Raw genomic sequence first — 252,580 nt, forward strand, 5'->3', positions numbered from 1 at the left:
CTTCAGTGTTCCCATTAGTCTTTGGGAAAAAGACTTACATATCCTTGATCCCACTGAAGTCCCTATCCATTCAGTCTCGCAGCCTTTCCAAGACGGAGGAGATGGTTAAATCCAGAGCCTCCTTGGCCTCAGTATGAGTATCCCTGAGAGATGTTATTACTAGTTCCAAAGACTCCTACAGGGAAGACACAGCTGCAGCATCAAATGAGGTGTCACCGTGCTCTATAGTTGACTGAAGTGTCAATGCCGCACACTAGAGCCCCACACAGCTAGCTGCAGACTCCTCCACTCTCTGACTGTAGCAGAGATTGCTTGGCAGGAATCTTCAATGTGAAGAGCCATTGCTGGTGCACAGGATGTGCTGTTTTCTGTGCCATCCTCTCCACCTGCACCTGCTCACTTTGCTACGTGAATCACCCATTGCAGACACCTCTGACTATCCACAGTATATAAGGTACTGATTTCTCTGCTGATGCTTGGAAGGAGAGTGTGGGTGATGCTGCATCTTTCAGAGGGTCCTCCTTCTGGTTCGTGTGCCTGGAAGCCCAAGCTGTCTAACCAACCCAGACAAAGGGGTAAGCAGTAGTAGATCAGTGGTGGTGAAATTCACCATCAAATTTTCATTTTGAATGTGTGAATGATAGTTAAGTAGGAAGAGAAAAGGATGTGAAGATGTGCAAACAGCCTGCTGTGAGTGTTCAACAGCCTGGCCATCTTCAATGGTGTTAATGGGGGCTTCCTCTATCGGTATCACGTCTGTACACAGAAAGGGCTCCCTCCAGTAGTCATACATGTGGTGTGTAAGTTTATCCTGCACATAGAGAGAAAGTGGCTTAGTGTGTGAACTGTTGAATGGTTTTCAGACATCAGAGGCAATTCAGCATAGTGTGATTAGCAAGAGTGAGAAACAACAATAATAGCTGAGGAGGAAGTAACTGTGAAGGCACTCGCAGGTGTTGAGGGTGTGGATGCAAATGTAGGGAGTTGCAGTGGTGTCCTGTCCTGATGGGAGGAGGGCCAAGGGAGGGAAGGACTGTTGGGGCTAAAATAGAATAGTACAAGGTTTTACAAAGAGTAAGGAATATATAAAGGGAAATTTTACCTTGGTGGCCCTGGTGAGATCATTTTTTATCTGCACAGCAGCCAGGTCTTGCAAATAATGTTTGTTGCACTTACCTGCTTTGCCATCTCTTTCCATTGCTACTGAGAAATCAGTTTGGTCACTGGTCCACAAATGGTTGAAAACAGGGCTTCCTTCCTGCTTACTTACTCTAGAAGACCTTCAGCACTTTAAAGACTCTTTTGGGGGGGTGGGGGCGGGTGCGGGGTACTCTGTGAAACCATACTGCCTGTGGCTCCAGAAAAGTGTCATTCACAATCCACCATGGAAAAGTGTACCTCCCTTTTAAGGGGCTTCAAGCTCCTTTTGGTAGTGGCTGTCCATTGGATTTCCCATTTTCCCAGCTGGTGAGCTGACTATAGCATGCACGATCAGTACTGGGAATGAAAATTACTACAGTGGTGGCTAATACTGACACCGTGTCTACTGCTCACCTGATTTAGATAACAAAAAAATTAACCCATTTGAGTCTGTGCCTTCTTGTGCTAAACAGTAAAACGACATCATTATTTACTCTCTCAGAATTTTGAAAATCACCATTATATTCTGAATTTCCTCCATTCCAGTGGAAAAAGCCCCAATTTTCAAACTTTTCTTTGTAACTATAATTTTTCATTCCTTGTATCAGTCTAATAAATACTTGCTATGCCTTTCTGCTGGCTCTAATATCCTCCTTATAATATGGTGCCTGGAAACACATGCAATATTCCAACTGCACGTGAACCTAGAGAACTGGCAAAAGCTGACTCACAGCTTCCAAAATGCTGACCGATCAAGAACAGCAAAAATAATGAACTTGCAATTTATTTAACACCTTTTATGTCCTCATGACATGTTAAAAGGCTTCACAGCGAATGAATTAATTTAAAAGTAGTCACTGTTGTGTAGGCAAACAGTGCAGCCAAATTGTGCACAAGTACCACAAAAAGCAAATGAGATAATTGAACAAATAATCTTCTGATGATTAGTTGAAGGAAAAATATTGGCCAGAATACTGGCAGAATTCATTGATCTTTGAAGGACATCATAGAATCACAGAAATTAAAGAATTGTTACAGCGCAAAAAGAGACCATTCGGCCTGTTGTGTCTCCATCAGCACTCTGAAGGAGCAATTCACCTGATGCCATTCCCCTGCCTTCTCCCCATAACCCTGAACATTCACATTCCTCCTTTACAGACAACAATCCAATTCCGTTTTGAATGCCTCGATTGAACCTGCCTCATTTACAATCTCAGGCAGTGCATTCCAGACCTTAACAACTCACTGCCTGAAAATGTTTTTCCTCATGTCTCTTTTGCTTCTTTTGCCAACTACTTTAAATCTGTGCTATCTTGTTCTCAATCCTTTCACGACTGGGAACAGTTTCTCCCTATTTACTCTTCCCAGACCCCATATAATTTTGAATACCTCTGTCAGGTCTCCTCTCAGCCTTCTCCAAAGAAAACAGTCCCAATTTCTCCAATCTATCTTCATAACTGAAGTTCCTCATCCCTGAAGTCATCCTCATGAATCTTTTCTGCATTCTCTCTGCCTTCACATCTTTCCATAGTGCAGCGCCAAGAACTGGATGCAACACTCCTGCTGAAGCCGGACTAGTGTCTTATACAAGTTCAACATAACCTCCTTGCTCTTGTACTCTATGTCCCTAATAATAAAACCTAGGATTCGGTATGCTTTATTAACTGCTCTCTCTCAACCTATCCTGCCATCTTCAATGACTTATGCACATATACACCCAGGTGCCTCTGCACCTGCACCCACTTTCAAATTGTGCCCTTTAATTTGTATTGGGTGGTATTTCCTGCTCCAGATACTAGGTGCTGTGGTGGGCGGTAAAAGCGAAGCATTTCTGACCAGCCTCAATGGTAGGTTTCTGCACCAGATCGTCCACTTTTCAGCTCATTATATATGCATGACCAGGAAACATGTTGGATCCCATAGCGGGGCAGGCTGTGATTCACCCACCCTGCCGTGACCTCAATGAATCATCTTCTCAGGTGCCATATTTAAACAGGACCCACGCACATCATTCACTCTCTGCAGCCCAGGTCAAGTGCATGAGAGTGATGGCCCCAAAAGGCAAGATGTGCAGTGCCCCAAATTCAGTGACAGAGTGCTGAGAGCTCTTCTGGATGCTGTGGAGGAATGCTGGGACTTCCTCTACCCCCATGATGGGAAAGAAGTCCACCAACCACACCACTCCGGCTTGTAAGAAGGTGGCCAGTGCGGTCAGCGCCAGCTCTGTGCGTGGGAAATGTGCCAACCAGTGCAGAAAAAGGATGAATGATCTCATCCATTCCATCAGGGAAGTCAACCTTCACCTCTCAGCTCACACTCTCACAACCCGATCGACATTTGCAGGGTGACAGTCCATAGGGATCTCATTCACTACCACCGCAAGAGGCATCACCACTGACTCTCTCACACACACCTTGACAACTTCATCTCCTCTCAGATCCTGCGTAGCTCGCATCCACAGCCCTTGCACAGGTCTACTCAGCATCCAGGCAGGCATTCATATCATCTGCCTCAGCATCTGTCCTGCTCACAGTTTGTCCACCTGTTTTTATGCAGGACAAGCTCACCCAAAAAAGGGAGAGATCCCTGACCAGTAGGGGGATGCCTGAACTCAGGCCCCTCACAGAGTTTGAAGAGCGTGTGGCAGAGCTGGCCGGAGAGGACCAGGACTGTGTCTGTGTTGACAGGGAGACTGGCATCTGACAACCAAGTGAGGACCCAGCACCAGCTCAACATTCACTCAACAATACTGTGAGTGCTTTTTAATGTTGTTGACTATACAGCCAAACTTTGGCAGGCAACAGTGAGAAATGCAAGAGGGACAGTGGAAAATTGGAAAGTCGAGACAGAGGCATGTTCCAGAGTGGCGCACAGGTATCAGAATATGGTGCTGGTGAAGTGTTTGAGGTCAATGGAAAGGTCAGATGAACTGCAGTCTGCATCCTTCAGGAAGAGCGATGGATGACTCTGTCCTGAGGATGTATGTGATGATGAGGACTGAGTAGTATAAGGAGGCACCACACTTGTCTGATCGGCTGGCTGAGCCCAAAACCACATTGCACTATCATAATCAAACTCACACATGAAGGCAATGTGCACTAAGTGGAGATGGACCTCCTTGAGGCACCTTGTCACAATGCTGGCATACTGGCATGAGGATTGCAGTGCAGCTCCTGCCTCTTGTAGGCTGCTGTAGCCAAAATGCTAGAAGAGGCTGCACCATCTGAGGTGTGCTGACAAAATACCCTGTTGTAGATATGATCACATTACAGAAAAGTCTCCCCAGGATGAGGACATAGTGACGAAAGAGTGTAAGTACTCATCCAGAGATTGAAGAGGATCGTTGAGATGAGGAGGAGAGCAACAAAGGTAGTAAGGTGGACCCAGCATGGAGGACACAGGTCAAAGAGGATCATCGTAACTAATCGTCATCATCCTCCTGGAACCTGGTGGCTATTAGTATTGCACGTGGCTTCCTGGCATGTCAGGCCAGTACAATGGCCTCTTCCCCTGCTTCCTCAGCTTCTTTGCACTCATCGCCCTCAGCCCTCTCGACATCCTCATCATGGGAGGATATGTGCAGCTCTCCATCTCAGCATCTGGCAAGACATCCCCCTATGCAGCATCAGGTTGTGTAGCGCACAGCAAGTTACAATGATGTGTGAGACTGTCTGGGGAGTGTACAGGAGAGCACCACCTGACCTGTCCAGACATCAGAATTGCATCTTCAATGGTCTCTTCTATCAATGAGTGTATTTGAGGCATGAGCAGCATTATACCTTTCCTCAGAGACACTGAGCATCATCAGCCACTTCTTTAGCGTGTAACCTTCGTCCCAGAGGAGCCAACCCTGGATGTGCTGAGGCTCCTCGAAGATCTGTGGGACCTGCGATTAACTCAAGATGTACAAGTTGTGGCAACTCCTTGAGTATCTGGCACATACCCGTGTAATGTTTTTTTGGTGGTTGCAGACCATCTGCACATTGAGAGAGTGGAACCCTTTCCTGTTGATGGATTGAATTGGCTGCTGCCAGGGATCTCTTAAAGCCACATGAGTGCAGTCGCTAGCATTCTGCGCCTGTGGGAATCCTGAAATAGCAGCAAAGCCCAGTGCTCTAGCAGCCTGGCTGGCTCCATCTGAAGAGAACTGCATGCAATTATGAGCCTTGGTAAATAGGGTGCCCATCACCTCCTGTATGCACCTGCATGTAGAAGCTTGAGAAATCTCATGGAGGTCCCCAGTGGAACCCTGGAAGGATCCACTTACGAAGAAGTTCAGAGCAGCAGTCACTTTGAGAGCCACTGGCAATGGATGGCTTCCTAGTTCTATGGCTTCAACTCCTCCTGGAGAATGTGGCAGATGTGAGCCACCAGATCCCAAGGCATGCAGAGGTGTCGACAGCACTGTCTCTTGCTCATCTGGAGGTATGAGAAGCATCTTCTGTACACCCTTTGGTCTGGCCAGATGCCTACACTCAAAGGATCTGTGAGCCTCAGCTTCTGGGATCTGAAGGGGCCCCACTGCCCCTTGCTCACCAGGGTGAGCCTCTTCCCCTTGCCAAGCATGGTACCGATCTGCCCTTCTTCTCCACCTTAGCTGTCGTATGTAAGACAGGATGAACGTTAGATGATCCATCCATCTTTCCCACATAAACATCTCGCTAGGAACATTAGAGTCATATAGGTCTACAGCACAGAAAAAGGCCCTTTGGCCGATCAAGTCTGCGTCGGTTAAACAAGTACCTAACTATTCTAATCCCATTTTCCAGCACGAGGCCCATAGCCTTGTATGCCATGGCATCGCAAGTGCACATCCCAATAAGTCTTAAATGTTATGAGGGTTTCTGCCTCTACCACCCTTTCAGGCAGTGAGTTCCAGATTCCCACCATCCTCTGGGTGAAAAAATTCTTCCTCACATCCCCTCTAAACCTCCTGCCCCTTACCTTAAATCTATGCCCCCTGGTTATTGATCCCTCCACCAAGGGGAAAAGTTCCTTCCTGCCTACCCTAACTATGCCCCTCATAATTTTATACACCTCAACCATGTCCCCCCTCAATCTCCTCTGCTCCAAGGAAAATAACCCCCGTCTATCCAATCTCTCCTCATGACTAAAACTCTCCAGCCCAGGCAACATCCTGGTAAATCTCCTCTGCACTCTCTCTAGTGCAATCACATCCTTCTTATAATGTGGATTCCAGAACTGCACGCAATACTCTAGCTGTGGCCTAACCAGCGTCTTACACAGTTCCAACAGAACCTCCCTGCTCTTATATTCTATGCCTCGGTTAATAAAGGCAAGTATCCCATATGCCTTCTTAACCACCTTATCTACCTGTCCCGCTACCTTAAGGGACCAGTGGACATGCACACCAAGGTCCCTCTGATCCTTGGTTCTTCCCAGGGTCCCATCATTCATCGTGTATTCCTGTGCCTTGTTTGTCCTGCCCAAGTGCATCACTTCACACTTATCCGGATTAAATTCCATTTGCCACTGATCAGCCCATCTGACCAGCCCGTCTATATCCTCCTGTAATCTAAGGCTATCCTCCTCATTATTTACCGCCCCACCAATTTTCGTGTCATCCGCTGTCATTAGACAGAGACATGAGTGAGCATTAGTCTCTAAAAGTCATTTTCCTTTCACTGACTAGGGAGTGACTGTGGTGCTAATGGGTTACTTCAGTTCCAGCCACTACATCCCCACTTGGGCCTTCATCTCTTGGCAGAATATTTACAAGATTACCTGAAGCGCTACCCCCAGCCCCATCACCAACAGCCCGCAAGAATTTTGTCAGGCACTGGAAGCTTCAGGCAGGGCACTCGAAGATTGCATCCTTTGGTTTACACAGCATCCCAAATGACCACTGAGGGATTGAGAGTATTTTAGGTGGGTGGGGGGTTCCCATCTCTAAGCCTGCCAACTGCGAGGTTTAGAGGTGCTATGGACAATAGGCATCTGCATTTTGTCCTGTTGCCCCCTTGTCTACTGGTGCCTTCTTAAAATGGGAATTTGCCAAGAGTGGGACAAAGGGTTTTGGCAAGGAGATCATTTATAAATTACTTTCACATGAGAGGGTTATAACAGTTAAGGCTCCAGATTCCCTCAATTGGGTTTGGAATGCTCCTAACATGTCTCAGCTGTGCCTTCCTCTTCATTTGGAAATTTGGAATTTAGGAGGGTGCCCCTTCAACCAGCCCAAAAGTGCAGTGGTCAACTCCGCCCTCCCTGCAATTTGTTTTCATATTTTCTTTTTCAACTGCGGCAGAGATTCAGGTTGGAAAATGGTGGTGCTGAGATTCTACTTTCGGACCAGCTTCGACCCTCCTCCTGTGACTGTGAAAATTCCTCCCATCGTCCTGGAGGTGCATAATTCTCAGGTTTCCCTCCCTCTAATCACTCTCCTTCCTCCCCCTCTAATCCTTGATCCCATTGTCATAGTCATGGATATCCCTGTCCTACTCCCTGAACTCTTTGATGTTGATGTCCCTATGCCACATGTTTACCTGACCCCTCCCCATCTTGAGGCCTAGTGCACTGTCACATACAAATACCACCCCCCCTGCCATGAGACCATCGAGTGCCTTACGTTACCTCTTTCCCATCTATAGGCTGACTGTGATTGTGCCATCTGCGGCATAGAATGGAGCCAGAAACCCCCAGGACTGATGTGTGTGAGGGGTTCACCATGCCCTGTGTACACCATGCTAGACACAACTGACACAGGATTGACAGGCCCTCCCATTCCCAGACTGGGCCAAGGATAATCTTTCCAAGCTCAGCCATCCAAATTGTGTGTATTGCCACAGAACTGTCTTTCCATCTGGCCTCGACTAGATTTTGTGCCTCTGCTCAGGACTGTCTTTCCATTCTGACCCTGAGTACGTTTCCCCTGCAAACCCCAGTAATGTGTCTATGTGCGCCGTTCCCCAGTCTTCCCACCCCCGAGTCAAGCCTTTGCCCTCCAGGCCTTTCCCTTGCCTCTGTATTGTGTGACATCCAACCCCAGTCAAGCCTTTGTCCTCCAGCTACTTCCACCCTCCCCCTGCCTTACCACCGGTCTAGAATGGAGATTCTGGCCTCTGAACCCCCCTTGAGTTACTGCTCATCTTGCCTGTGCAGCCTGGAACAGAGTCAGAAGACCCATGAGCGCAGCGTAATGAAAGGTAGGCAAACGTACCTCAAAGTCACAAGTGAAGTGCAGGGTGCCAAGTGAACATCATTTATATCCGATCGTAAGACATGCCAGTCTAATTAGATGCTTGTGAGGGCTTCTGATCAGGAGTGGGGGCGTGATTCTAGCGAGCTAGCTTAATAATGAGCATTCATGATATTTAAATCCATGCAAATGCCGTTCCTGACATGGCGAGGTGGGACACCCGAGCCTCCACTGAAGTCAGGAGAAGACAATTGCATCCTGTTTTTATGCCGGCAGAAAACAGACTTTTCGCCTTCGTCCACATTTTCTGGACCTGCCCACCATTCTGCCCACTGCTAGTGGGACTGGAAAATCCCACCCATTATCTCCCCATGTTCTTCCTACCAAAATGAATCACTTCACATTTCTCCGCATTGAAATTCATCTGCCACTTGTCCACCCGTTCCACGAACTTGGCCATGTCCTTTTGAAGTTCTACACTATCCTCACAGTTTATAATGCTTTCAAGTTTCATATCATCCGCAAATTTGGAAATTGTGCCCTAAACACCATGTTCTAGGTCATTGATATATACCGCGAACAGAACCGCCACGTCCATTAGGCAAAGTAGGCGGTCTCCTAGGGCAGCATGGTTTGGGGGCATGGCAAAACCGCTGGCATTTTTTAAAAAATGGAACTGAAAACCAGCTGGATTTGTATTGATGAGCAAATAGCAAATTTGTTTCCACATTCCAGCAGATTAAGTTATTCAAACTGAAAGGAAGGGATTGTGTCCATTACTCCAGCTGTAGTTTCCTTTTAGAAATTGTGAGAACATTTTATCTTGATCACAGTTTGAATAGCCTTTTAAAATGAATGTGGTGCCAGCTGGGCCACCTAGCTTGGCCATTGTAACAATGTACTAGTGCATCCACTGTCCCTTAATTAGGTAGAATTGTGGCATATTTTAGTTACAGTCAATGTGCTATGAATAGCAGTTAATGTAATGTAGATAGATACAATACGTGGATAAATAAAGATTTAAAATGTCCTGAATTGGGTTTTAAGTGTCTGCTGTTGAAACACAAATGCTCGATTTAGTTTATTTCTGTTCCAAAATGTAGTATGGTGGGAGAGTTGGGACAAATTAATACAATAAAGATAAATGCTATTGGATTTAATAACACATACAGAAATGAAACGTAAAACACTTTAAATTAAGTTTTTGACAAGAAATCAAAGGCCAGCAAAGATAGCTTTTCAATTTTGAGTGGTTATTGTCTTAGTGCAGCGCTGATGGAACTTGGCAAGTCTGATACATTTGGAGATCTCCTATTAAATGGCAATAAACCCTCTGTGGCAATAAACCCTCTGCAATAAATGGCAATAAACCCTCTGCAGCGCTGATGGAACTTGGCAAGTCTGGTACAACATTTTGAGATCTCCTATTAAATGGCAATAAAACCTTTTTTCCATAATGTAACTCAATCACTGGATTAAAATTTGTGGTGTGTATTGCTACCAGCATATATTCATTTGCTTTACGATGATGCAATGTAACATTTATCTTTGTGGACATTCTGGCTTCAAAATTCTTTGTTATCACAATTTCTGCACCAACAATCTAGCTGGGTGGAAGTACTTTGGAATTTACAAATATTTTGGGGTCTTTTTTAACTTAATACCTGTACTAGAATAATTGTTGTTTTGCCATTGGGATCTTTTGTTCCATATGATCACAAAGGGGTTTGGGAATCCTGACACAATGTTGTATGATTAAATTATAAAATTGAAAAGGAGAAACAGCCAGGGTTCTTTACTGGGAGTAAGGGAGGCACAGGATTATTTGCATTTGTTATGAACACAGCCAATGTTAATTGCTGCGTAAACCAAACCTCAGAGGGAAACTTGGTGTACGGTCCATACCCTTTCTTTTATGTATTCTGAAAATGAGAAGAAAACATACGGATCTCAGCAGCAAGAAGTCCAGTAACACTTCGGAATTTAAAAAATTATAAGTAAAAGTTTTATCAACAAGAATAAAATAAAGCTTAAGCACACAAGATTACAGTTGCTCAATTAAAATTTGTCTTACAAAACATTCCCCCAAAGACTCCCTACTCCCTACACAAGTAAACACCTTCCAGACAACATTCCCTTACAGGTGTTTAACTATAAAAATCCAGTAATATTACCCAAGGTAAACTGCTGTGGCTTTAATAGAGGCATACCTCATGGCCTCTTAAAATCTCTCCCACTCTGCTGTGGAGATCCAAAATTTTAGAACAATACTGCTTTCTGCAGCCCAAGACTTCTCTGGCTTGACTAGATGGTGATTCAAATTGCACCTTCTCCCAATTCAGAGCTGTTTCCAGGAGCTCTTCCTCACACATGCAATAGCCCACAGCTACAGCTAACAGCTCCAGCTCTCTACAGTAACACAAAAATCCTTTTTTCCCCCTTTCATCTTAGGTTCCATTGTTCTCACACCTCTTTGAAACTCAAATCCTTCCGAATATTAAATCGTTCATGTTTCTATTTAGTTTCTGCTTTCTGGTCAATAAAATGTAATATACCCTCTTCTATTTACCTATGGGGCAGAATTTTCTGGCTGGTGGAGAGGGCGGAGCAGGAGCGGCCGCGGGCGGGAGTGGACCCAAACACGGGTCCGCGCCACCTTTTTACCCGGGCAGGCCAATTAAGGCCCGCCCAGCGTACATCACAACTCCCATGCTTGGCGGGAGTGCGTGGGTGGCAGCAGGTGCACTCAGCCCGCCGGGTCAAATGGCGACCCGGTGGCCTATATAAAGGAAGGCCTGGCAGCCTTGGAAAGGCTGTTCGCAATGGCTGGGCAAAGGGCTCTGCAGAGGAGCAATGGAGGTGATGCAAGTCCGGAGGGCAGGCCAGGCCGGATGGTAGGGCGGGGGCTAGTGTGCCCCTCATTTTCCCGATGACTGCCTTGCTTCAAGGTGGCATGGCAACGAACCATCTGCTGCCCTCTGCGCTCCACGTGCTTGCACCTCCTTGCTATGGAAGGATATACCGTATGGTACCTAATGTGATGTAGGCAGCATGTGGCCAAGGGGGGGGTTGTGAGGGTGGGGAACAGGCCTAGCATCTTTGTGTGAGTGTTCGGCAGCAGCAGGCTAAGGAGGAACTAGAGCCCTGATATGTCCCACTCTGGTTGTGGTGGGCTGTGCATGAAGAGAGTCCATGTACAATTTGCACAAGTCAATGCTCTTCTCTCACTTTCAGGAGAAGAGTGCTCATAATGCTGCAGAGCGTGTGAGGACTGACGGCAGCCAGGCGCAGTTAGCAATTCTCAGCCGGTTTGAGCAGGAGGCCCTGGATTTGGACAGGCGCCATGCGCCCAGGTCCACTGGTGTCGGTGAGGCTGGGGTGCCACGGCCAGGTATGTAACCAACAGTGAGGTCAGCATTGTCCTCCCAACAGCCATAGTAGTGCTGAATGTTAAGTGATTTAATTTTGCAACATGGCTTGACCATTGCTTATGGAAGGATGAGTGCATAATGATCCAGGGGACAGGGATGCACTTTGTCATTGTCTCCACATTAACGGATCCAATGTCCTTGTTCTTCCTTACAGCATCAGCGGAGCAGGGCTGGGAGGAGGAGCAGCAGAGGCCCCCTCTCACACCTGAGGGGACTGAAGCCTCTTTTCTTCTGCATGTGGGTGGTTTCCAAAAATGCAATGAGTGCGTTGTTGGATATTCAGCTTTATTAACAAGGCCCATAGTGACTGTTCCTAACCTGGCAGATTTTGCACTTAGGTATCGAGTATGGAGCCTACAGCCCAGGCTTGTCCTGGAGGTCCATCTGTGGTATGCTAGCTGAAAATTCATTGGATTAAAGCCTCCCGGGTGTCCCTGCCTCTCTGCAGTATGCCCAGGTCAGCGTCTATCCCCTCAGCATTTCCCTGTGCGTGCTCATCCTTGGATTCATCGTGTGCAGCTGCAGCCACTGCGTCGACGTCGTCATCATCCACTGCATCCCCACTTTCCAGCGCAAGATTGTGGAGAGCACAGCATGCAACCACTATCACCAACACATGATCTGGGGGGTACTGAAGTGCAGCCCCTCAGTGGTCCAGGCATCGGAAGCACATCTTGAGAAGACCGATGGTTCTCTCCATCACAGCCCTTGCGGAGACGTGGCTCCTATTGTACCACTGCTCAGCTTCTGTTCTTGGATGGCGGAGAGGCATCACGAGCTGCCTTCTGAGGGATAGCCATTGTCACCCAGCAGCCATATATCCAGCCGGGCTGGAGCAATGAAGTGCTCCGGCACCTGGGAGTGTCTGAGGATGTAGGCGTCGTGGGAGCTGCCCTGGGTACCTTGCACAGACTTGTAGAATCAGCATCCTGTGGTCACACACTATCTGCACGTTCATGGAGTAGAAGCCCTTCCTGTTGATGAAGGCATCGGGCTCACCTGCTGGCGCCTTGATGGCCACATGTGTACAGTCTATTGCACCCTGGACGCGGGGGAAGCCAACAATCGCCGCGAAGCCTCTGGCTCGCTGTGTCTGGCTTGCCTGGTCCCAACGGAAGTGGATGAAGGTCAATGCATGCCTAAACAGAGCGTCTCTAAATTGCTTGACACAAGTGTGGACAGCTGATTGGGAGACACCGCAAAGATCACCCACCGACCCCTGGAAGGAGCCAGAGGCATAGAAGTTGAGGGCAGCTGTGACCTTTAGAGCCACTGGCATGGGGTGTCCACCCACACAGTTAGGGGAGATCTCGGGCCCAATCATCTGACAGATATAGTTCACTGTCTCCCTTGAGAGATGGAGCCTCCTTTGGCACTGCACCTCAGACATATTGAGGTAACTGCTTCGTTGCCTGTTTACCCTGGCAGCAGGATAGTGGCATCTTCTGTGGCCCCTTCTGCCTCGGTCTATCTCTTGGCCCTGCGCCCCTTGTGCCTGCGCCTGTCCTCCCAAAGGTGGCTCCCCTGGAGGCTGAATGTACACTCTTGGCCTCCTCCCCCTTTTAGTCCTCCCTTCCTCGTCAGAAGAGGTGCCTCCAGTGAACAGTTCAGCTCCAATTCCCAGGCTAAGGGAAAGCTTCTTAAAACCTGCAGGCCCAAAAAAGATTCCTCACTGCAGAGTGCTAACCGGAAGGTTATGAGTCCAGACAAAGAAGCTGGTATGTGTTTTGAAGTACTGCAGATCAGACCGGCAAGTTTCAAAAACTTTGAAAAATCAATATTTGAGATAGCACACTGGCAACCCCAGTGAGCCCTCTTGTTCCACCCGTGGATGAAGTTTGTACAAATGTCTCCTACTTGCCCGCCCATTGCGCCCGTGCACCAACCCAGATTGCACGGGCGCTGAAAATTCGGCATTGATGGGTGAATCAAGGGCCTTAAGTGGCCCGTTAATTAATGGCGGGCGCGTATCGGATATCATCACACGCCCGCCCAACGAAATATCGTAATGCCGCACGATGACATCTGGACGCTCACCTGACATCACCACGCGCTATTTTATGCACGGATGTGTGCGGCCTGCCCCTGCACGCCAATGGGAAAATTCTGCCCATGGAATTCCTGCAAGATGCAAAGATGTTTCTTGACACCTCTGACTTCCCTTTGATATTCAAACAAACTCAACTTATTTAAAAATGCAAATGTTAGATCTAACCTATCTCATTACAAATGCACAAACGTAAAGCTTCTATCCTTTCATGTCTCAACCCTCCCAGTCAACCTGTCTTCCACTAACCTTTCCCGAGCTTAATTAAATCATTTACACACACAGGCACACAACCTTCTGCACAGAATAACACAATATTCACCCAAAATATTTTAAAATTTGGATCCATTCTCACACCTTCCTCCTTGTAAAAAAAATGAACCATCACAATTTCAAAAGATGGTTTCATTTCCAACCCATTTCGTATTCCTTCCTACATTTATCTTTCCAAATAAACTTTTACACTATAGTGTACATGTATTAACCATGAAAATATGAAATACAAGTCTTTTGTAAAAATAAAGTTCATTCCAGCCTAATCTCCATTTGCCAATAATCAAGTTCTTTTGAACTTTAAACTCTTGACAACACATAAGACCGTAAGACATCGGAGCAGAAGAAGGCCATTCGGCCATTCGAGTCTGCACCGTCATTCAATGAGATCATGGCTGATCTGATAATCCTCAACTCCACTTCCCTGCCCTTTCACCATAACCCTTGATTCTCTTACTGATTAAAAATCTGCCCACCTCAGCCTTGAATATACTTAACGACCCAGCCTATACATCCCTCTGCGGTAAAGGATTCCACAGATTTACTACCCTCAGAGAAGAAATGGATACAAGGGGAAACAACCTCTCAGCACCTACCCTGTCAAGCCCCCTAATAATCTCACGGGCTGAATTCTCTGGTCGGCGAGCAGAAGCGGGGCTCACTCGCCGATGCATAAGAGGACGCGTGGTGACGTCGGGTGGACGTCCCAATGTCACTGCGTGTCATTTAGATTTCCAGTTCAGCAGCGGCTGCGTGCTCACCGAACTGTCAAAGGCCTATTAAAAACTAATTTAAGCAATTAAATGAGCTGCCCATCCAACCTTAAGGTTGGCGGGCAGGCGAAGAGCCCAGGTGGCCTTTGCGTTTTTCATGAAACCTCATCCACGGGTGGGATGAGGTTTCATGAAGTGTTTTAAAATTCAATAAAAATCTTTTAAATAATTCTTTGACATATCCCAGTGTCACATGAGGGGGCATGTTTTAAAAGTTTTTAATTACTCTATTTCAGTTTTTAAATATCAAACTGATCTCCCTGAGGCATAGAGGTGCCTCAGGGAGATTTCTGCGCTATTTCATGCATGCGCGAAAGAGCACCGGCCCCAACTCAGGGAAGCCCCCCCGCCCGCACAAGGAGTGCTCAGCACTTCCCGGCACACGTCACACTGGACGGGCCTTAATCGGGTTCACGCCCACAGCCCCCCGTCCCCGGATGGGGGGGAAATTTTTCCCTTCTTTGTTTCAATAAGGTTGCCTCTCATTCTTCTAAATTCCAATGAGTACTGGCCCAACCTACTCAACCTCTCCTCGTAAGAAAATCCCTCCATACCCAGGATCAACCTAGTGAACCTTCTCTGGACTGACTCCAATGCCAGTATATCTTTCCTTAGATAAGGGGACCAAAATTGTTCACAGTATTCTAGGTGTGGTCTAACTAGTGCCTTGTATAGTTTTAGCAAGACTTCCCTAATTTTTATACTGCATTTCCTTTGAAATAATGGCCAACATTCCATTTGCCTTCATTATTACCTGCTGAACTTGTATGTTAGCTTTTGGGATTCATGCACAAGGACTCCCAAGTCCCTCTGTGCTGCAGCCTTCTGCAGTCTTTCTCCATTTAAATAATATTCAGCTCCTCTATTCTTCCTGCCAAAGTACATAACCTCACATTTTCCCACATTATATTCCATCTGCCAAGTTTTTGCCCACTCACTTAACCTGTCTATATCCCTCTGTAGACTCCTTGTGTTGTCCTCACCACTTGCCTTCCCACCTATTTTTGTGTCATCGCAAATTTGGCGATAGTACTTTCGCTTCCCCCATCTAAGTCAATTTATATTGTAAATAATTGTGGCCCCAGCACTGATCCCTGTGGCACTCCACTAGTTACAGGTTGCCATCCCGAAAACGCCCCCTTTAATCCCAACTCTCTGTCTTCTATTCGTTAGCCAATCTTCTATTCATGCTAATATACTAACCCCAACACCATATCTGCAATTACATTTTCTCACCCAACTACATGTATAATTTGTAAATTGAACAGTTGCAATAATAAACTCCACCGAAACAGTCTGGTCTTTTTATTTCAAACGTTTCCAGAAACTTCAAAGGATTGTGGTCAGTATATATATAACTGTATCCGAAGAATTGTTTGCAACATACACCTCAAAATGCTGCAAAGCTAACACCAATTCTTAAAGTCTCTTTCTCTGTAGTTGAATATTTCTTCTGCTGTATATTCAACTTCTGTGAGAAATATCCTACCGACTTCTCAATTCCCAGTTCATCTTCTTGTAGCACACAGCACCAGCACCCACATCACTGGAATGTGATAACAGGACACTTAGAAAATATCAATGGAATTAGACAAAGTCAACATGAATTTATGAAAGGGAAATCATGTTTGAGAAACCTACTGGAGTTCTTTTGAAGACGTAACTAGCAGAATAGATAAGGGAGAACCAGTGGATGTGGTATATTTGGATTTTCGGAAAGTTTTGATAAAGTCCCACGTAAGAGGTTAGTGTGCAAAACTAAAGAACATGGGATTGGAGGTAATATATTGACGGATTGAGAATTGGTTAACAGGCAAGAAACAGAGAGTAGGAATGAATGGGTCTTTTTTGGAATGGCAGGCAGTGACTAGTGGTGTACCACAGGGGTCAATGCTTGGGCCCCAGCTATTCACAATATATATCAATGATTTGGGTGAGGGAACCAAATGTAATATTTCCAAGTTTGCTGACGACACAAAACTAAGCGGAAATGTGAGAGGTGAGGAGGATGTTAAGAGGCTTCAAGGCGATTTAGACAAGTTGATTGAGTGGCCAAATAGATGGCAGATGCAGTATAACATGGATAATTGTGTAGTTATCCACTTTGGCAGGAAAAATAGAACGGCAGAGTATTATTTAAATGGTGATAGATTGGGAAATATTGATGTACAAAGGGACCTGGATGTCATTGTGTGCCAATCACTGAAAGCAAGCATGCAGGTGCAGCGAGCAGTTAAGACGGCAAATGGTATGTTGGGCATCATTGCAAGACGACTTGAGTACAGGAGCAAGGATGTCTTGCTGCAGCTATACAGGGCCTTGGTGAGACCACGCCTGGAGTATTGTGTGCAGTTTTGGTCTCCTTGCCTAAGAAAGGATATAGTTGCCATAGAGGGAGTGCAGCGAAGGTTCACAAAACTGATTCCTAGAATGGCAAAATTGTCGTATGTGGAGAAATTGGGTCGACCAGGCCTGTATTCACTGGAGTTTAGGAGAATGAGAGGGGATCTCATTGAAACATATAAAATTCTGACAGGGCTGGACAGACTGGATGTAAGGATGATGTTTTCTCTGGCTGGGGACTCTAGAACAAGTTGTCACAATCTCAGGATATGGGGTAGGCCATTTAGGACTGAGAAGAGGAGAAACTTCTTCACTCAGAGGGTGGTGAACCTGTGGAATTCTCTACCACAGAGGCCTGTGGAGGCCAAGTCACTGAATATATTTAAGAAGGAAATAGGTAGATTTCTAGGCTCTTAAAGACATCAAGGGGTATGGGGAGAGAGCAGGAGTGTAGCGTTGAGAAAGAGGATCAGCCAAGACCATACTGAATGGAGGAGCAGGCTCAAAGGGCCGAATGAACTACTCCTGCTTCAATTTTCTATGTTTCTATGTTTCAATCAAAGAACAAAGAACAAAGAAAAGTACAGCACAGGAACAGGCGTTTCGACCCTCCAACCCTGCGCCGATCATATTGCCTGTCAAACTAAAACATTTTGCACTTCCGGGGTCCGTATCCCTCTATTCCCATCCTATTCATGTATTTGTCAAGCTGACTCTTAAACACCGCTATCATACCTGCATCCACCACCTCCTCTGGCAGTGAATTCCAGACACTCACTACTCTGCGTAAAAAACTTGCCCCGCACATCTCCTCTAAAGTTTACTCCTCTCACCTTAAATCTATGTCCCCTAGTAATTGACTCTTCCACCCTGGGAAAAAGCTTCTGACTAACTACTCTGTCCATGCCACTCATAATTTTGTAAACTTTTATCAAGTCGCCCCTCAATTTCCGTCGCTCTAGTGAGAACAATCCAAGTTTCTCCAACCTCTCCTCATAGCTAATAACCTCCAGACCAGGCAGCATCCTGGTAAACCTCCTCTGCACCCTCTCCAACGCCTCCATATCCTTCTGGTAATGTGGCGACCAGAATTGCACGCAATATTCCAAGTGTGGCCTAACCAAGGTTCTATACAGCTGCAGCATGACTTCCAGTTTTTATACTCAATACCCCTGCCGATGAAGGCAAGCATGCCATATGCCTTCCTGACTACCTTATCCACCTGCGTTGCCACTTTCAGTGACCTGTGGACCTGTAAACCCAGATCTCTCTGCCTGTCGATGCACTTAAGGGTTCTGCCATTTACTGTATAATTCCTACCTGTATTAGACCTTTTAAAATGCATTACCTCGCATTTGTCTGGATTAAACTCCATCTGCCATTTCTCCGTCCAAGTCTCCAACTGATCTTTATCCCGTTGTATCCTTTGACAATCCTCTTCACCATCTGCAACTCCTCCAACCTTAATGTTGTCTGCAAACTTACTAATTAGCCCAGTTATATTTTCCTCCAAATCATTTACGTATACTACAAACAGCAAAGGTCCCAGCACTGATTCCTGCGGAACACCACTAGTCACAGTTCTCCATTCAGAAAAGCACCCTTCCACTGCTACCTTCTGTCTTCTATGACCAAGCCAATTCTGTATCCATCTTGCCAGTTCACCTCTGATCCCGTGCAACTTTACCTTCTGTACCAGTCTGCCATGAGGGACCTTGTCAAAGGCCTTACTGAAATCCATGTAGATAACATCCACTGCCCTTCCATCATCGATCATCTTTGTCACTTACTTGAAAAACTCGATCAAGTTAGTGAGACACGACCTCCTCTTGACAAAACCATACTGCATCTCACTAATATGCCCATTTGCTTCCAAATGGTAGTAAATCCTGTCACGAAGAATCTTCTCCAATAATTTCCCTACCATTGACATAAGGCTCACTGGCCTATAATTTCCTGGATTATCCCTGCTACCCTTCTTAAACAATGGAACAACATTGGCCATTCTCCAGTCCTCTGGGACCTCACCTGTAGCCAGTGAGGATACAAAGATTTCAGTCAAGGCCCCAGCAATCTCCTCCCTTGCCTCCCTCAGTACTCTGGGGTAGATCCCATCTGGCCCTGGGGACTTATCCACCTTAATATTCTTCAAGACGCCCAACACCTCTTTTTTGATCTCACCTAACACCTCCTCTTTTTTGATCCCAATCATGTGGATAGTTTTGACTATATGCTCTAATCATAGTCTTTAAAGTCTGATGCCACCTTTCTAAGGCACCTTGTGATTCAGGGTGATAGGCTGACGACTGAAATTGCTTTATTCCTAGGCTGTTCATTACCTCTTTAAACAGCTGTGACATAAAATTAGAACCCTGATTCGACTGTATTTCTTTTGGTGACCCATATCTTTTAAAGAATTTGATTAGTTCCTCTATAATCACCTTTGCTGTAATTTTCCTTAAAGCTATTGCTTCTGGAAATCTTGTGGACACATCCATGATTGTCAGTAAATACTGATTCCCACTTTTAGACTTGGTAAGGGGTCCTACACAATCAATCAGGTTCCTGTTAAAAGGTTCCTCAAATGCTGGAATTCGAATTAAAGGTGCAGGTTTAATTACTGCTTGAGGTTTTCCTATCACCTGACATGTGTGATATGTTTGACGGAATTTGACTACATCTCTATGCAGTTCAGGCCAATAGAAATATTTTTGTATCTTAGCTTGAGTTTTCCTAATTCCCAAATATCCAACCATTGGAATTTCATGAGCGATTCTCAAAATTTCATTCCGGTAGCTAGACGGTATCACTACTTGATGCACCATCGCCCACTTTTCATCTGCCAAAACATGAGGCAGTTTCCATTTTCTCATTAATGAATTGTTCTTAATGTAATAATACTCTGGAATGTATTCTGCTTCTGTTTCAGAATAAGCTGTCTGGTATAACTGCTTCAAGTCTGGATCCTGCTGCTGTAACTCCACTAACTTCAATGAGCTAAACACCTCAAACTCATCCTCTCTAACATTGTCCTCCCTGGTAATCTTTTTAAAGATTAATCCAGCCAAATGAATTTCAGCAACCTCCCCTTGTCTTTTAGATTCTTCCCCTTCCTGTTTAAACTTGTGCGTTTGTCACCACATAATCAGGAAACAATTCCGGATGCTCTTTCTGTAAAACCTCCGTTGATTGTGTCTCAACAGGCTGCTCCACTGCAGTAGGCACAGTCAATATCTGTGATCCAGCTATATCTTTCCCTAGAATAAGTTGAACCCCTGCAATGCGCAATTTCTCTACTACACCCACAATCACCTCTTCTGTCTTCAAATCACTTTTTAAATTTATCTTATGCAATGAAATAGGTTTGACTCCTCCATGAATTCCCCGAATTAATACTCTCTCCTCCAATAACCCTTCTGGACAACAGATGGCACTATCCCATAGCAATAATGACTGGTTAGCCCACGTGTCCCTTAAAATTTTGACATTCTTTCCTGTTCTTCCCTGTAAACATGGATATATTTTCCCATTGCATATAAAATCTTTAAATATTTCTGTAACCTGCCCTTCAGAACTCCCTTGGGTAGGTTGTGACACATTCCCACTTCTCTAGCCACCACTGATTCTTCTTGCTCCACCTGTACAAAAACGATTGGTTTGTCTTGCCCCTGGATTTCAGAACCCACATTACTCTTACTTCCAGAACTCTTCTGAGTTACTATCACTGCAATGCATCTCGCGTTTAACCTCCAACAATTTGATCTTAATAAGGTCCAGCCTTATTACAATGGTAACATATCAGTTTCCTTCCTTCAACTCTACTTTCCACTGTTCGACCTTTAATAGACTGGCATCCTTCAGCTTGATCCTTATTGCTAATATTTTTACCATCACTAGGTTTTCTATATCTCCATTTTCCTTGCTGATTTCCAGATGACCCTTTTCCTGCGCTCAAATGTTTATGTCAAATATCGTATGTATCAGCTAAAACAGCAGCTTCCCTGATCGTTTTGCTTTGTCTTTCATCTAAATATGTCTTGATGTTTACTGGAAAGCTATTTATAAAATCTTCCATAATCACAACCTCTTTTACATTTTCAAAAGTTTTGTCTAATTTTAATGCCCTGAACCATTGAGCCCAGTAATTTCTTTTTCTCTTGCAAACTCTACAAAAGTCTGATGAGGTCTCTTCCTTATAGTCCTAAACTTCAATTGATAAACTTCAGGGACAAGTTCATAAGCATTTAATATCACCTTCTTTACTATCTCATAACTTGTAGACTGTTCCTCTGATAAGCTAGCAAACACGTTCATTGCTGTACCTGACAAAACACTTTGGCTGGGATTTTCCGCACCCACCCACCACCAGGATCTTCCGGTCCTGCCACAAGTCAATGGACTTCTGGCTGGGGTGCTGCCTTGCCCGTGGCAAGTACCGCCTGTGAAGGGGTTGGAAAATCCCAGCCTCTGTAACATTATAGTCCAAGCATCTCTTGGCCAATTCAATTTCATAGCTATCTTTTCAAATGAGGTGAAATATCTTTCAACTCCATCCTCCATAAACTTAGGCACTAAATTAATATTTTTAGTTGAATCCTTTGAATGATTTGATTTAAAATCACCATCAGAATCACTATCTCTCCTTTCTTCCTTTATTCTAAATTTCACTTCAGACAATTCATACTGTCTGGCTCCTTTCTCTCACTGTAGCTCTCTATCTCTTTCCCTCTTTCCTCAATTGCTAATTTCTCTCTCTGAAGTTGAAGTTCAACTTTTGCATTTCTATCTCTTGTAATCTTTTCTTTTCCTTCTCCTGCTCCTCTTTTTCCCATTGAAGCTTTTCTATTTCTATTTCTTTTAATCTGTCCTTTTCTTTTTTTTTCTCCTTTCTTTCTAACTTGAGTTTTTTTCTTTTCTCTTTCTTCTGATTCAAGCTTTTGCCTTTTTCTATCTCTTTCTATATCAAGCTGCTTCATTTGCAACTGAACTCTTACTACCACCAGCTGTGACACATTAGTTTCAGGTGTCGCTTCCTCCAAATTTAAATACTGGGTCAGTACTTTAATCATATCAGCCTTACGGAATTCTGCTTTTATCTCCATCTGCATTTCATCTGCTAACTCTCTCAACTGAGTTTTAGTCAGAGATTTCAAATACTCCATAGTTCCATTTTCCATTCCCAGAAAAGTCTTAGCAATTGCCAGAGTCTTTTTGCAGTCCAACCACTTTATAAAATCCCTCAACACAAAACTCCTGAGTCCAGTGTACTTCTTGTACTCATATCCCTTGGATCCACAAACTCCAACCCAATCAAGGAATTTTAATAATCCTGGGTGAGCCCCCCAAAATTGTAATGACCACAGCCGATGTTAATTGCTGCACAAACCAAATCCCAGATGGAAATTTGGTGTACGGGCCATTACCCTTTCTTTTTGTACTCTAAAAATGAGAAGAAAACATACTGATCTCAGCAGCAAGGAGTCCAGTAATACTTTGGAATTTTAAAAATGAAAAGTAAAAGTTTTATTAACAAGAATAAAAGAAAACTTAAGCACACAAGATTACAGTTGCACAATTAAAATTAGTCCCCCAGAAAACATTTCCCCAGAAAACTCCGTGCTTGGTCAGACCCACAAGTAAACACCTTGCAGGCAACACTCCCTTATAGATATAAAAATCTATAGTAATATAAGTAATATTACCCAAGGTAAACTGCTGTGGCTTTAATAGTGGCATACCTCATGACCACTTAAACTCTCTCCCACTCTGCTGTGGAAATCCAAAACTTTAGAACAAGACTGCTTTCTGCAGCCCAAGACTTCTCTGTCTTGACTGGATGGCTTGTCCAAACTGCATCTTCTCCCAATCCAAAGCGGTTTCCAGGAGACCTTCCTCACATAGCCAACAGCCCACAGCTACAGCTAACAGCTGCAGCTCTCTACAGTAACTCAAAAATACCTTCTTTCCCCTTTCATCTCAGGTTCCATTATTCTCACACCTCTTTGAAACTTAAATCCTTGCAAATATTCAATCTTTCATGTTTCTATTTTGTTTCTGCTTTCAGGTCAATAAAATGTAATATACCATCTTCTATTTACCTATGGAATTCCTGCCAGATGCAAAGATGTTTCTCGATACCTCTGACTTCCTTTGATATTCAAACTCAACTTTTTTAAAAATGCAAATGTTAGACCTAACCTATCTCATTACAAATGCACAAACCTAATGCCTCTATCCTTTCATGTCTCAAAACTCCCAGACAATCTGTCTTCTAGTAAACTTTCCCCAACTTAATTAAATCATTTACACACACACACACACACACAGCCTTCTTCACAGAATAACACAATATTCCCCCAAAATATTAAAAACAACAGCATCCATTCTCACAATTCGGAACCACAGAATAAATAGCTTCTGATTACAATTCAGAATACATCACGGTCAAATAAATCGATTTTTAGGGTTGCAAATATTTTGAAAGGAATTACACAGACTGATAATGCTCTATATGGTGAGGCTGCAGAAAAGAAAAATCACAAGTGAATGTATTGGGGTAGTTTCAGATATTATAAATGTAATAGCCATTTACATGTTGAACAGCAATGACTGGGACACCTTGGGAGATCAATACTTTTAGCAACACAATTTCATTAGGGTTGTAGAAGAAAAGATGATGCATGAGAAATTATGAGCAGCATAGTCCCAGATTAGCACTAAGTGCAGTAGCGGGTGTGAACTAAGATGTTTTACCCACCGGCAGAAATAGCGGTTTTTTGCACCGTATCGTCCCCTTCCCAGCGCAACCTGTCTCATTAATAATGCATTCACGGGAAACACTCTGGATCGCTGGTGGGCGGGCTAGGATTTGACCGCCATGCTGTGACCTCACCACATCCTCGCTCTGGCCGCCATATTTAAAGCGCACCAGAGCGCAGCCTGCTTCATGTCCACAGACTAGGACTGCTCCAGGTGACAGATGGCCCTGAAAACAAAGAAGATGGCAGCTCCCAAATTTAGTGACGCCTCTCTGGGGCGCCTGCTGGATGCAGTGAAAGGCCTTGTGATGTCCTCTATCCCTGCTCTGGGCGAAGGCCAGGTCACCAATCCAGCATTGGAGGCAGTGGCAGCGGTGGTCAGTGCCAATGCATTGCAAAAGAGGACAGCCACCCAGTGCCATTACAGGATGAATGGTCTCATCTGTTCTGCCAGTTAATTCACTCTTCTCATCACTTTCAACTCACACACTCACAAACCCATCACACATCCACAGGAATCTCACACCCCAAGGGACAACACCACTTACTCTCACACAAACCCTCACATCTCCATCAGGCTCATATCCTCTTGAACTCATGTCCTCATCCCATCCCTGGCTCCGCTTACCACACAGATATTCCATGCAGTGCCATGTGTCCTGCTCACACTCTCTCCATCTGTTTTCACGCAGGAGAAGCCTGCTCACAACAGCAGGGAGAGGTTCCAGACCAGGGGTGGAGTGGCCCACATTAGGCCCCTCACTCACTTTGAGGAGTGTGCCATTGCGCTGACTAGTGAGGCTGTGGATCTTTCCTGTGGCGACTGTGAGGTCGGTGGTGAACACTCATGTGAGGGTCCTGCACCACATCATCCCTCCCTCAATGCAACTGTGAGTGCTCTCTCTCCTGCTTTTGACTCTGCTGCCATGTACTAATTATCTCTGGTTCACAGGGGCTCTGCCAAGCGTCCGACGCCCTCAGTCAGCCAGTCCCTCAGTTCCATCCAGGTCCTCACCTCCATCCAAGAGGGCACCTCCTCCATTGAAGAGCTCGAAATAAGCAGCCTGGAAGACCCATCACAGCGCTTACCCACACCCTCCACCAGCGCAGAGACAGGCACCTCAATGGGATCTAGATCTAGAGCAGGCTGGGTTCAAAATCTGCCGGTCACCGAATAGACAGATGTCCACAGTAAGAGGAGGCAGGTTCAGCCGAACTCCCTGGCACTTCTGGGGAAGAGGCACCTGTGAGGTCCGAGTTAGATGATGTGCCTCAGGATTTGGCCTTCCATCTCATCATGGAGAATCAGCAGAAGGCGAGGGAACTTCACTCAGAGCTGTTGGTCCTCAACAGAGTGGCACGTGAATCAGAGGAGTGTGTCCACCTGCTTTCTGATGAAGTGGTGCCCACATGTACGCGTATGGAGATCTCCATGGGAAGGATGGGGGACGCCATGGAGACCCTGGTCCAGCAGAACACAGAGATGTGTGCAGATCTGCACTGCATCACAGTAACCATGGGTGAATTCTGCAATGGCAATGCAAGATGGAAATGGGGCACCTTGATATCGCTCCAGGTGCTCTTTCTGCACAAGGAGTCAGGTTGGGGCCCTCGGGCAACCAACGGGAGGAGAAGTGGCAGCTGGAAAATCCTGGGGACACTCCCTCCAAGTCCCCTTTACCTGCAACCCCCTCAACCTCATCCTCTGTCACTGCAGAGGGAGCAGCTGGCCCACAGGAGGACAGCCAAAGCAAGAAAGGACCCTCAACCCCTCAGCTCTCCAGAGGATGCACGGCTAAGTCATTAGAGGCAACAGGGCCAACCATTGCACAGGCTGTCTCCACCCCTGCTCTGGATGTCAGGGCAGCACCTAGAAGTGGTAGGCCTAGAAATGTTAAGAAATTCTGATCACAATTGGTTGCACAGGTGACCACATTTTGTCACTTTATAATCTGAAAATATATTCGCTTTCACTGAATAATGTGTAATGCTGTCTTTCAGCTTCATGGACAGGCTTCGCAAGTCCTCCCACTGCAGCCGCAACCCCCGCCCCCCCCCACCACCCCCGCCCCATCCCCTGACTAGCTGTTCTGCTGCATGCAGCCAGACCAGGAGTGATGTTGGATGTAGAAGCAGGTGTGTGGCAGGGCCTTTTGGAGCCTCGTGCAAGCACTCTTCCAGCATGTGGAGCCTTCATCCATCACACTCATCTCACTGTCCCAGGCATTTTCAATGCTGCCTGCTGGGGTTCTCTTTCACTTGCCCATCTGAGCTGACCTGCATCTCCGTCCATGCACACATTGTACTCCCATGCAGCACCTGTGCCTGTCCAACATGAGGCTCCGCTCAATTTCGATTTCGAAAACCATGGTCATGTTCAAGTATCTCCTCAGCTCCCTTGTTCTTTCCCCTTCCCCAATCCTTTCTCCCATCATTGTGGACATCACCCTCCACCTCCCCACTGTCACCTACCAACCCAAACCCTTTTCTTTCTGGGATGTCCAGGTGAACATGTACGTTCCCTACCTTCCTGAGAATCCCACCTCCATCCATATTGAACACGACCCCCCTCGTTCCCATCCCCAGGGTCCATGTCTGTGTCCGAGTCACCACCAACCATCCCCCCCATCCCTTCCAACATTACCAATGCACCCTCATCCTCCCAGTTCCCTCTACCCCCTCTCACACTCACCATTCCCTACTACCATGTCTATTCTTGGTTTGTGGCCAGGATGTAATCATTGGCTCCACTGACCACTCCATTGCATGTTCAACTGGACATCTCCCTGCCAGCCCCCACTCCCTCCTCCACCCTTACTCCCCCTGGGGGCCTTCCCCTTTCTGAACTCCCTCCTCCCCTCGGACGCCTTCCCCTCTCCGAACTCCTTCCCTTACCTTCCTCCCCACCTTACACCTCCCCACCCACTCGCTGCATTCTCGTTACACCCTCCCGCCCCAACCCCATACTCCCTCCTCCCCTTCCCAACATCACCTGCTGACACCTTCGCCCCCTCTTCCCACCATCACCCCCCTGGACACCTTCTTCCCCTCTCCCAATCTCACCCCCCCGACACATTGTTTCTCCAAACCTCACCCCCCCCCCCACCCCCCGAAACATTCGTACCCCCTCCTAACCTGGTATACTTTCCTGTCCCACTCACACCTAGACCTCCCTCTCCCCCAACCCCTTCGCTGATCATCCATAGCAGCTCATGTCCAAGACCGTGATGGCCTGAAGCAGACCCGAAGCACCAACAGAGACCTTCCACCTTCCGAGAGCTGCTTCGCGGTGGAGCCTGTGCATGAGGATCCACCCAGAGCGAGGCCCTAACAGTTAGTCCTGACTTCTGCATGTCACACTTATCCAGACGTGTTTTGGGCTGGTGTGTTTTCCCGCTGCTGTAACGATAAATCCGGTATTGCCGGGATGCAAATTGTGTTGACGCCGACCTCCAGCGAGATTTGTGTTCTGCCATGATGGACACCATCCGATGATCCTGCTCTGATTTCACACCGGTGTAAAACTGATTTCTGCTGATCACGCCAAATTGTACCCACCCCCCCCGTGACCGCCATGATGCCCGCCGCCAACGGAACTGGATGTTTCCGCCCTATGTCTCAAAACACTAGTTTGAAACAATCAGACATTTTCTTGTAACTTCAGTTCTAATTTGACCTGCTCATTGATAATACAAGTCAATTTGTCAACTGTATGTTTGAACATTGCAGGTGAATTATAAAGATTGTAAATACTGCCATTGCTTAGTACATCAGTATGTCTCCCAAAGTCCAAATTTCTAGTATTTAGCTCATCCTGTAATATGAGTGCAAGGAAGTTAATTTAAAAGTTTCTTTATTGTTTAAGTTTTTTGTCTATTTAGCATGCATGGGGAATAGGTGATGCAAGTTAATCAAAAATGCTGGTTGCATATTTTCAACTAATCCAAGTGATCTTGTGTTATTGCTGGTGTTGAGGTCTCATGAAAGGTGCAGGAGCATGTGAATCTAGTGAGCAGTGCAGATGGAACATGTGGGCCGGGATAACAATTACCCATGAGTAATTCATTTTTGAAAGTTAATATTGTGTGTGTGTGCATGTGTGTGTGAGGCAGGCTGAAGGTTCGCCTAGGGTGGCAAGTGCCCTTGCACCAGCTCTGATCAGGAAGAGTAAGGGTCCCAACGCTGACCCCTGGGGAACTCCACTACAACCTTCCTCCAGGCTGAAAAACATCTATTAACCACCACGCTCTGTTTCCTGTCACTCGGCCAATTTTGTATCCATGTTGCCACTGTCCATTTTATTCCATGAGCTATAACTTTGCTCACAAGTCTGTTGTGTAGCACTGTATTAAATGCCTTTTGGAAGTCCATTGACACCAAATTAACAGCATTGCCCTCATCAACCCTCCCCGACACCGCTTCAAAAAACTCCAGCAAGTTAGTTAACAAATCCATGCTGGCTTCCTTTAATTAGTCCACGTTTGTATATGTGACTATTAATTTTGCCCCAAATTATTGTTTCTAGAAGTTTCCTATCACCAAAGTTGGCCTGTAGTTGCTGGGCTTATATTTACATCCTTTTTTGAACAAGGGTGTTACATTTGCAATTCTCCAATCTTCTGGCACTAGTCCTGAGTCTAAGGAAGATTGGAAAATTATGGCCAGTGCCCCCACAATTTCCATACTCACTTCCCTCAGTATCCTTGGACGCATCCCATTTGATCCTCATGCTTTATCAACTTTAAGCATAGAAAGCTTATCTAATAGCTCTCATCAATTTTAACTCCTTATAGTGTATTAATTACCTTTATTTTCAATATGGCCTGGGTAGCATCTTCTTCCTTGGTAAAGACAGATGCAAAGTATTCACTTTTTAAAATTCATTCAAGGGATGTGGGCTTCGCTGGCTAGGCCTGCATTTATTGCCCATTCCTAATTGCCCTTGAGAAGGCAGTGGTGAGTTGCCTTCTTGAACCGCTGCAGTCCATGTGGTGTAGGTACGCCCACAGTGCTGTTAGGAAGGGAGTTCCAGGATTTTGACCCAGTGACAGTGAAGGAACGGTGATATGTTTCCAAGTCAGGATGGTGAGTGGCTTGGAGGGGAACTTCCAGGTGGTGGTGTTCCCATGCATCTGCTGCCTTTGTCTTTCTAGATGGTAGTGGTCATGGGTTTGAAAGGTGCTGTCTAAGGAGTCTTGGTGTGTTTCTGCAGTGCATCTTGTAGATTCTACACACTGCTGCCACTGTGTGATGATGGTGGAGGGAGTGAATGTTTATGAAAGGGGTGCCAATCAAGCGGGCTGCTTTGTCCTGGATGGTGTCCATCTTCTTAAGTGTTGTTGGAGCTGCTCTCATCCAGGCAAGTGGATGAAGGGACATCGACATGACTGCCGAAAAGTCCATCTCCGTGTAAGGTCATTCAGACTTGGTAATATTTGTACCAAGGGGGAATTTTACTAATTTAGGGTCCTGTGGTGGAACAGACTAATTTGGGGTTTTCCATTTTGGGGAGCTGTCACGGAACAGACCAATTTGGGGTTATTGTTTGTACTTTAAAAAGTTGTCTTTCTTTTTCTCTTCTGATATGTTCAAAGTGCTTTCTCCTTTCAATGAAGTTACCTTTCCTTCCTTTTTATATTATCAATTATAATTGTTTTATCATTATTATTATACTTATCATTATTCAATATTGAATAAAATTATTGTTTTAACATTACCTGGCATTGTCACTCATTCCTGTTATATCTAGAATATGGCTCTGAACCTAAGTGAGACACCGCAAAGGACTCTCACGCCTTTACACCTTTATATATGGTGTGCTTGTGAATTGTCCTGATGAACGCAAGATGTAAAGCTTCAACATGTATCTTTTTTCAGCAATACTCAAGTTCTCTACTACCAAATAACTATTCTAATGGTTTGTATATCTGGTCTCACAAGCTATGCCAATGTTAAATCTTGGCCAGATTCTTCTGAGGGATGGTGATAAGAGACCTCCTACATTTAGAATGCCCAAGTCATCGATCTAGAGAGGTAGACAGGGGTTTCGCCTTCCAAATCCGTGTGGAATCCTCCTTACATAATCAGGTCTCGGCTAAATTTCTGACAGGATTGAACTGGAATAGCCAAGGATTTTCAGCCCCAATGAGTTAGATTAAAAGCACAGTGGGTTATGGGCTTGTCATAGCTTAAGCTGCATGTACATCTAACATTTTATCACTAATTACGGATGAGAAAGCCTGAGATAGTGAAAAGTGCAGCTTGCAACAACAGTGGTTTTGCAAGTGCTGAATGTATGAGTTTTCTTGTACAGAGGAACCTGGAGGCACCCACAGAAAAAAAATGTTGCATTTGATGGGTTTTCCAGCACTTTGAATTCCATTATATTCTGCATTTCAAGGCAAAAATAATTCCTGGAAGGGTTACAGCTGTTTAAAATACAAACTAAAGCAGCAGGAACTTCAATCAAATTTTTCATGTTAATTTATGAACTGAAATCTTTTACAACACACACAAACAATAATCCTAAGCAGCAGAGTATTCTAGGTGCACAAAACAAAACTGGCTCACTATCCCACCTGTCCCTGTTCTCAACCCCATCCATGGTAGCCCAAAGGCAAGTTTAGGATTACACAAATCAAGGGCATGTTAATTCACCTATTTTAAATATTTTTAAATTTTAAGTAGCTGCAGAAAGGATAAGGGCAAGTCAGAGTCAATGAAACAAAGCCTGCCTCTTACTCCTTTATCTGCTGATCAACTTGCTGTACACTACAAACACAAAGTTAGAAGTTAAAATTGTTGATAATAGCACATGTATGCTCGATAATGCTCATAGTATTCCTCTGCCTGCTGTTCTTTTATTCCGCTACACAAAAAACAATGTTTTCTTGTAAAAAGAATTTTAAAAACATTCAAATGGCACTGCATTTTCTTTTTCAATGAAAATGCTTAAAAATATAATTTGTAGGAAAGGGGGGCACTAGAGTTGTGTGGTTCAGTGGACCTAATTGACATCTCCAGTTGGCTACAATTAGTCACACAGAAAATAACTTTTAAAGACAACTGTTCGACTTGTTCAAAAAAGTTTGAGTTTTTTAAAGATTCATTTTAGCACTATATTAATCTCCCACTACTATATATATATAATTTTTCTTTAGTAATTCATAGAATGTGAATATCACTAGCAAGACCAGCATTTATTCCCCATCTTTAAGTGCCCTTGAAAAGGTGGTGGTGAGTTGCTGCCTTGAACTGTTGCAGTCCATGTGTCATAGGAACATCCAAAGTGCTATTAGGAAGGGAGCTTCAGGATGCTGACCCAGCTACAGTGAAGAAACAGCAATATAGTTTCAAGTCAGGGTAGTCTGTGGTTTGGAGGGGGATCTTGTAGATGATGGTGTATCCATGTATTTGTTGCTCTTGTCCTTCTAGATGACAAAAGTCATGGGTTTGGAAGGTGCTGTCAAAGGAACCTTGGTGAGTCGCTGGGGTGCATCTTATAGATGGTACACAGCGCTGCGACCCTGCATCATTAATGCAGGGAATGAATGTTTAAAGTGTTGGATGAAATACTGATCAAGTGGATGTCATGGATGGTGTTGAGCTTTGAGTGTTGTTGATTACATTCCTGACTTGTGCCTTGTAGATAGTGGACAGACTTTGGGAAGTCAGGTCAGGAGGTGAGTCACTCCCTGCAAAATTCCCAGCCTCTGACCTGCTCTTCTAGCTACAGAATGTATATGACTGGTCACCCCCAGGATGTTGATGGTGGGAGATTGAGCAACGGTAATGCCGTTCAAGGGAAGATAGTTAGATTCTCCCTTATTGGAAATGGTCATTGCCTGGTATTTGTGAGACGCAAATCCTACTTGCCAAACTGCTCCAGGGCAAGTAGGATTTGCGTCACACAAATACCAAGTGCTGGTGATCTACACATACCTAAAATACACTTCTTGAGGACAAGTGCTGGCGATGTGATGTCACTTCATCAGCTGCTTCATCATCTGGCAAAGATTTTCAAAGTTTTACATTGGCTAACGGCGGCATCACCCATGATGGTTGACGGGGGTTGTAGTTCTTTCCCCTCGCCCCGTCCTTCACTGCCGGCACCCGAGTTGCAGACAAGGAACTACAACTCCCGGCATGCCCCCGGCCCCGCTCCGTTACCCAGGCAAAGGCAAACATGGCGGAGGAGGAGAAGGCGGTAGGAGTCGAGGTGTCGGAAGGCAAATCTCCGCCTCCGCTGCTCATCAGGTCGTCGAGTGTCAGCCTTTTTAGCGACTGCGTCCAGCAAGGGGTCCAACAGCTGCTGCCGCTCAAGTTCGATAAGAACATTAAGCAGGCGTTTTACAACACGGGCGCGCTGATATTTGTGGCCATCTCCTGCGGTGCTGCCGTGCTGGTTTACTTCATCCTGGAGGCGTTCCTGCGGCCCCTGCTCTGGGCCGTGCTCTGTGGCACCTTCCTGCACCCTTTCAAGACCACCCTTACTAACCTGGTGAGGAAATGGCTAGGCGGCCTCCAGAACTCGGGCACGCCCATTGTTTTGGCTACTCTCATGTTGCCCATCTCGTTCATCAACCGTGGGGTGGAGATGTTGGGTAACCAGGTGCTGCTGAAGCGTAAACTGTTGTTGGCGTTGGCCATGGGCGCGCCCATCCTCTACCTCCTGTACTGCTTCAGCACCTGGGTGGGACTGCAGCTGCTACTCACCAACACCGGGCAGCTTATCTCCTTAGCGCTCGAATATTTAAACGCCTTGTGGGTAAGTTGAAAAAGCCTGATTTCCACTTTAAGGATGTTTATAAATTATCAATGTAAAATAAAAATGCAAGTTCTTGAAAAGTTACCTGGGATAGCGAGTATTCAGGCGAAGGAACTGTCTTTTGTGAAAAGTATAAGCAGGGATTTAAGAAGTGGAGGTGCATTCAGGTTCTGGTGCTTTGCTTGTTTACTTTTGTGGATCAGATTTGTGTGGAAAAGGGAAATTCTCTTTTCACATGAGCAGAAGAACTTGTAGATGGATGTCTACTTTTGCTACCTATTCTCTGGCCATCTGAGATGCTGAGTGGAGAAATGAAGTGCCTCCTGCAGCAGATTTTAGTGGACAGATTGGTGTGATACATTCCATGGGCTGAGAATCATGGCCACAATTCCATTCCACATGTCTTCCACTTGTGGGAACAGTTGGCTGCAATGCCCATGTGCTAATTCGGTTGAGTGCAGTCCAGTGTTTTTGATGGAGGTCAAAGTTAGGCACCTCTGTTGTTGGGTCAGTGTGCGCTGTTGCCACTATATTGCATGTGTCCTGTGATTCTAACCATCTGAGTAGTGGGTTGAAACCAGCTGCATAAATATGTTTCCCAGAATAACTGCAATTTTAAATGCTTTCTTTCAAATCTTCTTGAATGGGAATGTTTGTGTTGCTTGTAACACTTTCTATCTCATGGGGGATGGCAGCATTGTGTAGATGTGACAATGTGGGACAGCACTGGGAACCACTCAGTTGGAGTGGGTTTAAGCGTCGCTGACACTATTCTCATGGCAGCATTTAGCTGCATGTCCGTGATCTTTGTGTGGCGACTACAGGACTGCGAGGCAAGAGGTATTCTGTAGCAAAGTAAACTAGAGTCACTGTTGTGACATAAAGTATTCTGGCTGTGCTCCCCCATGATGCTCCAGGAAATTCCAAGGCCAGGTTCACCTTGGTTTTTACTTTATGGGCAGTGTTGATCAGATGAGGCTGATAGCTATGATTACAGTCCACGTTGGCACCTAGGTATTTTGGGTGAGAGTTATAGATAAGTTGCTTTCCACAGAAGGAATCATTGAGTTATTTCCTAATGGTATTATTGTTCAGATGGAATGTCAACACAACTGTCTTCTCTGGTTTGTGGTGGTGACGGAATTACATTTCAGTATGTCCAGTATGCCTACGAGGTTTCTACTTGCTTTTTCTAGTGTTGATGTTTGCATCAGTACTGCTATATTAACAACAGAAGTGAACTTCCCAGATTGGTGCCAGGCATACCCACCCTATAGAGGCCGAAAAAGGCCACTACGAGCACCAACTCCTGTGGCAGACCATTGTTCAGTGTCTGTGTTCAGTTGGTCTTGTCACCTAGATAAATTTGGAACTTATGATTGCTTGTTAAGGTGTTGATATGCCATGCCGCATAGCTCTTAGGCTTAATTGTTTAATAAATTGGACTGAATAAATTGGAGTCAAAGGTTGGCAGGAAAAACAGAGCTGATCAATGGGCTACTTTCAAAGAAGAGAGAATTTGGACACAGTCAAGGTATATTCCCTCGAAGAGGAAAGGTAGGGCAAACAAATCCAGAGCACCCCTGATGACAAAGGAGAAAGAAATTAGATAAAAAAACAAAGTGTGGTGGTGTAGTGATATTGTCACTGGATTGTTAATCCAGGGTAATTCTCAGGGGGACCAGGGTTCAAATCCCACCACGGCAGATGGTGGAATTTGGATTCAATAAAAAATGTGAAATTAAAAACTGAATGATGATCCTGAAACTATTGTCGATTGTTCTAAAAACCCATCCTGCCCTTTAGGGAAGGAAATCTGCTGTCTTCACCTAGTCTGGCCGACATGTGACTCCAGATCCGCAGTAATGTGGTTGGCTCTTAAATGCCCTCTGAAATGGCCTAGCAAGCCACTCAGTTGTATCAAATCACTACAAAGTCAGTAAAAAGGAATGAAACCAGACGGACCACATGGCATCGACCTAGACACTGGAAACTACAACAGCAAACCCAGCCCTGTAAACCCTGCGAACATCTGCGGGCTCGTGCCAAAATGGGATGAGCTGCCTCATAGACTTGTCAAGCAACAGCCTGACATGGTCATATTCATCCCAGAAGTGGCGGCATAGTGGTATACAGTCAGGAGGGAGTTGCCCTGGGAGTCCTCAACATCGACTCCGGCCCCCATGAAGCCTCATGGCATCGAGTCCTAAAGGCGGGTGGTGAGGAAAAAACATACTTGGCCTCATCCTCACCAACCTGCCCGCTGCAGATGCATCTGTGACATGCATGACAGTGTCGGTAGGAGTATCCACTGCACAGTCTTTGTGAAGACACATTGAGGATACCCTCCATTGTGTTTTGTGGCACTACCACTGTGCTAAATGTGATAGATTTTGAACAGATATAGCAACTCAAGTCTGGGCAACCACGAGTCGCTGTGGGCCATCAGCAGCAGCAGAATTGTAACTCTTTTTTGATTCAAAACAATTAAACTAAATTAACAAAATCAGGGACAAAGTAATGGGAAGGTGAAAAAACAAAACACAAAATGCAAAGGAAACTTACCAACATCAAATCAAAATGTAATTAACAGGGTCAATAAAACACCCCAGTTTCCGCGGTGTCCACCAAGCACGAAGGCCTCGACGGTACCGGCGGACACTGTGTGCTCCCTCTTCAGGGATGCTTGGCCGTGAACATAGCCGCGGAAGAGAGCAGACAGTTGGGTCGGACGACCCCATCGATCGCCTGCTGCTCGGACCTGTTAATGGCCAACTTGGCTAAGCCCAGGAGCAGGTTCACGAGGAGGTCCACCTCCCTCCCAGGCTTGGGGTGACAAGTAACATTCACGCCACATAAGTGTCAGTCAATGACCATCTACAACAAGAGAGAATCTAACCATCACCCCTTGACATTCAGTGGTATTACCATCACTGCATCCCCCACTGTCTACATCCTGGGGGGGGTTACCATTGACCAGAAACTGAACTGGACTAGCCATATAAACACTGGCTACAAGAGCAATTTAGAGGCTAGGAATCCTGGAGCGAGTAACTCACCTCCTGGCTCCCCAAAGCCTGTCTACCATCTACAAGGTACAGGTCAGGCGTGTGATGGCATATTCTCCACTTGCCTGGAAGAGCGGCTCCTCCAACAACACTCTAAGCTTGATACCATCCAGGACAAAGCAGCCGCTTGATTGGCACCCCTTCCACAAACATTCACTCCCTCCGCCACCAATGGACAGTAGCAGCAGTGTGTACCATCTACAAGATGCACTGCAGAAACTCACCAAGGCCCCTGAGTCAGCACCTTCCAAACCCACAGTCATTATCGTCTAGAAGGACAAGGGCTGCAGACAGATGTGAACGCCACCGCCTGGAAATTCCCCTCCAAGCTACTCACCATCCTGACTTGGAAAATATATTGCCATTCCTTCTCTGTTGCTGGGTCAAAATGCTGGAACTCCCTCCCTAACCGCACTGTGGATGTCCCTACACCACAGGGACTGCAGCAGTTCAAGAAGGCAGCACGCCACCACCTAGAGGGAAAGGAAGGTAGCAAATGTCACCCCACTATTTTAAGAAGGAGGGAGAGAGAAAACAGGGAACTACAGACCTGTTAGCCTTACATCAGTAGTAGGGAAAATGCTAGAATCTATAATAAAGGATGTGATAAATGGATTTTTGGATAACCATGATCTGATTGGGCATAGTCAGCATGGATTTGCGAATGGGAAATCATGTTTGATGAACTTGTTGGACTTTTTGAGGATGTTACTAATAAAATTGATAAAGGAGAGTCAATAGTTGTATGCTTGGATTTTCAGAAGGCTTTTGATAAAGTCCCCCACAGGAGGTTGATTAGCAAAATAAAAGCACATGGGATAGGAGGCAATATACTGGAGGCATGGATTAAGGATTGGCTATCGGGCAGAAAACAGAGTCGGAATAACCAGGTCATTCTCGCGTTGGCAGGTTGTGACTAGTGGGGTACCGCAAGGATCAGCACTTGGGCCCCAGCTGTTCACAATATATATCAATTTGGATGTGGGGACCAAATATAATATTTCCAAGTTTGTGGATGATGCAAAGCTAGGCGGGAATGTGTGTTGTGAGGAAGATGTAAAACGGCTACAGGAGGATTTGGACAGACTTAGTGAGTTGGCAAGAACATGGCAAATGGAAAATAAGGTGGGAAAATGTGAGGTTATCCACTTTGGTAGAAGGAACAAGAGGATTTGAGTACCGGAGTAGTGAAATCTTGCTTCAATTGTATAGAAGCTTGGTTAGACCTGGAGTAGTATGTGCAGTTTTGGCCCCCTTGTCTCAGAAAGGATATTATTGCCATAGAGGGAGTGCAACGAAGGTTCACCAGATTGTTCTGAGGATGGCGGGACTGTCTTATGAAGAGAGATTGGGAAAACTTGGCCTGTATTCTCTAGAGTTTCGAAGAATGAGAGGTGGTCTCATTGAAACCTACAAAATACTTGAAGGAATAGACGGTAGATGCAGGTAAGATGTTTCCCCTGGTTGGGGAGTCTAGAACTAGGGGGCACAATTTCAAAATAAGGGGCAAGTCACTGAGGACCGAGATGAGGAGAAATTTCTTTACTCAGATAGTTGTGAATCTTTTGAATTCTCTACTCCAGAGGGCCATGCAAGCTCAGTCATTCAGCATGTTTAAGGTAGAGATTGATAGATTTCTGATTAACAGTAGCGTAAAGGGTTATGGGGATAGTGTGGGTAAAAGGCATTGAAGTGTTTAGTCAGCCATGATCGTATTGAATGGCAGAGCAGGTTTGACGGGCTAAATGGCCTTCACCTGTCCCTATGTTCCTAATTGGGGATGGGCAGTAAATGCTGGCCTAAGCAGCGGCACCCAAATCCCTTAAATGAATGAAAAGAAAATACAGTTGCCAGGTAGAAAATGCAACTGAAAACCAAGCTGAATATGGAAGGTTCAGAGGGGAGGTGAAGAAGTAAATAAGAGAAGCAAAGAGGGAGTATGAACAGAGACTAGCAGCGAACATAAAAAGGAATCCCATAAAAACGGTGGTGAGAGGAGGAGTAGGGCTGATTAGAAACCGAAAAGGATTTATACATGGAGAGAGGGCATAGCTGAGGTATTAAATGAATACATACCTTCTTCCTTGGTAAAGATGTAGCTACTCAGGCCATGGTAAAAGAGGAACTAATTCAGACACTAGTTGGGTTTAAACCTGAAAACGAGGTATTGGATAGGTTATCTGTACTTAAAAGTATGGAAAGACAATATAAAATAACGGGGACAGGCTGAGAGAGTGGTTAATAAAGCATACAGTACCCTGGGCTTTATTAATAGGGGCATAGAGTACAAGAGCACTGAGGTTATGTTGAACTTGTATTCGACACTAGTTCGGCCTCAGCTGGAGTATTGTGCCCTGGTGTGGATGCCGCACTTTAGGAAGATGTGAAGGCGAAAAAGAGGGTGTAGAAAAGATTCACGAGAATGGTTCCACGCATGAGAAGCTTCAGTTATGATGATAGATTGGAGAAGTTAGGACTGTTTTCATCAGAGAAAGGAAGACTGAGAGGAGATTTGATAGAGGTATTCAAAACCATGAAGGGACTGGACAGAGTAGGTAGGGAGAACCTTCACACTCATGAAAGGATCAAGAACGAGAGGGCACTGTTTTAAAGTAATTAGCAAAAGAAACAGAAGTGATATGAGGAAAAACTTGATACTGCAAGTGATTAGGCTCTGGAATGCACTGCCTGAAATTGTGGTGGAGGTAAGTTAAATCAAAGCATTCAAAAGGGAATTAGACCTTTGTCTGAAAAGGAAGAATGTGCAGGGTTACGGGGAGAAGGTGGGGTGTCGCGGAAAACGGAGTGAACACTCGGACCCAGGAGGTTTGTCTTGGAAGTCTTTATTAAATTGTGATATCATGGAGAGCCCAGTCGCATGCAATGGAGCGATCCGGCACTCTGAGAAGTATTGGAGTACACACATAGTTATAGCAAAAAAGTACGTGACAAGGTTAGGCAGTTTCAATGGTTAGTGATTAGGCAGTTTCAATGGTTGCTTAACCCAATTAATTGTTAACATGGTCTGGTGACATATCTCGGGCATGCACACAATAGTTCTTTCTTAGTTTACAACCATATCTGACATCTGGCGCCCATTGGTCTGGGAAGGTAGCTGATAACGCGACTAGTCTATTAGTTTATATGCTGGTCGCGTGACTGCTCAAGGATACTCTGTAGTAATTTCATTATACATGTATTTTATTCTTCCACATGGGGGAATGGCTGAGGTGCGTTGCTCATTTGGAGAGCTGGTTCAGATGCGAAACGCCAAATGGCAGCCTCCTGCGCCATAACAATTCTGTGATTCTGTTATTAAAGCTTCGGTAGCAGGCCTTCGTGCTGGACTTTGTTGTGTGCCGATGATAAAGCTATGAAGGCTACAGTCTTCAGCTGCTTCTGGAACCCTGTCTCAGTTTTGACAGTGGGTGCAAAGACCTGGTCAGAGTAGCTTCTGCCTCCTCTAAAGTCCACCCGCTCGTTTGGGAGGGCAGCTTTTCAAACTATTTGGTTAATGATGAGCTGTTCGATTGCATTGTAGACCATAGAGAGTGATGGGACAGTAGCTTTTGGGATCATGGACTGGTTTTCCTGGCTTTGGAATAGCACCGGATCTGTGGGATATCCCAATGTTTGAAGGATGTTTGACGTGAGTTTGGCAAGTCACATCCATCCATTTGGGACCTGGTTCTTGAGGAATTCTGGTAGGTACCATCGATTCCAGCAGCCTTCCCAGACTAGGTGAATTGATGACAAGCTACACCTGGTTGTCCTGTGTGTGCTTGTTCATTAAGAACTTGCCAATTATTATTATTATTTTTTTTTGGATTTACTACCGCATCACGGCTGACGGGTTTATAGACTTGTTTTCTGCCTTACAACCAGGACCGGGGATATTCACCGCTGGAACTGAAATGGCTCCTTTCGTCCCTTCATTCCAACTCCCTGTGGGACATGGCACCCATGAGGTAAACAGGACCGTCCTTCCTGAGCCCTGCAGCCGCTGATTGCCAAAAAAAACCCTGCAGCTCCTACCCGTTGGGGATGGTGGTGGATGTGGCGGGTTTCCGTGTGCAATATCCCTTGATGTTGCTGCGGCCCTTTTAAGACCTGCTGCTAATCCCTACTAACCGTCCACCATTGTGAACGGCGCCGGTTGCTCGGCTCGAGGCAGCAGCTGTTGGCAACAAGAGGAGAACTGAACACAAAGTGGCTTCCCAGTCTGAGAAGCATGAAAGCATTGAACGTGTCTCCAGTGATTAAGTAGGATAGTGTGGACTGTATAGTAGGTTCAGCATGGTTGGTGGAAGGAGTGGGTTTCAAGCGATGAGTGTTTATTTATTGTTCTGCAAGCTGCACCCGTAAATGTACTGTTGCCCAAATCTTGAATCATGGAGCACATTGTGCAGACCAAAGAAATATTTCCAAATTTACTCTGTTAACATCATATAACCCAAACTTTACTGAACATTTTCTTGCAGTCATTGTCATTTGCACTGTTAAGTTAGTGGATATGTCAATTGTATGGTAGAGTTACATAGAATTATATAGAATCTAAAGTAGAGAAATCGACAGTTTTGGTTTGAGTGATGTGTGTCGGTGTTTGTGTTCCTCATAAGCCTCCTTCTGTAAAATGTTTCTTCCTCTTTTACCCCTCCCCATATCCTTTTATTCCCTTTGTAAAGGACATATCTCTTTATTTCTGTTGGACTGTTGTAAAGAACATATCTTTTTATTCTTGTTGGACTGTGGATTAAAATTACAATGGCTGCAGTTTGAAAGACATGCCTACTGGATCAGTGTGAGGGATATATACATTGCTGCTGTCCTGGAACAGAGTGTGCCATGAAAGACAGGATGGTGCCGAGGAGGAGTCCGGTCTAACAGGGAACTGCCTGGCTACAACATTTTAATTGGCTCCTAACCAGGTGACCAGGGTTTGTGTGAGCATTGCAGCAGAAAAAACCAAAAAAACCTCTTTATCCTCTTTGTATGCCCTCTTGTTCTGGACTCATCCCCAAGTGGAAAAGCTTCTCCACATCCACTCTATTGAGTCCCTACATAATTTTAGCATCCCATATCAGGTCTTAAATGTAACCCCACTATTTAAAAAAGGAGTGGGGGAGAAAACGGAATTATAGACCGGTTAGCCTATCATCAGTAGTAGGGAAAATACTAGAATCTGTTATAAAGAATGTGATAACAGGACACTTAGAAATTATCAGTGGGATTAGACAAAATCAACATGGATTTATGAAAGGGAAATCATGTTTGACACACCTACTGGAGTTCTTTTGAGGACGGAACTAGCAGAATAGGATAAGGGAGAACCAGTAGATGTGGTGTATTTGGATTTTTGGAAAGCTTTTGATAAAGTCCCACATAAGAGGTTAGTGTGTAAAATTAAAGCACGTGGGATTGGGGGTAACATATTGGCATGGACTAAGAATTGGTTAACAGACACGAAACTGAGAGTAGGAATGAATGGGTCTTTTTAGGAGTGGCAGGTGATGACTAGTGGGGCACCGCAGGAATCAGTGCTTGGTCCCCAGCTATTCACAATATATATCAGTGATTTGGATGAGGGAACCAAATGTAATATATCCGAGTTTGTTGATGACCCAAAACTAGGTGGGAATGTGAGTGGTGAGGAGGATGTTAAGAGGCTTAAAGGTGATTTAGACAAGTTGATTGAGTGGATAAGAAATTGAGAATGTGGATAAGTGAAGTTATCCACTTCGGTAGGGCATCCCTGTCTACTCTACCTAGGCCCCTCATAATCTTGTACACCTCAATCAAGTCACACCTCAGCTTTGTACACCAGCTGCAGGTGCAACAAGCAGTTATGAAGGCAAATGGTATGTTGGCCTTCATTGCAAGAGGATTTGAGTACAGGAGCAAGGATGCCTTGCTGCAGTTGTACAGTGCCTTGGTGAGACCACACCTGGAGTATTGCGTGCAGTTTTGGTCTCCTTACCTAAGAAAGTATATACTTGCCATAGAGAGAGTGCAGTGAAGATTCACCAGACTGATTCCTGGGATGGCAGGATTGTCGTATGAGGAGAGATTGGGTTGACTAGGCCTTTATCCACTGCAGTTTAGGAGAATGAGAGGGGATCTCATTGAAATGTATAAAATTCTGTTAGGGTGGGACAAACTGAATGCAGGGATGATGTTTCCCCTGGCTAGTTGGGGGGGGTGGGGGGGTTCTGGAACAAGGGGTCACAGTCTCAAGACATGGGGTAGGCCATTTAGGATTGAGATAAAGAGTAATTTCTTCACTCAGAGAGTGATGAACCTGTGGAATTCTCTACCACAGAAGGCCATGGAGGCTGTGTCACTGAATATATTTAAGAAGAAAATAGATTTCTAAACTCCAAAGGCGTCAAGGGGTTTTGGGAGAGAGCGGGATTATAGAACCATAGAAAAGTTATGGCACAGAAAGAGGCCATTCAGCCCATTGTGTCTGCGCTGGCCGCAAAAGAAAAAATAAAAAACTAGCTACCCATTCTAACCTTCCAGCACCCAGCCCATCACCTTGCAGGTTACAGCACTTTAGGTGCAGATCCACGTATCTTTTAAATGAGCTGAGGGTTTTTGCCTCCACTTTCAAACCAGGCAGTGAATTCCAAACATACACTACCTTCTGGGTGAAGAAGTTTTTCCTCATGTCCCCTCTAATCCTTCTGCCAGTCACCTTAAATCTGTGCTCCCTGGTAATTGACCTCTCCACTAGGGGAAACAGGGTGTCACTGTCTACTCTATCTGGGCCCCTCATAATCTTGCACACCTCAATCAGTTCACCCCTCAGCTTCCTCCGTTCCAAGGAAAACAACTCAGCCTATCCAATCTTTTATCATAGCTGCAATTTTCAACAATTTTCTAGCAACATTCTTGGAAATCTCCTCCGTGCTCTCTCCAGAGTAACTATGTCCTTCCTGTAATGTGGCGACCAGAACTGTACACAAAATTCCAGCTGTGGCCTGACCAGTGTTTTATACCGTTCCATCATTACATCCTGTTTTTGTATTCTGTGCCTCGCCCAATAAATGGCATTGAGATAGAGGATCAGCCATGATCATATTGAATGGCAGAGCAGGCTTGAAGGGCCAAATGACCTATTCCTGCTCCTACTTTCTATGTTTCTAAGTCCGTGAAACAAAAGTTTGTCAGCAAAGATGACCATCTTCAGAAGATGGAAGAAAATTAATAGATCGCAATTAATTGTGTGTAGATAAATACTAAAATGCCCTTAAAATGCTGCATATGTTACATTGAAATAAAAGTGAGATAAATAGGTTATTAAAGATAACTGCTCTCACTTAACTAGTAACTTCAAAGACATTTTGTGAAAGCTGCAAACAGTACTAGGAGTTGACAGTGTGATGGCTTAATTCATGATATAGGTTAATTTAGCCTTGAAGAAAAAGCTTACATAAATATTGTACATAGATGTACTGATTTCATGCTTTTAATGTCATATCTTAAAGGAGTAACAACTCTTCAAGCTAAGACTGCATGCTTATAACCTGGCGTAACCTGTGCTCTGTATTCTGATTCTTTCGGGAACTTCCCTAATTATACCAATACTAGCTTCAATGCATGCTTGGACGGCTTTTCTTTACACATGTGAATTGACACTAATTTTTAAAACAGGGTGGAAGGATTTAGTCAAAAGAATGCTACAGGAATCTGCAAGTGATCGTGTTGGCTGCTTTGCAGCAGAAACAGTCCTGCCTCTGAGATGCACCTCGTTCTTTTGAGGCTCAGGCTTAGGACTCTGAATTTAGAGATAGATATGGACAAACAAGTGTTGATTTTATGCCAGATTTCAGACATGACTTCTGTTAACCATTGTGTTGTGGTGAAAAGTCTTTTTTAAACGAGAGCGGGGGGACTTCGTTTTAAAGAGAACAGGGAGAGTTCATTTTAAAAAGAGCGGGGAAGAGTTCATTTTAAAAAGAGCGGGGAAGAGTTCATTTTGAAAAGAGCGGGGAAGAGTTCATTTTGAAAAGAGCGGGGAAGAGTTCATTTTGAAAAGAGTGGGGAAGAGTTCATTTTGAAAAGAGCGGGGAAGAGTTCATTTTGAAAAGAGCGGGGAAGAGTTCATTTTGAAAAGAGCGGGGAAGAGTTCATTTTGAAAAGAGCGGGGAAGAGTTCATTTTGAAAAGAGCGGGGAAGAGTTCATTTTGAAAAGAGCGGGGAAGAGTTCATTTTGAAAAGAGCGGGGAAGAGTTCATTTTAAAAAGAGCGGGGAAGAGTTCATTTTAAAAAGAGCGGGGAAGAGTTCATTTTAAAAAGAGCGGGGAAGAGTTCATTTTAAAAAGAGCGGGGAAGAGTTCATTTTAAAAAGAGAGCGGCGAGACTTCATTTTAAATAAAAAAGGGAGCGGCAAAGTGGTGTCACGTGACGCAAGTGCAGGGAAAGCAGTTGATTGGTGTGTATTTCTAGTCTTTAAAGTAAAAATGAGGTCTTTAGTTTGTCTTTAGGTCTCTAGTCTTTTTTTTCTCTCTCCCTTTCTTAAAAATAGCTTGTTAAGTATTAGATCGATACTGGTGTTAAAAAAAATTAATTACAATAAAGTGTAAAGAGTGGGGGCTTCTTCAAGTTTAAAGAGCAGGGATACTAGAGTAATTAATAAATTAAATAAAATACGAAAGTGATGGCAGAACGGGTGATGTGTTGCTGCTGCAGCATGTGGGAGCTGCTGGACACCAAGGTGATCCAGAGCGAACACATCTGTAGTAAATAAAAGCAATATACTGTGGATGCTGGAAATCTAGAACAAAAATAAAAATACCTGGAAAAACTCAGCAGGTCTGACAGCATCTGCGGAGAGGGATACAGTTGATGTTTCGAGTCCATATGACCCTTCATCAGAACTAAGACATATAGAAATGAAATGAAATATAAGCTGGTAGAGGGCGGTGGGACAGGTAGCGCTCAATAGGGGGCCAGTGATAGGTGGAGGCCAAGAAGAGACTGCCAAAGATGTCATAGACAAAAAGACAAAGGGGTGTTGATGGTGGTGATATTATCTAAAGAATGTGCTAATGGGGACATTAAGGGTAGCAAGCAGGACAAGCTAGTGGCAGATGGCCCTAGTGAGGATGGGGTGGGGGGAAGGGATTGAAATGGGGTAAAAGGTGGAGATGAAACAATAGATTAAAATAAATTTAAAAATAGGAGGGAAAAGAAAAATATATTTGTAAATAAATGATAAATTATCGGAAAAGGGGTGGGGATCGAGGAAAGAGTTCATGATCTGAAATTGTTGAACTCGATATTAAGTCCGGAAGACTGTAAAGTGCCTAGTCAGAGAATGAGGTGCTGTTCCTCCAGTTTGGGTTGAGCTTCACTGGAACATTGCAGCAGGCCAAGGATGGACATGTGGGCATGAGAGCAGGGTGGTGTGTTGAAATGGCAAGCAACATGGAGGTCTGGGTCATGCTTGCGGACAGACCGAAGATTTACTACATCTGTAGTAAATGTTTGCAGCTAGAGGAACTTAGGATCTGAGTTGAGGAGCTGGAGTCTGAGCTGCAGACATTGCGTCACATCAGGGAGGGGGATAGTTACCTGGACACTTTGCTCCAGGAGGTGGTCACACCCCTCAGATTAGGTGATTCAAATTTCATCTGTCATCAGGGACAGGAGGGTGTGATTGCAGGTGAGGTAGATATGAAGACCCAGGGGGTAGCATTTGAGGAGCCTCAGCCCCTGCAATTGTCCAACAGTTACGAGGCTCTTGCAAGCTGTGTGGACGAGAACAGGGACTGCAGGGAGGATAAGTGAACTGACCACGGCACTGTGGTACAAGGAGCCGTTTAAGTGGGGGGAGAAAATAGGAATGTAGTAGTGGTAGGGGACAGTATGTTTTGGGGGATAGACACTGTTCTTTGCAGCTGTGAGCGTGAGTCCCGAAGGCTGTGTTGCCTGCCTGGTGCCAGGGTTAAGGACATCTCCTCAGGACTAGAGAGGAACTTGGAGTGGGAGGGGAAGGATCCATTTATCGTCATCCATGTTGGTACCAATGACATTGATAGGACTAGAAAGGAGGTTCTGGTGAAAGAATTTGAACAGTTAGGAGCCAAATTAAAAAGCAGAACCTCCAAGGTAATAATCTCGGAATACTACCTGAACAAGGAGTTAGATGCGTGGCTCAAAGATTGGTGTGGGAGGAATAGGTTTTAGTTCATGGGGCACTGGCACCAGTACTGTGGTAGAAGGGAGCTGTTCCGGTGAGATGGGCTTCATTTGAACTGTGCTGGGACCCAGTGTCCTGGCGAATCAAATAATTAGATCTGTAGAGAGGGCTTTGAACTAAATAGATGGGGGGAGGGTTCTGGAGAGGGGATATTTCAGCTTACAAAGCAAAAGGATATAGCAACATTGCAGAGCAGCTATGTAGGCAATGATACCCAGAGTGTACAAACATAAAAAAACAGAAGCAAATAGGGTCAAATGGGTAAAAAATTGTAAAAAGGCCAAATTAATGGCTCTTCACTTAAATGCACGTACTATTCGGAACAAAATAAATGAGGGAGGCAGTGGCATAGTGGTATTGTCACTGGACTGGTACTCCAGAGACCAAGGGTAATGCTCTAGGGACCCGGATTCAAATCCCACTGTGAAATTTGAATTCAATAAATTCAATTGAATTAAATTTTTAAAAGTCTGGGATTAAAATTCTAATGATGACCATGAAGCAATTGCCGATTGTTGTAAAAACCTCATCTGGTTCACTAATGTCCTTTAGGGAAGGAAATCTGCAGTCCTTACATGGTCTGGCCCTGTGACCCTCTTGCCAGACCCACTGTGAGTGACTCTTAAATGCCCTCTGAATTAGGGATGGGGTTAGGATTAGGCCTAGCATGAACGAATAAAAAAAAAAAATGAACGAATACAGGTTAATGGGTATGATCTTATAGCAGTAACAGAGTCATGGTTACAAGGAGATCAAAGCTGGAAAAGACCGGCAGGAAGGAAAGGATGGTGGAGTAGCTTTGTTGGTACGAGGTGGAATAAGTATGATAGCAAGAAACGATCTTGGATCGGAGGATGTAGAGTTCATATGGGCGGAGGTAAGAAATAACAAGGGGAAGAAGACACTGATGGGAGTAGCCTATAGCACGGTTCACAGTAGCTATACTGTGGAACAGAGAATAGATCAGGAGATAATGAGGGCCTATGAAAAAGGCAGTACATTAATCATGGGTAACTTTAATCTCCATGTAGATTGGGAAAATCAAATTGGCAGAGGTAGGCATGAGCAACAATTCATAGTGTACTCGGGACAGTTTCCTAGAACAATATGTTGTGGATCCAACCAGGGATCAGGCTATTTTGGATCTGGTAATGTGTAATAAGGCAGATTTAATCAATGATCTCAGACTAAAAGATTCCCTCGGAAACAGTGACCATAACATGGTAGAATTTAGCATTCAGTTTGAGACTGAGAAACCTGGTAGGAAAAAACTGTGTTAAACTTTAAACAAGGGTAATTACAAAGGAATGAGAGCAGAGTTGGCTAGAGTGGACTGGGAAAGCAGTTTAGCGGAAAAGACGGTTGATGAATAATGTTGGACATTTAAGAAAATAGTTCATGACTCACAACAAAGATATATCCCAGTGAGGAAGAAGGAGTCAAGGAAGGGGTAAACCAACCATGGTTAACCAAGGAAGTTAAGGATAGTATCAAGTTGAAAGAAAAGACATACAATGTGGCAAAAAGTTAGTGGTAAGCCAGAGGATGGGAAAAGTTTTAAAATCCAATAAAAGATGACCAAAAAAATAATAGAGGGAGAAAATAAACTTTGAGGGTAAACAAGCAAGTAATATAAAAGTGGGCAGTAAGAGCTTCTTTAAATATATAAAAAGGAAGAGAGAGGCCAAAGTGAACATAGGCCCCTTAGAGAATAATGGGGAACCAGGAAATGGCAGAGGAGCTGAATAAATACTTTGCATCAGTCTTCACGATAGAAGACGCTAATAGCATTCCAAAAATACTAAATAATCAAGGGGCCATCGTTTGGGGGGAGGGGGGGCGGTATAAATACAATAACTATCACTAGAGAGAATGTAAGAAAGAGGGAAACTAATAGGGCTAAAGGCCAATAAGTCCCCTGGAGCCGAAGGGTTGCGTCCTAGGATATTAAAGAAAGTAGCGCCAGAGATAGTGGATGCACTGGTAGTAACTTCCAAGAATCCTTAGATTCTGGAAAAGACCCAGAGAATTGAAAAACTGCCAGTGTAACACCCTTTTTCAAAAAGGGAGGGGGACAAAAAACAGGTAACTATAGGCCAGTTAGCTTAACATCCGTCATTGGGAAAATGTTGGAATCTATTATAAAGGATGTAATAGCAGAGCATTTAGAAATGCATGATGTAATCAAGCAGAGTCAGCATGCCTTCATGAAGGGGAAATCATGCCTGACAAATTTATTAGAATTCTTTGAGGAGGTAACAAGCAGGATTGTTTAAGGGGAATCAGTAGACATAATATATTTCAATTTCCAAAAGGTGTTTGATAAGGTACCGTACATAAGGCTACTTAATAAGATAAGAGCCCATGGTATTGGGGGCAGTATATAAGCAAGGATAGAGGATTGGCTAACTAATAGAAGATGGATAACGGGGGCATTTTCAAGGTGGCAACCTGTAACTAGTGGAGTGCCACAGGGATCGGTGCAGGGGCCACAATTATTTACAATATATATTAATGACTTGGATGAGGGAAGTGAATGTACTACCGCCAAGTTTGCGGATGACACAAAAATAGACGGCAAGGCAAGCAGTGAGGATGACACAGAATCTGCAGAGGGATATAGGCAGGTTAAGTGAGTAGGCAAAACTTGGCAGATGGAATATGATGTGGGAAAAAGTGAGGTTTTGCACTTTGGCAGGAAGAATAGAAGAGCTGCATATTGTTTAAATGCAGAAAGCTGCAGCACAGAGGGATTTGGGGATCCTCGTGCATGAATCACAAAAAGCTAGCATACAAGTTCAGGTAATAGAGAAGGCAAATTGAATATTGGCCTTTATTTCAAAGGGAATGGAAAATAAAAATAGGGAAGTCTTGCTCAAACTATACAAGGCACTGGTTAGACAACACCCAGAATACTGTGAACTGTTTTGGTCCCCTTATCTAAGGAAAGATATCCTGGCATTGGAGCAATCCAAAGAAGGTTTACTAGGTTGATCCCGAGGAAAGGTTGAGTCGGTTGGTCCTGTACTCATTGGAATTTAGAAAAATGAGAGGTGACCTTATTGAAACATATAAGATTCTTAGGGGGCTTGACAGGGTGGATGCTGAGAGGTTGTTTCCCCTTGCGGGAAAGTCAAAATCCTGGAACTCCCTTCCTAATAGCACTGTGGGTGTGCCTACACCACATGGACTGCAGCTGTTCAAGATGGCAACTCACCACTATCTTCTCGAGGGCAACTAGGGTTGGGCAATAAATGCTGGCCCAGTCAGTTTACTCATATCCCATGAATGATTTTTTAAAAAAAGGAACAGAGGGCATAATCTCAGAGTAAAGGGTCGCCCATTTAAGACAGAGATGAGAAGGAATTTCTTCTGAGGGTAGTAAATCTGTGGAATTCTTTACCACAGAGGGATGTAGAGACTGGGTCGTTAAGTATATTCAAGGCTGAGGTGGACAGATTTTTAATCAATAAGGGAATCAAGGGTTATGGGGAAAAGGCAGGAAAGTGGAGTAGAGGATTATCAGATCAGCCATGATCTCATTGAATAGCGGAGAAGACTCTGTCATGCAGACACTAATGTACATAATGTTATTGAAATTATTTTAAATTAGACTTGTAGTAAGGACTGTGTTTGTGGGTGTGAGTGTGTACGACTTAATTAGATTAAAGCCAGCTAGTCTGGCCGCTTTGATGTATAGTCGTTTTTGAGATGTAAACAGTGAGGCAGAGAGTACATTTGCATTTCGTTGAATAAACAATTCAAAGACTGGGGGTGAAATCTTGCACCTAGCTAGGAAACACGAAGCAATATGCTTATATTACTAATAAAATTGGTACTATGAAAGGGGTTTTATTGTTTTAAAAAAGAAAGGTGGAGTTCAAAGGGCCTGGCGATACAATGAGAATTTACATTCAAAGGGAAGGCTAGGTATTTACAGAAATAAGTTTTGTGTGTGTAAGTCAGAGGCATGTAATCTCTAAGCAGCCTGTAAGCCCTACCACTGTGTATACGAAGGAACAAATTGAATGGGACCTTATTTTGAATTCGTAAGATAAAATGTGCTTTGCCTGCTGTCTGTTTAAGTCTATGGGTTATTGTTGCCTTGGGGAAGATTACTTGGGAGTGATTAATTTGGGGATTTATTTAAAAATTATTATGGTAGTAATTTGTAGGCATGTGTATGTGTTTAAATTTGTTAAATTAATAAATGTTTAATTTAATTTATATAAAACCCTCGAGGCTTGGTTCATTTTTGAATTCAGAGCTGCACCTCAAACATAGCAATTGAAAATATAGGTTATGACAGTTGTTTAAAGTTTCCCTCTGGGAGATTAAATAACTGAACCTTTTCCAACTGCGATGTCATAACAAATGGGGGCTCTTGCTGGGATAATATTTGCAATTCCTTGATTCCTTTGGAATTGGTCAATCTTTAGATTATGAGTACAAGAAGCATTTTGAGTTCAGGAGTTGGTGAAGTTGTTTAGAAGTGGTGATGATGGTTTTGGCAATTGCTAAGACTTGTCTGGGAGAAGAAAATATAAAACAAAAATAGCTGGAAAAACTCCGCAGGTCTGACAGCATCTGCGGAGAGGAATACAGTTAACGTTTCGAGTCCGTATGACTCTTCATCAGAACTAAGGAAAAATAGAAATGAGGTGAAATATAAGCTGGTTGAGGGGGGTGAGACAGATAGAGCTGGATAGAGGGCCAAAGAAGAGATCGCCAAAGATGTCATAGACAAAAGGACAAAGGGGTGTTGACGATAGTGATATTAGCTAAGGATATATGCTAATGGTGATATTAAGGGTAGAGAGCAGGACGAGCAAGTGACAGATGGCCCTAGTGGGGGTGAGGTAGGAGGAAGGTATCGAGATAGGCTAAAAGGTGGAGATTAAACAATGGATGGAAATACATTTAAAAATAATATAAATAGGTGGGAAAAGAAAAATGTATTTAAAAAAAAATATTAAAAATATATATTAAAATTATAAATTATTGGAAAAAGGGGGGGGATCGGAAAGGGGGTGGGGATGGAGGAGAGAGTTCATGATCTGAAGTTGTTGAATTCAATATTCAGTCCGGAAGGCTGTGAAGTGCCTAATCGGAAGATGAGGTGCTGTTCCTCCAGTTTGCGTTAAGCTTCACTGGAATGTTGCAGTAGGCCAAGGATGGACATGTGGGCATGAGAGCAGGGTGGTGTGTTGAAATGGCAAGCGACAGGGAGGTCTGGGTCAAGCTTGCGGACAGACCGAAGGTGTTCTGCAAAGCGGTCACCCAGTCTGTGTTTGGTCTGTTTTTGTTTCAGGTTTCCAGCATCTGCAGTATTTTACTTTTATCTTATTAGAAAATATAATCCTGATTGGGTTGCAGAAAATAACCAAAAATAAGTTAACAGGGTTGGCAGATAAGTTAAGATTGTGCTTACCTGCGGGGGCTAGGAAATCACATATAATTGAAGTGATAGCACAGCATCTACAGTTGGCAGTGACACGACACCAGTGAGTCACAGCTGGAGGTGTTCAGACTTCAGTTTGAAATGAAGAAGCTTGAATTTGAACAAGCGAAGGAACTGAAAAAACTTGAATTAGAAGCAAAGGAAAGAGAGAGGGCATTTCAAAGGGAGCATGTAGAAAGGCAGGAGAAAGAAAGGAAGCAGGAACTGAAATTTCAGGCGAGAGAGAAAGAGAATAGCTGCTTAGAAGGCTGGAAGTTAAAAGAGAGATCTTGGATTCTGAGGAGAGTTCTGATGATTTAAAAAAACCTTTAACCTAAAACCCGTTGGGGAGATGTTTGGATTTGTATAAGCGCTTCCAAAGCTTGAGGAAAAAGATATTGAAGCGTTCTTTATTTCATTTGAGAAGATGGCTAGACAGATGAAATGGCCACAGGAGTGAGCACTGGACGTTATTATTAGTCTAAGTTGCCGGGTAGAGCACGTGAGGTATATGCTTTGCTGTCTGAAGATGATGAAAAAGGCTATTTTGAGTGCATATGAGTTGGTTCCTGAAACATACAGGCAGAAATTTAGGAATATGAGAAAACAGCCTGGGCAAACTTATATTGAGTTTGAGAGAGTAAAACAAAGTAATTTTGACTGGCGGATACGAACGTTAAAAATAGAGACAACGTATGCAGCCGCTCGGAAAGTAATTCTTTTGGAAGAATTTAAAGACTCAATCCCTTCCCTAGTGAGAATCATGTGGAGAAACAGAGGGTTCAAACTGTAAGACAAGCAGCAGAGGTAGCTGATGATTGAGTTAGTTCATAAAGCTAAACCTTTTTTCGTCACCCTTTCAAATTGGAAAAAGATAGAAAGTAAGAAGGTAGGTAGTCAGGGAAGAAAAGGACTAGGTGGAAATTCCCAGGAATTTTTTTTCTCACAACAAAAAGGAAGGTGCTGAGGGTAGGAGTGACATTCGAAAATTGAGGTGTTTTCATTGTAATGGGGCACACGAAGTCATTGTGTTGGAAATTACTGGGAAAATCTGTTGGAATTATTGAGGTACAGAAAAGTTCTGGAATTAAAAGCACTATGGGTTCTGAGGTTCAGGCACAGGAAAAAACAGTGGTTTGTGTACAGTTAAAACAGGGAGAATCGGTGATAGGTAAAGAAGTGGGAGTGTGTTCACAATTTCCCCAAGAGAATTCTGAGGAGCAGGTTGCAGAAATGTTTGAAGACTTTGTGTGTGAAAGGGACGTCTTTCTATATGTACAGGGTAGAGTAAGTAAAGATCTTAAAATTTTAAGAGACAAAGGACAAGTCAATTTTTAATGTTGTGGGACAGTGATATTTGTTGTTCAGAAGGAGTATTGTAGGAGCAGGTGATAATAAATGGGGCTAATGGAGATGCTAAATCTATTCCGTGGTGGAAGGTAAATTTAAGGAGCAAATAGAGGACAGGTGAAGTTATTGTCGGTATAGTGGAAAAATTGCCCATTTTATTTTGGGTATTGACATAGCTGGATCATAAATGTGGATGATGCCTAGGGTAGGGTTGATCAGTCTGTAGAAGTGTTTTCAACAGAGTTGTTACGGGGAGCATCCTGGATTGTTTCCTGATTGTGTGATAACGAGATCAAAAGCTCATCGGGAAGAACAAGATAAACAAGAAGGGCAGGCAGTTCAAAGGCAAGAAAAAGGTGTCGAAATCCAATTAGCTGGCACTGTGTTTGATAACATTGTTCAGGAGGAAAGACTACAGGACAATTCAGCTAAGTATTTAACTCAAGGAGGTTAGTGGAGTTACAGAAAAATGATTTGCAATTAAAGCAGTTATATCGGAAAGCTTATTCAGGAACAGAAGCAAAATGTATTCCAGTATCTTATGAACTTAAGGGAAATGGAGGCCAGATCAGTTTGTAGCAAGTAAAGCTTGAGTGAGGTACATCAGATTGGTATCCCATTAAGGTATAAAAATGAGATTCGGAGGATTGTTCATGAAATTCCAATGGGGGGACATTTAGGAATTAGGAAAACATAGGAAAAGATACAGAGGTATTTTTTTGGCCAGGATTGCATAGGGATTTGGTCAAATTCTGTAGAACCTGTCATACATGTCAAGTAACAGGGAAACCATAAGCAGTGATTAAGACGGCGCCTTTAATCCCAATACCAGCATTTGAAGAACCTTTTATTAGGGCTATGATTGATTCTGTAGGACTCCTCCCTAAGACTAAAAGTGGAAATCAGCACTTTTACAATAACAGATTTCCTGAAGTGAAAGCTTTAAGAAATATTACAACTAACAAGATTGTGGAGGAGTTAATTAATTTTTTTTAACCTAAGGAAATACAATCAGATCAGGGGTCAAATTTCAAGCCACAGCTGTTTTAAGGAAGTAATGAACAGTTTGGGGATAAAACAATGTAAGTCAACAGCTTATCATCTGGAGTCACAAGGAGCTTTGGAAAGATGGCATCAAACTTTAAAAACTGTGATGAGAGCGTACTGTCAGGATTGTCCACAGGATTGGGGTAGAGGAATTCCATTCTTGTTATTTGCTATTAGAGATGCTCCTAATGCATCAACTGGTTTTAGCCCTTTTGAACTAGTTTATAGTCATGGGGTAAGGGGACCACTGAAATTAATTCATGAGAAATTGGGTCAGAATTCAGAAACTATTCTCTTGGATTACATATCAAATTTTAGGGAAAGATTGAATACAGCGTGTGAGTTGGCTAGGGAACATTTAAAGATATCGCAGCAAGTGATGAAAGTGAAGGTAGATAAGAAAGCTAAAGCTCGCAGTTTTGTTCCTGGAGAGAAAGTATTAGTTTTCTTACCAGTACTAGGTGATTCATTAAATGCAAGATTTAGTGGGCCTTACATGATTGAAAAGAAAGTGAGTGAAGTAAATGATTTAATAAATACTCCAGATAGAAAAAAGAAGCAGAGGGTGTCATGTAAATATGCTTAAAATATACTTTGATAGGGAAGAGGAACAAAAAAGGTATTAGTGATGGTGGATGATGAGAAGGACTCTGAAATTGATTTTGTTCTAATCAAATTGGATAATGAGGGGGGTGCTTGAAAATTTAAATTAAATATTCAGTTACCTTCCGAGCAAGTGTCAAAGTGGGAAAGACGGAGTTACCTATACGTGATGTCTCTGTAGCAGTTTCATCTTCAATAAGGCAACACCCTTATAGATTAAATCCGACAAAGTTATCTCAAGTACAAAAAGAAATTGATTTCATGCTTCAAAATGATATAATTGAGTCTAGTTCCAGTAACTGGAGTTCGCCTATTGTACTGGTACCGAAACCAGATGGAACACAAAGACTGTGTGTGGACTATCGAAAGGTGAATGCGGTGACAAAAGCAGATTCATATCCTATACCACGGTTGGAAGATTGCATTGAGAAAGTGGGACAATCGAAATTTATCACAAAGATGGACTTGCTGAAGGGATATTGGCAGGTACCATTGTCGGAGAGAGCAAGGAGATATTGACTTTTGTAATGCCAAGTGGACTATGTCAGTTTAAAGTCATTTGGTATGAAGAATGCACCTGTGACATTTCAAAGACTGACAAAGTAATTGTAGGTCTAAGCAATTGTGCTGTTTATATTCATTATCTAATAGTTTTCAGTCTTACGTGAGAGGAGCATTTACAGCATCTGGAAGGATTATTTTCTTGATTACAAGAAGTTAATTTGGTGATGAACTTGGCTAAATGTGAATTTGCCAAAGTGCAAGTTACATATCTAGGCCATACCATTGGACATGGTGAGGTGGCTCCGAGAGATGGCAAAGTTCAAGCTTATCGTGGATTTTCCAGTGCCTGCAATAAAATGAGAAGTTTTGCGATTTCTGGGTGGAAATTTGTACCAAATTTTAGCAATGTGGTTGCTCCACTGACTGAACTATTAAAAAAACAAGAACTTTCAATGGACACTGGAGCGTCAGAAGTCATTTGATAATTTGAAAACAGCATAAACTATGCTATCAGTTTTGGCAGTACCCAATTATGTCAAGCAATTCAAGTTGACCGTTGATGCAAGTGATATAGGCATTGGGGCTGTACTGTTACAAGAAGATGACACTGGAATTGAAAAACTAATAGGGTATTTTTCATGGAAGTTGAATATATAACAAAGGAGATAGTCAGTGATCGAGAAAGAGAACTTGGGCTTGGTGTTTAGTGTTGCAGCATTTTGAAATTTATGTTGCAAACAATTCATCAGAAACAATTGTTTATACAGGCTACAATCCTTTGAAGTTTTTGGACAAATTTCGAGACAAAAGTGAGAGGCTTTTCAGGTGGAATCTATTATTACAACCATTTAAATCTACGGATTATACATGTTGCTGGTAGAGAGAATCTGTTTGTAGATGTGCTATCAAGAGTTTGGAGCTTAAAGGAAAATTGGACATTTAAAAAAAAACCTGGACACAACTGGAGTGATTTTTGTTGATACCAAGGACTTGTGTGTGTGTGTGTGTGTGTGTGTGTGTGTGTGTGTGTGTGTGTGTGTATATATATATATATATATATATGTTATGTTAATGCATGCATCTGATAGTTTGACATGGGTCATTAAAAAAACGAAGCTGTCCTTTAGAATTATGATGGTAATTTTTCGATAGGGAGGGGGATGTCATGAAGATATTAATTAATATAATGTTATTGGAAATTATTTTAAATTGGACTTATAGTAGGGTCTGTGTCGGTGGGTGTGAGTTTGTGCGTCTTAATTGGATTAAGTCTAATTTAGTTTGGGGGCTTTGATGTATAGTATTTTTGAGATGTATTTGCATTTTGTTGAATAAACCATTCAAAGACTTTAAATCTTGTACCTAGCTAGGAGACACCAAGCAATATGTTTAAGTTACTAATAAAATTGGTACTATGAAAAGGGTTTTATTGTTGGAAAGGTGGAGTTCAAAGGGCCTGATGATACAATGAGAATTTACATTCAAAGGGAAGGCTAGGTATTTACAGAAATGAGCTTTGTGTGTGTAAGTCAGAGACGTGTAATATCTAAGCCTGTAAGCCCTACCACTGTGTATACGAAGGAACAAATTGAAAGTGATCTTATTTTGAATTTGTAAGATAAAATGTGCTTTGCCTGGTGTCTGTTTAAGTCTATGGGTTATTGTTGTCTTGGGGAAGATTACTTGGGAGTGATTAATTTGGGGATTTATTTAAAAGTTATTATGGTAATAATTTGTAGACATGTGTATGTGTTTAAATTTGTTGTTAAATTAATAAATGTTTAATTTAATTTATATAAAACTCTTATGTAAAACCCTTAAAACCTTTGGTTTCATTTCTGAATTCAGAGCTGCACCTCAAACACAGCAATTGAAAATATAGGTTATGACAGTTGTTTAAAGTTTTCCTCTGGGAGTTTAAATAACTGAGCCTTTACCAACTGCTGTGTCATAACAACACGATGGGCCGAAAAGCCTGCTTCTGCTCCTATGTGTTTTGGTCTATGGTCTTTCTAGTACTAGCTTCAGTAATAGTTCTGTGTTTTTGCTCTTGCATTAAAAGAGACACTATTTCAATAACCTGTTGTGTCCACCGTCACGCTTTTGAAATTAAGTATTCTAATAATGTAAAGTTTGATTAATTCTTAGGTGTGCTAAGTGTGATGAAAGTATACTAATTTTCATAATATTTTTCTAGTTTACTGTGAAGTAGGTTTATGGGTGTGATTATGGTTGGATCTGTTTGTGTGATTTAATTACCTTTGGAGTCAAGTACACTGCAAGCTTGAAATCATCAGAAGAAGCTAGATATTGGAATGTGCTTGAACCCGCTAATGCGTGAATATGGATGCTGGCTTAACATGCAAGGTGTGAAGGGAATTTGCATTTTTAGATAAATGAAGGGATTGTTGAGTTTCAATGGGATGTTAGTCTGTTTACAACTAGCTGGATAAGCAAGGCAAGGAGTGTGTTTATTTTTTCCAAAGGTTACTGACAATATTGGCAACATGAAAGTTTTTATATTATGTGGAAGATATAGTTTCAAAGACAAATGGAACAATAGAATTATATTAATAAGAGAGAAACATATATAAAGGAGAATGAAAAGCTGTGTGGAGAAGGCCATGTAAGATCCAACAGGAGTGTGTGAAATAGCCTTCAAGAAGCCTTTAGCCATTTATGCATAAGTCTGTTATGTAAAGTAACTGAAGTTGAAAAAAAACCATTTGGAATTCCATTGTCAAGTGGATACTGTGTTATCTTTCTGGGTTTGTTTTAAACCTAAAATCTATTTTGGACTTGCCTTTAGGGGGTGTGTAACTGGGAGTCAGGTTGGTTAGTAATTTTAGGATTTGTTATACTAGTAAGTGATTGTCATATGAATGTGATGGAAATCTTTTATTTTGTTAATAAATATTTTAATTTTAAAAATCTGTAAAGGTCTTGGTGGATTCATTGCTTCTGGATTCAGTGCACACATCTTGTAATAAATACAAATTGTAAAACTGTTGTGATAGCGCGACCAAGTTTCCCTTGTGTATTTGGTCCATCTGGCACATATCATCTGCCACGTCATAACACAAGAATACCTGGAAGAAATGATAACACAAACAAATGTGGCTTCTTAATGTGTACAGTAGGATTCTAAGGGGGGGAGGGATGCCTTCTCCAATACTATTTTTATAGAATATGGAACTAAAGTTGATCTTGTGAAAATAGAGAAAAAACATTAGAGGCCTAAAGGCTAAGATGTTTTTTTTTTCAACAGATACAAAGAATGACAACTGTAGGTCTTGAGCCATACAAAATTTGTTTAGGCTAATTAAATTGAATGTCAGGAGGGGTAAAGCCACAATAGGAATAGAGAGGTGAATTGTGGACAGCGCAAAGATCACACACCATTTTTCATCCTGCATAAATTGGATGGCATGTCACTTAAAATTTCACTAAGACTAACAGCAATGGTGCATTACAATCCATCTGAATTGATAGCATTGGAACTTTAAATGTGACAGTAAGTTTTAGATCTCCATATTTTGTAGCTATTTAAGCCAATTGTGTTAGGTATTAGTCATTTCTCTGTTGTGCTAGGTTTGTTTGTAGAGTGTACTGCAATGTCGGTTCAATAACAACAACTTGCGTTTATATGGTACCTTGAACATACAACATCCTGAGGCACTTCACAGATGTGGGATTTAAAAAAAAAAAGACCTGCATTATATAATGCTTTTCACGACCATGGAATGTCTCAAAATGCGTTACAACCAAAAAAGCACTTTTGAAGTGTTGCCACTGTTATAATGTAGGAAATACGGCAGGTAACTTGTGCACAGTAAGCTCTCCCAAATGGTAACAACAGGATATACTGCTTTAGTGCTGCTAATTGAGGAATAAAGTTTGTCCATTATTATGATCTCAAGGGAGAACATTAACTTTTAAAAGAAATTCAAACTCCCAGTTATTAATCGAAAGAAGTATGCCACAAGGCTTCACATTTTAAACAAAAAACCTTTACAATGCATTAATTACTGTACTCTAAACAAAGCAAGTGCTTCTAACTTAACAATATATTTTGGTCAACACTTATTCTTTAAGCCCAAAAGTCTCGATGGGCACTTGCCATTTTACTACTTATTTCCACCCAAGAGTTCCACAGACGTTACAGGATCTATTATTGCACTTCTCCGGGAGGAAAACCTTTCAAACCAATGTGTGCCACAGCTCTCAGGAGTTCACTTTCATTCTCCTCAGTGTTCCTGCTATTCTCCTGAGGTATGAGATTTCTTGAGGTCCTTCCACTAGCATCCAGCTAAGCGACTCTCAAACTCTTCTTGAGCAACTCACGAACGTGGACTCCCGAGCACAAGCATGGGCCTCACTGCTCCCTTCTCGCAAATTCTCTCTCTGCTTCTCAGCTGTCCCAGGCCCCAATTGCCTGCCTCTGTAAGAACACAAGTGGGAGCAGGAATAAACCATATGGCCCGTTGAGCCTGCTCTGCTATTCAATACGACCATGGCTGATGTTGGGCTTCAACTCCACTTTCCTGCTCACTGCCCACATTCCTTGATTCTCTGAGGACAAAAATCTGTCTATCTCAGCCTATGCTTTCAATGATGGAGCTTCAACAGCCCTCCAGGGTAGAGAATTCCAAAGATTCACAACAATTTGAGTGATGTCATTTCTTCACATCACAGTCCTAAATGATCAGCCCCTTATCCTGAGACTGAGAAAACACACCGATAAACCCAAATAAAAGCAAAATACTGTGGAATTCTGAAGTAAAAACAGAAAATGCTGGCAGCGTCTTTGGCAAGTTCTGAAGAAGATTCATATTGGACTTGCTCTCGCTCTCTCCCTCAGATCGAGATGTAAACTAATTAATAAAAACAAAAAGCTAAAAGCTACTGCGGATGCTGGAAATCCAAAACAAAAACAGAATTACCTGGAAAAACTCAGCAGGTCTGGCAGCATCGGTGGGGAAGAAATCAGTTAACGTTTCGAGTCCTCATGACCCTTCGGCAGAAGAGTTTTTCCAGGTAATTCTGTTTTTGTTTTGTAAACTAATTAACTTCAATTGCACTTCTGTCCTTTGATCTGATAAGTATATGGATACTATAAGATCTTCCCTTGCTTACATGTTGCCTTCACATCTTTCTTTGGTCTTCAGCTCGCGCGAATAAGTTAAACCCCATAAGAAGACAGCTCTAGACATCTTGACTGCACCAAGGAACTCAAAAAAAAAGGCCACCCATTGTTTAATGTTTTCCCACTTCTAACTCTGACCTTCCTCAATAAATGCAGGCCACCCTTCGAATTGCAATCCCTTTTATTGTGTTTACCAACCTCAAATCTGGGCTTTTCCTCCATTTATCCTGCATTTAACACTACAGTACCCAGCCTAAAAGTTTTATTCCTAAACATATGAATCATGAATTAGAAATTTTCACAGCACCATGCATTAGGATAATTCTATTGTTCTTTGAAATAGTGCTATGTGATCTTTTACGGCCACCTGAGAGGGCAGATGGGACCTTGTTTTAACATCTCATCTGAAAGATGGCATCTCCAGCAGTGCAGCAGTCCCTTAGCACTGCACTGGAGTGTCAGCCTTGATTTTCACAGAATGGTTACAGCACATGAGGATGCCATTCAGCCTGTCGTGCCCATGCCAGCTCTCTGCAGGAGCAATCCAGCTAGTTCCACTCCCCCACCCTTGTAGCTCTTCAAATTTTTCCCTTTCGGGTACTTACCTGATTCTCTTTTGAAAGCCATGATTGAATTTGCCTCTCTGAGGCAGTGCATTCCAGATCATATCCACTTGCTGCATTAAAAAAAGCTATTTCCCATGTTGCCTTTGGTTCTTTTGCCTGTCACCTTAAACATGTATCCTCTGGTTCTAGACCCTTTCGCCACTGGAAAAATTTCTCTTTGTATCCTGTCCACACTGGTCATGATTCCTCTATCAAATCTCCTTTCAATCTCCTCTGCTATAAGGAGAACATCTTCTCCAATCTATCCACTTAACTGAGGTTCCTTATCTCTAGAATAATTCTAGATTCTAGTAAATCTTTTCTGCACCCTCTCTTGAGGCGTTCATATCCTTCCTAAGCGGCAATGTCCAGAATTGCACACTTGGATGCAATACTCCAGTTGTGGCAAAAATAGAGTTTTTTAAAGGCTCATCATAACTTCCTTGCTTTTGTGCTCTATGTGTACATATCCTCAGGCCCTTCTGCTCCTTCAAATTTGCTGACAATCTTGTTATGTAGCACTTTATCAAATGCCTTTTGGAAGCTCATATACAGCTCATCAATCCTCTCTGTCACCTCATTAAATAAACTTAATTTAGTTAAATACCACTTGCCTTTAACAAATCAATGCTGACTTTTCTTAATGCACACTTGTCCAAGGGACTCTTAATTTTGTTTTGGGCTATTGTTTCTAAAAGCTTCCCCGCCACCATATACTACATTCTTCTGGGTCAGTTTTTTTTTTGTGGTTTCTGTTGAGGTGCAAATCATTACAGTAATGTGGTAGTGTAAATCTAAACATAGGCAAACTATTCAGGAAGAACTAGAAATGGAAGCCAAATTGAATGAAACGGATAGAAAAGACTACAGAACAAAAAATTGAATTTGAAGTAAAATGAGCAAAGGAGCACAAAACAAATAGGGTGAAAATTAGAATCTGAAATGGAAATGACAGATATATACCAGTGTCTTGCTCCTTGTGTGGAAGAAGCCCTTCCAAACTTTACTGAGGGTCCCTTCACTAGTCCTTAAGTAATTAAGGTAGGATAATTAACCATAGTTCACAAGGGACCAAAGGCACCTTTCTCTGGTAGAGACAAGTGGTTGCTGTAGATTGCAACATATAAGTTGACCTTTGAAACTTTGAAAAATCCTTCCAAAAACAGGGATTGACTTATATGCCGGGTATAAAATGTGTCAAACCAAGCAGCAACAAGGAATGTGAATACTTGGACTGGTCGCCATTGGGATGCACTGAAAAAATGTACACCGCTTATGTGGGAAGATGGCAAAGCTGAACTCTATTTGTTTTGAAGAGGAGAAATATTTTCACTCTTTTATTTGATAAATCCAGTTTGTTCTGGTGCCTTGCAATAGACATTTGTGCTGAAAGAAATCACTTTCTGTCAGTCTAATTGCACTCAGTAAAGGAAACGAGAGATCTATTGAACTTATACCTTAAATTCTATTGCAAAAATTCATGCATTTCCCCCCTCTTTCTGTTATAATCTACCAGTAGTAAAACAGCATAAGGGACCAATGATCTGTTTTTAACCAGTTGATGCACATGTAACTCTGTAAAAACTAGTTCCTGTTTTGAAATCAATTGAAAGTGTGCATCTTCCAAACCCATGACCGCTACCACCTAGGGCAGCAGACACATGGCAACACCACCACCTGGAAGTTCCTCTCCAAGCCATTCACCATCCTGACTTGGAAATATATCACCGTTCCTTCACTGTCACGGAGTCAAAATCCTGGAACTCTCCCTCCCTAACAGCACTGTATGAATTCAATCATATCACAAGGGATCAACACTGAACTTCATAGTACATGAGAAAAAATGATTTATAACTTTAAAAGAAATCATTTATTGAAACCATATTGAGAATTTACAACAAAATGTTGTAAGCGGTTCAGGGAGGCAGTTCCTCACCATCTTCTCAAGGGCAGTTCAGGGACGGGCAATAAATGCTGGCCTAGCCAGAGACACCCACATCCCATGAATGAATAAAAAAGTTCAGTTAACGTAAAACAAATTTATTTATTATGACTCAGACTCTTTTTAGACGTACACTCAACTCAAATCATTAATTTAAGATGCTTTTACTGTCCACCAATGTCCCTGCCTATAGCTTCAGCAAATAACAAGATCCCCTCAATACTACTGCAGATTATGGCAATTCCAAGAGCTGATGTCATAAAATGTACATATCATCCATGATGCTTTGTCCACTGACTAGTTTACAGTTCATATAAAATGGTAAGAAAATTGTTAATAACCAGGGGAAAAAAATTAAAATACATTGTTGTAAATTCTCAATATGATTTCAATAAATGATTTCTTTTAAAGTTATGAATCATCTTTTCTCATGTACTATAAAGTTCAGTGTTGTTTCTCGTGGTATGATTGAATTCATACACCCATACTGCGTTTCAACATTTTTAAAATTGATGCTTTCAAAACTGGTGTAATTAAGGTAGGTTGAGGAAATTTATTAGCAGAAAGGTGGGGGATCAACTTAAATGCTGATTTATAGGCCTAAATGTGTATTTGGTGTCTTAATATGCCAGGTTGACACATACACATATCTATGTGTGTATTGATATATACATATATCTATGGTATATACCTTGAGGGGCACCAATCAACATCAAGCATAGGGCAAGGCCAGTAGGCAGGCCTCCATGAACTACCACAATCAGTATGGAGATTAAGCCTGCACCATTGGCATCATTCTGCACTACACTCTAGCCATCTAGCCAACTGAGCTAACTGACCCCACGCTAGTCCATATGACTCTATGTTACAGTACCCTTACAGTAGGGAAAATTATGGTGAGAGCTACTAAAATACAAAAGAACTTTGGGTATTGCAATGCTCAATTATGTTATTCAAAATATTCTCCAATAATTTTCATGTCTAATTTAATTTGAAATTGCCACCTTGTTAAAGAAACAACTGCTGAAACTTTTGACTGCAGTGACATTGTGTGTTATCCAAATATGGAAAGGAGTTTCTTATAATGCTTTTAAGCTGAGCTTCTACTATACCTCTATTTGGTTCTGAACACCACACTTGTCCACAACTGTTAAGTCTCCGTTTCTGTCTCTTGATTTTTGCAAGTATGAAAATATCTAGTTTCTGCTTGTCGTCTCCACAGGTTCAACTAAATGTATTTGTTCAACTTGTAGAAAAGAAATGCAGCAGTACTTTGTAAATCATGTTGTTGAAACTATGGAGTGTTGAATCAGTGGTTGATATAACATGGTTACACACATCATATACTCTGCATTGTGTCAGTTTGTTAAATGCTTTCAATCACCATTAGCATGCTGACTGTGCTTTATCTTAATCACAGGAGTTCAATTCACAAACAAAACCATGACAGCTACTCAGCTTAGTTTGTGACATGCTTCACGGTAAAAGGGAGCAAAAAAAATGTAACTGATGGTTATCCCTGTTACAATGCTTGAGTTTGTGTCAATCGGAAAACAGATGGATTTCTTGGTGAAGGAAAATCTAAGTGAATATTACTAGGTAACTGTTATTGTGAAACAAATGGTTCTAAAATTAGGTGAGTATGGAAACTGTTGTGATGTAATATAAGCTTGAAGAGCCTAGTGATAACTTACTGCAAATTAATGGTGAATTTGTAGTACAGAAGTCTTTCAGTTTGAGTGGATCACACGTTAGTGACATGGCATGCATGGGCAGTACTCTGGGTGGGGGACTTAAATGTCCATCACCATGAGTGTGGCTCCGTAGCACCACTACTGACAAAGCTGGCTGGGTCCTAAAGGACATAGCTGCTACACTGGGCCTGGGGCATGTGGTGAAGGAACCAACAAGAGGGGAAAATGCTGTTGACCTCATTCTCACCAAACTGCTTGCCGCAGATGCATCTGTCCATGACACTATTGGTAGGAGTAACCACCGCAGTCCTTGTGGAGATGAAGCCCTGTCTTCACATTGTGTTGTGTGGCACTACCATCATGCTAAATGGGATAGATGTTGAACAGATCTAGCAACTCAAGACTATGCACCATGGTCCATCAGCAGTAGCAGAATTGCACTCAACCACAATTTGTAACCTCATTGCCCGGCATATCTGCTATTCTGCCATTACCACCAAGCCAGGGGATCAACCCTGGTCCAATGAAGTGCAGGAGGGCATGCAAGGAGCAGCACAAGGCATACCAAAAAAATGAAATGTCAACCTGGTGAAGCCACAACACAGGACTACTTGTATGCCGAATAGCATTAGCAGCAAGTGATAGACAGAGATTAGCAACTCCACAACCAACAGATCAGATCTAAGCTCTGCAGTGCTGTCACGTCCAGTCGTAAATGATGGTGGACAATTAAACAACTCGCTGGAGGAGGAGGCTCCACAAATATCCCCATCCTCAATGATGGGGAAGCCCAGCACATCAGTGCAAAAGATAAGGCTGAAGCACTGGCAACAATCTTCAGCCAGAAGTGCCGAGTGGGTGAACCATCTCAGCCTCCTCCGGAGGTCCCCAGCATCACAGATGCTAGCCTTCAGTCAATTTGATTCATGTGGCATCAAGAAATGGCCGAAGGCATTAGATATTGCAAACACTATGGGCCCTGACAATATTCCAGCAATAGTACTGAAGACTTGTGCTCGAGAACTTGCCATGACCCTAGCCAAGCCGTTCCAGTACAGCTCCAACACTGGCATCTATCCAGCAATGTGAAAAATTGCCCAGGTATATCCTGTACACAAAAAGCAGGACACATTCAACTCGGCCAATTCCAGGCTCATCAATCTTCTCTTGATGATCACCAGAAAAATGATGGAAGGGGCCATCAATAATGCTATCAAGTGGATCTTGCTTGGCAATGATCTGCTCACTGACCTTCAGTTTGGGTGCCAGCACGGCCACTCAGCTCCTGACCTCTTTGCAGCCTTGGCTCAAACGTGGACAAAAGAGCTGAACTCCTGAGGTGAGGTGAATGTGACTGCCCTTGACAGCACGGCAGCATTTGACCGATTTGTGACATCAAGGCGTCCTAGCAAAACTGGAATCAAGGGGAAAACTCCCTGCTGTTTGGAGTCATACTCAGCACAAAGGAAGATGGTTGTGGTTGTTGGAGGTCAATCATCTCAGTTCCAGGACATCACTGCAGGAGTTCCTCAGGGTAGTGTCCTAGGCCCAACCATCAGCTGCTTCAATGACCTCTCTTCCGTCATAACGTCAGAAGTGAGTATGTTCGCTGATGATTGCACAGCGTTCAGCACCATATGTGACTCCTCGAATACTGAAGCAATCCATGTCCAAATGTAGCAAGACCTGGACAATATCCAGGCTTGGGCTGACAAGTGGCAAGTAACCTTTGCACCACCCAAGTGCCAGTCAATGACCATTTCCAACAAGAGAGAATTTAACTATCGCCCCTTGACTATCAATGGCATTACCATTACTGAATCTCCCACTATCAATATCCTGGGGGTTACCATTGACCAGAAACTGAAAAGGATGAGCAATATAAATACTGTGGCTACAAGAGCAGGTCAGGGGCTAGGAATCCTGGAATGAGTAACTAACTTCCTGACTCCCCAAAGCTTGTCTACCATCTACAAGGCTCAAGTCAGGAGTGTGATGGAATACTATCCACTTGCCTGCATGAGTGCAGCTCCAACAACACGCAAGAAGCCTGACACCATCCAGGACAAGGCAGCCTGCTTGATTGGCTCCCCATCCACAAACATTCACTCCCTCCACCACTGATACACTGTGGTAGAATTGTGTACCATTGCAAGATGCACTGCAGAAACTCACCAAGGCTCCCTAGACAGCACATTCCAAACCCACGACCACTACCGTCTAGAAGGACAAGGGTGGCAGACATATGGGAATACCACCACCTGGAAGCTCCCTCCAAGCCACTCACCACCCCGACTTGTAAATATATCAACATTCCTTCACTGTCACTGGGTCAAAACCTTGGAAGTTCCTTCCTAACAACACCGTGGGTGTATGTACACTGCGTGGACTGCAACGGTTCAAGAAGGCAGCTCACAACCACCTTCTCAAGGGAAATTAAATATGTGCAATAAATCCTGGCCTAGCCAGTGATGCCCACATCCCATCAATGAATAAAAAGAAGTTGACCTAAATCCAGCCTCAAGACTGAACAAAACCAAATGCCAATGTGAAAGTGCATCCATTAGTGCTCAGAAGGAAATATTCTGAGCACATGATTGTATAGATGTGCTTTAACTTCATTTTCTCTTGATAATCGCGACTATTGTAAATACTAGTGATCTGTAATGAAATAAATCATTCAGTGCATTTTCCACATGGTGGCCAAGCTGGGTGACATGGCCCTCTCCTAGTACCATTCTTGTCTATCCAGTTGTAGCCAGCAAAACACTTAGTGCTCTTTCTTTCCACTGCCGCACGACTACAGTTGGTGTCCCCAAGGACCTGTCCACAGCCCCTGATGACGCCCAGCTCTATCACCACTTCTCTCAACCTCACCATTGTCCCTGATTCGTTACATTGTTTCTCTGACATCCAGTACTGGGTGAGCAAATATCTCCTTCAACTAAATATTGGGAAGATCAAAGCCATTGGCTTTAGCCCCTGCCAGAAGCTGTGTTCTCTAGCCACCAATTCTGACCCTTGCCTTGGGAACTGTCTGGTACTGAATCAGGCCGTTCACAACCTTTGGTGTTGTATTTGACCTCTGACCTTTTGGTAGATACCTGTTCCACTACCATGACTGTCTACTCCTACCTCTATCACATTGTCCAATTCAGCTCCTGTCTCCATTCATGTGAACATACGAAATAGGAGCAGAAGTAGGCCATTCGGCCCCTTGAACCTTCTCCCCCATTCGATAAGATCATGGGTGATCTGCATGTGTTTTGAATTATACATTCCCGTCTACCCCCAATGACCTTTGATTCTTGTTAGGCAAGAAAATCAATCTACCTCCGCCTTAGAAATATTCAATCACCCCACCTCCACCGGCTTCTGAGGCAGAGTTCCAAAGTTGCACAAGCCTCAGAGAAAAATTTTCTCCTCATCTCCTCTTAAAGGTCCTTAAAGGGCAACCCCTAACTTTAAAACAGTACCCCTAGTTATGGACTCACCCACAAGCGGAAACATCCTTTCCACGTCCACCTTGTCAAGACTGTTCAGGATCTCATTTACTTCAATCAAGTCACCCCTTCCTCTTCTAAATTCCAGTGGAAACAAGCCTAGCCTGTCTAACCTTTCCTCATAAGACTACCCGATCATTCCAGGTAAGTCTAGTAAACCTCTGAACCACCACCACTACGCATTTGCATCCTTGCTACGCATTTGCACCTGAAACCCTCTTTCCATGTCTTTGATATCTCTATACTTTACTATTCCAGTGCTTTCTTGACTAGCTGCCTGTCTTCCACCATACATAAAATTAAGCTGATCCAGAACTCTGCTGCCCATATCCTAACTCACATCAGGTTCCTTTTTACCCATTACACCTGTGCTCACTGACCTACATTAACTCCTAGGACTTAGGAGCAGGAGTAGGCCATTCAGCTCTTCCAACCTGCTCTGCCATGGTTATGACTACAGCCAGTGTTAATTGCTGCACAAACCAAATCCTAGAGGGGAAACTTGGCTTATGGGCCATATCTTTTTTTTGTATTCTGAAACCGAGAAGAAAACGTACCGATCTCACCAGTAACACTTTTGGGATTTTAAAAATTAAAAGTTTTATTAACAAAAAATAAATGACAACTTAAACGCACAAGATTACCGTTACACAATTAAGGTTTGGCTTACAAAATGTTCCCCCAAAACACTCTACTTGGTCAAACCCACAAATAAACACTTTACAGGCAACACTTCCTTATAGATGTTAACTGAAATCCAGTAATATTACACAAGAAAAACTGCTGTAGCTTCAATAAAGGTGTACCGTATGACCTTTACCCTTCTCCACCCTATGGTAGAATCCACTTCAGAATAAAACTGTTTGCTGCAGCCCAAGACTCTTATGTCTTGACTGGATAGGTGATTCAAACTGCATCCTCTTTCAGTCAAAATGGCAATGGTGCTGGAAGGAAGTGGCAACCTGACATGGGTTTCTCAGCAAAGTTTGAAGAGGGAGTGATGTTTTGCTTTCTCTACTGAATAATCATGGTCACTCATAATTTGAGCTCACATGTGAATTGTGAGTTGGGCTGAATAAAATTCCTCTAGTTTTAGCATCTGTTCAATATCCTGGAGAGGAGGAATCAAGACTGTGTGGTGGTAAGATGACGACGATTCAAGTATGAGAGTTTCCAGTAAGCAAAAGTTTTATTCAAGTGTATGCTGGAGAGATCATCCTGGTTGCTTTTCCAAGGATCTCTTATGATACAAAGTCTGTGTCACAATTTTATATCCCTTGGTTCTCGCGTAGTAAACCCCATCACCGAAATTGCTTTAACACACACATCACCTAATCAAGAGTGAGGGTACTTTGTTCTGCAGATGTTCCGTTATCTTAACAGCCTCAGCAGGGGTTTGTTTGTGTTTGGGACTTAGTGACTCCCTTGTCTGTTTCCTTATCTCCTTGTTTAACCAAGCTGTGAAGGCCATTAGGTATATGGCTTGTGATTCTTAGCTAGCTCTCACAGTATTGACTATATTTCTCATCATGCCTAGAAAGAGTTCTCATAGCTACACTTGACTACTTTTAAAGCTGTTAATGCACATTTTAATACCAGTTTTAATATCAAATTATTTCAATTACCCCACTTCAAGGGATAAAATGTCTAACCACAAAGTCCTGAAGAATCCTTTAACAACGCTGTTGGGGTACAATTTATAATATAGATGGCCAACCTTTCAAAGCTGAAGAGCCAGGAAAAGAAATAATTTCTGAAAAGAGGCCCGCTACCAGTTCTCTGACAGTTGGGTCATTTATGTTGTTAAGTGATATCATGTAACATGAGACCTATGTATGTGTAGTCGATAGAATCCCATCAAGGTAAAGTATTTCAAATAAACTTTATATAGTATAACTGATATTCTTTGAATGCTGACATGTTTAATTTGATAAAATGGGTACACAGTTGAATCAGTTATTGAAAAGTGCTTTTCTAAGCTTTCAAACATTTGAATCTCAAATAGTTAGGAGGGGAAGAATGTCTAAGGGAGTATTCTTTATTCCACCTTCGTTTTTTAGAAGATTTTTGTTTGTTAATTGATGTTCAAGATTCATGGGAACCTACGTTAGAGTATTCTAACCAAGCTACTTAGGAATCCTTACAAGGCCGTGATTTCCCGGTCCTACCCGCGGAGAGGTTTATGACGGGTGGGGGCAGACAATGCATCGGAAGCTGAAAACTGTTTCCCGACAGCAGGAACTGACCTGACTGTCATGGCAAGATAATGGCAGGTTGCCGTTCCCACTAGAGGCTGTCGCAAAGCTATTTTACACCTCGTGGTCAGGATTCAAATGAACACCTGACTGGAATTTTCTGACCCCCATCCAATCGACAGAACACGTTCGGACCACTGAGGCGTGTACAGGTTGGGACTTAGCTGAATGGATGCCTGGAGCCTTGCGATGTCGCGGCCGGCCGGCAGCTGCAGGCACAGCCTCGCGATGTGGCGGCCGGCCGGCAGCTGCAGTAAGTCTGTAGCAGGTAATGGTACGTGACAAGGGCCTTTATCGGGGGTGGGGTGTGTGGGGAAAAGAAGACTGGGAGGAGAGGAACAAAGAGGGATGGGTTTGGGTGCCAAAAGGTTGGGGGGGGGGGAAAGATGGAAGTCTTGCGGGGGTCTTGGATGGGTGCAGTGGGGGAAGAATGGGGCTGATAGTGGCAGGGCTGCAGGGGGCAGAATGGGACCGTGAGTGGAGGTGGGTGTACAGGAGGAGGAATGGGACTGAGAGTTGGGGAGAGGGTTCAGAGGGATTTGTCTGTGGTATCAGTTGAAGAATCCCTGGGGGGCAAAGTGAAGGAATTAGTGATATGATAGAATAACTACAGTTAAAGGCAGCAGTGGTATGCAGTAGGGTGGGAGGGTGAGGGTCCTGCAATGATGGGTGATGGGGCCGTTAGCATTGTTGGAGGAGGAGAGACTAAATGAAACGCTGATCCTTGGGGTAGGAAGGACAAGTGGGTGGCATTGGAACAGTGACTGGGGTGGGCTCTTTGGGGAGGAAGGAGACTCGGGCATTCACTAATGAGCCGATGGGGAAGGAGGGGTTTCAAGGGTGATGGTGGGGAGGCTGACAGTGACAGGGGGGAATCGGTGGTGATGGGCGGGGGAGTTGTGGGTAACGGGGAGGGTAAAAGGTGTTTGAGTCAGCCGTGAAAGAGACGCATACCATGGCTGCTTCAGGCCTACCCTGAGCCTCGAAGTCCAGATTTGGAAATGCTGGATGGGAGGAGTATCATCAGGTGGGCGTAGCTGCAGGTCAGTTCAACTGGACAACCAAAGGGGAATCCCAACATGTAGTTCTGACGAGGCAAAAGCGATTGTATCAAAAAGGCTGTGAAGAGCAAAGGAGCAGCATGCATGGGAGCCTTCTCGCACATGGTTCGCAAGGACCATGGCAAAGATTGATGCCTCCCTGTGCATGAATGATTCCGGACGGACATAGAGCCAAGCAGGGCTGTCCCTTTGAATATAGGGGTGTACACAGGCATTAAAGCGAACAGGTGCAATGAAAAGACAGTGGACCTCAAGTGCACTGGTACATTTATTAACAAGTGTGCATCAACAATGAGAGTGCACCTGTGCCACCATAGTGAAATCAGAACTTCTTTATTTTATGTTTCCTGCCACTGGGTCTAGGTGCTTCCCTAACATCCACAGCAGGAGTGGAGACACCCTGGTCACCGTTATGCCCTGTTGTCTTTGATGACTTTGGTGGGCGTCCTCTGGAGCCTAGTATGGGTCTCTTGCTTAGTATGGGTCTCTTGCTCTGGGGCAGGCGCACCCTCTGTAGTCCTAGAGGCTGGAGCTGATGGGGTCCTCGACAAAGGGGAATTGGAACAGCCAGACACCTTCAAAGACTCCTAGGTGGAGGCCCCAGGGATGTCTGCCTGTCATCCCTCTGCCCTTTGGGTGCGCAAAGGGCACTTTCCTTGAGGCAAAGGGGCACTCAGAGGGAGGTTGGGGTGCCCTGTCCCACACTCACGTAGCCACTGCAAAAGCTCGCTCATGGCTGTGATGATGGAATTCACATCTTCACGCTTCTCCGTAGAAACTGGGCGTTCTGCTGGACTGATTCTCCATGGTGTCCGCCATCCTCACCATGGAGACCTTGATGCGTGCATATGTCGGTACCGCTTCATCAGCCAGCAGACGGATGGACCCTGCTGCCTCACATACCACTCTGTTGAGGGCCTCTGACACTTCTGCCTGATGTTCCCTCACCCCCTGCTGCATCTCCAACATCTTGTCTAGGACTGCTCCCAGAGTCTCATCATCTGACTCAGACTTAGATGAAGCCTCTTCCCCAGCAGTCTTCCGAGTACCAGTGACCTTGGCTGTCTCTGCCTCCTCCTGCTGTGGACATGTGTCAGTGAAGTGAGCACCAGAGTGTGACACCCTGCCTGAACTAGATCTAGTGTCCACCGAGGTGTGTGTCTCTGGGCTGGCGGGAGAGTACAGGTGATAGCGGTGATGGCTCTACAGGTGCAATGTCTTTGTCATCCTCATTTTCCTTGGTCCTCTGCAGGAAGCAGCTGGTGCTAATCTCGGTTTCAGGGTCAGGCCTCACCCTCTTCTTACTGGCATCTGTAATGAAAAGAGGAGAGACTGATTCACTGCTTGGGCTGCCTCCAACATGGCACTGAGCATGACCCTTAGATTTCTATGTCAAGTAAGTAAGCATGGTCCCTTACTGGATGGAGCCTGGACTGACCTCGCCATCTGCACATGAAGGGTCCTAAACCTCCCTTGCCAGCTCGGCAGCCCACTCTTCGAATGGTGTGAGGTGCCGGAGGGCAGTTGTGCCCCCTCCTGTACCCCCTCTCTCGCACTTGTTTTGTGTTAATGTGTTCTGCGCAAGGAGAGAACATGGTTTGAGAACAATTGGGATGCAGGTGTTGTTCACATGATGTCAGTCTTCACCAGTGACCCACTGGCTACGGTGTGCCATGTGAAAGATACACTGCAGCTAATCCATAAGGGTTCTTTGGCAGCAGCTTCCAGAGCAGTGAGTTCAAGCAGACAGAAGGATAAGGCTGACAGAGGCATGGCATCAGCAGTTAATGCTGCTGCCCTCTATACCAACCACCCCCAACACAAAATGAGCTTTCTGTGTGGCACATCAAAGAACCGCAGTTGCCTCTCTACCTATAGCCTACATGGACTGCAGTAGGGCTATTGTGCATCACCGCATCAGGTTGAGACACTCTCTTATGCATAGGCAGCATACCTTGCCGCTGAGGCCCATGTCCCAGTTCCCAGTGATGGCTCTGCAGATGCAATGCTTTCATCATCCTCATCCTCCTTGGTCCTCTGCGGGCAGGAGCTGGTGCTGGACTCGGTTTTAGGGTCAGGTCTCACCCTCTTCTATGGGAGTAGAGGATTCAGTTACCCTGGACGCACAATTGAGGTCATTCATCCTTTACCTGCACTGCAGGGCTGTGCTGTAGTGAATGCAATTGTCACTCACCACCCTAGTGACTGCCTCCCAGTGAGTTGGGCAGGCCTGCTCCTTCTATTCCTCAGGTAGAGGACGTCTCTGCTGGCCTCCACTGTATTCAACAGTACTTCCAGCGAAGCATCACTGAATCTAGGTGCCGGTGCTTCTTGGGCTCAGCGTTCCATGTCCTGGTCTGCAGCTAAGAGCACGATAAGGTTGTATCTGTCCGGATGCCTTTTAACTTGGGCACCAGGATATGATGGCAGGATGTGCGACTGACTGCCCGCCCCGCCGTGAACAAGGTTGGGAAATCCCCGGCTGCGTAATTAATGAGTCCAGCATTGAGCGATTCGGCACGATTTCCGACTGCACTCTGCAGTGGACAGCGCTTCTACTTCCCGTCCCTGCCAAGAGACATAGGCCCTCTGCGGTAAATCCAGGCCCATGTAAAACTTATGTTTGTCTGTTATGAAGTGCACAACCAAGTTCAGGAAACTTACTTGCAGATTGGCATGAGTTAAGGCCTAGTGTGCTCTTCCCTCATGGTTCAAATTAGCCAGCTAAAATAGTGCAGCCATCCCCCCCCTGCATGAAGCACTAGTAAGCTTTTCATTGGTTGGCTAGTTTGGCCTACCCTACTGTAAGGGATTTGTATTGTAAGATTTCAGGGATTGATTAGGAAGAATCAAGCTCCGAGTGGCAGGTTTATCCCATTCCCATGCTTCCATTAATGAAACATCTAACCTGGAATATTCTTGTCCTTGTGAGGGGGTTGGCAGGGGATGTGGGGGTTGGTAGGGGAATGGGGTTATGAGGGCCCTAGGTCGGTCACAGCAAAATTATTTTCAGAATTCCCATCACTAGCCATGCAATTGTGAAGCCAGTTGACTGATTTTATATTTTTTCTTCCCCCTACCTCCCGACCCCTCCAAGGTGGCAGTCACTAGTTGATGGTCGTCTTGTAAAAAGATAAAATTGGAGTAAATTTATTTGACAAATACCAATTTCCTCCTTGTCACAAACAAACATTCTCCACTAGGATAACCCTCTGTCTCATTGGTGTTGTTAATTATGGGAAAACCCCTGACAGCAAATTAAAACCAGCTAAAATGCTCTCTTAAGCCTCCCACTATTGTGAAAGTTTATTATAAATCATGCATCGTTCCATGTCCACCAGTTGCTTCATATGGGAGGTCAACAAACAGTGGTTTCTGGCATTAATGATTCAGATCCTCTTGCCACACTTTGTAAGGCATGGTAGGTTAGGTCAGATTTGTATATTTTTTCCTCTTTCATATGTGCAGTTCCCCTCCTGGTACCTTGGCATCTATAATGGGGAAAAAAAATCTAATTGTGACTGGCAGGGTTCACAATTTGTCATTTAGAACCATGCGAGTAAAAGAAGGTAGTGAGGTTGTGTATATCTGACTTGCCAGTTTGGTGATCACTGGACTGCATTTGCTGCTCTTTGCTGAATGCAGTTTCTCACCACCTCTTCTGAATTTGCTTCTTGCTGTTCCAGGCCACAGCTCCTCCATATTGTTGTCATCACACAGTCAACAAAATCTCACTATAGGCCAGTCAGAGGGGAAGCCCCACTACAGGTGATTTGAGTGCAAACGAAAGAGTTGTATTTCAAGAATATAACAGTTGCATGGTACTTGTAAGACATCAATTGGACATTGCTGACATATGAAAAATGTAATGTTTTAAAACTGTTGTCGGTGGTGGAATAACCCAATATTTTTGTAGAGATCCAGCTGGTTTTCTCAACAGTAATTGGCTGGGAACATTGCTTTGCATCCTTACTGACAACTAATTTCTCTTGTTAAATAATGATGGGTTCTGGAATAGGATTTTTCTAAAATGGGATTATTGGCCTGGAATTTGCAGCTGTTATGATGGCAAAACTGTCAGCGCTCGCCGCCATTACTGTGTAAAACTGACAGCAATTTTTGGCACAGTTAAATGCAGAAATATGGAAGCTGCTGTTAGTGAACCCTGATCCTGCTGACGGTGTGTTGCAGTCTTCAGATATCTTCGGTGTAAAACCATTGAAAATGGTAAACCGTGTTGAATTAGATGTAACTAAGTTTTTAACGGCATACAAAATCATAAGTCTGCTGAACAACCTCTTTTTATCCTGAAAAAGTAAATCAGCTCCCCATACCCTTAGATTTCTGATCTCTCAGAGAATCAATCTCTATCCCAGCCTTGAATATACTAATAAAAATTCTTCAATCTGGTTGGCTGCTCTGACTCCTTGACGTTGTCTTTTCTGCCGGACTCCACTGATCGCCTATTGGTGTAACCAGATTAAATAGTGGAAAGTGATGCTCTGGAACCTGCTTAATTTATATGGCAGTTCTTTGAGTCAGCAACCAGCGTCATCCCTTCACTACAAAAACGGAAACAGAAATACCTGGAAAAACTCAGCAGGTCTGGCAGCATCGGCGGAGAAGAGCACAGTTGATGTTTCGAGTCCTCATGACCCTTCAACAGAACTGTTCTGTTGAAGGGTCATTAGGACTCGAAACGTCAACTGTGCTCTTCTCCGCCGATGTTGCCAGACCTGCTGAGTTTTTCCAGGTATTTCTGCTTCCGTTTTTGTTTTGGATTTCCAGCATCCGCAGTTTTTTGTTTTTATCTTTATGTTTTCATCACTTCACTATTGATTGCAAAGTCTGGACCATTATATTTTCATGTTGAAGTAAAGTCGAAGCAAAGATCTTAAACTTGTTAACTAGGAGCTAAAATGCAAATGATGTTTCCAGTTCTTGATGCAGAGGAACTTAAAGACTGAAGGTTCTGAATGGAAGTCTAAACAAGGTGGGAAGTTTTGACCTTTGAATAATGTTCTTTTGAAGTTATTGAAGTGAGTATTTAGGTATTTATGTCCCATTTGATGATCTCTCAAACTTGGCCCTGCTTCTAGACAGCTCTCAAGAGCAAATTATGCTCTTCAGTCTTTTTTTATTCATTCATGGGATGTTGACTTCACTGGCTGGGCCAGCATTTATTGCCCATCCCTAGTTGCCCTTGAGAAGGTGGTGGTGAGCTGCCTTCTTGAACTGTAAAGAAAGTGATGACGTGACATCTTGAACCATCCTGTAAAGAAAGTGATGATGGGACATCTTATTGCCGTCAGTTCATTTGGACTTCTGCAGCATAATGCAATAACAAGTTGACGAAGACCCATAATGTTCACTGGGTAGTGCATTTGTGTCGTGCTCACATATGATGCATAACTACAGAGGCTGAATATTTTGTTTTCTTAAGTACTCCAACATGCACTTTTAGTACTTACAATTTTTTTAAGCTTGAGCTACTGTTTTTGACTGTGTTCCAATATCAGTGGTTATTTAACACATTGAGCAAGTAAAATGATGAACAGTGGGGCAAATCCTGGTGGATTATTGCAACAAAATATTATATGATTTATATGCTGTTCATACAGGTGTGTTCAGCTGATTAATGGATCGGAGGTGCGCAGCCACTTTTTTGTAAAAAGGTGTTTTTACAACAGAAGAGTGTCTTATAGGTTTAGATAGTACTTACACAGAAGCATACCTTTTGGCTAAATAGGCCTATGCTGGTGTTTGTGCACCACACAAGCCGCCTCCCACCTTCACCTAACCACATTAATGTACACCTCTGTTCCTTTCTCCCACATATATTGTGATGAAACTCATATACTTACCACCTTTAGTTTGTAGTTGGGAACTCCGGTTTCTATTGGACCTTTGGCCTCTTGCGCATGCGCCAGCTGGGAAATAGCCACACATGCGTAGTCTGTTTTTTCTTATGTTCTCCAGACCGGGGACTGCCCTGTGCACCTGTGCAGAAGGGAAAAGATATCAATGTGAAGAGGCAGGTCAAATGACCTGATACGGAGCGCTATTATCTTGTAAGTGTCCCAGGGAGCAGGACACAGGAGGGGGACAAGGAGATGGTCCCAAACCAGGGAGGGGGACTGGGAGAAGGTCCCCCAAAAAAGCCCCAGGTTAGGGACAAAGCCAGGGGAAAGGAATAGGCTCCCCCCTGAGTGAAGTTAAGGAAAGGAGCAGAGTAATAGGCTCTGAATTCAAGAAGGAGCTGCAGGAAGCAGACTTTAAACGAAGTGGGCACGCGAGGAGCCCTGAAGAACTGAGAAGGCAGCCAAAGGTTGGCGATTCTGTGCTGTAAAAGTTGGGGCAAAAGTGCCCCTTTGGAGCCGTGTTGTTCAGCTTGGCACAGCCAAAGTTCTGATATTGTGTGTGGAAGGTGAAGCTTGGGTGCGCTCGGAGGTCCAGGGGAGAAGAATCTCAGAAGGCGAGATTGAAATACTGTGAGGTGGATCATTGTTGAAGATATCCAAGTGGGAGCGACTTTTGGAGAAAACTCTAAGGCGAGACTTTCAAATGTGGAGATTGGAAACCCTTATGAGAAAGACAAAGTTTCAGTGAGATTGGTTGGCTCACAATGTGAGAAATGTCTGGGTGGGTTGTTGAGAAATCCATGGAATCTGTTTTGATTGCATATGTCATCTATTGTATAGTGTGGTGTCAGATCACAGTTTGCCTGTGTCATGAAACTATCATATTTTTCATAAAAGTATTGTAGGCTAAGTGTGGATGGTTCTGCCTGTGTGACTGTTTTAATTAGACTAGAGACACTTAGACTACAAGATTGAAATTATCAAAAGAGTTAGGTGTAAAGCAGGCTTATGAAATGGAGATGGATAAGCTAGGGTGAGGGTTCTACAGGGTATGAAGGAAATTTACATTTCTACATAAGTGAAGGGGTGGTTTGATTTTCAAAGGGCTGGTGTAATGTTTACAACTAACAAGATAAGTGAGGCAAAGCAATATGTTTATTTTTCCCAGAAGGAAAAGGCTATATTGACAACATGAAAGATTTTTATATTATGGAAAAAGTAAATTTCCAAAGATACGCAGAACAATGGGGTTTTACACATTAAAGAGAGAGAAACATATATAAAGAAGGATGAAAGGCTATGTGGGGGTATGTGGCTGTGGAAAATCTGGAAAGGTACACTGTATGAACCAGACTTGGGAAAAGCCTCTAGCCACTCTGAAGAAGTGCAGCTCCAGTAACTAAAGTTGTGTTAAAAGCCTTTGGAATTCCACTGTCCCGTGGGTGCTGTGGTAACCTTGCTGGATTGCTTATTTAAATTTTAAAATCTATTTTGGATTGTTGCCTTAAAGAGGGTGTGTAGTTGGGAGTCAGGTTTATTAGGAATTTTTGAATTTGTTATATCAAGTAACTGTAATCTTATGTCTGTGTTTGAATTCTTTTCTTTTGTTAATGTTTTAATTTAATTTTTAAAATCTCTCAAGTTGTTAGTGCACTCATTACTTCTGAATTCAGTGTACAAATCTTCTCGTAATAAATACAAATTGTAAAACCGTTGTGATAGCGTGGCCAAGTTTCCCTTGTGGATTTGCTCGGCCTGACACACATCATCGGCCACATTATAACACCTGCTAATTCACATGTACCTCATAATTACCCTGAATGTTAGAGTATAAGATAGATATTGTTTTATCTTTCTGAATTTGTATAGTAAAGTTTATTTTTGTTCCAAACCCGTGGAATCTGTGGCTTTATTCACTTAGTAAGTGTTTGAATCTCAAACTTTATCTACTTGAAACAAAATGTTATTGGTCCCTAACCAGATCTCTTCTTCCCCCCACCCCTCCACATCCCAGGGTCTGGCCAAGGATTATAACCATGTTTATTTAGCTACCCCTTAAATGCATCTATTCTAGCTGTCTCAACCATTTCTTGTGGTAGCGAGTTCCAAATTTTAATCGCTTTCTGGGTAAAGAAGTTTCACCTGAATTCTCTCTCGAACTTTAGTGATTATCGTATATTTATGGCTCTGAGCTCCAGTCTCCCCAAAAAGTGGAAAGATCTTGTCTACATCCATCCTATCAAACTCTTTCATAATTTCATAATCTTAAAGACCTTTTCCTAAAGAAAAGAACTCCAGCCTGTTCAATCTTTCCTAATAGGTATAATCTCACATTTCTGGTATCATTCCAGTAAACCCTTTTTGCAGCTTCCCCAATGCCTCTATATCATTTTTTCATAATAGACTTGAACTGCACACAGTAGTCCTAGTATGATTTAAGCATGATTCTATACAAGTTTAGCGTAACTTGTCTGCTTTTCAGTCCTATTCCTCTGGAATTCAACCCTAGCATTTATTTGCTTCTTTATGGCCTTATTAACCAGTTTTGTTACTGTTGGTGATTTGTGTTTATGTACCGTAAGATCTCTCTGCTCCATTTAGACTGATATTTTCCAAGGAGATTGTGACCTCATTCTTACCAAAATGTATCACATCACAGCTATCAAAATCAATGATCTTTGACCAATTTCATGCCCTTTCTGCAAATTTGTTGATGTCTTTGTGTGTTTTGTCACAGCTCGCTGTATTTTAATTATACTCCAATTTGGAGTCATCAACAAATTTAGGATCCCCTAGTCCAAATTATTTATGTAAATGGTGAATAGCAGTAGTCCCAGTTACCAATTTTTGTGGAATACCAGTTCCCATCTTCTGCCAATCTGAAAATTACCTTTAACCCCCTACTTTGTTTTCTGTTTTGTAGCCAGCCTACTGAGCTCTGAAGAAGAGTCATACGGACTCGAAACATTAACTCTGTCTTTCTCTCCACAGATGCTGTCAGACCTGCTGAGTTTTTCCAGCATTTTTTGTTTTTGTTACTGAGTCCACATGCTCTGACCTTTAGTCATGGGTCTAATATTCGGTACCTGTATTTGTCCCTCTATATAAATCTGTTTGTTCCTCGAAATCATCTTTGTTACTTCTTCAAAGAATTTAGTAAGGTTGGCCAGGCACGGCCTTTCTTTTTAAAATCCGTCCTGATTATTCTTCATTTATATTCTCAGCTTCTATATGTTTTTTTCTTACATGTTTGAGTAAGGATCCTTTATCTTTCCTACCAATGAAAAGCTAATTGGCCAGTAGTTTCCCGAATTTGGTTCATGTTTTTAATTATAGGAATCACATTAGCTGTCCACCACTCCTCAAGCACTATTTCCTTATCTATTGAATGTTTCTATCTCTAATGGTGCCTCTGCTATTTTGTCTCCAACCTCTTTGTATGTATGAATGCAATCCATCTGGACCAGTATCCTCTTTAAGTTTGATTAGTTTATCAATTAACCCCTTCCTTTCAATCTTAAATGTCTTTATATCTCTTCTGTTTCCTTTTCGTGTCTATTCTTCTAATGTCATGTCTACTATTTTTGTGTCTGTTAAAAATCAAGACAGTATTGCTGCCAACTAGCTGTAAGATTTAGCATGTGTAGTTGCCTTATCTCTATCCTGATTTTCTTTATTTGTCTGCAGACTACTTTATTTTTATATTCCTTGTTAATTTAGTTTGGTATTTGCCTTCCCAATTGATTACTTCTTTTCAATTAAGGCCCACCCTGCGTGGATCGTGAGCGACAGCGCTGAGTGCCACCTATGCAGGCAGGGGGAGGAGAGAGAGATGCCGGGCCTGGTGCGCAGTTCATGCATGCGCGAGAAAGAGCGCTTCAATCTCCCTGTGGCACGGAGCTCCCTCAGGGAGACTGAAGCGTTTTTTTAAAAAATTAAAGACGACAGTAAAAAATTTAATAAAACATGTCCCCTCATGTGACTCTTACATGGGATGGGACATGTTTTTAATTCCAAAATAAAATTTTAATTTAATGTGTATTAGCTTTAGGAAACCTCATCCCGCGCATGGATGAGGTTTTCTAAAAAATGTAAAGGCCGCTTGGCCTTTTCGTCTGCCCACCAACTGTTAGGTTGGACGGGCAGCCTAAGTTTCAAGGTAATGAGGTTGTTAATGGCCTTAATAGGCCTTTTAATTATCGGCGGGAGTGCAGCTGACTCTGGTGCGCGCCTGCCAAACAAAACATCGCTAGACTGTGCGATGACGTCGGGACGCATCCCTGACATCATCACGCGTCATTTCACACTTGGGTGTGTCGGGCGTGCACCTGCACGCCCACCGTAATATTATGGCCTATACCTTTTTCTTTAGTTTCAATTTTGCCCTTATTTCTTTATTTATACATGATGTCTTGTTGGTTAGTTTGTTCTTTTTAGTGGAATATATCTCCTCTGGACTCTTGATCATCACATAATTGTTTCCCACTGCTGTTCTGTTTCTTTCAGTGAATGTTTCCTATTCATTTTTCCTAGTTCTATTCTCATCCTTTAAAAACAGCTTTGAATTACTTAGATCATTTACATGTTCTTCTCTACCTACTACTTTTATCTGTTTTGGATCATTTCCCCTTACTAAATTCCTCTCTTGTGCTTTTTACATACTGGGTAAGAAGGGAGCCTTGCACACATTGTAAAATCTTTATTCAATGTATCCCTCTGCTACCTTGCTCTGTCAGTTTATTTGGGAGTAGTTAAAGTGGCCCATTATTCTAATTGTGATTTTTAAAAAAATTATGTGGACTCAACTAATTTCAACTGCTGGAAATGTTCTTCCTTTCCCCTATAAAGGTTACTCAGAAAGGCTGCATAGTATCCATTTAACTTTGTTTACCCCAAACTAGCTGTCCTCTTTGACATAAATTTGCAATGGTTTTAGCAGTTCAGAAATCACCATGGTCCACACAGCCTCTGTCACCTTCTTTATGATCCACCATTGATACACAATGAACTGTTTCTTTATCAATGTTCCTTGGTGCAACATGAGCCGCTTTATCTGGAATCTGTTCCTCATATCCAGTAGTTTGTGAGAGCAAAATACTCCTTTTAATCTCAATTCTTGCCTCTTTGTTAATATTCTATTCGTCTCTTCTGTGTTCACAGTTCCAACGCCTGCTTTTATTTACTTCCATTCCCCTTAAGAGTTCAGTAAGACCCAGGCATGCCTTTTCTTAATGGCAATGAAGGGAATAAAAAAATCTTCTCACTGATTCCATGGATCCTATTGTGAAACATTTTAGTTTCTATTGAGCATCAGTCCATAGTATAAAAAAAACTAAAATTAGGCACAGCTTAAAAACTTCACTCAGCTTAATTGGTGTAGCAGAGTATACTGTTCTTAAGTGGGGTTAGTGTACATTGCAAGCAGAATTATGAAGGTAAGTTTGATCTGATGAGTGCTCCATTTGAGAGAGAGGCTGCATGGTCATTTTTTTTTAATATGTGTCACATTTTTCACTTCTGATTGAGGACAGGCAAATCACTATTGAGCTTGCTTTGGTTCCGTTTTTTTTAGTATTGAGCAGCAATGTTGCCTTTTCATTAAGTTTTACTTTACTATTTAGCATTTTCAGACTTTGAACCTTGGAACTGTGGTCAGGGAAACATATTAAAAAATCCTTGGTGAGATGGGAGAGGCACTACTGGCAACAGTGCTAAGAAAAATATTTATTATGTTTTTAAATAATTGAATTTTACCTCTGGACAAAATTAAGCTTTCAATAACTATTGTCTACCTGAACCTGGAAGTGTTTTTGAGCTGTCTATCTCTGGTCTTGTGCAAGAAATTTCAATTTGAGATTCTAGTATATTGGAAGACTGCCGCATTTAAGGTGTGATTTCCTCCCCATGGTGTGTTACCCTTCTTTCTTGTGCTGCTGTCAAAATAATGCCGAATAAAATCCAAGCATTTAAGGGAGGGAAGAAAATTGTCCAATGCCTGCTGTCTCACACCTCCTAGTGGATGGCTTTGACATATTAGAAGTCTGAAAGCAACTGCCTTTCAACCAGTCAGTGAAGACTAGTGAAAAAATAGAAATATAAGTCTGTTCATGTAATTGGGAATATTGTAAAAGATGCTGTATTGTTTACTAAATTGCACCATATAGAAAACTCTTGACAATTTCCACCCAATTAAACATTACTGTAACAGAATACGTTGTTTAATTTGTTTCCCAAAGCGTGTGTTGTCTGCAGCCAAACCTGTTTTACTTTTCTGCAACCTCTGATCCTCAGTGAGAAATTCAGTTAATTTTCAGTCCATTAGTAAATTTAAGTTAATCTTATCCACTTTGCATTTTTTTGATCTGCAGGCTACTTAAAGGAGTAACTGTGACCAGATTCTACATATTTTTGTTAAATGAGTTTTACCTTTTTTTGTTTGATAGTACTTTTCTGTTTCCACTTTCCCATGTCCTTAATGTTGCGCCTAACTGTTTCCTGATTCTCAGAATGAAGTTACCAGCTAGTTATCACCCTTTTAAAAAATCATTCACTGGATGTGGGTGTCACTGGCAAGACAGCATTTTATTGTCCATTCCTAATTGCCCTTAACTGAGTGGGCTTGCGAGGCCATTTCAATGGGCAGTTAAAAGTTCATCACATTGCTATGACTCTGGAGTCACATATAGGTCAGACAGGGTAAGGGCAGCAGATTTCCTTTCCTGAAGATATTAGTGAACTTAATGGGTTTTTATTGGCAATCTGGTAATTTCATGGCCACCATTATAGAAACTAGTATTTTGCTCTGGATTTATTTAATTAACTGAATTTAAATTCCTCAGCTGCCATGGTGGGATTTTAAACTCATGTCTCGAGACCATTAGTCCAGGCCCCTCGATTATGAGTTCAGTAATGTAACTATTATGTTACCACTTACTATAACATGAAATGTTTGCTTCACCCACTGGAGGTTTAGATAGTATCAACACCTGAGTATCAAAGGGCAGGCAAAGTTTGTTACAACAGATATGAAAATTCCATTGGGTCATGTCAGTTGACCTTTTAAGGATAAATATTAAAAGGTTGGTTGGTTATTCAGAACTTTTCATCAGTGGGTTAAACTGACATGAAATGTTTAGGATTAGGAATAAAAAAAACAAAGTTTGTATGTGCACTTTCTCCATGAAAATGCTTTAAGATTGATGATTTTAGTTACAATTGGCTTGCGCTGTACTCTTGAATGATGAAGGTTTAACTGCAGAGTAAGATGAAAAAGTACTTGAACGTGGAAAGTTTTTGGACAAAGTAAGTTCTTGTTTCATATGGTTTTATACCATCAGGTGCCACTCAAAATGGACCTCAAGTTGGTTTGATGCCCTTGTTTAAAAAAAACTAGCAATCTATCATCAGTTAAAAATTATAGAAAATGTACTTGTCCATGCTGCACCTTTGCTCCAATTGCAGGTTTGTTTTGACTTCTTGATAAATACTCTTCCTTCCAGTATATTTTCCCCTCCTTGTTTTGTATTCCATTTTTTAAATATACGTTACAGACGCCATCCCTCTCCCCCCCACCGTTTCTTGCTAGAACTTGTGTTATCACTCTCTCCCTCCTCACTCTCTCCTCTCTCTCTCGTTCTCTTTGAAGAATTATCTTACTGTAGTGGTAAACTTAGGAATAGGGTTTGCATGTCCCATCGCCACAGTTGTCAAGTATTGATGCACTTTTTGAGATGCATAATAAAGCATGAACAAGAAACAAACATTTGTCTCAGCAAGGTCACTTTATTCCACAGATCACATATGATCTTCCCTGCTGTGGACTCTTTCATGTCAGTTTAACCCACTGATGAAAAGTTCTGAATAACCAACCAACCTTTCTTCAAATAATTTTGAATAGCCTTTGAGATTTTATCAAGTTAGTAATACACCCTTTTTCACAGTCAAGAAACTCTTCACTGTGAAATTAGTCTTTACCGATCCCTGTAACCTTTTTCCATATGCCTCTGTCCTGCTATTTGTCCAAATGGCATTAGATTTGTGCTCAGTGCCATTCTATTAGATCATTCCAAATAGAACTTTAATTCCCTTTTCTAAACATGCTGCTTGTTTATTTGTCAGCATCTCAGTTGCTTTTTGCTGTAAATTTGTTCGACATGTATTATAGGCTCATCACGCTACAGGCATTTTAAATTTTAGCTTTGCCTGTGACTTTACATGGCGCACCTGGCTTCTTTGCAAACAGATTCAAGATAGCGCATGTGAAGCAAATGCCAACTGTGAAAGCTGAGAGCAAATGAGAGATGACCTGTGTTTACAAATTCATGCTGATTATTTAGCATGCTGTTCAATGAACATTGATAACATTGTGTATAATACTCCAGTACTTTCTCAACTACAGATGTAAGTATCCAAGGAAATCAGTTCCCTGAGAGAATTATTGCTTTTGACACTAGCACTGGATGAATTATGCTACAGGATTGTTTCTGATGGGAACAATTGGGAACAAAAATACTGTATTTAATCTAATGTTCTTAAAGGTCCAAGTAAATTACATCCATTGGATAACCGCCCTCCCTTAGGTTAGTTTCCAGCAGTTTGTAATCAATATTTACAAATATTTGCTGATTATTCAGCATGCTGTTTTGATAGGCATATATAATGTTCCAATAATTTCTCAGCTACAAATGGTAGGCTAACTGCCCTATAGTTTTCATTTCAAGTTTATCTTTTGAATTTTGGGTTAATGTTTGCAATTTCACTTGTCTTTATGAAGCTACTTAAAGACATTAACTGAACTTTCACACTCCTTATTTTCTTGATTGTTTGAGTATGTGCTCATTAATTCCAGTTATAATTTTTAGTGCATTTTTCCATATGCTAGTCATTTTGCTATGCGTACCAGAATTACTGGATATGGCATTTGGTTTTATTTGGCTGGTACAGAGATTTTGATCTGTTGTTTTCTAGAACACAAATAGGTGTAAGTTGAAAAATTATTGTCTATATTTGTTTCATTTATAAGGTCCCTCATCAGTCTTTTTACATTTCAAAATGTTATTTATTCATTCTGTTGTTAAAAATTAGACTCTGCTGCTTTGTTATTTCTGCTGTAGTCCTTTTATTTCCTGGCGGCTGAAAGCCCTTTTGCCAAAGAAATTTACATATTTGAAAATTACTCATTTATAATAGATCACAATTTATTTTTAAAGCCTGTGTATTATCTAGAAAGAAACATTTGTAGAACATTTCACCCTATGTGTCAAAATGTTAAAGTCTGGATGAAATAATTAATCGACATTCCTTAGCCCTTAGAAGTTAAGTCAATTTCTATAATAATTTATTTTCTAGATAAAATTGGTTTTGGTTGAATTAAGCTGTAGATATACCTATGATATCAATGAAATGGTTGAAGCAATTAATTAACTCTTATTTTTATCCTGTTATAGGTATGGACACTTATTGTTGGGTATGTGTTGGCAGTTTCATTTAAGTGGAATACAAAAACTGAGCGTTTTCTTAAAACGATCTCTGTTCCAGTTTGGACAGTGCTTCTCTTTTATTTAGGTAGGAAACTTTTTTTAAAAAATAATTCCAGATGTGTGGCTTATTTATCCCAATTTGAGCTTTGCCAAGCAGAAGATTAAGTATCTCTAAGGAGTGGAAACATAAGGAAGGAATAGGGAGGAGAATTTGCATGGGTGGTCTCTGATGCCTCTAGATGGCAGTAGTGCCATCCTACCAGCATTCTCTTGGCTCTGGCATAAGGGAGATGTTTTCTATCTCAAATGTAAACTAAATTCAAAAAGTACATGCAAGATAAAATAATACATGATATAAGAATTAACAATAATGTGGATTCTGAGTTTAAAAACATTTTGCATGTTAATCTGTTAGCATTTCTTTCATAGGTTAAATAACAAATAGTTAAAACACATTAATAGAATGTGGCAAAATATCTGTTCAGATGATATCATAAACTCTGAGTTACACTCAGTTGGTTTATTTCTCATTTGAAACCCTATATTTTCTCACTTTTTAAATATTTTGTTGTATTTTTGAGTATATCCATATTTTAGTGTTTGAACAAACAAATTAGAAAATCTGGCTGAGGAGCTAACTAGTGAATAGGAACCGACTGAATAGAGTACAAGTTGGTGGCAGACTCAACATGATAAATAGACTGTTAACAATGCTTTGACACTCCTTTTTTTAAAAAAGAGGCTACCTTTGCAAATGGGCAAGGCTGAAGAAGGTTAGAAGATTGACCTTACAATGACACTTGTTATACCATTTTTGCATACTTGAATTTTGTTCATAGGAACATAAGAATTGCTAGATGATAAAAGGTCAAGGTCTCGTCTAGTATTTCTTCTACCATCCCAGTTGTTGCATGGTACAGCAATAATGGAATTGTTGATTAATCATAGCAATTAATCTCTATCGGTTAGTCTATAAGAGGCAGATGCAAAGTGAGGAAAACTTTGATAGTGGAAAGCTTTGGGAACCATTGACCTGAAGTAATTTGTTCCCCCCCAGCTCCAAAGTATGCTGCCTGCCATGTCATCTCAAAATATTATTTTCCCTGTAACTCATGAAGTTGGAAATAAAGCAAATTCAGAAAATTACATTATTTTACAACATTTTTCCACTTATTTTTGTCTTTAAATGCCTTCATTGAAATTTTTACTTGAAGACCTTAGCTTCTCCCAAAAGCTTTATTTTTTTTGCTTAGAGCTGTGACTCTTAGTTGCATTTGGATTGTACAGATTGCCTAATTTGCCAAGATACAGCTAGATCCTCCAGTTTCTGCTCAAAATTTGTAAAACAGCTCAAGAGCAAATTTCAAAACCTTTATTCAGGTAAAATTTAGTAAAAACAGTTTTTTTTAAAGGCAAACTACTGATTATGCAACTTTTTGTTTTGTGTCCTTTAAGGACATTTAAGTTCAAAGAATCGGTCCTTTCCTCATTTATATTTGAGTTAATTTTTTAAATAAAGTCTCCAATTAGCTCACGGTTATTACCTGTTGTGTTGACAGTTAGAAAATGTAGCAATTCTAGTCACTAACAGCGATCTCAGACATAGAGACTAGAACACAGTGGCCAAGATCTTGCTGGAGCAGACATCGTCTTGCTCTATTTGTTAGATTTTTTTCCACAGTGATGGCAGGTTAAAGGGCTTTCCAAAATCATGCTGTCAAACTCAGAACAGCCTCACTGCAATACTGACAAACTTGAGCATCTCCACTCAAGTTCAGCCAATGATCAGGACTTTCCTCCAGTGCCACCAAAGTGCAGGATATTGATACTAACCCATGTTTCCCTACTTCCAACTACAATAATGCTCAATACAATACCTTTACCGCCAGTTGCTGCATCTTGCATGCTGTCTTGCCATGTATTCTCAACTTAAAAATGATAAAGAGTAAGAATTAAATATATAGGTAAATAATACATATGACATTCATTGCCCATTATTCTGTGAAAATTGAGATGTGAATTTCAATTCCAAGCACCAGTATAAATCCCAGTGTTTTTTCACAGAAGATGTAATTTGACTATTCAGTGTCCTGATGTTATCCCTTGCATGGCCTAAATTCTTATTGTTACAAAATAATGAATCCATTGACTTATTGAACAGCACCACGAGGTATCTATGAGGGTATGTTATGGCTAACAGGACAAACATTCAATTTTCATCATGGGAAAGTAATGATTATGAGAATCAGGAATGGAGGGGGAAACAGAGAAGGTAGAAATGGGTAATGTCAGAAAGGAAAGGGGCATTAGAAAGGGAATATTAAACTAAAATGAGGGCGACACAGTAAGGGAATGAGAAATGATGAACAGTGTAAAAGAGGAAATGTACAATCCAAATTTCAAGTAAGTAATTCAAAATCAAATGTGTCGCTGGTTATACTGAGCTAGCTGTTAATATTTTTACATTGTGATCTGGCAGTTATAGTGATAATATTGATCATCATATTATATCTAAAACTTCTGGCTCTTTGTGGGCAAATAGTTTGCTTTGCTAGCTTGGGCTGTAGAAGCCAACCCTGCATTAATCTGCAAGGTTATAACTTCCCTACTATGTCATCATTATTCATCCTCCATAAATTGTGGTCACTGCTGTTCCTCCTTTCTGAACCCTTTCAAATTGACATGTGCCCTTTTGAAGCGTGGTGACCAGAGCTGTGTTTCTAGTATTCCTAGTCAAATCTAAATACTAAACATAATCTTTCCAGGCTTGTACTTCACTGTTGTGGTTATTTGTATTTTCTTTTAATTGCTTCTTCACATTGCCTTGTTGTTGAAAATGTGATTATTATAATTTTGCAGGCTTTTGCAAACACTCTTTGTGCTAAATATGTTGCTTTTTCTTTCTTCAATTATCTGGTGGATTTAATATAATCTAGTTAGTTAGCATGCCTCTTGAAAACATTACAGCACCCCCCTTTTTAATGTTTTTTGCAAGCTTAACAAGCTCATTATTTGATTTCTGAATGCATATCACTTTTGTAGATAAGAACATGGGCAGAAACACAGATCACTGCAGTAAACCACTTAGCATGTTTCTCCCAGGCTGACACAATATTGCTTATAAGTATTGACTCGCTCCTAATCCAATTCTGTATCCAGTCCCACATCCCATCCTGGATTTCCACTGATTCTAATTTAACCTATCAAACAAAGCCTTCAATAAGATTCTATAGGAAAGACTAATCAAGTTAAAATCAGTCGGAATGAGGGAGTTCAAGAAACCTATTGATTTGTACATTCTTCAATAAGTGAAGTGTTAAATCTATACTATTTGTTATTTATTAAGCTATTACTATCATGTTTCTCAAAGTTGTAGCAGTACACTGCAATTTTCCTTCCTAGCCTCCTTCAGGACCCTAGGATATAAACCATCTGGTCCAAGGTCAGGAATTTTCCCTCTTTGGACAGGCTCGGCGGGGTGGGTGGGAGTGGTCGGGAAGCCAACTGCCGCCCGCAATTGGGGCCGGACTGCGATTTCACTCTAGCGGGCCAATTAAGGTTCGCCCAGCACAAAAAGCACATGGCAGGGGGCGCTGGCTGTGTGTGGCGGTGGGGTGGGGGGGGGGTGGAGGTGAAGGAGGGGGAGCAGGCAACTTCACGCATGTGCGCTGAAAAAGCTCCCTGAGGCACGGAGCTGCCTTGGGGAGACGAAGAGTCTAAGAATTAAAAATAAACAATTTTAAATTGTTGAAAACGTCCCTGCTCATGTGACTCTGTCACATGAGCAGGGACATGTTCTTAATGAAATGTTAAAATTTATATTTTATTTTTAATTGCTGTTGGAAACCTCATCCTGTCTGTGGATGATGTTTCCTAAAAAGTGCAAAGGCAGCTTGGCCTTTTCACCTGCCAGCCAACTGTAAGGTTGAATGGGCAGTGAAAAATAACATTTAATTGGGACTTTAATGGCCTTTAAAGGGCCTTTTAAATGTTGGCGAGCGCACTGCCGACTCCCACGCACACCCACCAACCAAAATATTGCGAATGGCGATGACGTCTGGACACTTGCTCGACGTCATTATGTGCCGACGTCATCACGTCATTTTATGCTCGAGCAAGTCGGGTGCGCGCCTGCCCGCTCAGCGAAATATCCTGTCCCAAGATATTTGGTGATCTTCATTCATTTTAACTTATCAAGTAGCTCCTTTTCATTGATTTCAAAATGTTTATTGACATTCATTGTAGCACAATAATGGAAAGTAGAATAGATGTTCATATTCACTTTTTAAGTATTCCTTTTCCATGTAGCATCAGTTGCTGGCTCTTGGCGTATTCCAGTTTTTGTAGTGATTGTCATTCTACTGGTTATGGGAGCAATTCAGGAAGAGAGAGGAAGTGATGCAGGTAAGTCAATGCTGTGCTATCATATGCTATACAAAGCATTTTTTGTTCAAATCTATTAATAACAGATGCTCCAGTTATTTGTGTTTGAATGGTGCATTCAAAATACTAACCAATATCCTGAAATGGACTTTTTTATATCCCCCCCCTTATTTTTATATTGATGTCTGAAAAGCCTTTTTTCCACTTGTGTGTTTACATGCATTGATCTCCCATAGCTTTGCTAAAACTGAATCAGAGGATATACTGTTCTGTAACAGTAGGGGTGTTTATACCATGTAGGGATAAACATCTGTGCCACTGATTTGCCATGAGTGAATAAGTTAAATTGCATTTGTATTATATCATATTCTGCAATATTTATTAGTACTTTGAGGATTAAGTTTCACAAGTCTTTCCATTATGCTGTGAAAATAGTCAGTATATATTCCGGTACCTGTTGATTTAATTTTTATTTTTTTTACCAGATTTAAAGATAAGTATATATAGCAAATGGTTTGCAATGTTTACTAGTTGGAGTTAGATGTTTGCAGTCTGAGAAAGGTCTATGGTGTTCAGCTAAACCGTAGGATGTTCCTTGGTGGCATTGGGAGATGATCTTATACTTGAACAGAACTGATGTGGGACTCCTGGAGCTTGGCAATGTTGCAATGAAGCATGGTGGCATGGGGAGTTCTTTGCTGCTCCTCTGCTGTGGAGGAGGGGGGCATAGCTTAGTTAAAAGGGGTGTGAGAATGTAGGGTTAGGCTCAGTGGTTCATTCTTGATTTTTTTGTTTAACATTGAAGAGAGGGCATGGACCCAATGCCACTTGGGGCATTAAATGACTGAAAACATTGATTTGTAACTTTCCAGAAGAAAATTTGGTCCATGCGATTTGATCTCTGAAATATAATTCCATATTTGTTCCCTTTCTTTGTGTGTTCACAAGGTATCAGTTAGAAAATGCAACTATCTTAAGTATGATCAACAAAACACAAATGACAATTAGAAGTTTTCTTTTCAGATTACACTCATAATTTTTAGTTTTATAAAAGAGCAAATTAGGATGAGGAAAAATGTGTTCCCTCTGGTGCACACACTGCTTGATATTCTTTGATATTTAGAGTACAATTGAACATTAAAACAAATATATAATCAGTAGTCTTTTTTTTTAAAAAGTAGCCATTTTAAAAATAATAAAATTCTTGATCCCCAAATTTTATATTAGACTACTGCTGCCTATGGGAGTGCCGCATGGCTGCAGTTGTTGACTTTGCGTATCTTGTAGAACATACTTTAGTATTGCTGATAAGAGACATTTTTATCGAAGCTTTTTGTCTTGCACTCAACAGGACAATTTGCAAGAATACCAATGTAAGGGGAAAAAACAAATCTATTCTGTATGAGAGTGCTGATTGGTTGGCACTTGGACTCTGGTAGAGGTGTTGCCATGGAGAATGCACCAGTTGATGGTGACTAACAGTTAACTGCCAAGCATTGTTTGAAATTTAAATCAGGCAGCTTGACTCTGATTGGTCAAGGCATTGCCCTGAGGAATGAATCAGTGAATGGCTGTCATATTTTGTTTAGCTGAAACAGGCACAATGTATTTACATATTCTTTCTGTCTGCAAAGAACAGGGCTCTGTGTATTAATATATGTAGCTTCTAGTACATGCAAATCTGCCACTCTGCGAGCCCAGCTGGCAGTATAAATTTGTTGTTTCCCTTGTACTGGGATTCTTGCGAATTTTCTTGATGAGTGAAAGATGAAAAGCTTCGACAAAAAATATTTTTTTCTTTTTTCAGCAATACTCAAGTTCCATACTACCAAACGATCCTTTGTAGAACATAGTTTGTTCTATTTTCAGTCTCCTGTTATGTTTGGGATGCTTGTTACTTTTTGACTTGTTCTTTTTGCCTACAGGTTTGGAGCTGTCTGATCAAGTGATTCAAATTGTTGTACGTGCTGTTAATATGGTAGTATCCATGACAGGATTCAGCCGTCCTCAAGAGGATCATTTATCAAAAGAATTATCAGGTGATCAATTGTCGTCTTGTTCGAAATAATTGAGGAAATTGGTCATTTACAAATGGTTTCCTCTGAGCCATGTAAATAGCAATCTACATAGGGCCAGCATTATATTGTAAAAATGTAATTTTTTAAAAATGACCAATGCTGTGGGCAATATGCAATAAATATTTTTGTGTGTAAGTCATTGCTGCTTTGTTGCCTTTTATTTATAGGTAATGATTTTCATTGCAGCAGGTAGTTTTGTTTGCCTTTTTTAAAGATTGGAATGTCTTTCTAGAATTGTACATGCTGAGATAAGATCAGCTTCTTGCGAATGGGGAAGGATGAAATGGGTTCAACAAACGCTGATCATTGTAGTTTCCAAATATTTTTTCATATAAGTCAACCATTGAATGTTGCCATTGGACAATATCTTTAACACAGGCATGGACCTCTGATTTTCCCCTCCCCACAATACACCTACAGTTACTGGGAATAGTTTGTTTCTATCTGTTCTGTCCCATTTCTTTGTAATTTTAAACTCCTCTATCAGATCATCAGGAATGTCCTTTGTCTTAGTAAGGGCAACTCAATCTTTCAAGTCTCTGTATTTGTATTTCCTCGTACTAAGAAAGCATCCTAGTGATCTTTGCTGTACCCTTTCTATTGCCTCAAAATGTTTCCTATAATGTGGATTGCAAACTGTGGGCCATACTTTGAGGTCTTCTTCAGGCTTTGTATAGATTTATCATTATAGTTGGACTTCAATATTTTATATGAAATAAGATCCAGTTTTCCTTTAGTCTTACCTACTTGTACTGCATTTAATGTCTTATGAACATGAACCCGAATCCCTCTGTTCTTCCATAACACTCAGTCTTTCTCCACTTAAAGTATAATTGTTAATTTTGTAACCAAAGTGACACTTCACATTTGCTAACGTAGAATGGGTGAAACAATGGCAGATAGAATCTAATCATTTTATCAGTATCTCTTTGCCGTTCCTTTAGTCCTCAGAATTATTTACTATACCTCCTAATTCAATATTGTCCACAATAGTCACCTATACAAAAAGCATTGATGTACACAGACAGTTCCTGAGCATAACCTGTGTAAGACTTGCTATTCATTTCCCACCACTTTGAGAAACATGTTTTTAACTTCTACTTTTTGTTTCCTCTCTTCTAATCAGTTTTTAAATCCATTTTGCTACTCCTCCCATTAACGCCACGCACTTTAATCTTCTTCAGTAGTCTCCGATAAGGTACCTTCTGCACGTCCATATGCACACCTTCCCCATCCATCATATCCATCATCTCTTCAAAGACCTCAATCAGGTATGTCGAGCACGATCTTCCTTTCTGAAATCTGTGTTTGCTGCTTTGCATCCAGGTATTTAATAATTTCATCTTTAAGCACTGTGGAACATTTAACTAAGTTAAAGGAGCATATAAATGTAAGTTGTTAAGATTCTAAAATTTTCCTTACCACCTGATATCAAACTAACAGGCCTGCAATTAGCAGGATTATCTCACCACCCTTCAAGTACACATCCACTCTTAAGCCCCAATGTAAAATTTCCAGGGCCTCCACTATTTCTGCCCCCACTTCCCTCAGTTTTTTCGGATGTTTCCCAGCATTTTGTCCGGTTTCCGTTAAAAAACGGGTACTTTTGAACACCAATCTTTACCATGCAGTTATACCTTAACAAAGGTGCAACGTGTGTAGAGCGCATGTTCTCCTTTTGCATAACCACTTTTCCTAATACTTTTTATTTATATCTCACATCTTGCCTATACCCGAAAATATCCCATGTGCATTCTGCCAACTCGCTTTCCTTGCATTTAATAAACACCTTGCAGATATATTTACAGTCGCTTGGTAGCACAGAACTTGAACATTGCTGAAAAGAGAGACATGTTGCCAAAGCTTTTCGTCTTTTACTCATCAGGGCAAATACAAGAACGCCAAATTTCAAATTATCACAATATTTATACTATTGGAGAAAAGGGTGCTGATTGATTGGCAGGTCGACTTTGAATGGCCGAGACGTTGCCATGAACAAAGCAAGGGGGGCCTATAGGCTCCTTAGGCTCCCAGGTACTTCAAAAAAAGTTGCAAGGCTTGAACATATTTATTTTGTTTGCAGAGAACGGGTCCCTGCGTGTGAATGTATGTTGCTTCTAGCAGGCATAAATGTGTCATGTCATGAACTCGATAGATTATCTGAAATTGTTTGTTAGTGTAGCTATTAGCGAACTCAGGATTGGGCAGCACCTGCTGAACAATCTCAGAATCACATCTAACAGTAAACCTTTTGTTTTGGATTTTGCAAGCACAGGCTGATTGTGTACAGTCTACTCTACCTGTAATGAATAATTGAAGGAATGTTTTGTTTGATTTGATCAGCCAGTTGTTGGGATTGCATCCTACGTACCTGGCATCTCAATGGCACTGAAACTCATATGTGACGTTGCTCAATTGAATTATGTGATAGTCAGAATGTCTTTTTAGACTGATGGCAGCATCCTGTTTATGGAAAATACCACTCATGTAGCCACTGCATAGTAGCAGCGAGAAATGGCTTGCTTAATCTGTTGTTCAAATTTTTGAGATAATTAGCCTTAGAGCACCTCAAAGCTATTCTGTGGGACGGTTATCCTGATCAGATCATTGTTTGCTGTGTAATGTGCAAACTCGCAAATGGCTGCCTCTTTTGGATCTGCAAAGTTTCCAACCTGCCTCAAATTGCCCTGAAAAAGCAAAGTTCAGTGAATTTCAGTGCCAGTGCAGTGCCAGGTGTGTAGGACATATTTCCCAATTGGCTGATCCAATCAAACAGCATGTTGCTTCGGTTGTTCGTAATAGGCAGAGTATAGACCGTATCCAACAAGTCCACGCTTGCAAAACCCAAAGCAAAATGTCTACTGTTAGATGTGATTCCATGATTGGGCAACACTTGCTGAACCAAGCTGAGTGTGCTAATAGCTCCACAATAAACCTAATCAGTCGCGCTCTGAACATTCCTCATTTACGCTTGATAGATGCGACATACATTCATACACAGGGTCCCGTTCCCTGCAAATGCAAGGAATATGCTCAAGCCTTGCAAGCCTTCTGAATTACCCAGGAGCTTGGGGAGCCTATAGTCCCCCCTTGGTTTTTCCAGGGCAACACTTCGGCCTATCAGTCAACATGCCAACCAATCGGCACTCCTTTTCTCCTGCAGTATAAGTTGTTGTGATAATTTGAAATTTGGCATTCTTGTGTTTGTCCTGATGAGTGCAAAACAAAGAGCTTTGGCAACATGTCTCTTTTCAGCAGCAGTTAAGTACTGATTTTTCTTGTAGAATATTTTATTATTCTATCTAATATATTGAGGTTCTCTCCTTGTACTCCTTCCATACTTTACTAATTCGTTTCTTAACCTAATTTCTTACATTAGAATCATACAAAAAGTGAACATTCAACCTATCTTTGAAAGAGCTATCCAACTAGTCCCACTGTCCTGATTTTTTTTCTCATAGCCCTGCAAAGGTTTCCTTTTTGCAGTATGTATTCAGTCCCCTATTGAAAGTTACCATTAAATCTGCTTCCAGTATCCTATCAGGCAGCTCATCTCGATCATTGTAACTTGTGTGTTGAGAAAAAAAAATATTCTCCTCATCTCCTCTCAGGTTCTTTTGTCAATTATCTTAAATCTGTGACTTCTGGTTACTGATCCAAATGTCACTGAAAATCGCCAAAGTAAAAAGCATTTCTGTAGCCATAGACTTGACCCCAGGATGGTGCCAGGGTCCAGGGTGACATGGAGCGGCTGCAGGACATTCTTCTAAGGGAGGGTGTTCAGCCAAAGGTAATGGTCCATGTTGATACCAATGACTTGGATAGGAAAGGGAATGAGGTCCTGAAAGCAGATTTTAGGGAGCTAGGAAGGAGATTGAAAAGCAGGACCTCTAAAGCAGTAATCTCAGGATTACTCCCAGTCCCATGCGCAAGTGAGTATAGAAATAGGAGAATTGAGCAATTGAACACATGACTGGAAAGCTGGCCGAAGAGGGAGGGTATTAGATTTCTGAGGCATTGGGACTGCTTCTGGGAAAGGTGGGTCCTGTACAAGCCAGACGGTCTACACCTGAGCAAGACTGGGACGAATATCCTCACAGGGAGATTTGTTAGTGCTGTGGGGTGTTTAAACTAGATTGGCAAGAGGCTGGGGACCTGAGGGCAAATTTAGAGCAGGGGATGGGAGATGGAGAATTAGTGAGTAACTCTGAAAGACAGAAGAAGCACAGGTTAAAAAGTGTACAGCACGGGAATTTGGCAGTGTTAAAAGGTGTACATGCAAATGCAAGGAGTATAGCAAATACACAAGTCAGGAGTGTGATCGAACTTTCTCCACTTGCCTGGATGAGTGTAGCTGCAATCCATCAAGTCCAGGGGATTTATCAGCCTTTAGCCCCATTAGTTTCCCTAGTACTTTTTCTCCAGTGATAGTTATTGTATTTATTTCCTCCTCTCCTTTTGCCCCTTGATTATTTAGTATTTTTGGAATGCCGTTAATTGTTTCTTTAACCAATAATGTTACATCCCCACCTTTTTTATCACCCCTCTATCCTGCCTGAAAATTCTGTATCTGGGGATATCGAGCTGTCATTTTTGCCCCTCTTTAAGCCAAGTTTCTGTTATGGCAATGATATCATGCTACCACGTTAAAAACAAAAAACTACTGCGGATGCTGGAAATCCAAAACAAAAACAAAAACAGAATTACCTGGAAAAACTCAGCAGGTCTGGCAGCAACGGTGGAGAAGAAAAGAGTTGACGTTTCGAGTCCAATGACCCTTCAACAGAACTGTTCTGTTCTGTTGAAGGGTCATTGGACTCGAAACGTCAACTCTTTTCTTCTCCACCAATGCTGCCAGACCTGCTGAGTTTTTCCAGGTAATTCTGTTTCTGTTTTTGTCATGCTACCTTGTGTTTATCTGTGCCCTCAGCTCATCAGTTTTTTTTTATTGTTTCATGGCATGTGGGTGTTGCTGGTCAGGCCAGCGTTTATTGCCCACCCCTAAATGCCCTTGAGAAGGTGGTGTTGAGCTGCCTTCTTGAACCGCTGCAGTCCATGTGGTGTAGGGGCACCGCAGTGCAGTTAGGGGGAGAGTTCCAGAATTTTGACCCAGCAACAGTGAAGGATGGTGTATGTCTTAGAGGGGAACTTCCAGGTTGTGGCGTTCCCATGTGTCTGCTGCTGTTGTCCTTCTAAATGGTAGTGGTCCTGGGTTTGGAAGGTGCTGCCTAAGGAGCCTTCCTGCAGAGCATCTTGTAGATGGTACACACTGCTGCCACAGTGCGTCGGTGGTGGAGGGAGTGAATGTTTGTGGATGGGGTGCCAATCAAGCGGGCTGCTTTGTCCTGGACAGTGTCAAGCTTCTTGAGTGTTGTTGGAGCTGCACTCATCCAGGCAAAAGGAGAGTATTCCATCACATTCCTGACTTGTACCTTGTAGATGGTGGACAGGCTTTGAGGAGTCAAGAGGAAAATCACTTCCCCACAGGATTTCTAGCCTCTTACCTGCTGGGTGTGTACCCATTTCACCAGTCTGTCCATGTCCTGGTGGAATCTATTACTATCCTCATCACTATTTACTACATTTTTTGTTTTTGTACCATCAGCAAAATTTGAAGTGATGCCCTGTACACCCAAGTCCAGGATATTAATATATATATTAAAAAGAGCAGTGGTTCCAACACCACTGCACTTTTCCCTCCAGTCTGAAAAACAGCTCTTCACCACTGCTCACTGCTTTCTGCCCTTTAGCCATGTATTCGCTTAGCCACTGCTCCTTCAATCCCGTGGATTTCAATTTTGCTAACAAGTCTATTATGTGATACTTTATCAAATGCCTTTTGAAAGTTCATATGCACATCAACCACATTATCCTCATCAACCTTCAACATTCCTACATCTAAGAACTCAAATCAAGTTAGTCAAACACTATTAATGCCTTTAACAAATTAATGCTGGCTTTAATTTATTAACCTGTAATTTTCTCGAGTGCCATTCATTTTGCCCTGGACCATTGTCTCTTTAAAAAAAAAACCCCACCAATGAAGTTACGCTCTGGCCAATAGTTGCCAAGTTATCCCTCTACCCTGTATTGAACAAATGTGTAGCATTTTCAATCTTCCAGTCCTCTGGCACCACTTCCATATACAAGGAGGATTAGAAGAATGTGACCAGAGTCTCTGCAATTTCCAACTTTACTTTCCTCAGTAAGCTAGCATGCATCCGATAGGGGCTGCTGAGTTTTTTCTATTTTGAGCGCTACCAACTTTTTAAGTGCCTCTTTATCTACTTTTGCACCATTCAATTTTTCTACTACTACTTCCTTTACTGAGGCATTGATAGTATCTTCTTTGAAGATGTCCCATTGTTCATCTACTGACTTACACATCAACCTTTGATTCTGATTCACCTGTGCCTGGTCCCAGTTCAGCTCACTGAAATTAGCTTTCATCCAGATGAGTATTTTCACACTTGACTTTTCCTTGTCCTTTTTCACAACTGTTGTGTTCCTAATAAGAACATAAGACCATATGAATTAGGAGCAGGAGAAGGCCATCCAGCCCTTCAAACCCTGCTCTGCCATTCAGTGAGACCATGGCTGATCTTCTACTTCAACAACATTTTCCTTCTCTATCTCTGTATCCCTTGATGTTTTTAATATGTAGAAACCTACGGATCTCAGTTTTGAACATACTCCACGATTGAACCCCCAGAGCTTCTAGGGCAGAAAATTCCAAAGATTCACCACCCTCTCAGATTGAAGAAATTTCTACTCATTTCAGTCCTAAATTATGCTCTTATTCTGAGACTGTCCCCTGGTTCTAGACCTCCCAGCCATGGGAAACATCCTTCCTGCAACCACTCTGTCCAGCCCTGTAAGAATTTTGTACGTTTTGTGACATTGACACTGACATTGTAATCATTGTTTCCCAAATGCTCCTCCACTGAGATGTGCTCCAACACTGCTTCCTTGCTCATTGAGTGGGAAATCTACTGATCCAGAAGATTCTGTTGTACACATTTCAGGAACTCCCCCTCTCTTTACTGTTTACACTTTTTTTTTCCTAGCCTATATTAGGATAATTGAAAATCCCCCATTATCACTACTCTAAAGTTTTTACATCTTCCTGCAATTTTCCTGCAAATTTGCTCCTTTGTCGTCTCCTCATTATTTGCTGACCTATTGTATACATCCAGCAGGCCACGTTTGGTCCTCAATTCTAACCAAATAGATTTTCTCTTTGAACCTTTGTCCATTGCTCCGTGGTAGTGCTGCAACAGTACGTTGGATCAATATTGCCACCCAACCTCAATTTTTTTCCTTCTCCATGTTTCTTGAATATGTTGTAGCCAGGGATATTAAGTGACCATTCCTCCCCTTACATGAGCCAATAACAGAGAATGAGTTTCCTCTATTGTCACTGTATCATAATCCCATGTGGCTATTTGTATCTGCAGCTCAAGTTTATTTACCACATGCCATGCACTTACGTACATGCACTCTAAAATCATCCTAGCCTACTTCATATTTCCCTCCTGTTTGATCTCTTCTATTACTGAACTGCTCTTTATTCTAATGTTGTTTGTCTCTTCCTCTACACCTTGTATTTCCTCAGTAATTCTTTATCCTGATGCTCCTTCCCTCATAAATTAGTTTAAATCTCCCCCCACGATGCTAGTTCCCTGTGAGAACATTGGTCTCAGCCTTGTTAAGGTACAACCCATTCACTCAGACTGGTCCCAATCCCCTAGGAATCTGAAGCCCACACTCCTGCACCATTTCTCCAGCCAAGTGAGAACCTGTCTTACCTTAACTGCTCCTGTACTCATGAGCATGTGGCACTGGGTGCAATCAAAAGATTACTACCTTGAGGTCTTGCCCTTTAACTTTCTCTCTGGTTCTTGAAACTGTGTGCAACCACAAACCTTTCCCTACTATCATTGGTTCCGACATGGACCACGACTTCTAGCTGTTCCCTCCCTCCAACAGTAAAATGTTCTGCGCCAATTTATTGATCAGATGATCTAATTCATTATGAGGGAAATTGAGACAAATGATCCAGAAAAATTGTTCATTGTGGTGACTAATTTATATACCAGAGGACACAAGTTAAAATTAAGAGTTAGGATAGAATATTTTTAGTTAAAGAAGAATCATTGTAGAATAGATTGCCATGAAAACCATTGAAGCAGACAGCATAATGAATTTAAGTCACGAGCAGATGCATTTATGGAATGACAGAGCAACAAAATAATTTAGAAGATGGATAGGTGGGTAGATACATGAAAGAGTGACATACTTGATGGAGTCCTATTGTTTTGTTTTCTATTTCTAAAAGTTCTTGCCTTTTGAAGATGATCTTTTTGTTAGCTGAAATTTGGCAGTTTAGTTAATTTGGAGCCACTCTGAATCAGATTTAATATTATCAACATGCCCATTTCATTTTATAGACGCTTGTAAAGGTCCCATTGCTGATTTAAATGTGCAGTAATATTTCTTTTTTTCTCATTAGGATCAATTGAAACGAGTGACTTCAGTTCTTCCTCCTCCTCCTCATCCTCCTCCTCGTACACTCCATTAGGAATACCAAGACCTCAAATAGTATCGTTTATGAAGAAGAAGAAAACGAGTGACATCTATTTTGTGATGCTTGTCTGGGCCATCGCTGTTGTACAGATCTGGCTGAACCTTTGGATTCTCGAGTTGCTCCCAGTACCAGTGGCTGGTAATATCTTTGATCCTGTCACACCTCCACCTAACATTCTCTGACCCTAGCCTTCTGTGCATCTCTCCTTCACTGTTCCATAATGACTGTGCTTTTGACCCTCTACATGCTTATGCCCTGAGATTCCCACTCTATATCCTTCTATCTCTTCTTCCTCTTCTCCTTTAAGACCCACTTTAAAGTCCACCTCTTTGACCAAGCTACCCTCTAATATCTCATCTGTTTTCCTGGGTTCCATTTTTGTTTTTTTATGTTGAAGGTGGTGTATAAAGGCAAATTGTTATTGCAGCAGACCTTACGATTAATCATTCAGTCTTTAGAAATTTAAAAATCAGTTCTAAGTTGATGGACAGCTGAATTGTAGGATTTGTCTAGACCTGGCTGTTAATGGTGAAGTGTCTAAAGCAGACCAATAAAATTAAATTCCATGGGTATGTCCTTTTTTTTTCTCTTCCTGGACACCCCAGCCATGCATGCATTGAAATGGTAGTTGGATAGCTCCTTGGGTCTCCACTGCTGGTCTGAGTTAGCCACTAGGAGATATTTGCATGTGGGAGCCTGATACAATTCCTGTTCTCTGCTTTGTACCTTGCCTAAGCAGCATGGTTGTTACTAGGAACTAAACAAATGCATTCCACCACCATGAGTTATTATGCTTTGACACACTAACTCAATGGCATTGACTGTCTTAAGTAATTTTTATGCAGCTATACTGATGGCACACTGCATTTAGGCAGTGAGTAGTTGAGCTGTATAGACCTTGGAAGCCTCTGGTTGGATTTCTTTAGCTGATCTAAGCTAATGCAGCAGAGAAGAGTGGCACTAGTGATACTGTAATGGATTTGCATGCCTATGAGTTAGTGAGGGAAAATTCATGAAGTGTCTGTTCTCCAGGGATTGCAATTGGAAATGTAGATATGTGGATGTTGGAGGCGGACACTGTTCCTCCCACAGTTAAATAGTCTGCTGGCTACTTTACTAAGTTATTTGGTTGTTTGATGGCTACTTAGATGAGTTATCGCCCAAAAACAAAAAAAACTTGCATCTATATAACCATGTCAATGTCTTCAACAGATCCCAAAGCACTTCACAGTCTAAAGAATTATTTTTGAAGTATAGTCAAATGTTATGGAACCAAACATTACAGTCTCTGAAATGGTATGGAAATAAATAACCATTTAACAGGTGTTACTTTAGCCAAAGGGTGAAAACAGTTACTAAATGAGAGCAGGGCTAATGAGAACCATTGTTTAAAATCTGGATTTAGCACACAATTTGGTACTAGATGCTGGTTATCATAACTTGAATTTGCCTGGACGTGCTAAAGCAGAAACCTGCAGGGATCAGAGGAAAGCAACTTGTGCTCCATTCCATTGCTGCTGCATAAGTGGTGCTGCTTTGTCTGTCCTTTTATCCTCCACCCATTCCTCATCCAGACCAAGGGGCACTCCTGACAAGCTCCTGTAAGTTGGATTAGGTGAAGTCCTTGGAGAATTTGTGGAGTAAATGTTGCTCGTTTGTTGATGAAAACTTGCCAAAGTGCCTCAGAAAGTCTCCTGATGTGTTTGAGGTCCACTTCACAGCCCTAACAGCAAGCTCAAAAGAAATAGGATCAGGAATAGGTCATTTGGCTCCTCGAGCCAGTTCCTCCATTTAATAAGATCATGGCAGATCTGATTGTGGCCTTAAGTCAACTTTCCTGCCTGTCCCTTATAAACCCTTGACTCCCTGGAAATCAAAAAGCTGCCTAACTTGGTCTTGAATATATCAATGAGCCAGCCTCCACTGCTCTCTGGGGAAGAGAATTCCAAGTACTACTGACTATCTGAGAGAAGAAATTCCTCTACATCTGTCTTAAATGGGGGACCCCTTATTTTGAAACTGTCCCCTTTGTTCTTGATTCCCCCATGAAGGAAAACGTCCTCTGAGCATCTACCCTGTCAAGCCCCCTCAGAATCTTATATGTTTCAATAAGATCATCTTTCGTTCTTTTGCACTCTGACGAGTATAGGCCCAACCTGCTCAATCTTTTCCCATTACACAACCCATTCATCCCAGGGATCAGCCTAGTGAATCTTCTCTGAACTGCTTCCAATGCAGGTATACCCCACCTTAAATAAGGAGACCCAAACTGTAGATGTGGTCTCACCAATGCCCTGTACAATTGTAGCAAGATTTCCCTATTTTTGCACTCCATCTCACTTGCAATAAAGGCCAACATTCTATTTGCCTTCCTAATTACTTGCTGGACCTGCATGCTAACTTTTTGTGATTTACGTATAAGGATAACAGACCTTTCTGCACTGCAGCATTCTGTAATCTCCCACCAATTAAAAATATTCTGTTTTTCTATTCTTCCTGCCAAAGTAGGCAACCTCACATTTTCCCATGTTATACTCCATCTGCCAAATTTTTGTCCACTCACTAAACCTATTTATATATTACTTTGCAGACTCTGTGTCTTTCTATCGACTTTCTTTCCTACCTATCTTTGTATCATCAGCAAATTTGGCTACAATAGTCAATCACTTCATTCAAGGCATTCATATAGATCATAAATGGTTGAGCCCCAGAACTGATCCCCTGTGGCTCTCTCCTAGTTGCAGTTTGCAAATCTGAAAATGACCCATTTATCCTGACTCTATTTCCTGTTAGCTAGCTAATCCTCTATCCATGCTAATTTATTACCCCAACACCACGAGCTCTTAGCTTGTACAGTAACCTTTTTATGGCACCTTATCAGATGTATTTTGGAAATCCCGATGCACATCTACTGGTTCCCCTTTATCCATCCTGTTTGTTACATCCTCAAAGAACTCAAATAAATTTGTTAAACACTATTTCCCTTTCATAAATCCATGTTGACCCTGCCTGATTGTGTTATTATTTTCTAAACGTCTTGCTACTACTGCCTTAATAATGGATTCCAGCATTTTCCCAATGACAGATGTTAGGCTAACAGACCTATAGTTTGCTGCTTCCTGTCTTCCTCCTTTCTTGACTAGATGTGTTACATTTGTTATTTTCAAGTATGCTGGGACCTTTCCAAAGTCTAGGAAATTTTGGAAGATTACAACCAATTCATCTACTATTTCTTCAGCCACTCCTTTTAAGACCTTAGAAATCAGGCCATCATATCCAGGGGACTTGTCAGCCTTTAGTCCCATTCATTTTCCGAGTACTTTTTCTCCAGTGATTGTTTTAAGTTCTCCCTCCCTTTTGCTGCTTGATTTTCTACTATTTTTGGGATGCTCTTTGTGTCTTCTACTGCGGAGACAAATACAAAGTACTTGTTCAAAGTTTCCTTGTTTTCTATTATTAATTTCCCAGTCTCATCTCCTAAGGGGCTAATGTTCACTTTAGCTGTTCATTTTCTTTTTCTATACTTGTAGAAGCTTTTATTGTCTGTTTTTATATTTTTTTTGCTAGTTTACTCTCCCACTTTAATTTCTCTTTCTTTTCTGTTAGCCACCCTTTGCTGATTTCTAAAATTTCCCCAATCTTCTGGCCTACAACTAATCTTTGCAGCCTTAACTTCCATAGTTAGCCACGGATGGTGTGTCCTTCTCATAGAGTGTTTCTTTCCCAGTGGAATTTATGAAATATAGTGAGCATAAAATGATGTACCTTTTGAGTAGCACTTTAAATCCTCATTAATGCTGTGTTTACTCCCAAACAGTTGGTCACTGTTGGTGGGTATTAAGTCAAGTACTATCCATCAAAATGCCTTGGAGCCTCAAGCACTAACACGTATTTTCAGTGGCAATTAGCCCCTCAACAAGGCTTCGGCTGGCTGTTTCTAGCTTAGACCAACTCCTTTATCAAGATGACATCATAGACTAAACATGGGGTAAACCAGCGTTTCAGCTCAACACTCCGCCTTGGAAGATCATTAGCGCCGAAAGTATCTGGGGAGAATTGCCCCTGTATGTTTCACTGGTCTTGGTTGAGGGATAAATGTTAACTAGGATCAATTCTTCTGCTTTTTTTTGAAGAGTGCACAGGATATTCTATATCTACTTAAATGGGCAGACAGAACTAAGCTGAGACATTAAACCGTCACCTTTGGCAACGCAGCACACCGTCATCACTGCACTCTGCTTAAATCCTGGAGCAGGGGCTGAACCGACAGCTTATGACTCAGAAGCAAGAATGCTATGACTGAGACAGGGTGACACTTTGGCATAGAGCTATGCTTTTTCTCCTCCTTTGACAGATTTTGACACTTTTATGGAGCAGTGGGATCACTTATCTATGACAGTGCTTATCTATGTTGGCTGTTGTATCAAACCTAAAGAACAAAGACAAACTTTGGCTTTTTTTCTTCATTACTGTAAAGGGTTAACTCTAATAATAGCTCCTTACACGCACACAGTCGCTATATCATAGTGATGTCACTCATTGAGAGTGAAAATCACTTGAGAGAAGCTGTAGTTATCGCTTTATGTTCTGTAACCCCGTATATAGTTAGTTATGTAAATAAGAGTTTTGAAGGAAAGACCACTGCCTCCAGCAAGATGATCTCTAGAGTAAGAAAACCAATGTCCCCTGAGATAACCCAACAATAACAGATGGTGGCAGCAATGACTACAGCCACAGAGGAACAGAAAGAATCAGTGAGAAACTGCCTAAAGAGAAGCCCAGGAGCAGCAGAGAGCAGCGGGTGAAGAACTTCAAGCCAACTCAGCAACCATACTGGAGAAGGAAGACACAAAGACAGCCCTGTGACTAGCAAGGCAATCAGCATGGGGAATGGCAACCTCAACCCATGGTGAACAATGACTTCTAACTTGCGTCTCCCAGAATCGTTTCAAAACGTAGAGGGCCCCAGACAGGCAGAGCAATGGTCAAACTGGAGAAAAGCATTTTGCCTGGTACCACAACACTTTAGATCTTTCAAGTAAGAGTAATGAAGATTGGGTTAGCCCTGTGTTATATCCTGTCAGTAGCATTTTGGTAAACATGCTGGCCAGACAGGGTGAATGAAGAGACAGCCTCTTACGAGGATATCATCGGAATCTTTGACTCGTACTTTAGTCTCCATCATAGCATTGTAATAGAGAGGGAAAACTTTAATGGATGCCGTCAAAAATAGAGTGATGGAATAGATTCATTCAGCAACGATCTCTATAGTTTGGTTGACATGAACATTAAAGGACGACTTGGTCAGAGATGGAATAGTCGTAGGTGTGTTAGATAAAAACCTCTCTGACTTTTTACAATCTTGGGAAGATTTAACACCAAGTAAAGCTTTGCAATGCCAGGCAGACCTAAGATTGGAGACAAAATAAGAGTCTCTGAAAGGGGTACCAGGGAAATCCCACAGGAACAACCCGATGAAGTTGTTCAGTTTGTGGGCTGTAAAACTGAAAGTACACCCTGGCAGCAAGCAGAGAAGTGCAGTGAAAAGGGGCCAACTGTCATTTTCCAATGTTCCCGCTGTGGCAGGAAGAAGGTCCACAGACGTGAAGAATGCCCTACCTGAATCACACGTTTCCATGGGTGTGGCAACATTGGTCAATTTAAAACGGCATGTCCTTTGAGAAAGCCTGTGTTTACAAAACAGAAGGAAAAATCTGCTAAAGGAAGCTACATTGGACAGATACAGAAACCAGACAACCAGGAAATCACCTTCCTAGGAGAAATAAAAGCAAATACTGGAGTGCTAAAATTGAGGTTAATGTTTTGTGAGAGGGAAATCATGTTCCACCAATTTATTGGAGTTCTTTGAAGAAGTAATGTGCGGTAAATACAGGGGAACCAGTGAATGTACTGTACTTAGATTTCCAGAAGGCATTTGATATGCAAGATTATGGAGTGCTACTCAAAAGGCAGAGATTAGCACTAAATTAAAATGCTCAGAGAGCCGGTGCAGACACGATGGGCCGAATGGCCTCCTTCTACACTAATAATTCTGTGATTGATAAGGTGCTACATCAAAGGTTATTGCAGAAAATAAAAGCTCATGGTGTGAGGGGTAACATACTGGCATGGATAGAAGATTGGTTAGCTAATAAGAAACAAGAGTAGGTATATATGGGTCATTTTCTAGTTGACAAGATGTAACGAGTGGTGTGCCACAGGGATCAGTGCTGTGGCCTCAACTTTTTACAATTTATGTAGCTGACTTGGAGTGAAGGGATAGAAGGTATGGTTGCTAAATTTGCTGATAATACAAAGATAGATTGGAAAGTAAGTTGTGAAGAGAACATAAGGAAGCTATGATAGGATATAGATAGGTTAAGTGAGTCTGCAAAGATCTGGCAAATGAAATATAATTTGGGGAAAAAGTGAAATTGTCCGTTTTGGCAGGAAGAATAAAAAAGAAGCATATAATCTAAGCAGTGAGGGATTGCAGAGCCCTGAGTTGCAGGAGGATCTGGGTGTTCTAGCGCATGAATTGCAAAAGGTCAGTATGCAGGTACAGCAACTAATTAGGAAAGCCAATAGAATGTTATCGTTTTTATTGCAAGGGGAATTAAATACAAAAGTAAGGATGCTTCAGTTATACAGGTGATACCACATCTGGAATACTGTGCACAGTATTGGTCGTCTTCTTTAAGGAAGAATGTAAATGCGTTGGAAGCAGTTCAGCGAAGGTTTACTAGACTAATACCTGGAATAGGAGGGCTGTCTTATGAGGAAAGGTTTGACAAGCTAGGCTTGTATCTGCTGGAGTTTTGGCGAGTAAGAGGTAGCTTGATTGAAGTCTTTAAGACCAAGGGGTCTTGACAGGGTGGATGTGGAAAGGATGTTTCCTCTTGTGGGAGAATCTAGATCTAGGGGTCTCTGTTTAAAAATAAGGGGTTGGCCATTTAAGACAGAGAAGATGAGAATTTTTTTCTCTGAGGATTGAGAGTCTTTGGAACTCTTCCTCAAAAGGTGGAAACAGAGTCTTTGAATATTTTTACGGCAGAGCTGGATCGATTCTTGATAACATTTCAGCCCCTTGCTTATTGGGGGTAGGTGGAATGTGGAATTGAGGTTACAATCAGACCAGCCATGATCTTATTGAATGGTGGAGCAGGCTTGAGGTAACAGCATGGCAGGCAAATTGGAGGCCACCCGCCAGCCCACCTGTGGCTGCATAATTAACGAGGTGGGAATGGGACAATAAAGCATGAAAACCCGCCATTGCAGCTGGCTGGTGAAACAACTTTTTTCCCACCCGCTACCACACTTTGTGCAAATCTAGGATGATTCTACCCAATGGGAGAGAAGCATCTAAGAGAGGAGTTGTAGCTATCTCCTGATGTTCTGTAACCTTGCATATAGTTAGCTATGTAAGTAAGAGTTTTAAAGGAAAGACCAAGATCTCTTTTAGACTAAGAAAACCAATGTCTCCTTAGATAACCCAACAGCAACAGAATTACCATTCGTCTGCTTAATCCATGACTCCCTCCTCTTGCCCTCGCCACTGTAATCTCCAACAGCAAGTAAGAGGAACTCATGGGCCTCTTTCTCATTAAGATTAAGAGCACCCGTTCAACTACATCTGTCTTATGCACCTCCCATCTCATTTCCTATGTCCACCAATCCAAACACCCCTCAAGACTCCCTCCACCCTAGTTCCAAACCCATGATTTTCTTCCCTACCTTCCCACATGTCCTCTCTGAGCTCATGAGACCCGCTTCTTGCTCCCTTGACTCCAGTCCCACTAAAACACTGATGACCCATCTTCCCTTCCTGGTTTCCATGCTAGCAAACTATTACATCATCTGAAAACCCAAATGATTGCAGGTGCTGGAATTCTAAAATAAAAACAGAAAATGCTCAAAATAGGCAACAGATCAGGTAGCACCTGTGCAGAGGGGTTAATGTTTAAGGTTGATGAGCTTTTATGAGTGTTTCCAGCATTTTCTCTCTTTATCCGAACTCCAATTCCCTTCCCTCTTTAAACCTTTGAACAAAGTGTTGTCATGTTCCAAATTTGTGCCCATCCTCCTTCATGTTTGAATCACTGTAATCATTTTTCCACACTTATAATAGCGCTGAATTGGCACTAATCAAAGTTGCTTGATATTCTTTGACTAACAATAGTGCATTATCTCACCTTGACTTCTCTGCAGCCTTTGCTATAATTGACCACACAACCTTCTTCTTGTGCCCCTCCCCTGTTGCTCAGATAAACGTGGCTGTGCTTGGTAGTTTCCATTTTTAGCTACCTGAGCATCTTCAGGTGTGCTTCTCTTACCGCCCTTGAACCATTACCTCTGGATTCTGCCAAGGATGTATACTTCTGCTTTTCTTCTGCTTCATCAATATGCTGCCCTGCGGAAGCCTTGTTCAGAATCAGAGGGTCAGGTTCCACGCATGTGCTGATGTCATCTAGCTTTATCGCTCTACCAACTATCTTGATCCCTCCTATGTTTGTAATGCAGTCCTACAGCCCTCTGAGATCTATGTTCCTCCTACTTGAGCCTTTAATGCAGACTCACTCCCTTTACCCATTGGTGGCTATGCCTTTGTATCTGGGCTTTTTGCTCTAAATTCCCCTCCTGAAACCTCCCTGATTCTCAACTTCCCTCTCAGTCAAGTCACCTCTTCAGTAAAACCTTTCGCCATCTTTTCCAATCATTTCCTCTTTGGCTTTGCATCTATTTATGTCTGATAACACATCTGTGAAGTGCCTTGGGAAGTCTTTCTATGATAAAGGTGTTATAGAAATATAAGAGCAAAATACTGTGGATGCTGGAAATCTGAACCAAAAACAGAAAATGCTGGAAAAACTCAGCAGGTCCAGCAACATCTGTGGAGAGAGAAACAGAGTTAACGTTTTGAGTCCATATGATCCTTCTTCAGAACTGAAGAGAAGTGGAAATGTGATGAAATTTATACCTTTTATGGCGGGGGGGGGGGGGGGGGGGGGGTGGAGCAGGTGAATCAGGATAGAGGGCCAGGATAGGCGGAGACAAGGAGAGATTGACAAAGATGTCATTGGCACAAGACAAAGGAAGTGTTAATGGTAATTGTGAAGATAGTGGCATAAAGGTCAGAAAGCAGAATGTGATAATAGCAGAACAAGGGTAGCATTGTGTGAAAGAACAACATGGAACAATTGACAGATGGCCCTTTTGGGGATGGGATAGGGGGAGGGGCCGGTGGTGGGGAAAAAAGGATAGAAAATGGGATAAAAAAGGGGCTAAAACCATGGATAAATGAATAAAAGTAAAAATACAGCCTTCTGAACTTAACATTGAGTTCAACAGCTTCAGACAATGAACTCTCTCCTCTATCCCTACCCCTTTTTTAATCCCCTTTTTTCTACATTCATTTTTATTATTTATTCACTTATTTTTATTCATTTATCCAGGGTTTTATCCCCCATTTTAATCCCCTTTTATTCTCCCCCCCACCCCATCCCCAGAAGGGCCATCTTTTACTTGTTCCATGTTGTTCTTTCACACAATGCTACCCTTGTTCTGCTATTATCGCATTCTGCTTTCTTACCTTTACACCACTATCAGCACCTTTGTTAGTCCTTACCACTACCATTAACACTCCCTTTGTTCTTTAGCTCATGACATCTTTGTCAATCTCTCTTTTGTCCTCACCTATTGCTGGCTTTCTATCCTGCTTCACCTGCTCCACCCCCCTCTTGAGCAGTATAAATTTCACCACATTTCCACTTCTCTTTAGCTCTGAAGAAGTGTCATGGACTCGAAATGTTAACTCTGTTTCTCTCTCCACAGATGCTGCTAGACGTGCTGAGTTTTTCCAGCATTTTCTGTTTTTGTCATAGAAATGTAAGTTGCTGCTGAGGTGCAGTACAGCTATTGTTCCATTTGAAATGGAGAACCAATAACAATATTAGTCTAGTTAAGGAACATGAAAATAAATTGTCATTGCTGAATTTATTTTTGGCTGTTTGGTGTTTATATTTTTATGAAGTATTCTTAAATCCTTTTTTTGGTAACAGTTTGGGGGCTTAAGAAATTGGTCCTACGTTTTGGATTAATGAACTTTGCAGAGAGACATATTAGTAACTACTGGAAGATTCTGTCAACCTTTGTTAAAGAAAGACAGGATGCCCTGGCTCCGAGGCCAATCAGAGGACTTGGAAGAATCATTGTAAAGGCTGACAGCAAGGTATGTTTTATAGATCATAATCTTCGAACTAAACCATTTAAGAATGTCCCCCTCTTTTTTTCCTCTGACTGACAGGACAGGGAGGATTGTCAGTTTCAAACTGCTTGGAGGTGCACAGAAGGGACGACAGCTAACATGCTAGCCCATCTTTTTCTCGCTTTGTTGGCACCTGATTAATACCATCTTTATCAGTTTTAGACATGATTAAATGGTTCAAAATTAGATTTTTTAAAAAAGATCCATGTTTAAAGACATGATGAATGATAATGAATTGGTCATGAATGAATTGCCTCAATGCGTGCATTTCGAGTACTATTTTTCAGAGTTGGCTTGAACTTACTTCTTCTCATTCTCATCTTCCTTTTTCATGCTCAAGTAGAAATTAATGTTCATCTTATTAAATTTTAATTGTAAAATAAAATAATCTTTATAGATGTCCAGGCTGGTTTTGATCTTAAATTCACAGATCTACTTGCTTGCATTTTGCAAAATGAATCCTGGCACATTCATGCAATAAAGCAACCAGGATTCTGTAAATGTCTTCATATATTCAACAGAGCAATGATACTCATTAATGACCTCTGATTAAAATATTTGCCTCTGATTTCTCTTTTCAACTCATCAATGAATTATGTGTCCATCAGTAGAGATTTTGGACGAATTGATTTATCACTTCATCAGATAATATCCAACTTGTAATTATATTAAATATTGAGATTTATTTTTATCATCTGTGTAATATTAACCTGAACATTCAGGAGCGTAAGAATGGAAAATGTTCTGCATTCAAGTGGCTGGTCCCAAATACCCTTCCTTTACCACTGCCTCAAAGATTCATCCAGTTCTCTCTCATATCTTTCCCCACTCTGTCTCGTATATAACCTATCCACATATTGACTACTCTATAAAGTAGTTAAATCTGAACTAATTGTGCATCTTCCCTTTGTTAAACCTGTGACTGATCCCCTACTTCTATGTTTATGGCATATCCAGCATGTCATCTAGGTTCAATTTATCTATTCCCTTAAGAAACCTTTGCTGTAAGGTAAACAATCTTTTGATCTTTAGCTCTACATATGGTTTGGATGCCATAAGCTAAGCAGCTCCTTGGTTGCTCTTTTCTGTACTGACTCCTACATCTGGATATTCTTACAGTACGACAGCCCCCAGTATTAGACACAGTAGTCCACATCTGGCTGAGCTGCTTTGTACAATCTCATCACCTGTGAGATTTGTGCTCTAATTGCTGACTGCCATTTTCCCTGAACCCTTCTGCTGTTTTGTGTCCTGTAGCCTAGAGCTGTTTAGGATATATTACCACTGTTTTCCCTTCCTCAATCCAACTATCTTGCATTTGTCCACATTAAATGCTATTTGCTACTCATCAGTCACTTTCCAAATCTATGCAATTCCCCTTTATTTTCTATGCTTACTCTATATTACATCAAATCCATTCCCCTGACACCATGGTGCCTGTCTTGGTTCTTAAATCTTTGATTAATTCTTAACAGTAATAGCAATAAGAACAGAAAATGATGGAAATACTCAGCAGGTCAGGCAGCATCTGTGCAGAGAGAAACAGAGGTAACATCGTAGGTTGATTACATTGTCAGAATTCTTTTCAGTACACCTCAGAAGCTTGCCTTCTATTGCATGTCTTCCTGCTTGTGTGACATGGTATCAAAAGCTTTACTGAAATCTAAATGATCACATATCAGAATTTCCATTGTCAAAAAGGTGTGCTGCCTTTGAGCTTTCTTAAAATTTTTTAGGTCAAATCTCCTTTACATTAGTCCAAACTGACTTAATCATGCCATAGCTTTATGACACACGGTAAGTGTAGCATGCTTTGGAGGAACAGCTGACTTTTGGCCTATGGTTCCCAAAGCTTTCCATCACTGGGTGTTTTCTTGCTCCTTCTCTGGCCTGTCTTAGACTAATTGGTAGACATGATTAGCTATACCTACATTATGTTATGTGGCCACTAGAAGAACTACCTGGGCCTTGCTTTACCATGTAGCAATTCCTAAGTTTCTGTCCACATATTTTATAAATGCCCTGTGAGATGCTTTCCAATTCTTTATTCATAGCAGATATTAGGCTTACTGATTTGTAGTTTCCTCAGGTTTTCTCTAATCCCATTTAGTTTGATATGTTCTGTACTTTCCAATCCTCAAACATTACTCTCTTCTCTAATCATTACCTAAAAAAAAATAGAGGTAGCTTTGGTGCAGGTCGAATAGGTAACATTAGCTTTGGCTTTTGACCTAAACTGCCTTTGTTGCCTTATGTGAATTTTTCATTTTAGTAACTTTCCAATTCTTGTCTTTTTCCAAAAGCTGTGGCATTGGCTTAATAAGCAGGTAACTAGCAGGTTGATATTTCAGATCCAACACTTGCTGCTTCAATTTGTGCACTCATTGACTAAGCATGGATTGTGTAGTTTTCAAAATTTATTGGACTAAACTAATTTTTCATTCTTTGCAGCAAGGTTTCTGAGTATATTTCAAAAAACATGTCTTTATTTAAGCTGTGGGAGGTCAGATTTAAATGTATGTATTTCTGTCAAAAAAAATTGAGGATAGTAACATAAATTTTAAGACAAAGTATTAATACCCTAAATTACTTTTAAGACTTGGTTGACTGGCACACTTGTGTTCATGTATCTAATTATTGTACTTAGTCATTTAAAGTATTCTGCTTGTGTTTTGTCAAGCCTCCAATATTCTACCTTGGGTATTTTTTGGGACATGGGGTAAAAGTTTAAAATCAGATGTATTCTGTAAGACTTTTAAATCATTTTATATTAGATGAAAAGGTCTGTTACTCCCAAGAAAGACACATTAACAGAACTAATTGCAACCCACTAACTGTTAACTGCACGCTTGCTATAAATTCATTAAATCTCGCTGTCGTGCGGCTGAAATAATGTTTTAGTTTATCTGCTGCTATGTATTTGAACCTAATCTTGAGTCAATGATTTAGTTGCAAGGGAATAACCGTTGGCTTGCAAAGCAAATTGGTTTGATAATTTTGATCTTCTGCAGCTTATGCCAGTTTTGATTTTGATTTTATTTTCTGCTTGCGTTGCTGAAGTGCATGAATTTCACCACATTTTTGGACTGTTAGTTGTTCACATTTATTCCTTACATTCTAGCAGCCTAAAATGGTTTGGTTTTGTTTGTTCATGTGATACTATGAATGGACATGAAGAAACTTGTGCTATTTGAGAATCGATTAAAACTGTTGCTTATAGTTGATTGTGAAAAAAATACTTTAAATTTATATCAATTCCATGGAGTGGGGGTTGGGGTATGTGGGAGGCACCTTATTTTATGATGCATTCAGGACACCTTGTCAGCACATTTGTTTATATGCATTGTAACAAATATTGCTTTGTCATTTTCTGATGTACCTGATTTTGACATAGGATAGAAGCAAATTTGTCTGGTTAATTTGGATGTGCACAGCGTGACTGTCTCAAATTCTCTATTTAAACATTAAAAGTCTTAATGAACAAAGATAACTTCATGTAATCTCGAAAATTGAAGAGAATCCTTCAGTATGAAATACTGAAGAACAATCTTATTAAATGTAGCATAAGGTACGTGGACAACTAGTGATCATGTCATCAGTGGTAAAATATGTTTTCAGATGGACAATAGTCCTTTTTTTTTTGTTTTCCCTTCCCATGAGAGCTAATACAGCTACGTATTAAAAACTTGAATTGGAGTGGACAGCAATTAAAGTAGTCAGCTGCTATTTCATTTACTAGCTGGAGAGGTACTTTTTTGTATATAATCAGCATCTCCCAAATTTTCCCATTCTATAATTTGTTAAATTCATCTTTAAGCAGGTGTGGAGATTGATACAATAATTGATCTGTGTTTGTCACTGTGCTACCTTCTGTTAGAGAAATGAAGTTAGGATGATGGAAGTTGGAGCCATAGTTCCACACTGAGCAGGGTACAATTTTATATTTGAGTATATGAGGAGTCATCCTCATATATCAAGTGACACTTGCTTAGCAATAACCTGCTTACTGATGCTCAGTTTGGGTTCCAACAGGGCCACTCAGCCCCTGACCTCATTAAAGCCTTAGTTCAAACATGGACAAAAGAGCTGAATTCCAGAGTGAGGCGAGAGTAACTACCCTTGACATAAAGGTAGCATTTGACTGAGAGTGGCATAAAGGAGCCATAGCTAAATTGGAGTCAGTGTGAATCAGGGAAAACACTCCACTGGTGGGAGTCATACCTAGCACAAAGGAAGATGGTTGTGGTTGTTGGAGATCAGTCATCTCAGTTCCAAGACATCACTGCCAGAGTTCATCAGGGCAGAGTCCTACGCCCAACCATCTTCAGCTCCTTCATCAATCATCAATGACCTTCCATCATAAGCGGGGATGTTTGCTGATGATTGCACAATGTTCAGCACCATCCTCAGATACTGAAGCAGTCCATGTCCAAATGTAGCAAGGCCTGGACAATATCCACGCTTGGACTGACAAAATGGCAAGTAAAATTTGCACCATATTAGTGCCAGGCAATGACAACCTCTAAAAAGAGAGTATCTAACCATCACCCCTTGACATTCAATGGCATTACCATCACTGAACCTCCACTATCAACATCCTGGGGGTTGCCATTGACCAGAAACTGAACTGGATTAGCCATATAAATACTGAGGCTACCAAAGCAGGTCATAGGCTAGGAATCCTGTGGTGAGTAACTCATCTTCTGACTCCCCAAAGCTTGTCCACCATCTACAAGGCACAAGCCAGGAGTGTGATGGAATACTCTCCACTTGCCTGGAGAGTGCAGCTCCACACACTGAATTAGCTTGACACTATCCAGGACAAAGTAGCCTGCTTGATTGGCACTCCCTCCACCACCGACGCACAGTGGTAGCAGTGTGTACCATCTACAAGGTGCACTGCAGGAACTCACCAAGGCTCTTTAAACGGCACCTTCCAAACCCACGGCAACTACCATCTAGAAGGACATGGGAACACCAACACCTGGAAGCTCCCCTCCAAGCAACTCACCATCCTGACTTGGAAGTATATCGCCATTGCTTCGCTGTCACTGTCGCTGGGTCAAAATCCTGGAACTCCCACCCTAACAGCACTGTGGGTGTACCTACACCACATGGACTGCTGCCTTTCAAGAAGGCAGCTCACCACCACCTTTTCAAGGGTAATTAGGATGGGCAATAAATGCTGGCCTAGTCAGCAACACCTACATCCCATGAATCCTAGAAAAGCCTCCTATTAACACCATGAATGCTTCTTATGAAGCAATTTTTTTTTTATTCATTCGTGGAATGTGGGCTTCGCTGGCAAGGCCAGCGTTTATTGCCCATTTCTAATTGCCCTTGAGAACAGAAGGTATTTAAGAGTCTTTAACAGTCAATCACATTGCTGTGGATCTGGAGTCACATGCAGGTCAGACCAGGTAAGGATGGCGGACTTCCTTCCCTAAAGGACATTAGTGAACCAGATGGGTTTTTACAACAATTGACAACATGATCATTATTAGACTTTTTTAATTCCAGATTTTTTTTTTTACTGAATTCAAATTTCCAGAGCATTACCCTGGGTCTTTGGTTACTGGTCCAATGACAAAGCAGTATGCCACCACCTCCCCTCTTGTTGGTAGCAGTTACAAAAAACATGCTTTAATGATTGGTATATTGGGGACCACATTCTTGCATAAATAATGAGTAATTTAGCAATGTTATATTGCATTCATACATTAAAGATCTGAAAGGTACTAGGTAGGAATATGGAGCAAAGCCAGTTAAATAGAGCTGCGAGCCATGATACAATTGACTAGTGGAACAGGCTTAAAGGGTTAAGTGCTCTGCTCATGTTCCTATGTTCTTACTGCCAGGAGTAGCATATTATCAATAGAAACCTTGTGCCTTGGACCATAGCCTTGAGTTCCAAGAACTGCCTTTGGAAGAAGTGGAAACTTCCCTCCTGGTCATCCAACAAGCCCAGTAGAAGCCAGTTACACAATGCTAAAGGAATAAAATGGCACCTATAGGCATGTGTATATAGCTTGTATATATAGCTCTAAAATACCCAAAGATCTAAATTAATTTAATTTGAACCATTTGGCAATAGTTAGATAATTTGATACATATCTGAGGCAAACCTTTTCGTCCATAATAATGCAGGCAGTATATCGTAGATGTTTACTGAAGTAATTCAGTTTTAGGGGTAGCAGAGATAAAAAGCTTATTACATATAAGTATGAATGCACTGTGGACTATTAATCAAAATGCTAATTTCCTTGTTAGACAAGCTGCATGCCTAACCATGCATTTTCATCACTGATGGATGAGTGTGAGGTTTCAGTTTTGTTTGGTTGAGATTACCTTGCTTTGTTATGATGAGCATAGGCTTTATGGCATTTTAATTGATGGAGGTCTCGATGGCATGCACCTTAGGGCATTGAAAGAAGTCACAACACGAGAAAGTAGAGGCCCGGACCATTATTTTTGAAAATTCTTGGACACACAATTTCTGCCATGAGAGTGAGGGTAGCCAGTGTAACACCTCTGTTCAAGATGGGAATGAAAGATAATGTGGAATGTACCTATTCTAGGAGTCCTTCTTCATAGGGCAGGATCGTTGGCGGGAAGCTAAACCATGCCCCCTTTTAAAGGCACTAGCTGCTGTATTTTGTTAAGTTTTCATTCACTAACACAGTGAAAAGCTTTGTGACATTTAAATAGCTTTTCACTTTGTTAGCGAGTGAGGTGAGGGTAGGGTGGTGGAGTGGGAGGATGGGTAAGGTGCCAGGGTGGGTTGGGTCATAGCTGGATAGGGTGGTGAGGTCGGTTTTGTGGTGAGGGGGTGGTCGGAAGGGGAGTCAGAGTGTTGTGGGGGAGGGTAGTTGGGGTGGAGGGTCAGCAGGGAGTCAGTTTGGGGGGGTGCGGGCGGGGGGGCGCGCAGATCAGTTGTATAATTAACCAGGAGTTAGGTATGGTTTTTTCCTAGCTAACATTTCCTGTCTAACATTTCCTGATAAGTGAGTTGGAACCTTCTGAAGTCTCTAACTCAAAACTGGGGACGTTTTTGAAGTGTTCCAAATGCAGGTGAATTGCCCATTGGAAGTTGAAACTTCCCAGGCAACTCCTGCGGAGTCCTTGCGTTGGGACTTTCGAGGGGTCCCCAGCGCATCTTCCAGGGTACAACCATCCAGAGACTGGAAGATCTGTTCCTATAACGTACTGAGATTTTAGAAATGCTTAGGGCAATCAAAGACAACAAAAATCGATTAAGGGCAAACCCCGTTAGATAAATGTGATTTTTTTTTTAAGCAACTGGTCATGGATAGATAAAGGGAATAAAGGAAATGTGAAGTATATAGATTTTCAGAGGGTGTTCAGTAAGACGTTTCACAGGAGGCCTATTACAAAAAGCGTGTGAATGATAGAAGAGGAAATGTAACAGTATGGATAGAAAGTTGATTGCAGCACTAGAAACAGTAGATTAGGGTTAAATGCTTTTGCTTAGTCTCCATTTCTCTGGACATAAAGACTATGCTTCTGTACTGGACTACACTGGATTACACTCCAAGACTCAGCTACTATGTCTCTGATCTACTACTCAAGAATAACTTTGATCAGCTTACAGCCTTTCCTCCGCTGCTGCTGTTCCTCGCTGACCCTGTCTGTGACTGACGATTGGTTCTACAGGTACTGGCTTTTCAACTTCAGCTATATCTGTTCCTGACCAGAGATTTGCTCTCCTAAGCCGAAGTATATTTTTGTCACTTCTGGGTTATATAGTGACCCCCACCTTTCTGCCCTGCAACTGATTCTGCACTCCTGGAACTTCATTACCACAGAAATACCTTCTTAAGTGCTTCTTTCGAAACCCTACAAATAGCTTTTGGACATCATACACCCATCACATCTGTCCCCACACTTGGACAAGTTTGTTGATGCTCCATGCCATCTCTATCCTACTTACATTAACTTTGTTCCACCATGGAATCTCTGACTTGAATTCTAGAATCCCTCTTATTGTGTCTGCTCTGTTTCCTGCTAACTACAAGATATAGGCATCCAAATATTGAAATGTAACCAGGCTTGTGTAATTTATATTTTCCCTGTGTCTTTTGTTGTGTGCATTTTGGCTGCTGCTGAGGAAGATCTGAGCCCAACACTTATACTTCCTTTTTTTTCCTTCTCTTTATTTATATTACAATTCCCTTTACCTCTCATGGGCCCCCTCCTTTTGTCATGGTTCCATTTGTCTCTCCCCTGTCAGGTATTCTGCCCTCCCAAATCCATACCTCAATTCTTCAGTACACCTTGAACTTCCTACACTCCTGCCACCATTCCAGACTTGACTTTCTCTTGGATAAGCCTAAAGCTATTCTCTCTGCCTCCTTTGCATTCTCTGAAGGGCCCATTGAGGCCCTTATCGCAACTACAATTGCCCTATCCTATACTGCAGCTGACCTTTCTGTCTAGCACATCCATTCAGGCCTAATCGTGCCCAACCTCCTTCCCATCTGTTTCACCGTCCCACAACTGACTCTGTGGTCTCTATCATCGGATCAACTATCATTACCCCTCATCGCTTCTTTCTCCAAAATGCCCGTTGACTTGTGAACAAGTGCCTTGCCATCCAAGAGGGTTATTGTGAATGATTTCATCGATATCATGGCCTTAATAGAAACCTGACTGACAGCTTTTTTTTTTTAACAACTCTAACTGAAGCCTCCTTGCCTGACTATACGTTCCACTGTTTGTCCTGTCCAGACCAACACAGTGGCTGTGTGGCTCTCATCACCAAATCAATCCTTAGTATATCTTCTTTATCCTCTGACACTTTCTTCTCCTTTAAGCATCTCTTCTTGTTCCATCTCACCCAAGTTCCATGCCAGTTTTCTCACTGACTATCTTCACTGCTTCCCCCTCTCTCAGCTTCTGCATCAATTCACTTCTCATCCTTGGTGAATACAATCTCTCACTTTGTCATGTTCTCTCTCCTCTGAATTCATCGCCTTTCTATCACAGAATGGTTACAGTGCAGAAGGGGGGCATTCGGTCCATGTGTCTGCGCTGGCTGTCTGAAGGAGCAACTCACAAAGTACCGCTTCCCCTGCCTTTGTCCCGTAGCCATGCACATTCTTCCTTCTCAGATAGTAATAATCCAGTGCCCACCTGGATGCCTCGGTTGAGCCTGCGTCCACCACATTCTCAGGCAGCCCATTCCAGATCCTAACGATTCACTGCGTGAAAATGTTTTTCCTCATGATGTTGTTGCTTCTTTCGCCAATTACCTTAAATCTCTGCCCGATCTTCTTGATCCTTCCACCACTGGAAACAGTTTTTCCTTGTTTACCCTGTCTAGACCCCTCACGATGTTGAATACCTTTATCAAATCTCCTCTCAACCTTCTCCAAGGAAAATAAGCCTCAAGTTCTCCAACCAATCTGCATAGATGAAGTTTCCCATGCCTGGGACCATTCTCATGAATCTTTTCTGCACTCTTGAATGCCTTCACATCGTTCCTAAAGTGTGGCGCCCAGAACTGGTCACAATACTCCAAATTTTTTTTTCTCTCTATTCTTTCATAGAATGTGGGCACCATGGGCAAAGCCAGTATTTGTTGCCTATCCCTAATTCCCCTTGAACTGAGTGGCTTGCTAGGCCATTTCCAAGGACAACTGGGAGTCAGCCACTTTGCCCTGGGTCTGGAGTCATATGTAGGTCAGACCAGGTAAGGATGACTGATTTCCTTCTTAAAAAGACATTAGTGAACCAAATGGGTTTTTAAAACAAGCAATGATGATTTTGTGGTCACCATTCCTGAGACTAGCTTTCAGTTCCAGATTTATTAATTGAATGTAAATACCAGCAGCCGCCATAGTAATATTTGAACCTGTGTTCCCAGAACAATGCCTGGATCTCTGAATTGCTAGTTCAGTGGCATTACTACTATGCCACTGTCTGCTAAGGTGGAACCATTGTTCTTTACAAGTTTAACATAACTTTCTTGCCAGTTCTAGCAGTGCCTCCTTTCTGGTTGGACTGGAAACATACTACTGTAGAAAATTTTCCTGAACACGCTCTAGGAACTCTTAGCCCTCTCTGCCCTTTACACTACTACTATCCCAGTCTATATTCAGCTAATTTAAGCACTCCATTATAACTGTTGTATGATTCCTGCACATCTTGAATTCTCTCCAAATTTGTTCCTTCACATCCTTTCCACTAGTTATACTTTGTGTCCCTTTTAATAAAGCCTAGCATGCTGTATGCTTCAATAACCACTCTTTCAACCTGTCCTGCCACCTTCAATGATTCGTGCACATAGACCCCTTTGCTCCTGCACCCCCTTTAGAATTGAATACCCTTTATTTTGCATCTTTGCATTCTTTCATTCAAAATGAATCACTTTACACTTCCCTACATTAAATTTCATTTGCCACTAGGCCACATTCCACCAACCTATGTCCTTTTGAAGTTCTACGTTAACCTCCCCATGGTTCACAATACTTTTGTATTGTCAGCAAATTTTGAAATTGTGCCCTGTACTCAAAAGCCTAGGTCATTAATATATATAAGGAAAAGCAGGGGTCCTAACACTGATCTTGGGGAACTTCACTATAAACTTTCCTCCAGAGTGAAAAGCATGTAATAACTACTACTGTCTGTTTCCTATCAGTTTCCTGTCAGTTTTGTATTCATGTTGCTACTGTCCCTTTTATTACATTAGCTCAAACTTCGCTCACAAGTCTGTTGCATGGCACTTTATCGAATTCCTTTTGGAAGTCCATTTACACCACATTAACAGCATTACCCTCATCAACTCTCTGTTGCTTCGTCAAAAAACTCCAGCAAATTAGTTAAACACTATTTTCCCTTAAATCCATGCTGCTTTTCATTAGTTAACCCACATTTGCCCAAGTGACTATTAATTTTGTCCTGAATCATCGTATTTAGAAGCTTCTCCACCAGCGAAGTTAAACTGACTGGCCTGTAGTTGCTGGGCTTTATCTTTATTCCTTTTTTTTTGAACAAGGGTGTAACATTGCAATTCTCCAGTCCTTTGGCGGCACCCTGGGTCTAAGGATGACTGGAAAATTATGGCTTGTACCTCCGCAATTTCCACTCTCACTTCCCTCAGCATCCTTGGCTGCATCTCATCCACTCCTGGTGCCTTATCAATTTTAAGCATAAGCAGCCTATCCAATACCTCATCTTTATCAATTTTAAACATTTCATTTGTCTGAATTGCTTCCCCTTTCGCCTTGACCTGGGTAGCATCTTCTTCCTTGGTAATGACAGATGCAAAGAATTCATTAAATACATGTCCCCTGCCTCTATGCGTAAATCCCCTAATTGGCCTCACTCCTTGTACTATTTATATAACTATAGAATCTCTTTGGGATTCCCTTTTATATTAGCTGCTAGTCTCTTTTCATACTCTCTCTTTGCTTCCCTTATTTGCTGTTCCATCTCCCCTCTCAACCTTCCATGTTCAGCCTGGTTCTTGGTTATTTTAACCACCTGATATCTGTCATAAGCAAACTTTTTCTTCTTCATCTTAATCCCTATCTCTGTTGTCATCCAGGGAGCTTTGGATTTGTCTGCCCTACCTTTCGCCTTCGTGGGAACATACCTTGCCTGTATCCGAACTATCTCTTTTTTTAAAGGTAGCCCGGTTACAATTTTGCCTGGCAACCTTTGATTCCAATAGTCAGATCCATTCTTACCCCATTGAGGTTGCCTTTCCCCTAGTTAATTATTCTTACTCTAAATTGTTCTTTGTCCTTTTCCATAGCCAACCCAAATCTGGTGATACAATAATCACTGGCTCCTAAATGTTCTCCTACTGACATTTGATGCAATTGGCCCACTGCATTGTCAAGAGCCAGTTCTAGCAGTGCCTCCTCTCTGGTTGGACTGGAAACATACTACTGTAGAAAATTTTCCTGAACACGCTCTAGGAACTCTTAGCCCTCTCTGCCCTTTACACTACTACTATCCCAGTCTATATTCAGCTAATTTAAGCACTCCATTATAACTGTTGTATGATTCCTGCACATCTTGAATTCTCTCCAAATTTGTTCCTTCACATCCTTTCCACTAGTTGGTAGCCTATAAACTACACCCAGCAATGTAATTGCACTTTTTTGTTCCTTAGCTCTTGTCAAATGAATTCTGTCCTGGTCCACTCTGGTATGTTTTCTCTCTTTCCAGCACTGCAATGTTCTCGTTAATCAATACTGCCACCCTTCCCCTTCTTTCCTGAACACCTCGTATCCAGGACTATTTAATCCCTAGCCCTGCCCTTCTTTGTGTGAGATCTCTGTTACAGTATTGAATTCATGTTTTCATGTGACAATCTGGGCCTGTAACTCACCAGTCTTATTTACTGCACTCCGCGCATCCACACACATGCACATTAACCCTGTTTTAGACTTTTATTACTTTCTCCCTTACTCTGACCCCATCAAATAACTTAATGTTTCCTAATCTAGTGCTATATCTCTCTCCCAGTATTCTGTGCACCTTGCTATTCCTCTCTGATATTATCTCCTGGTTCCCACACCCCTGGCAAGTTAATTTAAACCCTCTCCAATAGCATAGCAAACTGTCCCGTGAGGGACTTGGTCCTGGTTCTGTTTAGGTGCAATCTGATCAGCTTTGCACAGGCCCCATCCCCCCAGAATTTGTCCCAATATCCCAGGAACCTAAAGCCCTCTCTCCTGAACCATTTTATCAGCCATGCGTTCATCTGCTTTATCTTCCTATTTCTGTACTCAGTTGCATGTAGTCTGGAGATTATTACTTTTGAGGCCCTACATGCTAATTTCCTACTTAGCCCCCTAAATTCAGACTGCAGGACCACAACCCTCTTTCTGCCTATGTTGTTTGTACCATTGTGGATCCCAAACACTAGCTGTTCACCGTCTCCCCTCAGGATGCCCTGCAGTCGCTCAGTGACATTCTTGACCCAGGCACCATGAAGGCAACATCATATCCTGGATCCACATCTGCAGTGTGGAAGTGGACATGAGGGACAACTGGATAGAAGGTTATGCTGATAGGTTTAGATGAAGTGAGATGGGAAGAGGCTCTGAGGAGCATAAATGCCAGCACAAACCAGTTGGGTCGATTGAACTGTTATTTATTTATATTATTATACATATAAAAAATATAATTGAAGTGTTGAGTAAGAGGAGTTCTTCAATTCTATTTGATCAATTTACAGAATTGTTGGTGTGCTGTATTGAAATAAATTCTCAGAATTGTAATCGCCCCCCCCCAAGAACCAGTATGTTGGGTGTGGGTGGGAAGTTAAAGTACTCCATTTTTTGACTGCAACTCGGGATGGCTCAAACATGGATTACATATGCCTGATATCATAGCTCATATGTTTTAGGGGTATAGCTTTTTATTTTAGACATTGAATTTTAAATGCAAGTTCAGTGGGAAAACACCCTGGTAACCATCTAGAGGCTGGAAAACCACACCGACGCAAGGTAATTACAATTCAGAAGGTAACTTCTGTTAATTAGTAAAGTCAGGGTAAAGGGGTGAGAGTCCTAAAATGGCAGGTGGGCTTACTTAGCTAAAGAATTAGAGACATGATGTCTGCAGTTGTTACAATAAAGAATTTAAGTTATTCATGTAGTTTCCCAGAATTAAGGAAAGCTTTAGAATTGAAAGGTAGTTAATTTTCAGTTCCACCTGGGAACAGGTCTTTTGTGTCCCATTGTCATGGAATTGATTGGACCTTAGTGAGATTCTCTGTTTTGAATTATTGTGAATTCAGTTGGGGCTTAGTCAGCAGGCAAGACTGGTTGATGTTTGGAAAAGCAGCTAAGTGACTGTGTCAGCCTTGGTTCTAATATAGCTTGTAGCTCCTTGGAAGTCTAGATATAAAGCCAGGCCTACATCCGAAGTAGAGTAGGCTTATCATCCATGAAGCAGCCTGTGATTGGGAGCTGGTATTCAGTATAAAACAAAGTTGGAATGGGGAAACGTAACTGGAAGATTTGTTTGGTTGGAAGCTAAAGAAAGAAATCTACAGTAATCTTCTCAATAAAAGGCAGTTAACCTTGTTGCATTTGGAGTTCTGGAAGTAATCACTTGGTTTCAGTTTGAAACCATAGCAGCAGGTTATTGGAAAGCAGGGATGTTATCTGACGTTTTAAGCCACTGTGCAGGGCGAGTTGCATGGAGGCCCATGCTGGAACTGCAGAATCCAGAGTCATGAGGAATGTAAAGAAATTGGAGGGTTGCTTAGCCAAAAGCTAATGGAAGGACCCCAATGAAATCTTGTTCCATGGAGAATAGTTGGAATACAAGAGAAATCAGAGTAAATTCTGGAGATCTGTGATATACCTTTGGTTTGGTCCCAGGAAAAGTGAACGAACGTTCAAGATTTCGGAAGATAAGGAAATTCTTGGCGGGTTGGGTGAGGGAGGAATGGGAAGTAAAAAGTAGAACTGAGTTTATAGGATAAGTCTTTCCAAGCTATAGTGTTAATTTAGATTGATTGTTTTGTTTAATTTCACTTTATATACAATAAAGTTAGTTTTTGTTGAAAAGCGTGAAATATTGTGGTGTAATTCTGTCAGTCAATTGCTGGGTGTTCGGATTTCTTCTTTAAACGTAACATGTTAGCAGAAGCATGTTTGGATGCCTGTGGGTAACGTACTCCCTGAAGCTGGGCCTTCAATTAATGCAAGTGAGCAGGTAGATTTTAATTAGCAGCCTTGTGAGACACAAGGGATATTTGTCCATCAGTGCATGATTGTTATGCACAAGAAGAGGCTCATGCAGGTCTACTCATGGGAGGTTTCATGATGCATTCATACTGCAGTATTCCAGACCTTCGTATTCCAAGAAGCACACTTTAAGGACAGGTGCTTAAGGGACAAGTGATATTAATTTTCAAACAAGCTCGTGACACCTGTGAACAACCCACCGATGAGGTGCAGGAAGTTTGGAAATACGGTCCTTTTGGGAGGATTAACATTCTGTATTACAACCTGGAGTTATGTTGCGACACAGACTGGGCTCACATGGAATGTGTCTCCTATTGGCAAGATCACCCCTCAAAATTGGAGGGAAGACTAGAGGAATGGGCCAAGTGTTTGCAAGAAATTGAGTACAGATGGGCTGAATTGCAAATTTGCTTCTAGGCTCATGGCTTCTGCTGTACTGATTACCTCTGTACATTGGGTCTCATAGTAAATCAATAAATTATAGAAACTTTATATTAAAAAAATATTGCAAAGAGAGCCACATGACAACAGTTGTGTCATCAAACAAGTTATTGGACTTCAAATGTCTAGATGGTTGTGGAGGTGCCCTTCAGTACTCGCCAACAAGAGTGTCTAAACTAATTGTGGTGTGCTGTGTCCTGCACAATATAGCAGCATAGCAGCCTGGATTGCGAGTTTTTTATTCATGCATGGGATATGGGCATCACTGGCTAGGCCAGCATTTATTGCCCATCCCTAATTGCCCTTGTTCAGAGGGCACTTAAGAGTCAACCACATTGCTGTGGGCCTGGAGTCACATGTAGGCCAGACCAGGTAAGGGCAGCAGATTTCCTTCCCTAAAGGACATTAGTGAACCAGATGGATTTTTACGACAATCGACAATGAATTCATGGTCATCATTAGACTTTTAATTACAGATTTTTATTGAAATCAAATTCCACCATCTGCCGTAGTGGGATTCGAACCCAGATCATTACCATGGGTCTCTAGATTACTAGTCCAGCGACAATACCACTATGCCAAAAAAAAAAGAAAAAGCAGCTCAACATTCATCTTCGAATGAGGAGAATGTAAAGGAGGAGGAAGATGATGAGGCACCCATTGTCAGACCGGCTGCTTACGTTGCTGCCAGGATGCTTTAATATCATGAAAGCTCAGTTAGTGTGAAACACAAATGAAATCCTGTGGTCTACTCTCACGAGTAGGACACCCCTGTCCCACTTTGAACAATCCTTCAACCCCTCATCCACCCAGAGGGTCCATGATGACATTCATCATGAAACATCAGTGGTGGGATAAAGTGCCACTTAACAGGCTTGTCAGAAAAGTTAGAGCCCATGGAATAAAAGGGACATGAGCAGCAGGCATACAAAATTGGCTTAATGATAGGAAATAGTGGTGAACAGCTGTTTTTTGGACTGGAGGCAAGTATACAGTGGGGATCCTCAGGGGTCAGTGTTAAGATTCCTGCTCTTTCTGATATATATTCATGACCTAATTAGGGTGCACAGGACAGAATTTCAAAATTTGCAGATGACACAAAATTTGGAACTATTGTGGACTGTGAGGAGGTTAATAATGAACTTCAGAAGGACTTAGGCTGGTGGGATGGGCGGATAGGTGGCAGATGAAGTTCCATGCAGAGAAGTGTGAAATGATTCAATTTGGTAGTAAGCAAGAGGAGAGGCAATATAAAATAAAGGGTACAATTTCAAAATGGGTGCAGGAGCATAGGGATCTGGAGATATATGTTAACTAATCATTGAAGGTGGAAGGCAAGGTTGAGAAAGTTATTAATTAAACATTCAGGATCCTGGGCAAGTAGGGGCACAGGCGACAAAAGCAAGGAAGTTACGATAAACCTGAATAAAGATTGGTTCCACCTTAACTAGAATATTGTGTCCAGTTCTGGGCACCACACTTTATAAAGAATGTGAAGGCATTAGAGAGAGTGTAGAAAAGAGTCATGAGAATGGTTCCAGAGATGAGGGATTATAAGGGTTATGTGCACAGGTTGGAGAAGGTGGGGCTGTTTTCCTTGGAGAAGATTGAGGAGATTTGATAGATGTGCTCAAAATTATGAGTGGTCAGGACAGAGTAGATATGGAGAAACTGGTGGAAGTGTCGAGATCCAGAAGTCACTAATTTAAGCTGATTGGCAAAAGAACCAATGATGACATGAGATTCGTTAGTGAGGGGAGTAGACCGGTGCTTCTGCGGCCGTAGACGTGACTCTAGGATGGTATGTAGCCTCCTGTGTGCCAGGGTCAAGGATGTTATGGAACCACTGCAGGGCATTCTGAAGGGGGAGGGTGAGCAGCGAGAGGTCGTGGTCCATGTTGGGACCAATAACATAGGAAGAAAGAGAAATGAGGTCCTGCAAGCAGACTTTAGGGAGTTAGGTAGGAAATTGAAAAGCAGAACTTCAAGTAATCTCCGGATTACTCCCTGTGCCACGCAGTAGTGAGTATAGGAACAGAAGGATAGAGCAGATGAATGCGTGGTTGGAGAGATAGTGGAGGGAGGGAGGGAGGACTTTAGATTCCTGGGGCATTGGGACCATTTCCGGGGGAGGTGGGACCTGTACAGGTTGCATTTGAACAGGAACAGGATGAACATCCTCGCAGAGAGGTTTGTTCATGCTGTTGAGGCGAATTTAAACTAAATTGGCAGGCGGATGGGATCCTGAAAAATAGTTCAGAGGGGAGAGAAGCTGAGATGGAATTAGAAGTTAAAACGCCAGAAAGTAAGTCTGGAAGGCAGAGCAAACATAGACTAGATAAGAAAGAAATGAGCTTAGCAAGGCTAAATGGAATGTATTTTAATGCAAGGAGCCTGAGGAATAAGACTGATGAGTTGAGCGCACAGATAGCACGTGGGAGTATGATATCATAGCTATGACCGAGGCTTGGCTAAAAGAAGGGAAGGATTGGCAGCTCAACATTCCTGGTTATAGAGTATTCAGACAAGATAGAGAGGGGGAGAGAAGAGAACGGGGGATTGCAATATTGATCAAGAAAACAATTATAGTAGTGACGAGGGATGATATCTTGGAAGGATCATCAAATGAAGCCATATGGGTCGAAGTAAAAAACACAAAAGGGCTAAACACACTGTTGGGTGTGTACTATAAGCCCCCAAACAGTCAGGGAGAGATAGAGGATCAAATATGTAATGAAATTTCAGAGACGTGTAAGAATAATAAGGTAGTAATAGGGGATTTTAACTACCCAAATATTAACTGGGATAGTTTTAGTGTGCAGGGTAGGGAGGGAGCAAAATTCTTAAGTTGCATCCAGGAGAAATTTTTCAGCCAATATGTAGAAAGTCCAACAAGAAAGGGGACAGTTCTGGACCTAATATTTGGAAATGAGCCTGGGCAGGTGGAAGGCATATCAGTAGGGGAGCATTTTGGAGATAGTAACCATAACTCATTTAGATTTAGGATAATTATAGAAAAAGATAAGGTTGGGCCGGGAATATAAGTTCTAAACTGGGGAAAGACTAATTTTACTAAGATGACATACGATTTGGCACAAGTGGACTGGAAGCAGCTTCTTGCAGATGAAACTGGCAGAGCAGAGGGAGGCATTCAAGGAGGAAATAACGAGAGTACAGGGCAAATATGTTCTCATAAAGACAAAGAGGGGAACCAAGTCCAGAGAACCCTGAATGTCAAGGGACATAAAGGCTAGGATTAAGAAAAAAAGAGAAGCTTATGGCAGATACCGAGGGCTCAATACGGCAGAGTCCTTAGAGAAGTATAAAAAGTGCAGGGAAGAGCTTAAAAAGGAAATTAGGAAAGCTAAGAGAGTGCATGAGAAAGCATTGGTGGGTAGAATAAAAGAAAACCCAAAGGGGTTTTTTAACTACATAAAGAGCAAGAGAATAACTAAGGGAAAGAGTAGGGCCAATTAGGGACCACAGAGGTAATGTGTGTGTGGACCCGGAAGAGGTGGGTGCAGTCCTGAATGAATACTTTGCGTTGGTATTCGCAATGGGAAAAGGACGATGTAGGTATAGACATCAGGCACCTCACAATTCTTTCTGGTATCTTCCCCACCACTGAGGCTAGACCGAAATATTAGCGAAAATTGACACAGAGAGAGAGGAGGACTGGAGGACTGCTAATGCTGTCCCATTATTAAAAAAGGGAGGAAGGGATAGACCAGGAAATTACAGGCCAGTCAATCTAACCTTGGTGGTGGGGAAAATACTAGAAAGAATTGAGGGACCGAATATATCTGCACTTGGAGAGACACAGATTAATCAGGGATAGTCAGCATAGATTTGTTAAGGGAAGGTCACGTTGAACAAATTTGATCAAATTTTTTGAGGAGATAACCAGGAGTGTTGATGAGGGTAATGAATTTGATGTGGTCTACATGGACTTTAGCAAAGCTTTAGATAAGGTCCCTCATGGCAGACTGATCAAGAAACTAAGAGCCCATGGAATCGAAGGCAAAGTGGCAAGTTGGATCAAAAATTGGCTGAGAGGCAGGAAGCAAAGGGTGATGGTAGAGGGACGTTTCTGTGATTAGAGATCTGTTTCCAGTGGGGTTCCACAGGGCTCAGTGCTGGGGTGCTTGCTGTTTGTGGTGTACATAAATGATTTGGACTTAAATGTAGGGCGTATGATGAAGAAATTCACGGATGACACGAAAATTGGTAAAGTAGTAAACAATGAGGAGGATAGCCATAATCTGCAAGAAGATATCAATGGACTGGTCAGGTTGGCAGAGCAGTGGCAAATAGAATTCAACCCAGAAAAGTGTGAGGTAATGCACTTGGGGAGGGCTAACAAGGCAAGGGATTACACTATGAAGGGTAGGACCCTGGAAAGTACTGAAGATCAGAGGGACCTTGGTGTGCATATCCATAGATCCCTGAAGGCAGCTGGGTAGTAGATAAGGTGGTTAAGAAGGCGTAAGGGATACTTGTTTTATTAGCCGAGGCGCAGAATACATGAGCAAGGAGGTTATGCTGGAACTGCATAAAATGCTGGTTAGGTCACAACTGGAGTACTGGTGCATTTCTGGTCACCACATTATAGGAAGGATGTGATTGCACTGGAGAGGCTGCAGAGAAGAGTTACCAGGATGATGCCTGGGCTGGAGGGTCTGAGCGATGAGGAAAGATTGGATAGGCTGGGGTTGTTTCCCTTGGAGCAACGAAGGTTGAGAGGTTACCTGATAGAGGTGTATAAGATTATGAGGGGCATAGATAGGGTGGATAGGAAGGCACTTTTTCCATTAGTAGAGGGGTCAATAACCAGGGGTCATAGATTTAAGGTAAGAGGTAGAAGGCTAAGAGGGGAGTTGAGAGATTTTTTCACCTAGAGGGTGGTGGGAGTCTGGAACTCACTGCCTGAATGGGTGGTTGAGTCAAACTCTCATAACATTTAAGAAGCATTTAGATATTCACTTGCGTTGCCATAGCCTCCAGGGCTATGGGCCAAGCGCTGGAAAATGGGATTAGTGTAGTCAGATATTTGTTGACCAGCGTGGACATGATGGGCCGAATGGCCTCTTTCTGTGCTGTAGACATAGAAACATAGAAAATTGGAGCAGGAGTAGGCCATTCGGCCCTTCGAGCCTGCTCCGTCATTCATTATGATCATGGCTGATCATCCAACTCAATAGCCTGCTCCCACTTTCTCCCCATATCCTTTGATCCCTTTCGCCTGAACAGCAATATCTAACTCCTTCTTGAAAGTCTATGAGTCCATAACCAAATTTTTTACACAGCAAGTGATTAGGAACTGGAATGCGCTGCATGCACGTGTGATTGAGGCAGATTCAGTCATGGCTTTCAAAAGAGAGTTAGACAATTACTGGGTTATCTGAAGAGGAAAAGTTTGTAGGGGAGCGTAACCATGCTATGATTCTAAGTGAAATGGTGTCTTGGCACCCAGGACACCATATTGGACAAAACATGAAAATGGTGCCAATCAATAAGTTTTATGTGACATTAAAAAGAAGACAACAATCTTATAACTTTTCAAACATCCATGTGCCTAAATTTTGTGAATTACAAGTTCTTGAACTCTCACTTCCTACAGCTTCCATGTGATGTACCCCATGTGATTTCGGCAAAGATAGAGGCGGGCAGCTCAGACCCACGCTGCGATGCTTTTGGTTTAGGCTTTCTGGGTCTTGACTCTTTCTGCTGCGCACATGCAGGAGCAGATTCAGCCACCAGGAAACATGGCTGGGGTAACTGGCTGGAGTGGGGGGGCGATGCAACGAGTAATATGTGAGAGTGCTTTGGAGTTTTTATTTCCATGTCCACTTCTGTTGTCATCCCTCTCTTGGACCAGGTCACATTACTCCAACCACTCTGCTGTAGACCAGGTTGTTGGAGATCGTGGGTATGGTATCTGTAATCCTGTTTAAGTCAGCAGACATATGCTGCAAAGAATGACTGGAATGAACACAGATTTGACTCAACATTTGAATTTGCATCCAAAGTACTATTTTGCTAGAAGTGACTTTTTTTTTATTTGTTCACGGGATGTGGGCATCGCTGGCTGGGTCAGCATTTACTGCCCATCCCTAGTTGCCCTTGAGAAGGTGGTGATGAGCTGCCTCCTTGAATCGCTGCAGTCCATGTGGCATAGGTACACCCACAGTGCTGTTAGGAAGGGAGTTCCAGGATTTTGACCCAGCGACAGTGAAGGAACGGTGATACTTTTCCAAGTCAGGATGGTGAGTGGCTTGGAGGGGAACTCGCAGGTGGCAGTGTTCCCATCTATCTGCTGCTCTTGTCCTTTTAGATGGTAGTGGTCGCGGGTTTGGAAGGTGCTGTCGAAGGAGCCTTGGTGAATTTCTGCAGTGCACCTTGTAGCTAGAACACACTGCAGCTACTGTGCGTCGGTGGTGGAAGGAGTGAATGTTTGTGATATGGTGCCAATCAAGCGGGCTGCTTTGTCCTGGACGGTGTCAAGCTTCTTGAGTATTGTTGGAGCTGCATTCATCCAGGCAAGTGGGGAGTATTCCATCACACTCCTGACTTATGCCTTGTAGATGGTGGACAGGCTTCGGGGAGTCAGGAGGTGAGTTACTCATCGCGCTATTTCTAGCCTCTGACCTGCTGTTATAGCCGCAGTATTTATATGGCTATTCCAGTTCAGTTTCTGGTCAATGGTAACCCCCAGGATGTTGATGATAGGGGATTCAATGATAGTAATGCCATTGAACATCAGGGGACGATGGTTGGATTCTCTCTTGTTGGAGATGGTCATTGCCTGGCACTTGTGTGGCGTGAGTGTTACTTGCCACTTGTCAGCCCAAGCCTGAATATTGTCCAGGTCTTGCTGCATTTGAACATGGACTCCTTCAGTATCTGAGGAGTTGTGAATGATGCTGAACATTGTGCAATCATCAACGAACATCCCCACTTCTAACCTTATGGTGGAAGAAAGGTCATTGATGAAGCAGGTGAAGATGGTTGGGCCTAGGTCACTACCCTGAGGAACTCTTGCAGTGATGTCCTGACCTCCAACAAGCACAACCATTTTCCTTGGTCCTGGGTATGATTCGAACCAGCGGAGAGTTTTCCCCCTGATTCACATTGACCCCAGTTTTGCTAGGGCTCCTTAATGCCACACTCGGTCAAATGCAGCCTTGATGTCAAGGGCAGTCACTCTTGCCTCACCTGATAACCTCACTGCCTGATAATCAACTAAAAGCGTACAAAGTCAGCTGCTTCATATTTAAGATAAAATCTGTTGGAATCACTGTGATTAGTCGAAGTTCAATCCTATCTGGAATCTGCAACTGTCTGAAATTCTCCCACTTTTAATGAGTGCAAGAGTAATGAAAAAGGGAGGATAAAGATTCCCTCCACCGTGGCCGATTTCATCTGTCCACTAGTCAGCTTGAGTGACTTTATCAGAGAATGGATTCATAATTCTAGTTACATCATCCACCATGCATAGCAGGCAAATTACATTGACACCAAGGTACCCATGGCAGGGATTGTGCTAACAAAGGACAATAGCAAAATGCTGGATACGTTCACTAAGTATACCAGTTGGAAAAAATAGGAGTTGTCGTTTCAGATGTTGATTCTTCATTGAAATTAACGTGCTGATCCTCTAATTGTTCTTCTGGATATCAAAACATCTAATTATACATCTGAACATTTCTTGTGTCCAACCTGACGCATTACTGAAATTTACAGTTGATTGGTGTTTGTGAGAAATAGATAAATTACAGCAGGTTGTTGGAGTAGCCTGCAGAGAATTGAAAGCTATATTTAACTTTCATTACATCACTTCTGGGAGTATAGAAGATTAAGTTGACTGCATAAAGAAAATATAATTTCTTTCAGCATTACAATCAAGTGTGATTTGAATTATAATTATGCACCAGATAGAGATAAATGTACAGAAATATTCACTGAAGAGTTTTTGATTTTGTTTTACCAATCATATTTTGGCATAAGATTAACATTACAGTCAAACTTCTTTGCAACAAATGCCAAAGGACCAACAAAGTAGCTCCGGGGTAATCAAGGATCTGCTCTTGCTCTGATTTTAGTGTGCATCTGCCAGAGCTAGATGGGAAACGCTGATCATAATGGGTTTTGATTGAAATATTTATAATAGCTGTTCTTGTGTAAGTAATTGACAAATCTATAGCACAAGTTTCTGCGTGTTTTAATTAAGCATATAGAATTTAAATATATCACTCAATTGGTACATCTATCATATATGAAATCTGTTTTGCTTTTATTCTGCAGATTATTTTTTGTCTGGAGAAATCACTGGATAAATTGATCAGTATTTTTATCATCTTTTTGTTGGTTATGGGAACGTTACTCCTGGCTCTGCTCCTTACTGCAAAGGTATGGTTTGCAAAAATATAATAGGGAAAGCTGGATATCCTCTGGTTACGGAGTATGCTGAATGTTTTTTTCACTTCCACGTTGCTTAAAGATTAGGTTTTTATCTAACTTCACATTGTCCAGCTTAAATGTATCCTTTTTTCTACAATTTATGACTTGACATTTAAAAACAGTATTGAGAAGGGGAGCTTGCACCCAGAACTTTAGGTCACATTCAGATAGCTGTCGTCATCTTGTAATTGACAATGCAAGTTGTTATAATCTATTTTATGTGAAACTCCCTGTAATACCTAAATGTTTGGAGTAGAATTGATTAAGCTTGTTAAAATTGTAACCACTGTTTTGTTCTGTTCTCAGTGCTCTTATTCTACTTGTTTTATAATGTTCACTTAGCCAATTGGAAGTCAAATTCTGGGACTGCTTACTTAAAGTGACATGGTTTGATGTCAAATTGAAGATTTTGAGATGTCGATTTGGATAAAAGCTAGATACCTTTTTTGTGGGATAATTAATACTTTATCACCTTTAAACCCTGTAACAATTGTGTATCCTTTGCTAGTTCAACTGGTATGTACAATTTACACATTCTGACCTGATAATCAGAGAAAATCACTGGGGCATTAAAATTAGAAATAAAACTTGACTCTATAAACATTACAAATTTTGAAATGTTCAGTCTAGATTCTCAGAAATTTTCAAACTTTTCTATGCAAGGCACCCACGTTCCTAGCATTGATACTTTCGGGAATCGATTGTCCTGATTTGCAAAAGACCCTGTAAGGTACCTAAAGGGAAACCCTCAAATATTGCAGGAAATATTTATTAGTATGCAGCTGTAGAAATAATGTATGAACAACTTAACAAATACAAAATCCCTGATATACGCAGCCTACACAGACGAAGACTGTGCAGGATTCAGTTTAAAATGTCGCAAGACAAAAATGCATTCTCCATTGTAAATCTGTTGTTGCCAGAGTCTTTCAGAAGAGAACAATGCTTTCCTTCATATACTGCATTCACTGAATTTCTTCCCAGTCTGAATTTGCTGATGTACTTTCAAATGAGAATTAATTATAACTATCCGTACTAGAGGCAACTGGCTAACTTGAATCTAAAATCTAAAAATATTTGCTTAAAAATGAGTGGTATGGGTAGGCAGAGCATGAGGGAGTTTAACTCAACCCATCAGCTGCTGAAACCCTCAATCTAGACTTTTGTTCCCTCCAGCCTTGAGTAATCCAGTGCTCTTCTGGCTGGCAACCCCTCTTCCACCCTCCATAAACTTGAGCTCATCCAAAACTCTGCTGCCGGTATCCTGAATCTCACCAAGTTCCCTTCACCCATCAACCCTGTTCTCACTGACTTTTATTGGCTCCCAGCCCATCAACGTCTCTATTTCAAAATTCCCGTCTTGTTCAAATCTTTTCATTGTTCTCACAATCTCTGTAACCTCCCACCAACCCTTTGACAGCTCTACATTCCTCCAGTTCTGACCTCTTGATTTCTTTCACCCCTCCTTTGCGAACGATGCCTTCAATTGTCTAGGCTCTAAGCTCTGGAATTCCCTTCCTAAACCACTTCACACACCTTTCCTCCTTTTAAGATGGTCCTTAATGCATACTGCTTTTACCAACTTTTTGGTCATCTATCCTTGTATCTCTTTCTGTTGGTTCGGTGTCAAATTTTGCTTTGTTTCTTTGCAGCACCTCAGGATGTTTTTCTATGTTAAATGCAAGTTCTGTTGAATGCTCACTGCCTCTTCACTGATGTAGGTGTGGGAATGCTTAGGGGAGCTTAGAAACAGAAATATGTGGGATGTCCTGACTGGACTATTGTATACTTCCTCATTGCCAACCAAAGCAAAGCATAAATGTTATTCTGAGAGCAGTTCATCTGTGAATCCTTGCAATAGCAGAGGCTATGTTTGAGAAGCGCCTACCCTGAAGTGTGCATGTGTGAGTCATCTCTTTCAACAGAGTGTTCATGCCTTCATCCAAAATGATTACGAAAATGCAATTTGGGCATAAAACCAAAATAAAATTCAATAATAATTCTGACATGAAATTACTTCATGTTTCAAAGTCTTGAGAAAATAATGTTTTCTTTCTGCTTACTCTTGAATGTTTCTGATTAAGTGCTGTTTTTCTGCAGGTTCATGAGGAAAGTGTCCACATGATCAAAGTCACTAGCAGCCTGATTAATGAGACTGTTGCTAACCATCCTGAATGGGCAAAGTAAGCCTCAAAACTAAAAATATATTAGTATATTTATTTTGAGTTTTCTTATGTCTGTAATTTTCCCCTCTTCCCATTGTACCTGCTCAACCCTAAAGATAGTCACACTTCTGCTTTATCATTTTGGCTAAAAGGAAAATGTTAGGTAAGTTAATTGAGTTAAAGGAAGGAAAAATGCCAGGAGCTTGGACTCTGAGGAGATAAAGGAAGAAATTGTCATGTTCCTAGAAATTACAAAACTATATTTTAGGGCTCTGTTGAGAATGGGTGCATGGGGGAGTTGGAGGGGGGGCGGGGCGGGAAGAGTTATTTTTTATTCTTGGAATGTGAACATTGCTGGCAAGGCCAGCATTTATTGCCCATGCCTAATTGCCCTGGAGAAGATGGTGCTGAGCTGCCACCTTGAACCGCTACAGTCCACGTGTTGTAGTTATACCCACAATGAAGTTAGTGAGGGGTTTTCAGGATTTTGACCCAGTGACCATGAAGGAATAGCAATATAGCTCTAAGTCAGGGTGATGTGTGGCTTGGAGGGGCCAACTTGCAAGTGGTGGTACATAAAAACATAAGAAATAGGAGCAGGCGTAGGCCATTTGGCCCCTCAAGCCTGTCCTGCCATTCAAAAATATCATGGCTGATCTGCCCCAGGTCTCAACTCTTCTTTTGTGCCAGCTCCTTATAGCCCACAACTCCCTGATATTTCAAAAATCTGTCTACCTCCTCTTTAAAGTGATCTAGCCTCCACAACTCTCTGGGGTAGAGAATTCTAGACATTCACTACCCTCTGAGAGAAGAAATTCCTTTGCATCTTAGTTTTAAATGTGTGCCCCCATATTCTGTAACCATGTCCCCTAGTTCGAGATTCTCCCACTAGTGGAAACATCTTCTCAATATCTAGGCAGGCGGTAGAGGTTGCTGTCGAAAGAGCATTGGTGAGTGGCCAACATAATGGAGATAACTAATCTATGTAATTACAGGCCAGTTAGTTTATCATCTGTGACAGGGAAAATTCTAGTGTCACTAATAAAGGATAAAATTACCATACAATAGACAAAGGAGAAAATAGCTATCAATAGTAGGCATGGAATTCAAAAGACATGATTGTGATTGATACATCTCATCAGATTTCTTGAGGGGGTAATGGACATGGTAGGCAGGGTCAGCCATTGGTACGGTGATGAACTTTTGAACGAAAAGTGATGAAAGTCAGTATAAACAGTATAATCTTGAACTAGATACATGAGCAGAGACTATGTTTAAAAAATGAAAATGGGATCTTTGGCTTGATAAATGGAGGAGTAGTGTACAAAAATAAGGAAGATATATAAATCTTTATAGGTCACTAGTTAGACCTCAGAGTATTGTGTCCAGTCCTAGACAGCATGCTTTCGAGGATGCAGAGGAGATTACTGGAATGGTCCCAGGAATAAGGGGTTTTAGTGATGTGGAGAGACTAGAGAAGCTGGAATTGTTCTCCTTCAGAGTAGAAAAGGTTAAGTAGAGATATAATAGAAATGTTTAAAATTAATGAGCGGTCTTGTTATAGTAGATAGGGAGAAATGGTTTCCAGTGGGTCTGTAACCAGAGCAGACAGATTTGAAATAATTGGCCTAAAAGCCGGTGATAAAATTTACTCCGTGATGATCTGTAATGCTTTGCCTGAAAGGTTGGTAAAAACAGGTTCAATGCTAGCTTTCAAAAGGAAATTGAATCTCTTCTTAAAAAGGAAAAAAATTGCAGGGCAGTGGGGAAAAGAGTTGGGGAGTGAAAGTAATTGGTAGCTCTGAGAGCCAACACAGTGGGTTGAATGGCTTCCTTTTGTGCTGTATGATTCTAGTTCTTATGAACATTGAGAAAGCCTTTGACAAGTTGCTAATAGATTGAGTACTGAGGTATGAACAGGATAGTAATTGGATTTGGCAAAATTTGTTAGAAGGAAGTAAAAATTAAGGACTGTTCTTCAGAGCAGTTGGAAATATTTAGTGGGGTCTCACAGGACACTTGGGGTCAATTCTATTCAGTGCATATCAACAATTTTGATAGAGCCCTAAAGAGATTGGTCAAATTTGCATATTATACTAAGATAGGAAGTATAGTTAAATCTTTTGTAGACGAAAGAAAGGTGCATATGTGTAATGATGGTGGTAGGACTGAAAAATGGCAGATGGAATACATTTTGAGAATGGTTGCAGCACAGCAGGGGGTAATTCGACCTATTATGTTCGTGCCAGCTCTTTGCAAGAGCAGTTCATCTAGTCCCATGCATCCCCCTTTTCCCCATAATTAAAATAACAGCATTAATTATACTCTGAACGGAAGTAGGTTCAATGCTATACAAAAACGGGGGGTGTTGCGGGTATAGATTTGCACAACATTAAAGGTACCTCGGGTTGATAAAACTTTTTTGAAAGGTTGATACAATTCTAGGTCTTATCACAGGTATAGAATGTAAAAGCCAAAAAGTAATTCTGAGCCTCAATGAAACCTTAAGACCAGAATCATAGGATGGTTACAGCACAGAAGGAGGCCAGTTGGCATGTTGTGTCTGGAGTGACTTCCTGTACCTGTAGTAGCTCCCTGTAAGAGCAAGTCAACAAGTCCCATTCCCCTGCCTTTTTGCCTTAGTTTTGCAAACCTTTTCCCCTCAGATGAGTATCTAATTCCCTTTTGAAAGTTGTGATTGAATTTGCTTCTACCACACTCTCAATGCATTCCAGATCCTTACCATCACTGTCTTAAAAATCTCCTCTTGTTGCCTTTGGTTCTTTTGCCGATCACTTTAAACTGGTGTCCTCTTGTTCTCAGCCTTTCCATCAATGGAAGCAGTTTCTCCCCTATTTCTTCTGTCCGGACTCCTCAGAATTTTGAAAACTAAATCTCCTCTCAACCTTCTTTTCTGAGTAGAACAACCCTAACTTCTAAAATCTATCCTCTTAACTGAAGTTCTTCATCCCTGGAATCATTCTCGTAAAACCTTTTTGCACCCTCTCCAACGCCTTTACATCCTTCCTAAAGTGTGTTGCCCAGAATTCGGCGCGATATTCCAGTTGAGGCGAAACCAGTATTTTATAAAAAGTTCACCATAATTTCCAGTATTAGGCTGCATGCTATAGGAAGGATATTAAATCTTCAGCGAGGGTACAACTCTGATTCATTAGGATGTAGCAGTATAAGGAAATGTAAGTAGGAAGAAGGACATGAAAAATTTTATTTTTTTTGTTGGAATGATGCAGAATACGGAATAATTTGGCATAATATAAAAACATATAGGCCAGGATTTTCAGCCCTGTCGTGGGCGAGGCGGCGCCCCAGCCAGAAGTCAATTGACTTGTGGCGGGACCAGAAGATCCCGGCGGCGGGCGGGTATAGAAAATCCCGCCCATAATACGAATGGATGAAACGGCGTTAATAGAAGCTGCCTGTTTCAGTAGTTCAGGGGTCAAGAGTGAGGGTTCACAGAGACAAATTAAGATGCAAGTTAGAATAGAGCGTAGGAGAAACTCCATGTAGAATTGTGAAGCTGTAGAATTTGTTTGTGGTTGAGGCAGGAAGTATGTCAACATTTAAGATTAATTGAATAGTTGGATGAAGGAAAATAAGCTGTTTGGATATGGGAACAGGACGGGGTTAGTACTGTTTGCTTGTGTGGAAGGTAAACGCCAACACTAACTGTTTGGGTTAAATAACCTGTTTCTTTGTTCTTTCTATGTATATCTTCATGCGAATTGTTTAGGAGGAAGAAAACGGATAATAGATTAGATAAATATTTTTGTTAAAGAGGATAGTGGATCTTTTGGGGGCATATTGCCTAAAAGTAAGAAGTACAGGCCAGCTAGTGGTAAGATATTTAACAAGTAATTTAAAGTAGTTTTAAATGTTAACTCTTAATGCCATTTTAGTACCCCACTAGGATATAAATTTTCAGGGTACAAAATTGGCGAGTGGACGATTGCCTTACTTTGAGTAACATGAGTTGAGTTTTCGTAGTTCGGAATGAAGTGTGGTTTACTTTTCACGAGTTTTAAGTTAATCTTCTCTGCTCCAATTTTCATGTCACTTTTTGATGCCTTGAATTGTTTCAGCTGGCTTCCTGAGGCCCAGGTAATCCAGAAGGCATTAAATTCTGCTGCCAACAATGTATACCAGTATGGAAGAGAGTGGATAACCCACAAGGTAAAGTATAAATTTTTACATTTAATATCTGATACCATTTAAGTTAAAATACTATGGTACAGAGTAGTATTATGTTTAATTCTCATCATGGACATTTCGTTTTTGTTCCGTTGACATAGACGGCGCTAGTGAACAGTTCGAAAGCAGAACTGCAACTAGGTTTCACCTGGTGAGGAGTAGAATGTGGCACTTAGTCTTACAAATAGTCCCATGGACTTCCTCAACTAGTATTGGATCAACTTTTACTTTCCCTGTTTCTTCATTTCCCTAAACCTCTTTGTTTTCCACTTTTCCCAATTTCGCCAACAAAGAGAAATTGAAAAAGAATGAAGTGGCTCATGTGACTGTATCAAAATCATGACCTAGACTTTGTCCCAACAACTGCGAATGCTGAGAAGTTTGTTGCAATTGAAGGCCACAACAACACCGCAACTCCGAGGAGTTCAATTACGTTTGAATCCAGAAGTTGTGGTTCACCTGAAAGGGCTTCAGGGGAGCCCATGCTGATGGTCCTGCTGGGACCTGTCAGCCTGCAATTTGGACTGATTGCCCTGCAGTTATAGGGCTCCTCCTAACAGGTGCAGTGTATGCTCAGGAGTGCAGCTCTATAAATCAGCAGGAATGTGAAAACACTCCCACATCCCCACCCTCCTGGGCTCCACTCCCTCTCCCTGAGCTCCTGGCTCCTCACTCTGCCGATGACGAAGAAGAGCCAGGTGTTGGGAACCAGGCACAATGATGACGGGTGATTGGGGAGCCATAGATGATGGGCTGAGCAACATTAGCAACGTTCACTTCATTGAGCACAAAAAATTCCAAAAACACAAGTATCAAAAATACTTGGGTTTAACTATGCCAAGTCCTGGAATTACCATGCAATAACACTCATCAATATACTTCTGTCCACATTTTAAGGAGTTACACCATCCTTTTCTATGTATTATCTGGAATGTAGGACTTGCTCAAAATCACATAATAAATGTCAAATGAATAAATCGGTGATAGACATAAGATACAGCATACATTTTTAAAGTAATAGAGGGTTGAATGCAACCGACCACACCCACCCACAAAGTGGCTCCTCAGTCCCACCGAAGTCGGAGAAGAGCCGGGGTAATGGGATGGGACCAGAGCTGGGGGTGGAGGAGCTGCAATTAAAAGTAAGAGAAAAAGTTGAAAATCATTGCAAACACTTATCTGTCATTGAGCTGAAGGCAGATCTTGAGGGGCCTAGCTTCAGCTCGTGATGTCAAAGGAAACATAACTTCTTTGGAATTGCACCTTGCCACTCAGACTCCCTGCTTACCTTGCTGATGGATCCGCACTGCAACTGGGAGAGCAATTTCCTGCTGCAGCCAATGGAAAAGGTAGGAACATACTTTTAAACTCAGTCAGCAGCGTACGCTTCCACTTTGCTGCTGACAGAAAGATCTGGACCATTTTGAAATTTCAGAAATGGTCTTATTTGGAAGGGTAAGCAAAGGGACAAGGTTGTTGAGTTTTGACTCCTTAATTTTTGAGGTCAGGTTGTGTCTCTGTGAAGCATCTCCTTCCTCTAATGGCACAGGAAGAACTGAAAAAGATATCTTGATTATCTATCAGGCTTAGAGTGGTGCAAACTTAACTTTTTTTTCCTACTCCTCCAGCCCTAAATACCAACAGACACACTGCTTTTCTCCAAGCCCCCTCTACCTTCCCTGCCCACCGCCTAGCCCCTCTCACTTCTCACTTCTCTCACTTCTCCCTTCAAAAACTTTCTCATAATTCTTTCCTCTTCGATCATGCTTTTGGTTGCTTCCTGTAACTTTTGTCCCACTCACGTCTTTGCTGTCCTCTGATAACCACCAAAGCACCTGGGAGCGTTTGTAACGTGAAAATTTATAGATAAATTGTTGTTACTAGGTTTTCCTTTACTTTCAACATTTTATTCTATTCTTATTAGTATTTTTGTGTTTGTTCAGCTGCATAAGATGTTAGGAGACAAGATGAACAACACAGCAGTTATTGAGAAGCAAGTACTGGAGCTGTGGGACAGATTGTATCATAATTGGTTTGTGAAGGTGAGTGTGAAAAGTGAAAAATGGTCCTAAATTCAAAAAAAAATTCTGAATATTCTTCAGATGTAAATCCAGTGAAACTAATTAGCTGAAAAACAGATTCAGCCCTTCTGTAGGTTGCCAACAAAATAAAATACAGTACACTTCTTTGCTAGAGATTGCTTTCTCAGTATTACCCCCTCTGACTTGCTTTCTTGTTGCTATGTCTCTTATTCTCTCTACCTCTGCCTCCCATTTTCTACCTCGCTCTCTGTTAATGTCTCCTGCTCCCACCCGTACTCTTGTCGCTGGTCTCCTCCTGGGTTCCTCCACTCAACAGTTCTCCAACCTGGACATCATTTCCCTATGAGACATTATCCTTCAGCTAACCTCTTATCCATTCATAGGTTTTCATTTGGAACTTTCCCAGATGTTTTAGAACTCAATATCACATCATAACTTTTCCATTATCCTTTTGAGATTTTGCTTTGAGATTGAAGTTAACAAACGACACAAAAAGTTGACTATGGCACATATTTTGACAATTTACTTTTATATTTTTTCTCCATTGCTTAGAATGTAACTCATTCTGGAAGACATAAAGGTCACAAATTGACTGTTAATCGTCAAAATAGTTGGCTCGGAGACATCTTAGACTGGCAGGATGTGGCCTCCTTCATTCACGAGAACATTGAGACTTTCCTTTCTGTGAGTATCTTAAATTTAAATTATTTAAAAATGGACACATTATCTTTGTGATATGGTTCTGACACTGACACCTTAACAGCCTAGTTTTAAAGTCTACCATATAATTTTTTCATACACGTGTTTAAGTTCTGATTAAAGAGTGTGGAGAGCAAGAGACAAGAGACCATTAAGGAGCGCTGGGAGAGAGGCGAGAACCCATTAAAGAGCGCGAGAGAACACAAAAACGTAAGAAATAGAAGCAGGAGTAGGCCATTCGGCCCTTCAAGCCTGCCCTGCCATTCAATAAGATCATGGTTGATCTGCCACAGGCCTCAACTGCTCTTTCGTGCCAGCTCCTCATAGCCCTAAACTCCCCGATATTTCAAAAATCTATCTACCTCTTTAAATACTTTCAGTGATCTAGCCTCCGCAACTCTCTGGGGTAGAGAATTCCAGGCATTCACTACCCTCTAAGAGAAGAAATTACTTCGCATCTCAGTTTTAAATTAGTGTCCCCCTACTCTGTAACTATGGGCTGAATTTCCCTCCCCTCCCCCACCTCGTTGGTGGGGCGGTGGTGGGGTTGTGCAGAAGCGGGTGGGTGTGTGCCACCAATTAAGGCCCGCCTAGCTGTGTGCTCCCTGTGCGGGCGGGAGGGATTCCCTGGGTCAGGGCCTGCGCTCTTTCACGCATGAAATAGCGCAGAAATTTCCCTGAGGCACCGAGCTGCCTCAGGGAGATCAGTTTAAGTTCCAAAAATATTATTAAAGAAAAAAAAAATTTAAGAACATGTCCCCTCATGTGAAACTGTCACATGAGCTGGCACATGTCCATTAATTTTTTCAAATAATTTTATTTAGTTAATGAACCCTTCATGAAACCTCATCCCGCCCGTGGATTAGGTTTCATGAAAAATGCGAAGGCCACCTGGGCTCTTCGCCTGCCTGCCAACCTTAAGGTTGGACAGGCAGCATTCTTAACAGCTGCACGCCTGCTGCACTGACAATCTAAATGACGAGCAGTGATGTCAGAACGTTCCCGACATCACCGCGCGTCATTTTATGCATCGACGAATGGGCCCCGCCCCTGCTCAACGACGGGAAAATTCTTCCCTATATCCCCTAGTTCAAGATTCCCTCACTAATGGAAACATCTGCTCAACATCTACCCTGTCAAGCCCCCTCAGGATCTTATACGTTCCACTAAGATCACCCCTCATTCTTCTAAACTCTAATGGATAAAGGCCTAAACTGTTTAGCTGTCTTTGATAAGTGAACCCCTTAATCCCAGGAATTAGCCTAGCGAATCTCTTTTGAACTGCCTCCAATGCCAGTATATCCTTTCTTAAATACGGGGACCAAAACTGTACACAGCACTCAGGTGTGACCTCACCAACACCCTGTACAGTTGTAACAAGACTTCCTTATTTTTAAACTCCAACCCCATAGCAACACAGGCCAAAATTCCATTTGCCGCCTTAATTACTTGCTGCACCTGCATGCTAACTTTTTTTGTTTCATGCACAAGAACACCCAGATCCCTCTGTGCTGCACTTTTTTGAAGTCTCTCTCCATTTAAATAATAGTCTGCCTTTTGATTTTTCCTAACCAAAGCGCATGATCTCACACTTTCCTACATTAAACTCCATCTGCCAAGCTTTTTCCCACTCACTCAACCTATCTATACCCCCTTGCAGATTCCTTATGTTCTCATCACAACATGCCTTTCCACCTATTTTTGTATCGTCAGCAAATTTGGATACATTACACTCTGCCCCCTCCTCCAAGTCACTAATATAGAGAGTAAATAATTGAGGCCCGAGGACTGATCCCTGTGGCACTCCACTAGTTACGTCTTTCTAACCTGATAAAGACCCATTAATCCCGACTCTCTGTCTTGTGTGTTAACCAGTCCTCAATCCATGCTGATACATTACCCCCAATATCGTGAGCTCCTATCTTGTGCAATAACCTTTTATGTGGCACCTTATCGAATGCCTTCTGGAAATCCAAATACACTACATCTATCAGTTCCTCTTTATCAACTCTGTTTGTTATATCCTCAAAGAACTCTAAACAAATTTGTCGAACATGATTTTGCTTTCACAAAGCCATGTTTGACTCTTGATTGCGTTAATCTTTTCTAAATGTCCTGCTGTCTCTTCCTTAATTATGGATTCTAACATTTTCCCAATGACAGATGTTAGGCTGACTGGCCTAGTTTCTTGCTTTTTGTCTCCCTCCCTTCTTAAACAGGGGCGTCACATTAGTGCTTTTTGCAATCCATTGGGACCCTCTGGGAATCCTATGAATTCTGGAATATTTTGACCAATGCCTCCACTATCTCTGCAGCCACTTCCTTTAAAACCCTTAGATGCAGGCCATCAGGTTCTGGCGACTTGTCTGCCTTTAGTCCCATTAGTTTGTCAAATACTTTGTCCCTCGTGATAGAGACTGTTGCAAGATCTTTCCTCCCATTAGCTCCTTGCTTATCTGATATCTTTGGAATGTTTATGGTGGCCTCCACCGTGAAGACCGATGCAAAATATTGGTTTAAATGAGTCCTTTTTTACGGGGATAAATTTTTGCTGAACGTTATGAAATATCTGCTTAAATGTCTTGTCACTGCTCATCCACTGACCTTCCCCTTAGTCTATTTTCCCAGCCCACTTTAGACAACTCTTTCTTCATACCTCTGTAATTGCCCTTATTTAAGTTGAGGACACTGGTTTGAAACCAAGTTGCTTGCCCTCAAACTGAATTTGAAATTCTACCATGTTGTGATCGCTACTCCCTAGAGGATCCTTAACTGAGATATGTCTTATTAATCCTACCTCATTACACACTACTAGATCGAAAATAGCCTGTTCCCAAGTAGGCTCTGTAACATATTTCTCTAAGAAACAATCCCTGATGCACTCTACAAATTTGTCTTCCATGTTACCCCTGCCAGTCTGTTTTGTCCAGTCAATATGTGGATTAAAATGACCCATGACAATTGTAGTGCCCTTCTTACACGCCCCCATAATTTCCTGATTTATACTTTGTCCTACAGTGAGGCAACTCTTTGGGGGCCTGTAGACACCTGTAACTTCTTTCCTTTGCTATTCCTTATTTCCACCCAAACTGATTCCACATCATGATCTATTGCACCTATATCAATACTCACTACCGCACTGATACCTTCCTTTATTAACAAAGCTACCCCCACCTCCTTTTCCCTTTTGCCTATTTTTCTGGAACTTCGAATACCTTGAATAATGAGTTCCCAGTCTTGGTCCCCCAGCAACCACATCCCTGTAATAGCCATTGAGTCGTATTCATTTATTTATCTTTGTGCCATTATTATGACACAGCCGATGGTAAAGGCTGAGCTGTTCAAATCCCAGAGGGAAACTTGAAACAACTGCCAGAACCCATTTTTGCAATTTGCATGTTTCGAGATGCAGGCTTTGAATTCAGTAGTCATAAGACCACGAGTTTCAAGGTTTTTTATAAAACTAAATTAAACATTCATTAATACAAGAAAAATTGTAAGCACGTACATATGTCTACAAAATTACCACTATAATAACTACAAAAATCCCCTAATTAATCTGACTCTGTTACACCCCTGTTAAGGCAACAGTAAAACTCATAGATTTAAGAAGACCACAGGCAAAGCACATTTGACCTTACAAATTCAAAATGAGGTTCCTTGCTAGATGGTTCCTTGCAGACACAGTTGGAGGTGTATAGGCTAGTTAGATCTTAGATGCCTCTGTGTTATACACACGGACTCCTTTCTGTGTACACCTCGCTTTTCCTTTGAATGTAAATTTTCCATTGTATCACTAGTTCCTTAAACAATAATATCCTTTCATTCCACCAATTCCATTAGTAAGCTGAAAAAAATAAACATGTTGCTTGGCATCTTCTAGCTAGGTGCAAGATTTCACCCATTCGTTTGAACGCTTTATTTAAAAATGCAAATTGCCCCCTTGACACCTATGTTTCTAAACGTCCCCATGTTTATCTAATTACCATTTCAAACCTACTTCTTTATATACATCAAAGCCTCTAGACCAGCTGGTTTTAATCCAATTAAGACACATAGAGACACAGACACCGCTAAACTCTATTTTAAAAAAAAATTCCAATAACATTATAGACATTAATTTCTTCACGACAGTCATCAACTCATCTATCTTGTTACAAATGCTGTGTGCATTCAGATGAAGTGCCTTAAGCTTTGACTTTTTATCATTATTACTCATTCTGGTTCTAATTTTTGCTGCACTGTTCTGCTTATATTTTCTGCCCCTTCCTGTCACACTTGATTATCGTTCGCCTCTTCACTATGCTGCACCTCTGCTCTCTCGTTTCTTTTTGATTTTTTTAAACATCCCTTCAATTGAACCCTCCCACCCGCTAATTAGTTTAAAGTCCTATCTACAACCATAGTTATACGTTTCGCAAGGACATTGGGCCCAGCATGGTTCAAATGAATTCGGTCCCAACGGAATAGCTCTTTCCTTCCCCAGTACTGATGCCAGTGCCCCATGAATCAGACCCCATTTCTCCCACACCAGTCTTTGAGCCATGGATTTACCTCTTTAATCTTATTTACCCTATAGCAATTTGCATGTGGCTGAGGTAGTAATCCAGAGATTATTACCTTTGTCGCTCTGCTTTTTAACTTAGCTCCAAGCTGCTCGTAGTCCCTCAGCAGAACCTCTTTCCTAGTTCTACCTAGGTCATTGGCACCTACATGGACCATGACAGCTGGATCCTTCCCCTCCCACTCCACATCCCTCTCCAGCCCAGAAGAGACGTCCTTAACCTTGGCACCAGGTAGGCAACACAGCCTTCGGGACCCTCTGTCTTTGCTGCAGAGAACAGTATTTATTCCCCTAACTATGCTATCCCCTATTATTGCATTTCTCTCTTCTCCCCCAACTTGAATAGCGCTCTGTACCATGGTGCTGTGGTCAGTTCGCTCATCCTCCCTGCAGTCTGTGCCCTCGTCCACACTGGGAGCAAGAAGCTCGTAGCTTTTAGACAAGAGCACTCGCAGTCACACCCTCCTGTCCCTGACCATGGTCCAAATTTGATGTAATTAATCTAAGGGGTGTGACTGTCTCCTGAAACACACTGCCCAGGCAACTTTCCCCCTCCCTGATGTGTCGCAGTGTCTGCAGCTCGAACTCCAGCTCATCAACTCTGAGCCGAGGTTCCTTGAACAGCCAACACTTGCTGCGGATGCGGTCACCGTGGATCGCACCGGCATCCACCAGCTCCCACATGCTACAGCTGCAACACATTGCGTGCTCAGCCATCTCTATTCTGTTTAATTAATTAATTTGGGTGTTAAATATTTTTAAAGTAAATTTCTTAACAACTCTTCAGCTGTAATAATGTCTCCTAATTTAAACCACCTGGCCAATCAAAAGAGACACGGAAGATATACCCATCAGTCACCTATCTGTTTTCCTGTGATGCCACACTTGGCTCTGACAGGTAGAAACGGGTTGAAGGGGCTCTCTGCCGCACCCCCCCCCCCCCCACCCCTCACGCAGGTCCGTTCTCCTCACGCTCTTTTATCCTGCGTATCTGCCGTTCTCCTCGTGCTTTTATCCTGTGTCTCCGCTGCTCTCTTCGCACTCTGTTATCCTGTGCCTCCACTCTCCTCACACTGTTTTATCCTGTGCCTCTGCTGCTCTCCTCACGTCCTTTTTTTCCTGTGGGAGGGAGAGATGGGAGTCCATTAAAGAGCATGGAGAGAGAGAGATGGATGAGAGTCCATTAAAGGGTGCAGAGAGAGAGATGAGAGCCCATTAAAGAGCGCGGAGAGCGAAACGAGAGTCCATTAAAGAGCGCAGAGAGAGAGGTGAGAGTTCATTAAATAGGGCGGAGAGAGAGATGAGAGTCCAATAAAGAACGCGAGAGGTAAAAGAGCGCGGAGAGCAGCTGATTGGTGAGTATTCCTAGTCTTTAAAGTAAAAGTAAGGTCTTTAGTTTTTCGAAAAACTCAGCAGGTCTAACAGCATCTGTGAAGAGAAAAACAGAGTTAACGTTTCGAGTCCGTATGACTCGAAAGAAGAGTCATACAGATTTGAAACTTTAACTCTTTTTCTCTCCACAGATGCTGTTAGACCTGTTGAGTTTTTTCAGCATTTTCTGTTTTTGTTTCAGATTTCCAGCATCCGCAGTACTTTGCTTTTATCTTTAGTTTGTGTGCAGGTCTCTAGCCTTTTTTCTCTTTTTTTTTAAAAACAGCTCAAGTATATGATCGATACTGGTGTGTAAAAAAAAAAGATAGTAATAATTACAGTAAAGTGTATAGAGCAGGGGATTCTTCAAGTTTAAAGATCAGGGATACGAGAGTAATTAATTAAATATGATAGCGATGGCAGGACGCGTGATATGTTGCTGCTGCAGCATGTTGGAAGCTGCCAGACACCAAGGTGATCCAGAATGAACACATCTGTAGTAAGTGTTTGCAGCTCGAGGAACTTCAGATCCGAGTTAAGGAGCTGAGTCTGAGCTGCAGACATTTTGCCACATCAGGGAGGGGGAAGGATACCTGGACACTTTGATCCAGGAGGTGGTCACAACCCACAGATTAGGTAATTCAAATTTGGGCTGACCAGGGACAAGACGGTGTGACTTCGGATGAAGCAGGTATTGGGACCCAGGGGATGGCGTTCGAGGAGCTTTGACCCCTGCAACTGTCCAACAGTAAAGAGGTTTCGTGTGGACGAGAGTGGGAACTGCAGGGAGGTTGAGCAAATTGATCACGACACCTTGGTATAGGGAGCCTTTCAAATGGGGGGAGGAAATAGAAACGTAGTAGCTGTAGGGGACAGGATAGTTAAGGGGATAGATACTGTTCTCTGCAGCCATGAGTGAGAGTCCCGAAGGCTGTGTTGCTTGCCCGGTGCCAGGGTTGAGGACATCTCCTCATGGCTGGAGAGGAACTTGGAGTGGGAGGGGAGGGATCCAGTTGTCGTCGTCCACGTTGGTACCAATGACGTTTATAGGACTAGAAAGGAGGTTCTGCTGAAAGAATTTGAACTGTTAGGAGCTAAGTTAAAAAGCAGAACCTCTAAGGATTACTACCTGAGTCACGGGCAAACTGGCATAGGGTAAATAAAGTCAAGGAGTTAAATGCCTGGCACAAAGATTGGTGTGGGAGGAATGGGTTTCAGTTCATGGGGCACTGGCACCAGCACTGGGGTAGAAGGGAGCTGTTCTGATGGGATGGGCTTTACTTGAACCGTGCTGGGACCAGTGTCCTGGCGAACCGAATAACTGGGGCTGTAGAATAAACGAAATAGGGGGCGGGGAGGGGGCAGGTTTCTGGAGAGGGGATACGTAGGCTTACAAAGCAAAAGGATATGGCAGCATTGCAGGACAGCTATATAGGTAATGATACCCAGAGTGTGACAGGAAGGGACAGAGTGTATTAACATTAAAAAAAAAAGCAGCAAATAGGGTCAAAGGGAGAAAAATGGTAAAAAGGCAAAATTAAATGGCTCTTTACTTGAACGCATGCAGCATTTGGAACAAAATAAATGAATTAACGGCACAGTAAAGGTTAAGGGGTATGATCTTATAGCCATTATGGAGACATGGGGCAGAATTTTGCCCAGCGCCCTACCCTGTGCAAGGCGGGGGGGAAGAGAGAATGGGAGGGAACCCCCAACTGTCAAAGTGCGCTCTTTCGCACATGAGCGCACTGCTCCCTGAGGCAAAGTCCTGTCTCAGGGAAAGCGCTGACAGGTAAGAAAAGTCAAAAAATAGAAAAAGTTAAAAATTATTAACATGTCCCCCTCATGTGACAATGTCACACGAGATGGGACATGTTAATAAAAAGGACATAAAGTTTATTAGAATTTTTAAAAACGGACATGAAACCTCTTCCCGTCAGTGGATGAGGTTTCATGCTTTATCAGAAGCCCGCTGGGGCTCCTGGCCTGCCCGCCAGCCTTAAGGTTGGACGGGCAGGTCTTTAATTGTCTTAATTAGCCTGTCAATGGCCTCAATTAACCATTGACAGGTCGGCGGTGGACAGCTGATTTCATTGTCCGCCCACCTTCCTAAAAATTTAAAGGGACCGGGATGACGTCAGTGATTCCTCCCGACGTCATCCCGTGTCATTTTCCTGTCGTCGAGCAGGCCCCGCCCCCAAATCACTGACAGGAAAATTCAATCATGGGTGACTTTAATCTTCATGTAAATTGGGAAAATCAAATTAGCAGAGGTAGCCATGAACAATAATTCATAGAGCATATTCAGGACAGTTTCCTATAACAAGTTGTGGATCCAACCAGGGATCAGGCTATTTTGGATCTGGTAATGTGTAATGAGGCAGGTTTAATAAATGATCTCAAAGTAAAAGATCCCCTAGGAAACAGTGACCATAACATGGTAGAATTTAGCATTCAGTTTGAGAGTGAGGAACTTGGGTTGGAAACAACTGTGCCAGACTTTAATACGGGTAATTACAAAGGAATGAGGGCAAAGTTGGCTTGAGTGGACTGGGAAAGGTGTTTAGCCAAAAAGACGGTTGATGAACAATGGCAGACATTTAAGAAAATAGTTCAAGACTCACAACAAAGATATATCCCAGTGAGGAAGAAGGATTCTAGGAAGAGATAAACTAACCATGGGTAATCAAGGAAGTTAAGGATAATATCAAATTGAAAAAAAAAATCATACAATGTGGCAAATATTAGTGGTAAGCCAGAGGATTAGGAAAGTTTTAAAAACCAACAAAAGGTGACCAAAAAAATAAGGAGGGAGAAAATAAACTAGCAAGTAATATAAATATAGACAGTAAGAGCTTCTTTAAATATATAAAAAGGAAAAGAGAGGCCAAAGTGAACATAGGCCCCTTAGAGAATGAGGCTCGGGAAATAATAATGGGGAACCAGGAAATGGCAGAGGAGTTGAATAAATACTTTGCATCATCCTTCATGGTAAAAGACACTAATAACATTCCAAAAATACTAAATAATCCAGAGGCAAAAGTGGGGGAGGAAGTAGATACAATAACTATCACTGGAGAAAAAGTACTAAGGAAACTAATCAGGCTAAAGACCAATAGGTCCTCTGGACCTGATGGGTTGCATCCTAGGATATTAAAGGAAGTAGCTACAGAGATAGTGGGTGCACTGATTGTATTCTTTCAGGAATCCTTAGATTCTGGAAAAGTCCCAGATGATTAGAAAACTGCCAATGTAACACCCTTATTCAAAAAGGGAGGGAGACAAAAAACAGGTAGCCATAGGCCAATTAGCTTAACATCCGTCATTGGGAAAATGTTAGAATCTATTTTAAAGGATGTAATAACATTTAGAAATGCATAAAATAGTCAAGCAGAGTCAGCATGGCTTCATGAAGGGGAAATAATGCCTGACAAATTTGTTAGAATTCTTTGAGGAGGTAACAAGCAGGATAGATAAAGGGGAATCAGTAAATATAATATATTTGGATTTCCAAAAGGCATTCAATAAGGTACCACACATAAGGCTACTTAATAAGATAAAAGCCAATGATGTTGTGGGTAGGATATTAGCATGAATAGAGGATTGGCTAAGTAATAGAAGACAGACAGCTGGGATAAGGGGAGCATTTTCAGAATGGCAACCTGTAACCAATAGAGTGCCACAGGGATCAGTGCTGGGGCCACAATTATTTACAATATATATATTAATGACTTAGATGAAGGAAGTGAATGTACTATCGCCAGATTTGTGGATGACACAAAAATAGGTGAGAATGCAAGTAAGTGGTAAGTATGACAACGAGTCTGCAGAGGGATATGGACAGGTTAAGTGAGTTGGCAAAAACTTGGCAGATGGAGTATAATGTGAGAAAATGTGAGGTTATACACTTTGGCAGGAAGAATAGAGGAGCTGAATATTATTTAAATGGAGAAAGCTGCAGCACAGTGTGATTTGGGAGTCCTTGTGCATGAATCCCAAAAAGCTAACATACAAGTTCAGCAGGTAATAGGGAAGGCAAATGGAATGTTGGGCATTATTTCAAAGGGAATGGAGTATAAAAATAGGGAGGTCTTGCTAAAACTGCACAAGGCAATAGTTAGACCACACCTAGATTACTGTGAACAGTTTTGGTCCCCTTATCTAAGGAAAAATATACTGGCATTGGAGGCAGTCCAGAGAAGGTTCACTAGGTTGATCCCAGGGATGGAGGGATTTTCTTATGAGAAGAGGTTAAGTAGGTTGGGCCTGTACTCATTGGAGTTTAGAAGAATGAGAGGTAACTTTATTGAAACATATAGGATTCTTAGGGGGCTTGACAGGGTAGATACTGAGAGGTGGTTTCACCTTGTGGGAGAGTCTAGGACCAGAGGGCATAATCTCAGAGTAAGAGATCGCCCATTTAAGACAGAGATGATGAGGAATTTCTTTTCTAAGACAGTAGTGAATCTGTGGAATTGTTTACGGCAGAGGGCTGTAGAGGCTGGGTCGTTAAGTATATTCAAGGCTGAGATAGACAGATTTTTAATCAGTAAAGGAATCAAGGGTTATGGGGAAAAGGCAGGAAAGTGGAGTTGAGGATTATTAGATCAGCCATGATCTCATTGAATGGCAGAGCAGACTCGATGGGCTAAATGGCCCACTTCTGCGTCTTATCGTCATCTGTAGAAAATAACTCATTTAGACTGCTTAATAATTTTCATATATTCTACTTAAGCTAATTTATAAATTTGCTTTTAAATTGACTATTCTTTTTCCTTTCTGTTTTCTTGTTGGTATTTGTACTCTCCCAGTAATAAATTAGTAGGACCTAAGGGGCCAGTAGTAATGGAAGGAAGTTGCAGAGATTGAGAGACAGTTAAAGCAGAGAATCTATTCACATCACAGTATCATAAGACAGTTGCTTAAAAAGTGTGTTGTTTAATGATCCAAAATCTTGAGGCCTTCAAAAACAAGTGCATCTCAATCAGGACTTCTTTTTTTACTCATTCTGGGCATTCGGCCTGAAGAAAGTAGACCCTCTTCTTGAGCTGCTGGAGTAATGTGGTGAGGGTGCCCCCACAATGCTGTTGGCTAGGAGTGCCAGGGTTTTGACCCAGCAAATGTTTTCAAAGGCTTAGACAATATTGCAATCCTCTATAAATACACAAATTTACAGGGTAACCAGAAAATAATTGTGATGTCCCAATGAGCCAGTGGCTAATCTTAGCAACCCAACACAGTGAAGCAACTAAAATTGACCACATGCTGGAAAGGGTTTTCTTTTAAAAATCATTCAGTCACAAAACTGTTTCTGATCCCTATCCAGTGGGTGGACAGGATTGTGCTTGGCTGATGTCCTCCATGATTGTGTAGCCTTATAACACTTACTGTCACATGAAATTGAATTAATTTCTCGCATGAATAGCTACTTGGAAACAACACTGGACTGAAACCATTCACCATTTTTGTGGGAGAAAGGAGGGAATAATACCTTAAACAACTTTATATCCCAAGAAAAACTTATAGTGAATATTTTCTTTTGAGGTTTACAATGTCAGAAATATTCAAAAATACTGTAACTCTTTTTATATGGAAACTAATTCATGCTAAGTGGCAGTTTGTTATTGTGTTTTTATTGCCTAGATTAGCAACTAAAAAACCTTGATTCTGCGTCCTTAGAGTCTCAGCTCATCTGCTGAAATCCTCATCCATGCCTTTGTTTCCTCTATAATTGACAATGCCAGTGCACTCCTGGCTGCTCTCCCACACTCTACCCTCCATAAACTTGAAGTCATCCAAATCTCTGCTGCCCGTGTCTTAACTTGCATCAAGCCCCATTCCCCCGTCACCCATGTGCTCACCGACCTATGTTGGCTCCTGGTCGAGCAATATCTTGATTTTAAAATTCTTATCCTTGTTTTTAAATCCCTCCATGGGCTTGTCCCTCCCTATCTCTGTAATCCCCCCCAATCCCACAACCCTCAAGGATATCTGCACTCCTTTAATTCTGGTCTTTTATGTATTCCCAATTATAACTGCTCCACCATTGGTGACGTGCCTTCAGTTGCCTAGGCTCCAAGCTCTAGAATTCCCTCCCTACATCTGTCCAACTCTCTACTTTGCTTTCGTCCTTTAAGACACTTCTTAAAACCTGCTTCTTTGACCAAGCTTTTGGTCATCTGACCTAATATCTCCTTATTTGGCTTGGTGTCATACATTGTTTTATAATGCTCCTTTGAAGCACCTTGGTGCATTTCTTTATGTTACAAGTGCTATATAAATAAAATTAGTTGCGGACATATAGCCGAGGTTGATAGATTCCAGGGTAAAGCATCTGCTTATACAAAGCTACATCATTGCAGATAGGCAATGCAAAGATGGTCACAGTTCACTTTTCTCTGATAGACCTTCCTAGTTGGTCTTGTTAGAAATCTAATAACATGAAGATTACATACTTCATTTTACAAACATCTTCCATTTGGGTGGTTGACTGAACCACCCACAGGACTTTTTCCACAAACAGTGTTGCCAGTTGAGGTAAATGAGCATCAGAGGCATAGAAAAAGTTTATGAAGATCACGAGAGAACAATTTTGTTTACTCTTTTTGGTTTCCAAAAAAACAGGTGCCTTTACCTGATACTATATCGACAGTTCTGAAACCACTTCGTAAAGCAGGCGAAATTCAAAATTGCCCTACTTCCACAGGGTATCCAATTATTGTACCCTGGCAACTGATTGGCTATCATAGACCAAAGAATAGATAGCCGCTGTTGTCATTTGGAAACATCACCAGAATTTTCTCAGGTTTAGTTTTGAGTGGTGAAGGTGTTAATAAAATATTACTTCCCTTCAGCCTCCTCAGCACCTAAGGGTTTTACTAAGTGCCTATCGGTTGTTGCCATGCATTTCCAAATATACCAACCCAATGCTTATTTGGCCAGTTGGCTCATGAGAGGCACGAACCTGATGTGTCAGCTCACCAGCAGAGCAGATACTCAGTATGGTCTGGGTTACATAAACATTTAGAAGAGGCAATTGATCCCAAGAAATGTATGTTGAAAATACTCTCTCCTCAGCATCTAGCAGGGCTAGACCATATAGAGGATGGTAGACTTTGTCATCTCTCAGTTTACCTGTATAGTTGAGGATATTTTCAGGAGTTAGCCATGTCTAGCTATTAACCTGATTGTCCCTCGTGACAACTATCAGTTCCTACCTCTCTTCAATCAGAGACAAAGTTGGTCTGGAGACAGTACATAGTCCTTTTTTGGATGCAACGTTTTGTATGGTTCACAGTTCCTCGTTTTCAGTGGTAAGTATCGTCCTTAGTTCTCTCAGGATATCCACTAATAGAGCATGTAGCATAAAATGGAAATAATTTGTGCAATGGAAGTCTTCTAAGTCAGCTAGTCCTGTTGCCTGTGATTTCTTGAACATTCTCCAACACTTCTGACACAGCTTAAAATTCAGTTCTGTTTGTTTCCATGTTGCAGCAGTTTCAGTCTTTCATGGTCAATTTGCTTGGATTTTATTTTGGAAATTAAGTTTTTGTCGATTCACGGTTAATCAACTCATGGCTTGAGCGTCAAGTGTTTGTTTAGATTTTTGCACAGAAAATTGAATGTTGTTCTTGGTTTTGGCTCAGAGCCAGTTAACTTCACTTCCTTATTGTAAATCAGTCAAATTGATTTGGCATTCTGACATGGTCCTAAACAAAAGTTTTCATCTAGGGTCTTTCCCAATTATATTTAAGGAAATAAATTGTTCCATCATTTTATTCACCATAAAATAAGTCAGAACTAAATATTGCTTCCATGAAAGAAATGCTTACAGAATGCTAAATTATCCAACTCTCTCGAGACAGTGTAGTGAGATTTGATAATTACATAGCTCCTGTGATACACACTGTTGATTAAGTATCAGACAGCCAGATACCAGATGCCATATCTACCTGGTTTTGACTGCAGTGCATGACGAACACTACTTTTGACAATTGGCATTAAGGCTCCTATGCCTCCCTCTGTCCTTGAATCTTTGGTATCATTCTTTAACCTATATCATACGTACATTGTAAAAAAAGAATGCATTATTTTCAGAATCATATTCATAATTTGATTGGTGTGCATTCTCCATAATTGTAATCCCTCATTGCTACAAGTCTTGTACTTTCTGGCAGATCTTAGTGATTAGTTCAGGTTAGCTTCTGGTCAAAACAAAATTATGCAATTGCAGAGTGCCTGTGATTTTATACATTGTAGGAATAGAGGCCATGTGTGGCATCCCCAGTGTGCAATGTCATGACAGCTTAACAAGGTGTTCAGCACATGGTTTAATTAGATTATACTCCTATGTATAGAAGTTATGCAAAATTCAAAGAATGAAAATCCTGCAAAATAGGTCACTTATCTTTTATGGTTTCAATTAAATAACCTTTATTCATTGTAACAGCACAGCAGTAGCGAAGACCATGAAGATTTGTTACCTGTCTGATACAGTACATTTTAGATTTTTCTCTTTGCAGGAAGCTACGGAAATACAATTTTTGTAAAAAGTGCCTTATGACACTTTTAAGCTGAAACAATCCATGGTCAGAGGCAGCAGGAGCTTCAGCCTGAAAATTTGGCCAATTTAACTTGCCAACAACCTCAGAAAAACAACCCAGCTCCCTCAAAAAAAAACAAATGGTATTACTACATTTTCCTAAAGCAGCCGTCCTTGTAGAACTTCGGGAAGTAAATTTTCTAGCTGGCACTGAATAACGTTCAGTTCTATGCCATAGACTTCTAAACACTGGAAAGCTATGTTAGAATGGTCTAAAATCATACTTAGTGTTTTATAGATATTCAGGAATATAGATTTCCATCCTGTTGTTTTAAGCTGGACTTGAACAGTTCCAACGTGAATGAACAGTGTTGTAACCCACTGCTTCACCCAATCCCTTGGTTTACAAGATATGACAAAGTTAGCATATGGAATATATATGATTAGGGGAAAAACATCAAGGTAGTTAATCAGTTAAGGAAATGCAATGTTGTATTGTACTAAAACTTGGCATTTATTTTCAAAAGCAATTTTTTTTGTCCCTGTTTTATTTTGGTCCCCTTTGCAATATGTTCTGTCTATTGAGAGATACACAAGTGACCTACTGTCAGATTTCAAATTTGTTCTATAAATGGGTACAAGGAGTGATCTTGGATTTCCAATAATTTCTTTTGTCCAAATTTGAAAATAGAAGCTTGCCTCATAGAGAATTGTAAGTACACTGTTGCTTTCTTTTTAAGAGAAATATGCAAAACTTCTTTTTGCTTAGCTGCAATAAATACTGGAGAAATATTAATGGAATAAAAGATAAACTAAAATTGAAAATAAATACGCCTCTGAAATAGTGCTAATTTTGTATGATCAATATTGCATTTAACCTGCATACATAGATATGAATCACAGTTTAAAATTGCTCTCTTTGTAAGATACTGGCTTGTTTTACAAAATACAGGCATCCTCATAAGCCTCAACTGTCAGGTCACAGTTGATTAAGTTTTGTAATGTCAAATTTGCAACTAAGTAGTTATCAACAAATTTCCATTCTTTCCATTACATGCATATTAGCGATTGGGGAAGCACGCTCATGCATCTAGCAACAAAGTGGTCATACCTTAAATTGAACCAACTTCAAAGTGGTCCTTGACTTTTTCTAATGATGTAATAAGTTAATTTAAGGATGTCTGCAGTAACATTGTTGAACAAAAATAGATTAGAAATATTAAAAATATTAATTGTGATTTTGTATTTATATATTTAGCATAATATACGATTACAGCGCTTTCTCACGAAAGGAAGCACAAAACCAGATAAAAAGAGGTATAATTTCTTCCATATGCTGCACCTAATTTTTAAAAAATTACAGCTTCAGAAAGAAAACTTTAGCAAGTATTCCCTAGGGTATTTATGTGAATTGTGTTATGATCCCAGCTAATGTTACTACTGGACAAGCCAGACCTCAGGGTGGAACTCAGCTTGATAGATCCTAACTTTTATTTTTTGTTTAGAAACGTGGAGAGTGGCTACTGAACAGAGTCACAGGAATCAGCTGATGAACTTTTATCAAAAGAATAAAACATTTATCAAACAAGAAAAGATAAACTATATTACAATACTCCTTCACCCACAACTATACCTATACAGATATATACAAATTTGTAAGGAGAACGAACACAAGTTACAAAAGCTACCTTATACTCTCATGTTCACAGTAAGTACACAGTTCATGTAAACCAATAGGCCACCTGTGGTCAGGCACACCACTTGCTGAAACCAAGTGATGGATGTCACCCCAAACAGATGCTATGGATCCTTCATTAAATCCGCACCCCCCCCTCAAAGATGCTTGTCACACCGCGAGCCAACCGGTCTTGCTGAGCCCTGTTTTTTACATGAAGGTTTCTAATCTCCATTCTTGAAGAACCCATTTTGGAATGTTCTCCCAAGCAACTTTTTCTCTTGGATGCCTTCCACAAGGATCCACCTCCAGAGTCTTGAACTCTCCTTCCGATGTTCCTCTCCTCTGGATCACCATGTGCATTCAAACTTTCCTCCACATACTCTCTCTCAGATACTCAGCTGTGCCAACAGAACACCACTGTTTCACATGCCCATAGCAAGGATTCACCAGCCTTGACTGTCCCCTCAGATCTTCTGGCTTCTCACAAGCCTATTTTGCTTTAAGTCTACGTTCTGCAGCTTTCTCCCTTTAAACTTGGAGCCTTCCTCTGCTTCTCGTTCTTGACTTCACTTAACAGAACATTTTCCAGATTCCTGTTCTATTTTTAACTAGAATGTCTTTTTGGGACCTTTCTCCTGTTCTACTCCATGGTTTTGGCTTCTTCTTTAGTTTGGGACTTGCTATCTGTCCCTTTCCTATGCTGCTTTTCCTGTATGCTCCTTTCAACAACTAAAAAATGCTTTCTGTTTTCCTCCATCTCTGTGAGTTCCTCTCTCTGGACACCTGTTGCTAGGCAACAGCCCAGTTTTTTTTCTACCTTTTGTTCTAACTTCCCTTCAGTAGTCATAAAACCTCATTAGAACGCAGGCACCTTTTAAAGTGAAACCAAAACTCAAGTTCCCCCTTTCTTAACACACACATTACAGAAATGGAAATTAAACATGAAGCTATATCTTGTTCCTAATACCCATAAATACAAATGCAACTTACTTAAACCATATCTAGTTCCCAACACCTATTTCCTTGAAAGAAAGGAAGCTTCACAACAGTGAAGGTTTCTTTACAATTACCTCACATCCGCTTCACACACAATTATCAGAAACATCTAATAAAATATCTTATTACATATCAGACCAATAAACTTTCCATCTCATTCCACAACTATACATGCTAATTGTACAAATTCAGAGATTTAACGAAAATAAAGTTAATACATGTAATAAGATTAGCATTATCGTAACTCAACCCTTGGGTTTCTTCTTCCTCTTATTCTCAGTCTTTAACTTAACAAAGAATGTTTCACTTAAGTCCACAGTCCAACCATCCTCCTTGTTAGCTGTAGGCGTAATTCCATCTTCAAACTCATTTTCCAAACTCAAATGTGGTAAATTCCCATTTCGTTTTAGTGAAGTGAAAATGGCATTTTTTGTGCATTAACATCTAATTTCTTCTCTGATCAAAATCTATTTTCACAGTTTCAAGGATGTCGTTGAGATGCTTTCTATGTTCACATAAAAAGGTTTTGTGCTCCTCCTTGATTTGATCTTTGAAATTTTATGATTATTGATTATGCGTTTTAAACAGGTCTTTTCCACTCTTCTCTTTGAGCAGCGTCAATTACTTTCTCCCTCTGGAGCTCACAGTGCTTTCTAACCTGTCAACTCTTTTATATAATCCACGAACTATATCATGCTCCTCCTCTACAAGTTTTGAATAATCTTTTACAAACTGTCCACTTGTCTGGATTCCAACTGCTGTATTTTGTGTATTCACACTTGTAAATCTGTGTCTGGTCATTGACCTGGGTCATTTTACACTTTCAGTCCCTTTTGTTGACACTTCTTAAGTTCCAATTCTGCAAGTTGTTCAGTTGCTTTCTTATTGCCCATTACTGAAGTTGATACATCAGAAAGATTACTTGGATCAGTTCTTTGCTCAACTGGACCACAATTTGGCAAGGAGTTTTTATACACAGGAACAACTTCAGAACTGCGGCACTCCATACCGCGCATCTTCTCTTTGATTTTCTCCACTTTGCTACGGAGTTCAAGAATCTTATTGCTCTTTTCACGACAAAGTTCTAACAGTTCATTAGTTTTGGTTTTTAATTCTGCATTCAACCAATTATTTTTATTTACCAACAATTCCTTGTTCAAGGCATGTTTCATGATATTTCATAGCGATGACTGATGCTTGAAGTTCATTATGTTTTAAATGAAGATCGACCTTTGTTAAATTTGCTTCTGCAAGTTTATCTTTAGACATTTCAGGTCTTCAGTCAAGTGTTCTACTTTCTGTGATTGCTTCTCAATTGTTCTCACCAATTCTTATTTTTCATTAGCAAACTCCTCTTTTGTACATGAAAGTTGTTTTGTATTCATTCATGGGATGTGGGCATCACTGGCTACACCAGCATTTATTGCCCATCCCTAATTTCCATCATTCAGAAGGCATTTAAGAATCAACCACATTGCTGTGGCCTGGAGTCACGTGTAGGCCAGACCAGGTAAGGGCAGCAGATTTCCTTCCCTAAAGGACATTAGTGACATTAGGATGTTTTCTGCGTTAATCTGGTTTTCCTTCGGTTGTTTGCTATCAGCAATAAGTGTTTCATTTTTGCCACACTAGTTTTCAGGAGTTGATTAAGGTCAGTATGATCAACGGCCTGCTGCAATACAGTTGTTGCCGCATTACTGTCTCCACTAGCCAAATCGTTACCTGGAATAAAATATACCCCTTCAGTAGGTGATTGAGGAATAATTTCCACCGTAACAATTCTGTTTACAAAATAACTTTGTAAGTTGACTTACACAAATAAACAGGTTTTTTAATTCCCTTAATACCTCTTATTAATACCTTTTCCTTCATAAACCTGCCTGAAACACAAATTATATCATCAACCACCATCAATGATTGATCTGCCCCAGTATCTCTCAAAATTTTGATCTGTTTACTTATTTTGTTGGAGGAGTGAGGGCACACTTCTCCCTTTGAGACAAAACACAGCCTGACTTCCTTTACCAGTGATGCATAAACCTCACCAGCTCTACCCACCAATCTACTCTGTAAGAGCAATGTCTAGATTTCTTTTGGCCACTTCATTTGCCTAGCCACCTTTTTCAAATTAGATAAAGAATGCGTCTACATCCCTTTCCTCAAACTTTGGAAGAGCTTGTACAAATTTAAACATCTCCCCACTGGACTCTAGTTTGGCGGTAGTTTCTTCCCCATTAATATTTTCCCTAGAGTCAAGGCCAGCCTTTTGTTTTAGTTCCAGCACTCTAAGCCGGTATTTCCTTTCTCCCTTTCTTCTTGTTCCCTTGCCTCATCTTGCTCCTTTTCTCTCTCCTGCCTTTCTGCTTGCTCCCTTTGAAATGCTCTCTCTTTTTCCCTTTCTTCTCATTCCCATGCCTTTTGATTTGCCCAAAATTCTAGTTCCAACTTTTTCTGTTCTAGCTGAAACTGTGCCCAAGTAAGCTTGACTCCTTCTGATTCTAAAGGTTCCTTTGGTTCTTTCATTTGCATTTTCAGCTTTTTGACTGTACTTTTTTAGCTCTCGCTCTAACTTCTACCTCTAACCTGTCTGCCACACTCGCTAACTGAGCGACGATTAATATCATTAGAGAATCATAATTTAACCCAGGCTGTTTTAAAGACTCCTTTGCATCAAAGGTAGCCATTTCGAATTCCAACCCGTATAATATACCTCACAGCAACTCCAGTTCCTATGTCCAGTACCTCAGTACCTCCAGGTACTTGTTTTTTAAGGATTCACAGATTCCACCAAAAGTCAAGGATTTCCAATCCCACAAGAGATCCCACTTTATAACAATAATCTCTGGACAAGCCCCCGCTTTGTTGTGATCCCAGCTGATGTTACTTCTGGACAAGCCAGATCTCAGGGTGGAACCCGGCTTGATAGGTATAACTTTTATTTTTTGTTTAGAAACATGGAGAGTGGCTACTGAACAGAGTCAGCTGATGAACTTTTAACAAAAGAATAAAATGCTTATTAAACAATAAAAGATTAACTATATTGCAACACTCCTTCACCTACAACCATACGTTTACATATATGTACAGATTTGTAAGGATAACACAGGTTCCAAAAGCTATCTTATACTTTCATATTCACTAAGTACACAGTTCATGTAAACCAATAGGTGACCTGTGGTCAGGCACACCACACTCTGAAACTAAGTGACAGCTGCCACCGCAAACCAGGTGCTATGAATTCCTCATCAGTCATCCCACCCCCCTCCAGATGCTTGTCACACGGTGAGCTAAGCAGTCTCAGTGAACTCCGTCTTCCACACAAGGGTTTCCAATCTCCACTCTCGAAGAACCCGCTTTGGAATCTTCTTCCAAACGATGCTTTCTCTCGGACACCTTCCACAAGGTTCCACCTCCAGGGTCTTGAACTCTCCTTCTGATGTTCCTCTCCCTGGATTTCTACATGCATTCAAGCTTTCTTCCACACACACACTCTCAGATACTCAGCCGTGCTAACAGAACACCACTGCTTCACATGCCCATAGTAAGGATCCACCAACCTTGACTGTCTTCTCGAATCTTCTGGCTTCCCGAAAGCCTATTTTGCTTTAAATCTGTGTCCTGCAGATTTCTTCCTTTAAGTTTGGAGCCTTCCTCTGCTTCTCACTCTTGACTTCACTTTATAGGACCTTCTCCAGATTCCTGTAATTCCTTTAACTAGCAGGTCTTTTTGGGACCTTTCTCCTGTTCTACTCCTTGGTTTTGGCTTCTTCTTTAGTTTGAGACTTGCTACCTGTCCCTCTCCTACGCTGCTTCTCCTGGCAGCTCCCTTCAACTGAACTAAAAAACTGCTTTTCTGTTTTCCTCTGTCACTGAATCCCTCTCTCTGGACCCCTGTTGCTAGGCAACAACATAGTTTTTTCTACCTTTTTGTTTTAACTTCCCTTGAAGAGTCATAAAACCTCATTAGAATGTAGGCACCTTTTAAAGTGAAACCAAAATTCAAGTTCCCCCTTAACACACAGATTACAGAAATAGAAATTAAACTTGAAGCTATATCTTGTTCATAACACCCACAAATACAAATACAACTTACTTAAACAATATCTCGTTCCTAACAATTATTAGTTTGTATCTTAGAACTGTTTCTATAGAAACAAAAGACAATTTTTCCCTTAACTGGCTTGTCAGCAGCGTTTTAACATCTGTCATCTGTAATCTTTTCTTTTGGTCCACTTGCTCTATTTTACAACTTAACATGAAATTTTAATGCATTAACAATTAACCATAAAATCAGAGGATGCTTCCTGTGTTTCATAAGATTGAATTGAAATCTTTCATGAGACTTGTAAATCAAGGTGAACAAGGTGATACTTTGTACAAAGCTTTGTGTATAGAAAATAAAAGTTTGCAGGATAGGTTTTTTGGATCAGCACTCTAACCTTCTATTTGCTGCATTAGAACTTAATAAATTAACAAATGGTTGGCAACATCATTCAAAACACACCAGGTTCCACATGACAACATCTAACTTGAGCTTACTATTGCCTCTCTTGATCCCTCCAGCATCTCTAATTTATCACGCAGCTTGTCTAAAATCCTTAAATGGATGAGCAGAAATTTTCTCCAACTAAAGGTTGTGAGGACCGAAGCCATTGTCCTTGGCTTCCACCAGAAATTTTGTTCCCTGCAACAACAACTTATTTGTATACTGCCTTTAATGGAATAAAACGTCCCAACGTGCTTTACAATAAAACAAAATGATACCAAGCCATGTAAGGAGATATTGGCCCACAACTGCTGGGCTATGGGGCGTCATACCTGGGGGTACCCCAAGTTGCACTGGGGGACCCCAATAAGGATTGTACAGTAATTGCCAGTGAAGTTCAAACTTCCATTGGCCAATTGCCTTGCAATGGGAGCCAACCGAAGCTATAATATAAATCACAAACTTCAGATGGTTCCAACTGTCTTGCAGTAATAGTTACCCAGAAAATGTTCAAAGAATTAAAACCACTTTAACTTCTGGGTAACTGTAGTACTGACCCCTCCATGCCAGAGGGGAGCCGCTTGACTACCCCCATCAACCCCTGACAGCCCTCATCCTCAACCCCCCACCCCCCCCCAATGGTTCTCACCCCTCCCCCCCCCCCGACAGACGACCTACGTCCACTGACTGCCCTCTTACCCGCCATGACTGTCCTTTGACTGTTCTCCATCCCCTCTGACTGTCCTCCGCTCCCTCCAATGACCTTCCCCTGCAATGGCCTTACCCCCCGACTCTCTCTCCCTCTCCCACCGCAGACTCTCACTCTTCCCCACCTCCCCCGATTGCTCCACAGTCCCGACCACACGCCTCACCCCTACACTGACTTCCTCCCTGACCACACGACCCACTTAACCTATGCACTTAAGTTCTCCCTGGCTTTTCAAAGTGACTGGACCTTTTTAAACCTGCCTGCTTTACGGCAGCTAGTGCAGTAAAAAAACAGGCATGAATAAGGATTTCAGCAACAGACAAAATGGGATGGGGCAAAATTAGAGGTTGAAATAGGCTGTCTTAGTGATAGCACGAATATGTGGTCAAAAGCTCAGATTTAACGAGGAGAGGAATGAAACCTGAAGAGAGAGATCAGTTAACAGAGTCGGCTAACATGGAGACCAGGAGGGGAAATTGGGTGATCAGCAGATTTGTTGGGAATAGGATCGAGGGAGCAGGAGGTGGGTCTCGTGGACAAGATGAACTTGGAAAAAGCATGAGGGGAGATAAGAGAGAAACTAGAGAAAGATAGAAGCTCCATTGTACACCTTTACAAGTAGATATTGATCTACTTTAACATCAGTAATTATAGCATAGACTCCTTGTTACCTTACTGGTTAGTACAACCTGACACTTTAGTTGCGTTCTCCTGTCTTTGGAGAATGCAGACCATTAGGAACTCTGGTGAGATGAGGCGCCATTCTAAACCAGCAGAATGCTTTATTTTACAAGCAACACACGAATGAAGGGCAAGATTCAATCAATTTTCTACTGCTTCTCATACCCTTTAATGCATTTGAAATCCTTGTCCTCATCTACAAATGCCAAACTCTGCCATTTTCTCCCACATTAAGCCCCTTCCTCTGCCTTCTGGTCTTGAGCCTGACCCTCACTGTATTGCCAACACCCCCCTTGCCGAAACACCAGCAATACTACCAAAAGCACCAGAGCCTTTAGCCATTTTGTTCCAGTTTACTGGAATTATTTTTGTATCCTGCTTCACAATCTGCTATTCCTGAAAACCCAACCTTTCATTAGCTCTCTTGCATCTTTTCTAACTCCTTGAGAAAGGAATGGCATTGATTTCGCTCTTCCTCTGTAACACATCTGCTATACTGAAGATCTGTAGCTACAAATAGTTGTCTAGATATTTTTGCCTAACAGTATATTTGTATTTAGCAAATCTGCAAGAAGTGCATTATTACTATTACGTGGCAGATGATGTGTGCCAGGCGGATCAAATCCATGAGGGAAACTTGATCACACGGTCACAACTGTTTTATTTCAAGATGCATGCCCTGAATTCTTAGGTAATAAGACTACCACGACTTCAGAGGTTTTTAGAAAACTAAATTAAACATTTATTAACAAAAGAAAAGATTTAAAGCACGTACATAGGTCTACAAATTACTACCGTAACAACTCCTAAAACCACTAATTAATCTGGCTCCCAGTTACCTCTGTTAAGGCAACAGTAAAAACAAATAGATTTAAACAGACCCAGGCAAAGCAACACAATACCCTGGATAATGATATTCAAAGTGAGTTTTCTCAGCTTCAATTCCTGCAGACAGCAACTTGATGCACAGAGACTGGAGGCTTTTCACACTTGTGTTAGATCTTAGTGACATTGTTCCAATATACCCTTGGAACTTTACTTTTCTCATAATATAAATCTTTTCATAGTACTAATTTTACCAGTAACCTTTGGGGAAAGTAAACACACTGTTTGGCTTGGCTTCTTCTGGCTAGGTGTAATATCTTACTGTCTCTTTGAAATTCAAACTAACCTTATTTATCTATAAATGCAAATTTTCCTCACATTATAAAACTTCAACCATGTTTACGTATTTAGCATTTCAAACCTAATGTCTTTTTGATAACTCAAAACCTCCAGACCAGCTGTCTCCAATTCAATTAAATCCCACACATACACAGAGAAAATAGTCCAAACCCCACTATTAACCTACATTTACAATAAGTCACAATAATATCATGAGATTTATTATATTTTCATGACAATGATGCTGTGGTGGGAAATACTAGATCCAAATCCATTCCTTTCAAATCATGCCTTTACCTTATTGAATATCTGAAATTTGTCTTGTATGCCGAGATGGTGGAAAATTAATTTTAGTCTGTAGAATTAAAGAATATTAAGCTTTTAGTTTGTTGCATGACTATATCAACTGCTGTTTTTGAACTGCAGTTATTTTTATACAATTATTTGTATCAGCTCTTTCGGCAGCAAACCTGACAATTAGCCCCACCACTGATGCCTTGTGCTTGCTCACTCGTTTCTCCTCACTCAGGATCTAGCAGTTTCTAGGCCAAGCTTCAAACAGCTGCAAGGACGACAACAGAAAGGTGGGATTTGAGGGAAGACTAGCTGTCCTGGCAGCATGGATTATGTAAATTATTTTTGATAAAATAATTACAAACATGTTATTGTTGAGCAACTTACTCCTCCATGAACTTATTTTTCTTTGATGGTATGGAATGATAGGGAGAATTTTTTTTGAAAAACATGAAGTGAATGAATTTGGTTTTTTGATCACGTGTGTACATCAATTCTGAATATCCTGCTTAGAAAGTTAAATTAGCCTTCGTTCTGTGTTGCAGTCTTGTTAGGTCCAAATATAAATTGCTTTTGGCATAGATTTTAAAAATCTGGATCTCTCAGTATCATTAAGTAGCAAGGTATTGCACAGCATGTCAGAGTAGCAGCACACTGCTCTCCTAGACAATTCCTCTTTTTATCTGATTTGGAAGACTAAGAACAAGGTGAGTTTGTAAAGAAAGACCATCCAAAACAGGCAGAGCAAAATACTACCTGGAATCTGGATATCAGAAATAAGAAACAGAAAATGCTGGAAACACTCAGCAGGTCAGGCAGCATCTGCGGAGAGAGAAAAATCGAGTCAACTCTTTAGGTCAGTGGCCTTTCACCAGAACTTCCCAAAGCCTGTCACCATTTACAAAGCACAAGTCAAGAATGTGATGGAATACTGGATGAGTGCAGCTCCAACAACACTTGAGGCTCTGGCACACAGTAGCAGCAGTGTGTACCATCTACAAGATGCACTGCAGCCAAAGCTCCTTTAAAAGCACCTTCCACACCCATGACCTCCACCAGCCAGAAGAACAAAGTTAGCAGATGAACAGGAACCCCACCACCTGCAAGGTCCCCTCCAAATCTCTCACCATCCTGGCTTGGAACTATATTGCTGCTCCTTCACTGTCAGTGGTTTGAAATCCTGGAACTCCCTCATTAACAGCATTGTGAGGGAGCATAGAGCATCTGCGCTATATGGACTGCAGCGGTTCAAGAAGGCGGCTTACTACCACCTTCTCAAGGGCAATAAATGGACAATAAATGCTGGCCTTGCCAATGATGACCACATTCCATGAATGATGAAGTAAAATAAAACATTATTGGTGTTGATAAATCTAACAATTCAGTGATTTAATTTTATTAAAAAAAGATATTTTATCTCAACCAAACCCATGTAACCAATTCATTTGAGAAACATCAGTTTCTTTGCCTTTGTTATAAAAGAAAATCTAACATTTGCCAAAAGGAAAAGCAGTTTTCTTAAGCTGTGTCATAAGTTTACACTGTCACTTCGGAACATAAGAGCAAGAGTAGGCCATTCAGGTCCTTGGGCCAGCTCTGCCAGATCATAGCTTATCGTCTACCTCAATGCCATTTTCCTGCACTATCCTCGTATGCCTTGATTTCATTAATATCTAGAAATCTATCAATCTCTGTCTTGAACATATTCAATGACTGAGATTCCACAGCGCTCTGAGAGAGGGAATTCCAAAGATTCACTACCTTCTGAGTGAAGACATTTCCCCTCATCTCAGTCCTATGTGGCTTGCCCCGTATTCTGAGACTGTGTCCCCTGGTTCTAGGACGCCTCCCACCCACCCTCCCCACAGCCAGGGTAAACATCCTTTCTGCATCTACCCTGTCTTATCCCTTAAGGATTTTTATGTTTCAATGATATCACCTCCCATTCTTCTAAACTCTAGAGAATACAGGCCCAGTCTCCAATCTCTCCACATAGGACAGTCCTGCCAACCCAGGAGTTAGTCTGGTGAACCTTTGCTGCACCCCCTCAATGGCAAGTTTATCCTTTATTGGGTAAGGGGACCAAAGCTGTGCACAATACTCTAGGTGCAGTCTCACCAATGTTCTATACGATTGAAGCAAGACATCTTTACTCCTGTACTCAAATCCCCTTGCGATGAAGGCCAACATACCATTTGCCTTCCTAACTGCTTGTTGTGCCTGCATGTTAGTTTTCAGTGACTTAAGAATAAGGTCACCCAGGTCCCTTTGGACATCAACACTTCCCAATCTCCCTCCATTTAAGAATTACACTGCACCTCCATTCCTCCTACCAAAGTGGATAATATCACACTTATCCACATTATATTCTATCTGCCATGTTCTTGCCCACTCACTAAGCTTATCCAAATCCCCTTGAAGCCTCTTTGCATCAACCTTGTAACACACATTTCCACCTGGTTGGTCATCTGAAATATCACATCTAGTCCCCACATCCAATCATTGATATAGATTGTGAACAGCTGAGGTCCAAGTACTGATTCTTGTAATACACCACTAGTCACAGTCTGCCAACCTGAGAATGACCCATTTATTCCTATTGACTCTTCTTTCCATTAACCCCATTGATCCTCTAGACTCAACACTGTCTGCATCCTTAGTTATTCGGAATGAGGGGCAGAGACTTTTGTTTTAGTGGGGTTACCTGTGAAATGTTTTAATACTTAAGAAAACATGCAATGAGCTGCAAGGAAGTCCCCCAGACCTGATGGACTTCATCCTAGGGTCTTAAAAGAAGTAGCTGTGGAGATAGTAGATGCACTGGTTATAATTTTCCAAAATTCCCTCGATTCTGGAGAGGTCCGATCAGGTTGCAAAATAGCAAATGTAACTCCTCTTCATGAAAGGAGGGAAACAGAAAACACTAAACTACAGGCCAGCTAGCCTAACATCTGTCTTAGGAAAATGCTAGACTCTATTAAGGAGGTTATAGCAGGGTACTTAGAAAATCTCAGTGCAATCAGTTGGAGTCAGCATGATTTTGCAAAAGAGAAATCATGTTTGACTAATATATTAGAGTTCTTTGAGGAAGTAACAAGCGACGTAGATAAAGGGGAACCTGTAGATGTGGTGTACTTAGATTTCGAGAAGGCATTTGCCACATCAAAGATTACTACACAAAATAAAAGCTCATGGTGTGGGGGATAACATGTTATCATGGATAGAGGATTAGTTAGCAAAAAGGAAGCAGAGAGTAGGGATAAATGGTTCATTTTTGGGTTGGCTCTAACTGGTGAAGTGCCACAGGGATCAGGGGTTCAGCTGTTTGGTATCTATATCAATGACCTGAATGAAGGGATTGAATGTATGTTTGCTAAATTAGCTGATGACACAAAGATAGTTAGGAGAGTAAGTTGTGAAGAGGGCATAAGAAGTCTGCAAAGGGATATACATAGTTTAAGTGAGTGGGCAAAAATTTGGCTAATGGAGTGTAATGTGGGTAAATGTGAACTTATCCACTTTGACAGAAAGAATAGATAAGTAGCATATTATTTAAAGGGAGAGAGATTGCAGAACTCTGCGGTACAGAGGGATCTGGGTGTCCTGGTACATTAATCACAAAAAATTAGTATGCAGGTACAGCAAGTGATTAGAAAGGCAAATGGAACGTCGTCATTTATTGTAAGGGGAATGGAATATAAAAGTAGGGAAGTTTTACTGCAGTTGTACAGGATGTTGGTGAGACCATATCTGGAATACTATGTACAATTTTTGTTTCCTTGATTAAGAAAAGACATAATTGTATTAGAAACAAAAACAGAAAATGCTGGAAGAACTCAGCAGGTCTAACAGCATCTATGGAGAGAAAAATAGAGTTAACATTTCTAGTCCGTATGACTCTTCAGGGCTAAACAGAAGTAAAAATGTGATGAAACTTATACTGTTTAAGGGGAGTGGAGCAAGTGAAATTGGATAGAAAGCCAATGATAGGTGGGGGCAAAGGAGAGATTGACAAAGATGTCATGAACAAAAGGACAAAGAGGGTGGTAATGGTAAGGGCTAAAGGAGGTGCTGTTAGTGGCATTAAGGGAAGAAAGCAGAATGTGATAATAGCAGGACAAGGGTAAGCACTTTGAAAAGGAAAGCATGAACAAGTGACAGATAGCCCAAGTGGGGGTGGGGTAGGGGGGAGGGGACGGTGGTGGGGAAAAAAGATGGAAAATAGGGTAAAAGGTGGGAGTTCAGAGAACGTTCACTTGACTGATGCCTGTGATGAAGGGATTATTTTATGAGGAAAGGTTGACAGATTGGGCCTGCATACCTTGGAGTTTAGAAGAATGAGAGATGATCTTATTGAAACATAAGATCCTGAGGGACTTGATAGGTGGATGCTGAGAGGATGTTTCCCCTTATGGGAGAGACTAAAACTAGGGGACATTGTTTAAAAATAAGGGCCCTCTGATATAAGACAGGGATGAGGAGAAATTTTTTCTGAGGGTTGTTAATCTGTGGAATTCTCTTCCCCAAAGAGCAGTGGGGGCAGGGTCATTGAATATTTTTAATGTTGAGTTAGATAGAATTGATTGACAAAGGAGTCAAAAGACATAGAGAGCTAGGCAGAAAAGTAGAGTTGAGGCCACGGCAGATCAGCCATTATCTTATCAAATGGCAGAGCAGGCTCTAGCGGCCACATGGCCTACTCCTAATTCGTACATTTGTTCATATGAGAGAACCGTTAACTATTGGCTAATTGGGAGGTGAGCATTGTTGGCGTTTCAGGGGGTTAAGCATTGTTGGGTGATGGGAGTGAGCAATGTTTGAGGTGCATGGGGGTGAGCAGTGTTGGGAAGCTGGGGGCGTGGTGTTGTGAGCATTGTCTGGTGTGTGGAGGGAGTTAGTGCTTTTTTTTGGACTTCCCTATACATTTCCCACTGTAAATCACTGTCCTACATCTGAGATTAACAGCAGTAGACCGATTGGGTAAATATCTGGGTAAGTGTAGGGCATCAAGCCCAAGCCTCCAAAACTAAGATCAGTGTCTGAGACTTTCTCAGAGGGGCCCAGGCAGCATAATTCTGCCCAACAGAAGTTTAAACTCTCTGGGTATATACCGTGTATATGGAAGGGTCAGAACTTCCCCCGAGTTCAACGTACAACAATGCCGAATGTCTGAACATTTGCCACTGTTGCCATTGGAATATCTGGGCCATTGTAGTTTCTCTCTCCCTACTGAACTATGTTTTCTTGCAAGTTGCAGCTTTGGGATATCATTTAGCTTAACTGTGTCTTGTATTCATGAGGCTTAGTGGCGATCAAAATAAAAACTGATTCTCTGTGATTTGATTTGTGGTTAGGGCTTTAATTCCCACTTCCCCTCCACTTTTTTCCTAGGCTCTGATGCTAAAAATAATAACTGAAAAATGCTGGGTTTTAAAATTTTCAATAAACCTTGATTTTTTTTAAAGGTCCCTGGGAACCTCCGATTCCTGTTTGTGTAGTACGTCAAAATTGTCTTGTGCTACATTTGATTCCAGTAATACCAGTAGGGTGCAGCATATAGCTGAGATGGACTTGAGTAGATAGTTTTTGTGTTAACAGAAACTCTTGTGAAGGTACTTTCTGCAGATCTTTTATTTGACTTTGCAATTCACACATATAATCTAATGCCTGATATCAATGACCAAGTTCTGCATGTATTTTTGATCGGTAATGAATAACATAATGTTACTGTACATGAATTGCTGTATTCCAGCAGGTTATAAATGTAAATACAGATTAAAAATTGAATTAAGTGGAAATTTGCTTTCAGAGGGAATAAATGGCTTGGAGGAAGGGAATAAAAAAAAAGAGAAATTATTTAGCACTATTGTGATTACTTCCCAACCACAAATCAGGCCTGACTTTTAATATTCAGTGTTACAAATTCAAGTTTTTTGTCAGTAATACCTCAAATATATTGTTTCATGTTTAACTGCAATACATTTGAGATGGGAGAGGGCGTATTTAGAATTTTGACCCTTTTCAGTTCCCATCATAAGTTATCCTATGGTCAACCTTTTCAGGTCGCACCTGGTTCTTTTTCGACCCTTCTACCTGTCCATGAGAGCTACATGGGGATAACTTGCCTTCCAGTTTATAAAATATATTTTAATAATATGCTTTTATAGAAAAAGCAACAGGCACCCATAAAGCACAACTCAGGTTGTCCATTACCTGGCTGGGAATTATAGGCTCAAACTACCTTACGACTGTGTTGAAGTGCATAGATGAAGTAATTCACTTGCACTAAGAAGCCACCTTTCTTTTTAAGTGTTGGAACTTCAGATTGGAAATCATGTCTCCTCTCCTGAAGATGACGTCATTCTTTGATGTAGGCCCATAATATCAACTTGACGTTGAATATAATTGTTATCCTCGGCATATTTGACAGCTGCTGTTGATATTTATTGGGACCGTTAGTAGTTGTATGAAATTTTCCGATGGTAAAATATATTTTTCTCACATTTGTGATGAACTGTTTAACAAATTGACCTTATAATTAGATTCATATATTAAAGTACTCTCCAAACTTGGTGGTTCTGAGTTTGAGTCCTTTGGCAAGTTATTCCTTCACTCAAAATGTATTTGCTGTGGTTGACTGTTTTTTATGTTTTTGGCCGGCTTGTTCAGAGCAATCAGGCAGCTTCCCAGTGTGTCCTGTCTGGCAGAAAAAGCTAGACATGATTTAACTTGTCCAGCCTCATCTGTACTTGCTGATCATAGGTCCTAGAAAAGTACATTCCATAGAGAAAAAAGTATGGTTGTGTGAAATGAGGACAGAAAATGATACATTTAAAAGTAACCTTTTGAACTAACATCGCATGTTTGTTTTCAGTGCCAATCTCTCTCTGCTTTCCATTTAAGAAGGCTTTTTTTCAAAGCACAAAGCAGAAGGAAAAGGAACATCAGGCCTCCATCTCCTTGCATTGCCCAAGGAGTTTTTGGTGTAAATGGTAGAGGGAGGGGGCTAGGGGGAAAGAGGTGAGTGGTGAAGGACCTGCTTACGGACAATGGAAAATTGACCAAGTGAGGTGGGAGTGACGTCGTGGCGCTTTATCTATATAGTTTCCCTCTTTTTGTTGACAGAGTGACTATTCTGAAAAGCACCCACTATTACTGGACTTTAGGCCTTGCACCCTGTTTAGATCAGACGATCTGAGAAACAAGGCATGGACAGCTCATCTGGGCAATTGGTCTTTTTTTAATCAGTGTTAAAGTGGATCTTCAATGCTGGAGGATTTCTGGCTGCATTTGGCACATGTCATGACAAAGATCACAACAAGCTTGAGTCAACTATTAGCTCTAATGTTCTACTCGAGGGCAGTATGGCACAGTAAGTCAGCACTTGGTTTCACTTCTGTGATCTGGGCTTGAACCCAGCTCAAACTATGAAACAAAAGGTTTTTGCTGGCAACCAAGTTTTCTGTGATAGGTTGAAGCAGTTCTTAATAGGTTCAGATTATGATGCAAAATGTGCTAATTTGGTAGAAATTGCAATTAAATTCGTAACCTCATTCACAGAAGATACAACAGTGGCTGATACGAAAAAATACTGTTGTGGATGGTGTCTGAAGTTGGGGCTAAGCTTTACAGCAGAGCAGAGGAAACTTTGCCCTCCACCTAACTTTTTTCATAGTTAAATAGTGTTCAAAATTATACGCATGGTTTTCATTTATACCTCTGCTGTAATATTTGTATTTCTCAATTAGTTGCATTCAGTGATCAAGCTGTTGAAAGTAAGCCAGAAATATAATGAAATAGTCCTCAGCACACTTTGAAAGTTTACCTTTTGGATAGGGACATTTGACTGTGCAAAGTGATGAAATTGTACATTCCCATGAGCCCTGTATTCAAATTTATGATATTGGAGAATGCCCGCCCCACCCACTCCACACCAGAAAGTCCAGTCCATTCTGTGCTGCTTGATAAGCAAGGGGAATAGTATAGATTGAAAAAGCAAGCTTAGAAAGACAGATCCAACTTATCCATAGTCAATGTATAAATATCTGAGCGTATTATTATTTTATATTTGAAGTGAAAAAGATCCTTAGTGAGGTCTAGCAGTAATAGCTAATGGCTTCTGTCAACTCTTCCCTTATCCGTGCTGAAAGGAAAATAGGTTTTCTTAGTGACTTTTTAAAAAAATTCATTCATGGGATGTGGGCTTCACTGGCTGGGCCGGCATTTATTGCGCAACCCTAGTTGCCCTTGAGAAGGTGGTGGTGAGCTATCTTCTTGAACCGCTGAAGTCCATGTGGTGTAGATATACTCAGTGCTGTTAGGAAGGGAGTTCCAGGATTTTGACCCAGTGACAGTGAAAAAACGGCAATATATTTCCAAGTCAGATCATGAGTGACTTGGAGGGGAACTTGCAGGTGGTGGTGTTCCCATCTATCTGCTGCCCTTGTCCTTCTAGATGGCAGTGGTCGTGGGTTTGGAGGGTGCTGCTGAAGGAGTCTCAGTGAATTCCTGCAGTGCATCTTGTAAATGGTACACACTGCTGCTACTGTGCATCAGTGGTGGCGGGAGTGAATATTGTGGATGTGGTGCCAGTCAAGCGGGCTGCTTTGTCCTGGACGGCGTCAAGCTTCTTGAGTGTTCTTCAGGCATAGGGTCAGTTTCCATGTGAATGACTTGGTACCCAGTTCTACCATCTCCCTTGGCTTCTTCCCTATTATGCTGCTTGTCTGACATTAAGCCCTAGTTGAGAGTGAACTTCTTCCAGGTCAACATTGTGAAATCTGAAGCTATGGTATTGGCGTCAGATGGATTACATGCAGCAGAATTTTGGATGAACTCCCAAAGTTTACAGTGTAGAGGGCAGATGACCAGCCAAGTAAGTAATATCCTGTGGCTCAAAAACATGAATGTGTTGCCCTCTGCACTTGAGACTTAGTGAATTGTTTGTGGTGAAGGGGTGAAAATGGATGAGAACACTTCTGATCTTTTGCATTTGTATTCCCCTAGATAATGGAGTCTCTCTGGATTGTGATGAGCCGAAATGTGAGTTTGCTGTTCACAACTGCAACCACCTTACTGACAGTTCTGTTTCATAGTGGTACAGCACTTCTCAACTTTGCTCTTTCATTGGTGAGGAATTTAATGTTGAACTGCATTATAAGAGACATTCTTCAATAATGTAGGATATGTAAATAAAATTTGACCTGTTACTATGTATTGTAGAAAAAGTAACAAACAACTTTAAAAGTGTAATTTAGCTCTAAAACCTTTCAGTTTTTTTTTTAAACATTCACAACAGGTAGAGAATGGGAGGCTCATTTTGAGAGCATTAGAATAATCAAATCTGAATGTTATGGAGACATATGGATTAGGAGCAGGAGTAGGCCACTCGTCCCTCTGAGCCTGCTCTGCCATTCAATACCATCATGGCTGATCTGATTGTAACCTCAGCTCTACATTCCTGCCTACCCCTGATAACCTTTCGCCCCCTTGCTTATCAAGAATCTATCTACCTCTTCCTTAAAAATATTCTAATCTCTGCTTCCACCACCTATTGAGGAAGAGAGTTCTAAAGACTAACGACCCTCAGAGAAAATATTCTCCTCATCTCTGCCTTAAATGGACAAATCCTTATTTTTAAACAGTGACCCCTAGTTCTAGCATGTATGAGAATTTCAGTGGAAGATGGACTACAGACTATCCGCAATGCGGTTGACTCCTAACTGCTCTCAAGAGCAGTTAGGGATGGGCAACAAACGCTGGCCTTGCCAGCACTACCCATATCCCATGAAAGAATAAAACTGTAGAGAGGGATGAAGATGAACAATGTTAAAGAGTTTGAGGTTCACTACCCTAAACTCGGATTTTAATCTTCTATTGTTCAGGAGGTGCAAATACCCCAACCTAGGATATCTATACACTAATATTTTGAATGCATTACAGAATTTAATAAACTGGCAGGCAACTTGTGTAAGATGGAAATTATGACCAGCTTTGTTGTATACATGAAACTGTGATTCACACATCCTGATGCATTCAGATCTAATTTAAGAATTGTTTTATTTAATGCTCTGGTGTGGCTCAATTCTGATCTTTATTTCCTGCAGGTCATTTTCTTGACCACACTCTTCTATCTCTTAAGTTCCAATGACGAATACTACAAACCCGTGAAATGGGTTATTAATCTGACACCACTTTCCCAGCCAGGCCCATCCTCCAACATCGTGGGTCAGTCTGTTGAAGAAGCTATACGGTAGGCTAACACCAATCAGCAATTTTATGTTATTAAACTTGGAATAGTCAGTCTACCATTTCTCTGTCCTCCAAAAAAAATTTCAAAAGAACAATCTAGTTAATCAGCAATCATTACTTAGATTTGTTTCCCCCTGACCTTACAGTATTTAAATATTGATTTAAGGCATCTTTAATTTCAATTCATTCACAAAACTACAATTTGGCATTTAAGTGACATTATGACATATATGCTTTTGTGCATGTGTACTATGGGGAAATGTATTTAGTAGTAGAACTAACGTCTAGAATTAGAAACACTGCATGGGCATGAAGTTCCATTTGACCATCCTTCTCTTTGTTTAGTAGCATGCAGTTTTGTATCCCAGTCACTGAGTATACTTCCCATTCTTCACTTCCCATTCTGCTTGCTCTGGTGGAGGCATTGCACACTACCAAGTTGCATGTTGTGAGAGCCTCAGTGCAGCTTGGTGTGTGTGATACTTTCATGTGAGTGCATGCGCACTGGTATGACTGCATCTTGTGGAGATGGGTAAACTGTTATTCATTTATGGCTTTTGAGAAGTATAGATCTGTTCAAATGCATATACTCTCAGCTATTCTTTAAATTTGAAGCAATTTCTAGTTCACACCAAATTTGAAAAATATATTCTCACCTCATGAAAAGGCAACAGTTTTTTTCAAAAATAATGACAGTCAAGATGGACCCCATATTCCATTTGAAGTAATGAAGTAAAATTTTTCAAATGCAAATTTAGAAGCACTAGGTTTGAGAAACATGCATATTTGATGTAGGCATTATATAATTGATAGTTCATATCTCCAAGTCACTATTGGAACATTAATGTCAGGGAAAGCACTATTGACATTTTTTAAAGCACCCATTTTTGATGTTGCTTTTCATTTTAATGTCTTCGTTCTTCAAGTAAATTCACTTTTTTTTGAGCATGATGACACTGTGACACACAAACTCTGATGGTAAGTTTGATCAATACAGGAACATAGTCCCAGTAATTTGCAGGGGGGTAATATGCAGTGGGTGAGGAAGCGCTCTGAGCCAATGACAGCTGAACCCAGTTCAGCCGACCTTTTTTTATTCATTCACGGGATGTGGGCTTTGCTGGTTGGGCCAGCATTTATTGCCCATCTCCATTTGGCCTTGAGAAGATGGTGGTGAGCTGCCTTCTTGAACTGCTGCAATCCCTGTGGTGTAGGTACACCCATTGTACCATTAGGAAGGGAGTTCCAGGATTTTGACCCAGTGACAGTGAAGGAACACCAATATATTTCCTAGTCAGGATGGTGAGTGACTTGGAGGGGAACTTCCAGGTGGTGGTATTCCCATCCTAGCTGTTGCCTTTGTCCTTTTAGATGGTAGTGGTCGTGGGTTTGGAAGGTGCTGTCGAAGGAGCCTTGGTAAATTCCTCAGTGCATCTTGTAGATGGCACACACTGCTGCTTCTGTGCATCGGTGGTGGAGGGAGTGAATGTTTGTGGATGTGGTGCCAATCAAGCGGGCTGCTTTGTCCTGGACAGTGTCAAACTTCTTGAGTGTTGTGAGAACTGCACTCGTCCAGGCAAATGTTCCATCACACTCCTGACTTGTGTCTTGTAGATGATGAACAGGCTTTGGGGAGTCAGGTGGTGAGTTACTCGTTGCAGGATTCCCAGCCTCCGACCTGCTCTTGTAGCCACAGCATATGGCTAGTCCAGTTCAGTTTTTGGTCAATTATAACCCCCAAGATGTTGGTAATGGGGGATTCAGTGATGGTAATGCCATTGAACATCAAGGGGCGATGGTTGGATTCTCTCTTGTTGGAGACGGCCATTGCCTGACACTTGTGTGGTGCGAATGTTACTTGCCACTTGTCAGCCCAAGCCTGGATATTGCCCAGGTCTTGCTGCATTTGGACATGGACTGCTTCAGTATCTGAGGAGTCGCGAATGGTGCTGAACATTGTGCAGTCATCAGCAAACATCCCCACTTCTGACCTTATGGAAGGAAGGTCATTGATGAAGCAGCTGGAGATGGTTGGGCCGAGGACACTACCCTGAGGAATTCCTGCAGTGATTTCCTGGAGCCGAGATAACTGACCTCCAACAACCACAACCGTCATCCTTTATGCTGGGTATGACTAAAACCAGCGGAGAGCTTTCCCCCTGTTTCCCACTGACTTCAGTTTTGCTAGGGTTCCTTGATGTCACACTCGGTCAAATGCGGCCTTGATGTCAAGGGCAGTCACTCTCACCTCACCTCTGGAGTTCAGCTCTTCTGTCCATGTTGGAACCAAGGTTGTAATGAGGTCAGGAGCTGAGTGGCCCTGGCAGAACCCAAACTGGACACAAGTGAGCAGGTTATTGCTAAGCAAGTGCCACTTCATAGCACAGTTGATGACCCCTTTCATTACTTTACTGATACTCTTTCGAGTTATCAACAGTCACAGATTGCAACTCTTTTGAGTACAGTCACAGTTCTTGGTTTCCGGGAGTGGGACATGAACCCACAACCCTCTGATTCAAAGGCGAGGGTGCTATGAACTGAGCCACAGCTGACACCTCCCAAAAATTCTTTTCGAGTTATCAACAGTCACAGATTGCAACTCTTTTGAGTACAATCACAGTTCTTGGTTTCCGGGAGTGGGACATGAAATTGGTAATTGGCTGGGTTGGATTTGTCCTGCATTTTGTGCACAGGACATACCTGGGCAATTTTCCACTTAGCTGATTGATGCCATTGTTGTAGCTGTCCTGGAACAACTTGGTGGCAAGTTCTGGAGCACAAGTCTTCAGTACAATTCCCGGAATATGATGTTTGGACAGACACATGCCCCTAGTACAAAAACAAAAAATGCTGGAAAAACTCAGGTCTGACAGCATCTGTGGAAAGAAAGACAGAGTTAACGTTTCGAGTCTGTATGACACTTCTTCAGCGCTCCTGAAGCCTCTGTTATCACCTGAGCCAGAAGGAAGCCACATATGATTAAAGTTTCCACTCTTATTTCAAGTATTATTAATTTTTTCACTTGGTAGCAGGCTGATCGTGAGAGTGTGGTAAGGCTTCAGTCAGCAGAAGGTAGACTGAAGATTTGCTTGATAGGTATGTGAAGAGCACTACAGCTCCTGGCTTGCATGGAATGCTGCAACAAGCACTTATCTGCTGGAGCCACCAGCACCCATCTGCAGACCGCTGCTGTGTTTTCCGAGCTCTGGGAAACCTGGATGGTGCTGTTAACTTCAAACCATACTCCCAGTTGCATATTGGAAGCCTGATTTACATACTCTAATGAAGTGTCCTGCCTTTCCAAGACAACACAGGCACACTACTCGCTGCTGTAAACATGGCAGAAGGTGCATACTCAGCGGGTTGGAGATGCTATCCCTGAATTTGAATTTTTAGCCCTGTCCTGCTCATTGTTTGGAGTGGGGGGGGATGAGGGGGTGGTAGGGGGGGTTAGTATTGACCCCATAGTTTCATTTTGTTTGCACTATTTTCCATAGAATAAAGTGTGATGGGAAGGAAATACATGAATCTCACTATAAATTGTATTTTCTTCATGCATTTTAGGGAAAATATAGCAGTTTATTGATTTTGCAAGAGACCCCTGTAAAGACAAGATAATGCAAGATTATAGTGGCATTACATACAACAAGGATTCTGTGTTATAATTCCTGGATTGCATAATCAGTGAAGCTGAACCTGAAAATACCTCAAAATTTGAAATATGTTAGAATTCTGAATGCAAGTAATTATAGACTGAGCTAACAATCGATGCCGGGCCCCTGATGAATCACTATAACCAGTACCACTTGGTTTACTTTCTTTGAAACAATAACATTATATAAATACAAACACGTTCAAATTTGGGCCAACAGCTCCTGAATAAGGTTTGAGCAAATACAACTCTTGAAATTAGGATGATCAAATGTTGGGCTTCAATGTTAATTGGGACACCCCTCTTTCAAAATTCATAGCAAAATTTGAAGCTAGTTATCTTTCCTGTTTCCATGCACAGCATGACATTTATAAACCACAGAAATGACTGACGAGGATGTAAAGCATCCCTCTGTGACAGTTATGTTCTCAGACTAGGAGAATTTCATTGCTCAATGAAGGCAGTTTCAAACGTCTGTCCCCTATTGGGTGTGCAATCAACTACATGACAGAACAAAATACAGTTTTCACAGTGATATTAGGTAATTTCCTGCCATTCCAGCAACCCTAACCGTTGTTCTCTCTAAGCACAATCATGCAATAATTGGGTAAAATAAAAGCAAAATACTAGACCTGCTGAGTTTTTCCAGCATTTTCTGTTTTTGTATGCAATAATTGGGGATGTGTTGCACAGGGAACAAACAAGTCACGCACAAGCAATTTTCCCTTTAAGGTGCACACATGCGTGACTGGGTATCAACTCTTAAAGGGACCCATGCCCACCACCCACCACAAACTTAGAGGGAATAACAGCCCAAACATCAACTAGCTTCAAAACCTATTATTCCATATGACGTACCCCATGTATTCCCGAGCTTGCCAACAAATTCAAGCTTGATGAACAAAATCAGTTTGAAACTTCTGCCAGGACTCTAAATGTACCTTTCAAACTACAGTGGAAACATAAAATCCCCCAGATGCCCAAAATCCTCTCATCCCCACAAACTAATTTTCACTCTGTGTTCAATGAAAAGGAATTAGTTCAAAGCTTAAGGAAGTTTTAGGGCAGGATATTGCGCTCGTCAGGCGGGGCGCGCACCCGACCCGAACGAACGTAAAATGACGCACGATGATGTCGGGCGAGCGTCCTGACATCATCGCACACTCGCTCGATATTTCGGTCGGCGGACGAACACCGGAGTCGGCTGTGCACCTGCCATTAATTAACAGGCCTATGAAGGCCATTAAAATTCTAATTAAATGAAATTTTTCGCTGTGAAAAGTCCAAGTGGCCTTTGGATTTTTTTTACGAAACCTCATCCACGGAGGGGATGAGGTTTCGATCAATTTAAAACTAATTTCTAACATGTCCCTGCTCATGTGAGTCACATGAGCGGGGACATGTTATTAACATTTTTAAATTCTTCATTTTTTATTTTCAAAACTCTTCAGCTTTTTTAATCTGCGCACCTCCGCACATGTGCACACTTCTGCGCTCGCGCTCCTCCCACCCCCATCCCGGCAGCGCTGAGCGTGGCAGCGCACGTTTCACACTGGCTGGCCGTTAATTGGCCAGCCAGCATGAAATTCATGTCGGGTCCTGATTGTGGGCGACAGTCAGCTTGGCGACTGCTCCCAGGACCCACCGCCATGCCTGTCCAGCGAGGGTAAAATTCTGCCCCTAGGATTGGAAACCTGTGATATTGCAACAGAAGCATGGGGTTGAAATGATTAACTCCTGCACTGAATGATCTTGCACCAGAATGGAAGAGGGGCCAATTAGAAATATTGCAGTGGAAGTATCACATTCTACACAAACACAACTTTTACCCCATTCTCTTGACAGAACATTGGAGGCTCTGTGGCTTTGAGGATACTGGATATACGTATGTATTCTTGGTTTGTCCATGCTGCCAGCCATTCTAGATGGTAGAACAGTGGCATTAACTTAGTGACCCCCAGATCTTGCTTGCTTGGCCTCATATATAGGAGCCCAGTAACTTCTTTAAAAAAAAGAATCTCCTGAATGTGTGTATCATCTTACTGTGGTACAGCTCGCCTTTCTAGGACAAGCTTGTCGATCAAATACTTGAAGGAATTACGATATATTTCCAAGTCAGGATGGTGAGTGCCTTGGAGGGGAACTGGCAGGTGGTGCTGTTGCCATGTGTCTGCTGCTCTTGTCCTTCTAGTTGGTAGTGGTCGTGGGTTTGGAAGATGCTGTCTAAGGAGGTTTGGTGAGTTCCTGCAGTGCATCTTGTTGATGGTACACATTGCTGTCACTGTGCATCGGTGGCGGAGGGAGTGAATGTTTGTGGATGGGGTGTCAATCAAGCAGGCTGCTTTGTCCTGGATGGTGTCAAGCTTCTTGAGTATTGTTGGAGCTGCACTCATCCAGGCAAGTGGAGAGTATTTCATCACACTTGTGACTTGTGCCTTGCAGATGGTGGACAGGCTTTGGGGAATCAGGGGGTGAGTTACTCGCCATAAGATTCCAAGCCTCTGATCTGCTCTTGTAGCCACAGTATTTATATGGCTAGCCCAGTTCATTTTCTGGTCAATGGTAACCCCCGGGATATTGATAGTGGGGGATTCAGCGATGGTAATGCCATTGAATGTCAAGGAGCGATGGTTAGATTCTCTCATGTTGGAGATGGTCATTGCTTGGCACTTGTGTGGCACAAATGTTACGTGCCACTTGTTAGCCCGAGCCTGGATATTGTCCAGGTCTTGCTGCATTTGGATGTAGACTGCTCCATGAATGAATTAAAAAAAACTTGTATGAATTATTCTATTTCAATAGGTTATGTTTGGAGGTTAGTAATATTTCAGGTTGTGAGCCATTAGTAAGTTGGAGCCTAAATATTTTAATTTCCTCACCATAGTGTCAACCAGTCTAACTTAAGCCAGACAAAGTGGTGATAATCACACTGATCTGCAACAACCTTCAGATATCTGCTCCTCTCCATGACAGTCTCAGTTCCATGGTCACCATGTTCCTTTGCTAGCACTAGGATGTGCATTAAGTGCATGCAGCTATGCTAATACTTTGATTCAGTACATAACTGTTTCCCATTACAAATAGCATCTATTTTGATAAAATCATCAATGCCAATATGCTATTTAACCTATTTAAAAATCACTTGCTTCCAAATTTTGTATTCTGTAGGGTTAGTAAGGAATTTCAATGCAGTTTTGAGTAAATACTGTATGGTCTCTTTAAAAAAAAACTTTTAATGTAATACAGTGAGTCTATGTGTACTTATAGATATACCTGTAGATAGCAATAAGACCTTCATTTTTAAAACTTAATGGCCATGTTTAGAAATAACCTGTGCTCTGTTTGCCTGCCTGGAGGAAGTGCTGAATCATTTTAGTGACTTAAACTTATTCATGGATATTTGGGCACCCTTTTCCCTCTATTATTTGGGTTCCTTTGAAAAGGTATGTGCTCATAACCATCTGATCATTGGACTGTTGGTCTATAATTAGAACACATGTGATCTGAACAATTTATAATCAACTTTGGGAGGTTTTTCCCTTCAGATTTTTTTAATAGTGAGCAGAGAATATTGGGGCTTATGCATCTTTAAGGACATGACCGCTAAGTTTGAGCTTAACATTTTATGTAATTTATTCTCAGGCACTGGATTTTTAAAAATTTTTATTTATGGGGACACTAAATTTGTGGAGAAAAACCTATGAGCTTAGTTTGGATAGAAATTGTAGTCATACCTAGTACAAAGGAAGAAGATTGTGGTTGTTGGAGGTCAATCATCTCAGCCCTAGGACATCACTGCTGGAGTTCCTCAGGGTAGTGTCCAACTGTCTTTAGCTGATTCATCAATTACCTATCCTCCATCATGAGGTCAGAAGTGGGGATGTTAGCTGATGATCACAGTGTTTGATACCCTTCGCAACTCTTCAATGAAGCGGTTCATGTCCATATGCACTAAGTCCTGGACAACATTCAGGCTTGGGCTGATGAGTGGCAAGTAAAATTCATGTCACACAAGTACCAGGCAATGACTGTCTCCAACAAGAGAGAATCTAACCATCTCTGACTTTCAACAGCATTGCCTTCATGAACCCCCCCCCACTATCCTGGTGGTTACCATTGAGCAGAAACTGAACTGGGCCAGCTATATAAATACTGTGACTACAAGAACAGGCCAGAGGTTGGGAATTCTGTGGTGAGTAACTCACCTCCTGAAGCCTGTCCACCATCTATAAGGCACAAGTCAAGAGTGCGATGGAATACTCTCCATTTGCCTGGATGAGTGTGGCTCCAGCAACACTCAAAGCTCAACACCATCCAGGACAAAGCAGCTTGCTTGATTGGCATCCATCCACCACCTTCAACGTTAACTTCTTCCACCACTACTACACAGTGGCAGCAGTGTGTACCATCTGCAAGATGCACTGCAGCAACTCATCAAGCCTCCTTTGACAGCACCTTCCAAACCTGTGACATCTACTACTTAGAAGGACAAGGGCTAGTCAATGCATGGAAACACCAACACCTGAAAGTTCCGCTCTACAGCACACATCATTCTGACTTGGAACATTTTGCCATACCCTCACTTTCATTGAGTCAAAATCCTGTAACTCCCTTCCTAACAGCTCTGTTGGTGTACTTACACCAGATGGACTGCAGCGGTTCAAGAAGGCAGCTCACCACCACCTTCTGAGGGAAAATTGGGGCTGAGCAACAAATGTTGGTCTTGCCAACGACACACTCATCCCATGTAGGGAAGAAAAAAAAATCCGCCTTTGTGAAGTTGTTTGAATGAGGCATGAAATGACTTTTTGCTGAGAGGAGACAAAAAGCAAGTTTGACTTGATGACTGTGTTGTAAGTATGTTGATGTAACTGAGGCTGTATGAAGATTGTGCTAAGTCGTTATTAAAAATAACTAGTTGAAACTGCAAAATTCATTAAGTTAACTGGATTGTACTGATTGTATTTTTGTATTTATGGAGTAAGTGTGAAATCTGAATGAATTCCTGACAAGGGGAGATGAAAAGATTCATGTAATGATCCAATTCTGGCAAACAGCTGATGGGCTGACATTTTGATTTTGAGTTTTGATTTGATTTTGCTGAGCAACGATATTGAAATGAGTTTGGCCTGAGGCTCTGAGACAGAGTAAGTTTGAACTTGCAAGACCAGCTAGTGTGCACACTGCCTATGCTGATTGAAAGAATTTAAGCAGGTTGTCACTCACTTTTAAATGTGAGAAGTCAGCAGAGTGATAAGATATGTGAGTGAACACAGTGACTTTGACCTGAATTGGAGTTGGATTCAGGAGTGTAGTAGGTTTGCAATGTTATTTGAGTTACAGTCTGTTATTATGGCAGCACTGTGAAAACCTGTGTTCAATGGGATTTCCATGTTGTGGGAATGTCTGGAAACCTGCGGCTGGAATTTCCCACCCAGACTGGACAGAAATGGAGGTAGAACCAAGAAAAATAGTTGCCGAGCCATGTGGCCGGAAGTTCCGCCTCTATTTCTGTCCTCTCCCATTTTCCTGAGGGTGGGGGAAGGAAGTGGGCTCTAGAACCAGCCTGCTCGTATTAAGGACCTAATTTATTTCATTGTGGCCTCATTAAGAGCCCATGTCGGGTACATTTTTTAATATTCAGTGAGACGGCCAGAGTTCAGCAGCTGTCTGGTATCAGACCAGCTGCGTGGATGCAAGGGCATGTCATGGAGGTGGGAAGAGATAAGTAAAAATGTTTTTTAAAGTTTCAGGGGCTTTGTACTTTGTAGTTAAAAGTTCCATTACAGATTGGGGGAAGAGGCGGAATTAAGGACTTTGCCAGTTCAGGGAGGTCATCACCCTCCTGGCATCAGTGGGCATTGGAACAGTGGGCACAACAGTTTGGACTCCAACTGAGCACCAAGAAGGCTGTAACTGGAAATAAGTGCTGCACCCTTGGAAATTGAGGCCATTATAGATGAACAGCAGCCTGCACAGGAAGGGCAGGGCACTAGGCATTAGGAGGCCAGAGACGAGGGATGAGAAGCACAAATGAGAAGGAGACTCTACCCTGAGCACAGGATCTACAGGCAGAGGCGAAAACGTCTGTAGATGACTGTGGACCAGTGGTGAAGAAGACTATGGCTCTATAGGCAAATGGCCCCAGGCATCTGTATCCTCATCGGCCGCAGACCTCTGCAGCATCTCACAGGCAGCTGCACACCGGTGCGTCACCCAGGTGACAGATGCAGCCTTTACTGATGCTGGACAACACATCAGGATCACAACTGATCGGGCATCACAAGCTCAGCGGACACTGGGTCCAGTTAGGTGTTGCCCTGCAATACCCCCAGGCAGATAACACTAAAGAATGAGGTGCCTGTATTTCATAGCGAGGTACCTCTGTTTCATGATGAGGTGGCTGCCTCCTTCCTTCCTTCTGGACCTCTCCCTCAGAGGCGGCAGGTCTCCAGCTACCTTGTGTCATCCCTTGTGGTCCAGTGGCAGGCTTTGGTACAAGCTCTCTCCCTTAGGACAAGCAGCAGCCTCAGTGATGTCTGCTGAGGGTGTCTGAAACCTGTCTCCATCCCTGGCCCAATTATCTTTAATGGGACAGGATACCCATCTCCATTCCAAGTAATTAAGGGCTCACCGCCAGGAAAATTCGAAACATAAGTTTCCTTCAGGGGCAGGTTTCTAAGAAAAATACATATGTTTACCTTGTTTCTGGCCTCCAATGGGAAAATCCAGCCCTTAGTGTCCAGAGCAACCACATTCATAAGGAGCATCTGCTGGGGAAGATAGATGACAACTTAGGTAAAGACAGTGCAGGGAAACTTCTTAGATCTGAAGCTGCTTAAAAAACAGTTCAGATAAACCTATGACACATGTGGGGCGTTGATTTGGAAGGGAAACCTGAAGCAATTCCACAGTATGATGAAACAAGTAATTACCAATGGGAAAAGAGTGGTGTGCAGGAATTCAGTGGCAGTGGGAGATTAATTAGAGAAATAGATAACATCAAAATTGATGATTTTAATTGATGCCCGATGGTGCCAAAATAGGACTAATGGAGAAGAGCTCTTGGAAAGGGAGGGAAATCATCTGTTTATGTTGGAATTCAACTCCTACTCTTACCCTCCCCAAGTCACAGTCCTGAGGATTCAATCTCTTACTGTATTCTCACCCCTGAGGGAAGACAGCTTGGTGACATGAGGGTTTTCTTTTGCATCTGGCAGGATATCATTATCTGCAGAATAGGACAACACTTCAGCAGCATTGCTGGGAAGCAGAGTGCGGGTTGCAGGATGACTGAACTACAAGGACAACAAAGATTTTTCAACAAAAAATTGACCCAAGAGCGAAGACTGAAGAGAATTGACTTTTGGACCCTCTGGGACTAGAAGAGACTCTGAGGAATGTGTTTCTCCCTCAAAGTACACAGGGAAAGAGCTTCTGAAGAGGAGTGATCTTCAACTCCAAGGAAGACTGCTACAGCTGTATCATCCACTGCTGTATCAATAACTGAAAAAGCATTGAAGATATGAGATTTCGATGAAAAACAAACTCCTGTAAGACTATAAGGAAAGGAAGAGATGATTTCCCAATGATATTTCGGGAGGATTCATCACTTTCTGTAGGTAGTAGTAAGAGAGCCACACTTCTCTCTGCACGGGGTTGCTCCTACATGTGCAATGGAAAGAATTGCTGTGAATATGGAGACAAGACAGCCTCGTCTTCTGTAATGAGATGAATTTCTGGTAGACAATTAACTTGGGGACAAGATTGCTGTACAGAATTCTGCAGCTTCAGAAGTGCTAAAGATTCTGCCGGAGCTTCTGTGCTGACCTCCAGCTCTGGAAGGAAAAAGACTTTCAGCTGGGACTGAAATATGGATGGCAATTGACTTTCAACCCTGGAAGGTACCAGATGTTTAGCACTGTGATCCTGTGACCTGGATTTGGCAAAGTATCCTCTGTGGAAGATTCTTCATGGGCTATAAGAGACAAAGTAGGTAGTACATTGGTAGGTTCAGTTGAACTGAGATCTAAATGCTGCTCGGCCACTAAAAACACAGCTGAGTCCTCTAAAAAGACAACAGAGACTTCATAAGGTGCATCCAATAACTGGAAAGATGAATCATCCTCAAGGACCTCAACCCCCAAGATATCACCCAGTGCTGCAAGGGATTCTTCCTGGTCATTTTTGAGGAAGAGCCAATTCAGGGGATGTTCACCATCTGTTGCAGTGCCTTCTGTATCCACTACCTCTGGCCTACTTCATGAAGAACTGAGAGATTCACAACTTCAATCTCTGCCCAGGGTCTGGCGAGTGGTGTCTCTGTGAGAGAAAGGAACTTACTGCTGATTGTAAGAACTCCCTCAGCTTCTGAAGGCTGAGTTTCCACTGCCTTGAAACAAAAGGTTAAAGATTGTTGCATGAAAGACAGCGAGAGTCATTCAAATGATGAGCATCATCTGCTTTTTCTAGGATTCCTAGAAGCATGCCAACATCGGCACTCAATGAAGATGTGCATTAATTGTGAATAAAATAGAGAGAATCAACAATCTGTTGCCCCTTATAACTAAGAGGAGCAATAATCCTGTCTTTGATTGGAGGGTCTGTGCTACCTGGAACCTGTATTTTGATGTCTGATGGATAATGGTTCATTAGCTGTTATTGAGATGTTTTTTATGTTCACACAAAAGGATTTCATACTGCTGCTTGTTTTAATCTTTGAACATTTTATGATCTTGTTTCTCCCAATCTTTCTTCAAATGGGTCTTTTTCATTTCTCTTTGAGCAATGTCAATCACTTCCTCCCTGTGGAGTTTTATGGTTCGTTCTATTCTTTCAATTCTTTTACATAGTTCACGAACGATATCATTCCATTCCTCTGCCGGTTTTGAATGGTCTTTTGTAAACTGTCCATTTGCCTGATTTCCACCTGCTGAATCTTGTTAGCACTGGCAAGCACCTGTAAATCAATGTCTATGGTCATTGATCCTTCCAGATGATTTTGCAATTTCAGTCCTTTTCGTTGACAATTCTTAATTTCCAATCCTGCAGGCACTTCAGTTGCTTCTACACTGCCCATTACTAAGGTTGATACATCAGTAATGTTACTTGGATCTGTTCTTTGCTCAACTGGGTCACAATTCGGCACGGAGTGTTTTTTCCACAGGAATGACTTAGAAACTGTGACACTCTATACCACACATCTCCTCTTTCATTTTTTCCAGATTGTATCGAGATTCAAGAACCTCATTGCTCTTTTCACAACAAAGTCTAACAGTTTGCTAATTTTGGTTTTAAACTCTGCATTCAACCAACTGTTCTGATTCACCAGTAATTCCTTTTCCTGTTGAAGGCATTTCCATAGAGGCATCTTCATAGAGATTACTGATGCTTGAAGTTGTATCTCAAGATCGACCTTTATCAAACTTGCTTCTACAAGTTTATCATTTAGGCATTTCAAGTCCTCAGTCAAATGTTTTACTTTCTGTGACCGATGCTCAATTGTTCTTACCAATCCTCGCTTTCCCTTAGCAAACTTTTCTTTTGTGTGTGGAAGTTGGTTCTCCACATTGATCAGGTTCTCCTTCAATTGCTTCTCATCGGCAATAAGCGCCTCATTTTTGGCCACAGTAATTTTTAGGTGTTGGTTAAGATCAGCATGATCAAACGCTTGCTGCAATACAGTTGTGACCCCATTACTGTCTCTGCTAGCCAAATCATTACCTAGAATAAAATCTACCCCTTCAATAGGTGATCTAAGAATAATTCCTACCGTAAAAAATCTGTTTACAAAGTCACTTCATAAATTGACTTACATAAAGAAACAGGTTCATAAACTCCGTTGACACCCATTATTAATACTTTTTCCTTCATAAAACTGTCTGGGACACAAATTGTATCATCAGTCGCCATCAAGGACTGATCTGCCTCAGTATCTCTCAAAATTTTAATTTGTTTACTTATTTTGTTGGAGGAGTAAGGGAACTCTTTTACCTGAGTCAAAACATCCAGAACCTCCAGCAGCCTGACTGTCTTTAGTAGGAATGAAAGACAAATTCTCTGGACTATCCTGAGCTATGTCTCCCTTTCCTGTAGGTTCTGAGGGAACACGTTTTACCTGTACCACTGCTACAGTTTTAATAACCATTTCTTTTCCTGGTGCGGCCTTTCCTGAGGATTCCTTAGGCATTCCTATTACTGCAATAGGTCTCCCATTTAGTTTCCAGTAACTTTCTTTAGTATGTCCAGGTTTATTACAATGGATTTATTACAGTTTCTTTACATCACTTTTAGATTCTAGCCTATCTCCTGTATTATTTTGGAGTTTTTCTATTTTCTCACTAGAACTATTACCTTTTCCATCATCAGACTTTCAATTCTTCCAATACTCCTGTTGATTCGCATAAGAGCATTTCCTCCCACGTAACTGTGTGAGATATCATAGTTATCAGCCAAAATTGCTGCCTCTTGTATCTTTAATACTTGCCGCTCATCTAAATTAATCTTAATGGTCATCAGAATGCTATTTCGGAATTCTCCCATAATCATAATTTCCCTCACGTTCTCAAAAGTTTTTTCTAACTTCAGTGACCGAAACCAATGATCCCATAGCATTTTTTTCCCTTGCAATTCTACAAATTCCTGATTAGGTTTCTTTCTTATGGTCTTCAACTTTAAATGATAAGCTTCAGGGACAAGCTCATAAGCATTTAGTCTTGCCTTTTTAATCACTTCATAGTCTGCAGACTGCTCACCTGACAAACTAGTATACACATTCATAGCCGTACCTGACAGGACACTTTATGGCGTTAAAGTCCAAGCATCTTTTGGCCACTTCAACTCATAGCTATCTTTTCAAATTGGGTGAAATATCTTTCAACTCCATCCTCTGAAAATTAGGTATTAAACGAAGATTCTTAGTTACATCAAATTCCTCAGGAGAATCAGAATCATCCTCTGAACTATTATCTCTTCCTTTATTTTAAACATTTCTCAAGCCAAGGCATGTTGTCTGATTTCTCTCTCTCTTTGAAACTCAAGCTCAAGCTTTTGCACTTTCATTTCTTTCAATCTTTCTTTTTCTTTCTCCTGTTTTTCCATTTCAAGCTTTTTCATTTCCATTTCTTTTGCTCTTTCTTTTTCTTTTTCCTTTCTTTCTAATTCAAGGTTTTTCATTTCCCTTACTCTTTTTCTTCCATTTCAAATTTCTTCATCTCTCTTTCTTTTTCTATCTCAAGCTGCTTCATTTGCAACTGAACTCTTGTACCTCAAGCTGTGACACACCAGTTTCAGATGTCTCCTCCTTAAATTCTGAAAGCTGCGTAATTACTTTAATCATATCGTTCTAATGAAATCCTGCTTTTATTTCTACCATCAATTTATCTGCTAACTCTCTCTGTTTAGCTTTAGTCAAGGGTTTTAAGTAATCTACTGTTACATCTTCTACTCCCAGAAAAGTCTTAGCAACAGTTAAAGCCATTTTTGAATTCCAACCCATGTAATATACTTCACAGCAAATCCTGTTCCTATGCCCAGTACCTCCATGTACTTGTTTACTTAAAGATTCACAGATCCTACCAATATTCAAGGATTTCTAATCCCACCAGAGATCCCACCTTATTATGATGTCCAAGGTGAACCCCCAATTTGTTACAATCCCAGCTGATGTTAATGCTGGACAAGTCAGGTCCCAAAGTGGGACCTGGCTTGATAGACTCCAACTTTTTTTTTTTTGCTTAGAAACCTGCACCCCAAATATACCTTTACAGATATATACAAATTCGTAACGATAAAAAAAGTTACAAAATCTATCTGAAGCTCTAATACTCACAGTAAGTATACAGTTCATGCAAACTTATAGGCAAACTGTGGCCGGACACACCACACTCCAAAACCAAGTTTCTATAAATTTTTCATCAACCCCCCGCCCCGATGCTTGTCATTACCGTAAGCCAACTGGTCTCACTGAAACCGTGTCTTTCTCACAAGGACTTCCAATTGCCATATTCGAAGAACTCGCCTTCGAAGTTTCTCCCAAACGACGCTTTCTCTCTGATATCTTAATCAAGGATCCACCTCCTGGGTTTTAAGTCCTCCCTCCGATGTTCCTTCCCCTTGATCTCTTCATGCATTTAAGTTTCACCTTCCACACGTAGTCTCTCAGACATTCAACCAGGCCAAGCAGAACACCACTGCTCCAAAGTCCGTATGAAGGAGTCACCAACCTTTGACTGCCTCTCAGATCTTCTGGATTCTCTCAAGTCCACTTTGCTTTATGTCTGCCCACTGCCGCTCTGTCTCTTTAATTCAGAGTCTTTTCTTCTGCTTACTTTCAATTCCACTTGACAGGACCTGTTTCAGATTCCTATTCTTGTCCCTTGACTTGACTGTCTTCCTAGTTTTGGGACTTTCTCCTTTTCTTTGGGACCTGCTCCCTGTAGCTCTTGCCCTGCCTCTTCTGAAACTTTCTGTGGAATGGTACTCTTCTGTGCAGATGTAAAAGATCACCTGACCTTTTTGTGCTGTTTCACTTTCTTCTTCTTCCTCTCCCCTTCCGTGCATGCACACAGCTGACTCCCAAATCTGAAAGAAAATAAGAAAACAACTGTGCATGTGCATAGGGCCATTTATCGGCCTAAACATGAGAAAACAGATCAACTGCACATGTGCGACAATGTGCAGGGTCCACTGGTAACTGTGAAATTGTTGGAATCCATTATTAAGGAAGTAGTAATGGGGCATTTGGAAAGTCAAAATGCAATCCATCAGAGTCAGCATGGTTTTATGAAGAGTAAATCATGTTTGACTAATTTGCTAGAGTTCTTTGAAGGTGTGAGAAGCAAAGTGGACAATGGGGATCCTGTAAATGTAGTATATCTGGACTTCCAGAAGGCCTTTGATAAGGTGCCGCACAAAAGATTAATACACAAGATAAGATCACACGGAGTTAGGGGTAATATATTAGCTTGGATAGAGGATTGGCTAACCAACAGAAAGCAGAGATAAATGGGTCTTTTTCTGGATGGCAAGCTGTAACTAGTGGAGTGCCACAGGGTTCGGTCCTTGGACCCCAAATATTTATAATCTATATTAATGACTTGGATTCAGGGATAGAAGGTACTATAGCTAAATTTGCAGATGACACCAAAATAGGTGGGAAAGTAAGTTGCAATGAAGAAATATGAAATTTACAAATGGATATGGACAGGTTAGGTGAATGGGCCAAAATTTGGCAGATGGAGTTTAATGTGGATAAGTGTGAGATTATCCATTTTGGTCGGAAGAATAAAAAGGCAATTTATTATTTAAAAGGAGAGAAACTTCAGAATGCTTCAGTGCAGAGGGATCTTGGTGTCCTTGTGCATGAATCACTGAAAGCTAGTATGCAGGTAATAAGGAAGGCAAATGGAATTTTGGCATTTATTGTTAAAGGAATAGAGTATTAAAAATAGGGAAGTGTTGTTGCAATTGTACAAGGCATTGGTGAGACCGCACCTGGAGTACTGCACAAAGTTTTGATCCCCTTACTTGAGGAAGGATGTAGTTGCACTGGAGGCGGTTCAGAGGAGGTTCACTAGATTGATTCCAGAGATGCGGGGCTTGTCTTATGAGGAGAGATTAAGCGGTTTAGGCTTACACTTGCTAGAGTTTAGAAGGATGAGAGGAGATCTAATTGAGGTATATAAGATGCTAAAGGGGATAGACAAAGTAGACGTGGAGCGGATGTTTCCCCTTATGGGGCATTCTAGAACGAGAGGCCATAGTTTTAGGCTAAGGGGTGGTAGATTTAAATCAGAGATGAGGAGGAATTACTTTTCTCAAAGGGTCATGAATCTGTGGAATTCACTACCTCCAGAGTGCAGTGGATGCCAGGACGCTGAATAAATCTAAGGAGGAGATTGACAGATTTTTAATTAGTAACGGGTTGAAAGGTTGAAAGGGTTGAAACGGGAGAGGGCGGGAAATTGGAGTTGAGGCCGAAATGAAATCAGCTATGATCGTATTGAATGGCGGGGCAGGCTCGAAGGGCTGAATTGCCTACTCCTGCTCCTAGTTCTTATGTTCTTATGTAGTTCCTAAACCCCGAGGCCCCATCTCTGATTCACGATAAGGTAAGTTACTTTCTCTTTTCTCTTTGGGTTCGGCACAACTGTAACTGACATATTTTACATTTTTTGGATGGAACGTGTTTCATAAATACTCTTTTGTCTTTGACTTTGATTAAAATAGTTGGATTTGCAGAAATATCCAGTTTTGCCACACTGGAAGCATTCCGTGCCCCCTGCTAGGCAGTCCTTGCGTCTATGCTGGGTTTTCACGCCACAACACAAGTATTTTAAAATGGCTGCCGGCATGGCGTTTCCTGCCCTTTTGCCTGGTTTGGCAGGCTTTCTTATCTCATGCTAACCTGTTGATCATCTCTGATTTCAACTGGTGGCCATACTTTCAGCTGCCTAAGCCCTCAGCTCTAGATTCCCTCCCTAAACTTTCCGCTGCTCTACCTCTCTTTCCTTCAAGAGTTTCTCAATTCCCCACCGTTTTGACTAAGCTTTTAGCCACCTGCCCTAATATCGTCTTATGTGACTTGGTGTCAAATTTTGCTTTTTAATGCTCCTGTGAAACATCTCGAGACTTTTATTACATTAAAGGCACTATATAACTACTATGTTGTTGTTGAACACAGACTCAATTTTTCAAATCTTTTGGTGTACTTATATTTTCTCATACCTACTGCTGTATCCTCTCTGTTGCCCCAACATCTTTCTTAGAATGTTGAGCCCAAAACTGCACACGTTTTTCCAATTGACACTTTATTTTCATGAGAATTCATTATTAAAACTTGATTTTTATATCCTGTACCTCTTGCCATAAACCCCAGTATCCCATTAACTTTTTATGGATTTATCCACTTGATGTGATACTTTTCACGTCATATGAACCTGAACCTCTCGATCCTTCTGCCCTTCCATATCACCCAACTTTCCCCATTTCAAAGTATAGTTCATAATTTTATATTTTTTTACCATAATGTACCATCTCAAATTTACTGACAATGAATTCATTTGCACATTTCCCCATCATATCAGTTTCACCTTGCACCACTTGGTTCTCAGAATTATTGCACTTTGTCTTCTTTTACTTGAACTAATACTTCTATTTTATTATAATCTGTCACTTCTACCCAATTTAACATTTGTCTTCACTCTCACTTTAGCCTTCTCTTTTGCAAACACTAAAGCAAAGTACTTAAGCATCTCTGTCAAATTCTACTTCTCCACTAACACTATTCCCTCCTCACATTTAAAAATGTTTTTTGCTGAATTTGTGCTGTTGTTTTAAATTATTTTTTTGAGATTCTCTCACCATACTCCACTCTTTACCCTCCTTATCCATTTCTATATCTTTCTCTTTGGCTTGTAAACTCTTTTTATTTACCATTGTGTTTGGGCCAATATGTCCTCGTCAATTTTATTTTCTTTTTAACTTTCCTTCACATTTCAGAATGTTGTGAATAAATAATCTTTATAATGGTATATATTTATTCTGTACCTTTTCAATCTTTTTCAAAAATATCTCAGAATATTACCCCTTCCTTTCTTGAGAGGAAAGTAAGGTTCTGCAACTTGATCGAAGCAAAGGTGCTTCAGTGAGATTGCACAATGGTCATGGTTCCTGGAAAAAAGGATGGGCCATCTCGCATCTAGGTTTTAACTACTTTACAGAACTATTGGTGACCATGTGGAACCTGGCATAACACCTAAGGAAACAGCGGAGCCAGATTGTGTGAAAACATTTTCCAAAGTTAGGAGGCAATTATTTGAAGGAGCAAATGATTAAGAGCTATTAGTTTTTGAGTGGTCAGATGGATTGTAGAATCTTTTCCAGCCCTGTACTTTGTCTAGGATTTAACAAGGGGGGAATTTGTGTGGTTTCTTAAGATGGGCCTTTCTTAGTTCTCTTTCCTCCCTGACCCCCTAATTCCTTGTTCTGTTACTTGTGTTACCTATGATAGATGGACTATACTTTCATTCTATGGCTAATGCATTTTAAGATAAATATCATTTTCAATGTTCAATTTTCAGATTTTACACTGTAGAATTCACAAATGAGATTTTTTAAAATATGCAAATTTTCCCCTTAAAGTTTTCATCCTGTTTTGTGATGAAGCTTGTAATTTTAATGAATATTCCAGATGGGGATTGGTTATGGTATTAGGCTTTGCATCATTGTTGATGATTCACATGTTCATCTGTTATGAGTCTTCAGGTGGGAGTACAGCCCTCTTTGAGCAAGGCATTGTCAGTTGCATTGGGGACATCGTAAGTAATCATTCGCTGATGTAGGGGGCTACTGCTACATGCTCCTTCAATGATGGCACTTTTCTGTGGCAATCTGAAGATTTAGTACTTCAAATTTCTGTGGTCCAGTGTGGAGACTTTGGCGTCAAATGCTTTAGTCACATGCAGACAGCTCCAGTTATTGAAATCAATCTGGCATGAAATGATGTCTTGCTTACATGAGTCCCTCTATCTTAGTTTTGGGTATACGGGCACTATCAACCTCTCCATAAAGTGCATCTTTTGGCAGGCAACCATTATCTGTTTTAACGATGTTGCCTATCATTGCTTGAGCATTGCCATGATACTTTGAGTTAGAAAACTGCAGTACTTCTGTACTGGGGTCTATTTCTTGCCAATGGATCCCAATAATCTTTCTCAAGCAGTGTATATGAAATAAGTTCAATCTGCATTCCTGCTTCTAGTATGTAAGTTTTAACAGCATATAGCAGTCTGCATAGTGTGCAGGCACTGTAGGTTCTTAGTTGTGTGGTAATTGAGAGTTTGGGACTTTTCCAGGCTCTTCCATGAAGCTTTCCAAATGTCATATCTCATCAAGCTTCATTTCACTTGAGACCTTTGACCACAGAATTTATTTCATTTCTCAGTTCAGTGTTATTGTTTAGTTGTAGTGCTGCTTCAGACTGACTGCCTTGTGTCATTGTCAAGGCTATCATGACTGCAAAATTCTCTGCAGCAATTAAGAAGGTAGTTACAATTGACTGCTGGCCTACAGCTGAATTCACCACAAAAGCTGCATCACCAGAAAACAGGAGTTCTTACATCAGAACATGTCTTAATTTGGTCCTTGCTTTCAATCTGGACAAACATGCACCTTGGTTTTCACACAGATTTTGCCAATAAATGTGTGAAATATGTGAAATGTGAAAGACAAACCAACAATGAGCAACTTTAGTTTTACTAATTTAATGAATGGAGGATGATACTGTTTTTTGAAAAGCTTTGAGCATCTGCAGAAGGTTGATTGAACGATCGCTCATTTGCCCTATACAAAATAAAGTAAATCTACCACATATTTATCTTGTCTGAGAAGGGAAAGTTATACCTGAATTCAAAAGTAATTTATCTGGGCGGAATGTTTACCACCAATAAGGAAGGAAACAGGAACTAAATCACATCATCACTCAAACTTCTTCAATGTTTTGTTTGAAGGATGCAATTTTGCATGGGAGCTGTCATGGTCCATTCTCTATTGTCTGGAAAGTTAGCTAACATACATGCAAATGAAACTGCTGAAGGACTCCAAAATGACCCTCATATACCTATACTGAGAGACTTCAAATCAAACAATTTCAACAATGACGGACACAGTTTCAGTAGATTGTGCACATCTTAAGGCTGCAATCAGTAAATTTACCAGTAGTTGCTTTGCTACATGAAGATAGTAGATAGGAAACAAAAGCATATTTGAAGATCAGGTAGATAGATGTGAAAAGAGCTGTCAATAGTTCAATATTACTTGACAATTGATTGGCTGTGGATAGTTCAGCAGAAGCCATTTTAGCTGTGGCTCTATTCTACTCAGTTCCTCTGATGAGAGTGACTCAACCAAGAAAGCCTTAATTTTTATGGTCAACTACTAGGGAAATTTTAATTTGTATTTGGTAAGTTTAATCTTTTTGTATGGTATAGTTATTTTTGAACACTGGTTTAGAAATGTATGAAATACAGCTTTCAATTCTTCAGATGTTTTACCATAGAGGCTCATGTATGGCTTCAGTTGTACATTATCTTAGCACACAATTAACATTGCGATATATAAAATTAGTGACTTGCAATTTATTTGTATCCTCTCCAGGGGTGTATTTGATGCTTCCCTCAAGATGGCTGCTTTCTATGGGCTTTACACATGGTTGACTCACACTATATTTGGAATCAACATTGTCTTCATTCCTTCAGGTAATTACTGGTTGTATTTATTTTGCACGTGTAAACTACAATTTCAAATACAGTATTGTAATTCAGCCATAAACTTTTGTCATTCTGGTATGGACATTTCAAATAAATTGCTTTAAAAATTAACAATGTAAAATCATGAGGTGGGTAGTAAGGCACTTTTCAGTGTACTCAAACTTCAATATTAAATTAAGACAAATTTAATAATGTCACCTTAATGGGGAGTGGGATCTCATAACGCATTTATTCTAAAATAAGAACAAACAATAAGTTACTGGATAGGCCTTCAGAAAAATCCATGAGAGCCTTCTGTGGGAGTTTTTTTTATTTGTGCTTAGAACATGGGTAACACCATGTTGCTAATCAATGGTTTCACTGAGAAGCTGATGCAAGCCTCTACTGGGGGAATTTTGTAGATGAGCCTATATTTTGGAACTAGGGGTGGACTTGTGTGGGGAGATTGGGGCAGCTGCTGTCTTGCACATGCCTCAAAACAGACGTGATAATTTTGGGTTGCAAACTCGATGTAAACACGCCAGTTTCCCATTCTACGGCAATTGAGCGAGCGCCAACATCGGCAGTCCATCTGTCATTTTTAATAAAACTCATTAAAGTGCAATTGAACTTGTTAACATGCCATTGTTTTTCTTTGTTCATGGAATGTGGGTGCTGCTGGCTAGGCCAGCATTTATTGCCCATCCTTAATTGCCCTTGAGAAGGTGGCGGTGAGCTGCCTTGAACCACCGCAGTCCATGTGGTGCAAGTACACCCACAATGTTGTTAGGGAGGGAGTTCCAAAATTTTGACCCAGCAACAGTGAATGAACGACAATATAGTTCCAAGTCAGGATGGTGTGAGACTTGGAGGGGAACTTGCAGGTGATGGTGATCCCATGCATCTGCTGTCCTTGTCCTTCTAGGTGGTACAGGTTGTGGGTTTGGAAGGTGCTGTCTAAGGAGCCTTGGTGAGTTGCTGCAGTGCACCTTATAGATGATATACACTGTTGGCACTGTGCATTGGTGGTGGAGGGAGTGCATGTTTAAGGTGGTGGATGGGGTGCCAATCAGGTGGGCTGCTTTGTCCTGGATGGTGTCGTGCTTCTTGTATGTTGTTAGAGCTGCACTCATCCAGGCAAGTGGAATATTCCGTCATACTCCTGACTTGTAGATGGTGGACAGATTTTAGGGAATCAAGAGGTGAGTTACTCATCGCAGGATTCCCAGCCTCTGACTTGCTCTGATAGCCACCATATTTATATGGCTGGTCCAGTTCCATTTCTGGTCAATGGTAACCCCCATGTTGATGATGGTGGGGATTCAGTGACGGTAATGTCGGTGCAGACTCGATGGGCCGAAGGGCCTCTATTGCACTGTGATTCTGTGATAATGCCATTGAATGTCATGGGAAGTTTGTTAGATTCTCCCTTGTTGGAGATGATCATTGCCAGGCACTTGCGTGGCACGAATGTTACTTGCTACTTATCAGCCAAAGCCTGGATATTGTCCAGGCCTTGCTGCATATGGTCATGGACTGTTTCAGTGTCTGAGGAGTTGTGAATGGTGCTGAACATTGTACAATCATCCGAGAACATCCCCACTTCTGACCTTACGATGGAGGGAAGATCAGTGATGAAGCAGCTGAAGGTGGTTGGGCCTAGGACACTATCCTGAGGAACACCTGCAGCCATGTCCCCGGACTGAGATGATTGACCTCCAACAACTTCCTGGCTCAGGGAAAGGCAGAACTGGGTGTTAAATGTTCCCGGGTACAAGGTGTTCAGAAGAGATAGGAAAGGGGGGGTTGCGCAGTATTGGTTAAGGAGAGCATTGCAGTGCTGGAGAAAGAGGATGTCCCAGAGGGTTCAAGGACAGAATCAATTTGACTAGAGCTAAGGAACAAAAAAGGTGCAATTACAATGCTCAGTGGAGTCTATAGACTGCCAAATAGTGAGAAGGACATAGAAGAACAAATCTGCAGGGAAATTATAGAGAGATGCAGGCATTATAGGGTAGTTATCACGGGGGACTTTAATTGCCCGAATGTGGACTGGAACAGTGGTGGTGTAAACGGTGGGGAGATTATGTTCAGAAGAATTTTCTACAATATGTGTCCAATCCAACAAGAAAAGACGCACTGTTGGACCTGGTTCTTTGAAATGAGGTGGGCCAAGTAGATTAAGTGTCAGTGGGGGTACAGTTAGTAGACAGTGATCATTGTATTGTACGTTTTAGGATGATGATAGAAAAGGACGATAGGCAATCCAGAGTAAAAATAATTAACTGGACAAGAGGCAACTTCGATGGGACAAGAATGGAGCTGGGCCAGATAGACTGGAATAAAAGGTTGGCAGGAAAAAACTGTAGCTCAACAATGGGCTATCTTCAAAAAAGAATTGGTTCAGGCACAGTCAAGGCATATTCCATCGAAAGGAAAAGGCAGGGTAAACAAATCCAGAGCTCCCTGGATAAAAAAGGAGATTGAAATTAAGGTAAAGAAGAAAAAGTGCGCTTATGACAGGAGTCAGGTAGAAAATACAATTGAGAACCAAGATGAATACAGAAGGTTCAGAGGGGAGATGAAAAAACATATTAGAGAAGCGAAGAGGGATTATGGGAAAAGACTGGCAGCCAACATAAAGGGGAATCCCAAAGTCTTCTATAGGCATATAAATAGTAAAAAGGTGGTAAAAGGAGGAGTAGGGCCGATTAGGGACCTAAAAGGGAATTTACACATGGACAAAGGGGCCATGGCTGAGGTATTAAATGAATACTTTGCATCCGTCTTTACCAAGGAGATAGATGTTACCCAGGCCATGGTGACAGTCAAGGAAGCTCTGTCATTAGAAGAGTTCAAAATTGATTAGGAGGAAATGTTGAATAGACTGCCGGTACTTAAAGTTGACAAGGCACCGGGACCAGATGAGATGGATCCAAGGATATTGAAGGAAGTGAGAGTTGAAATTGCATAATGTTTCAGTCTTCCCTAGACTCGGGTGGTGCCACAGGACTGGAGAATTGCAAACGTTACACCCTTGTTCAAAAAACATTGTAAGGATGAGCCCAGCAATTACAGACCAGTCAGTTTAACTTCAGTGGTGGGCAAGATTCTGGAAACAATTATTTGGGATAGAATTAGTAGTCACATGGAAAAATATGGCTGATAAGGAACAGCCAGCATGGATTTGTAAAGAAGAAATTGTGTTTAACTTGCTGGAGTTTTTTGAAGAGGTAACAGAAAAGGTTGATGAGGGTAATGCTGTTGATGTGGTGTACATGGACTTAGAAAAGGCATCTGATACAGTACCACACAACCAACTTGTAAGAAAAGTTATTGTTCATGGAATGAAAGGGCCAGTAGCAACGTGGATACAAAATTGGCTGAAAAATAGGAAGCAGAGAGTAATGGTCAATGGATATTTTTCGGGCTGGAGAAAGGTTTGTAGTGGAGTTCCGCAGCAGTTGATATTGGGACTCTTGCTTTTCCTGATACCTATTAATGATCTAGATCTTGGTGTGCAGGGGACAGTTTCAAAGTTTGTGGATGATATGAAGCTTGGGAGTGTTGTGAACCATGAGGAAAATGGTGTGGAACTTTAGGAGGACATAGACAAATTGGGGGAGTGGGCAGAGAGGTGGCAGATGAAGTTCAGTGCGGAGGAGTGTGGGGTGATGCTTTTTGGTAGGAAGAACATGGACAGACAATATAAAATAAGGGGTGGAATTTTGAAGGGGGTGCAGGAGCAGAAAGACTTGGGTGTATATGTGCATAGATCATTGAAGGTGGCACAACAGGTGGAGAGAGCAGTTAATAAAGTATATAGTATCCTGGGCTTTATTAATAGGGGCATATAGTACAAGAGCAGGGAGGTTATGCTAAATTTATATAAGACCCTCGTTAGACCTCAGCTAGAATATTGTGTACAGTTCTGGGCACCATATAATAGAAAGGATGTGAACACATTGGAAAGAGTGCGGAAGAGGTTTACAAGAATGAACCAAGGGATGAGAAACTTCAGCTTTGAGGATAGATTGAAGAAGTTGGGACTGTTTTCCTTATAGAGAAGAAGGCTGAGAGGAGACTTGATAGAAGTTTTCAAAATCATGAGGGGGCTGGACAGAGTAGATAGGGAGAAGCTGCTCCCACTTGTAAGAGGATCAAGTGGGCACAGATTTAAAGTGATTTGCAAAAGAAGCAAATGTAACGTGAGAAAAAACTTTTTCACACAATGAGTGGTTCGGGTCTGGATTGCACTGCCTGGAAGTGTGGTGCAGCCAGGTTCAATCGAGGCATTCAAGAGGGTGTTAGATGATTATTTGAATAGTAACAAGGTGCAGGGATACGGGGAAAAGGCAGGAAAATGGGACTACGTCATAATGCTCATTTGGAGAGCTGGTACAGACACGATGGGCCAAATGGCCTCCTTCTGTGCCGTTAAGATTCTGTGAACTACGACCATCATCCTTTGTGCTAGGAATTACTCCAACCAGGAATTTTCCCTCTGTTTCCAATTGACTTACGTTTTGCCACATTGCATCAAATGTGGCCTTTATGTCAAGGGCAATCACTCTCACCTCACCTCTTGACTTCAGCTCTTTTGTTCATGTTTGGACCAGGGCTGCAATGAGATCAAGAGCTTAGTGGCCCTGGAGGAACCAAACTGAGCATCAGAGAGCAGGTTATTGCTGAGCAACTGCCGCTTGATATCACTGTCAGTGACATCTTCCATCACTTTGCTGATGATCGAGAGTAGACTGATGGGACATTAATTAGCCAGGTTGAATTTGTCCTGCTTTTTCCGGACAAGACATACCTGTGCAGTTTTCCTCATTGCCAGGTAGATGCCAGTGTTGTAGCTGTACTGGAACAGCTTGACTAGCGACGCAGCTAGTTCTGGAGCACAAGTCTTCAGTACTATTGCCAGAATGTTGTCAGGGCCCATAGCCTTTGCAGTATCCAGTGCCCTCAGCCTTTTCTTGATATCACATGAAGTGAATCGAATTGGCTGAGGACTGGCATCTGTAATGCTGGGAACCACAGGAGGAGGCTGAGCTGGATTATCCACCCAGCACCTCTAGCTAAAGATTGTTGCAAATGCTTTAACCTTGTCTTTTGCACTGATGTGTTGGACTCCCCCATCATTGCGGATGGGGATATTTGTGGAGCCGCTGCCTCCTTGTTAGTTGTTTAATTGTCCATCACCATTCACGACTTGATGTGGCAGCACTGCAGAGCTTACACCTGATGCATTAGCTGTGGGATCGCTTAGCTCTGTCTTTCACATGCTGCTTCTGCTGTTTGGCATGCAAGTAATCTTCACCAGATTGACAGCTCATTTTTAGTAATGCCTGGTGCTGCACCTGGCATGCCCTCCCGCACTCTTCATTGAACCAGGGTTGATCCCCTGGCTTGGTTGTAATGGTAGAGTGGGGGATATGCTGGGCCAGGAGGTTACAGATTGTGGTTGATTACAATTCTGCTGATGATGACCCACATGAGTGCCCAGTTTTGAGTTGCTAGATTTATTTGAAATTGATCGCATCTGGCACGGTGGTAGTGCCATGCAACATGATGGAGGGTGTCCTCAGTGTGAAGGCGGGACCTCGTCTCCACAAGGACTGTACGGTGGCCAGTCCTACAAACACTGACATGGACCGATGGATCTGCAACAGGTAGATTGGTGAGGATGAGGTCAAGTAGGGTTTTCCTTCTAGTTGGTTCCCTCATCATCTGCCACAGACCCAGTCTAGCAGCTGTGTCATTTAGGACTTGGCCAGCTTGGTCAGTAATGGTGCTACCCAGCCACTCTCAGTGACGGACATTGAAGTCTCTCACCCAGAGTATATTCTGTGTCCTTGCCACCCTTGGTGTTTCTTCCATTTGGTGTTCAACATGGAGGAGTCCTGATTCATCAGCTGAGGGGAAGCGGTAAGTGGTAATCAGCAGGAGGTTTCCTTGCCCATGTCTGACCTGATGCCATGAGACTTCATGGTGTCCAGAGTCAATTTTAAGGACTTCCGGGGCAGCCTTCTCTCGACTGTATACCACAGTGCCACCAACTCTGGTGGGTCAGTCCTGTTGGTGGGACAGGACATACCCAAGGATGGTGACGGTGGTGTCTGGGACATTGCCTGTAAGGAATGATTCTGTGAATATAACTATGTCAGGTGTTGCTTGAATGTTCTGTGGGACAGCTCTCCAAGATTTGGTACAAGCCCCCTGATGTTAGTAAGGAAGATTTTTCAGGGTTGACAGGGCTGGGTTTGCTGTTTTTGTTTCCGGCCTGAGTCAATGCCAGGTGGTCTGTCTGGTTTCATTCCTTTTAGATTTTGTATTGGTTTAACACAACTAAGTGGCTTGCTAGGCCATTTTGGAGGACATTGTTACAACCGGGATGGGAGGAGTGCGCGAATTATCAAGCCCCACTACTCCGCAGGTCATACCATTAATTTAAATGTTTAATTTTCTCACCAAAATGGCCACTTGTGTATCTGTACCTCTAGCACAGATGTGGAACAAAGCTGACGCAATCCCCTTTCAGGTTGCTGTGTGGCTGTGCAGCCTAGTGGTAATATCAGTTGCTAGTCCAATGTCATAGGTTCACTAGGCTACTATACCTACATGTTACGTTGCTCATTTGGTTTCTGTTAATTGAGATATTTTATGGGTGGCGTCCCAACCTAGAAAGGATGGATAATTATCCAAAGGATTTCCTTTGAACCTGATCTGATACGTCTCTTTAAAAATCAACACTAGAGTGATATCATTATTGAAAACAGCTGAACCTTAGTTTGAAAACTGATATTGATGGTCTGTCCCTTGGTAACCTGAAGGGCACAAATACCATGCCCATGTTCAGGGATGTTAGCAAAATGGATAGCATTTATGAAGATGGGCATAGCATTTATGTCATCGTGCCATGCATCTGTTAGAAGGAGGTATAACTAGCTCCAAATTTCAGTGAGATACCCATTTTTTGATGTTAAACTTAGAAAAGGTTGGAAGATCATGTGGTACCTTTAGGCCACGCTAAAGGTAAATCCCAAGGCATTTGGGTTTCTCATTAGGAACATGGCTTTGAGGGCAAACAATTGGCAGCAGGCATCCAACTGTAACGACTAATCTAAAGATAAGTATTCCTTTAGGTTTCAACTTAAAAACCTGTAGTAAAGTTATCCTTGGTGTAAAAATCCAATTATCCATTCTTTTGTCAGCTCTAGCAGCCACCCTTGGAGCAGTCCCATTTCTGGGAACTTATTGGGCTGCTATGCCAGCAGTGATAGACCTCTGGTTGACACAAGGAGAGAACTTCATGGCCATCCTTCTCCTCGTTTGCCATCTGCTACCAACTTACTTTGTGGATACAGCTATTTATTCTGATATTTCTGGGTGAGTGTCAATTTCCATTGTTTTATGTTTGAACTTTTGAAATTCATTATACAAAGCAAAATATAATTTGATTTTAGCTAAAATGTATGAAAACTATTGTTAGATTGTAATCTCTTGATGGAGATATTAGCCTTTATAAAACCTAAACTTTAGATTTATTAGCCTTTATAAAACCTAAACTTTAGATTTTTGTTTCTCTAAATATTAATAAGAAAATGTTATTCTCCAATGAAGTGAGATGCTCCATTTCCCATATTTCACAGCTAGCATTAAGTACTCCAGGCATGAATGGCAACAGGAAATGCAAGTTCAGCCCTGCCCTCTGGTGACCTTTTTGGTTTGGCTGCACGAGTGTGGTCATTTGGCAAGTGGAGGTTGTGCATTTCTCCATATGGTTTAAAAATCGAGAGTTGTCACAGGCTGCTGCCATTTCTCCCCCCCACCCCATGGTTAGCTGTGTGTGACACTGATGACATTGCAGGGAGTCAACCATCCAAAAAACTCTGGGGACGAGAGAGAGAGAGATTTGGGAGGAATCTTCCATAAATCATTTTTTTTAATTACATTTTTTGTTGAATATTGACCATAACATCAGCGAACTTCCTGCTCTGCCTCAAATAACGGAAGGAAATCCTCAACGTCCATGTGAATGGATGAAACAAACATAAGGTCTGGTTTAAAATTTAATTTAAAGGTCAGTGTTGTAGGGTGTTTGATACTGTTCGGTAGGTCTTAATGAAGTCTTCGCGGTCTTAAGTAAGTTAACTGTGTGCTTTATTAACTATAAGAGCTATGTACATACAGATACCGGACTCCTTATCCAGCGTCCCACAATCCGGAAGGACCTGAAAACCGGGTCCTGCCCTGAAAGCTACCTTTGATCAGCCTGATTCCATCCTGAAAGTCTTGCCTCTGTTGCTTCAAACTGAAAGCTCCTAAAAACTGCACCTCTGGATTGGCCCTTTAAGTACTGGAGTTTACATTACATTTAGGGGGAGGCGGTGGCATAGTGGTACTGTCACTGGACTGGTATTCCAGAGACCCAGGGTAATGCTCTGGAGACCCTGGCACTAGAACCACAAAGTTCTAGTGATCACTTTCCCAATAACTGCTTCTACTGTGCATTGGTGGTGGAGGGAGTGAATGTTTATGGATGCCAATCAAGCAGGCTGCTTTGTCCTGGATGGTGTCAAGCTTCTTGAATGTTGTGGGAGCTGTACTCATCCAGGCAGGTGGGTAGTATTCCATCAATGCCTTATGCCTTGTGGATGGTGGACAGGATTTGGGGAGTCGGGTGGTGAGTTACTCGGTTGCAGGATTCTTAGACTCTGACCTGCTCTTGTAGCCACAGTATTTATATGGCTAGTCCAGTTCAGTTCCTGGTCCATGGTAACCCTTGGGATGTTGATAGTGGAGGATTCAGTGATGGTAATTCCGTTGAATGTTAAGGGACAATGGTTAGATTCTCTCTTGTTGGAGATGGTCATTGCCTGGCTTGTCATGCAGCACCCAGTTATATTGATGTCCTTTCAACAGCGAGTAAAATATAATCCTCTACATAATAAGTTGCAAAATTCTTATCTTGCCAGTGCTAATTTATATCTTCTCTCTTCTCCATAAGAATATAAGAGATAGGAACAGGAGTAGACCATTCAGCCCCTCAGCCTGCTCCGCTATTCAGTAAGATCATGGCTGATCTGTTTGTGTTTCGATTTCCATGTTCCCATCTAACCTCAATAACCTTTGATTCCCTTGCCTAACAAGAATCTATCTACCTCTGCCTTAAAAATATTCAGTGACCCCGCTTCCACCACCTTCTGAGGCAAAGAGTGTTCCAAAGTCTCACAACCCTCTGAGAGAAAAGAAAATTCTGCTCATCTCTGTCCTAAAAGGGCGACCCCTAATTTTAAAATAGTGCCCCCTAGTTCTGGACTTAACGTCAAAAGGAAACCTCCTTTTAACATCCACCTTGTCAAGGTGTTCAGGATCTTGTATACTTCAATCAAATCACTCCTTAGTGTTCTAAACTCCAATGGAAACAAGCCCAGCCTGTCCAACTTTTCCTCGTACGACAACCCACTCATTCCAGGTATCAATCTAGTAAACCTCCTTTGAACAGCCTCCAATGGATTTACATCCCTCCTTAAATAAGGAGACCAAAACTGAATACAGTATTGGAGGTGCAGTCTCACCAATGACCTGTATAACTGAAGCATAACATCCTTACTTTTATGTTCAATCCCTCTCGTAATAAAGGGTAGCATTCCATTAGCCTTCTTAATTACTTGCTGTAAGTGCATACTAACTTTTTGTGACTCATGTACTAGAACACCTAGATCCCGCTGCACCTCAGAATTCTGCAGCCGTTCTCCATTTAAGTAATACTCTGCTTTTTTATTCTTCCTGCCAAAGTGAACAACTTCATATTTTCCCACATTTAACTCCATTTGCCAGATCTTTGCCAACTCACTCAATCTATCTGTATCCATCTGTAGCCTCCTCATGTCCTCTTCACAACATACTTTCCTACCTATCATTGTGTTCTTATGATAAAGCCGATGGTAAAAGCTGAGTTGTTCAAATCCCAGAGGGAAACTTGAAACAACTGTTATAACCCATTTTTGCAATTTGTATGTTTCGAGATGCAGGCTTTGAATTCGGTAGTAATAAGACCACCAAGTCTCAAGAGGTTTTTTATAAAACTAAATTAAACATTTACTAAAAAAGAAAGATTGTAAGCACATACATATATCTACAAAATTACTACTATAATAACTACAAAAATCCCCTAATTAATCTGACTCTCCGTTAGACCCCCGGTAAGGCAACAGTAAAACACAGATTTAAACTGATGCCTGGCAAAGCACACCCTGCACAGTTGCATTCAAAATGAGTTTCTTTCAGCTCTGGGTCCTTGCAGACAGACTTGAGGCTTACAGGCTGGAGGCTTTAGATCTTAGAATTCCCTCCTGCTTTTACCAACAGCCTTCTGTTCCTTTATGCATATTTTTCTCTCTTGAAGGCGAATTCTCATGTCACTAGGTTTTTTTTTTACTTTAAATCTTCTAACAATAAAACCCTTTCATAATACCCACTTTACTTAGCAAGGTTTAAAAAAATAAACACATTGTTTTTGAGCTTCACCTGGTTAGGTGTAGTATTTCATCCGCTCTATTGAATGGTCTATTTAAAAATGCAAATTGTCCTCTTTAGACCTCACCTTCTATTTCCCTATGTTTATCTAATTACCATTTCAAACCTACTTCTCTTCTATATACCAATGCCTCTAGACCATCTGTCTTTAATCCAATTAAGACACACACACACACACACCACTAAACACTATTTTAAAATAATTTCCAATAACATTATAGACATTGTTATACCTTCTTGACCGTATCATCTGCAAATTTAGCTACTATGTCCTCACACCCCTCATCTAAGTCACTGATGTAAATCGTAAAAAGTCAAGGCCCCAGTACAGACCCCTGTGGGACTCCACTTGGCACATCTTGCCAATCTGAAAAAGACCCATTTATGCATACTCTCTGCTTTCTGCCAGCCAGCCAACCTTCTATCCATGCTAATATGTTACCCCCTACACCATGCACTTTTATTTTCCACAATAATCTTTGATGTGGCACCTTATCAAGTGCCTTCTGGAAATCAAGTACAGTATATCTACAGGCTACCCTTTATCCACTGCGCATGTTACTCCTTCAAAAAACTCCAATAAGTTGATTAAACGTGATTTTCCTTTCACAAAACCATGCTAACTCTTTCAGATTGCCTTGAGTTCTAAATGCCCAGCTATAACCTCCTTAATGATTGATTCTAACAACGTCCCCATGATAGACATCAAGCTAACAGGCCTATAGTTTCCTGTTTTCTGCCTCCCCCCCTCCCTTCTTGAATAGAGGGGTTATATTTGTTACTTTCCAGTCTGATGGAACCTTTCCAGAATCTTGTAAACTTTGGAAAATTAATAACAGCGCGGCGACTACCTCATTAGCCACCTCTTTTAAGACCCTAGGATGTAATCCATCTGGACCCGGAGACTTGCCAGCCTGCAGCTCCATCAATTTGCTCAGTACCGTTTTCCTAGTGATTTCAATTTCACCAAGTTCCTCTCTCCCTCCTGATTTGCAGCTATTACTGCAATGATTTTTGTATACTCTATAGCGAACACAGAAGCAAAATATTTGTTCATTTTTCCGCCATTTCCTTATTATCTCTTTTTTTATTCGTTGACGGGATGTGGGCTTGCTGGCTGGGCCAGCATTTTTTGCCCATGTCTAGTTGCCTTGAGAAGCTAGCGGTGAGCTGCCTTCTTGAACCGCTGCAGTCCATGTGGTGTAGTACACCCACACTGCTCTTAGGAAGGGAGTTCCAGGATTTTGACCCAGTGACAGTGAAAGAATGAAGATATATTTCCAAGTCAGGATGGTGAGTGACTTGGAGGGGAACTTCCAGATGGTGGTGTTCCCATCTGTCTGCTGCCCTTGTTCTTCTAGATGGTAGTGGTCATGGGTTTGGAAGGTGCTGTCTGAGAAGCCTTGGTGAATTCCTGCAGTGCATCTTGTAGACGGTACACGCTGCTGCTACTGTGCATCGGTGGTGGAGGGAGTGAATGTTTGTGGATGTGGTGCCAGTCAAGTGGACTCCTTTGTCTTGGAAGGTGTCAAGCTTCTTGAGTGTTGAGTGTGGGAGCTGCACTCATGCAGGCAAGTGGAGAGTATTCCATCACACTCCTGACCTGTGCCTTGTAGATGGTGGACAAGCTTTGGGGAATCAGGAGGTGAATTACTCGTCGAACGATTCCTAGCCTCTGACCTGCTCTTGTAGTCACAGTATTTGTATGGCTAGTCCTGTTCAGTTTCTGGTCAATGGTAACCCCCAGGATGCTGATACTGCAGGATTCAGTGATAGTAATGCCATTAAACATCAAGGGGCGATGGTTGGGTTCACCCTTGTTGGAGATGATCATATCCTGACACTTGTGTGGCGTGAATGTCAGCCCAAGCCTGGATATTGTCCAGGTCTTGCTGCATTTGGACATGGACTGCTTCAGTACCTGAGGAGTCACGAATAGTGCTGAACATTGTGCAATGATCAGCGAACATCCCCACTTCTGACCTTATGATGGAAGGAAGGTCATTGATGAAGCGGCTAGAGATGGTTGGGCCGAGGACACTACCCTGAGGAACTCCTGCAGTGATGTCCTGGAGCTGAGATGACTGACCTCCAACAACCACAACCATCTTCCTTTGTGCTAGGTATGACTCCAACCAGCAGAGAGTTTTCCCCCTGATTCCCATTGACTCCAGTTTTGCAAGGGCTCCTTGATGCCACACTCAGTCAAATGCTGCCTTGATGTCAAGGGCAGTCACTCTCACCTCACCTTGGGAGTTCAGCTCTTTTGTCCATGTTTGAAGCATGTTTGAATGAGGTCAGGAGCTGAGCGGCCCTGGTGGAAACCAAACTGAGCGTCAGTGAGCAGGTTATTGCTAAGTAAGTGCCGCTTGATAGCACAGTTGATGACCCCTTCCATTATTTTACTGATGTTCGAGAGCGGACTGATGGGGCGGTAATTGGCCAGGTTGGATTTGTCCATTAATTCCCCATGGTCACTCTCTCTGGAGGACCAACGCTCACTTTACTAACTCTTTTCCTTTTTAAATACCTGTAGAAACTCTTGCTATCCATTTTTACATTTCGAGCTAGCTTCCTCTCATTTCTTTCTCCTGATTAATGTTTTAGTCATTCTTTGCCGTTCTTTAAAGTCTGCCCAATCATCTGTCTTGCCACTCATCTTTGTAGAATTGTATGCTTTTTCCTTAAGTTTGATGTTTTCCTTAACTATTTTAGTTAACCACAGAAAGTGGGTCCTCCCCTTAGAATTTTTATTTATAATACGAATGTACTTATTCTGAATACTCTGAAATATCCCCTTAAATGTTTGCCACTGCTTCTCTATTGATTAATCCTCTTGCCTAGTTTCCCAGTTCACTTCAGCCAGCTCAGCTTTCATCCCCACATAGTTGCCCTTATATAAATTTAAGACACTAGCCTTAGACCCATTCTTCTCCCTTTCAAACTGGATGTAAAATTCAATCATACTGTGGTCGCTGTTGCCTTTACCCTGAGGTCATTAATTAATCCTGTCACGTTACACAATACCAAGTCTAATATAACCTGCTCTATGGTTGGTTCCAGAACATGCTGCTCTAAGAAACTATCTCAAAAGCATTCTAAGAACTCCTTATCCAGGCTACTACTGCCAATCTGATTTTTCCAATCTGTGTAGATTAAATTCACCTGTGATTATTGCCGTCCCTTTATCACAAGCACACAATATTTTATCTTGAATAGTTTGTCCTACACTGTGGTTACTGTTAGGGGGCCTGTAAACACTCCCACTAACGACATTTTTCCCCTAATTTTCCTCATCTCCATCCACACTGATTATACATCCTGATCTCATAAGCCAAGGTCATCTCTAACTATTGCACCAATGCCCTCTTTGATTAACAGTGCTACCCCTCCACGTTTACTTAGCTTTCTATTCTTCTTGAATGTCATGTACCCCTCAATATTAAGGACTCAATCTTTGTTGTCCTGCAGCCATGTCTCTCTAATTACTATCAGATCATATTTATTTACTTCAGTGTTGGCCATCAATTCATTTACTTTGTTATGAATGCTACGTGCGTTTGGATATGAGCCTTCAGTTTGTCTTTTTGTTGTCATTGTAACATCTGGTCTTGACTGTTGATGTATTCTTAAGTCTTTTTCTCTCTGCCCCTTCCTGCCATTCTCTAACCCTTGTTTCTCATATTACTATTTTGCTCTACTGCCTTGACTCTACACCTTGAATTGCTACCTCTACCCAAGCTTGACTCCTCACCCGTCTTGTTTAGTTTAAAGTCCTCTCTACTTCCCTAGTAATACGATTTGCGAGGATGCTCGCCCCAGCATGGTTCAAGTGTAAACTGCCCCAACAGTACAGCCCCCACTTTCCCCAGCACTGATGCCAGTGCCCCACAAATCGGAACCCACTTCTCCCACACCAGTCTTTGAGCCATGCATTCGTCTCTCTAATCTTATTTGCCCTATGCCAGTTTGCATGTGGCCCAGGTAATAATCCAGAGATTACCTTTGAGGTTCTGCTTCTTAATTTGGTACCTAGCTCCTCATACTAACTTTGCAGAACCTTTTTCCTAGTTCTGCTTATGTCATTGGTACCTACATGGACCACAACAACTGGATCCTCCACCTCCCACTGCAAGTTCCTCTCCAGCCCTGAGCAGATGTCCTGAACCCTGGCACTGGGCAGGCAACATAGCCATCTGGACTCTCGCTCTTTGCTGCAGAAAACAGTGTCAATCCCCATCACTATACTATCCCCTACTACCACTACGTTCCTTTTTGCTCCCCCTGCTTGAACGGCTTCCTGTACCACAGTGCCATGGCCTATCAGCTCCTCCGCCTTGCAGACTTCGCTTTCATCCACTCAGGTTGTGAGCATCTCAAACCTGTTTGACAGTTGCAAAGTCTGAGGCTCCTCCACTACTCTCTGCTTGGTCCCATTACCTGCCTCACTGACAGTCACATCCCCCATCCCTCATTGCTGACCAAAACAGATGATCCTCTTCTAAGTGGTGTGACTGCCTCCTGGAACAAAGTATCCAGGTATTTCTCCCCCTCCCTTATGTTGCGCAGTGTCTGCATTTCGGCTTCCAGATCAGTAATCCTGATCAATAATCCTGATCCGGAATTCCTCAAACTGCTTACACTTCCTGCAGACATGTTTGTCATGGATCACCTTGTTGTCCAAAAGCTCCCATGCCCCACAGCTGCAACATAACACCTGCCCCACCATACTAATTTATGTTGTTTAGTTAATTTTCTTTAATTACTTTCTTCCTATGTATGCTACAATTTACTGTGTTTATTGAATGCTAGTACCACTGACAACTAAAGGTTATATGTTTCTTAACTACAAGGTATGTGTTTTAGATGTTTGCTTAAATTACTTTATTTTTATTGCTTTTTTACCTTTGTTTTATTTTAACGTTTAAAGTTTTCAAATTTTGGTTTATTATTTTAAAATTTTAGTTCTTTTTATTTATAGATCTACCTGAACTCGCCTACCCTAAGCAGGTTTTTCACACACTGTCCCTTAGACTGAGCACTTACCGGCCAATCAACTCACTAGCTTCCTGTGATGTCACAGTTGCTTTTTTTCTCTTTTTCCTGGACTGCAGGTGAAACAGTGAAACAATGCACACCTCAGCTCCCCACTGTCTCCCGCAGGTCCTCTCCACTCAGACTCCCAGCAAGGCAGGCCGCTCTGCAATCCCCAGTCTGTATTTATAGGTGCTCCTCAGCTCCCAACTGTGTCTCGCAGGTCCACTCCGTACCGACTCCCAGCAAGGTAAGCCGCTCTGCAATCCCCGGTCTATATTTATAGGCGCTCCTCCGCTCCCGACTGTCTACCGCAGATCCGCTCCAACTCGCAGCAAGGTAGGCCTTCACACGTACAGAAGGTATCCATGGACGTCAAGGATGACAAATCCTCAAAGGTTTATTATCTTCTGAGGTTGCCACGTCACTCATAGGTACCATGCACCAGTTTAGATCCTTGCACTTTAATTGGATGAATGAGGCAAGTAGTTAGATTTTCAGCTCGTGACTTACACTTCAAGTGAGCAAAAGCAAATGGTGTTGGCAGGGAGAGCAGTGAAGGGTCCATTTCAGCTGGCGCAGTCCTTCCCAAGCTCTGCTTAGTTGGACGCAGTGGCTGTACCCTCCCTGGAAGGCTGTTAATTAAAAGGATAATCATTGAGCTACAGCAGAGAATGTATGATATACTAGCAGACCTTTCAAGTACACTGACCATGATTGCAGAGAGAATGGAGAAGTTTCCCTCAATTCTGAATGTGTTGACTTTGCATTTTGCGATGATGTCTTCTTTCAGGGTTAGAGTGGCCAACTTTGTGGAACATCAAATGTGACAATCACATGACTCCATGAATGCCTTGATTGCGACCATGTAGACTCTGGATGCCAGCATGTCTGCTGCCTTAAATAGGATGACAAATAGCTTAGCCTTGGCCTTACACCATCACACTGATCTGTGCCACAGTGCTCTCCAGCAGAGTGATGGCAATGAAGATACCTGACAACTACTGCCTCTTCTCCTGATGGCCAGGTGTACAGGTAGAATAATCTTTGGTTGGGCCCTCATGAGCTTCAAAATCTAGAGGACTCTCAGCAGTTAGAGTGGGGATCTGCTGAAGCCACAGGGGTTGCATCAAAAAGGATGAGTAAAGCTTTGTAATTGCACAAGGGCATGGATGTATCAGAAAATGTAATGCTGTGAAATTTCTGTTCTTCAGTTCAATCATAACCACTTTTCTATCTTGCACATTCTTGGTTGCTGGGTAGTAGCAGCTCCATTTCCGCCTGTAGGACCCGCCAGAGCCTCAGGAAGGGAAGGACCCCAAGCTGGCAGATTTACCACATGGCAGGAGTTTGTTCTGATGCTGGTAAAATTCAGAGGGATCATAAAGTGGGCAATTATTTATCTTAACTGGATGCTCGCGCTGTTCACACATTTGGTATCATCCTGTGGCGACAGGAACATCTTCTGCCGTAATGTATCACCCCTTCCATCTCCTAGCTTGAGTCCAAAGGGCTGGTAAAATACAGGCCAATATTTTGCTGTTGATTCCCAGAAGAAAAAGTCAATCCTGTTTTTCTGCACTGAACCAGTTTTCTGTTTTTAGTGGCTCTAACTGCTGCTTATTGGCAGCATTTTTGTCTCAGATGAACAACAAGCACTTTTTAATCCAGTTTAACTTCAGTGTTGAGCATCATTAAATTTGTTTTCTAGTTAAATTCAAGCTCATCTTCAGTCAAATCAGGTCCCAGGATATCTGACATTAACATGGAGGCTGCTTAGATTAGCATCACACACTCTCTATATAAGGACTAATATATTTTCCACTTTGATCTGACATAGCTTGGCTGATGGAGCCTGAATGAACATGTTTGTGCACTCAGTGGTGTCTTGCACCCTTAAACTGTCAATATCAAAGAAGTCTGCATTAGTCTGTATACGTTCTTTCTAACATCCATGTTATCTGTCTGTTGCTTTACAATCAAGTATACTTTCAAAGAATATAAAAATTACCTCAATCCACCCAAGGATATGGCAAAGGAGACGGAAGTGATGAAAGATCATCAGAGAGAAAAGGAGAGCTTTGTTTGATGCATAACATCTACACACCAAGTGTGAATTTGGATTTGGTTTCCAAATCAAAACTAAGTAGTAGAAACAGTCTGGATCAGAGAGAGGATCATGGGTCTCAGGACCAAGCTAATACATGTGGACTGAGCGCCACCTCATTGCTGCAGCAAAAACATTGACCGCTTCTATAACCTTACAGTGTATTTCTTTCAGCTCTTAAACAAGTGAAGTAGCTGCTGGAATGCTTTGTGGCTTCGTCTAAGGTTTCTTAGAACAGTGCCTTGGCCATAAAGGTGCGTTGCACATCTAATAGAGGGACCTCTGTTGTCACAAAAAATGGTCATAGATCTGTAGGTCCTTAGTCATTGTCTCTGTTCAGGCTAAACTCTGTGTCACACTGAACTTTCTTCTTTGTGGCCATACCTTGGTGACAATGTTTCCCAAGATTTTGAAATTTAAAAGAGCAAGATTTAGCTCTGGGAAATTGCCAGCTGGATGACATTCCAGATACAACCTAGCCACAGAAGAATTCACCTTGACCTAAGCAGCTGTCAGAGACTTAGTTATGACCTTGGGACCAGGAGGTTTAGTCATCCCTGCTGTTCGCACTTTAATTTAGCCTACTTTGGTGAATGCATTTTCAAACTTCAGATTTATTGTCTGATTTCTGTAGGCCTACATTTTGCAGCCTGTTCCTGCCAGCTTTCTGGCAGATAAAGCCTCAGATATACTTAGAGTCATGCCTCCTGCATTCTTGCCACCCTCCCTCCCCTCTACGGGGGAAAGGCTCAGCAGCTAAAATTTACCTTTCCTATTGTAGACAGGCACATTCTAATTTTAAAATGACAAAAACACAATCCATCATTTGTTCTGATTGAATGATCAACATGGGATACCTGTTAGATGAGTGTCCACCATTCAAAAGCCAACAGTGGGAGGATGATGATGATACTGCTGCCAAGGATCTGTGTTATGGCCCTACATGCTTTGCCGTGCACAGACCCCAGAGTCCAGGAAGAAATATTCTGATTTTATTTTGCTTCATACCAGAAACTTGAAGCTTTTGGCACTTCCATAATGCAACAGACCTCCATGGCCTAATGTTGCAAATTTCCACCCTGACTTTAGCAGACCTTTCCAACAAATATGTCCAGGGTCAGAGGCTTCTCTGGGGCTGGTGGAAGTCTAGGCTATCATCTCTTGAAGGTTTTAGAAAATAAATAAGATAATGAGTCTGCTGGCATGTGGTTCTCAACACTTGTTGCAGGGAAAGCAATAGACCTTTTCCACTTCTCAGAATTTTCCCATTTATCATCATCACCTAGGCCAGAATCTTCGGGTTGGTGTGCAGGGGCGTGCCCCGCTCACCGACGCATAAAATGATGCATGGTGACGTTGGACATGCATCCTGATGTCACCGCGCGTCATTCAGATCTTCAGTTCGGCGGGCGCGTACCGGAGCCGGCTGCGCACCCGCCAAACTGTCAAAGGCCTATTAAGGCCATTTAAATATCAATTAAAATAATTAACTGAGCTGCCCATCCAACCTTAAGGTTGGCGGGCAGGCGAAGAGCCCAGGCGGCCTTCACATTTATCATGAAACCTCATCCATGGGCGGGATGAGGTTTCATGAAGGCTTTTAAAGTTTAATAAAAATTTTTAATATAATTCATTGACATGCCCCAGCTCATGTGACACTGTCACATGAGGGGACAAATCAAACTAAACTCCGAGGCAGCTCTGTGCCTCGGAGATTTCTGCACTCGCGCAGGCCCCGACTCAGCCTACTCCCCCGCCCGCACAGGGATCGCTCAGCACTTCCGTGTGTGTGTCACGCTGGGCGGGCCTTAATTGGCCTGCTCGCGTAAAATGGCGGCGCGCAGTTGATTGCAGGCGGTGATCGGCTATGTGCCCGCCTGCACCCACTCCCGCCCAACCCAACCGTCCCCCCCCACCCCCGACAGGATCCCCCTGATTTCTATATCTAAGGCAGTTTTCAATTCTGGCTGGATACTGTCAGTACAATGAGCAATAAATAATTAACACCATTTTTGAAATCTTGTGAGTGAAGCTTTATTATACAGCTTCTGAAAAATCTTAATTGCATCCATTGGGTAGCCCTAATGTTTTCTATTTATCTTGGGATATGGGCACCTTCAGCAAGGCTGTCATTTTTATTGCACATCCTTAGTTGCCCTGAGGTGGTGTTGGTGGGCTGCCTAGCTGAATTGCTGTGGAGTGGTCTACTGGTTAAGAATTAACCACATAAATGTGCGATTGGCATCACATTTAGAGCAGACCAGGTAAGCATGGCAGAGTTCCTTCCCTAAAGGTCATTGCTGAAGCAGTTGACTTTTTACAACATTCAATGAATTTTTTCAACTGAACGAAAACTCTCAAGTTCCCATTGTGGAATTTAAATTCTTGTTTTCTGGATTATTAGTCCAGGCCTATGGATTATTAGTCCAAAACCAATACATTAAGTACCCTAGTGGTAGCTAACTTGTTACTGCTGCAAGATTTATTACTTCTAAATCCTTACAGACTACCCTTACAGTCTTATCTTATTTGATGAACATTCATATATTGCTTGTAAGCATTTCTTTTATTACAGATGTTGGGTCAAATGATTTGTAATTTTTAGCTTGATGTTGAACTGCCTTCTTTGGAATGTTGTGATTATGTTCTATTGTGCCTTTGGGCACAATTCCATATTACTTATAGAGCTGTAAAAATATTTATCTTTGGCCTTGAACTTGTGTGGTTTAATATATCCCATTTTGAAGCTTGTCACTCTGGAATAAACTAGTGCTACATATGGTTCATTATCAGTTTACAGTTTGTTATTTTCTAATCTAAATGTCGCTCCTAAAACTGCCTTCATGTTAATTGTTTTGCAGATATGATATTCTTTTCATGATATATGCATATACCATGTTCTTATTCTCCCTAACTTTAAGCTGTTCAAAGAGACGTTGAGATAACTGTCAATTCTATGGAATTTGGTCAGAAATTGGATAAGAGGAGTAAATCAAAACTACTTTCAGAACAGACTTGGGAAATACATGCTCTAGTCACATAAAATAGTCATGGTGCAAATGTATCTGAAGCAGTGTTTTCTTTAGTTGCTTCTGCCTCTTTTAGGTGATAAATTAATAGCTCTGATAATGAAAGATATGATTCAATCTGTAACTAACATAGTTTGGTCTTTGGAATGCAATGCTGTCATTTGAGTTGTGTCTGAAAACCCTGTGTTGCATCCAATAAGTTGGTGTTTGTATGCTAGTACTGAACTTTTATAAAATGATTTTACCAGTAATATTAATTTAGTTTAAAGTTAAAATTCATGTAAAAGTTTAAACAGTGTGGAATTATTAGGTGTGATTATCAGAAATGTGAAAGGTCATGCCCAGCGAGGGCATGTCAAATTCATAACTTTCAAGATACAAACTCCATTCAATGTGGACTCTGCATTTTTAAAAAGAAAAGGAAGACATAGAATAATAGACACTCTGCTCTCCCAAAATGGCTGCCAGAAAGTCAAGTGACTACTTTGTGGTTTCTAGATGGACGAGGGTTAACTCCTGTCTGCACCTGCTTCTGGTAAATCATTAAAATGCAAATGTCCACAGGTGGAGGAGTCTCCCTTGAATGGACATTCAAAATATGAGACAACTTATGGATTTTACAGCCCCATTGGATTTGAGTTGCTGTACATTACATACTCAGACAATTTTATCCCCCAGACTCAGTATCTGTGAACTCGAAACTCAGAGTTTGTCACAAGCAGGTGGGAACGGCCACCATTCATTCCCCATTGTGTAGCAATGGATTCTAACTTCAAATCATTTGTGTGGATAGTGGAAGTAATGATCATGTGGTCACATGATCGAAACTGACTTCAGATAACTTCTTATTTCAAGGCCCAGCCAGGGCCAAGTCAATCTGGAGGGGGATAAACTAACCATGGTTAACCAAAGAAGTTAAGGATTGTATCATAGTGAAAGAAAAGACATACAATGGCAAAGATTAGTGGTAAGCCAGAGGATCGGGAAAGTTTTAAAAACCAACAGAAAATGACCAAAAAAAAAAGAGGGAGAAAATAAACTTTGAGGGTAAACTAGCAAATAATATAAAACGGACAGTAAGAGCTTTTTTAAATATATAAAAAGGAAGAGCGAGGCCAAAGCCAATATAGGCCCCTTAGAAAATAAGGCTGGGGAAATAATAATGGGGAACCAGGGAAATGGCAGAGGGGTTGAATACATACCTTGCATCACGGTAGAAGACACTAATAGCATACCAAAAATACTAAATAATCATGGAAAAAGAGGGGGAAGAAATTAATACAATAACTATCGCTAGATAAAAAGTACTAGGGAAACTAATGGGATTAAAGGCCGATAAGTCATCTGGACCTGATGGGTTGCATCCTAGGATATTAAAGGAAATAACTGCAGAGATAGTGGGTTCACTGGCAGTAATCCAAGAGTCCTTAGATTCTGGAAAAGTCCCAGAGGATTGGAAAACTGCCAACGTAACACCCTTATTCAAAAAGGGAGAGACACAAAAAACAGGTAACTATAGGCCAGTTAGCTTAACATCTATCTTTGGGAAAATGTTGGAATCTATTATAAAGGATGTAATAGCAGAGCATTTAGAAATACATAACCTAATCAAGCAGTCAGTGTGGCTTCATGAAGGGGAAATTATGCCTGACAAATTTATTAGAATTATTTGAGGAGGTAACAAGCAGGATAGGTAAAGGGTAACCAGTAGGTGTAATATATTTGGATTTCCAAAAGGCGTTCGATAAGGTACCACACGTAAGGCTACTTAAGATAAGAGCCCATGGTGTTGGGGGTAGTATATTAGCGTGGATAGAGGACTGGCTAATGAATAGGCGACAGAGAGTTGGGATACGGGGGGCATTTTCAGGATGGCAACCTGTAACTAGTGGAGTGCTGCAGGGATCAGTGCTGAGGCCACAATTATTTACAATATATATTAATGACTTGGATGAGGGAAATGAATGTACTATCGCCAAGTTTGCAGATGACACAAAAATAGGTGAGAAGGCAAGTGGTGAGGATGACACAGGAGTCTACAGAGGGATATAGACAGGTTAAATGAATGGGCCAAAATGTGGCAGATGGAATATAATGTGGGAAAGTGTGAGGTTATACACTTTGGCAGGAAGAATAGAGGAGCTGAATATTATTTAAATGGAGAAAGACTGAAGAAAGCTGCAGCACAGAGAGATTTGGGGCTCCTCGTGCATGAATCCCAAAAAGCTAACGTATAAGTTCAGCAGGTAATAGGTAAGGTAAATGGAATGTTGGCCTTTATTTCAAAGAGAATAGAGTATAAAAATAGGGAAGTCTTGCTGAAACTATACAAGGCACTAATTAGACCACATCTAGAATACTGTGAACAGTTTTGGTCCCCTTATCTAAGGAAAGATATACTGGCATTGGATACAGTCCAGAGAAAGTTCATTAGGTTGATCCCAGGGATGGAGGAATTTTCATAATAGAAGTTGAGTAGGCTGGGTCTGTACTCATTGGAGTTAAGAAGAATGAGAGGCAACCTTATTGAAACATATAAGATTCTTAGGGGGCTTGACAGGATAGATGCTGAGAGGTTGTTTCCCCTTGTGGGAGGGTCTAGGACCAAAGGGCATAATTTGAGTAAGAGGGCGCCCATTTAAAACAGAGATGAGGAGGAATTTCTTCTGAGGGTAGTCGATCTGTGGAATTCTTTACGGCAGAGGGCTGTAGAGGCTGGGTCGCTAAGTATATTCAAGGCTGAGATAGACAGATTTTTAATCAGTAAGGGAATCAAGGTTATGAGGAAAAGGTAGGAAAGTGGAGTTGAGGATATCAGATCAGCCATGATCTCATTGAATGGCAGAGCAGACTCGATGAGCCAAGTGGCCTACTTCTCCATCTTATGGAAACCAACAGGACACAAGGGGATCACCCTCCAGCAAGAAGAAAGGAGCACTGCCTAAATACAACCAGTCAAGCTAGTGAGGGGTTAATTTGTCTTCATCTGCAAAAATTCATCTCTACAGAAACTCAGCCACACCTCCATGTGGAACCTAGAAATTTTCAACCTCCATTTATATCTTCAAAAAGCCTTGAGAGAGAATCCATCAGGTCTACAATGCCTGCATCTTAAAAGACTAATTTAAACATGTGATTTTGCTTCTTGTTATTCTGTTAGTAACCTAAATGCATGCTTTGTCTCTAGAATCTATCTTTTGTTATGTGTGTCTGTGTCTCTGTGCTTGAGGGAGTGACTGGTTTCATTGCATTTACATTCCGGCTGTTTGTGAATAAGCGTTTATTTTTTTCTTTTGATTTAAACTTGACTAGAAAGTCGCCTTTGTGTCTATTATTAAAAGTCGAAACACCCAAAAGGGTTTTAAAAACACCCTCTAAGAATATGTGCCTTGTTCCAAACACCCGAGAGTTGAGGGAGAAGGGGAAATGTTATTCCACCACCTCTCCCCCTACACAACAATATGAATATGAAAGACCCATAGAGGATGTATTGTGTCATCATACAGTGCTGTAGGCGGCTTTGAAAGTATCCTCTTAGAAATTGATCTAATGTTGCCCAGGTTTGGATTCCAACTAGACCAACATTTGAATATATTGCTGAGACGATTTGAAAGAAAGCAAAGTGTCTTAAAATAATGAAAAGAAAAAGAAGGGAACATTGGCATTTGTTTAGGAATAAGATGTACAGGTAGGCTTTTGAACCGAATTGAATAAAGTTTAGAGGTAATATGTAAATTTACACAATAGTTAACATATGAAATACGAACATACGAAATTCGGCCCCTCGAGCCTGCTCTGCCATTTAATAAGATCATGGCTGATTTGTTTGTGTTTCGAGTTCTATGTTTCCATCTACCCCTGATAACCTTTGATTCCCTTGCCTAACAAGAATCTATCTACTTCTGCCTTAAAAATATGCAATGACCCCACTTCTGAGGCAGAGTGTTTCAAAGTCGCACAACCCTCTAAGGGAAACAAATTCTCTTCATCCCTGGTCTATAAGGGCGACCTCCAATTTTAAAACAGTGCCCCCTAGTTCTGGCCTCACCCACAGGAAGAAACATCCTTTCCGCGTCCACCTTGTCAAGACCATTCAGGATCTTATATAAAACAAAAACAAAATTACCTGGAAAAACTCAGCAGGTCTGGCAGCATCAGCGGAGAAGAAAAGAGTTGACGTTTTGAGTCCTCACGACCCTTCAGCAGAACTGAGTGAAGTTAGGAGAGGGGTGAAATATAAGCTGGTTTAAGGTCGGGGGCGGGGGGGGAGAGAAGTTGGGGGGTGGGTGGGGTTATAGGGACAAGCAAGCAGTGGTACAGATGATCAAAAGATGTTACAGACAAAGGAACAGGGAGGTGTTAAAGGTGGTGATATTACCTAAGAGAATGTGCTAATTAAGGATGGATGGCAGGACACTCAAAGTACAGCTCTAGCGGGGGTGGGGTGGAAAGACTGACGGTATTATAGTTATAGATTTAAAAATAATGGAAATAGATGGGAAAAGAAAAATCTATATAAATTATTAGAAAAAACAAAAGGGAGGGGGAAGAAACGGAAATGGGGATGGGGGAGGGAGTTTAAGATCTAAAGTTGTTGAATTCAATATTCAGCCCGGAAGGCTGTAAAGTGCCTAGTCGGAAGATGAGGTGCTGTTCCTCCAGTTTGCGTTGGGCTTCACTGGAACAATGCAGCAAGCCAAGGACAGACATGTGGGCAAGAGAGCAGGGTGGAGTGTTAAAATGGCAAGCGACAGGGAGGTTTGGGTCTTTCTTGCGGACAGACCGCAGGTGTTCTGCAAAGCGGTCGCCCAGTTTGCGTTTGGTCTCTCCAATGTAGAGGAGACCGCATTGGGAGCAACGAATGCAGTATACTAAGTTAGAGGAAATGCAAGTGAAATGCTGCTTCACTTGAAAGGAGTGTTTGGGCCCTTGGACGGTGAGGAGAGAGGAAATGAAGGGGCAGGTGTTGCATCTTCTGCGTGGGCATGGGGAGGTGCCATAGGTGGGGGTTGAGGAGTAGGGGGTGATGGAGGAGTGGACCAGGGTGTTCTCAACCACCACCTATGGCACCTCCCCATGCCCACGCAGAAAATGCAACACATTCTCTTAGATAATATCACCACCTTTAACACCTCCCTGTTCCTTTGTCTGTAACATCTTTTGATCATCTGTATCACTGCCTGCTTGTCCCTACAACCCCACCCACCCCCCAACTTCTCTCCCCCCACTGACCTTAAACCAGCTTATATTTCACCCCTCTCCTAACTTCACTCAGTTCTGCTGAAGGGTCGTGAGGACTTGAAACGTCAACTCTTTTCTTCTCCGCTGATGCTACCAGACCTGCTGAGTTTTTCCAGGTAATTTTGTTTTTGTTTTGGATTTCCAGCAACCGCAGTAGTTTTTTGTTTTTATCAGGATCTTATATACTTCAATCATGTCACCTCTCACTCTTCTAAACTCCAGTGAAACAAGTTCAGCCTGTCCAACCTATCTTCATAAGACAACCTTCTCATTCCAGGTATCAATGTAGTAAACCTCCTCTTAACCACCTCCAGCACATTTACATCCTTTCTTTAATAAGGAGACCAAAGCTGCTTACGGTATTCGAGATGTGGTCTCACCAATGCCCTGTATAACTGAAGCATAAGATCCTTCCTTTTATGTTCAATTCCTCTCATAATAAAGGTAGCATGCCATTAGCCGCCTTGATTACATGCTGTAGAACACCTAGGTCCATCTGCACCTCAGAATTCTGCAGTCCTTCTCCGTTTAAATAATACTCTGCTTTTTCATTCTTCCTGCCCAAAAGTGAACAACTTCACATTTTCCCACATCTGGCTCCATCTGACAGATTTTTGCCCACTCAAGTTATCTATATCCACCTGCAAACTCCTTATGCCTTCTTTACAACAAACTTTCCTACCTACCTTTGTGTCATCTGCAAATTTAGCTACCATACCTTCGCTCCCCTTATCTAAGTCATTGATGAAAATTGTAAAAGGTTGAGGCCCCAGTACAGACCCCTGTGGGACTCCACTCGTCACATCTTGCCAATCAGACAAAGATGCATACTCTAATTTCTGCCAGCCAGCCAATCTTCTATCCATGTTAATATGTTACCCCTATACCATGAGCTTTTGTTTTCTTCAATAACCTTTGATATTCCAAGTATAGTAAATCTACAGGCTCCCTTTTATCCAGCACATGTTACTCCTTCAAAGAACTCTAATAAGTTGATTAACCATGATTTCCCTTTCACAAAACCATGTTGACTCTTCCCAATTACCTTGTGTTTTTCTAAGTGTGCAGCTATAACCTACTTCATGGTCGACTCTAACACCTTGCCCATGACAGACGTCAAACTAACTGGTGTATAGTTTCCTGTTTTCTGCCTGCCTCTCTTCTTGAATAGAAGGGTTATATTTGCTACTTTCCAGTCTGATGGAATCTTTCCAGAATCTAGCAAATTTTGGAAAATTAGTACCAACACATCATCTACCTCATTAGCCATCTCTTTTAAGACCCTAGGATGAATTCCACCTGGACCCAGAGACTTGTCGGCCCACAGCAACCTCGGTTTGCTCAGTACCGCTTCCCTAGTGATTGTAATTTCACCAAGTTCCTCTCTCTCCTCCACCTCCTGATTTGCAGCTATTACTGGAATGTTTTTTGTATCCTCTATAGTGAATACAGAAGCAAATAATTGTTTATGTCATCTGCCATTTCCCTATTATCTACTATTAACTCCCCATCCTCTCTAGAGCACCAACACTTATTTTATCTACACTTTTCCTGTTTAAATACCTGTAGAAACTCTTGCTATCAGTTTTTACATTTCTAGCTAGCTTCCTCTCATACTCTAATTTATTTCTCTTAATTAACCTTTTAGTCATATATGCTGACCAAACATCTGACCTGCCACTCATCCTTGCGCAGTTATATGCTTTTTCCTTAAGTTCGATGGTCTCCCTGACTTCTTTAGTTAACCATGGACAGTGTGTCCTCCCTTTAGAATTTTCCCTTATTGTAGGGATGTACTTTTTCTGAATACTCTGAAATATCCCCTTAAATGTCTTTCCCTATTGATCTATCCCCTAGGTTAGTATCGCAGTTCACTTCAGCTTGCTCAGCTTTCATGTCCACATAGTTTCCCTTATTTAAGTTTAAAATACTAGTCTTATACTCATTCTTCTCCCTTTCAAACTGGATGTAAAATCCAATCATATTGTGGTCGCTGCTACCTAGATGTACCTTTACCTTGAGGTTGTTAATTAATCCTGTCATATTACGCAACGCCAAGTCTAATATAACCAGCTTTCTGGTTTGTTCCAGAACGTGCTGCTCTAGGAAACTATCTCGAAAGTGTTCTATGAACTCCTCATCCAAGCTACTACTGCCAATATGATTTTTCCAGTTTATGTGTAGATTAAAGTCACCCATGATTATTGTCACAAGCACCCAATATTTCTTCTTGTATACTTAGTCCTACGTTATGGTTACTATTAGGGAGCCTCTAGACCGCTCCCACTAGTGACTTCTTTCCCCTACAATTCCTCATCTCCACACAAACAGATTCTATATCCTGATCTCCTGAACCAAGGATATCTCTTAACTATTGCACAAATCTATTCTTCTTGAACGTCATATACCCCTCAATTCAGGACCCAATCCTTCTCATCCTGCAGCCACATCTCCGTAATGGCTATCAGATCATATTTATTTATTTCAGTGTGCGCTATTAATTTGTTTACTTTGTTATGCACACTATGCACATTCAGATACAGAGCCCCTTTTGTTTTTTTGTTATCTTTGTAACATCTAGTCTTGATTCTTAGTGCAGTCTTGGGTTTTTTCTCTCTGCCCCCTCCTGCCATTCTCCTACTCTCATTCCCTATATTACTACTTTTCTCTCTTACTTTGTCTTTACTCTTTGAAATACCACATGTTTCCGCGTTTGATCCCTTGCCCCCACTATTTAGTTTAAAACCCTCTCTACTTCCCTAGTTAATACAATTTGCAATAACACCAGTCCCAGCGCATTTCAGGTGTAGACTGTCCCAATGGTACAGGCCCCCTTTCCCCAGTACTGGTGCCAGTGCCCCACAAACTGGAACCCACTTCTCCCACACCAGTGTTTGAGCCATGTGCTTAGCCATGATACATCTCCTGTTTTGCCATCCTTAATTGTTTTAAATAATTACTTAATTATATTATTCATTTATTTGTGTTGCTTTTTAAAATATTTTATTAACTTTACCACCAATTTGTGTACTCCTTTAAACTTTAGGGATGGAATAGGTCTTAACCATTTATCAGATACTCACCAAACAGCTAGCTCCTTTCCCTGTACTAGAGTAAAAACTAATTCCTACAGGGTGAGAAAGATAGAAAAGGGAAACGAACACCCCCTTCCCCTCTCTTCCCCTTCCCGCCCCCCCCTTCCCCTTCCCGCCTCCCCCTTTCCGCTCCCCCACCCCCCCTTCACCAACCTGCCCTGCTCATCAACCTCAGTTTCCTCAGTCCATAGCACCCTCGCCTTTGAATCAGAGGGTTGTGGGTTCATGTCTCACTCCCGGAAAACCAAGAACTGTGATTGTACTCAAAGAGTTGCAATCTGTGGCTGTTGATAACTCGAAAGAGTGTAGAGGCGTGTATTTATAGCCGACTGAACTGGGGCTAGAGTAACTAGATTCAGCCAGTTAGCTAATTAACTACTCAGCTCTCACAGCAAGAGAGTGAGTTTACTCTGTTTAAGCTGCAAGAAGAAAAGGAACTTAGCCTGTTTACACAGTACTTTCCAGTTACTGATAATTACAGACTAGATTAGATTTTAAGAGCAAAATTTAAGAACAAAATTAACACTTTAAACTTCCCCGCTCACCAACCTCCAAGTCTGCACTCAGTTTCCTCAGCTGCATTCAGTTTGCATCTGAGTAGCAATACTGTTAAACAGGACAGAAGGAGCTACTTAGTTGACACCTTTGTTATATGGTGTTGGCTTGACATAATTCCATCTACGAGAGATGATGGTCAGCAGCAAACATTCTATTTAGGTGGGGGCTCTTCACTTTTTGCACCTTTGATGGCTGCGAAGGCTAATCCTTGAGAGTAAAACAGAAAATGCTGGAAAAACTCAGGTCTGACAGCATCTGTGGAGAGAAAAACAGCTGACGTTTCGAGCCCGTATGACCCTTCTTCAGAGCAAAGGGTCAGTGAAGAAGGGTCAAACAGACTCAAAATGTCAACTCTGTTTTTCTCCCCACAGATGCTGTCAGACCCGCTGAGCTTTTCCAGCATTTTCTGTTTCTCTTTCAGATTTCCAGCATCCGCGGCATTTTGCTTTTATCTTAGTTTCTAATCCTTGAGAGGCAGGTTCTGCCACAAGCTCTGCACATGAAGGTATCAAATCATGTTGAAGGTTGTTGCTGGCATTGGCACCTATTGCGAAACTACAGTAGCCACTGGTCATCATGGTGGTGCAAGCCAGCCCACCGGAAGTGTTGCTATTTCCCTCTTTCACCAGCGATAATTGATGTTTAGGGCCTTCATGTTATGCTTGCAAGAATCCTTGAAGCAGAGCTTTGTGCACCACTCTGGTTGTCTAGCTACAACTATCTCACCATACAGAAGATCCTTGGGTGCACAACCATCTTCCAACCTGTGGATGTGCCCGATCAACGGAAGTCGCCTCTTTGATTGGTGCCAACACACATGGGAGGTGTGCCTTTTGAGAGGACTGCCACACTCAGGATTTTTCCTGCCAGGGTATATCTGTTATGAGCTGCAGGCAGCAAAGATGGAAATTATTGAACTTCTTTGTAGCTGTAAGTCACCCACAGCCATACAGCAAGTTACTGAGAACACAGGCCCTACAAACTATCAGCATCATCCTAAGGGTCAGCTTGCTGTTATCCCATGCACATTTTACGAGTTCGTCAAAGGTGGTAGCTGCTTTCCCTATAGCTCTGCATCAAGGGACAGGTTGTCACTGTGGACCCAAAATAGCAGAATTTGCTAACCACTTCCAGCAGGGTATTATTTATTGTGATCAGGGGTGGAGATGCAAAACCTTGTCCCATGACCATGGTTTTCTTGCCTAAAGTTACAGGCAAGGGAGAGACAGTCCGTGAGTCTTTGAGGCTGAGTTTCTGTGTGGGTGACTAGCACAGCATCGTTAGCATAGAGGAATTCCCTGATCAGGACGCGATGTATTTTTGTTTTCACTTTCAGTCTTGATAGATTGTAGAACTTTCCGTCTGATCTAGTGTGCAAGTAGACTCCTTCCATATCTGCAGGAAAGGCGAAAGCCAGGAGCATGAAGAAGATACCAAACAGAGTGGGGGCTAGGACACCGTTTTGTTTCACTTCAGTCTTCACTCTGAAATTGTCAGAAGTGGAGCCATCAAACTGTACTGTGCAATGCATGTTGTCACGGAAGGAGTGGGTGAGACTGAGGGAGCAGCTCGGCCAGTTTTTCCCAAAATCTTGTCGCGCTCTGCTGACGTTGTTGGATGTCTTTGGTGAGATCTATAAAAGTAAGGTAAAGGGTATGCCTTGTTCCCTATACTTCTCTTGTAGCTGATGTATGGAGAAGACCTGCCAGCATGGAAACCACACTATGCCTCTGAGTACACCCAGTCTGCAAGCATATGCACCTTTTCCTATTATATGGTACTGCAACATTGTTCGTCTTTTTGCTTAAATTTTTTTTGTGACCATAATATAAAGTACAGTAGGAGGGAAATTATCTTGAGTGATTGTCAGCTGTGTCCCAGAGATTGGTACTGTGAATGGGAGAATGCAAGTTTCTAAGAAAGATTGACTAAATGGCTACTTTGGTTCACGAAATATTATAGCACCTTGTGCTAATAATTCTCCAGCAAAATATATTGCAGCACATTTTTGTCTGAGCAGCTTAGATTCTTCTGATCTACAACAATTTCAAAGCTTATGTCCTCCCACATTTGGTTTATTCTTTTGAATAAAGCCGTCCGCACTCCCCTGAACCTAGCTTGTCTGTAGAGTCTTTGGGGCTAATACAATTTCTAAATTTGCAGATGACTTCAAATTGGGAAGATTATGACGAAGTATAAGACAACATGAATAAAGTTGCAGAATGGATGTTTAATTGCCAAATGAGGAAGAACTGGAGACTATGGCAGGCCTAATCAAAAGGCACTAAGTCTTTTAGACCTGGAGAAGATCTTTCCACTTGTAAGGGATTCAAAACCTAGTGCCCATAAATATAAATTAAATACCGATAAATTCAGGAGAAACTTTTTACCAAAGAGTGCCAAGAATGTGGAACGTAGTACCACAAGCAGTTGTGGCAAATAAATGCATTTGAGAGGGAATAGATAACATGAGGGAGATAAAAATAGAATAGTATGCTGATAGGGTTGGATGAAGAGGGAAGGGAGGAGGTTTTTATGGAGCGTAAATGCCAGCATAGGCCAGTTGGGCTGTAAGGTCCATTTCTGTGCTGTAGACTCTATGGGCTGAATTTTCCGTGCCCCCCAGAGGCGTGTTTGTGGGTGGGGAGGATGCCCATCCCACCGCCTTCCTGTCCACCTCCAAGCTCTCCTCCCATGCTTAAATGAATAATTAAGAGTCAGTTCGGCTTGTTTTGAAGCCAGTTGACCTTGATAAAACGCTGCCCACATCATAAAAGCGTTTGGCGTGGGAAGCCTGTTTTTCAAACTTAAATGTTTAAAAGGCGGGAAGGAAGGGGGGGTCTCTCTTCGGGGGCTGCCCTTGGCCAATCATGGGGTGGTGTCCCTTAAGTCGAAACTGCTCCCCCCGTAATGCAAGTGTATTGTTCTGAACAGATGCTGCGGTCTTTAAAAATAGCCCAAGAAGTAATTAAACACCGTCCCAAATTCTTAACCAACTAAAATAATGCTTTTATTGGCATTGGCAAAAAATGAGAACTAAATGGTATAATTTAATATCCTAAGGCAGTTTTTGTTATTTTTACAGGGGCGGTCACCCGTATCTCACTGGTTTGGCTGTAGCTGGAGGAGCTTATTACCTTGGACTAGAAGGTGCGATCATTGGACCCATCTTATTATGCATCCTAGTGGTTGCCTCCAACATATACAGTGCTATGTTGATGAGTCCTTCAACTGCATTGCCAACGCCTTCGCAGACTCCTTGGCCTTTGCAAATACATCGGTAAGTTTCAACTAGAGCTTCTACTAAATTAGCCTACATCAATCCCCCTGCATCTGTTTCATTTAAGGCTAGAATTTAGACAATGTAGGAAAATTATTAAAACCTGTTTCTTAAAATAGGTAACTGTTTAACAATTTTTAAAAAAAATCATTGGGCAGATTCCTCCCATGGCAGCAGCAGTGAATGTTGAGAGATTCACCGCTTTGCACTTTGGGGCCCTGGCCTGCATCCATGCATGGTATTTACCCGGAAACTTTAAACTCCTGATTGTAGAATTGTGCTGCCTTGGGCCCTCTGAGAATATCTCTGACACTGACCTTAGTGTCGGAGACTTGGCCTTGATGCCCTATACTGACGTAGATATCTACTCACTCCATTTCCAGATGTTAACCTCAGTTGCAGGACAGTGATTAACAGTGAGTGCTGTATCAGGAAGGTCTAAAAAGCCAACAACCACACCTGCCCACCACCCCTAACCCCCGAAACACCGAAAAATGCTCACCACCATTGGCACACCAAACAATGCTTGCCCCACACCAAAATACTGGTCAACCACCAACAATGCTCAATCCACTCTTAACAATCCCCCCTCTACACCGCTGACAATGCTCATCCACCCCTGCACCCATGACATTGCTCACTCTCTTCCCCCTCCTTCCAACAAGGCTCTGTACCCCCCTCCCCCATCCTCCCCCACGCCCCATACCAACAAGGCTCACCCTCTTCCCTCACCCCCTAGCCCAGGACCATGCATTTTCAGGAATTGCAGCGGGAAGTGAGTTTGATGGGGGTTGCATAAGATGGGTTAATATTTTTGGTGGGGACATTGTGCAGTGTCGGGGATGATGGGACATTTAAAACTCTGCAAGCCAACGAATTGAAGACAGACCTTAAGAGGCTTGTCTTCAGCTCATGAACGAAGAAGAGGATGTGGCTTCACTGTAGTTACAGCTCGCTACTGGGTCTTCCCAAGTTTGTTCCCCTCTGGATTGAAGCTGAAGCAAGGACTACAAGGTCCAAAGGCTCCAGCATGAAAAAGGTAAGGGGGCAGTTTAAATCGTAGTCAGATGCATGCACTCCTGCTCTGCTGCTGACCAGAAGATCTGGGCCATTGTTGTAAATATTCAATCTCAGTGTTTAAAATTATGGGGGTGAGATTCTATTCAGTAGAAAGGAAATTCAGAGTGGGTGTAATGGGCAGTTAATTCAATAGAAGACCCATAGAAATTGAATTTCACCCTCTGTTTAAAGTTCTGACTTTTGTCCTGCATTGTCCATGTTTTGTAACAAATGAGCAGCACTGAATAAAATGAAAGCAAAATACTGTGGATGCTGGAGGTCTGAAATAAAAACAAAGTGCTGGAAAAATTCAGCAGGCCTGACAGCATCTGTGGAGAGAGAAACAGAGTTAACATTTAGAGCCCAATATGACTCTTCTTTGGAACTGGAGAGATAGAAATAAGTAAAATGAGTTGTGTTTTATCAGGCCAATTGATCAGATTAAATCTCAAGATGTTTAAATAGACACCACTGCATGCAAAACCCTTGACCTCTGCAGAACTGGTTCTTAATTTGGCGTAGATAACATTATCCAGACGATTAAACTGGTTTTTGCAGTCCGTTCTTGAGTTAATGTCGGAGTTATATCTGCTAACTAATATATTCTGCTTTATGTACATGCACCTTTTCGAACATCTGTTTTCATGTGGCATAGCTGTAAAAATGTCAGTGATCACACATTGTGTTGCTCCTTTTTTGATGATCAGCTGGAACCTACTTTGGAAGGCTTCAAAAACCATCAATAAAAATGAAATATTCTCTAGCACATGGCGTCTAAAGCACCACTGAGCGTAACACATCAGTGTTAAGTTAGGAGGATAAAAGCAACATACTGCGGATGCTGGAAATATGAAACAAAAACAAAAATACGTGGAAAAACTCAGCAGGTCTGACAGCATCTGCGGAGAGGAATACAGTTAACGTTTTGAGTCCATATGACTCTGATGAAGAGTCATATGGACTCGAAACGTCAACTGTATTCCTCTCCGCAGATACTGTCAGACCTGCTGAGTCTTCATCAGAGTCATATGGACTCAAAACGTTAACTGTATTCCTCTCCGCAGATGCTGTCAGACCTGCTGAGTTTTTCCAGGTATTTTTGTTTTTGTTTAATTTAGGAGGAGCCATTTTTCTCCGGTGTTAAAATTGGTGTGCAATGCACCCCCAGTTTGAGATGCTTGTCTTTACTCTGCTCGTGGGAGATATTTTTGCTGGAACTTGCTGGCTGACACTCATTTGCCCACTTTAGCAATTAAGTCAATGGATTCAGTTTTCCTGTGCTTCAGAGAGTCAAATTATTATGATCCCATGTAACATGAAAAATTTGAATCTACCAATTTTAATATTTATCTTTCCAATGATAAGTAACTCTGGTAAAAGTCCCCTTGTAAATACCGCAAACCTGCTTTCAATCCTGGCATTTAGCTGGTATGAGGTTGACCCAGAATGGTTTTATATCCTGAAGAAGAACCGATTGGTTTGACATGTGTAGCTCTGGAGTAAAACTTGTGTATAATAATGGAAGGGAACGAATTGTACTGTTTTGCATGAATTAAGTGGAGATGTTCATTGTACCGAAAATCTGATCATAATTCCTGGATTCTGCTAAGGCAAGAAATGTTGCCTTTTATTTTACCCAAAATGAAAATCTGCATGAATAATTTTAAAGTTTTCTTTGAGTAGTAATAATGAATAAAAAGGATCAGTCAGGACGCATCTATATAAGTGATCTCTATAATATCCATCACTCATGTTCTTAAAGTGCTGCGTCCATGTAATCATTTTGTGCCTCACATTTCTTCAGGCGTTACTTCCTACAGAGTGCTGTGGGATCACTGTTGATTTCCAGGTATCAATCCAAACCCTTATTTACTGCCTTTTGACAGAAGCCTTACGTAATTTACTAAATTCTTTCAATTGCTACCTCCTCCACATCCACACCTAGAGCCCACAAGAACCCATATAAAGCACAAATTTGCAAACAAAGAGTAATGGTTGTGTGTATGTATGTATATATATATATATATATTTTTTTTTTAAATTAAATATGTATTAAAGCAGCTGTGCATATATATGCTGCTAGAGTCTAGAGTTTAAGAAATAATCAGTAAGCACTTCCTTTAATGTTTCCTCCATTGCATTTGCTAGATTGGGTTAAACTGGTGATTCAAACTTCTACTCCTGCTCCCTTCGTCACCTCATAAGCTCCCTTAGAACAGTGATCTCACCTGTACTGATCACCTTTTACCATCACCTGGCTCCCTGGACTTCACTTCTCCTGGTCCTTGTATTTCACTCCGTGTTTTTCATTCATCTGCTGATGATGTTGAACCTGCTGCTAACTAACCTTGTGCATAACTAACCTTGAGGCTAGTACTCACCTCTGCTGGACTCCTGGATCAGCCAGTATTAGCTTATGTTTGACACTCTACACTTGCGTAGCTCCTTGTTTTCCAGCAATGCTTCTACTAATACTCTGACTCTCAAACAGTTCCTTCATTCACTTCTTCTTCAAAACTGTCTCCGAACCTCAACATTTGTTTATTGATGCCCCAAACTGACTTCACCCAAGCTAAAGTCAACTTCTTTCCACTATTGGACCTCAGAGATTAACTTTAGATTCTCTGATATTGTCTCCTTTCTGCCCTCCATTTCCAACCATAGTATATCTCTAGTAATCTTTTGCCAGGCCTGTGTAACTTGAATTCGCTTTGTGTACATTTCTGTGCACGTATTGGCTATTTCTATGGACCCTTCTTCTTCTGGCCTCTCTTGCGCCTCCTCTCCTTTCTCCTGCCCTTCATGTCACCCAGGAATGCCACCCTTCATTTTGCTCCTCTTACATACTTTAGTCCTGCCCCCAATCTATTTGGATTCTGTGACCTTTGAGTAAAATTGCCAATTTTTTGCCAAATTAGATATATTTTGTTTTTATTGTGGACCATATTGGGTTGACTAAGATTTATTTCAAGCAGAGCTCTTGCATTCAACAAAAAATATTATTTATGAATAGAAGTGTGATTTGTCAGGAATCCTGACAGCCATTTAAGAGTAGCATTTTTGCGCCTTATTTTTACATTTTTTATTTGAGTAGTGACAAGTGTACATGAGAAGAAAATAATTAAATGTAGGCAAGATGTAAAATTAAGTTAACTGTAGATGATCATTAAATAATCAGTATTGTATGCATTCTGGACCATTTTTAAAACCACTCCTTACACCAAATAGAGCATTGCCAGAGTTCATTTATGTGTGCATGATACCATCATTATAACTGAATTAATCAAATGATGGTTGCAATTTCTATGTCTTTGCGCACAAAGAGTTTCTGTTACACACTGATCCTATATTTGTCTCGCACTGCTTCATAAAAGAAATTGAAGTTTATAAAAAATTTAACTTTTGGTGAAAAGACTTAGAACTTGTTTTAAATTTCTGTGAAATGTTATGTCTGTTGTAACAGCTGGAGAATATTGGTCAGTGCACTTTACATGTTGATAACTATTGTCTTTCTTGTCTGTTTTTGTTTCAGACCTTTTGGAGATAGTCCTGAGGAAGCAAAACCCGGTACTGAGTGACCGAATGTGTTTCCATATTAGTCAGAGCATGTTGGCTCATCTATCTGCTGCTTCCTGCACTGAATTTCACAGTTGTGGCCTTCCTGTGCACTCCAAAGATGAAAGTTGCATTAGCCAATGCCATGTAGGAAAATAACTTCTCACCCATGCTTGGGTGGGCATAAGGAATGTGCTTCATCACACTACTTTGCATATTAATATAACACCCAAGGATACAGCCCTGCATTTGAGAGATAGAAGGTTCGTAACAACTGGAACTAAGTTCAATTATAAATGATCAACAGTTGCAGTTCAGTACCACACTTGACGCCAAGGAAGTTTGAAATGGTGTTTTCTTTTATCATTTATCATATGTTCTAAGGGCGTGTTTCACACTACTTTCATTCTCGTGAGCTGATTTGAAATCAGAATATTGTGTAGGTTGCACAAATTAACAATTTGTATGGCTTTGTTTACTCTGGTTTTAATGCTCTGGCACTGTAAGAGTTTAGTCTATTTTCAGATGATCCATTTGGGTCTTGAATATTACACATCTAAACTGTCCTTAATATTCACCCACCCCATGAAAATAACTCAAACCAGAAATTTCCACATTGGAAAAAGCACATCTGAGATGGAAGTATAAGACTAATGTAATGGAACAAGTACACCATTTAAGCATGAAATATACAAAGTAATTTTCTATTTTTTGGGGGTTATTTTAGTTTTCTCCTCTTGCTGTTCCCTCCTGGGCCACAAACTCCTGTCATGGCGAGGTGCCTTACTCTCAAACTCCTGCTGATGCTGTTCTTGACTGGCTGGCAGAAAATCAAGATGACCCACTTAGTGAAAACCCCTGAACATGATGTGCTACCATTTTCAATTTTATCCAAGGTGACTTATTATCTACTTGGAAAAACTAGTTATGTGCAATTCAGTATAGGTATAAACTTATAATTTCTAACATTACATAATTTTGCCTCAAAGACAGCCTTATGACTCAACTATAACGACTGCTATGTATGCTAATTGAATGCTGTTACAATTATATAGTATATAGAGTCTTTGCTTTCTTGCTGCTTTGACAGAAAGACAATTTCATCTAGATGACTACAATGGATAGGGCTCTCCCCAAGAGAATTTTCAAAGTGGGACTGTGCACTTAACAAGGTAGTTTTAGTTTTTGTATTCAAAGCAAAGAATTTAGGGCAGTGGGAGTACCATAAAGTGAACTCACAAATAAATGAAGATAGTCATTAGAAACTGAGAGGTTATAAATTCCAGAAGACTTCCACCTCCAAAAGTGTGTTTGGATGGGGTTTCTACCCACCTGCTTGCTCTATCCCAAATTCCAGGAAGGCCTGTCCGAACAATAGGGACAACTAGGACGCTCACCTCATAGAGCCAGTGGGATTTCAGCATGTTGTCCTTGCTGCTCAGTTGATGCAGGGTTAGTGTGGAGACAGAATCTTGCATTAATTCCCACAAAGAATACATTAAAAATCTGGCTGCTGCTTCATTCTGCTGCTTCCTAAACAGCAATCAATCTATCTCAGATCGACAGCCATTTGGATATGAGACTATGGGACCCACACAAAGCATTTGTATAACAAGTATTCCTGCTTCATAGATCAGTACTACTTCCTGGATGCTAGGCAGAACTGACAGGCTTTCTAGGCAAGCCCAGCATTCCACCAGTGACATTACAATGATGGAGGGAGAGGGGTAGGGTGTGACAGAATAACCAGCTGGTACCCTCCCCACTTGGAATTTCTCAAAGGCCAAAAAGGAGAGAGAGCCTGGTAGAAATCGGTTCTACCTGAACTTCCTCTCCCCATAAGCTCACTGACATTAATTCATGCAGGAGCAATGCCAAATTTCTGGGTACATATCCTTGAATTAATTATATGTAAGAGCTGTTGTACTGTATATTTTTACATCCCACATAATTGATTAGCTATTAAAAATATATTAAATTGAAGCCTAAGATCATCGCAGCAATATAAGAATTAGCCACTGTGTTTTGAATCAGCCTTACTTTTAAAACATATTAAGCTTTAGGGAAATATATATATTTCAATCAATGCTTAGCACATTAGCTTTGATCTTTTTGTAAAAGGCCAGAAAGGATAGTTTCCTTGAATTTGGTATAGAACCAACACTCTAGTCCACAAAGAAAATGATGTGATTATAGGTGTGTAAATGCTAATTTCTTTTCATCACAATTCCAGCACTTCAATAGAGGCAGAGATTGCAAACTGTGTGCGGAAGAAAGAAAGCTTCATTTTCAAACAATTGAAAAGTATGCAATTTAAAGATCTCTTAAAAGGGTGAGGGAAAAAATCAAATAACAATAAACACATTGGTGACTTTCATTTGCTTTTGTTTACAAATGCTGATAGTTGAATACATAGTCATTTTGTGCAATATTTCACTGAATGCAGAGCAATGCTTATTTGATTTCTTCCTCATATGGTTTTTAATCTTGAGGGAATATAAGTAGAAAACATGTTTTAAATAGTTTTAATGAGATGGGCAGATTATGACGTGATAAATCTAATGTAGAAAATGTTGCCTTTTCACAGGAAATTTAGTGATCGCTTAGCACTGGTAAAATAGTTTCGTTCATTGATACATAAGACTATATTTTTGGATGGGGGAAGAGGGAAATCATATTTGTGCTTATATTTTTAAAACTATTAGAGCATGTGAGGCATGAATATTTATTTTAGACATTTGTTACATTTTTTTGTTTATTATTTTGCTTCTACAAACCTGCTGCCTAAAGTCATGTTTGTTAATTCTACTCAAACTTATTTAGGCCATGCTACTCCAGCTTCTTTTAGCAATATGTTATGTAAATTTGGATTATTGAGACTTCCACTAAATTTCTAAAGTGGTGGTATAGCAATGCTGTTTAATTGCAATCAAGGTAAAAGATACTCATTTATATGGAAAATTTTCTCAGCCACTACTTGATTCCAACTTCAATGGATTTCACTATGTGTGCAGCCTCACAAAATGGTGATTTAATTTACAGCAACATATTCTGATGTAATAAGTTTCAGCTGTATCCCCTGTTGATTGAGTTGCTCTATCTTTTACTCTAATTCCCAGTGTTCAGGCAGGTTCCCTTTGGCACATTGAAAGCAACTGCATCCCGAATAAAATATAGTAACTGTAGTACCTGATGGATCCTGATCAAAGAATTCCAAGTGTGTGTAAAATAACAACTTTGACAGTGTACTGATATTTTATTTTTGCTTGTAAAGTTAACATTTGGTCCAAAGCTGTGAATGTGTTGTAAAATTTTGGATATGAGAAATTAGCATTATTTCCACGTATTGTTTTTATCGTAAAATAAACTTATTAAATGAAAAAAATATAAAACATGTCCAACAAGTGCTACTTCGCAAAATATTTTGAAACACTAGAATTTAATTTTTAAAATAAATTGTAGAAGCGTTTACTGTATTTGATGTTTCACGTCTGAGTATATTTCATACTGCTATATGCCCGGAGACTTGGACAACCTGCAGCAAGCACCTCAAAGCACTGGAGAAGTACCACCAGTGGTGCCATCACAAGATGCTCCAAATCTGGTGGCAAGAAAGGTGGTCCAACAACAGCATCTTCTCCCAGCCAATATGCCCAACATCGAGGTACTAATCACTCAAAACCAGCTCCACTGGACAGGGCACATTGTTCGTATGCCTGACCCCAGACTGCCGAAGAAACTCAGTCACAGCAGGAGATTCCCAGGAGGACAGCAGAAACGTTTTAGGAATATCTTCAAAGCATCCATGAAGAATTATATATCCCCGGTCGGTCACAGGCCAGGGACTCCAAAAATGGGGAAGGTTCATTTGAGAAGGCACTGAACATGCTGGGAATGCGCAGAGGCGAAGTTGACATATTGGAGAGTGTGCACAAACTTCCAAACAACTCTCAAACTGACCCTTCAAGCATAACCTTCCCTACATGTGGCAGAATCTGCAGATCACATGTTGGACTTAATCAGTCATCTCAGAATCCATCAAACCAGATTGAAAGCAATCCATCCTCAATCTCAAAGGACTGCCTAAGAAGAAGAAGATATTTTCAAGTTTACTGGTCATCGGTACTCCAATATGTGGCATAAGGCTGATAGTCAGACTAATAGCACCCTTCATCTCCCAATTCCTGATAGGATATGCTTGTTATTTCATGAAATAGACCAAAATATGTTTAGGCTATATCATCCATAGTAACCTGTTATTCCTACTTGAAGAAATCTTTTGTGATTTTTTTTTTCCCTTCACTGATTATATATTGCCACTCTGTCTTGAGGCAGGAGAGGGTGATGTCAAGGATTTGAAAAGCAAAATTCTGCAGATGCTGGAAATCTGAAATAAAAACAGAGAATGCAGGAAATACTCAGGTTAGCCAGCATCTGTAGAGAGAAACAGAGTTAACATTTCAGGTCACAATAATGAAGGGTTAGTGACCTGGAATGTTAATTCCATTTCTCACCACAGATGCGCCTGACCTGCTGAGTAATTCCAGCATTTTCTGTTCTTATTTGAAAGTGATATTAATTTACAGAGGCAGTGGAGAGGATGGGAGTGAGGTACTTTTAATGGCTAAGAATGTAGACTCAGTGTTTTGAATTAGTTGAATGTTTTTGAGGGGTGAGGTAACAAGGCAGATTAGAATAGTGTTCAGGAGATTCCACCTTGAGAAAATGAAGAAATAGACTAGTGGTTAAGTTTGTGGGAGGAGAGATGGAGGTGAGTAATGTCGCAGAAGGTAAAAAGCCTCTTAGTAACTGAGTAGCGACAGCAGAGGGGGCTGAGGATTGAACAGTGTCCCGAGGTTCTGAGTACTGATGAAGCCTGAGGTTGCTGGAAGGTAATGCAGTTGAGGCCAGGGGCACATGGGCACTGGTGACATCAAGCCACATGCATGTAAAGGAACATGATATGCCATTCAATCAATTTTCTGTTATTTCTGTCCATTTAACATTGTTTAGTTTCCCCAACCATATAAATTGGTTGTTGAGGGTTGCTAGGTGCTGTGCTCCATTTCAAAGTCACTTTAAAGATTTAGATTGCAACATAGGTCACTGGAAACTTTGTTTCCGTTTTTATCCTGTTCCCGCTGTGGTCTTAGATGTGTCTTTGCGGCACTTGCTGTTGTGGTTCAGGAGAGGTGTTGGGGGACATTCTACTGTACTGCCCTGCTAAGGTTTCAAATAGCATAGGGTATTCTGGTGCACAACTTCACCTTGCAAAGAGGCAACATGAAGAGGCTGCAGAGGGCACCCAGGCACAGCAAGGGAAGTAGTCAGAGAAGAATAAGCTGTCTGCAAGGAAAGTTCATGAAGGTCTTATGCAGATGATCTCATATGTTGGAATTGTGCCTTACTGCATTAACACTGTTGTCTATGTTGACTGAATACCCTCAACACGGTGCCTTTCATTTTAAATGCAATTTGGAAATCCGTTACTCATGCCACCTGATGAAACCTGTTCCCAACTTTTTCAAGAACACTCTGTACAAATAACAACTTTAGTGCCAGTATATTTTTAATAGGTAAACACTGCGTGCATGTTCCAAATGTTTACCATCGCAATGCTTCCTTCTTGGTGAAACTGAATTGAGGTTGGTGCTCTAAATCCTAATCTATATGCTACCTCAATGTCGGGAGTGTGTGGACTGGTTGGTTGGCATGATCACTAATGCTTGATGCAATGAAAGAACCTGGGAGATCTGGATACCCTGGCTCATCAGCTGAGAAACTTTATAAACAAACTCTTCAGGTGACACGTTCCTCCTTTTTTTGTTCCTCTGAATGTATCTGCGCTGATGGTCTGAAGGTAGAAAGTGAATTATGCTGTATAGTCCTGGCATGGAGTGGATATCCTGTGCTCTACATTGCCATCATCTGATTTAGCTGGTGAAAGAGGAAGACATTTTACTATGGTCCTGCTGAGCAGCCATTACATCTAGTTTTAGTATAAGATTTGCGGGCCTTTCATAAATAAGAGAAAGGGTAAGACAGGAACTGCTGGGCTGGAGTTTCCTCCTCCTCCATTGTCCTCTTTGGCCTTCTTTCTGAAGATTTTGAGGGCTTCTTCCCAATACAAGGTTTGTGCTCAAAAGTCATTGCCCTGGTGCATCCTAAGCTTCCTGGATATCTCTATTAGCAGGACATCCAGATCTGCCTCTTTGAAAGCTGCCTCTCTTCTGTTAGCCCTGAATAGACCTAAGCTGTAGAGAAATGATTTTGGAGTTTGCTGATGATACCAAATTATGAGCTTTCACAAACTGGAAGGAAGAGTTTGCAGGAGAATATAAACAGATTAGTGGAAAATGCATATAGATGACAGATACAGAGAAATGTGAAATACGGTAGTTTGGTTAGACACGCAAGATTAATTATACCTGAACTGTTTAATAGTGAAGGATAGCTTTGAAGATGAGATACATAGATCTTCAAACTGAGTAGAAAAGTTCATTAACGCAAGTGCTGTTCTGCTATTCTCTGCTCAGATGTTCCTCTTGTTTCCAGATCCAAAAACCTTAATAATCAAGACCACATTCCATATCCACCCTTTTTATTTTTTCATGGGCTGTGCGCATAGCTGACTAGGCCAGCATTTATTGCCCATCTCTAATTGCCCTTGAGAAGGCGGTGGTGAGCTGCCTTCTTGAACCACTACAGACCATGTGGTGCTCACAGAGCTGCTCAGCTCTGGGTGGAAGGTAGAAAGTGAATTATGCTATATAGTCCTCACATGGAGTGGGTATCCTGTACTCTTCATTGCCATCATCTGATTTAGCGGTGAAAGAGGAAGACGTTTTACTATGGTCCTGCTGAGCAGCCATTACATCTAGTTTTAGTGTAAGATTTGCTGGCCTTTCATAAATAAGTTGACCCAGTGACAATGAAGGAACGGCAATATAGTTCCAAATCAGGATGGTGTGTGCCTTTCAGGTGGTAGTGGTCCCAGGCATCTGCTGCCCTTGTCGTTCTAGGGGATAGAGATCGCAGGTTTGGAAGGAGCTGCCGAAGGAGCCTTGGTGAATTCCTGCAATCCATCTTGCAGATGGTACATGCTGCTGCCGCTGTGCATCGGTGGTGGAGTGAGAAAATGTTTAAGGTGGTGGATGAGATACCATCAAGCGGACTGCTTTGTCCTGGATGGTGTTGAGCTTCTTGAGTGTTGTTGGAGCTGCACTCACCCAGGCAAGTGGAAAGTATTCCACTACACTCCTAATTTGAGCCTTGTAATGGTGGACATACTTTGAGGAGTCAGGAGGTGAGTTACTCACTGCAGAATTCCCTGTCTCTTACCTGCTTTCGTAGCCACAGCATTTATATGGCTAGTCCAGTTCAGTTTCTGGTCAATGGTACCCCCCCCGCTCCCCCCCGCCAACCAGATTGTTGATAGTGGGGGTGGCTTCAGCAACAGTAATGCCTTTGAATGTCATGGGGAGATGGTTTGATTCTCTCTTGCCGCAGATGGTCATTGCCCTGCACTTGTGTGGCGCAAATGTTACGTGTCACTTGTGTCACTTATCAGCCTGGGCCTAAATGTTATCCGGGTCTTGCTGCATGTGGACACCGACTACATCAGTGTCCGAGGAGTTGTGAATGTGCTGAACATTGTGCAATCATCAGCGAACATCCCCACTTCTGACCTTATGATAGAGGGAAGGTCATTGATTCAGCAGCTGAAAACGGTTGTGCCTAGGACACTACCCTGGGGAACACTTGCAGTGTTGTCCTGGTACTGAGATGATTGACCTCCAACAAGCACAGCCATCTTGCTTTGTGCTAGGTATGACTCCAACTAGTGGAGAGTTTTCCACCTGATTCCCATTGACTCCGTTTCGCTCGGGCTCCTTGATGTCACACTCTGTCAAATGCTGCCTTGATGTCAAGGGCAGTCACTCTTACTTCCCCCTTGAGTTAAGCTAATTTGTTCCTATTTGAACAAAGGCTGTAATGAGGTCAGGAGCTGAGTGGCCCTGGAGGTTTGTTAATGCATGGACCCTGATGTCAAAACCCTGATGTCATTGAAATGCATTTAGTTTTCTATATATGTCACAAGCACTTTGTAATTGCCAAAACTTCAAGAAGCAGTAGAATAAATGTTCTACCAGATTACAATTAAACTTTAAATTACTGAACAGGCTTATTAGAAAGAACAGATAAGCAATATCAATAGATACTTTCACTTATAATAGTTAACTGAACATACCTTTTTCTTCTTGAAAACAGAAAAAAATAATAAATGGACTTGACCTTTACTTCTAATGATATTAACGTGGTTAGTTCTCTGGTAGTGATGACGTTATTGGATGAGTAAGACAGAGAATTTGAGTTCAAATCCCTTGATGGCAATTTTTGAATTTGAACTGATTTTCAAATATCTGAAATAAAAAGCTGGTATAAGCATGACCATGAAGCTGTTGTAAAAATCCAACTAGCTTATTTCGGACAGGAAACCTGCCATCCTTACGCTAACAGACCTGTATATGACTCCAGTCCCAGAATTACATTGTTGACTCTTAACTGCAATCTGACACGGCCTTGGAAACACTCAATTGTGTCAAAGTCAGAGGCAGCTAGGAATGGATAATAAATGTCAGCTAGCTTTGCCAGTGATGGCCACACCCCGAGGGTGAATTTTAAAAAGTTGAGGTTGTGTCCTTTTAACAATAGCTTACTATTGTCATTTTCTCATGCTTTATGCAATAAAAGCCATGAATGTTACCTGACTTAAACTGCTATTGTCCATCTTTTACTTTGGACCAATGGCCTTGTATTAACCAGCTTCATCTAGCCCTAATAGCTCACATTACCCAGGCTCTACATAGAGATATCAAGGGCTTTTTGGTGGAAGGCTTGCTGTAATTCCGTGCAACTCCACTGTGCATGGAACCAAAATGATGACTCACTTGTCTGGTGGCCCTTGCTTGTTCAAATGGATGGAGCATCTAAGTCAGCACATCATCAGAATCCACCGCATCTAACTGTGCTGCTTTTCCTAGCTCTGTCCTTGTCCTCGTTCAATATTCTGGCCATAAGTCCTCCTGCGTTAATTTATTTCTTAAGAAAATCTGAAACAGCATATTCATTGAAATTACTAATTCTTTCACATCCTAAGTGAGGAGCAAAAGATTCCTGAGAATGATACCAGGATTGAGAGGTTGGAATCATGAAGTAAAAATATTGAGCTTTTTTCACTGGAGAAAAGAATGTCAAAGAGGGGGGAGTCTAATAGACATTTTCAAAATAAGGCATGGTTTTGAGATGCTGAATAATGAAACCTCAATTCACCAACCAGTGTGAATAATAATAAGGGTGCAATGGCTGAGAAGCATCACTGGACTAATGTAGGGGGAAGTTCATGCAATTGTTAAAACATGGAATACTTTACTACAAATGGCTATTGAAGCCATCAAAAATTCAAATTCTATGATTCAATGGACATATTCTAGGATCTGTCACAGGTCATTTTACCACAAAGGTAATGAAAAAGAATTATATTTTATATAGCATTTTTCACAATGAAGCACTAAGCAATAAGTTCTGTTGTAAAAAAGTGAAATGCTGTCGCCAAATTGTGAACAGCACACTCTGACAAACAGCAACAAGATTAAATGACTAGATAATCTGTTCCAGTGATGCAGTTTGAAGGATAAGTATTGGCCAGGACACTGGTAACCCCCCTGTTCTTCTTTTAGAAAGTAGCATGGTATCTTTATGTCCACCTGGGAGAACAGATATGGTCTCAGTTTAACAGCTTATCTGAAAGCCAGCATCTCTGACAGTGTAACACTCTCTCAATACTGTACTGAAGTGTCAGCCTATGTGCATAATGTTGGGGTTAGTGCTTACCCTGCATTTTATGTAATACATATTGCTGTAAGGCACCTTGACTCCAGAGCTCAGCAGAGGTTGAAGAATGGGTTGAATGACTGAATTGTCAGTCCAGTAATGGTGGTCAAAGATAGCAGATAAATAGTGAAAAAAATGGGGAGGTATGGGTGGGGTGAAGAAGCATATTACATAAAAATTCAATTTAACATATTCAGTTGCTTTACAAAAGATGGCAAAAGAATCAACTACAAAATTCAGCTTACATATATTCTTCAGTGTTAGATTTGTTAGTACTATTTTGAATCAACCAATACCTGTAGCTACCTGAGATTGCAAGACTATAAGAAAAAAAAACAAAAGGGAGCGGGAATCAACCAAATCTGGATTAACTGTAGATAGTAATGTCATGATATGAGATGATGGCATAGTGGTATTGTCACTAGACTAGTAATCCTGAGACCCAGAGTAATTTCAATTCAATTAAAATCTGGAATTAAAAGACTAATGATGACCATGAAACCATTGTCGATTATTGTAAAAACCCATCATTAATGTCCTTTAGGGAAGGAAATCTGCCATCCTTACCTGGTCTGGCCGACATGTGACTCCAAACCCACAGCAAATGCCCTCTGAAACGGCCTAGCAAGCCACTCAGTTGTATCAAACCGCTACAAAGTCTCATAAAAGGAATCGACAGACCACCCGGCATCAACCTAGGCACTGGAAACGACAGCGGCAAGTTCAGATCTGTCGACCCTTCAAAGTCCTCCTTACTAACATCTGGGGGCTAGTGCCAAAATTGGGAAAGCAGTTTCACAGAATAGTCAACAGCCTGACATAGTCATCCTCACGGAATCATGCCTTACAGATAATGTCCCACTGGCAGGACAGACCTAGCAGAGGTGGCGACACAGTGGTATACAATCGGGGGGGAGCTGAGTCCCCAACATCGACTCCAGACCTCATGAAGTCTCATGGCATCTGACCAAACATGGACAAGGAAAACTCCTGCTGATCACCATGTACTGCCCTCCCTCAGCTGATGAATCAGTAATCCTCCATGTTGAACATCACTTGGAGGAAGCACTGAGGTTGGCAAGGGCACAGAATGTACTCTGGTGGGGAGGTTTCAATGTGCATCGCCAAGAGTGGTTTGGTGGCACCATTACTGGCCGAGCTGGCCAAGTCCTAACGGACATAGCTGCTAGACTCGGTCTGCGCCAGGTGGTGAGGGAACCAACAAGAGGGAAAAACATACTTGACCTCATCCTCACCAACCTACTTGCCACAGATGCATGTGTCCATGACAGTATTGGTAGGAGTGACCACCGTATAGTTGTTGTGGAGGTGAAGTCCTGGCTTCACATTGAGGGTACCCTCCTTCATGTTGTGTGGCACTGTGCTAAATGGGATAGATTTCGAACAGATCTAGCAACTCAAGACTGGGCATCCATGAGGCATTATGGGCCATCGGCAGCAGCAGAATTGTACTCAAACACAATCTGTAACCTCATGGCCCGGCATATCCCCCACTCTACCATTACCATCAAGCCAGGGGATCAATCCCGGTTCAATGAAGAGTGTAGGAGGGCATGTTAGGAGCAGCACCAGGCATACCTAAAAATGAAGTGTCAACCTGGTGAAGCTATAACACAGGACTACTTGCATGCCAAACAACATAAGCAGCATGTGATAGACACAGCTAAGCAATCCCACAACCAAAGGATCAGATCTAAGCTCTGCAGTCCTACCGCATCCAATCATGAATGGTGGTGGACAATTAAACAACTCACTGGAGGAGGAGGCTCCACAAATATCCCCATCCTCAATGATGGAGGAGCCCAGCACACCAGTGCAAAAGATAAGGCTGAAGCATTTGCTACCATATTCAGCCAGAAGTGCCGAGTGGATGATCCATCTTGGTTCCTCCGGTGGTCCCCAGCATCACAGATGACAGTCTTCAGCCAATTCGATTCACTCCACGTGGTATCAATAAATGGCTGGAGACACTGGATAGTGCAAAAACTATGGGGCCTGACAATATCCCGGCAATAGTACTGGAGACTTGTGCTCCAGAACTTGCCCCATGACGTTCAATGACATTACTATCACTGAATCCCACACTATAAACATCCTGGGGGTTACCATTGAACAAATACTGAACTGGACTAGCCATATAAATACTGTGGCTACAAGAGCAGGTCAGAGGCTAGGAATCGTGCGATAAGTAACTCACCCCCTGACTCCCCAAACCTTGTCCACCATCTACAAAGCACAGGTCAGGAGTGTGATGGAATACTTCCCACTTGCCTGAATGAGTGCCGTTCCCACAACACTCAAGAAGCTTGACGCCATCTAGGACAAAGCAGCCCACTTGATTGACACCACATCCACAAACATTCACTCCCTCCACCACCAATGCACAGTAGCAGCAGTGTGTACCATCTACAAGAGGCACTGCAGGAATTCACCGAGGCTCCTTAGACAGCAACCTTCCAAACCCATGACCAGTACCATCTAGAAGGACAGGGCAGCAAATAGATGGGAATACCAGCCCCTCCAAGTCACTCGACTTGGAAATATATCGCCGTTCCTTCACTGTCGTTGGGTCAAAATCCTGGAATACCCTTCCTAATAGCATTGTGGGTGTACCTACACCACATGGACTGCAGCAATTCATGAAGGCAGCTCACCACCATCTTCTCAGCCAGGGATAGGCAATAAATACTGGCCTAGCCAGCGAAGCCCACATCCCGTGAATGAATTTTTAAAAAGTAGTTCTTTAGAAAATCTAACTTGAGCTCTTGTTTATGTTTTTTTGCTGAATGAAAGTCTAGACTCTGAAAATACCTACATTTCCGTCTGCATTCATTGTGACTATCCACACAGATATAAACATCATTTAATGGTATTACCTGAATCATCTGTTTCATTTTTTTCTAATGTGGTACTAAAAGCTACAATTGCCTTTTTGTTATATAATATGCATTTTTGTTAACTTGTTTTGTTTACAATGCTATGAGAACCCCAGTGTTTAGGTATTAAATATCCTTCACAAGTATGTGCATTCTGATTTTATTGTACTTTAAGGGTAATTATCTAAAATTGATTCCATCTATCAAAGTCACTAAGCATTTCTTCCTATTCCTGATGGGGACATCACATGTAATTGAAATCAATATCATTCACTTTTGCAATTATTGTTTTGGCTTCTACCTACCTGTCCCAGATTCCGTCTTCACACAGTTAAGAGGATTGGAGATACAGACCCTTAATCTACATCACTCTACATTTAACACGCCTTCAAATTATGACGCCAAATGTCCAAGGGGATTCAGAAGTAAAATGATAAAAAGCTGTTAAGTTAAAATGGAAATAAATCTTGGTATAATGGTTTCCAATGTTAATATATGATTCATTAATCTCTCAGATAAGGCAGCAGCTGGTGTATTTCACGCTTGGAAAAATTGATCTTGCTTCACTGAGTAAAAAAAAATCTTTTGTTACCCCAGTCAGGGAATGACTCAAGATCTGTGTGCAGAAATCTCTGCACTAGAGCAGTTTGTCTTTGCTCTTTAGGTGACCCAGGTGTGTGTGCACAGCACTGTGGGATTAGTGGGGAAAGGAGCATGGACAAAGCAGTAAAAATAAAGCTACAATGAGAACAATAACTGCCGATAATCTGTGAGAAATTTTTCACCCGTCACTTCCGCACTGATAGCTTTATCAGCCATAAAATGCTGCTGTTACATGAATCATACACCTATCTTGCATTCTTATCTATTAGGCAAAAGCATATAACTAATAGTTTATTTTTAGTAGTGAAAAGCAGTAGGCCCTCTGCTGCTGGTCTGTTTTGGGCTTTGGAAGAAATTCAAGTAACTTGGCCATTAAAACTCCCTTTATGTTTTAATCACTGAGAACTACATGAATCATATTGTAAGGGTTTTATTTTTCATTAACCGAGGTTCTCTGATAGAAATGGAGCTATTAAAATGGCATTTTGGTTATATAACAAATCACTACATATCAGGGCCTAATAGATT

General features: G+C 41.8%; 1 protein-coding gene across 3 annotated transcripts; it reads left to right on the top strand.

Moving 5' to 3' along the window:
* Window positions 1-32,098: 32,098 nt before the first annotated feature.
* Window positions 32,099-242,054, top strand: tmem245 (transmembrane protein 245). 3 transcript variants are annotated; one of them, XR_013576178.1, is made up of 18 exons: window positions 32,099-32,691; window positions 86,424-86,541; window positions 90,765-90,860; window positions 92,765-92,878; window positions 101,430-101,642; window positions 111,563-111,732; window positions 114,072-114,095; window positions 135,249-135,353; window positions 137,505-137,587; window positions 141,670-141,760; window positions 143,722-143,820; window positions 144,373-144,504; window positions 178,011-178,133; window positions 179,111-179,256; window positions 201,064-201,164; window positions 208,373-208,547; window positions 232,449-232,541; window positions 233,850-233,971. XR_013576178.1 is itself a non-coding variant. In XM_078538661.1 (18 exons), exons 1-18 carry the CDS (start codon window positions 32,110-32,112, stop codon window positions 238,679-238,681), a joined length of 2,613 nt encoding a protein of 870 aa, XP_078394787.1. In that variant the 5' UTR covers window positions 32,099-32,109; the 3' UTR covers window positions 238,682-242,054. The 3 variants fall into 3 exon arrangements, 2 of the variants coding, with proteins under 2 accessions (XP_078394787.1, XP_078394788.1); XM_078538661.1 differs by lacking the exon at window positions 232,449-232,541 and adding an exon at window positions 238,636-242,054 and having other exon boundaries at window positions 233,850-234,044; XM_078538662.1 differs by lacking the exons at window positions 114,072-114,095; window positions 232,449-232,541 and adding an exon at window positions 238,636-242,054 and having other exon boundaries at window positions 233,850-234,044.
* Window positions 242,055-252,580: the final 10,526 nt, after the last annotated feature.

This window comes from Cetorhinus maximus, chromosome 3 (assembly GCF_964194155.1).
Source record: "Cetorhinus maximus chromosome 3, sCetMax3.hap1.1, whole genome shotgun sequence".
NCBI lineage: Eukaryota > Metazoa > Chordata > Chondrichthyes > Lamniformes > Cetorhinidae > Cetorhinus > Cetorhinus maximus.

Excerpts from the sequence above, each read along its gene's own strand:
- tmem245 (XM_078538661.1), top strand. The coding sequence starts at position 32,110 with ATGGCGGAGGAGGAGAAGGCGGTAGGAGTCGAGGTGTCGGAAGGCAAA. Across the intron at positions 141,761-143,721 it reads GAGAGTGGATAACCCACAAG|CTGCATAAGATGTTAGGAGA; the intron begins GTAAAGTATAAA and ends GTGTTTGTTCAG. Across the intron at positions 143,821-144,372 it reads ATCATAATTGGTTTGTGAAG|AATGTAACTCATTCTGGAAG; the intron begins GTGAGTGTGAAA and ends TCCATTGCTTAG.